General features: G+C 39.3%; 30 protein-coding genes across 38 annotated transcripts; 11 read left to right on the forward strand and 19 right to left on the reverse strand.

Annotated features, from left to right (window-relative positions):
• Nucleotides 1–419: 419 nt before the first annotated feature.
• Nucleotides 420–2,204, forward strand: LOC108115439 (UDP-glycosyltransferase UGT5). Its single transcript, XM_041818456.1, has 2 exons — nucleotides 420–1,087; nucleotides 1,139–2,204. The coding sequence occupies exons 1-2, from the start codon at nucleotides 420–422 to the stop codon at nucleotides 2,046–2,048; spliced, it is 1,578 nt and encodes a 525-aa protein (XP_041674390.1). The 3' UTR covers nucleotides 2,049–2,204.
• Nucleotides 2,205–9,527: 7,323 nt separating this feature from the next.
• LOC108115498 (rho guanine nucleotide exchange factor 7) lies at nucleotides 9,528–24,732 on the reverse strand. 3 transcript variants are annotated; one of them, XM_017226987.2, is made up of 9 exons: nucleotides 24,299–24,732; nucleotides 19,377–19,761; nucleotides 19,118–19,318; nucleotides 18,318–18,738; nucleotides 18,019–18,258; nucleotides 14,362–14,779; nucleotides 14,013–14,258; nucleotides 12,001–12,855; nucleotides 9,528–10,506 (listed from the first exon to the last, which is right to left on the reverse strand). In XM_017226987.2, the coding sequence occupies exons 2-9, from the start codon at nucleotides 19,712–19,714 to the stop codon at nucleotides 10,313–10,315; spliced, it is 2,913 nt and encodes a 970-aa protein (XP_017082476.2). In that variant the 5' UTR covers nucleotides 19,715–19,761; nucleotides 24,299–24,732; the 3' UTR covers nucleotides 9,528–10,312. The 3 variants fall into 3 exon arrangements, with proteins under 3 accessions (XP_017082476.2, XP_017082477.2, XP_017082478.2); XM_017226988.2 differs by lacking the exon at nucleotides 12,001–12,855; XM_017226989.2 differs by lacking the exons at nucleotides 9,528–10,506; nucleotides 12,001–12,855 and adding an exon at nucleotides 13,395–13,739.
• A 408-nt stretch (nucleotides 24,733–25,140) lies between these two features.
• Nucleotides 25,141–26,742, forward strand: LOC108115471 (la protein homolog). Its single transcript, XM_017226931.2, has 2 exons — nucleotides 25,141–26,198; nucleotides 26,266–26,742. The coding sequence occupies exons 1-2, from the start codon at nucleotides 25,224–25,226 to the stop codon at nucleotides 26,458–26,460; spliced, it is 1,170 nt and encodes a 389-aa protein (XP_017082420.1). The 5' UTR covers nucleotides 25,141–25,223; the 3' UTR covers nucleotides 26,461–26,742.
• Nucleotides 26,743–26,839: 97 nt separating this feature from the next.
• LOC108115470 (protein spire) lies at nucleotides 26,840–65,822 on the reverse strand. Of its 5 annotated transcripts, none has more exons than XM_017226925.2 (17): nucleotides 64,610–65,822; nucleotides 54,424–54,503; nucleotides 41,512–41,629; nucleotides 40,887–40,996; nucleotides 39,178–39,295; nucleotides 39,038–39,117; nucleotides 36,037–36,167; nucleotides 35,527–35,638; nucleotides 35,085–35,217; nucleotides 31,320–31,393; nucleotides 31,043–31,259; nucleotides 29,850–29,936; nucleotides 29,418–29,563; nucleotides 28,840–29,178; nucleotides 28,571–28,774; nucleotides 28,200–28,513; nucleotides 26,840–28,136 (listed from the first exon to the last, which is right to left on the reverse strand). In XM_017226925.2, exons 1-17 carry the CDS (start codon nucleotides 65,205–65,207, stop codon nucleotides 27,917–27,919), a joined length of 3,081 nt encoding a protein of 1,026 aa, XP_017082414.2. In that variant the 5' UTR covers nucleotides 65,208–65,822; the 3' UTR covers nucleotides 26,840–27,916. The 5 variants fall into 5 exon arrangements, with proteins under 5 accessions (XP_017082414.2, XP_017082413.2, XP_017082415.2 ...); XM_017226924.2 differs by having other exon boundaries at nucleotides 39,038–39,120; XM_017226926.2 differs by lacking the exon at nucleotides 29,850–29,936 and having other exon boundaries at nucleotides 39,038–39,120.
• Nucleotides 65,823–73,816: 7,994 nt separating this feature from the next.
• Nucleotides 73,817–74,406, reverse strand: LOC108115444. The gene is made up of 2 exons (XM_017226880.2): nucleotides 74,338–74,406; nucleotides 73,817–74,288 (listed from the first exon to the last, which is right to left on the reverse strand). Exon 2 carries the CDS (start codon nucleotides 74,278–74,280, stop codon nucleotides 73,900–73,902), a length of 381 nt encoding a protein of 126 aa, XP_017082369.2. The 5' UTR covers nucleotides 74,281–74,288; nucleotides 74,338–74,406; the 3' UTR covers nucleotides 73,817–73,899.
• A 2,602-nt stretch (nucleotides 74,407–77,008) lies between these two features.
• On the forward strand, nucleotides 77,009–78,569 carry LOC108102304 (probable cytochrome P450 303a1). The gene has a single exon (XM_017207509.2). It carries the CDS (start codon nucleotides 77,055–77,057, stop codon nucleotides 78,567–78,569), a length of 1,515 nt encoding a protein of 504 aa, XP_017062998.1. The 5' UTR covers nucleotides 77,009–77,054.
• Nucleotides 78,570–78,661: 92 nt separating this feature from the next.
• On the reverse strand, nucleotides 78,662–82,470 carry LOC108103227 (ubiA prenyltransferase domain-containing protein 1 homolog). The gene is made up of 2 exons (XM_017208667.2): nucleotides 81,548–82,470; nucleotides 78,662–80,781 (listed from the first exon to the last, which is right to left on the reverse strand). The coding sequence occupies exons 1-2, from the start codon at nucleotides 81,974–81,976 to the stop codon at nucleotides 80,143–80,145; spliced, it is 1,068 nt and encodes a 355-aa protein (XP_017064156.1). The 5' UTR covers nucleotides 81,977–82,470; the 3' UTR covers nucleotides 78,662–80,142.
• Nucleotides 82,471–82,739: 269 nt separating this feature from the next.
• LOC108103138 (zinc finger protein 32) lies at nucleotides 82,740–84,383 on the forward strand. The gene is made up of 2 exons (XM_017208548.2): nucleotides 82,740–83,003; nucleotides 83,072–84,383. The coding sequence occupies exons 1-2, from the start codon at nucleotides 82,878–82,880 to the stop codon at nucleotides 84,185–84,187; spliced, it is 1,242 nt and encodes a 413-aa protein (XP_017064037.2). The 5' UTR covers nucleotides 82,740–82,877; the 3' UTR covers nucleotides 84,188–84,383.
• LOC108103314 (glia maturation factor beta) lies at nucleotides 84,269–85,603 on the reverse strand. The gene is made up of 4 exons (XM_017208779.2): nucleotides 85,439–85,603; nucleotides 85,189–85,282; nucleotides 84,942–85,132; nucleotides 84,269–84,819 (listed from the first exon to the last, which is right to left on the reverse strand). Exons 1-4 carry the CDS (start codon nucleotides 85,439–85,441, stop codon nucleotides 84,691–84,693), a joined length of 417 nt encoding a protein of 138 aa, XP_017064268.1. The 5' UTR covers nucleotides 85,442–85,603; the 3' UTR covers nucleotides 84,269–84,690.
• A 222-nt stretch (nucleotides 85,604–85,825) lies between these two features.
• On the forward strand, nucleotides 85,826–88,078 carry LOC108103781. Its single transcript, XM_017209456.2, has 8 exons — nucleotides 85,826–86,084; nucleotides 86,165–86,313; nucleotides 86,372–86,652; nucleotides 86,711–86,894; nucleotides 86,950–87,334; nucleotides 87,391–87,683; nucleotides 87,742–87,876; nucleotides 87,932–88,078. Exons 1-8 carry the CDS (start codon nucleotides 85,966–85,968, stop codon nucleotides 88,036–88,038), a joined length of 1,653 nt encoding a protein of 550 aa, XP_017064945.2. The 5' UTR covers nucleotides 85,826–85,965; the 3' UTR covers nucleotides 88,039–88,078.
• A 156-nt stretch (nucleotides 88,079–88,234) lies between these two features.
• Nucleotides 88,235–89,714, reverse strand: LOC108103843 (transmembrane protein 147). Its single transcript, XM_017209579.2, has 4 exons — nucleotides 89,533–89,714; nucleotides 89,316–89,454; nucleotides 89,133–89,241; nucleotides 88,235–88,948 (listed from the first exon to the last, which is right to left on the reverse strand). Exons 1-4 carry the CDS (start codon nucleotides 89,604–89,606, stop codon nucleotides 88,587–88,589), a joined length of 684 nt encoding a protein of 227 aa, XP_017065068.1. The 5' UTR covers nucleotides 89,607–89,714; the 3' UTR covers nucleotides 88,235–88,586.
• Nucleotides 89,715–90,029: 315 nt separating this feature from the next.
• On the forward strand, nucleotides 90,030–92,061 carry LOC108115943 (syntaxin-5). 2 transcript variants are annotated; one of them, XM_017227984.2, is made up of 3 exons: nucleotides 90,030–90,089; nucleotides 90,186–91,029; nucleotides 91,193–92,061. In XM_017227984.2, the coding sequence occupies exons 2-3, from the start codon at nucleotides 90,369–90,371 to the stop codon at nucleotides 91,924–91,926; spliced, it is 1,395 nt and encodes a 464-aa protein (XP_017083473.1). In that variant the 5' UTR covers nucleotides 90,030–90,089; nucleotides 90,186–90,368; the 3' UTR covers nucleotides 91,927–92,061. The 2 variants fall into 2 exon arrangements, with proteins under 2 accessions (XP_017083473.1, XP_041674670.1); XM_041818736.1 differs by lacking the exon at nucleotides 90,030–90,089 and having other exon boundaries at nucleotides 90,096–91,029.
• Nucleotides 92,062–92,414: 353 nt separating this feature from the next.
• On the reverse strand, nucleotides 92,415–93,581 carry LOC108116760 (protein cornichon). Its single transcript, XM_017229192.2, has 5 exons — nucleotides 93,473–93,581; nucleotides 93,230–93,412; nucleotides 93,056–93,168; nucleotides 92,807–92,950; nucleotides 92,415–92,741 (listed from the first exon to the last, which is right to left on the reverse strand). Exons 2-5 carry the CDS (start codon nucleotides 93,377–93,379, stop codon nucleotides 92,714–92,716), a joined length of 435 nt encoding a protein of 144 aa, XP_017084681.2. The 5' UTR covers nucleotides 93,380–93,412; nucleotides 93,473–93,581; the 3' UTR covers nucleotides 92,415–92,713.
• Nucleotides 93,582–93,849: 268 nt separating this feature from the next.
• On the forward strand, nucleotides 93,850–96,099 carry LOC108114301 (cell division cycle protein 20 homolog). Its single transcript, XM_017225607.2, has 3 exons — nucleotides 93,850–94,314; nucleotides 94,462–94,783; nucleotides 94,854–96,099. The coding sequence occupies exons 1-3, from the start codon at nucleotides 94,003–94,005 to the stop codon at nucleotides 95,798–95,800; spliced, it is 1,581 nt and encodes a 526-aa protein (XP_017081096.1). The 5' UTR covers nucleotides 93,850–94,002; the 3' UTR covers nucleotides 95,801–96,099.
• LOC108115125 (NF-kappa-B inhibitor cactus) lies at nucleotides 96,095–108,967 on the reverse strand. The gene is made up of 7 exons (XM_017226798.2): nucleotides 108,815–108,967; nucleotides 107,613–108,338; nucleotides 106,305–106,482; nucleotides 105,913–106,123; nucleotides 97,751–97,839; nucleotides 97,430–97,687; nucleotides 96,095–96,441 (listed from the first exon to the last, which is right to left on the reverse strand). Exons 2-7 carry the CDS (start codon nucleotides 108,305–108,307, stop codon nucleotides 96,370–96,372), a joined length of 1,503 nt encoding a protein of 500 aa, XP_017082287.2. The 5' UTR covers nucleotides 108,308–108,338; nucleotides 108,815–108,967; the 3' UTR covers nucleotides 96,095–96,369.
• A 1,548-nt stretch (nucleotides 108,968–110,515) lies between these two features.
• Nucleotides 110,516–111,524, forward strand: LOC108102974 (NIF3-like protein 1). The gene has a single exon (XM_017208321.2). It carries the CDS (start codon nucleotides 110,633–110,635, stop codon nucleotides 111,503–111,505), a length of 873 nt encoding a protein of 290 aa, XP_017063810.2. The 5' UTR covers nucleotides 110,516–110,632; the 3' UTR covers nucleotides 111,506–111,524.
• A 176-nt stretch (nucleotides 111,525–111,700) lies between these two features.
• LOC108102913 (39S ribosomal protein L4, mitochondrial) lies at nucleotides 111,701–112,848 on the reverse strand. The gene is made up of 2 exons (XM_017208197.2): nucleotides 112,096–112,848; nucleotides 111,701–112,012 (listed from the first exon to the last, which is right to left on the reverse strand). The coding sequence occupies exons 1-2, from the start codon at nucleotides 112,764–112,766 to the stop codon at nucleotides 111,793–111,795; spliced, it is 891 nt and encodes a 296-aa protein (XP_017063686.2). The 5' UTR covers nucleotides 112,767–112,848; the 3' UTR covers nucleotides 111,701–111,792.
• Nucleotides 112,849–113,748: 900 nt separating this feature from the next.
• On the reverse strand, nucleotides 113,749–116,330 carry LOC108102843 (muscle M-line assembly protein unc-89). The gene is made up of 2 exons (XM_017208076.2): nucleotides 115,469–116,330; nucleotides 113,749–115,397 (listed from the first exon to the last, which is right to left on the reverse strand). Exons 1-2 carry the CDS (start codon nucleotides 115,507–115,509, stop codon nucleotides 113,867–113,869), a joined length of 1,572 nt encoding a protein of 523 aa, XP_017063565.2. The 5' UTR covers nucleotides 115,510–116,330; the 3' UTR covers nucleotides 113,749–113,866.
• Nucleotides 116,155–118,173, reverse strand: LOC121530064. Its single transcript, XM_041818460.1, has one exon. It carries the CDS (start codon nucleotides 118,171–118,173, stop codon nucleotides 116,155–116,157), a length of 2,019 nt encoding a protein of 672 aa, XP_041674394.1.
• Nucleotides 118,174–119,370: 1,197 nt separating this feature from the next.
• LOC108102760 lies at nucleotides 119,371–121,121 on the reverse strand. The gene is made up of 2 exons (XM_017207957.2): nucleotides 120,815–121,121; nucleotides 119,371–120,750 (listed from the first exon to the last, which is right to left on the reverse strand). Exons 1-2 carry the CDS (start codon nucleotides 121,119–121,121, stop codon nucleotides 119,423–119,425), a joined length of 1,635 nt encoding a protein of 544 aa, XP_017063446.2. The 3' UTR covers nucleotides 119,371–119,422.
• Nucleotides 121,122–121,267: 146 nt separating this feature from the next.
• LOC108117905 (uncharacterized protein CG42266) lies at nucleotides 121,268–123,717 on the reverse strand. 2 transcript variants are annotated; one of them, XM_017230553.2, is made up of 9 exons: nucleotides 123,215–123,716; nucleotides 122,996–123,151; nucleotides 122,787–122,873; nucleotides 122,703–122,720; nucleotides 122,617–122,643; nucleotides 122,529–122,561; nucleotides 122,063–122,456; nucleotides 121,737–122,004; nucleotides 121,549–121,663 (listed from the first exon to the last, which is right to left on the reverse strand). In XM_017230553.2, exons 1-9 carry the CDS (start codon nucleotides 123,625–123,627, stop codon nucleotides 121,656–121,658), a joined length of 1,404 nt encoding a protein of 467 aa, XP_017086042.2. In that variant the 5' UTR covers nucleotides 123,628–123,716; the 3' UTR covers nucleotides 121,549–121,655. The 2 variants fall into 2 exon arrangements, with proteins under 2 accessions (XP_017085975.2, XP_017086042.2); XM_017230486.2 differs by having other exon boundaries at nucleotides 121,268–122,004; nucleotides 123,215–123,717.
• A 22-nt stretch (nucleotides 123,718–123,739) lies between these two features.
• On the reverse strand, nucleotides 123,740–125,939 carry LOC108117819. The gene has a single exon (XM_017230394.2). The coding sequence runs from the start codon at nucleotides 125,569–125,571 to the stop codon at nucleotides 123,775–123,777; it is 1,797 nt and encodes a 598-aa protein (XP_017085883.2). The 5' UTR covers nucleotides 125,572–125,939; the 3' UTR covers nucleotides 123,740–123,774.
• Nucleotides 125,940–125,945: 6 nt separating this feature from the next.
• Nucleotides 125,946–126,420, reverse strand: LOC108117699. Its single transcript, XM_017230552.2, has 2 exons — nucleotides 126,249–126,420; nucleotides 125,946–126,103 (listed from the first exon to the last, which is right to left on the reverse strand). The coding sequence occupies exons 1-2, from the start codon at nucleotides 126,418–126,420 to the stop codon at nucleotides 125,946–125,948; spliced, it is 330 nt and encodes a 109-aa protein (XP_017086041.1).
• A 22-nt stretch (nucleotides 126,421–126,442) lies between these two features.
• On the reverse strand, nucleotides 126,443–133,618 carry LOC108117527 (protein chiffon). The gene is given in 4 exon segments (XM_017230236.2): nucleotides 126,443–126,647; nucleotides 127,790–129,605; nucleotides 129,607–132,831; nucleotides 133,303–133,618. Coding segments are annotated over 3 exon segments (5,130 nt in total). The 5' UTR covers nucleotides 132,813–132,831; nucleotides 133,303–133,618; the 3' UTR covers nucleotides 126,443–126,539.
• Nucleotides 133,619–136,244: 2,626 nt separating this feature from the next.
• LOC108118156 lies at nucleotides 136,245–137,930 on the forward strand. The gene is made up of 2 exons (XM_017230749.2): nucleotides 136,245–136,462; nucleotides 136,544–137,930. The coding sequence occupies exons 1-2, from the start codon at nucleotides 136,423–136,425 to the stop codon at nucleotides 136,882–136,884; spliced, it is 381 nt and encodes a 126-aa protein (XP_017086238.1). The 5' UTR covers nucleotides 136,245–136,422; the 3' UTR covers nucleotides 136,885–137,930.
• Nucleotides 137,931–138,155: 225 nt separating this feature from the next.
• Nucleotides 138,156–139,938, reverse strand: LOC108118068 (protein disulfide-isomerase A6 homolog). Its single transcript, XM_017230648.2, has 2 exons — nucleotides 139,740–139,938; nucleotides 138,156–139,674 (listed from the first exon to the last, which is right to left on the reverse strand). The coding sequence occupies exons 1-2, from the start codon at nucleotides 139,750–139,752 to the stop codon at nucleotides 138,392–138,394; spliced, it is 1,296 nt and encodes a 431-aa protein (XP_017086137.1). The 5' UTR covers nucleotides 139,753–139,938; the 3' UTR covers nucleotides 138,156–138,391.
• Nucleotides 139,939–141,701: 1,763 nt separating this feature from the next.
• Nucleotides 141,702–142,310, reverse strand: LOC108110198 (accessory gland protein Acp29AB-like). Its single transcript, XM_041818464.1, has 2 exons — nucleotides 142,058–142,310; nucleotides 141,702–141,943 (listed from the first exon to the last, which is right to left on the reverse strand). The coding sequence occupies exons 1-2, from the start codon at nucleotides 142,308–142,310 to the stop codon at nucleotides 141,702–141,704; spliced, it is 495 nt and encodes a 164-aa protein (XP_041674398.1).
• A 5,753-nt stretch (nucleotides 142,311–148,063) lies between these two features.
• Nucleotides 148,064–149,311, forward strand: LOC108102303 (phenoloxidase-activating factor 2-like). Its single transcript, XM_041818465.1, has 2 exons — nucleotides 148,064–148,320; nucleotides 148,376–149,311. Exons 1-2 carry the CDS (start codon nucleotides 148,150–148,152, stop codon nucleotides 149,222–149,224), a joined length of 1,020 nt encoding a protein of 339 aa, XP_041674399.1. The 5' UTR covers nucleotides 148,064–148,149; the 3' UTR covers nucleotides 149,225–149,311.
• A 2,610-nt stretch (nucleotides 149,312–151,921) lies between these two features.
• On the forward strand, nucleotides 151,922–153,169 carry LOC108103476 (juvenile hormone acid O-methyltransferase). The gene is made up of 2 exons (XM_017209018.2): nucleotides 151,922–152,610; nucleotides 152,674–153,169. Exons 1-2 carry the CDS (start codon nucleotides 151,959–151,961, stop codon nucleotides 152,913–152,915), a joined length of 894 nt encoding a protein of 297 aa, XP_017064507.2. The 5' UTR covers nucleotides 151,922–151,958; the 3' UTR covers nucleotides 152,916–153,169.
• Nucleotides 153,170–185,743: 32,574 nt separating this feature from the next.
• Nucleotides 185,744–192,712, reverse strand: LOC108103653 (receptor-like protein 32). The gene is given in 5 exon segments (XM_017209252.2): nucleotides 185,744–185,909; nucleotides 191,260–191,603; nucleotides 191,670–191,776; nucleotides 191,778–191,810; nucleotides 191,812–192,712. Coding segments are annotated over 5 exon segments (1,356 nt in total). The 5' UTR covers nucleotides 192,658–192,712; the 3' UTR covers nucleotides 185,744–185,883.
• Between the last annotated feature and the right edge of the window lie 23,796 nt (nucleotides 192,713–216,508).

Here is a 216,508-nt window from a genome sequence, read left to right on the forward strand (position 1 = left end):
CAAGATCTCACGACGCCAAAACAATATGATTTTATCACGCACTAAAGAAAGTGCTTTTATTGTTTTAGATTCCCTTTTCTACAGATAACTTAACATTTCATTGAAAAATTTTTATAAATGACGTATTTTTATGACCATATTACCACCCAAGCAACGCGTTGATAAGATAAATATGGGAATTCTGTTTATTTTATAAGTCGAAGATTAAGAAAATACAAAAGCGATAATGCAAGTGTTATCAATACGTGTAAAACGAAAGGTTTCAGGAAATACTGTGGATGATATTTTTATGGACTTTTGGGTTATCGCAACCTAGCACAAGCGAGTGAGTACCTTAATTGATGTGCCATCTATTGTTATAAAAACCCCTTGGGTTCAGGTTTCACGGCCAGTTTATAGAAAACCGGGAATCTATAAAAATGGTGCGAAATTCGAGTTGTTTTTTCGTGTTAATTCTTTCGGTCAGTTCCCTGATCTATGGAACTCAAAGTGCAAATATCCTAGGACTCTTTCCTAGTCTGAGTCCTTCTCATCTGATCATTTCGATGTCAGCAGCCAAGATTTTGGCCGAACAGGGACACAATGTGACCGTTGTCACTGTTCTAGAGCCAACGGTGACCCACAAGAATATCCATCTAGTTAAAGTGCCAATGACCAAGGAGGAAATTAAGCAAAGGAGCGATACCATTGGAGCAAAACAGAAGAATAATAGCGGAAGTCGACTAATATCTATTCTTAACATGTCAAGTCAAATGGACTCCATGTTGAGGAAAATGGCAGATGCCCTGAAGGCCAAACAAGTTAAAGACTTGTACTTGAACAAGGGCAATCAATTTGATTTGGTAATCTCTGGCTATTTCATGAATGACTACCAACTTGGATTTGCCAGAAAAGTGAATGCTCCCGTCGTCGTTTTGGCTCCCAATCCACCCAGCCAGATGCTAAACTCCCTCATAGGTAGTCCCTATGACCCTGTGGATAAGAATAAGGATATGTCTTTTGGCCAGCGCTTGGATAGCTACATAACCAGTCTAGTCTATGGGATATTTGAGCGGCAAATCGACCAGCGCAATCGTCAGTATTACAAGTAAGTGAAAGTATAAAACGCTTTAGAGGTCTACACTGAATTTTTACTTAGGGAGCTCTTTGCCGACGACCCCAATATGCCGGAGTACTCGGAAGTTCTAAAGAATACATCCCTGGTGTTCTTTTGTTCCCATGCAGCCAGTGAGGGATCCATACGACCTAATGTCCCAGCTGCCATTGAAATTGGCGGTATACATATCAAAGATAAGCCGGATCCCCTTCCTCATAACATAGAAGAGTTTCTGGGCAATGCCACTGATGGAGCTATTCTCCTCAGTCTTGGTTCTAATGTCCAGGGAAGCCACATCAAGCCTGACACAGTGGAAAAGATGTTCAATGTCCTCTCAAAACTGAAGCAGAGCGTCATCTGGAAGTGGGAGGATCTGGAGAAGACACCTGGAAAGTCGGATAATATACTCTACTCCCGTTGGCTGCCGCAGGATGACATCTTGGCGCATCCAAACATCAAGCTCTTCATAAATCACGCTGGAAAGGGAGGCATCACCGAAGCTCAGTATCACGGCAAACCAATGCTTTCATTACCAGTTTTTGGAGATCAACCCGGGAATGCGTTTGCCATGGTGAAGAATGGTTTTGGACTTACACTTAGCCTGCTGACTCTAGAAGAGCACCCCTTCGAAGAGGCCATCAAGGAGATCTTATCAAACCCACAATACAGCCAAAAGGTGGCCAAGTTCTCTTCCCTTTACCGAGATCGTCCAACAAGTGCCCGAGAGTCGCTAGTCTACTGGACAGAGTATGTCATCCGTCATCATGGAGCTCCTAATCTCCAAAGTCCTTTGGTTCATATGGACTTTATAGCTGCGAATAACCTGGATCTATACGTCTTATTTGCTGCTGTTTTAGTTGGCCTTTTATTGATTACAAAAGCCTTAGTACAATATATTATCAAAAGTATAATCTCAAAGCCAAATACCGCAGCGAAGGTCAAAAAGCACTGATAATTCTATAGAAGATTTAGAATATCATAAACATATTAGATTACTTTTTAATTAGGACTCTTAGAAATCTATAGTTTTAATAAAGTGATAGGACTTTAGTAAGCTTACTTAGTACTTACATAGTATCTTAGCAATAAACGCCAACAATTAAAGCCCAAATCCTGGGAAGAGAAGAAAAAACAGTATTTTTACAGTCCTGGGATCTTTTACTTCTCCCACAAGTTCAAACGAGTTCAGGCAAATAAACTCGGAATGTTTATGGGCTTGTGCAGAAACTACTCTTCCGAAACGAGTCTTTAACTTTGTGATTTCTTGATGACATCACCGGCAAAATGCCCTTTTAACTCGGGAAAGACAGAAAGTCCGACAAAGTCACAGTGAATTGGCATGACTATAACCATTATGCAGTGACTATATAAAGTGTAACTACAGATGCTTGGAAAATAATTTAGCGTAAATAAAAACCTGATGTTTGGTTAATTTTCTTTTCCATTTCCCGCCGAGATTCCCCTCACGCACCGCACAGGAGAACCAAAGTAGAATAACAAGTGGAAGTGCCAGGCCCAGATTCAAAGGCCTAGGCTATAACCACAAACTGCAGACACAAGCTAGGTTTTTATAGTGCCGCACTGTGAGAAAATATTATAAAGTATATTTATTACATATGGTGTTGTTTTGTGGTTTATATATTCAATTTTGAAATATACATAAAAAGTTATCAAAAATAAACATTTAGCAAGTAGAACAAAATTATACAATACATGGTGAATCAAATATAAATTTCGTTTCGTGCACTTTGATATATGCACCTGCTCTGGCCATTGCTGTTGTTGGCCTTCTGCTGATTTCCTGCATCGCTGCATGCAAGTTATGTCTCTATCAAGTTTAGTATTTGTATCTGACGCCGCGGCGTGCAGAATTCGCAACCAACTTGATGCATGGACGCAGTTGAAGCGCAACGGTTGCCGCAACCACTCCAAGTACAAGTACAGCAGCAACAGCAACATCTGCAACAGCAATATCTGCAACAACTCCTATAACCGTAACCAGCCCATTCCCAAACCAACCCAATCCCAAACAGCGTTCTCGGTGTCGCAATGCGTCGCACGCGTAATTTTCTCTCTTTTTTGTAGTTATCTGTAAATACCCTTTAAATCTCAATAAACCTGGGTAGATTGGGCTATGGGCAGGCATACATAAATTTGTAATTATTTTTTTTATCATATTTGGTTTTGAAACTAAGTTGAAAGTTGCGTTTTGTAACCCAAAATAAATGAATATCAACACTCAAATAAAAGGTTAACTGTTAAAATAAATCTAACCATTATATAATGTTTGTTTTCTTTTTTTAATCCTAGGTTGGAATGCGAAAATCGCACCGTTGTGATGATGTTCTTCAGGCCATCAGTTTAAATACCAGTTTCATACCGGGTCTTTTTCACTCAGAACGCTTCGCTTTTAGCCATCGCGCATTTTTAAGCACATTTTAAAGTCTCTTTTTCTTGTGTTCGTCTCGTTTTCTGCAAGTGGCTGGGGGGATCCCAAGGCGGTCCATCGGTCCCAGCCCACCACAACCCATCTTGGCCCATTCGGCCATGGCCATGGCCATCCCATTCCCAATCCCAATACTCATTTCCCATTCCACAGAATGGCCATTCCATTTCGGCTCGGAGCTCATAACTGTTCTTGACGCGCTTACCTTTGAAATTAGCTGGCCCGGCCAATTCCAGCGTGCGTTTTGGGCCATTCTGAGTGACAACGGCAACGGTCACGGCCAGAAGAAACTAACTAGCCACGCCTCTCTGGACCCGCCCCCTGCTAATCAACTGCGTATTTCAATTTACCGTTGGCAAAGCAAAACAGAAAATATGGAAAAAGAGTGGAGGTGTGCACTAAGAAAAGAATAGATAATATTTTATTTTTAAATATTTATTTCCATTAAAGTTTTCCTAAAGGCTAATATATAGTGTTAATATATAACCAAATTTTCGCATATGGTTTTTAAACTATCATGGTAATACGTTTTTCTCAGTGCTGTGAAGGCGGAAAGTGACTAAGAAACAGGGAGTCAAGAACTAGAAGTGATATTCTGCGGGGGTACTTAAGTTAATACCAATTTTTATGCGACACCCGTTAGTTTCGGCATATTATTGCCGACGCTCCATTATGGAGACTCTGCGGATACAAGGCCTCCGGACTAGAGAGTTGTGCAAATTGTGGGAGATCTTTGTGCCATTTTGTGGTTATGTACCCTGGAACCCTACCCACCACTCCGCTCCACATCGCATTAAGTCATTTTCCCATTGAATCTGCTCCAGATTCCCACACAATTGCTCTGCCCACTTGAGCTTCTACCTCGCACTTCTCTCCCTGATTTATTTATTTTGCCAGGTCTTACTAATTTTTATTTGCTTGCAATTTCTAACTCTTTCTCGAAATAATTGCGAAAAAAGCAGCTAAGAAAATAAACGGAATTGGGCGCAGGGCGAAAGTGTAGTAAGCCACCTTAAATGGGTTTGGGCCATTAAATCTGCGGTCCGATGAAACTCATTTGGGCCGCTTTGTTGCTTTCCTCGCTCGTCGGATTTCTATAAAGCGAGCTTTGGCTATACCTATAGCCTAATGGGTCTCTGTGAGAGCCATTCAAAGATAATCGCCGAAAGCTGCACAATTAACATTGCCAGAGTCTGAGTAGATTCAAGAGATTTGACTTCGATTCACTAAAATGTGACGAACAAGGCAATTCCAAAGCTACAACTGAGGTCAATTTCTAATAAAAACATTTATGTGAATGGCCCATCATAATTTCTCTTTAAATACTTAATTGCTGGCAGATGTCATCTTTTCTTTAAACATTTAAGTGGCTACGCTGAAATAAATTAAATTATTTAAATATCTTAAGTAGATAGTTAAGATGATATTTGCCTAAAATTTATTTGGAGATCTAAAAATATTTGTAACCATTAGAATTTTAATCTTTTTAAATTGACGAAATTTAGCCATTTTCTTGATTGTCTAAATAGTTTAATAACTTAATTTAAACAAAACCACTTAACACAAATATCCAAATTATAGAATGAAAATGTTTCTCCTAGAAAGGTAAAAGAACTCATTTAGCTATCAGTAACTTAAGGTACTTAAATCTTGCTAATTATTTTTTCCCACAATATTAGAATTTTCTCAAATAAATTATCATTAATGCTGACCTTTTTCAGCAAAGGGCCTTAGTGTTAACAAGAAATCTATTTTACCACCAACTCGCACTTTACGGTCTCCGCATTTTTAACCGCTCTTTAGGCAAACTAATTCAAACTTTTCCCATGCGTTGCATTTCCCAGAATTTTCACTTTGCATTCCCGAAGGGCCAATCCCGATGCTCCATAAAGATTGCCCATTTCACTATCAAATTTTTAAGCCGTATCACGCTGCGTCCGATGTTCCGGAGAGCTATGAACCCAAAAGACCTAAACCTTGTGAAACCCATAAAAAGCAATGATATGAGGGAAGGGACAGCGGGGAGGGGAACAAAGACATCAACAGACAGCAGACAATGCCAACGTTTTACTAACTTAATTCTACACCTCGCATTAATCAGGCCCCAGCACAACCCGACATAATTATATGATTAATAAGCACCATTGTGAGCGAGCTGCGCGTTGGATGAGCGTGAAAATGAAAGTGCTGTCGATGGAATGGTATGGAAAAAGTATGTGGCAAGGTGGGGATTACTTAGCGGCGATTGCCGCGCATGCGCACTGCAATTTTCCGTTGCACTTTTCGAATTTCACATCCCGCAATGTTTGCAGATTCCGTTATTATATATAGTATAGTATAGTATAGCAAAACCGCGCGATATTGTATGGCCACCTCCAACGTTTCCATTGTTTGCTTTTAATTTTCGACGTGCGAGCACAGACAGGTGCAATTATAGGCGCTGCTAAGTGCAGTGCGATCACTCATCTAGCGGCGCGAAAGCCCCAGATATAGACGCCTGGGTGCTGACTTATTGACAGCACTGTGCTCGCGCAAAATTTATTCAAATCGAACGGGATTGAATAATATTAATTAGTCTGATATTGAGTTAATAAGCTTGCTTAGATAGACAGACCTACCATTATCACCACCTTGATTTTTATTCAAGTACCTTATACTATTCAACATATTTTTATTAAAAAGTGATTTATATTTTATACTTTTCTACACAGTGTTCATATGTTCATTTTTGGCGTGCGGAAAGTTGGTGTCAAACGCGCTTTCGTTGGGCATTAATAACACCAGTCAATAATACATTTACCCGATGTGTCCCGAAGCTGGCACGCTCTCTTTGAATGCAATTAGGGTCACATGTGATGGAGACGGAGATGTAGATGGAGCCGGAGATGGAACATGGACCATTAGAGCTCAGCCACCGCACCACATTGGTGGCTTGACTTGGGGCCAAAAAGCAACGCCAAATGGTTGCTGACAAATGTCAGAGCACAGTGGGCAGGTAAACCTTTTTAATAGTCTTGCCCTCAAAATATATGTTTAGAGTTGTGTACACAGAAAGAAACACAAAGAACTCTCATTCTCAAAAAAAAAAACACGTGAATTAACAAAACTTAAGAATGTTTCTAAAATTATTAGATTTATGATCAAAACTCGAACCTTTTGCCAGATTAGTATTATTTTTCCGTGTATGTAGATATTGGAAATCTTAACATGGCCCGTGAATTGGGTTAGAAGCATCGCATTGCATTGGCACGGATCGAATCAAGCCATCGATATCGATGCCAGCCAACACTGCGTATACGTATGCCGATCCAAACGAGAGTACGAGTCGAGTATCGATGATGGGTCGTTCTGTCTTCGCCTGATTTTATGCCGCTACACACGATTACTGCAGATGATGAGCTGCTGACGGTGGATGTGTTGGCCAATGTGGGTCATATATAGTATGCTTAGCCACGGAAAAGTGTTTCTAGGCTGCCGTTGACTAATATCATCTGACAACTTCTGCGATCGAGACATGAGCATTTCATAGTCTTTAGCATGTTACGGAAATATTTCAATATTCAAATTCAATCTTGGCCATAATTCACATGCAATGCGGTGTAATGACGTCCTGGGGGCTTTTCGTTGATGATAAGAAGGCTGTCGAACAAGCAGCTTCAGGTAAAAAGTTGGAAGGTAAAAACTATAATTATGTTGAGACTACACTACACTCTGAAGAAAGTAAAATTAAAAGGTTTAAGGAAATCCTAGAATTATAATTTGCTCTATAAAATTATACTAGCTGCCAGGAAACTTTACCCAATCTTATATGAATTAATACATAACCCTCATAAATATATTTTCATCAACTACTGTAGATATTTCTCTAAGTGCGTTTAACCAAACCAGTAATTTAATTACGTGGGCAAAGAAAATTCCGTTAAGAGCAAGCTATAATTTACTTACCGGACCAGTAAAAGTTAATCTGCAACTAAATATTAATTTGGAGATTAAACATTTTGTGGTTCGTTTGGATTTGAATTCTAAAGGTTCTGCGCAAAGGGAACATCTCATTATAGGGAGAAATAATTAGTAGTTTACCAGATCAAAGAAGCTGTATTCAGCCGGGTAATTAAGCATAATAAATGATCTAGCTGTAACTTGCTGTCTCCGCCTCAAAGTAATTTATTTACTCCAGTTTAGGACGGATGCTTGAATCGGAGGTGCTGCCAACCATAATTTACAGCAATTAATAATAGTTAACTGACTTCATGGAAAGGTTTTCTGAAAGCCCACAGCACTTTTTCCCACAAAAGTGAAACAAAAGTAAAAGCTAAAGGAGATTTCAAATGGAAACTGCGAATTTCTCTATATAAACAAAGGCCACAAATTATATCAGATATCAGTGGATATATTAATATGTAATAACATGTATTCCACTACTAACAACCATGGTTAACCAAATGAGACAGGCCATAAAACACAACTGCTACACATGCATAATGCAATGATATTGCGGTTTTACATTATAATTTCAATTTCAGGCCAGAGCTGTCAGCAGATGGAACTGGGATGCTGACATCCATGGGTTAGCGTTGAAAATGGGTTAACTGTGCTCGGAACCAGCTGGATTATGTGGAGCGACTGTGGGCCTATTAAGACTTTAGGGGGCTCCAGCTAAGCAAGTTAATTCTAGTGCTGAGCCAGATTTTTACTCCCTACCTGCCGGGGCAATCAAGCCTATTATTTGTTAGTTGACTGAGGTCGGAGAAGCCACAGGATGAATTGATGGGCTTGTGGCAGGCCTCAGCTCAATACACTCAGAGAAAACTGTACTAGAGAATCATATTTTCTCGACTCTTTCTTAAAGATAACATTTTTTTTTGAATACCTTAAGATGCATTACAGTTATTACGCCTGATTATCGTTCTGTTGAAAAACTTTCTTTCTAAAAGTTGTTTATCATTAAAAAAATAGAATAACAAATCAACGTTTAATACATTTAAATTACACATTATTCTACCCCTACGTATTATTTCTAGCCTAGTTGGCTTAAACTGGTTTGCTTGTACTAAAAGGAGAACAAAATTAAATACCCATACAGGGGAATAAATTAGCAATATAATTATCTTTTTACGGCTTTAATTTTATGTGATTTCCCCCAACCAAACCGACAGCATCCTCTTTCTCTGCGTGTAGGCCTTGATAAATTGCTAACCAGTGGGTAATTGCTAATTATTAATAATTTAATAGTTGGAAAATATGAAAAACGACAAGCCTGCCGTAGTGGAGAGCACTAATGATAATCATTAAAGCTGGAGTGGTGCCGCAGGGCCAAGGTGCCACAATATCTGACAGTTTAGTTAAGCAGCTGCAATAAATTTGGCCAGCAAACACGGGGAAGGTGGAGGCATCTTTTCAGCCAAGTTGCTGCAGATTGCATGCGAAAACTTCCGCAAGCCTTCGCATCCGCACGTCCAAAGTTTGTTGTGCACCCCGGGTTCCACGGCCCCGAAGCAGCCAGGAAGTGGAAGTGACACATTCCGGCCAAGTCAGCAAAGCCAGCCAGCCAGCCAGCAAAGCTAGCCTGCATTGTTCTCAAATCCTTACTGACACACTGGAATTGTTTTGCCAACAATGTCGCTTGGTCTTGACGTGGTTTGTTGCTCATTTGTCGCCATCTGCCGCTGCCTCTGCCACTGCCACTGCCACTGCCTCCTCATTTTGCCGCTGAGTGATTGCAATCTCATTATGTTCCCCTGTAGTCCGACATGGGTTTCCTCTTTCCAGTCGCACGAAGCAGAGCAGAAAAATCCCCTGGCATTCCGAATTATTCAGCAAAATTGTCAGACAAGCGATAGCGGTTATACATTGTTTTAGACTTGTTAAATCGTTAGGCATTCTTAAGATCCGGAGTAGTTTCTGTTCTGCTTATGTGCTTTCCGATGCCAATCTCCAGATGCTGCTACTTGAGAATCTAATAACTCAATGAAAACTTCCATCCGATTCATTTACATTTGTGTATATATTATCGAATAAATGTTCTAAGTATAATACGTAAATACAACTTTTTGAGCGATGTTTCGTACGTTGTTGCAGCTTACTAAAATATTGGCACATTTTTAAGAATTTTGTATAATTCATTTAAAGTTACCATCCAAACTAAGATCAAAACTGGGACTATCTATTATCATAACTTACACAAGCAGTTTTAAAGAGTTGCAAGGCGGCAACGAAAATAGGTATAACTTAAGTCTGTAAGAACTATGCCAAAGCAAAGTGCATGTTGTGCTAAACTTTTACAATCATGATTAAATCTAGTCATTATAAATAATTATGTATAATCAGATGAGTTATAAAGAGACGTCTTGCTAAAAACAGAAATTTTAAAACAATGTTTAAGTTTTGTTCATTAATTCATTGTCTCATTTGTTCTTTTCAAAATCTTAATAATTGTTTTAAAATTTCCTAATTTTTTACAGTCATCGCACGGACAAAAAACGAAAGCAAGTTAAGAAAAGCTTAATAATTTTACACTTAATTGGCATATTGTCCTTTCACAAATATACATACAGATATATGCGATATATATAGTACTTCGGTAAATACAATCCATATACGATTCTTAAAGTCCATTTGTAGATAATTTTTTGGTAATTGACCCACTGTCCCCCCGGGAGGTGCAAAGTAAAAGTATCTAAAAAAAAGGATTAAAGCTAAAAGCAGCGGCGGGTATTGTTTCGTCGTTTCAGGAATTGGGAATCCCCTCCAGAACCCGGTCATTTGCATAGTCAACACTTGGGCGTGTTGGCCCCGCTGCTCACGCTGCTCGTCTCCAAATGCTGCATCAGCAGCTGCTGGAGATCTGCTCGGAGGGCCCGTTCCTCGTTGATCTGCAACTTTATCTGGGACATGTCCTGCTGCATCTGACGGATGGCTGTCCAAAGTTGGCGCAATGTCGGGGTCATATCTTCGTTTTCAAGGCCTGCTTTTCGATTTGTGTTTCGGTGGATAAAAGAAAATCGAACAGAGAACAGAATATGTTAGTGTTGTGTGTGAGAGAGATCGGATGAGGAGATCAGTGTGTATAAATGGCAATGTACAAAATGTGACTGTGTGTGGGTATAGTAAAATGGTTAGGCGTAAATCATAATTTTAAGCTATATTTTCTAAAAAAAAACGTAAGAATGAATATATTTAAAACACTCTAAGGCAAGAGAACTAATTACATTTTGATTTAATCCAACTACAGGACATCAATCTAAACGCTACTCTAAAAGTTTAAATGTATATTTAGATTAATAATATATTAAATAACATCAAAAAACACACAACCACACAGACAAACAAGGGCAGATTCGTCTTGTAAAGGATTTTATTCATGGTTCGCTTCGATTCGTTGAGTTATCTCTCTCTCTTTCGTCGACAATTATCAACTCAATTACAGTACAAACGTATAAACTGGTTAATAGTAGAGTATATAGTAGTTCATTTGGTTAGACAACGTTTTTTTTCTTTCACAAAACACTTAAAAAATAAGTTCGTTTATCCTTCGGTCAATAATGCACAACAATTGGTTACTTTGATTTAGTTGCTGAATCTAGCTATGACTAACATTTAAAGCGCACTCTTTGATTACACATTGCTTGCTAGGCAGGTAACAGAGATTTAAGTACAAAACTCACTAGGTCGATGTCCTTCGAAAAACACAGATGCAATAAGTAGTACGAGTATATCTAGTAGAGTTTAGACTATGGCAATTAAGCACATTTGTGTTTGCTTATGGCAAAATTGTGATCCACTTTAGTTTGGCCAAGTAAAAAAATATAATTCCTAAAGCCGTGGACGGAAATTTAAAGCCCTTCTGTTCCAGCTGAACCAAAGTCTATAAAATTTCAAAATATAACCAGGAGTTGCACTTTTCTGGCAAGCATCTTCTATTAAAAACATCGAATAGCATCTAAACTAGTCTCTCTTTTGCCAAGTCTTTTCACAGATTACATATTAATAATAAGCTAAGTTAGATAAAAAACAATATAGGCTAAGCACAAGTTCTAGTTATAGTCTAGATGTTAGGTGATTCCCTCAGCTAACTAAATATACATTTCAGTTAACTGTGCGAATTGAAAACACATCAAGGCGCAGCTTAAGGCTAAGACAATCAAAACGAAGTACAAGTTATTTGTCCATTCGCTTACAACTTTATATAGATCGCTGGTCTAGAATCTAAGGCTTGTGGCATTGAAAGCTTTGCGCAGCCAGTAAATCAACTAAAAATCAATAAACAATTTGCACACAGAGCGCATTCAAAGCAAAGCATCTGTAATTTGTATCTGTATCTGGAGCTGGAGCAGCGGGATGCGATATGCGGATGCGATGCGATGCGATGCGATGCAGATGACTGATGAAGGCATGATGATGCCCCAAACCCCGACTCAAACATGGTTGATCTTGCGCCACTGTTTCATCACAAAATTACCGCAACACCAGCTGCCCGATTGCCGTTTGCTACCATCGGCATTGAGTTCCAAATTGGCCGAGGGACCTCCTCCATTGCTCCGCAGCAGTTCCCGCTCCACATCGCTGTCATCCGATCGTTCTCCGCCAGCCAGTTGAGGAGTGCTCCTTTGAAGCGTACTAGTTCGTAAGGCTCCGCCACAGTTCAGCAGATAGCCGGCTCCATAGCCAGCATAGCGATGCGAGGTGGAGGTCTCGAAGGAACGGTTCAGCCGGCGATCGTAGAGACCTGGATGTCCTCCCGGATTTGGCTTCACTATAGTGGTTGTGGTGGTGTTTCCAGGGGATCTTTGGTACGTCTGCTGTGCCATCAGCTTGGGAGCCGGCTTATTTTTCCTCGGCAGCAGAGGTGAAGTGCAGACATTGTCATAACCAGAGCCAAAGCCGCTCTTTAGGCGATTTAAGGACTTTCTTGTGGCCCTTTCCTCTGATAGAGCTCTCTGGTAATCCTTGATGGAGGGCGATCCACCTCCTGCTCCGGATAAAGAGTACCTTTGCGCAGGCGTTGCATTTAGCGAGGAAGACACCGAAGTGGAGTACAGGTTAAAGTTGTTGGGACTCGCCTCCCGCCAAATAAACGAGGAGTTCAAACTGCCGGCGGAGTGCTGACGTCCTGTTTGCTGCTGAGGATGATGTTGCTGTTGCAGGTGCTGCTGCTGCAGATGTTGCTGCTGCTGCTGCTGTTGCTGTTGATTGAGGTAGGGTGAGTTGCCGACATTGGCTATGAAAGGCAGCTGTGGATTGGAGGTCGAGAAGGTTTTGCTCGTTTTCAGCTTGCCACCGCGGATGGGCAGACACGGAGTCCAGGGTTGCAAGGCTATAGATCGGTTTGGATCAGGTCGGATTGGAATAAAGAGAGAGAAAGAAATGAAGAGACTTGAAGAAACGGAAAAACGAAATACCAACAACGACACAAGAGGGACAAAAGGATATCAAAAACCCACAAAACAAAAGCGAAGAGATCACAACAAGCCAACAAGGAGACAACTACAACGATTAAATGTAAAGATGGTGATTAAAGCTGGGATAGTATGTTCCTAGAAGGATGATTACGACACCAAATTAGGAATGCGGCCAGAGGATATAAAACAAAAGTTACCAGTTCCATTACCAGTAGCACAAGGATCACAAAATATACCGGGTTTAGTGAGTAGAATCAAGAGTATGGGATAAGTGTGCAAAAATGGTTAACTTAAGACCTCCAACCATAAAATCAACATATATACAGAATGTGCAGATTAACTTAAGGTTAATGATTATGAATTAGTCGAAATGAGGTTTGTCTTGGGCCTGGGAATGGGAGTGGGAACAAACACGGCGGTAAGAATAAATTAAACTAAATTTTACATTGGTAAAAATGGGGTAACAAAAACAATATTTATTTAATATAAGAAACAAAATAATCTAAATTCAATTTGTGGTCAATACAAATAACTATGGAAATACAAAATAATTGACAATTTTTAAAACAAAAACTTTGGTTTCCTTTACGCGCGGCTTAGCACCAATTGCAGAGTTGAGTTTGTGGATCTTAAAACGAAATCAATTGCCAATTGTACAACTAAAAATCGATTGATTCTCTTAAAAATAATTTGGTAATTGGTTAACATTTTGTAAGCTTAAAGTTAATGGTTCAACTAAGCCTAATACAATATTCTTGGTTAAATTTTGAAAATTATTCCTGGTTTAATAATGCAACGCCTGGTGAGAAATGAATAAAAACCATGAAATAATAGAGCAACCAAACCGACAAAATGATAAATGGTTTGATTAGCGCCTGGACTTTTAAGTGAGTCTGTGTTTGTGTGAGGATTGTACAGCTGTGTCTTGTGTGTGAGTGTGTAAATAAGCAATTTAGCTAACAATATTTAGCCTTTGTTCTTCAGCAAATGAAAATCATAACTTCGTTCGGGGGAGCACATGGAAATGCTTACAGCTAGATGAAGCACATCTGGGATGGCCGGCGCCACTTACCCGAGTGAATGGTGTTCCTAGCGTTGTTCTGATACGCGGCACAGTACGCCTCAAATACCCGAAGCACCAGGGCATCCTCCTCGTAGGTGGGCTGGTTCTTCCTTCCGCTGCAGTAGCTTGCCAGGGCATTGCTGGAGCTGCTGCCTCCGCCACTCCCACCGCTGCCACTTCCCGAACCGGTAGTGGCATTCAACAAACTAGGACGCAAAGGTGGCGTGGGACGCAGGCAGCTGATGGTCCAGTTAGCTGAGGATGGAACATACGAGTTAGAGAATGATTCTTAGTTGAATTAGGAAAAAGTTACAGTGTTTTTTATTAAATAAATAAGATTTGGATATTGGTATCTCACCCTTTGTGCTTCCTTTCCTTGCGTTTGGCACCCCCATTCCCGCCGCTGCCGCTGCTGTTGCTGCCTGAATTGCTGGACTGCCGTCCATGGATGACGCCGGGATTGGAGCTGCTGTCTTGCTGTTTGGTGTCTGGACTGAACTTGATCTGGGGCCGGTTGCCCCCAGATGACTTGGCAGACTTGGTGGTTGTTGTGGATGCAGATGATGTGGTGGAGGCTGAGTGGGCATGTATTGATTGTAGCTGAGGTGGTGATTGAACGACTGGCTCCGTTTGTGATGCGACATCGAGTTGGTGGCTGGCGAGCCCTGGTGGCTGTTGCTCCCGCCGCTGTTGGCGCTGGGCGGGATGCTGCTGGGCGTGGCCGGAGGACGGCCGCCGGTGGGCAAGTGCAGGCTGTGGTTCGACGGCGGCGACATCTGCAATGCCAAAGTTATATAGTTATATAAAGAGTTTTAATCAACTTAGTCTAAACTAGTAAAGTTAGTTAATTTCATGATCGGAGAATTTGTATGAGCACCACCAAGATCAACAGGATCGGCGGTTCAATAACAACAAGAAAACGTACAACGGCAGGCGTAGGCAGGTCCTTCAGGCAATTCCTGCAGCGAGCAAAGCGCAGCAAGCAAATCGAATCGAATGCGTTTGTTTGTTTTTTGATTTGGAATTTTCATTCTCATTTCGAATTTGTGTGTTGCTGAGCGTTAGATAAATGTTTTGTAATTCGTTTAGCTTTTGGACAGATGAAATTTCAACTCAAAACAAGGTACCAATGATGATGAATATTTTATTGCAGTCGGTGAAGGATTGATTGTGATTATTAATTGCCTTTGGACGCATAAATGAAAAAGAAATCTTCATAATTATCCTTTCGAAAATTACAATTTTAAAAATTTCTACTTGCCAAAGGCTATAATTTTGTTTTTCCAAACATTATTTTTAGTCTTTTTTTATTCGCAGGATATTCTGTTCAGCGATGCTTATTTATCTGATCAATTCCCTTTAAAATTTGAGTAAATACTCATTTCATACTGGGTTAGTCAAAGAATGTGCTAATGAGGAAGCTTTGTGTGAATTCATTGGTGACATTTTTTTTTGGACGTGCTGCATTTGGCCAAATGTTTTGCTAGTTGGTCTGAGCATTAGAGGTTTTTGAATTTAAGGAACATGAGAGAGCAAAACGAATTTACAAAACAATCAAACGGAACACGTGCACGGAACAAACGCCGCCGGCCAGGAAAACCGGATGCCATTCCGAAGGAATCCTCAGGTCACCTGGCCGGCGATCTATTTCGGTTTGCTTGCCTTCTTCGGCGCCGGAAGCAACGCGGCCCGTACAAATGGGACAGTCGATTGAGGACGAGTCGTGGATGGAGGCGATCATGCCCTCATCCTCGCTGCATAATGGACAACTGGAGGAAGACGTGGTGGTCGTCGTGTTGGTGGTGCTGGTTGCACTGCCATTGTAGAAATCCGCACAGTTCTGGCAAACTGAACAATACAATGCGCCTTCGCTGTAGTCGCTGGCTCCCATCGAACAGAAACAGCTTGAGCACACCGACCCCGAGTCTTTGGAGTCCTTGGAGTTCAGGCTTTTGTTATAGGCGTGAGCTATGCCGCGAACCACTTCTGGCGGCAACCGCTCCTTTTTCCACCAGTGCGCATACATTCCCGATCGAAAGGTGGCCTGAGGTCCCAGTTGATCGGTGGAACTCGAGCTAAATAAGAGATCATTTGGACGGGACATTTCTGCGAGTCTCATCCATGCTCGCGCTGGAGGGCAGGAAAATACTCCTGGTGTTCACTTGGACTTGAGCAGAGCTTATGCAGGATGATTCCTCTTTGGGATTTGTGGGTGTACTGGGCTCATCCGGCAACTTCTCAGGCTGTTCCTCTAATGGATCCGCAACATCCTGTGTGGCCTCTGGTGTGAGGAACTTCTCCCTAAACATTCCGCACACATCAAACCTCTCTGGTTCCACATTATCCAGCATATCATGGCCAGCGGCTTCCATCGGAAAGTATGATTCTGGGTTGGGAGGGTCTGGTGAAGTAATAGTACAACTGCCAGCCATTCCGCTGTCACTCGAGCGTGGACTGGGACACTGTGAGCTCTCGCAGCAGCGGCATTTCGTGTCCAAGTGAAGATCCGGATCTCTGCGGGGTGGAGGAGGAGGCGGCGGGCGATTTGACATCTGCAGAAACTGATAGCTAATGCAACGTCTTATGGACTCTCTACTTTTTCCGTCGGAGGATTACGTTTTTTAGAGGAGGTATCGATGCAGAGTTCGGTGGTGGAACTACTTCTTGTAGCTGGATTTGGAGCTGTCTTGGGATTTCCCGTCGAGGGACTGTCACTCTTATGGGAAGTCCTCTTGGCCAAGTTAAGATTATGCCCCGGAAAAGGCGTTAGCTCTCTTTGCAGCTCTAGAGGATTTGCCAGGACCTCGTCATAGTTGTACAGCAGCTCCGCCTGCAGTTTGTCCGGAGCTGTACGACACGCCGCAGGCAGATCCATGGAACTCGAGTGCAACTCCTCCTCTTGCTCCGCATCAACGCTTTGTTTCTGCATATCTTGGCGATCTCGCCATGTCGGTACATAGACCTCCGTATTTTTGCTTTGGTTAAAGCGATTACCCACAAATATGGTGGGCATACTGTGACGTTCTGTCGGAGAGGCCGGCAGTGGAGTCGGTGGCCCTTGGACGCTTGCCTCCCGGCTGAGATCATCGGGCATACTGGCCAGGTTTTCGCATGCGGTAAACGTCCCACCCAATCTGGCTGCATACTTGGAACTGGCATCGGACGCCTGTTGCTGCAGAGACCATGGTTGTTTAAACTTCACTGCCGGCTCCTCCTCTACGCAGTTTGTAATACTGCCACCCAATCCCAACTCTAAAGTGGCCGTGGAAGTATGCACACTGGAATTCCGAGTAGTGGACTTGCGAGCCAGGGCTCTTAGAGCCCTAGATCCTATTATAAGTGACTCTTTTTTAAGCTCGTTTTGTGCCAAGACCTCGTCCGTGTCCACGGAATCCAGTTTGATTAGATTAATAGAGGAACAGTGCCTCCTGGAACTTGTGCCATGGTCAACAAAAGTACCCGTAGAGTTGCACATGGAATCATTGCGCTTGTTCTGGTAAAACTGCACATACTCAAAGGGATCTGAGTCGCAGGAATGCAAAAAATCATCTTCAAATTCATCATCGTAACTTTCCGAATCCGTGGGAAATTCGATGGCATCCTGCCGCTCGAGCTCCGATTGTCCCGAATCTTGATTCGCATTGAGATCCTTCAATTTTGCAGCCGCCTTGTGACAGCGCTTCTTACGCAACGCAATCCTCTTGAGATCAATGCTCTGGCGAGCCTGTGGATAAAGCAGCATCTTAACGATGGCACTCCTTAATCCTCCGCCCTTCACAAGTCTCGCGAAGTGGGCACTTAGATTGGCGTACGGTGCTGTGGGTGGGTAATTGCTGGGCGGAAGAGTCAGCCGGAGGGGTCTAACATGACATGGTGGACCGGAGTAGTAGGCACAAAGCGAGAATCGCGTACAGTAACCCCGTGAATCCAGATGTTGATTCAGCTGCTCACGGTTTAAAGTGTCGCCAAAACGAAACGATAATAAAGGTAAATATGACAAAGGTACACTACTTACATGAGCGGCATTTAGGTGTCCAAGCGAGGAGTTACTTAGGTTGCTTAGCTGCCTCTTGATGCCCATTGGCAGGCTTGGATTATTGGCATTGAGCAGCTCCACCCATTTGTTGGCCTCATTTGGACCCTGACAGACGGCCACAATACGATCAATCAAAGGACTGCTTATCTCGAAGGCGTTCTTAATGGAATCCGTGTCCTCCAAACGATTCACTATGATCCCAGTCAGAGGTAGTTTGCCCTGGGTTAAGAAAGGATAATAATAAGTGATCTTGATTTTACATTAATGCAATTTCCTACCTCGTAGATGAACGCACTCATCCGCTGGCTAACGCTAAGGAAGAGTAATGTTTGCGGGAAGAGAACAAAATATCGATCGCGATGATCAGCTCCAACAGCCACACTGCCCATGTGGATGATGTCTCCGAAAGTGCTCAACTCCTGGCCCTGCCATCCACGCACTGGCCCAGTGAGCACCTGCAGCTCCAGTTCCTTCTGCCGACGGGTGGCCGAACAGGTGGCGGCTATATCCTTGTAGACGGCAACACTTCGCTGAGTGTCGCCACGATCTGGATGGCTGCTCTCCATATGCCTTTCCAGCTCCTGCAACATAGCAGAATATTTATCTAGCCGCCGAAAGGGCTTCGATAGGCCCGTTGTGAGTACAAGTAATCCAGGAGTGGCGGCACCCTGCCTCTCCATATACTTTTCCAGATCATCCCTGATTGGTAAGAAATAAATTTCAATTAATTGGAATTGCAAATAAATTTGTTAATATGTTTTATCTTTTTATGCAATGAAATTATGGGTTATATACATTTCATGCCCCAAAAATCTAGATATATAAGAAAACGATTAAAACACATGAAATTTGATCACTTAAGATTTTCTATTTTTAACAGAAAACAAAAAGCAACTATAAATATGAATGGGCATAATTTGCTACAACAAAAAACTATATTTCAGATCTGTTAAATTAATATTTCCCAACTATTGGTCCTTTCTTCTAACTTTTAATTATAGATATTAAAAATTAAAGTTCCCTAAAAAGAAGAAAAAATTAAAGTTCCCTAAAAAGAAGAATCTGCTGATTAACTTACTTGTACTTGTCCAAAATAACTATAGCCTTTGGATGGGCAGCACAGTAGGCCTGGTGGACCTTCTTCATCAAGGGGGCACTGGTAATGAATAGTTTTCCGACTCGATCGTTGCACTCCTCGATCTGGATGAGCAGATCCTCGTGCGTTCGCACTATCTCCACAAAGTTGCACATTAGCTGGGCGTACTCATCCTGGCTAAGACTGTACAAAACACAAATAAATAGGGAAATTTTGTTAACTTGAATAACTTAAAACTTACATCTGCGTTTGTTGCATGGGCTCTAGAAAATTCTCGAGCAGACCCTGTAGCTCAGCCACATGGGCCCGCTCCGAGTCGAGCAGATCCTTGAGCACCACGGATCGATACTCCTGGATTTCCTCCGGCGGCCTAATGGTCTCCGTCAGAGGCAACTGCGCCTTGCACTCGTTCACATAGTTGCTGGGAAACCAGCCAGTCTTGTCGTTTAGCGTTCCCTCCCACCAGCCGCCATCCTCACGCTGGGTGACCGTGATGAGATCGCCCTTCTGGAAGCACAACTCATCGTTGTTGCTGCCAATAAAGCTGTACTCCGCCTGCACCACCAATGGCTGATCCATTGTCGGGCTGTTCAAGGCTGCTCCGGATCCGCACTAGATTGCTTTGACTGAAACGAGGCGATGGATGTTGAACTTGAAATATCAGCCAGGCAATTTGCTCAATGAAATAGCATATGTGAACATATCTCTCTATTCTTTATACAGCACCTACGCATTATTGCAGCGATGAGCAACATCATTGCCGATCGCTTGGAATTCCTCTAGATTTTTGGCATTAGCCAAGCAATAATTATTGCCCAAAAAAAAACCAGAAAACATTTTGAAAACATATGTCGAGAAACGCGTGCGCAAGTTTCTTGACACTTTTCCGGCGACTCCCCTCCGGCATTTTCTTTTCTAACCCATTGCAAGTGTCTGGAAAACTCGTGCGAGCTACATGATGGCCAAGGTCACACAAGCTGCGAAAAGCCATTAAAAAAATTGGGTAAAAATCACTCACATATTGTGAAAGAATAACATTTCGTTTAGAGCCATGAAAATAATTTTAAAAAACCGGACAGGCCAACGTATAAATCATAAACAACGACCATGTCGTGTTTGAAAATATTTACGATCCAGTTTTTTTATGGGTTGTCCGAACAATTCTTTAACAGATCAACATTTGAATCCAACACATTGCAAATCGATGAATGTTTATGATAATCGTTAAACACTTTTCGTTGACGGAAATGGGTTGGGCTTTTTTCTTATTTTGAAGGCAAGTGCATTTGTGATCCATGAAATCAGTAATCTATTAAAAGAAGCAAATTTGTAAAAATATTTTTTGAATATCCCATCAAATGTACAGCGACATTGGACAAACCTACTACACACAATAAATTCTCAATGTTCCATAGCTCAGTGACATTATCTTTTGTATGAGCGACAACTTGTAAATGGTCATAAAATAAATACAAGAAAAAGTACATGGCTTTCGTCACTAGTAGTGAGTCATAAAAGTATAAAAGCCGATAACCAATTTCTGTAGTCTTTAGAATCATAACACAGAATGCTAAATAATTTATAATTTAACTCAAAAATATGTCAAAAACCTTACAATTTTACTTATATATATAATTAGATTAATCGCATTTTTGTTCTATTGCAGCAATGTGAATACGCAAAAATATGAATACCATGTTTTTATTTTGCCCAAAATCATTTTTTTTCTCTGCTGGGCTACTAAAAATAAAAAACCGACAAAAATATACATCTTTGCGACTAGCGAGTCCCATATGGCAAACGGGAACCCGGCCAAATGTTAGTGGCTCTTCCGAATAGTTTTTTCCATTATTTTACAGGGTCCCAAGAGATTTTCAAGATTAATTTGATGATTTTCCTAAGAATTTAGACCGAGAATATTTCCCTGAGGCAAGGTCACGTTTTGGTTGCACACACGCATAAAAATGCCTTTAAATTGTCGCTTTTTTTGCCACTCAGACACTCGAATTTATATGTACACGCTTAGCTTTTTCTATTATATAGGTGATATATACTTTTTCAACAATAAATTGTTGTACGAAAATTTGCCGTTTTCCGCCGTTTCTGCTGCTTTCAGACGTTGCACCGCACGCGTTCATTGCTTCAGCGAAACTGGCGAGAAAAGCGGAAAATACAGAAAGACTGGCGACAAATGGCAGCCGAATTTTCCACGGCAACCGAAAGTGCCACTCTCCTCGTCATTTTCTCACTGTCTCAGTGCGGGATCGTGAGAGAATCGAATATATTTCCACAAATATATAGATATATTCGAGCGTTTTTAAACGGATACGTCGCATATTTTCACGAAAAATCAACAAAGATGTGACATATAAATATGGATCCCGGGTACAACTTTTTCATCAGCTTTTCCAAAATGGTGACTTCAGTGGATCGTGCTGTATCTTAATTTTATTTCATTGAGAAATAAGCGACAGTAGCTACGGCACCAGAAGCATTCCTCGGTATGCTTTTGTTTTGTGTTTTGAAAAATCCCATAAAAATATTTGTGCCAAAATATAAGTGGAATAGGAGAATGTTCATTGAATGTGAAATCTACCATGTTTATGGGAACATTCATCAATCGGAAAATTCTGCATATATAAGTAGGTCTTGGTCAGACCACTTTGTGAATTATTTGTGAAATTTTCACCTGTTCCGTTCAGTTTCCTGCTGGCTTATATATATGCTTTATACAATATGCCTGTGATTCATGCGACATGTCCATGGAATGTGGTTTCTGTCACAGATTATAGGAATAAATCTAGAATATAGTGATACATATGTTGTCGTTTAAGTAATAATTTGGCATTATGGTTTTAATGGGATTATGGCTTTAGGAACGTGATATATATGAATTTCAAACGTTATATATTTCAAGATTTTCTAGGCAGATACAATTTAAGTTCTTAGAAATTTATTTCAAAAACCTAAACTTTTTAATACATATGATTATAATATTTTGTATTCATATTTAACACATTTTGACAACCAGAAAATAGTATTAATACCATCTTCGAAGCTGTCATATATAGAGAATTATGACATACATGCTTGAAAATTACAATGCAAAGCATAGCAAAATCTATGCCATTTCCCTCCGCTTCGCTTAACCCTGAAATCACTTTAAGTCCATGGCCGACAACAATCAAATTTCCGTAGGTGGAGGTGCTCCAAATGATGCAAGCGGAGGTCATATGTGCATATGCATAAATGCAGATACAAAGATGCGCACATGCAGATATGTATCCCATTGAAGCTCTCAGAGCCAAATTTTAATTAATTCATTAAACTGGCACATGGCGCCGCACAAAACAGCAAACGCAACCTCAAATCCAGATACAGATGCAGATTCAGATATAGACTCAGATACAATATGCCCACGCTCTCTAAATATACGCGATCTCTTGGTTATTAACAATCTGTCGCTGAAGGCAGAAATCAAATGAATGTCCTACGGCTTCCGGAAATGCGCAATTTGACGAAGAAGAAAACGTCGCATCCATCGGAGGGGGAAAACCTCAAATCAAATCGCCGAATGTTTATTTTCGTGAGGCGACAGAGAACGTAAACAACATCGACGGCGAGAGATGCGAGAAAAGCGAGTGGATGTGCTTTTGTTTTGCTTGGCAAAGTCAGGGGAAAAGACAAAAAAAAAACCAAAACCAAAAATTTATGCAGTTCTATCTTGTCACGACCGGATCCGGATCGCTATCCCTACTATACCTCATCCGAACTGCACTCAATAATGCCCCTTCAATGTGTCAATACTGAGATTTACAGGCTGCACAGCCACCACTTGAGATGCATTTCCTCAGATATATAGACATAATATAATTTGATTGCTTCACCGTATTTATAGATACTTCGTGGCGGAGGAAGTCATCGTTCTGCATGCCCCATGCCCACACACAAAAGAGGTGAGCGAGTGGGAGTTCTTATAACTTGAGGGTATTGAAAATCAAAGTTCTCGTATTGCCAACATTCCCAAAAACCAGGTCAACGGCGGAAATATGAAGAAATGCTGTTTCTTAGCATCCACAAATGAAAATGAATTTATGGCCAAAAATTGATACCCACATACAGATATTTCTGAAATGCTTTCATTAAAGCGCAAAAATAACAATAATAAAGCACAATGAGGAAAATCGCAAGTACAGATAGATACGACTTGGTTTTACCCCTTGAAAATGTAGTAATGGTCTTTATATAACTTTAATTTATTAAGAAGTTTTTATAAATTTATTTTGTTACAATGATTTTTCAGTATAGTAAGAGGACAAATAAATTTTAGTTCGCCGTTGAACCTTCTGTTTTCTTTAAGCCGAAACCTAAACCTCATTTGTGAATAAAGAAAATAACGAATCTGCATTCGGTTTGCCAAAGCTTTTCATAGGAAATTCTCTTGGCAGCAGTTCAAAATTGTTCGGGTAATGATGCTTGTTGGTTCTGGGGATCCAATAGGGGAATGTGGGACTTGGAGACAGGTGGCAGGGACCGAAACGTGCCTCCTTCATCGTCCGGCAGAGCACTTTATTTTCACAGCGAATGCTGACAAACAAACACTATTCGGAACGGGAGGCACGGGATAGGATGCCCCATGTAGGAGCCATTGCTATTGACCCAATGGATTATGCAGACGGGCTCTTCAGCCTCGTCGACTTTTCGGAGACGGCGCAAAGGAAACTTCCCCAAAAACCGGCAACAAATTACATTTGCACTAGGAGTAGGAAGTTGAACAAAGAAATGTGTTGAAAGTACAGAAGAGCTTCAAGAAAAAGTCCATAAACCATTATTGAGCCGTCGATCAATATTTTTTTTTGATACTACACTGTCTATCTTGCTACATTTTCTTTCAAGATATTAATAGCTTTTAAAGGCACCATATTTCATCCTAGTGGTACCCTACAAAGTTCAATCTTATGAGGTTGCACTCTAACTGGCATAGTGGGGATGTCTATTGATGCCTCTACTTGGATGCGTCATCGCAGGGCAGTGGGGTTAATTTTCTGATGCCACTGAACTTTTGGCCAGACGAATAGTTATTGGAAAATCTGACTCATTTTCATTTCCCAGCCAAACTGTCTGAACTGTTTATTTTTTATTATTATTATTATATGAGCTCACCTTCAGCTGCGTTTCGTTTTAACAAACATTTGTTGCTCCGTTTGTTGTTGTTTCTTGTCGTTCGTTGAGCAAAAATAGAATAGTGAGTAATAGTGGGTTTTTCTTCGATTTCGTTGTTGTTGCTGCTATTTCACCCTTATTTTTATATACACAATTAGTTATATACTAAAAAAGAGCACACTTTTCACTATTTATTGGTAGTTTTTTCGGTTTTCTATCCGATGCGAACTGCACTCACAAATATGTAATTCGAAAAACTTGTTTACTTTAGCGCCGATTTTGTGTTGTTTAGGGTCAACCAATTGGTGCGCCCTTTCGGTTTACCAGGTGCACTTATTTAAGCACTATTAGCAACACTCTTTTCCCATGGCAAACATAAATAAAACACAGAGCACGACCAAAATAGAAACCTAGAAAACCAGGGCTGCAATCGCCCGCAGCTAGACTAGCGGTGTGCGCGTGCCAACAGGTCCTTCTCATCGATAGTGCCATCGATGGGCCATCCAGAATTTATACCGATATTTTGGTTTGTTAAGGTTTTTAATAATTTTAAATTTAATAAATTTAAGATTTAACATATTGAATTAGAAAAGTTTTAATCCTAAATGAGTGATTACAATTTTGAGTTCGATAATGGCAATGTTAAAACACATATAAATTCAAAAATTCAAATGCAATGGATGTTGCATATTATCCATTATTTGGATAGTTTCAAAAAATATTTGTATATTATTTAATAAGACACTACTATTTAAGTAATGTAAGATTTTTTTCAGGACAAGGTGTCTTCACGAAACCAGTTGTACACTTTCCTTGCCCATCCCTGTGCTGGCATTCCAGTGTTGTTTAACAACGTAATTTCACACGTGTTTTAGACACCGCACCGCACGTTTAATTTCATTTCTGCGCGAAACACTCATCTAAAATGTCCGAAGCTGCTGAAACCCCGAGTGTGGAAGTACAGGAAGAGGAAACACAGGCCACTGAGGTGCCCGTGGTGGATGCGAAGAACGGCGCTGCTAAGGAGGAACCGGCTCCGGCAGCCGAAGAATCCACCGGTGACTTATCCAAACAGGAGCGCGCCATAATCCGACAAGTTGAGTACTATTTCGGCGATGCCAACCTCAATCGGGACAAATTCCTGCGGGAGCAGATTGGCAAGAACGAGGATAGCTGGGTGCCGTTATCTGTCCTCATCACCTTTAAACGGTTGGCTGCCCTGACCACGGATTTCGCCGAGATTGTGGCTGCCCTCAACAAATCGGAGGAAGGCCTCGTGGAAATCAGCGAGGATAAACTTAATCTGCGTCGCCATCCAGAGCGTCCCATCCCGGAGCATAACGAGGAGCGGCGAAAGGAGATCCAGGAACGCACCGCCTACGCCAAGGGCTTCCCTCTGGATTCCCAGATCAGTGAACTCTTGGACTTTGCCGCCAACTACGACAAAGTGGTTAACCTGACCATGCGAAAGCACTACGATAAGCCCACAAAGTCGTACAAGTTCAAGGGAAGCATTTTCCTCACATTCGAGAACAAGGATCAGGCGAAGGCTTTCCTAGAGCAGGAGAAGATTGCTTATAAGGAGCGCGAGTTGTTGCGCAAGTGGCAGGTTGACTATCTCAAGGAAAAGCAAGAGGAGTACGCCCAGAAGAACGAGAAGCGGAAGAACAAGAAAGAGGCCAAGCCGGAGCCGGCCTTTGAGCTGCCCAAGAACGCCATTGTGGTCTTTGAAGGTGCTCCGGAGACTTCAACTCGCGAGGAGATCCGCGAGGCTTTCGAGAAGATCAAGGACTTCGAGGTGGCCTACATCGAGTTCGCCAAGGGTGAAACTAAGGGTTCCGTGCGTCTGACAGAGGCCGATGCGGCCGAAAAGTACATTGCCAAGGTGGAGGAGGGAAAGGTGAGATTACCAAGTATAATTAAACTTCAATAGGCGTCAAATTTATTTTGAACTTTCCAATCCTCAGCTGAAATTCAACGATGAGGTCTCCCTAAATCTGCGTAAGGCCACCGAGGAGGAAGAGAAGGAGTTCATCGACAAGGCCATCGAATTCATGAAGAAACGCCGAGATTTCACCCGCAACAAGGGCAAGCGCTTCGGACGCAAGCGTCATGGCGGAAACGACCACAAACATGGCAATAAGAAAGCGCGTGGGGATTAGCTCATCCATCTATCTTCCGCCACCCGAGTGTTTTGATGGCAGTAGACCAACCTTAACTGTTACTCGGTAGATCTAGTTGACCTAGCTTTAAGCGCTTACTTATTAAACATATGCTTTCTTGTAGTTTGCAAAAATAATCGTAAGAGAAACAGAAAATTCTCCAAAAAAATATGTATAGTCTGTTTACATAGATAACGAGATGAACTCTAATTTATTTACGGATCCATTTGTTTCCTTAAGCAGAGTGTTTTAAATAAAGACCAGTTTGTAAAACCCGAAAAATAATTTAATTCATTAGTTTGTAATTGTTTTATTATTGCTGTTTTGTGTGTTTTTGATCTCTCTGTGTTCGTGTATGTGTTAAATTATTGTAAATGAATTTAACTTAAAAGCATAAAATTTATTATTATAAGTAATTAAATGCATATACAATTACGGAGAAAATAAACAAAAATTTTCAAAAATTGCTTGGAAAACTATAATAGCAGTTACTAGTAGGTAATACAATGATTTCGTTAAGGTTCGCTTACAAAATATACGCACTCAGGGTAGAATTAAAACTAAATGAATTAACTAAATAGTTTGGGTTGCATTGCAACACCGACTAAAATTAAATTAGGCTATCAAGTAGTTCTTGCGTTATACACGGACATTATAGTAGATAATGGGGGAACAAAACGAAAACTTCACAAGGTAAACAAAGATCTGCGCAAGCACAAAAGTTTCACAACATTTTCGGATTAACTATGGTATTTTCAACAACCGAAATTCATTCTCTGAACTGGGGAATCGTATTGCGAATATGGATATATTCTTTATGATACGTAGAGTCGCTCATGCTAAATTGAGAGCAAGAGCCTGGGGATAGAACTAAGATCGAATATATGTGCACTTGATATACGCGGATACAAGAGTTACGATTACGTGTACTTAATCAACATTTACGCATAAATTAAACAGTTACAAACAACGGCATCGTATTGCGATAATATAATGTTTAGCGATGTGTAAGTTATCTTCTTTATAAATAGTATGTGGTGGGGTGCGCTCAAGCGGATCTCTCTGTAGCCGGCAGAAAATGTACAAAGCTTCAGCCAGGAATTCTCGGTATTCTTCTTTGCTTATTCACTAGACTAACACGATTTACAAACGAGGCTCCTTGAGGCTCTATCCTTTAATGTGTACAACAGTCGATCTAATCCATATATATATATGTAAATATCTAAATAATCAAGTGCGTTTCGAAGGCCATAAAACAGTCACGTTGAAAATCAAAATTCAAATAGTTCTGAAATGTGGTCAGTAATCAAATAGTGTCCGTTGCCCCTCGTCCGTTAATGATGAGTCAATCAAAGTCATAAGTATAACGTTATAGAGCCAAGTCAGTCGTTAGAACTCCATGGCGACCATCATACGGTCTTCAAACGCACTACACTGCGATCCTATCCGATCCGGTCTACTTCCAGACAGGCGTCAGATCCAGGGTGAGATTCTGAATGGTGCGGTTCCGGGCAGAGCTGCGCTTTTGCTTTACGGAGCTGGTGATCTCGTTGACCAATCCCTGGCAGTCGTTGCACACGGTCACCTGCTCGCCACGCAGGTTTTCTTTCTGCTCCTGTGTCTGGGCAAGATGGCTACCAGAGGAAAAAAGGTTAAAGCCCCTCGAAAAGCGAGATCTGAATGGATAGAATTTGATTTAATAAGAACGAACTATATTGGAACATCATCCCAAATCTCACTTTCTCTCCAGTGTGCTGTTGTTGGAAAGCGGTCGATATGCTGGGCTGTGCACGGGCAGACTCCGAGGTCCCTCCATGCTTCTTGACATGGCGTTGTTGTAGTGCTGCTTTTGCTGCTGATGAACGCCCGAGGGTCGCATGGCTGCGGAATAGGAGGCCGACATGGTTGCCTGGTCGTGTAGCGCCTCCACAGCGTGGCCAGTGGTGGCCGCCGAGGATGAGGATGCTCCGGGACCCACGCTAATGCCCGGCGTGCTCATGTTTGATCTTTGGTGCTTGGGTGAGGATGGGGCACTGCCCACAGTGCTGCGAGTCTGGACGAATTTCATCAGTAAGTCGACGATTAACATCAGGAATATAACAATGCATACCTTTCGCTCTGACTCGGAGCGCAGGAGACGCTCGATCAGCGACTTGGGAAACTGGTCGTCCATTATATTCCCCGTCGATGACGAATGCGCCTGCTGGGCATGATGGGAGGGTGATGGGGTGCTCGAGCTGGCCGGACTGGACAGCAGCGATGGCGAGATCAGCACAAGGGGCACATTGCGGAAGTGCTCCGAGGGAATGCGCATCTGGAGGTAAAGATAAAATTATTAATAAACGTAAGTCATTACGAAAATCAGCCCTAATTACCCACCTTGGTGTAGCACTTGGCGCAGACGGTGCGCTGGCACAGCTTGCACTGGATGCCCCAAGGACCGAAGAACGAAAAACGGGTCCGCAGGCACAGGAAGCAGACGCGACGCTTTTCAACATCCTCCTTGACGCGCACGTCCATTGGCAGGCCCTCCAGCTCCGCCTTGGTCATGACGGAACGGATGTGAACGATCTCCGCCAGAGTGACGGACAGGCGATCGTCCCCCCGTTCCATCCAGGTTTGCTTGTCCATGAAGGACTTGTTCCATGGGCCAAGCGAGGATGTTGAACTGGCCTCGTCTGAGGGATGGGTCATATCCGAAGGACTTTTCTTGGGCGTCTGTAAAGGATTTAATAAAGATTTTTCAATTAAGTATTGTTTAAAGATTGTTAGGACAAACAATAAATAAAGGTATCCTTAAGGGTACCAAAAAAAAGTCGAGCTTGTTGCGGGGAAAATAACACCCCTTGAGATACAAGTCATACTTTAAATATGTCTGTCCATCTATTAAATTACAATAACAAATTTACGAGGGGGCTCTTCTCATAAATTCTTTATGATTATGTTGGGAAACTCACCTCCTTGCTGACGTCGTCCGATTGACGTGACTCGGGCCGCGTGGGCGGCATGGAGTGCGTCTCGTCCAGGTTGCTCTGGCATCCCACGATGGTGTGGCGCCGCAGGGAAGCCCTCCTCGACTCGCATTGAGTGGCCAGGTCGTAGGCTGTCAATGAGATAGAAAAAAGGGGAGAAGAATGTCAGTCAGGGTCAACAGGGCGGATGAACTATTTTCATATGCGAGTTCGAGGACAGTGAAGGTGGAGAAGCGGGAAAAATGGCAAATGTTAAATGTCAGATGATTATTTCAAAGGCAAGCTGTGTATATTTGTGTGGCAAATGCTTTCATGGCTGAAGTCTAGATGCAATTTCGAGATCCAATATGGGGGACAATCATGCAAGATGGCAATGCATTATAAATTTCTTTCTTTTTTCTCTTAGCAAATATTTACATTCCAGGGCCGTGTCGTAGAACCTGTGGTACTCGTCCTCCGTGAAGGATGGCTCTTCTGGAGGCGCCGCCTGTCTTGCTGGCTCCACTGACCGGGATTCAATTTCATTTCAGGCAGCAGTTTATTTTGTTCGTTTTTGTTTTCAATAATTTAATTTGGTATTGTAAGCGTAATTTGTGTTTTGGCAAAGTTAAAAATACATTATTTTCATACTAATAATGGCAACCGAAAAGAAAATTGAGTTAGTACCAAAGGAAAAGCTACTACGGAGGTGCCATACGAAATAATACAAAGGGGCAAATTGCAGTAGACTTTCTTTTATTTCTACATTTCACTTAAGTGCTTTCGTTTTTACAAAATATTTCGAGATTATTTTTTGTATATTTGTGTGGCTTGTTGTGTGTGCTTGAGTGCCTCCTTAACCGATCGCCAATTTCAAATTGTTAATTATTATTTCTGCCCACACCAAAATTTCTTTTTCACAGTTTTTTCATTTTTTGTTCTTAGTGCGATTTTTTGTTGGTAACTATTCATTTTGTTAGGGCTTCGCTTGCGTCATACAAAATCATAAAAATTAAGAAATCGATATAAGTTAGCAGTGTGTTCACAGAAAAACGATCAAATACCTTGGCGAAATTAAGTTTGTTTGTTGTGGAAGGAAAGGAAAAAGTAAGAAACAAAAATAATATAAATTAAAATGATAAAAACTGAAACCATATCGCAGACAGTCAGTTGCATTGCCACAGAATATTATGATATATCTTTACCGGCTCTTTAACTTTCTGTCTGCAATTTAAACCCAAAATATATATAGAGAAAGACTTAAGGCAATGGCTGGGCCATTTCGTTTTAGCTAGAGCATAAAGTAAACCGGTTTCCTTAACCGAAAGACAGGCGTTAAGTAAACTTTGGGAAGTGCTTGATTAATTAGCAGACGAGTAATTTAATTAACTAGATTAGAAAGTTGTAAGTTTATAAAAAACTTGACTTATCTTAAAGTATCACCTGTAAGAACTAATAAACCGAAACCGTAAATCTATGTTTTAAGTTTGATTTTCAACCGAATTGATCTCAAATTACAAACAATCGAAGCCGCCCTTGTACTTTGTGCTCTAGTGTGGTGTGCTCCCAAAGTGCCCAAGTGGGTTAAAGATATAGTAATTGCATAATCCCCGGTAGAATCGGATACTCACTTGTGCGTCGGGGCCGCATCAGCGACGCCGTCTCCCGGCAATCTTGTCGTGCTTGACTGGGCACCATGTAGCCACCGAATGGATATGGCGGCATCTTGGGCTGCGAGCAACGGTGCATCTCGGCCAGATGAGGATGATGCTGGTGGTGCTGCTGGTGGGTGGCTGCTGTGGAGTGGGAGCTACTAATGCTGGACTCATCATAGAAGAGATCATCGTCCTGGAAATATCAAAATATTTTGTATTTTTTACAGATCTTATGAAATTCCAGGAAACTCACCTGAAACTTGGAGAAATCCACTTTGATGAGCCGCTGTCTGGATCGTGACAGCGTGGAGTTTGCACTTGGAAGCACTGAAAGAAATAAAAAGCAGATCGTTGTAACAATAAGTCCTCGATTTCCCAGGCCGAAAGTGGTGGGAACAATGCGCTTGATTGGATTATCTAATGAATATCATTGGGCAATGGAGCAGGCAATCTCTGGATAACTCATAATGAAACTGGATTTTCCGACCCTTTTTTGCCCGCTCATTGCGCAATTAGAGGTGACATGTCTGGGTTCTCACTTCCACCGAAGTCAAAAGTCGTCATTGTTTTTTTTTTTTTCATTTTTTTAGTTAGTTAGCTACTCCATAATAGCCGTTAAGCCCAACGCACTTAATGGTTCTACTTGTGAAACCCACTCTGCTTGTGCAACGTCTGGGAAACTCGTATCTGCAGCGGAAGAGTTTGCTTTGCCTTTGTGCAAGTCCATGATAGTTTATGGGTTTACGGGCTCTGTAATAACTGCTACGTGATCCGGCTAGCCACTGACCATTGACCAATGACCAATGACCACCCGGGGGCTAGACATTATCCACTAACTTTAACATTTTACTCGGGGGCAAACACGAATGTTTTTATTGATCTACTTTGGTTTTGTTTTTGTCGTGAAAAAAAATAAGAATAGGAGAGATTGGAAACATCTAAAATTGGCTTTAAAAAGTTAGTTAAATGAAAATAAATAGTAAACATAATTTCTAGTAAACATATAATGATCCCTTCTATTCAAAAGAAAAACTGACCTTACATTTTTCCCAATCGTTTACATATGTTGTTGTTAGCAACAATAAGCATTAACTCTTCGCCACATCTACAAGTACATATCTTTCTTGTGTTATCTATTCATGCCCCTAATGACTTCGATGTTGGGCTAACAAATAAACAAAGTCCACAAAATTTGTCCATGTTTATTTGGCAACAAAGAGTATTCAACCTTCGACAAAACTTAACTCTTTCTTGGGCTTTATTTCTTCATGCCTCTAATGACTTGGGCTTAAAATCGAAGTCATAATATGACGGCAATTACCAGAGCACTGCAGTTGCCTCGGAGTAGCTCCTTGAACACAAAACTCTGCCTTGGGGAAGTCTACGAACCCCATTCCAAACTCCTCACTACCCAACTCCCCATTCCCCCACTCACTTTGCACTTTGGGGCAGACCTGAAATCGAAACCAGGTCAAAGCGGAGCACATTCAACAATGGGAAAACGCTTTTGTATGTTTTTTTTTCGAAGAGGTCTAAGGAGATGCTGATGACTACCTTTTGATGACTTGATGGCCTGTCGTGGTTTGGGTGTTGGCGGATTATTGAAAGCCGAGGCTCTTGGCGCCGCCCGAGGCGTTGGCTGTGGTTGGTCCAGATCCTGGTTAGGATTGGGAGTGGAAGTGGATTGGGTATGGCTAGACTCGCCATCGGAGCCGCAGTACAATGAGGCATCGCTGCCAATGTCCACCAGATCCGACTCTCTTGGCATGTGATGGGACCGGAAGACGGAGGCCGCCGAGGAGCGTTTCACTGGCCGGGCATCCATGGGTTAAGCCTGGCACATTTCCCTTTGGCTTTTCACTTTTCGGTTTTCTCACACGGTTGCATGGAGGCTATCGATCCGAATCCGGAAAAAAGGGAAGCCACCCCTCCGTGCCACACTTTTCTCTCTCCTCAGAGAGGGTTGATAAGATTCAGACCAGGTTTACCCTGCTGCTCCATTAAAATGCGGCTTAACTTAATGCATTAAATTGGTGGCACTTTAAGGTAATTTGTTTATTTTATTTAATAGCCAACGCTTTCGTTTTTTTTTTAATTTCACTTGGCCCACAGAATAACAATAAACTAAAGAGCGTACAACGACGAGGCGTCTCTAGTGAAGCTCGACACGGAACTGAGAAATGTGGCAGCTGTCAACTCGAGTTTCCCCACTTTTCGACTCAATCTCAATTTGCGCATGCGCCGCTCACAAAGAGAGAGCGCCAATGTTTTGTTTTGACATTTAACAGTCTAAAAAGTTGTTTAGCCATCGTCGCTGTTGTTGCGTGGGTGATTTATACGTCACCGTTGAGGTGATGACGTCGGCATAAGGCAACAAGGACACAACACATACGATGAGTAAGCAAGTGAGTCCTTCGAGGATATAACAATTAAAGTTTCAAGACTAAAGAACAAAGAAAGTTGAGGGCTGTTTAAGGAGTTCACGGACTAAATAAAATTAATATCCCTTTCATTTTCTAAAGACCTGAAGACTTCAATTTTCTTTTAAACTCTATTTTTATCAAGCACCTCTAAGTATGCATTAAAATTCTCATTACATTTTCATTTTCGCCTTGATGTTAGGCTACAAAAATGTTTGAGTATGTAAAATAAAACATGTAAAAAGAAGTCTATTAACATTTTGAAAGAATTATTGGAATAACTAGTTTTGGGTATTATTAATTTTTAAATATTATAAAATATAAGGTTTAGAATAAAGACAAAAATATATATCTTTTACTAACAATGCTTCTTTACAGATTTATACAATAACATTTAGCAACTCTGATTATCTAAATCGATTTACCTTTGTTGTATTTTTCTTTTACAATAAACCTAACTAATCAACCAACTAAGAGTCATAAGAAATATTTTCGGTCAGCAGTTGCACTTTTAGAAATAACCCAAAAGACAGAGGATGGAAACAAGATTCCCAGCCGAAAAGAGACCCCAAACAACCAACAATAGCCAACCTCGTCTGAGGTGAGGTTGTCGTGCTTGGTTTTTCTTGGCTTAAATGTGGATGGTATTGTTTCTGTTGTTGCAATTGTCGTTGTCGTTGTTGTCGTCGCGTTGTCGCTATCTTTGTGTGTCACAATTTTGCACGCTTCTTCCAACAAAGCGGATTGGGGATTTCAAATTGGGATTCGGGATGGGGATTGCACAGGAAGAAACAAAATTTAAACAGGATCCTCATTTGGGTATACTATGATATTATTTCCATAACTTAGCATATTATTATAATGCATACAATAAATAAAATTTGATAAACAAGTTCAAGTACTTATATGTTTTGGTATTTCTCAGCAATCGATCTCTGATTCTTTAAAGTTTTTCTTCAGTGTCGAGATTGGAAAATGTTGCCGTTTTTGATCTATGTTGGCATGCGCGCTCTGCGCCCGGCAAACACATACAATCAGCCGAACAGCAAACAAACAAACAAACATGGCAGAGAAAGAGAAGGACGGATGGATGGACGGACAATGGGGCTCCCCCAGCGACAAGTGCAGTGAAAAGTCTTGCTAGTAACTAGTTTTCCCCAGCACATCTCCTTCCCTCTATCAATCTACACTCCTCTATATTTCGCGGCGGCAGGAGACATCGGCTATCTATATAAGCACACATGTGCGACAACAATTTATGGGCGGCTGGCGTTCAAAATTTGGAATCGACGATGACAACACAACGTTCGAGAGACCAGGACACAAACGATAGACGCCCGCAAAAGATTAGAGGCGGCATCTATTTTTGGCAGGCACTGTGCAAAAGCCATAAGTTTCCCCTTGACAATGGGCTTGGCTTTTCGAAGGAAAGGTCAGTGAGAGTGGCGGTTATTAAATGGTTTTTTCTTAGCCTTGGGATAATTGGATATTTTGTTTTAGGGAAAATCTTTATATTATGAATCACTGTTTTAAATGTTGAGAGGCTTTCAGAATCCACTACTTATGTTCAGAAGAAATTTTAAATTATAAACACTTACTGCTCTTCCTCAATGTCGGTACTTCCGGCGGTGTGATCTGCTTGAGCTCCTTGCCCTTCCGGATGGACTCCATCAGCTGTTCTCGCGGAGAAGGTTCGCACATGCGGGGTGGCCCCAATTGGCGATCGCTGGCCTGAAGGATCCGGAAATCACAAAGATACAATATTAAATAGTGAACTTATAATTTTTATTCGAAGAGCGAAAAGTAATTTGCTTTTTTTGGTACAAAAAACAATCAAAGGTCATGAGATCAAGACAAGCAAAAATGAAATGGTCAGGAATAAGAGCCACAAGATCAATATTTCACACTCCGCAAAGCGGCAAATGGGGATTTTGATGATGGGGCAGTGGTATTGCAGTGAGAATTGAGGTTGCTTTTGGGACTTGCGATGCGGATGGATTTGGAATTTGTTGAGGCAATGGGATTGGGGGCGCTACACACCTTCTTCAGCGGCGGCCGTGACCTGATGAACTCCAAGATCATGGCGTGGGCATCTTTCTTGACGCGCGGCGGAATATCTCCATTCACCATCACCTTGCGCAACTGATACTTTCTGTGAAGAGAAATTTGGGCTTAGATGCGGTTTCTGATTGGGAATTATATTTAATTATTGATGGACAGTGAAAAAGAATAGGCTGCAATAAGGAAAATGCTTTTAACATTCTCTTTACTTAGGGTAATAGTAGTACCTTTTTTTAAAAATTTCGAATAAAATCAATTATTAGTTACTAGTTTACTACTATTGTCATAACTTTTGTTACCATAACAATCATTAAGAAAAAACAAACAAAATGAAAAGAAATTTGACTTGTAGCCATAACAAAATAATTATATTAATAATGATAGCTGGTAGTTATTTATTGGTAACTCTGTTGCAGTTTTTAACGGAACTTGCTCTATTTATTTTCAGTTAGATAATACAATGACAAAATCGAATAGTTTATTACTCACTTGGCTCTAATATCGCCCATGAGTATTTCGTAGGGCGTCAGCTCGTACTCAATGGGTGTGCGTTCGTGGTTGCTCTTCTTCAGCCGCACACCCCGACGCAGTTCGTCGATCACCTGCACCCAGAAGCGTGCCTGTGGATTGGGAAAGGTGTGGTTAATCATCAATACAGACCAGATCGATATCTGGGACGGATCGTTGAAGATATGGGACAGGGCAAACATACAAACGCAAACACAGACAAACGGAGAACATGCAACGGAACTATGGAGCTATGGACCTACTTGCAATGCCCTCCACAGCTGCAGATCGTGCTTGTGGCAGGAAGAAAAACAAACAGAGTGAGAGGCGCATTTCACTTTTGCAATTATTTTCATTTAATTAGCCAATAATTTAGACTCCCGCTGCGAGTAGATGAGAGGGGGCCAGCAATCCATCGACATGACAAGTTAACAGTGCGTATGAGTAATGTGTGTTGAATGCTGCGCGATGGCAGGAAGACTATTTAGCACACAATGGGGTTTAATATGTAACAGTGATCCGCAATTTCACTTTCCATTCGCCATTTGCCATCGTCTCTCTTCCTGTTCACCGTCAATTGGTGGCCATGCATTTTGAGACACCTCATTAAACATGCAAAACGGCCGAGGAAGGTGGAGTATGTTAGGGTCCGATTTCAATGAAGGCATCAATGGCAGCACATGTTTTGACACCATCTTGTTGTTGCACATATATGTACGAGTCTAAGATGCCGCGCCATGCTTCAATTACGCTAACAACAGCAACATTAGATACAGCAGCAACAGCAACAGCAACATCAACAGACATCACCAGCAACATCATCAACTCACTGCAGCAACATCAACCCACCATTGAGTGGCAGCAGCTTCCGCAAGAGACGGGATGTATCTGTTGCTTTTGAAATACTTTTGCCCATGTGCGTACAACATTGGTATCGTCTGGATACAAAAATTAGCATACCAAATCATCATCATCATCATGAAAGGCAGCTGAGCGAGACTCAGACTCGATGTCTGCCAAAAAAGAAAGATTTCCTCGGAAAACCTTTTTCCCCCCGTCCAGCAAAAACACGTTCAAAACCATCAAGAAAATGTTCAAAGAAAAAACAGAACCAGCTAAATTTCCGCAATTCCAGCATAATAATAATAGCCAAAACAAAAACAATGTAAATTCAGTCAAAAAGTGTTTTAACAATCAGTTGGCTGTGTGACATTCTGAAGGCTGTTGTCTTCCCAGAAAACACGATAAAACGCTGACTAAAGACACACTTCTCTTCTTGCAACTCTCTTGGCAGTAGTCAAAACACAAGACAAGAAATAAAAGAAAAACGCTCCCTATAAACAATGGGCCAAACGAAGGCAGAACAGTCTTATCGAAGAACTAGAAAATGATAAGACGGCATTTAATCAACCCTCTACAATGGCCTGAAATTGAGTTTTGCAATACCAACGAAAGTAAACACACTCGACTCGTTACCAGGTCTTCTTTCTTGGCTCATATGATATATGGTATATGTCTGGCCAATTAATTGGCCAATTCCATGGCTGCACCCTCTTTTTTAATCCCAGCCTTTCGGCACATGCAAATTCACGGGTGTAAAACATATATACTCGTATATATATATAAAGTGAAAAATATTTATGGTCTATTTCATTATCTGATTGCATTTGTACTGTACCCCAGTATAAGCAAATATTATGGCATAATGATGTGTCGTCTATTTCGCACGCAAAGGTTTCTCATTTTAACGGTTTTTTCCTTCGGACATGCAAAGATTGGCAGTGAGGCGGGGAAAAGGCAAACCCATCTATGGATATACCATTCACAGAGAAAATAAATGTACAGTGGATAAAACTATTTAAGGACATTAGCTCCTTTCATTTTTTATGTTTACTGCCGTTAATTTCAGTTATTAACAGCTTTATGATAGTCTGTTGACTTTGCCAAACAAAGGAAAAATTGATTGAATTTATCAATTAGCAGTTCGTATAAATAAAATCATTCCAGGAATTGTGGAAAGAATAAAGAATAAAGCAGATGTGATTTTTAATCAAGTTGGGATTTGGTTAAAGTACATTATGAAATTAGAAGATTATTTAAATTAAATATTGGAATTCTACTTTGTAAGACAGCACTGATAGTTTACCAGCTGTGTAGATTGTATGAAAAATGCAAATCAGAAACCACTATAACTTTTAAGAGCCCCCATAAAAACATATTTTTCCACCTTATCAACTTTTTTTTGGAACAAACTTTGCCAACTGTTCTTTGACAGTTTCAGGTTTCCATCTGATTGAAAAAATCAAACACACCTCGAACGGTAAAGCCAACTGTAGTATAACTTTTCACGCCACCAAAAAAAAAAAAAAACGTCAAGAAAAAATCAAATGCAAAAACAAGAGCAAATTTTGGTTTGCGTGTCTGGCCAATTTGCGTGTGTGTCTCAATGAGCTTCGGAGGTTGGATGGCGGCGATATAGCGGGCCGATGTGATGATGGCAAACTCCTGTGACGGCCTCGACATATTCAGCAAAGGTCAAAACAAACGCCAATACATATTATACATATACAGATGATATATGCGCCCATTAAAATACCTAGCAGAAAATATATAGTAGTAGATATATAGAGCGGCGTTGAACTCATTAGGATGATGGCCAAAACGGAGGCGACCACCGCGGGCCAATTATTGAAATTAAAAGTGAATTTCATTTGGCAATGCATGAAATAGTTCACTTTTTTATACCAACCCCAGAGCGGAAAACCCCGCCACAAAAATGCTCGTGATCTCGGCGATAATGATTATGGTGATGATGGCTTATGGCATATGTTTTTCGGTTCGAAGAGGTGCGCCAAACAAATCGTGAGTCGGTTAGCCACTGTAGGCCATTAGTGGTAGTGGAGCACCCATTACATAACTACTAGTATCTTGTGGTATTCGTGTGACGTGTGACGTGTGACGGGGGACTCTTGAAGAATCTTACCCAGTCGTTGAAGCCCAGCTTCGCCAGTTCTTGTTGCGTGGTGGCTGAAGATTCCGAAGCCTTGATCAGCTTCTCGGCACCTGCTATTTGAGATTGTTATTTAATAAGTAGTCTTTTTAAAAGTCTAATTGAATACTTACCGTTGTTAAGGACCTGTTGCAGAAAAACTCGGAGTTCTATGGTCTCGGTTACGAGGGCTCTGCAAACAGCTCTATAGTGATTCTCAGGCAGGGTCGTCTTTATGTGATTTCTGCAGGTCTATAAAGGCATAAATGGTTAGTAATTATATATATTTAATAAATTCTATTTAAATTTCATGACGTAAAAACAAACCAATGCAAAAATAACACACCATTGCTATTTATTCTTTATTTCCATATACATACTAATACTAATGGCTGTGCGAAATAACCTATATTTTTAAGTTTCACACGAAAACCACGGCATATCAATCTTGATATCTTTGCTGCGGTCAGAGCTAAATAACTCTTTGCCAAACTAAGGCTTTTATGACTGCTAAAATTCTAGGAATAACCAAAAAAGATTACCATTATCTGCGGATATCCCGCATACATAAATTCTACGTACCAAAAAGCTAATTACGTTTTACGCCTTCGGCAATTTCCTTTCACTTCTTATTACGATAATCATATCTCGTATATAGACCAACTCAATTTATTCCGCCAAACCAAATCTTATCTAACCGTAGAAGAAAAACGGACATTGGAAAAATGCTAATTTATCCATATTAGTTGCAGATACTTTTCCACTTTTCATTGGTGTGCTAGAAAACTCAGGCAGGTGGAAAAAAGTCAAGGGGTCCACACTCTGTTCACTGTTGCCTGACAGCAATGTGTCAATTCTATAAATTGGCTCATTAGAGAAGTACCACCCAACCGACCCCGCCTCCTTCTCAGAGGGGCACTCAAACAGAACCGAAGACGACTTTGGCTCAATCAGCAACGGTGTGAGGTTTATCACACGCCCCATTACCAAATCGGGGATCCTCCAGTGGATCCCCAATGGATCTACTACTGTGGTTCGAATGGGATGGCAGATGATGCACTGGCTGCCGGAAAATGCGGAAAAATTCCCGATGCGCAATCAAGTGCGGCCGGGAAGGCGGTTTCAGATTCGAATTTCTGATTTACAGATCTGCGGCTGATTTCCTACGATTACGAAAGCGTTTGGTTTTATGGTTATTTCGGTTATTTAATATCGCTGCAATCGAGCCGCAATTGAAAATTGTTTTCCAGTCGGTCGACCGGGCATCGTAATCTAAGTATCTGACTAGAACCCGGACTGAATCTGGCTTGTTTGCGGTTAGCCGCGATACAGATACGCGCACAACAAGTATCTGCAAGATACTTTGATTTCTGCACAGAGAGAAAGAATATTTAAGAAAGTTTTTAACAGCTTGAACTTAGATTTAGTCAAAAATGGAAAATAAAAAGGAGAGGAAAGAAGAAGATAGAACCTACAGGAAAGCATACATTCGGTTTGGATTGGCTAGCACTTAAGGCTAATGGATTTTCTTCTAGTGTATGCCCGCTTTGGTTAACTGTAATGTGAGCCAAACAAGTTTTCCCACCGATAAATATCGATGCATTGGCTCTATATACTTTTATATGTCAAAAGAGCTGGCAAATGGAGCGCACTGAAGCCTGGTCAAAAGGTCAGATCTTGGAGCACCCCCGAAATAAAATAAAGAAAAACTCTGACTCACACTTCGATGGGAGTTCGAATTTGCATTGGTTTATATAGTTTTTGGTTGCCTTTGCTTTTGGCACATCATGACACGACTCGATTGCCAAATGTCAGATACGATCGGTTCGAATTGGAAACCCACCTCGATTATGTGCTCTAGTTCTTTGGTATCGTTGCGCTCCTCCTCGGAGTCGTCGTCCCAGCGCTTGTCGCCCTCGTCGATGCCCTCGTCAATGCAATCATCGTCTGTCTCTGCAATGAATGAGATCCAATCAACTTTAAGAAATTCGAATTTTATATTTATTACAATTGTTGTATTTTCGTTTAATTTATCATCAAGTCTAAGTGATTCATGGCACGAGGTCAGGCTTAACCTTCATCTTGTTTTCGTTTTTGGTTTGCTGATAAAAAGGGTTTTTCCGGTTAAGTAAGTCCCCAATAGAATGATATATACAAAGCTCTGAAAGGGGGACTTACTAAGAGATTCAATTGCTGTTCTAAGCTACGTACATTTTTTGCATCTGAATCATAAAAGCTCTACAAGACTATTTCATCATTTGAAGAAATTAAAGTTATTATTATACTAGATGATTTTAATTCATTCATTAACGAATCATTCTTAAGTATTTTTGTCGCTGTCTTAAAGATAAGAATAACAATTATAATGAATTCGTGGTTTTAAAACACGATAACCACAAACCCAGAAGCATGCTTTAGCATTTTATGTGATATTTATATATTCTTATTAATTTAAGTTTTAGACCTACCATCGGCCGTCATAAAGTTAAATAGATTCTCCAGCTCCTGTGACATTTGGCACTCCTCGTCCTCCGGCAAATTGTAATCCAATGCGGTATAGACGATTTCCGCCAGTTCGCTGATAATCTGCAAAAAATACGAAAAAATATTAAATATAATAATTACTAGGTAATAAAAAGCAAATGGCATGGAATGCTGACAGCAAAATGCGATTGAAGTGGAGGCCAAAGGTTAAGGCCGACGAGCCATAAAAAAAATGTGCAGCGTGTAATGCAGTTAACCCCCTGAAGCCCTGAAATCGCCGAGACGGGGATTCCGTATGCCTTGTTCAGGCAGGCAGTTCATTAAACTGACACTCTAATTGGAGTTTGAAGTTGACGGAGCTTCGTAGAAAAAACAAAAACATATATATATACATTTGTAATTGGTGTTTGGGAAGTTGTAGAGTTCAGGTGCAACAACAAGCACCGACAACTTCAAACAGCCAAGTGCAGTGTCAGCTGTTGTTTCACTTTCACTTTGGCGTTGGCGAAAACACTTGCCGAAAAAAGATACAAGGTGTTAAAACATCGAATCCGAAGAAGCCGGAGTCGTTAAATAATAATTTGGTTGCGTTATTTTTAGCCCAGCCAGTGAACCCGTCTTCAGCACCGTCTCCAGTTCCAGCTCCAGCTCCATCTCGATCTCGATCTGAATCCAAATCCAAGCGTGGGCTGCCTCCCACTCACACACTTTTGTGCACACATTATGGCACATTTTCCCTACCACGTTCACATGGATTTGTTTTTATCGTGGAAATTAAATGATAAAACATTGTGACAGCTGTGCAGTGGTTGCAATGGATGCACTGCCGAGTGGCATTTCCACCGGAGGCTTTTGCACCACTGAAGAGGTTGACAACAAATGTCAGTTAAATGCTTCCAGCGTTTTTTTTTTTCTGCCCCTCCAATGGTGTAGGACCCTTACATCATTTGCCGAAGAATTGCAGCTGCAGTGGCTGTTGCACTGCTGTAGCTGCTGCTGTTGCTGCTGCTGCTGTTGCAGTTGCAGGCGTTGAAGGTTGAGAGACATAATTAATTGGAAAATTATGGAAGAGGTGGAAGTCAAGTGAGCCCAAGTGGGAGATGGTAATACACTATATAGTGGTGAAGAAAAAGAAGGTTTGGAAGTAGAGAAAATACATTTATTTCTACAAAAAAAAACTGTATGTATAAAGTTAAATTGACTTCACTTAATGAAAGTTTTTATACGCCCAGAAAGAAATTGCATTTTACATCTTTAAATCTGTTTCTCTCTAAGTTCTATAAAAATTAATTGAAGACAGCCACATTAGCCTCAAAGAAGACCTCATCTACTAATCACCATGCCCCGCAATTAAGACCATAATTACAGCCTATATAGGCAAATATCAGGCGACTCCTAAGCAGGAACCATCTTCACATCGAGTCCCCTGTCTTGTGAATTTTCCCATGCAATTAGCAAAGAGAACAGAACTGGGAACAATGTATATATATCTTTCGATTCGGAATGTGCATTGTGGATGGAAAACTAAAGCCAGGCAAAAGTGTAATATGCCAAAGGCGAACCGCCATCGTGGCTATTTCTCTGTTTTCCCCACTTTGCATACATCCAGTATTAAATAAATGAGACTGTCTTTGTTGAGGGTGCGCCTGTTCCCAATCCGCCAATTCTCACCAAAAACAAAAAAAGAAACTACTCCCCGAACTCGGGCTAATATCAAAGTTGAAACCACGGACATGCAATGCGGCAATTATAAGCCAGTTGCCAAAGTTCCAATTCGGTTTTCGGCCAACAAAGGGTCCCCACGCCTTCTCCTACCATCACATTGTCAATCTAGTCAGCAGTTTAACCTTTCGCCTGACCTCCATGCTCGAGGAGTTACTGTACTGGCTGTTGGTTCTCATCGGCTACTTCTGTATTTTCCTTTCTTGCTGTTTTTTTTTTGTTTTTTTGGGGGATTTTCATTTTATAAACAAGAGCTGCTGACTCAAGCGACATTAATCGAAGGTGGGGTGGGTGGACTGTCTGCTGAGGTGTGAATATTTGAATGCACTTTGGGGCGCAGCAGCAATTGGCGAGTGTCCACTCAAGTGCAAAGTACAAAGTACTTCAGCTTGTTTTTGTAAAAAAAATTAAATAAAGGTCAAGCTATAAAGGGAATGTGACAAGCATGGGAATAAGTAAAAGAAAATTAACATGCAATCTTAAAAATGAAATTGGCTTTGTTTCTACATCTACCAATTTTCCGTTTTTCATGCATTTTACTAACTAAAATATATATCTGCCTTTCAAAAGTTCTAAAAGCTAATGATTTTCTCAAGGGGAATTCAATTTTGGCCTGCAAGTTTGCAATTTTCAGTTTGTTATATTTATGTGCAGGCCTCTTGCAATTCTCCATTATGACTACCCATTGTCTCCTAACCATCTGGGGGAATCATAAACTCCTTGTCTGGCCATCTGCCCTCCATCCTCCTTTATTCCCTGCCAGATGTCTTCAACAGTCTCCAGGTCTGCGATCTCCTACTGTTTTCAGTGGTCTACCCACTTGACTTGACCATTTCCTAGTCGTAGTCGCTGGCTTTGGCTTTGGCTTTGCCTTTTTTCTGTCGCTATCAGGATTCACATTTTATGCAATTGTTTCCATAGAAAGAATGCCGTGTATAAATACGTACATATATATAGAGAAAGAGATATATATATATATAGGCAAACGACAATCGGCAGCCGGCATACAAGTAGCTCTCGAGTTGGCCACTTCTCCCGGCTATCTGGTCAGTCGTGATCAATGTTGGCAGCAGCAGCAGCAAGAGCACAGCGGCAACATTGCAGCACCGCAGCAACATCCCAGCAGCAACAGCAACAGAGGCAAAAAATGCGACGCCAATGTAAAGCAGCATAAAACGGTCGGAACTCTTTTTTCTAGGGAGGGGATTGGAGGGGAACGGGCCTGAGCAACGTTGACAAGGCGACGCTGGCGACAACGATTAAAATCTCTGGGGAACAGCTCACCAACAAAAAAAAAAACAAGAAGAAATAAATAAATAAATAAAAAACAAAAGTCAAGCAGAGAGACAATGAGAACTGGAAATATTTTTGTAAATTACAATGCAATTTTGTGCCACACACAAAAGGTTCGGTTTTTGCTTCTCGTTCTCCTATTTTTGTTTGTTCGAGTCTGGTCAACTGTTTCGGGCCCATTAAGCACTTTACATTCGATGTGGCGAGATCAAAGTGGCTAAAATTTATGGCCGCAGATACTGAGATACACGGTACCAAACTCCGGCTACAACTCCTACTCCCAACATCGAGACCTGGCCCACAGGCCAGTGGGTTGAAGGAAACTAAAACCACATTGGCCGGCTGGATGGCTGGCTAGATGGCTAGATGGCTAGATGGCTGGCTGGGAGCAGGTTATACAATTTTAGATTTTCCAGTTTTTTGCTTTTGCCAGGCAACCAAGATGGATGACAGGGGGCGACAGGTGGTCAACGGGGGGGATCATTTGTGATAAGGAGATGGCAGGGGAGGCCAATGAGTATGCATGTTTGACCCAAATTCAAGACAAGACTCGAACAGCCAAGAGGGAATTATGAATATGAGCAGTACACAGGGGGAAATGTAGGATTTTATGAACTTAGAACTACAGTCTAAAGATAAGTTGGAGAAAGTTCGATTTTGAGTTCTTAAGAATTTTCCTACTTTTTTATTATACCTTTAAAATAATTACGAGATGTGTTCTCATTTATTGTATTTCTTTTGCTCCAATTAAATAGTAGTTTGCAAGACAAAGTAATTAGATGTAAACTTTGTAAGTAATTTTAAATACTCTTTAAAGTCAATATTAATTTATGATGCAAAATTACGAACAAATAGTTTTTGTGCGAATTTCTTTCTTAAAAGCTCCCCGATAAATGTTATCCATATGGTTATAAGGAATATTTTTCAGTGTGCCACCACCTATGCTGCATGTCATCTAATAATTACGTTCTCAGCTTATCAGGCGAGGTGTCGTCCCCGCACTTAAAAAAAATAGGGGAAAGTGAATGGGAATGAGAATCTGAATGTGAATATGAGCAAAGACTTAAGTGCGAACGAGTGCGGCTCGGCATTTGTAACCGTCTTGAAATAATATTTGCACATTTTGCCAAGACCGCCTGCAATTAGCCTTAGACATGATTATCAGTCGGGTGATTCCCCGCCCTCTCACCTTTCCCCTTTTGCCACCCACTTTTTATTTTTTCTTTTTTTTGCGTTTTGAGGTGCAAGTTGCCTTGTGGATTTCTGGTGAGTCTGCTTTCGTCGTTTTCTTGTCTTTTGTTGCCAGCGACTCAACTCGACTTGTTTGCCTCGGAAACTTTTGTTTGTTTCGGCATAGACGTGCGAACTGGGTTAATTTTCTATATATAAATATATATATAAATCTATGTACAAGATATAACTATGCTGGCTGGTGCTACAATTATTGTTTATGTTCATGTAGAAGACGGCAATTCACACGATTCGCAACGGCTAAAATTGTGAATAATAACAATTTCCCATTATTTTCTTTCTTTGTTGATATCATAAATCATATATATATGTATACGAGTATATACGACTGGTTTTTGGTCTGAATAGGCGGACGAAATAGGCCAATATGAGATCTGCTGAAAACTGATAAGGCAATTCTACAATTGAGAATGTGGAGCAATGAGAGCGTTGCTAGGAAATCCCCTAGTGGAACTGATATATTATGAATCATCGAAGGCTATGCTTGTTTTGTTTGCTTTTCTCTAGCTTTGTGGGCCTTCGAATATGTTTTTCTAGTAATGTTTGTCTTATCTTTTCAGATAACCCTCTTTGTCTTGTTAAAGACCAAAGAGACCGTAAGGATCGCAAGGGGGACATACGACATCGACATTATAACACCTCCTTTTTCAACTTGGAGCGCTCGGTCGGTTCTGACTCGTAGCATCATTTTTCACCACCAAACTCTTTATAGTTCTGTTCTGGCTGGCATTTTACTTTGTTTTGTCTCCGGATAAACCCTTCCTTTGATAGGCGTTTTCCATCTGACCAGTTTGTTTTTTTCAACGTTTTTCATACACAACATTTCTCTCATATGCTGCTTTTCTTTGTTTGCGTACAAATTTAGTACCATTTATAAACCATAAGTTTTGTTCTTCAATTTTTGTATAGAGTGTAGATTACAATATGTTTCTTATATTTGTTGGTTTAGTTAAACACCAAACCAAAATAAATCAAGAATTGGGGTTTAAACTTTGATCCCATTTCCTCTCAATTCTTCTCAGTGTAGAATCTCAAAGCTTAGCGTCATTACCTCCTTGCCTTCTTGTTCTCATGGTTCCATGGGAACCTATTTCGCCAATTCCCAGTTTACCCAACCCATCCATCAATATCAAATGCTTCAATCAAAACGCTTAATGCAGTTCCGGTAAGTTCTTGAGTCCCCAGATCGGACCAGGCCACCTAGAAAAGCCTTTTCAAGCTCACTCACACACACTGAACAGCAAAGCCAGGCAGACAACACAAGCACTCTTTTAAAGACAGGCTTAGAAGGAGAGATCGGAGATTGCGATCAAAACCCTACAGCAATCAATGAGCAGCAAGCAAAGCCAGCAGATCGACCATCAATATCAAAGTCTCAAGCTCAAGATCGGAGCGTCACAGGCACAGACTGACAGACAACGCATCGATAATAATCGATAAACAAGTTTTTCGGATATTGGAATTGGGGACCGAGAGGTGGAGCATAATCCCTAACAGCATTATAACGGAACTCCGAAACAAAACGCTAATTGTACACGCCTCTAGAACATGACTCAAATCAAAGAAATTGCCAAGGGGGCCAATAGCCCACAAAATGCTATATATCAATATTTGGGCATCTACGGATCGGCTGGCAGGAGGGGGTGGTGATCATACTGGTACTGGTGGTGATGGCGACGATGAGATAGCACAAAACGCTGGCGTTTAATTGGGTAATTGGCTCAAGTACCGTACGTATTACCACCGGCAGACCACAACAGAAATTGAAATACTCGCACATGACTGCAGAACTGAACTGAACTGCCCCTCGAAATCAAACGACCGCAAACACGTCGAGAAAATATATGGCCAAAATCGGTTATAAAAGAGATTTATTAAAAGGCTCTTATCTGTGACGTATAAAACAAGCTATTATAAACTATATGTAAAAAAAAGTTCGAAACTAAACAAGTTTCAGTATCTTAAGTAACTTAACTATGTTATTTATATATTTCAATATCTATGCAGATTTGACCCCTAAAAGTTTAGATTTCATTTATTTTTCCCTGTGCAGCGGCATCTACAGCCACTACACCCCTAATGCCACAAAATTGCAAGTGTGCTTATGAATCGAGCCTGGCCAAGAGAAGAGATCGGGCCTGGCAAATAGAATAGAATGGCTGGTGCCGGGACCAACTCGTGACTGGCAACCAGTTGCCAGCGGTTTCCCATGACGGGCTCCAAACTGGACGCCAGCAGCAACTCCTTCTCTATGTGCAGGCAGGTCCCAAAAAAAATTAGATATATATATATATATAGACGATGCACGTACATATCCGTGTATATATGTAGGAAAAGTAACTGTTACTCTCCCAAGTGAGCCAGCAACTTGTTTGGCGTCTTCTTTCCATTTTGCTAAAAATACAGAAGAAGTTCGCGAATTCCGGATACTCATTACGGCAAAGAAAATGTATTTCAAATTTATTAAGATGAGATTTGATTTGTTTCTTTTATTATTCTAATTATGAAAACATCTACTTTTTGGAAATGGTTAAGATATAGTTCTTTATAAATATTATTATTGCTGCTAGAATACTTTGCAATTATTTTTGGAAATAATAACAACTGAGTTCCTGTTGAGAGTCACATTTAGAAAAATTAAGAAAATATTATCCTAGCTCACCCAATCCTACTTCCCAAAAAGAAAACCACAAAGGGTATCAAATAAAAAAAGACTGGTTCGCTTTTCGAGTGTTGTTTGAGGGTCTTAGAGTGGCAGAGCAATTGAACAAGTGAGCGTCTGGCTTTGGTGTGTATCTGTGGCCTGGGACCCCGAAATGCAGCTCGTCTTTGGAGGCTGCTGGGCCGGCCCATTGGAGTGATGTTTTAATGAGTCCTTTATCACGTCCATGTGCCACGAACTGGCAGGCCCAGAAATGAGTTCCAATGCGCTGGGCTCTTCTCGTCCAGCGAATGCAATGAATTATGGCTTCATTCCCACAGAGAGATCCCAAGTGCTAGTCCAAGTCCAAGTCGTTTGAATTTATTCTAATTTCGAGTGTGGCCCCACTTGAGACCCTACTTGTGGATTTCGGGTTCTCGAAATGCTCATTGTTTGCCTAACGGTCAACGGAGAGGATGGAAAGGTGATGGGCGGTCAACGGCGGCAGGCGTCAAATATTGACATGCATTCAATTCAAATATTTTATGTTTGTTTAGGCGCCCAAAAGTTTGAAGGAGATGCACTTATGAAAATTTTTTTAGAGAAATGTTAGGTCTTTCTTTAACCTTTCTATAGGAAACGTAGTTAACTAGATTTAGTATTTAGAGAAGCTCATAAAATCAATCTTCTTGTAATTTTTTCCAAATGAATCCTAAATCACGTTTAAGTAACAAAAAATAATAAATTCTTGTGTTAAATGAACGAAAATCTATTTAGAAAGTAACATACTTAAGTTCCTCTTTTTTTCCTTCAGTGTTCCTAAGGAAATGGTATGGGTAAGAGCACGGCGGTGCATGCAATTACAGACGCTCGTGAATACAATTGCTCCAGAGAATCAGCGCCAAAGACAATCCCGTAGCCCCAGCTCCGTCGAGCCATGAAGTTTACCTCTTGGCTGCCTCTCAAAGTTTTCCTCCATGAATCCCATATACCATAGACCATAGACCATATCCAAACCCACTCCCTTTTCAACCATCATCTTCATCCGCAGGCCCGAGAACGTTTAGTTGATCGACACTTTTATGTTGACGTCGTGCGCGCGTTGTCATCGTCATCAACATGGTCATCATCATCCCCATCCCATCACATACGATCCCCATATCCCCATATTCTTGGCAGTTCTGGTGCTGTGCCTGCCATCCATTGATTGATTCCCTAGAACAATGGGCCATGGAGCGATGCGTCTCCGCCGTCACCAAGGCGAACAGCCAACAGGCATCGGGTGGCACAGTGGGGCAAGGTGGCACAATAAGAGGTAAGTCTTATTGAAATTCGTAAAAGGTAGAAATTAATACATGAAATAAAAGTTGATCAGTATACAACTTTTGCTTAAAAGTTGTTAGTAAATAAAGATGGCATTAAACCATTCTCGTCCCACTGTGCCATGTTTCGCCTATTATAAATGCGTAGCTATAGCAGCGAGTCAGATCCAGAGTCGTACTTATAGCCGGAGTCAGAGAACCAGAGCCAAGACCAGAGAACCAGACGAAGCATAAAACAAACGGCGAGGCACTCAACCAAGTCGCCATCCAGAGGCGACTCATTGTTTTTGGAGCTAGCCAACGGCAGCAGAAACAGCAACCAGCAACCAGCTAAGTTGCAAGTGGAAGTGGCAACAACTGTTGCTTGTTGCTGGTGTTGCTAGTAGCTGTTGCTGTTGCTGTTTCTGTTGCTGCTGCTACTGGAGCATAAGGTTTGAGTATACACCGGGACCAACCGAACCCATAAAAGTACGGGCGGGCCAGTTAAATGGAACAGGTAGGCCAGCTGTTCACGCTCTGAAAAAGCGATGACTTATTTCGTTTATTTTTCAGCAATATAAAACAAAAACAAAAGAGTTTGCGACGGGAAAGGAGGAAACCTGAGAGCCTTATTTCATGCAAAATATTTACTGTAAAAAATTGTGCACGCTTTTGGGAGTTAATATTTACCCAGAGTACTCACAAAACCTTGATCTCACACCGCGCAGTTTGCATTGGTAATTGGTCATCGCCAGGCAGTGACTTCACTGGTGAAATATTTATCCCAGTCGATGGCCAGACTGCGCTTCATTTTCCGGCCAATTGCAGTTAAATTGAAAGTTGGTAACGAATTACATTACACTGGCCTACGATGTGTCACCTGATATCTTTGAAAATTTAGGCCACGGCTTCTGCACATCGTGTAGTTATCTATTTTGGAGATATGAAAACTCTTTGCACGAGACTCTTAGCCCTGACAACCAAATGATAATCATAATGAAATAATTGTTTGTTTGGTGTAAAACGAATTTAGACTTTAGACGGGAGAATAAATTATAGAGGTTAAAACAGGTACAGAGATGAATACTACTACTACTACTACTATCCATATTACACAACCTTGTGTTATTAAAAGGAATTACGTTTTGTAATGTTTAATTAGTCACCAGAGATTAGAGCCTTGGGTGGTATAACAAATTACAGAGTGCTGTTGTTTGAGTAGAACTACTTTTAATAGTATCAGGCAAAACTTAAGATAACTGAGTGAGGTATGATTAAGTCAATTAAAGTTAATAATTGTGTGTCTTATGTGAAAAATTCTATGTCTTCCGTAGCTTTATAATAATTTATTACCTATACAATCTAATATATTCTTCATCAACTTTTATAGTTTAGTTTTTTTTCCAGAAAAACATTAAGAAAGAGTTCAATTATGTTACTCAATTTGACCTTTATTGAAACCTTTCATGCCCAATTATTCGAAATCGTCTTCCGGCATCATTAACGTCTCCCAATCCAGCTTAATTAGGCCCTGCCCTATTTTGGAGTATTTTGCAATTTGGCCCCTATAACCCAATTAAAGGAAATTAGAGAGCCAAAGAAATATTAAAGCTCGCTTGTCAAGAGAGGTAATCCTATTTGGCGGTCTCCAAAAAGCCGTCAAACTCCGAGACTTCGATCCCCTCGGTTAGGTGGCGCACCCAAATAATATCGGAAATCCATAAACCAATTACAGAAATGCCCCCTATGCATTGTAAACTTTTGGTTTCCGTTCCCGTCAAACTCTACGAAATGCTATTTATGGCAATGCAAGCGCAACAAACGGAGCTGGCCAAGCCCTTTTACCCTATAGACGGGATGGGATGGGATGGGATGGTGGTACGTACTTTTGAAGGTTTTATTTAGTTGTTTTGCTCGGTTTGAGTAATCAGTGGAGTGTGGCGAAGCGCATCACAGTTTGACTCACTATCTGGGATATAGATTACAAATTTCTAAGCGACCTTAGTGGGCTGGGTAGACCGCAGAAAAAATTTGCCACCAACTTCCTAGTCCGCATCCCCGAAAGGAAGACAGCTTGTCATTCAGTCAGTCAGTTAGTTAGTCAGTTGAGTCTTGGTAACTAGTCAGCCAGTTAGTTGCAGATCACGAGTTCGCGTTCGAGTTGGAGGTGAAGTCCGGAAAAGCGATGAAGTCTTCTGCGGTTAGTGGGCTGCCAGCCTTTCAGCTGCAATTTGTATCCATAAACATATCTCTTTTCTATCTTTCGCGCATATTCGCTATATGTGATCATCAATTTTTGTACTTTGCATAATACGCAATGATGATGATGTCTGCTTTGTCATACGATAGGCGCCATAAGTTCCGCATCGTTTGTCGGTCCTTTGGGCAATTGCATAACCCCCAACTTGGGCATCTATGTATCTATATCCAACTTGACTATGGGAATGAATGAAATGGCTGTGGCCCAAGTCGCGGGTCCCAAAACAAAGGTCAAACATGTTTAAAGTGCAGTTTCGAGCGGAAAATGTCACTGCACGCGCTGTCACTCTTAACTCTTAAGTCTTCGGTCTCCGGCAATTGTTTTTTCCACTCAATTTCAATTGTTGTCGGGGCTTTAAACAAACAAATGAACATTTTTGCGCATTGCAGTCGCACTTTTAACGCCCATTTTTTTGTTCGTTTTTGAGGGGGAGGTTTGACCTTACCAGCGACAGTCCACCCCTTGGGTAATTTTTGCAATTGTTGTATAATAATGTCCAATTTCAGCTCGTTTCGGCCGCTGATGGGCCTCTTGATTTAGTGGATCGCAATTTGAGGAACTCACGTTGGGGTGGCAGGTTTAATTGGTAAAAATTTCCTAAGGCCATTGCGTTTTATCGAAATTTTGGGAAATTGTTTACAAAATAAGTCCACTATTTCCTTATGATAAATATTATTATAAGCTTTTAAGCCAAGTTTATTCATAATAAACGTCATAAGAACAAGAAGTGTTTAACAACTGTAACCTTATCTTCTTCATAAAAGAATTCCCCCAAGTCTATTCATATTTATGAAAGAATGTATGCTATCCGACTTAAATAAGGTCTCCGACGGCCGTAAATTGTGTAGAAATTTTAAGGTAACCCCCAGCATGGCGGTAAGAATGCATTCGGGAAATTTCTCATGAACCCAGTAAACAATGGAATTGCCTTGTGCAAGTTGGGGAGAATGAATATCTATATATATATATATAGCTAGTATAGCTAAGGAGCGACCTCCATTGAGCGGTGAAACATGAATATTTCTCACACACACCCATTACGGCAGCAACACTTAATTGAAAACGGCATCTATGTAGTGTAGTGTAGTGTGTGGCAGGGAAAATAGCCACGAGAGGCAAAACTAAAAGATACATAAACAATTTCCAGGCGTGGAGAAACTTGGCGCTTCCATGTTACGATCTTCTTGGGCCTAAATGCAGTTGGCCCTCTTGTTGCGGCAGTTGCTGCAGTTGCTCATGGTTTTAATTACCTCGCCGAAGATTCAAGCCTGCCCCCAAACAGGGTTACTAACGATCATCATGTGAATTCTCCACCGATGCGCCTGCGCATTTCCTCAGCTGCTTTGCCTCGTTTTAAGTTTTCTGTACCTTTTTCGGTTTCTATTTTTTTCATTTTAGGTTTTTTTGGACTATGGGAACTGAAACCTTAAAGTGCATTCTTCGTGGGTATTTTTCTTTTAGTTTTTATTTTGAGGAAAAACACTTTCGCATGTGCGGCCGTGTGTTGAACATCTGCTAAAATTGCCATAAAATCGTTGAAGTTGCTGTTGGGCCGCCAACACTTTCACACATTATGCTAGGGAGCTTGTCTTACTTGTTGTAGCTCATTTTGTTTTATGGCCTGTTCAATTTGATGTCAGCTTCGGGCCTTCGAGATAGGTGTTCATGTGGGGTATTGGGGAGTATTGGGGCTGATTGAAAAGAGGAGTGGTGGCGTTAGGTGGGTAGGGAATGGAGAAGTTAATATGGCCAATCAATTGGAATTATACCTATATCTATCTAAGACCTCATTGGAAGAGTGTGATGACTTTTTATAGCTAGAAAAGTCATTAAATCCTTGCAGTTTCTTTATATTTTTGCTATATTCTTGTATTAGTACTTAGCCTTTATATTCCAATTCCCTTTTTTTGATTATCTGATAAACTTAATGGCTTTCTTTCAGGTTTATACGAAAGATCCGTGAGAATACTAACAAAAACCTAATATAATCGTATATAACCCGATGATTAAGAGCTTAACTCCAATTAGTGCAATGCAGTTAAAAGACCAATCCATTTACGCGACAGTCAACGCGTTTAACGACTTGATATTTACCCGTTCTTGTTTCAACTTTTCCGCTCTTTGATTTGAAATCACTTCTGACGGCCAAGAACCATTTCTTTTATCATAAATCATTAGAGGCTTAATTCAAGAGCGAACCGGAACCGTAACAAGACAACTAACATGGCCACGAAATGAACTCATTTGAGTGAACTTTACGGGCCATAATTCTAATCTGTAATCTCAGGGCACTTAATAGTCACCAACTGGCCGCCACGTGAAAGATACCGAAAGGCTTTACGAGCCATTAAAACCCCAGGAAAATGATTCGAAAAAACAGGGAAATACATGTCTGTAGTTAAAAACCAATCCGTTGGTCTGAACTTACCTTTCTATGCGAAACGACGAGCGGCGTGTGCTGATGATGATGGTGGTGGTGATGATGATGGTGATGGTTGTTGTCGAAGGCTGTTGAGTAAACAAAACGAAGATTAAATATTGTAAATTAATAAACGACTACAAGTGCAATCAATAAATTCGGTTACAGTTAGGGGGAAATCATAAACGAGTCAATTGCAATTAAGCAGAAAGCCAAACAACAGCAGAAATTGTTCACCTTTCCAATTGCATTTTAAAAATATGCAAACATTTCGAGTCTCAACTTTATTTTCTTGGCTGGCTCGCCAACTTCCGCACTTGATGGCCAAACCCAAGACAGAAAAAACAGAGCTGGCAGAAATTGTAACAGAAATAACAAATAACAAAAGTTGGAAACGGGTTCAGCAATCATAAACTTGTTGTGCAGACAGACAGATATCGGGGGCGGGTGGTTCGACGGTACTGGGGAGCGGTATTGGGAGCGGGACTGGGACTGGGACTGACACTGGGACAGGTGGTACCGGTGACTGGGACGTCGACTGGGAGGGGCACTCCGGAAAATTGTCAATGGACAACTCGAGCAATTGTATTATAACTCATATCTTTATAAGCCACATAACGCGCCTGGCATTTTGTTAAACAATTAAATGCAATTTTCAACTGAATAAAAAATAGTTGACTCAGCACCGCTGCTGCTACCCGTTGGCCGCTGTCCAAGTCGAGTTTTTTTTGCTTTTTTTCGGTTTGATTTGCTGACCGGCCGGCTTTTGATTACAAGCTGTGACAATAAAGCCATGGAAAACGGGGTGGCCAAAGGGGCGGCCATAAATCCACCATATCATGGCCCAGCAATTCCACTTTGCAGTTTATTAAGCGTGACTGACTGACCAACCGGTTGGTACACCCAAAACTTTAAATACCCGCAATAAATACTCCACCAGGGGAGGCAAATGTTATTGCAATCAACTTGATTTCTGCGCTGAGATAACACTCTGCAGTATGCTAATGCTATTGGATTTTCAAGAATTTTCTTATAGAGCTAGTTTACGTTATGTATACTCTTCTATAAGTGACTTAAACATTAAATGCCCGGCACGTGGTTTTCATTCTTAAAAAAAAATCACCCCTTTTCCGCTTTTCAACTCTGTAATTAAAGTTTCCTACCTGAATTATTTCCACCGCAAAAGACAAAAAGTTATACAATCCCAAAAATGATTCATACATCCCATGAATTACGGGCATTTGATCTTAACTCTCTTAACCCCGCCATTGTGTTGGTTCCGCATTAAACTCTTGACCTAACCACAGGTTAACGAAGTTAGCGGGTCAGACAACCAGAACACAGTTTTCGGAAATAAACCGAAAAAATAGTACAAAAAAGGCTGCACACACGAAAATAAAAGAGATGAGCTCGAATGCCCAGCATGATATCATTATGATGTGTTTTTTAACTCCGTCTGGGTTGTCCATCACTTTTTGCAGGAAATGAGCAAGCACTGGTAACATTTCAGGGGAAGACAAAAGTCAGGAGTTGGGCTTTTAGGCAAAACGCGGACAGAACATGCCGCGACTTAATAATTAAATAATAAATTGTATGCTCCCAGGCAGGCAGGCACAGGCAGGCAGCAGGCGGTTCCAGTTAATAATTAATTGACATTTAGCAAAGAATTTTCAAATGAAAAGAATGCCTCTGCCATCTGCGAATTTGCTGTCAAAATGTGCGCAAATTTGAGTTTTATTAATGCTTGATTTATGAGACAGCCGTAACGCTTTTTTCTCTGGGAACATGTGCATTTGATTGAGCTTTATTGAATGGGATTTCGAGCGTTACAATTTGAAAGTTCACTGAGGATCAGCCAACATCTTGAAATAATTGGGGTTTATAGTGGGTTAAATTTGTTAGCTTTTGCTCAGTTAAGTCAAGACAACAAAATATCGGGCTATAGGCAATATTCAATACAAATTAGTAAAGATAAATTTAACATAGACTAGTGTTTGTCTGTAGTTAAGGAAATCTTTAAAGCAGCTCATTAAAGCATTGTAAATCAATAATAGAGTTACATTACCTTACCTACCAATTTAACACTTAATATATAAATAACCTTTACAAACAGTAAATATTAACAATCAAGAATTTTGGAGAAGGAAGTAATAAACTGGCCATAAATAAAGGGTAATAGCTTCTCTTTGTTAATATAAATTATGAAAATTGTATTTCCTCATCTAGATTAAAGCAAATAAAACTCCAAATTCGTTCATTTTCGGCGGGGCCTTACATGTTTTTTGCCATATCAATAAACAAAAAAGAATCAAATCATAATGCCTTATCGGAGAATGAATCACTTTCCAGCAAAATGCGTCAATTTTTGAGTTGGTTAATTGGTGATCCGACATTCGAGCCCAAAGAGAATGGGATTCTACTTTCCTAAACACATGGCGCTGTGCACTTTGCCCACTCGAAAAAAAGAAATTAATGAACCCATTTCGATAAGATTAGATTGCCAGGGGACCGCTATAAGGCGAAGACATTCGAATTTCAATAAAGAAAATTGCATTTCCGATTGGAAAATTGCGAATAAAAATTCAAGTACAGGGAAACCAGTCTCAGGGTCAGACAATGGACTTTCCTCCTCCTGTCGAATCCAATTAATAATAATAAAGCCAAAGCACTTTGCCAGCCTGACTTTCAATTGTTTGCCTTCCACAACCTCGACAATCTCATCATCATCCCAGTCCACCACCTCCGCTTGCATTTCATCAATAGAAAACTATATAATAAAGTTTTATAAATGTTGCTGTGGCTTATTTTTTTTTTTTGTATAGATGATGGTGGTTATCGTTGTGGTAGTGATGGAGTGCATGGCTCAGATGGTTGACCAAGTGGCCTCATGGCAATTTACTTTCTAATGTCAGGAAAGTCATGTGCAAGTCAACGGCAACCGCACACTGACTGGCTTGGCTTTTTGTTTGCATATATTTTATAGAAATTGATAAATAATCTAGGCAAAAAAAAAAAAAAACTAAAACTAAAAAGGCGATATCTATGCAGATTTGTGAGCAAAATTAATTAGACAAAGCGAAATCGGTCGAGGCGTTAAAATGTAAAAATTGTCGGTATTTTAAAGACCATATTTTTTCAATCTGCGTTTTCAACTTTGTTTCTGGCTAATAACTTACAGCCGCGGAATGTTTTTTGGCATGCGGTTCACGGGGCGATGGATGGCTTACAACATCTTTAACTATATTTAAAATATTTATCAATCAAATGCGGGCAATGAGCTGTTGATGAGTTTCCTACTCACCTCTGATTTATTTCGGTTTTGTTTTGCTTACACTTAAGTGCATGCCGCGTCTCTACATTCAAATTATTAATTAATTAATAACCACGGATGAATAATGAATCAGGAAATGATAGATAGTCGGCAATTAACGTAATTACGGGCGTTGGTTTTTGGAGTGGTTACTTAATAGTTGAGCGGAACTAAGTTTTGTAACTTGTAAAAGAATCGAAGTATGGGTTTATTATCAATTTCAATAAATTATTTGAATTTAACCTTGAGTAGTGATCTGAATATAGTTTAGTGATCTGAGTATAGTTTAAGACTATATACCCAGAAGCTTTAACCAATTTTCCCACAACATAAACACCATAACGTTACTTCAAAGATTACTTCATACATCATTAACTCAGAAATCGTAAATTCCCCCAAGTTCCCAGGCTATTTTTTGGAAGCTCATTGATGGCGGCTATTTTACATCATAAGGAAAACCATAATACAAACTCATATTCCCCGCACAAAAATGAAAAACCAAACACAATATACGATTGTGACCACAATTCCTGCCAAGATATTCCCAATCAAGTGAATGGCATTCCGAAATCGGGCCCAAAAACCACATGATATCCATGATCCCCATTCTTCAATTATCGTTGGCGTGTGTGTGTTTTCGATTATTGCATAAGATTTTTAAAATAAAGAATACCCAACAAAAGGGCTGCAAGGAGACAAAAGATTCCCAAATCTTTTGGGCTGAACCGCTTTAAATGTCACTCTTGCTTTCATCTTTTGTGTGGCAGCCAAGAGAAAGAGCCCGAATTGTAAATGTTTATGGCCACCGATACCAAATTAAAAACGACAAATAGACGAACAAATTCATAAGATATGCAGACTATGCAAATTTGCCACCAAATTAAAATAGTTTGCAGCCAAAGTCAGGCCAAAAGCCCACTGAAGATAGCCGGCTATCCGAGCATCTGTATCTCAAGCAAAAAACTGAGAAAAACCAAGCTCGTCAACAGGTTGCTTGGCAACAACAATTGTTGTTTATGGCAGTTGGTGTTGTTTTCCACTCTTTGAGAAATGTGAAAGATGAAAGCGTAAATGCTGATTAAAGATTGTTTCTTCTATACGTATATGCCGTGTATATAAATTTATATTGTAATTTCAGCGCCGGCAATATGCAAAGTGAAAGAGGTTTCAGTTTTTCAGTGAGTCGGAGTCAGTCAATCAGTCGCTCGGTTAGTCGGTTATGATAACACCGATATGCCAGCACCCCCACTCTTTCAGTCTTTGGTCTTCAAAATCTGTAGTCTTTCAGTCCCCAGCTCCACAATCTGCAATCTGCAAATCTGCCGTCTAATTTCACAGTCATCAAGGCGCGGTATCAAGAGGCGTAGAAAGCGAGAGTCTCGATTACAGTTTAGTTGCGCCTGCGCAGTCATCGCGGCCCCGTGGAAAATCGCCATCAAGGTGAATTACCCCAACCGGAGACGCCCACGCCCCCTCCTTACCAGTAAATGTGTCAAGCGAAATTGGATCGGCGGCTCAAGATGAATGTATCTCACGAATACATAAATTAAACGGTTAAGCGATTTCAACAGAAGGTGCCAAAAAAATAGATGTATGTGGGTTTCCCAATACCGAATTGGATTTGCTTTGGATTTACTTAAATTAAAAGGTAACTGCTGACCTTGGCTGTATTTACATTTGAATTAAACAAAACTTAAACTGGAACTGGAATGGAATAAATACATAACATTGAGTGACAATAAAGCCTTCTCTAAAAATAGATATAGGTTTAGAATGATCTTACAAAAAAAACAGAAAAGGTGTGTTTTTATTTTATAACTTGACCAGTCTCAACAAGGTCGTTTTAGGCTTTAATAATCTATAAATATAGCTATAATCCAATAATCTAATCTATCAAAAAGTGTCGCTTATATAGGATTTAATTGGTAATACCAAAAGTCAAGTGCATTTCTTTTTGGAGTTCTCATATTCCCATAAATAGAAAACAAATCACACAATGAAAAACATACTTAAGCTTATCATAAAACTGGAAACTTTTATCTAAGCGCGCTATAAAAAGTGTATATAGTATAAGTCTATCTAAATATGACTTTTATACCTTTTAATATATACTCTTCATAAGCAAACATAATATCACACCGGGTAGCTTTGCTCAAATAAATACCCATAAATAGAACCTTATCAAATATATAAAATTTAGTAAAGCTTATCAAATGGCAACACTTTCTTTCAAGTTTAGTTGGCTTTATCGCATATCCGAGAGTCAGGTTCCCATGGAGTAGATTTCTACTCCTCACATTCGTTGGAAACACGGGTTAACAAACCTTTTAGCAAGTTTTCTTGTCTACCTTCCGAGTTAAAGCCGTTTATGTGGCCGCCACTCGACACACATTTGGAATATATACTTTAGCACATGCATTAACCGACCAACCAACCGACCGGCTTGGCATATATACTCGTATATAGATTTATATACTTACAAAAAACGATAAGATAGGAATACGAAAAGTAGCTCTATCGAAGGCGCATTTACTCAACGACTTCTGCCGTTTTCGATTGCGTTTAATTGCATCAAAATTTATTTATAATTTGGAGCGTAAACAAGTGCGGTTCAGGGTCAAACGGAACGGTTGGGCCCCAAATGTGTCAGCTGAATGGACCCCACACACTCTCGGACAAGTGTCATCCAAACAAACGAAGGCAAAAAAGCAAAAAGCGAGCAACAATTTGGATTATCGTGTGATTTATTAGACCTGGGACGCACTTTCAAAACCCAAGTCTCTGGGGGGGACTTGCATTGAGTCTCGCTGTCCGAAGGCGACACAAAGTATTTCCATTTCAAAATGCAGTCAATGGTCAGCGGATTTCGTAACTCGAATGCAAACTGCACAGGTGGACAAGTTTAGGAGAGGCCCAAAAAATACATATATAAAAATAAATTTGGGTCTCTGAAATTTGGTTCAGGTTCGTCGTCGTCGTCGTGCTTATGTCATTTGTTGTCATTATGAAAAAATTATTATATTAATTGTGTCCCAAAAACTGGAGCGTCAACAATAGCTGGCAATTAAATTTGGGTCTATGATGTGTCAAAAAAAATATATATAGGCTAACACGAAAAACGAAAAGCACGTGGTGTGGTCCCCAAAAAACATAAACTATTTCAGCAAGTTTATAATAAATGCATTTTCAGGCAGCTACCTAATCTGAAATAAACATAATATACGGTCCCAGATTCCAAGAAACTTTGAGTGGGTTTCAGTCAACCAGAATTGCCAAATCAAAATTTTTGGGAATTGTGAAATACTTGAAGATGGTCAAGCTAAAATATTTCCCTACATAGAGACAATCTTAGGGTTTAAGAGATGTTTTAGTTCGTAAAATAGGTAAACAATGCAATTTAACTTTCAAAACTACTTCAAACTTTAAAATGTCATGACAGGTAATTTCTTAAAAATTGATGGGACACACCTTCGAAATCGTTGACCTTAACGTAAATTGAAGCTGTTTCAAAACTCCATCATCTGAGAAAACACCCAACTCTAATGGCTAATTGAGCCCATTGAACTGGCTTAATAAATAGGCGGCCCATTACAATTATCATTTGGTAACTCTTCATTTAGACTCCACCCAAAAAGCTCTTACTAGACAAAGAGATAAGCATGGCCTAACCAAAAATTAGCCACAATTTCCCCTCAGACCAATTAAAGATACTTCTGTTTTTCATGCATTTTCCTTCAAACAACGGACAGCAAAAAGTGAACCAATTTGTTGCTGAGCTTTAGTTTCGTTATAATTTTGTTTGGGTTTTCTAGTCTCGGGGCATTTGTTCGCTGGCCGTTGTTTGGGTAATTTTTAGTGTAATTATTTAAACATTAAACCAGTTGAGCGGCCAGTTGTTTGTATTGTCAGTGAAAACAAGAAAGTCATAGACACGAAAATGAATTATCATCACCCAAGCGGATGATACAAGCCCCAAAGGGATTTTTTTCCAGCTTTCTTTCAGATCGTTTTGATTAATTCGGGAGAAATGTGTTTCAAAACGGAAGAACTAAATTAAATGAGATGAATCAAAGAAAACTCAACGAAAATGGTGGCAAAACACAATCAACAGCTGTTTGGGAATGAGAGAGAGAGAAAGAGAACCTACCGCAACAAATTTTCCCTTTCCATTTTCCACATACAAGTGTGTAAGGTTTTTCGATTTTCCAGAACTGCGCATGACCCATGACCTTGAGGAGAAGGCTCCACGAAATATGTGGGCGATAGTTCCAGTGGAAAATTTTCAATAACCAAACACCTGCTGCCTGGCGTTTACCAAATTTTCTGGTAGCCTGCTAAAAAACGTAATGGCGAGTTTGTGTGTTGACAGATTCAAGCGCCAATTTTAACGGTGAGCCCGTGAAAATGTGGAAAACTCTGGTGGAAAATGCTGCGCGCCTAATCGAGGCGCCAGAGGGCGCGGCGACCCGACGGCGCCGTCGACGTTTTCCCATTAAATGTACCATCTCCCACGCCTTGATTGCTATGGCAACACGGTGTTCCCGAGGGTTCCGAGGGATCCGAGGGTCTGGAGCGGAATCCAACACAATCAATGATTCGCTGCGCCAGGCGATGCGGTTGTCAGGAGGCGATGGAACGCGATTTTCAGTCCGAGACCAACTGAAATCAAGACCGAAATCGAAATCGATGCGGCAAGTTCAAAGCCCCCACCGAAAATGTAAACTGCAAAATTGTTCCACCGATTTTTATTTGTATTTAGTTTCGGATAAAACAGAAGCAGCCAAACGAAAACCATTAGAAGGTGCTGGGGTCGGATGGCATCTAACATCTACCATCTACCATCTGTAATAACTTGTTTGAGCAGACTAATTGCCCCTGCTGGCTGTTCTCGAAGTTCCCGGGCAAACCTTTCGATATCTCACCTAATGGCTTGGATTTTAGCTGCTAAATTAGCGGCAATTAAGGTGTTACAAAGTGATCTCTGTTTTGCCCCGAAGAAAGTCCGGATGATAAGTATAAACAAAGGTTACGTGTGAATTGAGATTAGGAATTCAAATTATAATGCTAAGAGGTTATGGACGTAAGAACTATTATTTAGCTATGAATAAAATGATCTAATGAATAATTTGGAGAAATTCCCTTGAGGTTTTCAATACTTATGTCAAAGAACATTTTTCAAATACAATTTCCTAAGCTATATCAGAGGTTTGTTCTCAGAGTTCCTTCACCTCTTAAGATACACAATTTAATTAATATTTCCAAGTTAACTTCCTGGATCTGCGTGCCCTTAAGAATCCACCATGTACCTGGCTAATTGCTTATAAGAACTAACTAATTGGCCTTGCTGATACAAAATGCCGGCTATAAGCAGAGTTGGCCTGACCAAATTGAGAGACCCATACACTCGTTTAAAGATCATCACTGAGAAGGCATATAAAAATGCAGTAGAATGCTGTTAATGCTGCAGGCCAAAAGCTGTGTGAGTCACATTAAGGGCCACCTAGGAGATTGAAGATCCCCATCACAACCCACTCACAAACGCATTTTCCAATTAACGTGGCTTATCTAAAAGCCGATAGATTACCGACCTGTATTTTGACAGTCCCCTCGCAGACGAATGATTAAACAATTAGCTACGAGAAAGACTCAGACACGTTCTGTAGATTCAGAGATTCCGGGAGACAAAAAATACCCTTCATCAATTACAGAAAATGGACGGGGAGTAAAAGAAAGAGTAAGTTTTGATCATTACACTAAGAAAAACTATGGGTGAAATATGTTTAATGTTCATTAAATCTCAATGTGGTAAAATAAGATGTTAGATTTCATAAGATCAGTGATCAGTAGAAAATATTTTTAAAAAAGTTTATAGAACAATTTTAAAATTAAGTTATACTCCTTCAATTTTAGTCATAAAACGACCAATACTTTTTCCCAGTGCACTGAGATATACAAAAGAAAGTGAAAAACTGGGTACTGGGATGGGACCTTCTTCATGGGAGTCACCGTTTACACTTTCCCAAGCCAGCACGCAATCAGACAGAAGACAGAAGGCAGAAGTGGAGAAAAACCTCAATCAAAGCTGCATAACTTAAATGCAGAGGTCATCATTGGCCCCGCTGTGTTGGATGGCGGATAGTGTGGGTTGTTTGTTTGGAAAGCTCTGGGATTCCGATGGCGATGCCAATAGTCAGATGGATGGCACACGGAAACGCACATCACGGCAAATGTCCGAAAATAAAAGGCCCGAAAGAAAGAAGTTAACTGTGGCTTATTAACTGAAAATGAAAGCGTTTGCCGAAAAGACAAAGCCCCATCCATTCGGTGGGGCATCAGTTCAACCGGTTTTCCGGCCCAGCTAATCACAGCTCCAGTTTTCATTACTGTTACAGTTCCGCATCTCAAGTCAACACCCAACAACTGACCTCTGACAGGCCAACAAAAAAAGTAAGACAAAATTTGATATAGTTTTAGGAAGCCACAAGCATGGAACACTTAGGGGGGGAGACTAATCAAAACATACGGAAATAGTTGTATTTAAAATTATTCATATTCAAAAGAATATGTTCTAAAATATATAGTACAAATTTAAGCCTGAGAGGAAACGACATTAAAATGTCATTTGGGGTTGCCAAGTTCATTATGTTATCAATCTGAAATCACTTTTTCTATTCCTTCAATTCATGTTCAATGTTCACTTAAACTTTTCCGTTTCTATAGAGATCCTAAAGATTAAATAAAATGATTTTTCCAACAAACGATTTTCTCACGAAAATATTTTTAAATACACAAATAATAATTAACTAAAATATTTATGAACTAACTGTAACCAAATTAATATATCCCTACCCTTGTAGTACAGTGTATTATTTTTAATCTCCTTACCTCTGTTAATTGCGATGGCGCTACTGTCGCCACTGCTACTGGCGCTGTGGTCCGGCTGATCCCCGATATCTTCCTGCTCCTGGGGAATTAGTTCCTCTTGCAGTCGCTCCTTAGGTGGCAGTTGCTCCTGGCCGGAAAAATGGACGCTGCCGTCGCGGTGAAAGTGCAGCTCAAATCCGGTGGGCAACAAGGCCTCATAATCCGCTGCACAGGTGCTCGCCTGAACTGCAACTTGATGGTAGAGTCCGGCGAATTGGTGGATCAGGGCCCAAGCCTGATCCTCGGACAATGGTGCCTTGAATGAGTCCAAGATATTATGTAGCGTGACGCACTGTTCCGGCGAGGAGCACTGATGAAAGGCCTGCAGGATTAGGGAACGGGCTCCGCCCGGTTTCTCCGGATGCAGGCCATTCGAGGATATGGCCAGTTGATCTGCTGGCACCTTCTGCTGGGCATCGCCATTGGCGCTGTCCGGAGAGGTGGACAAAAACCCCTCCTCCTTAATGTCCTTGAACTTGGCGTTTGGGGTGGGTGTGGGCGTTGCCTTGACCTTGGTCGGAGGCGGTGACGCCTGCTCCTCCGCCTGGTGCTCCGTCATTATGTGTGTGTGGTTATCGATGGCACTCAACCCGATTCCACTGCAAATCCGGCACTGGCCAACATATAATTGATTTTTTCGCCCCTTTCGGCTAACCTGCAAATTTCGCGGTACGCTTTTGGTTTATTTTTACTTTTTTGCGTTTTTTTTTTTTTTTTAAGGTTTTGTTTGCGTTGTGTTTGTGTGAGTTAAACTGTAAACTGAATTTAATAATAATAATAACACAAAGCAAGGCACTTTTGCCGCACACAATTTTAGTATTTGGTTTTCTGTTTCGTCAGCTACAACATTTAACACAAAACACAAGGGTATAACAAAAAACACATGATTTTCGTGCTCGAGAATATTGAAAATCTGGCGTCACGTTTTTGTTTGCACTTTTTAATTCGGCATTCGCAAATAACCGTTAAATTCAGTTGGAAATTTCACAACACTGCACTAACTGCCAATCACGCACTGTGCTTTATTTTATTATATTTTTTCATTTGCTTTTCTTCATAATTTGAAATCTCTGTTTTTCTATGGTAATCGCACTTTTTTCATTTTGTTTTTCCGTTTCTATTTTTCAAACACGTCCGCTCGCCGCGACTTATATTTTACTTCTGCTTGGAAGCCGCAATTTCGATTGGAAGTCCCGCTCAGCTGTTTGACGCTCTCCTTCTCTCACTCTCTCTGTGTCTCTTTGGGTTACGCTCTTTCTCTCCCGCTCTCTGGCCTTTTATTTTGATACCGGTTTTCGTTAAAGCAAATTGTTTTTTGCTCTGCTGATAAGAGACTTTTGATTTTGCTTTTGCCTCTGGTTGGTATTATTTATTGTATTTATTTTAATTTTGCTAGATTTCGAGAGCAATTTGTGTTAAGGTCAAAATCAGGAGTCTATGCAGCCCCGCTAGATGGCGCCCATGGTCGTAACAAGTCTTTGAGTGGGCGGAAATGGTAAGATCTTAAAATAAAATGGTAAAAAAGGTTAAAAACCTAATTAGAGTTGACTTTAATGAGAGCTACTCATTACACTCGTGTTATTTTTGGGGGCTAGACATTGAGATGTTGGCTTAATTTTATCCAACAGATGTATCCGGTGATCTATCTTATTTCTACTTAAAAATACGTAAAAATGTTCACTTAGTTTGTTTAATGGAAGTTGTAATTTATTTTAAAAGATTGCATTTGACCGAAATTATAGTCAAAATATTTAATAAAGTGTAGATATATACAGTATAGTATACTTTCATTTACTTTACTATTATATTGTTTATATCAAACCACACCACAGATACTGAAAAATATTAAAAAAGGATTAAATCATCTCATTAAAATTGCAATCCACCGCAGAAGATACTTATCTATATGGAATTTCACCGATTCGATTCAAGGTCTCTGGAAAACCGCGTCGCATCCGACAACATTTGTAACTAAAAGATCAGTGACAGGCGCATTTTTACGAGTTAATAAGCCCCATAAGTACGAGCCCAGCACCCCCGCCCCAACGACCAAGTTATGATATATGAGCCGTAAATTGAAACTTTATATCAATGCCGACTCGCTGGTTGGGGGAGAGATTTGCATACAATATTATTACAGCATCGGCATCTGCGGTAAACTTTAACGACTTGTTTTTGTCCGATGGCAAAAAAACAAAAAACAAAAAACCCAAAAAAATAAATAAAGCAAAAACAAACAGAGAGAAATAAGCAAAAAGCCTTTATTAATTGGCCGAGGAGCCTGCCCACGTAATCATCGAATAGCCATAAAAAGTGTGTCCTCCGCTAGGGAATGGATGGTCCCCAGCTGGCCAGGAAAATGACGACACCTCTTGGACCGCGCATATTGTCATTAAAATCGCAGAAGCCAGTCGCGGCAATTGTCGCAATTTTATGAGCCAATCGCTAATGAATTAATTAGCCAACTGCGTTGGCTTACACCCAATAAAAACAAAATGTTAATTATTGGCCAAATAGGCAGACAGATCTGTTGGCTCAGATGGCGGGTTCAACAGCCGGTGGCGAACTTCAACCCACTACCATAGTGCAGCTGGTTTGGATTGGATCGGATCGGATCGGTCTTTGTTCTCCACACATTATATGGGAACCTGACTCGCATGAATCACTCACTCTAACTCAGAGAACTCAACAGGCCAAAGCCAAATAAAAGTGCATGCGAAAAACAAAGCCAGAAAAAGGTGAATAGGTGTAGTATGTAGTTATGATGCCTCGCATTCTGGGGCATATTCATTTTAATTGGTTGCAGAAAAGTATCTAAGAAACAGGTGTTTAATTGAAAATTATGAAATAAGTACAAGTTTTTTATAGTGTATATTTAATTTAATATACCCACATAATTTGGGTAAGTATGTTTATGTCTTATTAACACCCATTTCGAATCAAGCTCGGCTTAACGAGTATATAAAAATATCTTTAAGTGCCGTTTTACTTCTTTCGTTTTTATAAGCTTATTAAACGCTTTTCATTTTATTATTATCTTTAAATTGATTTTTTTCACCAAAGTAGTTTATTGAAAAAATTCAATATATATTCGGTACAGTGGATGATTCACTCTTGTTAATTAAAGATATATAATATTAAATGATTAAAGTATTTTTCATTTCTTTATTTTTTTCACTAAATATTATTATTATTTACAGGTCATCTGTTAGCCGTTTCCTTACTGACTTCTCCATTGACTCCATTCCCTGGCCGTTGACGACTGCTGTTCTATTGGGGAGGTTCAGCCAAGCGTTGCATTTTTGGTCAATTACGTTTGTCGCGCGGGTGGCACTTGGCCAAGCTCCAAACGGCAGCCTCAGCTTCAGATATATATAAACTTATATACATATCTGACTATATATAGCTGCTGGACTTTCAACTTTGCCTGGTCAGTAGGTGGGCGTGGATTCTGAGTCTGCGACTGGGGTATTGTTTGTCATGCAACAAGCCTATCCCCACGAAATAACACCGGAAATGTGCATCCGTTTTTGGCCAGAGTTGCATCTACTCGTCTGTCTAAAGGCCAGCATTTCGTAGTAGTTCTACAAAACGAAAATGGGAGTTGGAAAATGTGTGTCAAACGCAGGTAAGTGGAGTCGCTATTTGTCCAAATTTGGTTGCTGCAGATTGCGTACGATGGTTGCCACATGTTGCAGTAGTTTCTGCAGAGGATGCAACGCTTCGATGCGCTTGACACTTTGTTCAGAAGTTGCATAAATTCGCAGCCGAAACAGTTGCACCTTGGGTACTTCGAGAAGGTATTTTAACTTTACAGCTGGCTTTGATTAAGATAGTTAATATATTTAATTTGTTTCAAGAATGTTTTATGTTCTTTAAACAATTAAACTTTTAAGCATTTAAGCATTCTTTTACTTCATCGTCCAAGGAAGTGAAATGAAAAGTCTGCTTTATGGGGTTGTGATCGGAAATTGTTATTATTGTCACAGCCACCGACTTGGCGTTCATTAAAGCCAATGGACAAAACCTGCCAGTCAGTAGTCAACCCATCAGATTCGGATGGATATGGACACAGAGGGTGGGAAACGGAGGAGCTGGGGCGGAGATCTTGACTCACGTGTGGAAATCACGGCAGTGCAACTAATGGGCATTACTTTTCTTTGCTCTGTTGTCTCCTGGCACTATACAATTGTGTAATATTCTGTCGGCATGTTTATGCCCCAGCCTGCATCTGTGGAGTTGCTCTAAAAACGTGATGCAATTAGGCCTTTGAAAGGCTGCAGTTGGCCAGAAGAATGAACAGAGGAAGAAAAAAATAAAAGAAAAATAAGGGGGAGAACTGGGAAAACTGTGTGAAAAGGGCGGCGGAGTTATGATTATCGTACGTGTTCCTCTCAGGTAATCAATTTTTTCATGTCTTCATTATGATCTGTATTTTGTGGGAATTTTGTGCATGTTTTAATGGGATATATATTCATGTTCATGGTGGGCCCTGAGAAGGCCTAGAATTCATAGTCTTAATTGCTGCCACAGAGGCAAGCTAATTTGCAAATGTAAATCAAGTAATTTGCCAACTTTCTATTAATCCTAGGTTAGTAATTCAGAACTTCTCTGGCATTTCCACGCCTCTTATTACCCTAACAACCTGTAATTGAAACTTGGGCTTGGGCTTGGGAACCTTGAGCCCCTTGACACCCATTACTACTCATCATCATCATCATCCATGATGTACCACATGTGGCACATTGACCCAAGTGCCAAATACCATACCAGCTAACCCAGAAAACGTCAATGACAAAAAGAATGTCTCCGCTGGGAAGTAAGTAATAAGTATTTTCTATTTTCTTTGAGCCAACTTCAATGATCACAATACGCATTATTTTCGCCGGCTATAAAGCATTCTTCGGCGGTGTAAGCTTAAAATATCGAAGAACTATATAATTGGAAGAGGTAAGGAGTGAGGAGTGAAGAATCTTTGGCCGTGCTCAAGTAGACGTGACAAGAGAACTTCGGAGAAAGCCGAAGAATCAGCGGAAGAGTCGCAATCACTGGAATCATCATCACCGGAATCGCAGAACGTTTCCAATGCGGAGCGCTCTAATTTGTGTTCATGCAATTATTTCAGGTAACTCCGATTATTTGCCTGCGAGCAGATGCCAGAGAGGCCCATTTAAACGGTAGGGCAGCATATTAAAACTAAGTGCCACTTAAGGCCGCCTGCCTGCCCAAAAGCTCTTCACATCCAGAACTTGCGCAAAAACCCCTGACAGCCAAAGAGATTGTCTCTCTAATTCCGACTCTAGCCGAAAGACTAGAAGTGCACTTAAAGAAAGGGATTAGATAGGGTAAATATTAACGGAAAATTAATGTTTATGTTCATTGATTGCTTTTTAATGATATGTCAGCATGATTTACGGAATATAATTAATCCGATATTACTTAACTTAACTTAAAGATCATAGTAAGAGAAGCCATTTCTTTCAGTGTCTAACTTCAACTCCGACTGGGGCACATTTAGCAGTTGCCTGTTGAGCATTTCGACTGCCTCCTATGAGCAATGCAATTTCTAAAACGTGATTCGTGCAGAGACAAAATGCCATACTCCACTCCCCCAATCGAGTCGATCCAGCACCCGATCTTCAGTAGAGCACAACAAAAGCCCATTAATATAATTTGTGTCTAAAGTTATTTTTCGCCGCGACCCGCTGTCTGCGCTTTTCGAGTTGTATTTTTCTAAGTTTCGTCCTAAACGATTATGAGTTGCAACTCGGAGGCAACTTGATGTTGAGAAAACATGCCACAGTTTTCCATATCGTATTGTTGTTTGTTTTTGTTATTTTTTGGCTGACGGGGTCACAGTCTCCGAGTCTCACTCCCATATTAGATCAAATGGAAACCGCTGATCGTGTCGCCGCCGTCGATCGATTGCCATTTTGTGTGGGCCTTTCCTCTTATTTATTTTTACAGAATTGTCTATAACGTTTATTGGCTGGCGCTTAATTTTTATTAGCGCTCAACTGAAATGAGTTTTTCATGGGAACAAATCGATCGGTAGTCCCCCGGAGGGGTTTGGCGTGTTGACAGCCCGATAAATTAGAGTTGGATTTTCTTTCTTCCGAGTCGGCTACAGGAGAACTGCAAATGGTCAGTAAAGTGTGGGCGGACATAATTGGGGTAATAACAGTTATGGGCCCGATGTGATGAGTCAATCGATTGGCCTAATAGACAGTGCTAGCCACAAGCAATTGTGGCTTAAGTTGTTTGTAAATGTTGCGACAATTTATTAGTATCTAAGTGGGTAAGGATCACTCAAGCTTAAGTTTAAAGGAATGTTTTTATAAGTACAAAATAATAAATAAATATATCCAATATTTTTACTCAAATCAATACTGTCCGTGATATTGAATCTCTCTAAGTAATCGCCTCGTGAGTCCTTCCTTCTGGTTAATATTTTAGTGACAGCGTTCAGAGAACACTTTAGACCCCCTCCCTTGGCCGGCAATCTGGGATGCGGGAATATGGCGACAACAAATCAGCTCCGATCGGTGTGCGATCTTGCGGTTGCCCGGCCATAAACTAAGTGACCATGACCACCTGCGAGTTGGTCGGCGGGGCATAAAGCAACCTCTTTATGGGCCGCTATGTTCCACGATGACAACGACATCTCGATGGGAAGCCATTGGTGGATGGACGGACACTGGGATCTGCAGATCGGCGTTTCTCGTTTGATGATAATGAAGATCTTCGCCAGAATGTTCTCACTTTTCGAGGAACACTGGGGGAATAGAACAGGTTTTAAGCTGGGTGTTCGATGATATAATGAATGAGTTTTGAGTGTAAATATATTTGTATTAATATGAGAAGCAAAGTTAATATCTGAGAGTCTGAATTATAGTTTAGTGTTCTAAGGAATTATTCCCTTTGTAAGATATTTTTGGCTGGTTAAATATTTAAAACATTCCATTAATTATAATTTTCTTGCTGTGTCCTGGAATAAAGTCGCCTGGTGTCTAATGATGGGATAAAGGCGACATTTCCAGCGATTTCGAAAAAGCGACCACACAGCCTTTGGAATCGATGGAGATGGAAATAAAGATGGAGATGGAGCTGGAGCCGGAGAAAGAGAGAGTGAGAACCCAAGATCTGGACTTGCAACCTGAGCGCGCACTTTCATTTTCAGCTGCCCGCCGCATAATTAATTGCGACCGAAAGTGGACGACGATTTTTCGTGGCGGCAGAAAGTAAAAAAAAAAGGCACTCCGATACTGATGCCCCAATCGAAGGAACAACGAACCTGTAGCTGCCACTAAACCGGATCAAAACGGCTGGATTTTATATACCCAGAGCTACTTTCTTCTTGCGGCTTCTGACACACTAAACTGACGCAACGCAGCGTGTGGCAAGTGCGGCAAGTGTCTGCTACCCCTCGATCTCCCTCTTTTCCTGCCCCAAAAAAGGCGATCTTGCAACGCCCACGAAAAAAAGTCCAAGGAGGCAGTTTCCTTGGCTGCCTGAAATGCTACTTAAATGCCTGAACATAAATGAAAATTAAGCAAGTTTGTGCCAGGCATGTGGGCGATGACAAAAGGGAACAGAAGGGGGCACATGCCTCATTCACACGCTGCAGATGCTTGGATGCCCTGTAATTTTAAGTAGTAGAGGGTATCGTTTGTACTAAATAATAGAGAATATCACACCATACTAATACCTTTGCTTGGTATTAAAGTTTAAAAAAAAAATCAGAGAATGCTTGAAAAATTAAGATCGTTTTATCAGCTAAGATGTATTTTAATAAAAGAAATGATAATTTTTATTAATATAATCAACAACACACCTTTATTTAAATTTTAGAAATTCTAAAATATCATTTAATGAGTAAAACCCTAGTCGTTATGCCACAATATCTTGTCATTTTTCCCGGCAAGGAGTGTTGCTGCTGCCGAACCTAAACAAAAACCCAAACACAGACCCAAAAGCCACAACCGCAGCGAACAGAAAATCCGATCGACAGTCCAGTGCCTGACAGAACCAGTTTAATGGCACATGAAATTTCACCAAAAAATCTGTGAATCTCCCGGCCTAGCTAAAGAGTGGGGACTAAGGGGTTGATAGGAGGCGTGGCAAGTTGATTTGCTTAAAAAGAAATTCACTTTCCTTCGACGGTTTTACTTTTTCAAATTTTTGTGTGCGAATGTTTGCCGTTTCTGGATTTTCTTTTGGTTGGACTTGTGGCGAGTCTTTCTCTGCACGGTAAATAATTTATGTTATATAATGTTGATTATTGTGTTGACTTTTGTAAAGTGAGATATTAAATAATAATACAAAATATCAACACAATTATTCCCAAGCAAAAGAAGAAGCTTAAAGAAGATATCTAATAAAAAGTCTTTAATGCATTGACAAAAACTAAGCTTTTCTTTCTATGTAGCGAAGGCGAAGAAGGTCACGGTGTGTTGTAGATCATGAGGATTGGATGCGATACAAGGCCCACAGACAACAGGAGGTGGTCAAAGTCAAGTCGCAGGCTTAGACTAGGCCTGGGACTCTAAGAGACCCACAAAGTCCACAATTGAATGCATTGGCAATGAGCGCAAAAATACTTTTAATGAAAGTTGGCACTTTGCTTTTTGGGTTTTCTCGGCTTGTTTGGGATTTTCGGTTTGTCTTTACTTTTTTTTTTCATTTTGGTTTGTTTAGTTTTCCAGCATTTTGATTTGTGGCAGGCAGCCATGGAAAATGGTCTTGTGGTTGGTTGTCGAGGAGCATTTGCACAGGAGCTATCGGTTTAACTTTTAGCCGAGGTGTTTGAGCCAACTAATTGGATGTGGACAATGGATGGTTTATTGTCTGTGTTGCTACTGGGGATCCTTAATTGGTGGGCAGACATCAAAGCGGATCTATTCGGGGGCTGCAAAGTAAATCAAGTCAACTAAATCACAACCTGAGCAGGTAGAAATGATTTAATAAGGTTTCACCCACTTTCACTATCGATGACATTTTATGATGCTTATAAAAAAGTGGTTAAAAGAAAAAGGATTTCAAAGGTTATTAAGATGTTTTGATATTAATAACACTTGATGAAATAAACAAGTGATTTTATAGTCAAATTAACACGCAATTTTAATATTTTTTGGTTGTGATAAATGTCCATTGAAAGGTGTTAAGGTGTTAAGGATACTAATGCATGATCTTGTGAAGACCCCAGTAAAAGTATCTAAGAAGTCACCGTTTAAAAAGAGTTCGTGTTGTGTTTATTTCTTCTCTTCCTTCTTGTCCTTTTCCTTGCCCTTGTCCTTTTCCTTGCCCTTGTCCTTATCCTTGCCTTTGTCCTTGCCTTTGTCCTTGGACTCCTCCTCCTGTGCTTCTGCCGGTGGTGGCTCCTCTTTCTGTTCCTCCTCCTCCAACGGCGGAAGGCCCAAGTGCATCCTCGACCATCGAGGCATGTTGAATAGGCACCAGAAGGGAATGATCATCATGATAACCATGGTTCCGCCTCCCATGATAAAGCGTTGGGCACCGCTCATCGGAAACCGTGGTGGACCTGCCATGGGTATATAGCTGCGACACAAAGTCGATCGGAACTTTGGCGTCCCCATTTGGTTTAAGTACTTCCGCACCAAAGAGAAACTCATGTTGGTTTCTGGGAATGATAAGTTTTAACTTTTAATGGTTTTAATAATTCAATTTACCAAAAAAATATTTAAACGCCTGTGTGGATCAAACGAAAATAATAAAATGCGAAGAAATATTTTTATGACAGTTCATCACCGAAATACGGAAGACGGAAAGCCTGCTGAAAGCTGAAAGAAAAACTCAGCAGGAAAAAATCGAGACTCGGTTCAAAAACAAAGGTTAAACAGGCATTAAAAATGCTAATGAAAGATATGAGCCCCGAGGCCCGATTTCAATTCAATTCGAAACCGCAGACAGTGGCACTTGAGGAGAGATGTGAAATTTTTAATTTGGAATTCCGTGCGAAGGCAATTGTTGAGATGGATGGGATTATTATATAAAATGTGCGATGAACTGCAAATGTCTGTGGATTAATGCGAAGATCTCCGATGTTTTGGATTAAATGAAGTTGAAACAACACAACAGGGCAAGCCGCGGGTGTTGTGTTTATCAATTTATTGCAACAATAAACGGAATAGTTGAATGATATTCATTAATGCCTTCATTTTGGTAGGCTGAAAGAATGAAGTTATGTGTAGTTTAATATATGTCTAATGATGATAATTGCAGACGATTTTCAAATATCCAAAATCTAATTCTTGAATTGTATTTTATTTTAATTTTATTGTTATAGAAACCTCTTTTCTGAGCTCTAAAATTCAAAATTTTAAAACGCGCGAAGCTAAGTAGGGTTGTCTACTCTTACAAAACAGGTATTTTAGCTAAGACACACACCATAAAGCCAACTACTGCCTTAGCAACCTCTTTAAAGCTGATTAGTACAAAACTATTCATTTAGTTCAAGGAATGCCCACCTGAAAATTTTAAGAACAGTGTCGCTTTTCTTATTTAGAACAGGAAATTAAATTTGAAAAAATATAATAACTTTTATCAGAGAAAACTACCGTCAAAAATTATAAAAGTTTGATAAAATTCAATTTTAAGGAATGGATATGCTAAAAAAATTCAGAATGATTAGCAATGTATTTTTAAAAAAAATGTGCGATGAACTGCAAATGTCTGTGGATTAATGCGAAGATCCCCGATGTTTTGGATTAATTGAAGTTGAAACAACACAACAGGGCAAGCCGCTGGTGTTGTGTTTATCAATTTATTGCAACAATAAACGGAATAGTTGAATGATATTTATTAATGCCTTCATTTTGGTAGGCTGAAAGATTGAAGTTATATGTAGTTTTACGTATGTCTAATGCAGACGATTTCCAAATATCCAAAACTAATTCTTGAAGTGTATTTTATTTTAATTTGATTGTTATAGAAACCTCTTTTCTGAGCTCTAAAATTTAAAATTTTAAAATGCGCGAAGCTAAGTAGGGTTGACCGAATAATTTTACATGAAAGGAAGGAAGGAAATCCCAATAATTTAATCTTAGAAAAGTATATTTCTAATAATACAAATTATTGCCGTCTTCAGTAACTAATATTAAAAACTAAGAGTTTATAATCATTACAAGTCCTCAATGACAAAGTCTTAAAAAAACCAAAATAAAACGTTCATTGCATCAATATTTTAGGATTTTCCGTGTAGACATCAAACAATCTACCTGCAAATGTATTCCCGTTTTTTGCAGATTCGTATAAAAATACAGATCATAAGTCAATTGCACTGCGAATAGCAGGTAGATGGCCTGACATGGAAAATCATAAAATATTTGGCCTTTTTTAAGGGGCCATTATTGGGATTTCCTTCCTTCTTTTCATGTAAAATTATTCGGTCAACCCTCAATGACCTGCTCATGCATTACAGCTGAAGACACCCGAAACACTCAGATCAGTCGAAGACACCCGAAACACCCGACTCATTTCAAGACACTCGAATCACTTCAAGACACCCGACTCATTTCAAGACACTCGACTCATTTTCAAGACACCCGACTCACTTTTCCCAAAAACATGGGTGTCTCAGAGACTCGCTTCATTTGTTATGAGTGTGTCGGGTGTCTGTTGAAAAGAGTACTGGGTGCGCAAGTGCACATTCGAAATGAGCTTGTGCAAGGCACACACCCTTATTTTAGGGTGCCGATCACACTCTGAGTGCCGAAAAGGCACACATGATTCGTGTGCACTCATAGACTGGGTGTACCCTTGCCGTTCTCTGATACATACATATGTATATAGATATAACTTCCTGACCATCTTGGGAATAGATGGAATAAAGCGTACTAACAATCAACCGTTAGAGCAGAGACCAGAATTGCCACTTGGTACATTCTTTTACACTGACTACCATAATTTAAGATCCGACATCTGTATGTATTAAACATGATGTATGTATTAAATATTTTCTAAAATTCTTTTTAGAAATATTAATAATATTAATATTTTAGCATTTTGTTACAATTTCTAAGTACTATATACGCCAGAATTTTTTGAAGCTTATATAATAAATCTATACTTATGAATATTATGACTTACCTAATTTAAGAACATTTCCTTATTTAATCTCTAAAACTTTCATGTCCACAAACTCGCAACTCTTGGAAAAACTTTAACGGCGAAAAAAAAACTCATACAAGAGGAAAAGCTTTTTACAAGACGTCTATAAAAGCCAGGCCCAGTCGACCAAGCGGATTCAGTCGATTTAGGTGAAAGTCAGGTGCGGGATCAGGCTCCGGATTCGATGACCAGGAAACTGTGGATAACTTACCGACTCCAAGCTCCAGCTAAAACTTCAAACAAGATTACATAATTCGAGAAAGTGAAAGCCGGAAACATGTTTTATGCGGTCATATGGATTTTCTGCGCAACTCTCTTGACAATCTTGTTTGGAGGTGTGCGAAAACCAAAAAGATTTCCTCCAGGACCTCGTTGGTATCCGATAGTGGGAAGTGCCCTTCAGGTTTCCCAGCTTCGATGTCGTCTTGGAATGTTCTGCAAAGTGATTGATGTACTCGCCAAGCAATATGTGAATCCTTATGGCTTCTTTGGTCTAAAGATTGGCAAGGATAAGGTGGTTATAGCCTATACGAACGATGCCATTAATGAAATGATGACCAATGAAGATATTGATGGCCGACCCGATGGTATATTTTATCGCCTGAGGACTTTTAATTCCCGATTAGGAGTTCTTTTAACCGACGGTGAAATGTGGGTGGAGCAGCGTAGATTTATTTTAAGACATTTGAAGAATTTCGGATTTGCAAGAAGTGGAATGTTGGACATTGTACACAATGAAGCAACCTGTTTGCTTCAGGACCTTAAGGATCAAGTTATAAAGTCTGGAGGAAAGCAGGCGCGGATTGAAATGCACGACCTTACGAGTGTATATGTTTTAAATACACTATGGTGCATGCTGAGTGGCAGGAGATATGAACCTGGTTCTCCAGAAATCACAGAACTATTGGAGACGTTCTTTGAGCTCTTCAAAAATATAGATATGGTGGGAGCTCTATTCAGTCACTTTCCTCTGCTTCGATTTATAGCTCCGGACTACTCTGGCTATAATGGGTTTGTAGAAAGCCATCGTTCGTTGTACTCCTTTATGAACAAGGAGATCGACTTGCATCGCTTAACTTTTAAGAACTATGATGAGCCAAGGGATCTGATGGATTCCTATCTTCGTGCCCAGGAGGAGGGAAATGATGAAAAGGGCATGTTTAGTGATGAAAGCCTTTTGGCCATTTGTTTGGATATGTTTTTGGCTGGATCTGAGACTACTAACAAGAGTTTGGGCTTCTGTTTCATGCATTTGGTATTACAACCTGAAATCCAGGAGCGGGCTTTTCAAGAAATCAAGGAGGTAGTTGGTCTAGAGCGCATACCTGAGTGGTCCAAAGATCGCTTGAAATTGCCATATTGCGAGGCCATCACTTTGGAGGCGGTAAGGATGTTCATGCTCCATACTTTTGGCATTCCGCATCGAGCTGTGCGCGATACTCGATTATCAGGATATGAAATTCCCAAAGACACCATGGTTATAGCCTGTTTCAGGGGAATGCTCATCAACCCAGTAGATTTCCCCGACCCAGAGACATTCGATCCTGAGAGATTCCTGTTCGATGGTCATTTAAAGCTACCCGAAGCCTTCAATCCCTTTGGCTTCGGACGTCATCGATGCATGGGAGATTTGTTAGGAAGACAGAACTTATTTATGTTTACCACCACAGTGCTGCAGAACTTCAAAATGGTGGCCATTCCTGGACAAGTGCCGGAGGAGATACCTCTAGAAGGAGCTACCGCTGCCGTAAAGCCATATGACATAATGCTGGTAGCCAGGGAGCAATTGTAATTATTATAGGTTTATAGTACTTACCTCGTCATGGATCACCATTAGAGAATAGTGGATTTAATGATACCCCCAAATACTTCCCTAAAATTCAATAAAATGTATACCAGAATATATTACACAGATCAATTTTTACATTCTCTATTTAAACATTTAATTATCAATATCATTATAATTATTATTGTTCATCTTGTTGTTGATTTGTAGTCTACAAAGTTTTCACTTAGTTCAAGTCAACTCGTGCTGAGCGATTTCAACAGAAGCATTTCTCTATTCATTATATAAAAGAATGAATGAATGAATGTACAAAAACTGGCGTACAAATAAATATTGCCACAAAAATGTTCAATTACACAATGGATTATAATGTGAATGGGTTTTGGCTTTCTTCTCTTCTGTTTGTTATTTAAAGCTATTTGTTTATATGCATACACTATTCTTAATGGAAAACAATTGTTGCTCCTTCGCCTCTCCGTCGACATCTAAGTATATAGTTATTTAAAAATTTAAATTTGTGTTCTGTTTTCGTTTTACTTAGGTGTTTCTTGATTTTTCCCTTTGATATTCTCACTCTGAGCTTGCTGCTAGACACTGGGCTTACATGATCTATATGTGTGTATATAAATATATATGCTCGTGTTCGTGTATATACTATATGTAAAAACTCTAACAATCGTTACACAAAAAGCAAGCCAGCCAAAAAACTATTAACTTAGCTGCAGTTCCAAGCACTTCTATTAGTAAAGTAAATCTGCATTTTGATTTGCGAAACTTAAGTATCTGCACCAGTATGAATGTGGTGATATATATTTTAGAATAATATAAATTGGGGCTGCATTAGCATTACTGGTAACTGCTGCACATAATTTTCTTGGTCCGTAGTTCCCAACGCGCGAGAGGAAGAGTATGATTATAAATTAAATTGAGTTGTAATAGATTAGGTTTTAAGATTGTGACGATGTTAAATAAATAAAAACGATTGGAATACGTTATGGTTGGTATTGAAGGAAGTAAACCAATCCTATGACAATTTAAAGATTTTTCAATACAGAAATTAAAGGTCTAATATCATACTTTTCAGTTACTGAACTTAAAAATACATGTTTCTTTCTACAAATTAAATGGTTTATATTAAATATATTGTCATGCTTTATAAGATTTTGTTTCTCTTAATTAAGCCGATTTAGGCTAAATTGTCTGGAAAAATTCCAGATCATTTATATTTAAATCGTGCTTTTAATTCATCGTTTGGATTTAAAAATTTAAGACTTGAGCTGATATTAGGCCTGTAATCTCTTTTGAAAAGTGTCTTATATAGTAAGTCTCCAGATTTTCTGTCAAATAAATAGTCCCATTAGGGCTAGGATATGTTCAGTTCAGAAGTTTAGACTCTAAAGGGCGACTAGCAGGCATTCGAAATTAGCGCAACATCAAACTTTGAGAAACTGGCAAAGTTTCGTTCTCCATTCTCGCTACAAACACATTGACTAAAATCTAATGAAATTCCCTAAAAACCATTGCACCAGTTTCGCGCTGATTTTGTTTTTCTGACAGAGCCCCCAGTTTCTTCCGTCTATCAATTTTTCCGGAATCCAAAGGTGGGCAACTGTTGGGCACAACAACAAGCCACAATATACAAAATGCCAAAGAAGAAGTTTAGTTTAGCCGTTTGCCGGGGCACAAGGTGCATCGTCTGTTCGTTCCGGAAGCGTTTCTCTATTTGGAAGGCTTGTGGCAGGGTCACCAGTGGCAGCAGAAACCACAGGGAGTACTTTAAGCCAAAGATAAAGAAGAGTGAGTATGGTGCGAAGAGCAGCATCGCGTACAAAACATGCGAGGCAGTGCGTCCAATCAAAATAGCCAGCGTTACGATTCCAGCACGGCGATCGTTGTCTGCATCTCGTGTATTATTGCTGTGCAGGATGGCCTCCGTGTTTAGTGCCAGTGGAATTGCGTAGCCCATTGTCGTCCAGTCTACATGACCAGTTTGTGACATGAAGGCAAATAGCACCGAAATTGGCCCAAAGAGTATCAGTATAACCAGATCTCCAAGGGCAATATACTTGAAACCAATACCTCCTGTGTACAGAAAACTGGAGGACAGTCCACCGAAGTAGATTAGTGCCAAGTGCTCCATTTTTGCTGGACTGAGCACAGCCAGCAAAACAAAGCCTCCACAGCCAGCCATGTACAAAATGGCACCTAGCGAAACCACCTGAAAATAAAAATAGCTTATAATATGTAATTATGTTAAACGGTCAAATTAAGTTAATTTATTAAATATCTAATAAATGCACTGATTTGCGTTTTAAAAATAGAAAGATACAAAAGTTTAAAGAAATAATTTTAAAGTTATCCTTATCACAGTTTAATATTTTTTTTAAATATATTTGTGAATGCACTTATAGTTATGCCCTTGATTTAAATTAGCATTTTGCTAATTGCCAAAAAAATATTCAAAAAACAACTGGCTCCGTAAAATGGTTTTATTTTCATCACGATTTTTTCAACGAAATGAAAAACATTTAATTTCTCAAGAAATTTATTGGTATATATGTAAATAATATATTTCCATTGCAGAGGCAAAAGTTTAAAGCTATACAATTTTTGCATATGGAATGCAAAGATAGTCAAAATAAATTGTTGCCGTTATGGATCAACTTAACTTAGTTCCTAATCAGAACACAATTGAAAAATCACGTTTTATTTTTGTTATGATTTTTTTTTCGCCGAAACAAAAAAAATTTAATTTCTCTTGAAATTCATAGGGATATAAAAACACCATTGTAGAGGCAAAAGTTTGAAGCGATACAATCACAAAATTTGTAAGGAATGCAAAAACACTCAAACGAAAAATACAGAAATTCAATTGTTAATTGCCTTCAGCCTCTCCTGAGGGTTAACATTGAAAATCATAAATTTTGTATCTATGGATCTGGCATTTATTAATTAATAATTAATTGATTCAAACTATTTCTCACCTCATCCTTTGTGAGTATGTGGTCCACCAGCGTGCGGTCGTCGGCCTTCTGTTTGTCGATGCCCTTGATGAAGTCGAAGTAGGTGTTTACGACGTTGCCGGCGCAGTGGACAGTGACCACTGTGAATGCGGTAAGGAAAAAAGTGGCCAGCGAAAACTCTGCCGCCCACTGGGAGCGGTGGGCCAAGGCCGAGCCGAGGAGTGTAGGCACTAGACTGGCGGACAGCGACCAGGGACGCAGAGCTAGGAGATAAGTTTTCAGTTTCATAAATGTACCGGATGTGGATGAGTGCCCTGTTAGTCCAGTTAGTGCTTTTCCAGCACCTGCACCTGATGTAGATTCTACTTTGATCTCCTCCTCGTCCTCCGTTTTGGTTTTACCATTCCTGGACAGATGGCCATTGGGCAACAGCTGGCTTGTTGTGTCCATTGCAAACTGCTCGGGATTACTGGCACTACGGAGCGAAACGAAACGAAACCTATTCACCAGGTATTCGTATTCGACAGCTTGTTTGACCTTGGTCTCTTCTCCAGAATTTGTTTACAAAAGCTTAAATATTAAATAGTAATTTTCTGATGCCGGCACATGCGCTGCCTGCTTTCGATAATAGCTAATTTTGTATACACAGCATTTTGTCAGTGGGGAATGGATATCTTATGGGGGCCTCAGGGGCTCCCGAAACCACGAAATTTCACCCGTGCAGCTCTCTCTCACTCTATCCTTCTCTTTCCCTCTTCTGCTACAGCGATCTGCCGGAACTCTTCCCTTTTGAGAACTGTTTTTTCTTTTCTTGGTACCGGTTCCGGACAGATTGATTTCGCCGCTAATCAATTTATCTGCGATTTTTCCCTTATTTATTTTAATCAAACAAATCAACTGTCACGTCACGTCAGCGCAAAAACCGGAGACGGTCACACCTTTTAGCCAGGTCTGGCAGTATGTCTTTTCTTGTGCAGCCCTGGATTAAGTTTCTAAATGGGTTTTTATAAATTAAAGTAATTAGCAAAATATGAAATAAAAACCCAAATATTCATTTAAACATTTGCTTCATTTATTTGAATTAATAAATGCGGGTTTTTATTTTTTTTAATAGAAATTTTATTGTTGTTGTACAGGCCATATTCGAGGTAATTGTTTACTTCATATTTGTAAAAACCTCCGAAATTCTCTAAAAAAGTCAATATATAATAAATAGTAAGTTCCATTATATTTTGAAGACAGAGTAATTATACCTTGAACCTTAGCTTTGCTTGTGCAGCCCTGGTCGCAATCAGCTGTTAAAAAAACTTAATATTTGTTTGTTGATTTCCATAAAATTGTTAAAGTAAAGATGGATTATAATATACACAAAATATGTAGGGTTTGCCTAGAGGAGCTACATCCTGTGACTTCAATTTATAGCACAGACTTTGCCATGATCCCCTCGGTTATGTTGATGCAATGTGCCAAAATAAGAGTAGGTATTATAAAAAATAAACCATAAATGAAAAAATGTCACATATCCAATTCATTTAAATTTTTAAGGTTTTCAAAACCGATGGCTTGCCTTCGGTAATCTGCAACAACTGCATTTACCGTCTGGGAGTTGCCTTCCACTTCAAACAGGAATGTGAAAATAGCGATCTTCGGCTGCGGCAATATCTGGGCATTCTAGAGTCTTGGCGTCAGGATGCAGCCACTAACACGGACATTGTTGAGAAACCTTCGCATCTACAACGCTATAGCGACGAGGAGGAGCCGGCGGAAAGCAAAGTGAGCAAGAGGCGATCCCGATATCAAAGAAAGCCACCAGAGGAGCACAAGAAAAGAGGGCCCAAACCAGTGCCAAAGATGCCCCACACGTGCTACGAATGTCACAAAAGCTTCAAGTGTATTGCTCAACTAACTCAACACATAAGAACACACACAGGAGAGAAACCCTATCAATGCAGCTTCTGCATACAAAGATTCGCACAGAAGTACAACCTCAAAGTGCATGAAAGGACTCATACGGGCGACAAGCCATTTCAATGTGAAATCTGCTCCAAACAATTCTCGGCATTGGGTAATTTCCAGGCGCATCAAAAAATTCATTTAGGAGTGCGGGATCAGATATGCTCCCTCTGTCAAAAAGGTTTCTATACAGCCGGTGATCTATCAAAACACATGATAACTCATACGGGCATTAAAAACCATCATTGCGATGTCTGCGGCAAGGCCTTCAGTAGGCGAAGAGATATGAGATCTCATAAGATAAAACTCCATCCCCTCGAATCTAGTACAAATCATGACATAGTAGACGATGATGATGACGAACCCATAGACACGGATCCTGTGGGGCTAGATTCCCTGGATCACTCCCACTTCAAGTGCCCGGATTGCGACAAGGCTTTTGATACGGCGGACAATCTAAGTCTTCATTTTCGAACACATGCTGTTAACAATAATCTGCTAAATCTCCCGCTTCCACCTGCACCACCTATGTCGCATCACTATCATCACGATGCATTGCATCATCTGGGACCACCGAATCCTGCCACCCAAATGGGAATGGCTGCTATGGCTCATATGTTGGCTCCACCGCCGCCTCCACCGCCCACGCCCAGCGAAGGGCGTTACACAATGCTACACCATACGGCGGCTCAGAGATTACATTACTGAAGTATTACAATAATATAATTTTTAAAAGCCATATCTATCGAGGTTGGGTATTGGTGTTTAATTATCTATCCATATTCAGTATTTGTTTTTTAATATTGAACACTTTTATTTAGTTTGTCTATATAAAATGGAAATATCTTGTCATGTCTGCTTTTATATCTTTACAATAAATACATATAGAAATTTGGCAAGCACAGCTTCTATAAAAATTATTACTTAAATGCAAAAACTAAAACACTAAGAACTCTTCACGCATTCTTGTCGAATGCGATCGTCCATATAAAATTTTCATTACTTTGTATACACCTAGCTTGATTTGTGTTTTCTGTATGTAAAAATTGTATCTCAATATTGGTTTGTTTGGTATTGGTATGCATCGTTGGTATCGGCTTGATCCAGTTTAAATATGTGTATAAAATGCTCAAAAATCAATCGAAGAACTATCATAAAATATTGCTTTTGACAACGGCCCGGAATGACTGATTCCTGAGATAGAATCCTCTTTACTTGAGTTTTGCTTTCAGCCACTCCTCGGTTAATTCGTCCAGTTCGCGAATTTCATAGACACGTGTGAGATCCACTTCCCGTTGAAGAGCACTCTTAGTGCAGGCATACATCATCTGTAGTTCGATCTGAAATAGAGAAATGATTAATTAAATTAAGAACGTGTACTTTTTATCATATCTTTTAAAAGTCAATCAAAATTGCAAAGCCATATAATAATAAATATTATTGGGATCTTGTGTTTGATTACCTGACTATCCCTTGGGGTGTAAAAAATAAAACACATGGGGTAGGAAATGCGCTGATCGTCGTGAACCATTTTATACGTATAGATTACATATCGGGGCTGATGTCCTGGCAATGTGTCTTGAAGTTCATCTACTGAAATATCGTCAATGAATTCATCGAGTACCACCGATTGCTTTTCCCGGTCGACTTTTACTGAAAAAGAACTCCAGAGTTATAGAACTTCCGTCACCATGGCAATTAATGCTTACATATCAAAGCCGCATTATTTTTGCTCTTACTAAAGCGAAACTTCTTCAATTCCTCCAGAACTTCGTTGCTAATGTCGCAAATTTTGTTATCACCCTGTAAGAAACATATTTAATTGATTAATGTACGGAAATTACCAAAGATATCTGGGGACAGCAATCGCCGATCGAAAAACACAAACATAAACACGCCCACCTCTATTAGTCATGTTTTCATTTTGATAATTGATTTTCGATTTTGTTAATTTCTTACCATAGCTATAGTTTTGTCTTTTTGTAAGGAACCCAGGAAAAGGCCTGCGGATTCTTTGGCAGTTGTCGTTGTGTTTATATATCAGTTTTCCTTCAAAATCGTTTAAATGTTTTCTTTCTTGTATTTTTTGTGTTGTTGTTCCTGCAGTGCGACCGTTGTCTGAACGCCAAAAAATATCATGAAACACAGCTAAAAATATCGGTCATTTTGAATATACGATGTTTCTAGTATCGCTAAAAAGATATTGCGCACTTTATTATACCAATTGCAATAAAAAAGTTTTTTAATTCCATTTAAGAAATAAATAAATAAGATACACATAAAGTTATGAAAAAAATTGAATTTGTTATTAATAAATCTAAAATAACTTCTTTAAACCCGATACCATATTTTGATAGATTTTTCACCTCTAGTGCCTTAGAGGTGCTAGTAAAAACCGTTGTATTACACTAATGTCTGCAATAAATTTTTAACTGCCCAAACGATGTAGCTAGATTTATCGTACACTTTAGAAAACGATATTAAAGATGAAACTTGATTTGTGTGAGGGGAATAGTTTAGATTCCTGCTGGAAGATAGGAGGTCGCAAATCCCGGGCCCCATTCGATCGGAATGAGATCGAAGCCGTGAATATAGTGGATTGCTGGTAATTAAGCTATGTTTGATGTAAAACCTATATAGATATATATTTATTCAAATTCCATAACAAATTGATGAACGTTTTAGCAAGAAAATCACTGACTTAATAGACGAAAACACGTTGAGAATACGTCATACGAATACAAGGAACAATAGAAATGTAAATTTTAAACATATTTCACATCTGGCATACGGCGCTACTAATATTTATAGATGTCAGGTGGATATTCTTTTAGGTAAGACTAGTCATAGTAAATCGTTAATGCACACACATATATTCACACATCCGTTTAGGAGATACGAAACTTTTGCTGGATCAAATGAAAAGTAAGAATGTGGACTTTGTTCTTACAACCACAATATCTGTTTTGGACAAAAAATCGGATATTACAAATCAACATAAACGGAAGCGTGTGATCACTAAGAAAGCAAATATCACAATCTCAAAACGCCCCAGATTTCAGGAGTCTGAATTTTTAAGTGAATTCTCTCAGAAGTACTACGAAAACGTACTATCTGAATGTCAAATGTGGAAGTCAGAATGCACAGAACAGATGGTCGAGGATTTAAACCAGGTAAGTCCCCAAAAGGTCCCGTTAATCTTTTTCATCTTCTAAAATTGTATTTTAATAGTCTATAGAACTACCACGAAGATGTAAGGAATCAATGTCATATCATGCCTTTACCATAACTGAAGAAATACAAGATAACGAAGACCAAAACATTATAATGTCATCTGATGGTTTTGGTGATAACGATGAGTTAGATTTAACCATTTTTCAAGAACTTTACCCCAAAAACGGAAAAAAATCTGACTGTAATGAATAACAATTTTTAATACAAGTTTATTGAACTAATTTTTTTATCTTTAGTAAAAAAGCGCTTAACCACCCAGGATGCAACCGGCATTTTACCAGAAAAAATGCCGAGATTGGATGAATTGGAAATTTTCAAAGTTGACAATGCAATAATGGTCCAAATTATTCCTGACAACATTGATTCAGCTGGAGATAAATTAGAATGTAAACATTCGATGTCGCAATTTTCAAAGCCTTTTGAAGAAATAATATTCAGCAAACCGAAGAATTCTCGCAAAAGAAAACTCTTGGTAGATAACCATATTAAATACACTCGAGAACAACTCCAAAAGCATAGACGCAAATATATGGATGATTATATGTCTAGAACTGTAATAATACAAAAACCATCAGAAATACGGAAATTTCCTAATGAACTTTTAAGCAAACTGAATAAAACGTAAGAAAGATACATTTTATTGTTAAGTATTTTAATATTTAAAGTTTTATTTTCAGTGCAATATTTTCATCTATTGAAAATTATCGAAGCTTTAGGTCAAATAAAGAAGAAATGCATCAAGAGACCGAAAACATCTTGAGAAATATATTTGGCAGCGATTTTTCGAAGACCCTTTTAAAGGATATTTTTTACGTAAAAAAATTAAGTTATGAAGAGTCACATATTCATCAGGTCGAATCCCATGAAATAAAGAACGTCTTTTCATCTTCATTACCCCACGTGGTTAAAAATCCAGAAGGCAATAACAATTTCTTTCAACACACTTTACACTATGAGAATATTAATTTCGGTAAGATACAATTTTTGAAAAAATAAATGAAATCTAAATATATTTAATTTTATTTCAGGTGTTCACAATGTGATGATGAATCTACTAAACATTTGGCGTAAAAATTCCAAAATCACAGGAATCGATGCCCATGATTTTATAAAATCATTTGAAAGTCGCTTCAACGTTTCGATAGCCTTTATTAATTTATTATGTAAGTTCGAAACCAAATGGTTTATACAAATAATATACGTTGTGTTTGATTTTAGATCTAGTTCGAGATAATTTCATACAAATCTCAAAGCGGGGTAACTCCCTTGAAATGGACCAAATTACTCTAGGAAGAAAGGGTGTCAAGCTAATAGATAGTTTCTAAATATTGTTTAAAATCTTATAAAGACTGTTAGCAATTGTCACAACTTTGGAATTGTTATGTTGGTGTACGGTGCCCCATGACATGTTATTTTCATTGTTCCTTTCAAACGTCGCTTTTGTTAATAATTTGTTATCGTAGTTACTACTGCTTAAGCTGAAATTGTAGTCTTCGAAAAAGACTTTAAACTATTTCATAACCATCACTTTTTCGCTGTCTTTAAGAAATTGGCAAAGATGTCGAAGCTAAAAGGCTTATTTTCAATAGTTGGAAAAACTATAATTTTGGTTTTTGAAAAAATACAAATATTGGTTTTCATTGTTATTATCACCTCAACTTTAATATTAATTAAATATACTTCTTTGTTCCCATTGAAACTCATGTACCTTTTTTGTTACTATTACGTTATAGCTCCTATAATTCAATAACATTTGGAGTAATTCTCTAAACCGTAATTGTTGTCTTTGTTACACAATCTCATTCTCTTTATGACAACACCAAAATAAACAAGTTACAGAACATAAGGAATACAAAGTTTTTGGCTCTCTTATTTAAATGCCGATTTGCTGGGCTAGACCAGAATATATATGCAGAGTGCAGAATCCAATTACGGCAGCCACCAGCGCTTTCACTGCCACCGTCAGCCAGGGTCCAATAGTGAGGATATGGAGCATGCCCTCCAGCCAGACGCCCTTGAAAACAGTTACCGCCAGCAGCAGACTAACCAGCGGTTTCAGCGCTTTATTTAAATCGTGGCGGGTGAACAGCCAGATAAGAGTGGCCGTGCTTATGTGCTGCACAAGAAGTACATTTGACTCCAAACACTTGAGAATGTAAATCCAGCTGAACTCCGTTCCGCGGGCTCCCACCCAAAGCATGATGCCTCTAGATAGAATGACCTCGGCCGTGGCCCCTGCAGGAAAGGATTGTATAAATAGTTTTTGATATTATAAACATAGGCTTACGATATTAAAAGATAAAAAAAAAGGTAAAGGTAACTTTGAAAGCATCTTATTCCAACTGAATGAAAAGGCATAATTTATGTTTTGGCATTCGGACTTTTAAATTTGGGATTAAATAAGATATTGGTGACCTACAGCCAAGTCCAGCAGTAATAAGTTTTGAATGCCCCTTTCCGGGAATGCGACTTAAAATAAGGGCGAATCCAAGCAGATCGGCGATGTCCACGCTGCAGCGGAAGATCTCCTGTAAAGCAGAAAGCAAACACCACTTAACCTTAATAAAAGTCTAATGGTAAATATAGAGATAAGCACACGCACCGCGAAAAAATTGAACTCGTTGTTGGAAGAGGGAGCATCAGAGTAGAAGAATGTGGCCAGTACGAGCATCTTAACGAGCTGTGTGAATATGTAAATGCCGCCCGCCTGAACGCACTTCCAGAAGGCCCCATATTCTGACCTGTAAAAAAACCGGGACACTTCATAAATATTTTCATTGACCTGGTGGCGACTTGACACTTGGCAGAAAGAAACTCACAGGCCCGAGTATTTGTAGGTGAAGTAGTACGGCGTCAGCAGGGCTACACAATTTCCAAAGTGATACAGTGTCATTTTCTTTGATAACCTATGGCTAACTTATTTGGCTTAATTAAGAGAAGAATTAAAAGTTGAAAAGAAAAAAACTAGCGTTGCTCGTAGTAAGTTATCGATATGTGCCTGTCAGTGCTGCCGTAGCTTCTAGCTGAAAAGAAATAAATAGTGCAAACCATTTGGCTTGTAAAAATGTAAGTAATGTAACCTAATAGACAAGATTATTGTATACTTATAAAGCTATAATATAATTAGATTCATTATTTTATTAAGTTAATTATTTTACCACAGTTAAACAACTACAGCTCTGAAAACATTCGATTTTTTATAGGTCGTAAATTCGCCTTTTACTCATAATTACCGTATATTTTATATTTAGCGGAAAAACAAATTCCCGCCAACTTAAGTGCTTATCGATAGTTGCTTAGATATCAACACGTCATCGTCATCTGTCATCTGATGAGGGTTCTTGTGTGTATGGAAAATGAGTGTGTGTGGATCTGTGTGAGTGGGTTTTCTGCAATCTTTAACAATTACTATACATTTTCGATGCAACCCAAGGAAAATGCTCAAAGAAACACAAAATTTTTATTTGCTTAGGACACACAAAACTGCCAACTAATTTCCGAGTGGAGAAATCGACGGGAAACCAATGCTGTGAAAGAGGAAAACTAGGGAAAAATTTCGCCAACAGCTAGGAAAGTCCAAGAGATCAGTTCATTTGTGTGCATATGAAAAAACGACAACGTCAACTCCCTGGGACAAGCTGCTATCTGAAATGAGATGCAAACCCGAAGACGCCTTCATCAAACGGACCAGCAGGATTACAGCAGCAGTACTTATACCATTCAAGAGGACCAGCAGGGAGGAGCAGTCGCAGGATCTGGGGGTACAGGAACAGCTGGCGGATCGGGACTATTAGCACAGTCCCAGATTCAACCACCGACTGCTAACGAGGCGGCCATTCACATTGGAGACACAAACCTGTTGGGCGAATCTTTAACAGCCGACTACTCCGACGACAAATACGGCAAGGCGGCCCGTCAGTGGAACCTGCGCGCCTTTTCTGGCCAAGCACTCCGCACTCTGAGTGCCGCTGCCGCCGTGGTCACCGGAAACCAACCAGGCATCAACAATAATAACCAAAACAGCTATAGTTATCCCACTTCCATTCCAACAACCTCGCAGCTTTACCAACCGAAGGAGGATTACCAGGAACTGGAACCAGAACCAGAAATCTTCGTCATGGCTGCACGCGATCGGACGGGCGAATTTGCGAATGCAATTCGATCGCTTCAGGCACGCAACATCACTCGGGCAGTCAATATCCGAGATCCCCGCAAGGCCAAGCAGGTGCAGAGCTACTCGGAGTTCATGATGGTGGCCAAGTTTATCGGCAAGAACATAGCTAGTACATACGCAAAGCTAGAAAAGCTCACCATGTGTAAGTACTGGACTCACCATAAAACCTTTTTAGTTAAAGTCGAAGTAATTTTAGAGATATAAAGTATATATTGTAATACTATTGACATTGGCAATCAAAATAATTTACATAAAATTTTAAAAGTTTTAATAATAATACTTAAGTTATTAAATATTCATTCCAGTGGCCAAAAAGAAGAGTCTATTCGACGACAGACCGCAGGAGATTCAGGAGCTTACGTACATCATTAAAGGCGACCTCAACGCGTTGAATCAACAGATCGCTCGACTGCAGGACATCTCTAAAGATCAGCGGCGTCACACGAATGGCAAACACCTGGTGTCACATTCCTCCAACATGGTACTGGCCCTGCAATCCAAGCTAGCCAGCATGAGCACGGATTTTAAGCAGATTCTGGAGGTGCGCACTGAAAATCTCAAGCAGCAGAAAACGAGGCGTGATCAGTTTAGCCAGGGACCAGGTCCATTAGCGGCACACACCGTCTCTCCGTCGACAGCCAAGCAGGGATCGCTGCTCCTCAGCGAAGAGAACCAAGCAGTGAGCATAGACATGGGAAGCAGCGATACAACACCGCTCCTGTCAACCCAGACACAGATGGCTATTTATGATGATTCCGATAACTACGTCCAACAGAGAGCGGAAACTATGCAAAATATAGAATCGACCATCGTGGAACTGGGTGGCATATTCCAGCAACTGGCGCATATGGTTAAGGAGCAGGAAGAGATCGTGGAGCGCATTGACACGAATGTGGCGGATGCGGAATTGAATATTGAGGCGGCTCATGGCGAGATTTTGAAATACTTTCAGTCAGTCTCCAAGAATCGCTGGCTGATGATCAAGATATTTGGCGTTCTCATATTCTTCTTCCTGTTTTTCGTTGTTTTTATGTCGTAATCGAACACCAGTTGCTCATTAAAAGCCCCATGTACCTACCCATGTATACAGCATTTTAATTTAATCACAATATTCTTTATTCCAAGCTCTGGCCTCACGGAACGATTGTAAAATAAAGTTATAAATACAAACTAATGTAAGGGTAATTTTTTCGGGAAACTAAGGTAATTTAAAAAGAGCACGAGCCGGAATATCAATAAGCTGCAAATGAATTGAAGTTTTATTTTTTTTTAATATTTGGTATTTTACTTCATTATTATGGGTTATAATACCACAGTAAGAAAATCTATACTTAGGTATATTACAGGGAAAAGTGCTTACTAATCATTGCCACACAATTCTAAAAACTTGGACAATCTATGTTTGCCCTGCTGATAAGTTAAAGACCCATTCATAATCTTTATTATCATAAGTGCCGATTTCTCCATATTCATCTTCTTCAGTTAAAGACACCGCTGTCCCTCAAGCTAAATAGAAAAAATAAAAAATTAGTTACTTCGATTCGACTTTTATTTAATGCTTAAAACCAACTGCACCGAACGAAATGCAAAAATAATAATAAAAATACGTTAGAATCTCTTACTGCAGACAATAGGTTACAAATTATAAAAAAAAAGCTGCAATATGTTTTTATGAATTTACACTAAAATTTACAAGTGAAGTATTGTTCGCGGTTGAGGCGGAATCTCTCCAAAAAGGGAGGCTTCCACCCGAGTTATGACAACTAATACACAATGCGGATGCGCTGGCGCCAACAATGAGATCCCCAGGCAGCTGCCTCAAACCTCTATGTTGAGATGAGCGAATAAACCATGCTAAAATTAGCGAGAATCGTTAGACAATGAAGACCCGGCCACATAGTAAAATAATTTAAAATTACCCGTATATGTAATAGAAGAAGCTGATCAAGTAAACGGCCAGTTTAATCCAACCCTCACGCATATTCCGAGATAGTGTGTCGGTCTTTAGGACTGTGGTCGGATCATAAAGTCCAGGTCCGGACATTACAGGACGATTTTTGTATCTGAAAGGGGAGTCAATAAAATTGTAACAGTTAAGATTTTGTATTATATGAACGACCTTTCTACGATTTTTAGGCCACTTTTGCTTTGTAAAGTGAATCACTTACCGCCAAATATGATAGGCTATGAGAGGTATATTGATGCATAGTGAGAACCATTCACCACAGAACAGGAAGAGCAAATTCAGGAATATGTGCAGCAAGTACTCCGGTAAAACCAGCTGAAGTATAGTAATATAAATACAATGACTAGCTTTAAAGGCAAACACGAAGTTTACTGACCGGATTGAGGCTATTGCACTGATCAATTGGATTTTTATAGTCCGTTTTCAACTCATCGAACGCAATGACATGAAATATTGCGAAAAATATTAAAAATGCATCGCCAATCAGGGCCACTATATACGTGAAGGCGGTAAAGTTAAAGGCCATCTTGTAATATCGCTGGATCACGTTTTTGAATTGCTAAACAAAGTCACTTGCTAATTATTTACGTAAAAATCAGCTTCAAATTGTAGTACTCACTTTTTTTTTTTTACAAGGGCGGCGTTGATGACAGCTGTGCGCCAGGGATGCATAAAATTAGAAGGAAGTTTCAAGTTTTTGGTAACACTACAACGAGGAAATATTCAAGGCGAATAATAATGTAAAATTATATAATAGAGAAATACGAATATTGCATTAATAATAATGGAAACCAATAGAAAAATCTTAAGCATACAATGTCAACTATTAAATATATAATAATCAATAAATGCCAAATTGAATTAGCACAAAATAAAATAAAACTTTGTTTATTGAGTATTCGAAAATTTGTTTGTGTTATATTTTTTTCTAGTATTTTTTATTTTATTGTCCATCCATGAAAAATACTATTTACAGCTAGTTATGTGCGGTCACATTGTATTTCCAAATCGAACCGCCATTTATATTGCATCAAAAAATAGGAAAATTTGATCTGAGTGATCTATGAAGTTAAAAAATTCACGTGCAATTACTAAACAATTGTGTATTAAATAACAAAAGTTCGTAACAACTCAAGTAATCGTAAAACCATGTCGCAGTTCAATTTTGTAAGCGATTTGCAAAATGCATTGATCATGGATGGGGAGACGCGAGGACCTGCTCCTCGGTGGAAGAAGAAGCTGGAGGCGTCCCTTAATGGAAGTGCAAGTACCACCCGGTCGGTGCTGTCTGTCTCTTATAACACCAGTTTTTCGGGAGTCCAAGCGCCCACCAAAACACCGGGAAAGAGCAACGAGGGGAAAGCCAAGAAGTCCACAACAACGCCTACCAAGACGCCTGGGGGCGGAGATCGATTCATCCCGAATCGTGCAGCTACGAACTTTGAGTTGGCGCATTTTCTGGTAAGGATTTTTCACCATATATTGGTGCCAGTTTTTGCTCACAACTAAATATTTTGGGCTCGATGAGGACCGATATATCCGATATAGAGGTCAGAGATTTAATTCTTTTGTCGTTTCAAATTTCTGTCATGCCATTATTATATTTAGGTAAACAAAGATTCTGGCGACAAGTCTGAAGAGGAAAACGAGAAGGCCACTACCAGCAACAGCAACGAAAGTAATGTCCAGGCTTCTGCTCACAAGGGGGAACGGCAGAAGCTAATTTCCGAGGTGGCCCAGGTCGGCGATTCAAAAGGTGGGCGGATTTTATGCTACCAAAATAAGGCCCCTGCTGCTCCGGAAACCCACAACAATCCTTTGAAAGTTGTATACTCCGTAAAGACGCCTATATCCACAAAAAGTGGCTCACGTTATATACCCACAACATCAGAAAGAATTCTGGATGCACCTGATTTCATCAATGATTACTGTAGGTCAACAGCTAGCTTTTATTACTATAATACATTAAACTGGTCATAATAATTTTTGGTCCTTTTTAGATCTTAATCTTATGGATTGGAGTGGCGACAACATTGTGGCAGTTGCCTTGGGCAGCTGCGTTTATTTGTGGAACGCTCAGACTGGAAATATTGAACAGCTTACTGAATTTGAGGAGGGCGACTACGCAGGATCTCTTTCGTGGATCCAGGAAGGTCAGATTCTAGCCATTGGTAACAGCACTGGTGCCGTGGAACTGTGGGACTGCTCCAAGGTGAAGCGCCTGCGAGTAATGGATGGACATAGTGCCCGAGTGGGGTCCTTGGCCTGGAACTCGTTTCTGGTTTCCTCAGGCAGTCGGGATGGTACCATTGTTCATCATGATGTGCGTTCACGGGATCACAAGTTGTCCGCCCTGGCTGGACACACTCAAGAGGTTTGTGGTTTAAAATGGTCAACGGATTTCAAGTATCTGGCCAGCGGAGGCAATGACAATCTGGTAAATGTGTGGTCTGCGGCCAGCAGTGGTGTGGGAACTGCCAGCGAGCCCTTACATAAATTCAACGATCATCAAGCTGCAGTGCGAGCATTGGCTTGGTGTCCCTGGCAACCAAGTACTTTAGCCTCTGGAGGCGGCACCGCCGATCGTTGCATCAAATTTTGGAATGTTAACAATGGCACTCTCATGAAATCTGTAGACTCCAAATCACAAGTTTGTTCGCTGCTGTTTTCCCGTCATTACAAGGAGCTGATTTCTGCCCATGGATTTGCCAACAATCAACTGACAATTTGGAAGTATCCAACTATGGTGAAGCAAGCCGATTTGACTGGGCACACGTCGCGTGTCCTGCAGATGGCCATGTCACCGGATGGTAGCACCGTTATTAGCGCTGGAGCTGACGAAACTCTGCGCCTATGGAACTGCTTTGCTCCAGATCCCTTGGCGTCGAAAAAAGCGGTTTCGAATAGCAAAGCCAAGCAGAGCGTGTTTCGGCAGAGCATCCGTTAGAAGGATTAATCCTTCACTAGAACTGTTTTAACTGCCATTGGGTGAAGCTCTTTATTCACCGCCTTGAATGCTTATTTGAGAGTTATGTTTAAAAAGCGGAAGGGGAATTTTTCCATTCTAGACAATTATATTTTGCTTTGCCAATTTATTTATTCCCGTTCCAAGTTTCGATTTTTTGTAATTATGGATAAATCATTAAATGTTACCCCCACTGATATATTAATAAATAAATTTTGTCGATTACTTTTATTTCTTAGAGTTAAGTTTGTGTGCGTATAAATAAAATGCTTGACATTCTGCATTCTTGTATGCTTTATTTTGTTCTAAATACTATCGTTAACACAAGGAATTTAATTCGTTTTGGGTGTCCACTTGCTGGGATAGTAAGTACATTAGTTTCCACTTCTTGGATTTGTTTGTGAACGTATCGAGGAATATTGCATACATTTCGGGGCAGGAAAAGTGTGCCTTTGGGAACAGCAATAAAACCATGTTGGAAATTCGGGTGGTGTTAATTGTAGGTATGTGTATGATTAGTCTAAATCGTATGTACAGATTGGATGGGGCATTCAGGCAACTGTCATGGGATTGATACCGTTGTAGCTGACAAAATAGCGCGGATCACCAAAGCGATCGTACATCTGTAAGTACAAGAGGATCACATATAAAGCGGGTTAAAACTAAGTCGAAAAATAATTGTTAGGGAAAACTGTCAACTGAAACGAAAGCCACAACAAGCGATAATACAAGCAAACAACATAACAAGAACAAGTAAACAATGATGAGGGGAACATTTTTGAAATCTAGACAGAATTACAAACCTTTAATATCCATTAGAACATCGAATTCAATTTCAAATTTTTTTGCTAATATTTTTTTGATTAAAATATTTATTTTGCAACATCATTTTCTTCCTTCAGAACATGAAAACATTAATTAGATTTATCTACCTTAGTACTACAATTTCTGATTCCATTTTGTATAATAGGTTAGTTTATTGTTCACGCATACGAGCACGCACATACAAAAATTACAAACATTCAGACACAGGCATAAAAATATATAGAAGTAAGAGTAGAGAAATAGCAAGAAACATCGAACTTTACATTGGACAGCTTAAAATAATATAAATTGGTACAGTGCATTCCCTTACTAATATACAAGTAAATCAATTTAAAAATTGTTGTTCAGATAATATGGTATTTATCTATGGTTTGTCCACAGAGCTTCTTGTAAACGATGAAGCGGAATCATGTGTGTGGTTCTGTCTTTGCATCGTTTACAAAGAGCATAAATGTATTGGTTCGATTTGTTTTTAATGGGCTCTACTAAAACATAGATCCCCTAATCAATTAAGTGCGTCTATTTTCTTTACTTGCTGATCTCATATGATGTTTGCTTTTTTTCTTTTCTTTTTCATTAAATTTTTTTGGTTAACAATACATTTGTGTTACAATAGTTCATTACTCAAGTGTAACAATTTTTTCCAACTGAATACCAGTTCAGCTTGGAAATTCTTTCTTATTTATTTTTTGAACATTTTGGAAGCTGGTGGTGGCCCATTTCAAATTGTGTCTTATACTCTACGATATCTTTTCTTGGTACATTTTCTTAAGCTGTGACGCTCACCTTAGTATCGTCTAGATCTTCGATATCGCTACTGTCGTAATCACTGTCTGGTGGCGTTACGGTTTCCGCTCCGCGTTTTTCCAGAATGTTTTGCATACGCGATTTGTTCATGATGCACGCAAACTGGTACGCCGTCAAACCGGCGAAGGTGGCGGTCTCCAGGTTCAGCTTCTCGCACTCATCAAGTAGGAAATTCGCCAGATCTTCATTGCAACCCTCGATGGCAATGTGCAGCGGTGTTCGGCCCGATTTGCCCTCCTATAAAAATAGTTAAAAAATAAATTAAACACTCGAACCATTTGAGTTCAATATTCAACTTACCCTAGCGTTAATATCGGCTCCATGGGATACCAAAATGCGGAGGATGTCGATATGTCCCGCCTCGGCAGCTAAATGTACACAGCGCTCTCCTGGAATTTAAGAAAAGGATCCTTTAATTAGTAATCTGATATATTTTTAAAGCAATTTACATTTTTTTATTTTTTACTATGCCTATAATTTTAAAATATTAAAGATTCTTAATGTATTTTTATCAGATTTGAACACAGTTTTTTCACCTCAAGGTGATCTTGGGCCAATCTTTATTGAAGGTCGTCATATTAATGACCAATAATGGCACAATAGATATTTATAAATCATAATAAAAGCTTAAACGTGTTTAAAGGTTTGTATATAATTTACACACCATTGTGGATCGAAAAAGCTTGATTTATGAATGAAACTCGATCACTTCTTCGAAAGCTTTTCCTCTGTGGAAAAAAAGCTGTTTTCCGTTGTAAAACAAGTAGCGTTTTATAATACGAACAAAAAAGCTTTGATTACGACAATCACCAACTGGATGTGGAAAGAGAGGTATTCAGGGGATGGGGCCTGGGTGCCAAATGGAGGCTTTTGCCTTATAAGACAATATGACAACCCGTTGACTTCGCATTCGAGTATCTGTGTGCCCGATCGACAAGCATTGGTGTGCGTTGAAAAACCCAAGAAATTCCCACAATAAAACAGGCGAGTGACGAGGTAAAGCGGTGAAAAAAAAAATACAATAAAATAAAAATCAAACAGTTGGCGTTAAGTTAAGTTAACAAACCAAATACAAAGTTGGCTTTTTGGTTTCTGCTTCGGCAACAAGTTTGCTCAAGTTCAAATTGGTTTGACCATATAGCTTACTGATATACATATGAACGAACGAACACATACAAAAAATATTCCATAATTAAACTGACATTTTGGAAACGAATTGACTGAGTTCTGACAATATGTAAGTTGCAGTTGCTCTCGTGCGTTTATAGCATGTATATTTTTATAAAAAAAATAGAAAACAAATGTTTATAATCACTATATATACACATATAGTAAACAAGATAGTGCGAAATAAAAAATTAAATAATAAAAGCGAGTCATAGTTTTATCTTTTTCTTATTTCTTTCTCGCCTGCTTCTACAGATTCTTCCTCAATCGATTCTCTGATTTTCAGATCGAGTTGTGGTTCGCATACAGAGTATGCCTAAAAAACTAAATGAAAAAAAAAACTGAAAACAAAGGTGAATTGTTTAGTTTCTGTTTGTTTTTGTATTCCATGCCTTCGCTTTTATGGCTTTATGATTAGTTGACGTAGTAGTTGTTGTTACTGCTTTTGCCGGGTTTTTCTTTAGTTTTTAGCGTTTTTTTGCGGCTGTGCTACACGTGCTGTTGATTGACTTTCACACACAAACGGTTGGCACATTTGCATAAATCGCACACATTTACATGCCCAGACGAAGATTTCCGCTAGGAAACTTTTGTTATCTTCAATCCGAGAACTTTCTGTGATAATACACTAAAAATTCCACCATTGAATCAGTCCTAACAAGTTAGATAACCTTAGAACTCTGGAAAAACAATAAATACGAGGTAATCTCAGGGATTAAAAACCCAATTATGCACGGGAATTCGGATCCAAATCTTTTTTTGCAAAAGAAAGCGACCCAAGAAAGTCATCAGCTCTACACAGCCCAGTTTTATTTTTTTTTTTTTTTTTTTTATTAATCTCGGACTTGACAGCTTACAAAAGCAACAATTGTGTCACAAGATAAAAATAACGATGATCACATGGAGATTTTTAAGCTCGACTAACTAAAAGAGAAGCCGATGAGCTAGTAAAAGACAATCCTCGTTGTTGTTGCCTTTTCAGCACAGCAACGTGCCAATCGTTAGCATACGATTAAAGACCTATGTATACACAAAGATATTAGATATTAATAGACGAACCGGGCAGTATAAAACATGAAATATGAAACACAAAAGTTTGTTTCAAACTTCGTTTTGCTTTGGGAATTCCCCCATCACCGGACAGAAGGCTGCGTCACAAGATCCCCCGGATTATAAGCCGTCGTCTTAGCCAGCAAGTCTGAGGCGAAGACACGTCTCCAGAAAGCAGTTAGACCAGAAATAAAATACGATGATTGCTCAATAATATGATCTATACGGTCGAAAAAGGGATAAAAACTGAACTTTTCGTTTTAAATTATACAAGCAATGAAAATTTTAATTGATTCAATTGTCAGAAATATTTTTAGCACAATATTTTTATTAGTGCATTATAAACACGACTGTCAAATTCAATTTTTGTGAACTCAAAAATTATAATGTTATCACTCCATGAATATTTTAAACTTGATGTCACGTCTTAAAAAAGACAAGCATAAACAAAAATAAACAGCATGAGGTAGAGATAATAGAAACTGGAATATAAATACATTTCAACAAAGAAAAACTATTTTTTCTTAAAGATGTTATGTTTAACAAATTACAAGTTATAATTTAATACGACAAGCTTACAAAAATCCTAAACATTTCTGAAAAGTATTTACTTTGGCAGGGATTACTGTAATCGGATTCGAGTTCTACCAATTAATGACCGTTATGAAATCTTTTAGAACTGCGCATTATGGGAAATTCTATTTGCTCGACACTTGACAACCTAAACACTTTCACAAATGGCACCACCGCCCACTTGATCCGATCGCTCCTCGTACCATCTACCTCCCCTTTATAATACAACAACAACACAACAACCCGCATCCATTAACATGTACGATACGAAGTTGTTACTATTTACACAGGCGGCAAAAAAGGCAACGATATCGACAACGACCTTATGAGAAAAACCCAACGGCGCAGTTAAGAGTACTCCACAAGTCACCCGAAGTCGCAAAGTTCATAAATTTATTGACAGCGCAAATATTAAACGCAACGCTGTCTTCGCTTAATTTTAATTAATTGTGTTTATTGTTGGGGCAGAGTTTTGGTATTTCTACAACGGGTTTTTTGCATATAACATTTTTATTTTTTTTGTTTCAAATATTTATCTCTTGTATTCCCCGGTTGGCAATCTTATTTGTCCTTCAGTTTGGGTCATTGATTCATAATTATACAATTACGTTGGGGTGCAAGTATTCGTAATATTTGTTGAAGTCGGAATTGTCAGAAAGCTGTCTCCAGTTTTCCACATAAACGCGTGCCATGTGAAGTTACCAGGCCATTAGGGGAATTACCTGGCCCAAAACCCACAAAGACCCACAAGACATGGCCAATGAAATTAATGCCAACTGTCCAAATACGACTGGCTGGCAAATACCCCAAAAATAAATACATAAACAGCCAAAAGTCGGGAGAAAAGACAATATCAAATTAAAAGTTGTTTACCCCAAAGACTTCTGGGCGCCGTTGGGCAATTTATATCGTATGTACGTACATACATATCTATGTTCGAACTTTCCCAATGTGGAAATTAGATAAAGTAAAGTGAAAAACCCAGATAGCGGGCTGCAGCCGGCCGCCAAATGAAGCGAAAACAAACAGCACAATTTAGCACAATTAAAGCCATGGATTTTCCATGCCATGACGACGACGACGACTGACTTGGCAATGAAAGTGTTTTGAAAGCAACTTGAGCTCAGCTCAGTTAGTTCCCCCATGATCACCCTCCCGCCCAATCCACCATATAACTATATATATCGCTCGATCGTTATGTCAGCGGATTCGCCTTGTTGACTTTCTTTCGAGCTATGAATGCGAAATGCAAATAACACCCGACTCAACCAAAATCAGCCGGGGATCGTCAGCCACGTGTGGGACTGCACAAAAAGTTTTAAAAAAGTAGAAATTAAATAAAAGAAATAAGTAAAAAAGAAAACACGACGCAGCAATTAAGGGGCAAACGGAATTTGGGGAAAATCCCAACGAGGTCAGCAGCGAGAAGGAGATCGGCACTAGGTTTTTCTGTTTGTCAACTCAGTTGCAGTTAGGATTTTCCTCCAATGTCAGGTATTATTCATTATGTTACTTAACTTCCTTCACTTTGTTTTTATTTTTTTGCAATTAGCATGAGCTCATTGTAAGTTTCTGGTATTATTCTTACACCGCTACTCATTAAGCATTGTTTACCTTATAAAAAAGAGGAAGTTAGTGTTAAATGACTTTCGATGTGCTAGAAGTCTCTACTTTACAAGCTGTTGGTGAATAATAGAACACGGTAATTTAAAGAACCTTTAAGTCAATAAACTCGTATATCTATATCTACATAATCATTAAAATAAGAAGAACTACTTAAGATCATTCAAAGTTGACAGCTGATAAGTAATAAAATGAGCGGAACCAAAAAAGGGAAGTACACATTTCCGTTTTTAAAACTCATTTAACCTTGGCCGCAGTCCGTTCAACTGAATACTTTTTGAGTTTTTAAAAAAGTTAAAACTATAGTCACCAAACTTGGAATCTGGATTTACCCAAATATTATTCTTGAAACTCTCAGAAAAGAATTAGTCAAATTAGAAAGAAATGTTTCCGTTTTAGAAATAACCCTAGCCTTATCTGCTATTCGACAAATTGAATAAACCTTTTTACATTCACCCAAAAGCTAAGCGGATTAAGTTGATTTCAAATCTTTAATAAGGAAATGAGACAGCGATTTGAGGAGAATGAGAAATGCGATCTTTTCAGTGGGTATATCATAGTCCAAGCACTCGGCTCGTTCGAGACAGCTGCAAAAACGGGAGAGTTCAGATTTAACCTTGTGTCTCTCTGCCAATCGTTCATGACTAATTTGTTATTGTTTATGGGTACTATATGCATCGATGTAAAGCTCATTGATAGTCGACAGATTCCAGAATGTCGTAGATCTGAGATGTCAATAAATCATGAACACTCAATTAATACCAAAAACGGGTTTTTTTGTGCTGTAAGGCTGATTTAACTTGACCAATTTGCTAGGTTTCCATATTTTAGTACCAGATGCAGTCGAAAGTTCAAGATATTTGGTTTTAGAGTTGCGGTGACGGTAATTGTGCACTTATTTCTTTCCCATTCATCATATAGCCGTTTTTTATGTGGCAATTTGAATTTCCGCCAACTCATGATTTTAAAGCGGGTTTCTACGGTTTCCGAGTTTTTTTTCCAGAACACGAGACGTTTAAAGCCCATATGGTTAAGATCCCTAGTAAAAAGCGTAATATCTGAGTGGTAAAACCTGCACACTGATAATACTCAGTTATCTTTTTTAATGCGAAGGGGGACGAGGACGTTGGAGAGCGCAATTCGTTGAATGTAGAGAGTATCGTATAATCGCACGGTAAACGACCACCTATGGGGTTTTCCTCAATGATAACGCTCGGTTCCCAGTTACCAATGTCTGCTGACGATCGAACAAGGCTGGACATATCTCATTTGCTTTTTTTGTGCCAGCTTATCAGCCGGGGAAGTACGGGAGTGACTGCTCTTAATTGTGATTTCAGTTGCCAGGCCTCAGATTTCATGGGTTCTTCGTTTAAATAAAGATATGTATTAACACTAAACCCCACACATGCTGGACAAATGTGTAGTTCTGAATTTCCCTGGTTTTGGTTTAACCGGCATGTGTTTATTGCTCACAAAAAAGACCGATAAGACCAGAAGGTTTTCTGTCTTCCCCGTACCCAAGGGAATTTACCATATTATTTATTGGAATAAATGCAACATACTCTGTTTGCTTTCCTAGAAATCCATTAATCCCGGCTTGATAGATTCAAAACGTCACAGCTCCTGTACAGCAATATTTTATTTTTACTGATAACCGAATCACAATCAATCCATTTCAGGCATTTATTATCAATAATGGGAATTTCTGGCATTCTTGGTTTTCCAAAGAGCAACGCAAACAAAGTTGTCAAGCGAACTACTGAAAGAAGTCCTATGCTATTTATAGGGCCTGTCCTCGAGAGCCTTGCGTGCGTTTATTTATATAATCGGAGTCCATTTCCCAGTTGCGTGCCAGGCGCAGTAATGAGCCCAAAAATGGATTACGGCCAAGTTATGGGCGTTTGGTTGGCCCCTAAGCATTTGGCCATAATTACTATTGTGGGGATTTCCAGAAAATACAGAAATATTTTATTTTTGGAGGTGGTGGTCTCTGTTTCTTGATAACGAACCTTTCCCAATTTCCGTTTCTGTCTGTGCCTTTAATCGGCTTAATGTTATCATTGTTCTATAGGTTTTATTTGTTTTTCTTTAACTGTATTCTTTTAAAGTCTGCTCTTGCTTGGCATTTGGCCAAAAAGGAAAATGTGGCCTATTTTTGTCGCACACGCTGAAATACATTTTCAGTAGCACTTCATTTGTATTTAGAAGGGAATGTCTAAAGGCTTTAAATATAGGAATATTGGAATAGCACTAAAATTACTGACTAAGTATTCAGGAAATTCTTGCACAAATCAATGCTCAAATTTGAATGGTGATTGAAAAATTGAACAATCTTTTTAGTTCTGGGGGTGTGTTTATGCCCCCCGAGAGAGAGAAAGATGCTGACGTCAATTACTGGAGTAGATCGCTTTTAAACCATATATTCTGAGGGCCTCTGTGTTTATTTAGTAATCTGCCTCGTATACACAGAACTGCCCCCGAAGTCCCGCCCGGAATATTTTAAATTGCTTTCGAATTTAATGCTGTGGCAGTGGGAAAACCCAGAGATTTCAAATAGGCGAAATGCTCAAAAGCGTCTGCCCGTCTCGTTTCTTTTTGCTTTGTTGGTTTTTAATAGTTTTTGTCGGAAATGTCTGCGCTTTTGCTTTTGGCTAGCCGAAATATATTATGTGTCTTGTACGAGCAGGTTATATATAGCATCTATATATCCTCTATATGCGGAGCAGCTGTTTTGTGGAGCTCAAACCGGTTGGTGCTGCTTAAAGCTGGCCGACGGGTAAAAAAATGTTTGTTCACCAAATGTTTGCCACTCACGAATTCGGATTTTATTTTTGGCAAGGTTATGCGTACCAAAAAAACCAGAGAGCCAAAAAGGCCAATAGGAATCGATTAAACAAACGAAAGGTTAAAAACAAATATCTTTGATTTTGCAACACTTGCTGACAAGTTTATTAACCTTTATGGAAAAATAATTTAAGGAAAACTTTTACTTTTTTCAATAAAATAAGTATGTTTTGTGTTTAAAATTAAAATTTTACATTTTTGTTATTTTTCAAACTAAAATATATTGAAAATAAGATTCAACTTGTAATTTACTACCACAAATCGTTGTGCAACAGAAATTTTGGCAAGCATCCAATGTGCTACAATGTATGGATTATTAATAAAAATTCAAATTTAGAACCCTTCTCGAGTACTCCCACATATTATATAAAGTGTGTGGGTGGCAACCCCTCATCCCGGCTTTCGAATCGATATTTCGATTTCTGCTCCGCGAATACAGAGCAAAATCAAATAAGGAAACAAATGCTAATGATGGAACACGCCTGTCTTTACGCGTGGAAAATAAATTTAATTTAAAGTGATTTCCTCGATGCAATGCATTCGAAATTAAGACGAGAGAGTAAAACAAAGCAAATTAATTAATTTCCATTTCGACAAAAACCTTTTGTAAATGTATGTCTGATTCTCCATCCTACAAACAAATAAATATTTACCCATCCTTGTATAAAATTGTTTTTATTATACTTTGCTGACGTCTGAAACTGTGCAAATGCTCTGAGCCTTTTCCGTTTATTTTGGTTAATCAATAACGCAAATGTGGAATGGGCATGTGTAGTGGGGTTGTTGCTTTTACCATTTGACGAACGAAAATTTCAAGCGAAATGTGTCGGGGAGGCCAATGTATTTTTGGCATCTGCTCGAAGGCGTCTATATAGCCCATAACAAAATGTACATATGTACGTCTATAACGTATATATGTACATTCTATATGGTAGACGACAATGTCTCGCATTGTGGCTAGCCGTTGGCGGGACATCAAATATATATAGAGCTATATAATTTGTACACTTTTGGCACAGATTCATAATTTTCATGATAAATGCCAGAAAATGCTGGGCCAAAAATAATACTAGAACCAAAAAATTCCTACAGTTTTGGAAAGACTATGTAGTGTAGTCTGCGGAAAATTTCACTATGGTAAAGTATTCGAAGTAATAAAAATAAAAGGTATACACTTAGGTCAGATAATATATGACTTTACTTACCATCATAGTTGCGAATCTCCAGATCGGCGGGTAGACGAGCGTAGCTCAGGGAGCTGACCGCCTTGTCGTTGGAACGATGTCCGTATTGTCGGTGGGCCTCGTGGATTTCCGTGGCTCCGAACTTTTCTGTCAAGGCACGGACGCACTGCTTTTCCCCGGCGATACAGGAAAGATGCAGGGCTGTATTTCCATGACGATCGCGTACCGTGGGCTATTCAAATGAGTAATATGAGGGAATTTAATAATGATTGGATTTTAATAGCTGATAGAGATTATATGTGAAGTTAAATGAAAATATGTATTTATTTAAAGAAAATAGTAACTCCCAAATAAAGATTGTGATGAGGCCAAGATTTTTAAAGCTTATCATTTTAGTATTCGCAAAATATTACCTCAGCACCAGCCAGCAGCAGTATCCTCATGATATTCGGCTGGGCTGTCAGAGCGGCCAGATGAAGGGGAGTTTGGGCCACATCGTTCTGGATGTTGAGCAGGCACGGATGCGGTGCCATGCGAATTAACGCGGCTACAACGTCCACGGATCCCGAAATACAGGCCAGGTGCAGAGGTCTGAAAAATACAAAGAGGAAAAGATACGACATGAATTTGTGGGTTTATTTACCTGCCTCTCGGTACCCGCACTTTTTTCCCTTCCTGTACACTTGTTGTCTTACATGTGGCGGCGTAAAAACCCAAGTAAGTTAAGTTAAGGTATAGTAAGGTGAAGAAAGAAGAGGTGACCCGAAAAACCTGTTCCCGTACCTGCCCACATACCAGGAAAACCCCAAAGCCTGACTAAAACACATGTGTCAGTCGCGTTTCTCGCCTCAGACAATGGTCTTTGAGTGATTCACAAAACTCTCCCCTTAGCTCGCTCGGTGGTCAGTGCAAATGCTGGGATGTCTTTGTTATTTTGGGAAATTTTGAAATTCTCATCGGAAATACATCACGTACAAGTTCAAAGAAACTTAGCAATGATTCAAAGATTAAGCTATAAATCTATAACCGCATGAGCAGTAAGTTTAAAAGTCATTTAGGACAATAAACAGTAGCCATTGAACATATTCTTCAAATGTATGTATGATTAGTTTGTCGACTGTAAGACTCGTGAATTTGTCTTAAATAAAATTACCACTTTATCGTAGATCTTAACGTTTCCGAAAATATTAATAAAATATATGAATATTATCTGGTACTAATTAAGTAGCAATACTTGTTCAATGATTATTTGCATAATGTGGGTTATTCAAAAATGATTTGTTTTTATGACTGCCTAAATATAGACCTTCAATATTATTCAAAATTACAAAATTTATTTTGATTTTATAATAAAACTAGGAAATTATAATAAAAAAAGTGAAAGAATATGTGAACTCTGAAGGATCTTAGCATGGAAAAGTTTAACACAAAAAAAAATTACAAATTGTGATAAGCTCCTAAGTCCAAGGAAATCTCGATTTAAAATTATCTATGGGTCAAAATTTTGTTGAGGGAATATCAGAAATATTTTTCACTAAATATTTTTATTTTTTTATTATTACTGCATATAATACTATAAATCAAGAAAAAAAACGTATATAAATAAAATATATAAATTGATCTTATATACTATTGAAATAATTGAAGCCATTTGAAGGTATAGTTTTGAACTTGATTCGTCTACTCGGATTAAAACCCGATTTCGTATAGTGTTTACTTACGTGTCACCGTCGTCATTTTGCTGATAGAACTGCTCCCAGGCATTCATGATGTTGATGCTGCTAGGAGGAGCAGATGAGGTTGCTCCAGTTCCTGAGGGATTCGGATTTGTGGTGCTTGCTGTGGAGGATTGGACCTTGCTGCCCGAGATTTGGCTGCTGCTTTGGCCGAGATTGTTGAGCTGCTCGCCGCGACTGACCAAGTGACTTTCGACGGTCCATTGTGGGATGCCTGTGTCCGTGCTGTGTTTGAGTCGCATTGAATCGGCGGTGGTGTCCTGGTGGTGTTCCTCCTCCTTGTCCTGTTCCTGATCTTGGTCCTCCTCTTCGTCTATAATGCCGGAATCGAGAACAACGGGTTGTATTTTTTTTGTGTCCTCCCGGTTTTGTTTTTGATCCTTATCCTGCTGTTCCTCGGATTCGGAGGTTATCTCCTCGCTGAAGATCTGCGAGGATTGCGGCCCGGAAATGAAGCCCGAATCGCTCGTCTCGTTTGGCACAGCAAATTCCTTTTGCTTGTTAATGGCGGCCGTTTGATCTTGTGTTTTACCGCCAAATTTACCGCTAGTGGGTTGTGAGGATGAGGGGTTAGCTGTGTTTGGGGGGGCACGCTGCTCAACACTGGCAGCGCTGCAGCTGCAGTCACTTGTTGCTGTTGCCTTTGTTGCTGCCTCCGCTGCTTTTGTTGGGCTCGGCATTTTCGTGCTTTTCCGGACTCTCTCAGTTGGGCTGTAAATATATATATGTTATATACATATATATATATATATATTTATCGTTTTGAACTTTGCTTTTGAGCTTAGTCTTAAGCGCTCTCTCTCTTTCTCTTTCCCTGTCTCTCACTCACACATAAGCACGAACAGTAAGCGCTTACAAATAAGTGCGAGTGAAACAAACATATATACTTTAACGAACAAGTGAAAACGCAATAATTTTTTGTAGATTAAAGCAATTTATAATTTTTATATAAAAGTGTAGCCACAGAAACATAAAAAAGTAACGTTTTAATCTGGTTAGGTATTTTTCATTTTTAGATTCATTAACGTCTTATTCGCCCTTACACGTTCGTTTCACCCGCACACACAGACACAAACATGCACAGATACACAGATGGAGATTTTTATCTCCCTTTTCAGCTTCCTTTTTTCAATTCCTTTTTCTTTGTTTGAAATTTAAACACTAGTTGCTATGTTTTTTTTCACTACCTTGTTGGTTAATTGTCTTGCAAAGTTTGTCTTAGCACGCGTTTTTATTTTGTATTTAGCTCAAATTAATTTGTAATCTGCAATTCGCATAGTACCCGTGCACACGTCTGCTTTCTTTCAAGTTTCGATACGAATTGACATCGGGGAGCGAGCTAGGCCAATCTACATTGCGCTTATAAATGTATGTGGTATCAAAACAAAATGTGAGAGCAAGAGGCAATGCGAGAGTATGCCGTTTTGGGTTTTTTGGAGCTGTGTGGGTGTGCCCCCTTCAAAATGTTCGTGTATTAGTGAGAGCCGACATGGTTGCCAGATCGCCTACGGAGCGCCAAGTTCAAATCGCCCAGCAACAACAAAAGAAGCGAGCAGTTACAAAAACAACAACAGCAGCGGCGATATATATTTATACTTTTTACTTGCCGATCGGTGAGTTCTACAATACGTAGTGAGATGTGATGTTAAGAGCTCAGTGTGCAAAACGCGTATGAAACGTCGGGGCGACAAACATTGGGAAAAACACCCGCTTAGGTGACGGAGCGAAAATGATTTTGAGTCAGCTGCGCAGGATACTCTCTGAAATCTGAAATCGGAAGTATTTGAGAGAAATCTACCTGGTCTTCACGCCTTTTCGGTTCTTCACATTCCATCACAAAATCGTCTGAATTTCTTGGGAAATTCTTGGGTTTTTTAAACATTTAATCAATCTATACTGCATTGCTTCGGAAATAATAAGGTTATTACAACCATTCACTGATAATATTATTCAAAGAAGAATACATTAAACAAGAAACTTTAGCTAAGCGAAATCATGACTATAAAATTGAAGGGATTTCCAATGTTTGTCATCTCCTTTTGAGGGGTATTTCTTGTACTAAAAAACCAAAGCGGCGTTCATTTAATTTCTTTGGAAATTTTGCTTCATGAATTCTCCAATCGTAACCCTTATTTTGGAATTTTTACAGTTCATGAAAAGTAAAAAGTGAAAAGCACTGCTTATTAGTGTATAATCATTATAATTATCTGAAATTCTTGAAAAATAATAGGGTTTTTTGCAATTTATATTTTTAAAAAGTTATCAAAAATCTAGCAAAATATTCTAATAATTCTAAAAATAATTTGAATTACAATACTTTTAGTTTAACGGCCTTTGCAGCTATTCTTTCAGGCTTTGACTTTAATTTAATTATTTAATATTATATACATAAATACCTAGGCTAACACTCCGATTGATGTTTACATATTAAGGGTTATTTATTTGTTACCTTTGGGTTTTTAGGCTAATCGCAAATAATAAGCTTAAGTGACATTAAATAATTTTATATTTTTATATTTTTTACATCAAATTTCGTAACCCATTGCTTTATATTAAATAATTTTATTTTTGCTTTATTGGGTAAATTAAAAGAAAAAAACGTTAATTTCAAAATAATTTATTGAACTAACTATAATTAACTATCGTAACTATAATTTAAGTGACTAATAATAAAATTTAGGCAATAGTTTGGTTTCAGCAATAATGTAATGTTACATGTTATAGTTTTAATAAAAAAATAAAGAAAAATAAAAAAACTAAATGTAATTTATTAGTTATGTAAAGGATATAAAATCAAATTACAAGAAATATACAAATTAATTTTTTTGTTTCCCGTTTTAAAAACTGCGCCAAATCAAACAACGTAACGACATAGCTGTAACCTCAACAACGTAATAGCGAATGGAAAAAAGTTGGCATCACCAAGATTAGCAAAAGTAATTTTCGCACGATTCTTAAAATATTTTTATTATATTTTGAGTATTTGAATAAGTTGACGGAAAGGCATGCTAAGAAGGATGAGCTCTTATAGTGGTCAAAAACTGGCGACTGTGGTCAAGGAGCTGGAAAACTTTGCGCCAATTTCGTGGGCTGAGAAGTGGGACAACGTGGGACTCCTAATTGAACCGCACCGGGAAAAACAAATCACGAAAATACTATTAACTAATGATTTAACCGAACCTGTGATAAACGAGGCTTTGGAGAAGGATGTGCAGCTAATAATCAGTTACCATCCGCCGATTTTTAAGCCGCTGACTAGAATTACTCAGTCTCATTGGAAGGAACGAGTTGTGGCCGCCTGTTTGGCCAATGATATAGCTTTGTATTCACCCCATACGGCCTGGGATAAGGCGAATGGTGGCGTGAATGATTGGCTATCAGAGGCTGTGAATAGGATAATCAGTATCCGTCCTCTTGAACCGGAGTTGGGAGCTCCACCGGGCACAGGATCCGGCAGATTTATAGAAACCGAATTGGAGCTCTCCCAGATAGTGGAATCTTTGCAAAAACACATCAAAAACAGTGTGCAAATTGCTTCAGCTGTGAACCACCAGCCCAACACACTGATCAAATCTGTGGGCATTTGTGCCGGTTCGGGAGGATCACTGCTAAAGGGAATCCGTGCGGATCTCATTATCACCGGCGAAATGTCGCATCACGAACTACTTGAGTTTACCCATAATAACACTACCGTGCTGCTCTGCAATCATAGTAATTCTGAGAGGGGTTTCCTTACTCAGTTCTCACCTAAATTGGCGGAGTGTCTAAAGGGGACTTGTGAGATTCTGGTATCTGATAAGGATAAGGATCCTTTGGTCACCGTGGCAAAGAATTTAGACAAGGAAAAAAATATTTTTGTTGATGCCTATATTCAATAAAATAAAGCATTTGAAATTGGAAAGTTGTTTTTGATACGGTTCAAGCTGTTGATTTGTTACACATTAAAAAAAAACTTTTATATTGCCTCTTTATGAAAAATAAAGAAACTGAAATATTTAAATTCCCTTCAGTATTTATTAAACCTAAATTAATCCATTTAGGCCTTTCAGCTTAAATTAGAAATAAATAGTCTTCGATGAATTCCAAAATTTTATCTTTTTTACAATGCATTATCTGGCATTTATAAAGATTACAGAAAAACAAAAGGATTTAGCACTCTTAACGTCTAGACTTGATCCAGCTTGAACTTTCCACCCTTACTGGCGGCATCATTGCGATGGAGTTGGTAAAGCAACCGCTGCTCCAGATGTTTCACTGCAGCCACTGTTAGCACCAGTGTGTCGTGTTTAAGCATGGAATATACATTCAGACCAAATGATGGCATCAGGTTGACATAACCCAGATCATCGCTGGCCTGACAGATATTGGCAGGAAACATGTGGTCTCTGAAAATGCGAAAATAAATAAATAAAATAAATAAAACTCTATATAAAATAGAGATGTTAAGATGCCATCTAGCAATACTCACTCGTCCACAATTAGGACAGATGGTCCCCAGTTTCGTTCAGCAATCAAATCCTTGAGGAACTCTGCGTCTCCAGTGGGTATGTCCACGTTCTCGATGATGTGCAGATCGTCTTGAGCCAGCTTGACACTAAGTGTGGATGTCAGTCCCAGTACCCTTTTATAGAATGGCAGCATGTAGAAGTGGGTTGTGGGTGACCTGGGGCCGTGAACCACTCCACCGCCCTTGAGCATGGGAGATCGTAGGGAACCATGTCGGGAACGACCTCCTCCCTTTTGTGGCCATGGTTTACGACCGCCACCGCGCACCTCCGCCCGGGTTTTTGTGTGCGCCATGCTTACATAACGATACTTACGCTGCCACTCCACATTTTCCTGAATAATGTCCACCCTTGGCTGGGCGGCAAAAATATCTGGGTGCAGTTCTATTAGCCCGACCTTCCGCTCCGCCACAGCATCCGTATTCTCGATCCACGCTTGACGAGCCGTGCTTCTACTTGCCGGCAAGTAATCCGAAAAATCTTGTGTCAGAATCAATGGGAACTTTGTCGCCAGTGGAGCGGACACTGCCGTTGGAGATTCGGCATCGGCATTGCCCTGAATGCTGCTGCGACTAAACGTCCTAGCTACAGGATAAAGCACCTGCCTGGATGTATTTAAAATGTTCTTCAACATTCTGTTTTCATAACTCTTCTTCTATAAGTATCTTTCCTCTTCCATTCGCAGGGCAAGCAACTTCCGATAGCGATTAACGATAATATCGGACAAATTTAATATTGATATCGATAGGTGGAATTTTAGATTCTATATTTTTTTTTATATATTAAACATTTTATTTTTTATTGGTGGTGGGCTTAACTGCTATTGTTCAATGTAAAATATTAATTTATGCTTGTGTATTAATAAACTTCCGTCATTCGCGATCGATGATATTTTGCTTCTTAATTAAAATTCAACTACATTAATGGGCTTATAGAGAACGAGTTTTCAGTATGAGTTAAAGGATAAAGGAGAATTCAAAATGGCGACCCTTATGGTTTAAGGAGGAACTTGTTTTTATACTACCTGCTTTCCGGTATTAGAATAGACTTAGCTACAAGAGTCCTATAATTTCTTTTTAATGTGTATTCCTTTCAAGGATTTTTTCTTGAAATAATTCTACGCAGGTAAAGCACATGTACAACTGTTAGGTAGGGAAAAGAATCCTATAAATACCGAGTCAATCCGGAAAGGAGCTCAGTAGCAAATACAGTCTCAAAGATTCTTCACATTTTTTGAACATCGCATCGAGATCAAAAATATTAAAAATGAAGTTTTTGGTAAGTCCGGTAAAACGTTTCAATAATATATAAAATAACCTTTAAATTTTATTTTATTTCCAGATTTTGTGTTTAGTTGTTATGTTTGCCATTACGTCGACGCGCCTCCAGATCGGATTTGGTGGGGCTTCCGCCAAGAGCATCGACTTCACTAGGGTGGCTATGGTGGGTTTGGCCAACATCACCAGTGGCAAATATTTGGTGGATTCGGTTCCTTCGGTCAAGAATGGGTTTCCGGTTATTTTAAATCAATGAAATAATTTACAGCCTTTAAAAAATAAAAAACTTAAATTCTTCAGACCAAAAAAGTTTTAATTATTTTTTAACATTTTTCAAAGATGTGAGTTTTATTTTTATTAAAATATTAATTTTGCATAAGTCTTAATACCATATTTTTGGCAATTATGATTAAGAATTTGATCAAAAACTAGTTTTTGGTGAAAATCTTAATCATAGCTACCGTACAATTTTATAGAACCCATTAGCGCTTGCACATGGGCAGTAACTGATCTCCTGCTCCTCAAACTGGCTCCTTGATGTGGTTGAAGCTGCATGCGATGAAGCATACCAATCCGATGTATCCTGTCCAGGCGTTTGAGCATCACTGTGGCAATATATGGTTTTCGGAATTTCGCCACAGCTACAGCTTTCATTTTGGAAACGGAAACTGGAGTCATAAAGGACTTTGACATCACCATCGTCGATTTCTTTGGGTGCACATGGACAGCGGAATTGGACTGCTGAATTAATCACGGGAATCTCTTGATCTTCCGAAGGCGGACAAGAGCATTCTGTTGCTGAGGGAGCTTTCTCTGTTTTTAGATTAGACTCCTTAGCAGCTTTTGATTTTCTGCACCACCCAAAAAGTCTACTACTTTTTGACGATTTATGGTTTCCTTCTTCCATTTTAATTTTTTCATTTTTACCACCGAAAGATTTTTCCTGCGATTTAGGCCTATCATCCTTTTGACGTTTTTCAGATTTTTTAAAACAGAGAAATCCAGTCGACTTTTTTGATGGGGTTGCGTTTTTTTGTTTCTCTTTCTCTTTTGGGTTTCTTTCCTTTTGCTTGAAACATGAAAATTCTTTCGATTTTGAACAGTTCTTCTCGTTTGGATTTTCTGCGGTTTTTTTCTCATTTTCTTTGAAAAAGGATAATCCACTTGATTTAGTTTTTTTTTCAGACTTTGAATTGTCTTGGGGAGTTTTTTCCTTTCGTTTTAAACAGCTAAATCCACTCGACTTTGATTCAGTTTTCTCTTCCTTCTGCAGTTCGGGCTTTGATTTACTTTCGTCTTTAGGTGATTTTGTACAACAACTGAAGAATGATATTTTGGATTTTGTTTTTCTGTTGTCTTCATGTTCTATAGATTCGACACTTTGACAATCACACGGAGGACTGTATTCTTCAGGTATTATTTCACATCTACAATCAGAGGATAATGCACTCGCAGGGATATTTTCTTTGCTTTGAGTAAAGTAATCCGGGAATGGACATTTCTCAATGCATTGTGCAGGTTTATTTTTTTCTTTGAATTTTTCGAAATTTTCCAACATGTGCTTATCATAGCTATTAAAAATGGGGTCGGTCACTAGGGGATTATGTCTGTTTTTAACAAAAATTGGTGCTGATTTACCAGGCCTGCAACAGATGATTTTACTCTCTTTTAAGCTTTTTTCGGATTTGGTCTTTATTTTTTCTTTAGCATTACAAGGAGTACAATACTTATTGATTTCCTGACGATCTCTTTCAAGTGGAACATATCTCTGGCACGTATTGCAGGTCTTTGGTCTAATGTGACCATCAACGAAAAAATCTGATCTTCCACTGCGTTGGCGGCTATTATATTTTCGTTTATTCTTACATATACGGAGATCGGTAAAGAGAACTCGGTGATGATGAGGGCAATCAGAAATGCACGATTCTAGATCATCGGAATCGTAGATTTTGTCATATGAACTTCTCTCTCGATCCCTTTTTAATGGTCTACTTTGAGAACATACTCTATCAGAATTATTTATATATCTATTCTCATTCCGATCACAATTTTTATGTACCTTATCTGGACAATGTAGGTTCCCACACACTTCTTTTTCATATGGTGATTCTTCGTAATTAGTATTATTGGCAACTTTTCTCAACTTATCTTGGTACTTTGGGTGATCACACACTTGAAAATCATTAGCCATTTTCTTTGTATTTTTGATAGTCTGATTAGTTTGGCGATTATAACAATCTTCAGGGCATAGCTGTGGCTCTTCTTCGTATTCTACGTTCTTATTTTCTAGATTCTGTGTTTGAAAGATTGGATCGCTTTCCATTGTAGCTTTTGGAGTTTTTCTTTGATACATTTCTCTTCTTTTGCTTTGTGGTTTTTCTTTTGATAGTGGTTTTTCAGAATTAATTTTACGGGAGCTATTCGCCTTATATCCATTTTCATTTTTCGTCCTCTGTATGCTTTTTTTATCAGGACTTTTGGGATGCTCACATAACTTCTTAACATATTTTCTTTCAGAACCCAATTTATCCGCTTTACTTGTATATTTATTTTGGTCCCCATTTGTGAATTTTCGTTTAGAGCAGTTTGTATTTTCACAAGCTTTAGAAATGTGGTCTTTATTTTTTTCAAATCCTTCATCCCCAAATCTCATACTTTTTTCGGGAATCTGCCTATCCTTGCTCGAATTTTCCTTATTTGACGAGTTTTTTAATCTATCAATGCATTTGGGATTTACGCAGGCTTTTACAGCATTATCTGATTGCTTATTTCGATTGATTTTATTGGCAACAAATCCTTGATTAGGAAGTCGTTTAGCATATGAATATGCCACAGCTTCATCCTTTTGCATTTTTGGGTATAGTCTTGCGGAATCATCAATGCTATCTTGCTTCGCATACGTTTGGTTTTTATCGGAATTTTTATATATATGAGGTTGGGTTGGTTTTTATACATTTGACTTGGTTTTATACATCCCTTTATTAATCTTGAATTATTGTTTATATTCTCTTTATTGCTAAATCTGTGAAATCTCTCACACTCACTAGTAGCTTGAAAAGATTCTTTATTAGGGTTCGACTTTATGACTTTTTCTTCAGATTTTTGATGACATTTAACTACTGTGATTCGAGGACCTGTTCGACTTTTATCATCTTGATTGGGAAACATTGTACTAAAATTGTAGTTTGATTGGGACCCTACGTTTTGATAAGACTGATTTATGCTCTGATTCAGAGGTCCATTATAATATAATTTATTTTCCGAATAATTGTAATTTTCTCTGGTTCTACATCGGCCACCCCATTCACTCGGGTTCTCTTGTCTTCCAGAACCTTCGGCGAAATCTTGTTGATATGATGATTTTCCGTTGCTGTGAAATGATTCTTTTTCTGGACAGTTTCGATTGCGACACCTACCTGTTCTGTTTATATTACCATTTACTATATTATTTTCGGGACAATATGGATTTCTGACAAAATTATCATAATTATGGGCCGTGCCACCCTTTTGAAATGGGATTTCCTTTTGATTGCAATAACAATCTGGATTGCATCTTGTTAAGCCATTCATCTTTCGATAAGATATAACTCTTTTCGACATGGGGTAAATTGGATTCTCCCACGACCTTTGGGCCGGTTGTTGACGGTTTCTGTCTCTACTAAGTGTGGGTCTATCGCTGTCTTGGAATGTTACTACACCTCGGTTGTTTGGTCCAACATCTGGCTTATACATTCCTTTATATGGGCAAAATTCGGGTCCTTTGCACGACACGGAATCGCCATCAGGGTTGGCCTCGGGAAAGTCAATTTCTGTTTGATAGGATTGAGAGTTATTTGACATAGGGTAATATTGACCGGTCAAATGTGGACAATTTGAGTTATCACAGATTTGTAAAGGCACCTGAGCATTTCTTTCTATATTCGACACATTATTGTCATTGAGTGTATAGCTTTCTGGGTCGATTGTTTCGCTATTTGGAAAGGCAACCATTTCCCTATGACTTTGTCTTCCGGAATTGGTTGTTCCTTTTGAGCCCTGGCTATAAGCTGAATCGGTAATTGGTTTTCTTTCAAAAGCATTCCCTTGAAAGATTTCAATTTGAGGATTATTTATATTGCACTGAGCATTTATACATGGTCGATTAAAGGATTGTCTTAAGCTTTGATTGTTATAATCATCAATGGGGTAAGTGCTGTGTACTTGGGTATGATTTGCATAACTAGAGGATTCGTTAAAGGATTCCTGGTTTCCATACGGTTGGCTTTTTCGATCGCTTATTTCGATAGGGTAATCATATTCGGATCTTCTAGATATTATTTCGTCCTTACAACGTACCTCCACATTGGCTGGGGTTGGGTCGTTCTTAATAAAGTAATTTTCAGGCAAAACTCTACTTTGATTTGTGTTATTTTGATATGCATTTAGTGATGCTTGAGGATTACTAGCATTATTTTGAAATTCGGTTCTTCTAAATATTCCTTCGTTCTTATAAAATTCCTCCACATTGGGTGAGGTTGGGTCCTTATTAATGGAGTAATTTTCAGGCAGCGCCTTCCCTTTGGTTTGTGTTGATTTTATATACATTTGGTGATGCTTCAGCATGAATAGCATTATTTTGATATACCTGTATATTCGTTGGCCTATCGACACTGGCTGGGCTTGCGCCGTTATTAGAGGAGACATTTTCATGCCAAGGTCTTCTTTGAAACATGTTGTCCTGATAAATGTTTTCTGAAGCTTGAACACTATTTGGATTGGCTTCATTATTCAAGGGAAAGGGACTTGCTAAATTTGAATACGTATAATAATTCGTGGGAATATCACCCATAAATTGTTCTCTTTGACTAGTTTGGTATAAACTCGTTGGGTTTCCAAAAGTACTCATAGGTCTATGTATTGTATTTCTCTCCGAATGGGAGTTTACTTGCTGATAAGGAACATTTTGTGTTGGACTTTGAATATATTTATAGGCGTCTTGATATGCCGACTTTTCATTATTATTTATTTCAAATCCTTTTCTTATATTTATTTGTTTTTCCAGTCCAGTCACAGTAGCTTGAAGAATATTTAATATTTCCCTGACATCACAATTGTCATTATTAATAGTTGATGTTTTTGATTTCACCTGTTTATCCTTACCAGAAGGTGATGATGATTTTTTCACTGATTTTTTTCGAGGACAACAAGGACTGCAACATCGACTACAGCACCTGTAGCACCGACAACTTTTCCGTTTTCCAGTACGAATTGTCTTTTTAGTTTTTGGAGCATTCCGTTGCTCTACAAGCTCTATAGAAGTAGATTGTGGTAGAGAGTACTGTTCTTCGTAAGATTCAATGACAGGGGAAAGAGATGGTTTCTGCCATTCTTTGTTCTTGGGTATGTCCGTTTTGATTTGGTAATTTCGTAGACTTATTATTCATTTGCCGTGGTTGTTGGGACTTTGAAAATATTTTATTTGATTTTTCTTCCCTGATATTTTCTTCATTTCTTCTTATTGTATGCCCTACAGCTTCATGTAAATTGGTTTCCGCTCGACCGTAATTATCTTCATGGTATTCAAATAAAGAGGAATTGGATTCTTTCAGAATTAAGTGCGTAGATTTTGGATGTTGTCGTTTAGTCTGCACTTTACTATGTGGGACTTGGCTTAATTTTTCTTGCTTGACATTTTCTTGAATTGGAGCTCCTATATAAGATCTCACATAATTCGATTGCCTTTGGTTAGCTGGTTGAACTAGCTTGGTTGGTGTTGATATGTAAGGCGTTTCCTGAAAGTCTATATAATTTCCGTAGATTTTTGGTGTTATTAATGTTTCAGATGTCTGAGTAATAGCTTCAGAAAATTTATGACTATACATGACCCCAATATTATTGATTGTCGGTCCTGATTTCCTTCCGTTTTCCCTTTTCGAAGATCCTAAAGGAGTGACTTTGGTACTTGGTACAACACCTTGAGGATCTCTATCAGAAGGGCTTTTTGGAGTTCGACCTGTTTTAAAAAATGATTGAGTTAGTCTATTTTTAAGCTAATTACTAATAGGACATTAATACCTGGTTCAAATTTTGGGCAGCGGCATCCTTTGATATTATAGGCTCTTTTATCCATCTGTTTGTAATTGGTTTGACTCTCCTCCTGCCTTGTTCTTATATCAATTGAATCATTTGAAGCGTATGCTCTTTGGTCATAGTAAGGATATGGCTTAGACGCATATTTATTGGTTTGATAACCACTTTCAGGATTTCTTCTACAAATGATAACTTTGTTTTGATGTGAGCTTGGGGTCTCACGCTGGCTTTGGCTGAAACTTTCTTCACTCTCAGCATTATTAATGCGATTAACAAATTGTTCAGAGGACAATAAGCTGGTTTGTGAAGATAATTTATCCCTATTTCTTTCATATCTTGCTCTTTCTACTGGAGAACCCATTAGAGCATCAGTTGAGGCACTTTTGTAATTAAGACTACGCTTGCTTGATATATCTTCGGCTTTATCACTTTTGATTTGGCTGAATTTTCCCTTCCCATTTGTACAATAACACTTGGATATCTTTCTTTGAATTCCTCGATCTTTATCTACATTCTTAGGTTGCTGCGCCGGAGATCTTTCCTGTATACCTCTGGCAATGTATTTTTCCATTTCCGTATTACTCGGCAATTTAAGACTCCACTTGCTACTTACACCTGGAGGAGGTTTGCTTATCCTTTCTATTTTATTAAGATATTCAGATCTACTTTGCAGTTTTTGAAGACGTCCATCTTGCATTTCAATATCCGTTTCCGAGGGACTGTAACCGCCATAGTCCTTATAGGATGAGCCAGGACAGCTTTCTTTGCACTTAAAGGAAACCTTAGAGTATCCACTGGTTTTTGATGCAGTTTTACAAATTCTCCGATCTGGACTAAATTCCTCGCCGCTGTAGACCCGTTGTTTTAATTTCTTGAATTCCACACAATCTTTACTGTTCGTTGTGGAACTTATTCTCTGGAAATTTCCCTCCTCCATAGGTGAATTTTTACTGATTGTCGCAGGTTGGATCAAGGAAGCTAATTTCTTTTTCTTTCCTCTTCTCCTTGCTTTCTTATTTGGATAGCATTGACAAGAATTATCCGATTTAATAGGCGTATTAAGCTTGTGATCATATGGAGTACGATTAAGAATGGAACAATTTATAATCTCGTCCAGAGATCCCTTAGAATTTTTTTTAAGTTCTTCCTTTGCTTTATTTATATTTAGTTGCCAGGTGGAAGGATACGTGGTAGAACTATGACGAGATCGTGAACTGGCCCTGGAATCTGTATTGAGTTTAATACTGTGACAGCTGACTGTTGGATTATCATCTGGGAAAAAGGATTAATAAAATGGAATTAAAGTTGGCTAACATTTTTATATTCCGAAACCAACCTCTTGGCTTTAATTTCCTCCAGGACCGCGAATCCTTCTTTTGCAGCTCATATCCTTGCTTTTGCTCTGCCGTTTTTCTCTCACCTAAAATCCTTAAAGAATTTGCTACCAAAATTTTATTCACTTTTCTTACTGATTTCGACGTCGATCTCTCCAGAATTCGTTTGAGCTGTTGCGGATCACCGGTCAGAGGACCCTCGTTCTGGACGAAATCGATGGAAGGGCAGTCTCTTCCAACGCTTTTGCTCAAGGCTCGTCGCAAGAGAATTTGTTGGGCAGTGCGACGCCTTCTATTTAGGGCAGCCATCTTAAAGGAGCGGAAATCAGGAACGCCCGCTCAGAGGCTCAGTTACATTGATGGTTAAAAGTGACAGTTAAAAAAAAGCAACTTCATTTTATAAATTTGCGTTATTACTTGGATTTTAAGTTATTTTATTTCTTGCTAAAAGACTTGTAAATTTAAAGATTTTGTCATAATAAACATTAATTCGAAATGTTTTTCCGTTTATTAAGGTTTAAGATGTATCAATAGGTGTAGTCATAATATGATCCAGATCAATTAAGAATATAATAGTGTTTTCGTTTGCTTTCTCTCAAAAATTGTCAAATAATGTCAGAAAAATCTTCTTAAGGTTTCTGTCATTAGCTGACAATATATTGAGGATCCGCTAAGATAGTCTGCAATCGGTGGACTTCCAACTTGTTGTGTAATTTTGTTAATATTGTAGATGTTACCTACAACAACCTCCACAGCCGTAGTCATAGGTGTAACAGCTTTTTGGAACCGGTGCACAGCAGCAAGAATTGCAGTAAGGATAACGGCAAGGGCTGCAGCCATACTCTAGGCATCTGGGTTTCGGATTAATGACAAAAGGAGGATTGGCAAACCGGTCATAATAAACTTTAGGAGCCCACTTCTTACGTTTTCTGCGTCGTTTTTTCTTTAAGTAGCATATGCAATCGGTGTTCGGTATAAGGTCTCGAAGAGTTTGCTCCAAATTAGTCAGATCGCACTCGCAGCCGAGATTTTCGGGAAATGCTTTGTTTGGTACACAGGTGCATTTACCCTGACGATTGCAGGTACACTCCGCCTCCTCTGCGAACGATTCTTCCTTCTCTGGTTCCGAAGCGGAAGCACATTTACAACAGCGACAGGTATCCAATTTTCCAGTTGATATGCAAATGGGCACCTGTAACAGGCAAAGGGGCGTTATTTGTAGATCTTACTAAAAATATCCAATCGCTTACTTGTATGCATTTGTATGTCTTGTTCTTGGCATCAGTCACAATTACTTCCTGCATATCCGGGCTTTTAATTTTCGAAAAATATTCCATATTGTTGGGATGTGCGTTTATATCTTTATTTCTGTCTATTCCTGAATTTCCGAATTCAGTTCTGGGAGGTCTCAAATCATTTTCCATTGGGCTAGATCCTCGACAATTGCATCCTCTGCCTATCAGGCGCTGCCTGCTCTTCTTAGTGGTGTGTTCATTAAGATGTTCGGGGATGATATCATCAGTGTTTTGAGGAGTAATCGGACTTTTATTTTGAAACATCTCGGGAGCGGGGCATCGGCAATTGCGTTGGGGTTCAGGTTGACGAGGTATACGCGACTGGTCGGCGTAGACATTATTTGAGTTTCTAAAATATGGATCGTAGAATTGTATAATTAAAATATTTTATCAAAACTAATAAATTAACATAAAGTTTTACCGTCTTGACTGTGCCCTCCACTCATCCTGGTATCTATAGAAAGAAAAACGTTAAATTTAAAATTTAAGGAGTTAGTACAATACTGTACCGATTTCGGCTATTTCGAACGCCATCGCTGTAGATCATAAGGACTTTTTTTATTATTTGTTATTAAAGTTAAGAGGTGGTAAATACCTATATCGACGGCTATTGCTGTGGGAACAGGAGAATTATGAAACTAGTTTTAGATTTTAAGAATGGTTATCGGTAATGGCTTACTAGCGAACATGATTCGGGTCATAGTTAAGTCTTGGTCTCCCGCTGGTCCCAGCTCCATAGTCAGGTCTGGATGGTGGATAATAATTGCTAAAATATAAAGAAATAGATAGAATAGAAAATACAGAGGGAACTTTTATGTAATTCCAAAAAAATATATTTATAAATAGTTATTACATACATTTTTTCTAATTAAGATTATTTAATCTTACCCAGGAGGTCCTCCTCTCGGACCTGGATATCCCCTAGGTCCAGGACCTTGATACCCCATATATCCTTGGCCCTGATATCCCCCATGCCCATGACCCTGGTATCCAGGACTTGCTCCCGGATAACCATTTCCTTGAAATGGAGGTGGATCGTTTTTGCTGAAATAATCTTATTTATATAGTATATATACATATATTTGTACGGTCATATATATCACTTACTTCACCACAATCAGAAGGATGGTAGGTTGAGGGGGCTGAGCTGGTTGCTGTGTGGTCAGTCGCGTTTGACTATGGCTCTTATTGAAAATTGGAGATGTGGCCCCATGTAGTATAGGAGAAAGGCCCCCTTGGCGTGGGGTATAATTTGAAAAAACTTCGTTGCGATTACTGGATTGAGTTTTGTAGTTATCAGGCTGCCTTTCATTGCCATCTCGCAGGTACATATCGCTATCCACCGACTGAATTGTACGGTTCGACACTCGTCGACTGGTGTTACCCTCTTTATCACCATCACGTTCAGCCATCAATCCAAGCGGCTCTGGCCAGGGAAGAATATCGGAATGACGGAGTACACAGTTCTTGCAGCGACAGATGTTTTTTTCCGGCTCTGGAGTCGGCTGCTCACAGAACATCACCCTGACATTTCCTAACCAAAACTCCTAAAAGATTTGTGGAATAGGGATCCGAAAAATTTATGAAAATAATTTAAAATCTGATAATTTTGATAAGATAATATCAGATTGCTTTAAGCTGCCCTTGTTGGAGGATTTTCAGAATGACTACTTTTTGGATTTCCCCGGGAAGCATTCAGAACTAATTGTCCGTTTCTGACTGCTCTTTTTCCTAGTCTTAAATAGGTCCTGGACATTTCTGCTGGTCTTGGGTATACTGGTAATCGAATCTTTGCATATTGGATCCGTCCCAATGCATCTCACTTGTGGTTGGACCTGAACTCCAGCCGTACTTTGAATTTTCTCAAACATGACATTGAGGGGCTTTAGAGTATTTCCCTTTTGATCCCGAGTTTTCAGCCCGATACGCTGTTTCAAAGAAGACTTTTTGCAAATCCTTTCAATTTTAATGGGTTCTCTGGTTGTTATATCATTGAGTTCTGAGGTGCTAAGTGATTTATCGGAAGTGGCTATAATATTTATAAAGCTGTTTTCACTGCTGGTTTCAAGGTCACTCTGAAGGGTTTGATCATTAGTTTTCATTTCAGTATGTTTATCCATTTTCTTAAAGTAGTCCTGCTCTTCCTCCAATTCAGCTAATTTGTTGCTCGCACTTCGATACCAGTCATCCTCATCTACCTGTTCCTCCTCCTCCTCTTCTTCTATATAAGAATATCTAAGGTTACCCCCCTCATGGCGATAATCGCAATTGGAACTGTAACTGGATGTTTTGGGAGAGCTAAGGACATAGATTGATTCCCCCGTTGGATGGTAACACTTGCCTTGATCTTCCCTATCTTCCTCTGATTTTATACTTGGTGGGGGTGCCTTAAGATAAGGGGGCGGAAAGACATCGGTCGATCTCAAAGAATAGAAAAATTCTGGATTTTCTAAGAGGCTTTCCTGTTTAATACCCAATTGTTTTGGATTATTGACCGTGTCGTAACTTTTTTTGCAACATTGCATAGAACACCACATGGTTGTGCTAGCATCCTTGGTAGATTGCTTATAGGTGTGTGGCGAATCTGGGTACTTATCACATCCTAATGCCGAGTTGTTTGCTTCTAAGATCTTTGGTAAGTCATCTGTGCTGCTTTCCTGATTTTGCATGTGTATAACGGTAGTAGGCTTAGGAAGACGTTTCCGTTTCCGCTCCTTTAACCAGGGCAAACGCTCAAGATGGGGCTGATTTTGAAAAATTGATTTAGATGGCTGATAGTAAGCAGAGGATGGATATGGAGGAAAAGGTTGTACGATCAGCGGTTGGATTGGTAACTGTAAGACCTCGACGGGAGGTACTCCTCCCCTACTCGAATCCATAGGGCTTTGAACTGACTGCCACTCCGATTGTTTAGGTTGCTTGTCTATATAGTCATTTAATCGGTCAATGGTTTCACACAATATATCGGTTAGGACAGAGAGCTGGCAGGCCTGGGGGTTAAAGGTTTTACTACTCTCGTCGGTATTGGTACTCTCTTGATGCATTTCCAGTTGCTTGAACTTTTCCACTTGCAAATAGCTATTCAATTCCATAATAATATCCTTAAAGTCATGAACAGCCTGTGGTCCACACGTATTTTCGGTTTCTTCAACTGAATTACATTCACATTGGTTACCAGCGCTTAAACGACTAAGAGAATCAAAAACATTTTCATAGCCGTGAGGCCATTCATTAGGGAAGAATTGAAAGTTGCATGGATGCACGGGGCCACATATTGGAGGGTAGGTCACAAAGTATGGATTTAGTAACTCCCTTCTACGTCTTCTTCTAGATCTTAAGGACCCGGAACCGTTAGATTCGATATTAACGCATACTCGCCGGGTCCGTCGCATTGTGGTGGTTCTTGTTGGGATCGGTATTTGGGGATCCAGTCTCGACTGGGGTCTTCGGACTCGCTCCAACATTTCTGAAAGTCCTTTAATACCTATTCCTCTCAACTGGGTGTTTAGATAAAAATTATAATTACAAATTTAAAATTTTGACAGCTTATATAAAAAATAGATTGTATTTTCTGTGATAGAAAAATCTATTAGATTTTACGCCAAGTTAAAGATGCCAGTGAATGAGTTTATTTTGTTACCTAATTAGTTTAAGTTTTATGAATTTTTTTAAGCACACATTTTAAATTTGTATTTTATTCGACTTCTGAAGTTTTTTTTTTTTAATAAAAATAAGAATGGATACAAATGTAAATATATGTGAATAATGACTGCAGTTGAAAAGTGGAATCGTTAGAAGTATGGGCTTTTAGAAAAACGGTAGCAATGGAAATATATCTTCACTTCTTCGAATCAATTGGCTTGCGGCGGTCTCCAAAGCGGGCGTTGACATGGTTTTTCTCTCCAGGGATCTGGCTGCGAAAATGGGCCCACTCTTTCTGGTAGTACTGAAATAAAGCCACCGGATCACAGTGCCTGGATTTGTCACGACGGCGCACTTTACGAGGAAAGAATGAAAATATAAGATTTAGTTAAATCATTTTATATCGAATATTTACCTAATGAAGATCCATGCCTACCAGCAGCGCGTGGGTGAGACTTGCTTCGTCGGCGACGTTGCATTCTAGGACGGTCTTCATTACCTTCCGATTCACCACTGGATGTTGGGGGTTCCTTTCCCTGGCGAGTCTTGCTGCGACCGCGGCGGTTCCCGTTTGACTGAGGTTGTGCAAAAACTATGTCCTTAGCCACCGATGGAGGAACAGATGCATCCATCAAGAGTTTCTCCTTAAAAAGCCGTGCTAAATCCGCCATCCCAGCACCGGCATCGGAACGCAGCTGCTGGTCATCATTCTTGTCAGTCTTGGGCTCCTTCTCCTTGGCAGATGGACAAGAACACGATGGAGGCGCATTCTCCTTATCTTTCTCGCCACTTAATTTGGCACGCGAGCTGACGGTGCCGCGTTTATGCAGGCCGTTGAAATTGTCCTCCTTTGTGTTCTCCGCCAGACGTTCCTCATATTTGATGAGTTTGCGCAAGTCTAAATTGGGATGGGATCGGATCAAAGAAGTGGCCATTAGCAGGGAAATGAGGATGCTGGATTGTGGGTATGTGATATGCATGGATGGCATGAATTGGGATTGCATGACCTAAATTGAATATTATTTTGACTAGAAATGTTCCAAAAAAACCTTCGGTTCGGCTCGTAAAACTTGAAAATTCCAAAAATAATTAAAAGATGGAAAAAAGAATAAAAATACGTATAAAATTTAAATTTTATTAAAAACTAGCCATAAGAATTTCGACCCTTTCGATATGCGTTCAATAAATTCAAAGCTTTTATGTATGTTTAATTGAATATTTAATTTAATTTACTCTTTGTTTTAATATTTTTACAATTTGCTTTTGGTTTTTTTGTTTAAATTTAAATTATCTCTGTTACATAGTTTACTTTTCCTTTTTTAAATAGCTTGAGCGTTCACTTTAATAATATTACATGGCTAAGAAAATGAAAACAGTTTAATTGGTGATTTCCACAGTTAAAAACAAAAACGATAAATGGAAACTTCACTACTTAAAAGCTAGATTGAAAATGAGAGTTTTTGGAATAGTCCGAAATTGATGATGAGAAGATTTTCACGGGCAAGGGAATTTGAGCTAAACTAAGATTAAACTAAGTCTTATGTACGTATTTCCGTGTGTGATTTGTGTGTGACTTTTAATTATGCTACATTTAGTTAATGGGTTGGTTTAGCTCTTCTAACACAATTGTATTTGACAAAATTGATTTCACAAATGAAGTTCTTTGAAATCACATGATAATGCATTTCGCTGTTCACCATTTTGGCAGTGGTTTAGTCTCAAAAGATGGTTTCAAACTAGTGCATTACACAGTTATTCATTGAACTCTAAAAATACGAAATTGTAATAAGAAATTTAATTTGGAAAATTATGGAATTAAATAAGGTTTGCTTTCGTGATTTTGGAGGGATTTGTGGCCTAAAAATACCTACAAACTGAAACTTATTACTCATCGGCTCTGTACACACTAAAAGCTAAACGTGATTGGTGCTAAATGATGCGTTTCTTGATCTGGATGATGATAATGATGACCGAGGGTGCTTAGCGGCGGTAACGAAATCGTCGGAATGGTGCCCTTAGCCGACGGCAGGTGACACGCACCTCCTTCTTGAGGAACTGCGAGATGGCCAGGGATTTCACGGCAGCTGTCGCCGCTTCGGCGGCACAACTGCTAGCCGCTTTTCCATTATTTGGTGGTGCATACTTGGAGATGTCGAACTTCCGCTTAGGCGTCGTCTGGTGTGGACAATGTTCGTGGGAATCGCCCGCCTGGGTGTTGCTCAGATCCAGATCGGTATCCAGTCCATCCGAAGAAACGGTGAAGATGTCAGAATTGTCTCCCAGTTTCTCACTTGGCGAAATGCAGCTGCCTAGGCTTCCGTTCAGCTGGGGAGTTCTCCTCTGCTGCTGTTGAACTTGCACGGTAGTTGGAGTGGAGGTAGGGTGAAGTCTTTGACCATTGTGCAGGGTGAGCATGAGTTTCTTGCCCTGCGTTAAGTGCTCGTCAGGTGGCGTGGTTACGGATATGGCAGGTATCCGTGCTCGCTTTTCCGGCGGCTCCGTTTTCTTGCCCATTTCCTGCTCTTCGAAGGCATCTTCAAACACATCTTCGTCCTCCTCTTCTTCCTCCTCCTCGACATCCGCATCAGTGGCTTCGATTTCCGCCTCATCATCTTGCTGTTGATCTACAGAATCCGCCATGGTTTCATCTTCTTCGGGTAGACTTTCCATTTCATCGACTTCCGGTTCAACCTGTTCATCTATATCTGTCGCTGGTGGAGTCATAGCTGCTTCCTGTCTGGAATCATGTCTATCATCAGCAGGCGATATATCGCCATCACCTCCGCCTGGGATGTCGCCACCGCCTCCTTCATCGTCTTCATCTTCTTTGCTTAGAAGTTTCTCCCTTGTCGCAGAAGACGTAGTAGTTGTGGTTGTGGTGGTTTGCTCCTCCTCCGTTTCCATAGGCTCTTGCTTTATTGGGTGAGGTTCAGCCAAACCTATTTTCTGGAAACTAATTCGCTCATCAGGCAAAGATCGACTACCTAGTCCACCTGCATTTCGCCTTCTCTGAGCTTTTGGCCAACCCGTACGATTTGATTTCAGGCTCTTTTTCTTTCTATAATAACTTGCATATAGACTAAGATTGTTTATTCGTCGACCGGAGCTCGTTTGGTTTCCTCTGGCCAAATCTTCCTCATCATCGCCACTTCCAGCGCTCCCCAAAATTAAATCACACAGGTCAAACTCGCTTGTGAAGCAATCAGTTGGTGGTGGAGTCTGTGGGGTGTTGACAATCATTTGTTTTCCCTCTTCCGGCTCCTTCTCCGCTGACAGTTCGCTTTCGTCCAAATCATACTCTTTGCCAGCTAGCTCCAGATACTTGTCCAACTGCCAGGCAATGAAACCTGGATTGCAATACTGACTGGCTTGATCAAGAGCTTTGAGCGCACTCGGTTCCATCTCGTATTCGAGCAGACCCTTCTTGCTGGGCAATTTGCGAACTCCGCGAAAGGCACCCATTCCGGGAGCTTGTTGTGTATTAGGACGCACTGATCCGGCTCCTGAACGGACCACTCTTCTATTACGCTTGCCCAACAGGGCACTCGCTGAGGATTCCCTGGTTGAGAATTCCAAACGACGCAAAAAATTCTCGCCCATATTTCGTACAGCAGGTGTCAGGCGACGACTTCTTGATGGTGAAGATGTCTGCGGTGTAGGATTCGGAGCTGGGGCTGGTGGAGAATGATCATATTTGTTCTGTCCACGTCTCATTCTCTTCACAGTCTCGCTAATCTCGGTGGCAAATCGAAGTTCCTCGACAGGAGTGGCAGCTTGGGAACGAGTAGTTCGTGGCGATGAAGGTGCCACTGGTTCCTGTTTTATTGGAGTTTTTAGCTTTGGAGCAATCGCAGGGAGGAGGCTCTTCTGCTTCGGAATTGGTTTTGCTTTGGGAGTCCTGTCGCTGCCGTATAATGCAACTGACCAAAGCTAAAGTAGAAGCATGTTCTCGGGGAGATTTTCTAGGTGGTAATTCGGCAATTCGCGCGAGCTGTTTATTCCTGCAGGTTATTCCACTTCGCTGACTGTTGCTGCAACTGGAACTGGAGGTACTCCTTACTCTCTCTATCAGCTGCACTCTATCTCCCAAAGATCCCGAGGCAAACTCTCTTTCCAATAGTTCTGGGGTGCTGGCCTTGCTATCACATTTGGCTATGGCAGTGGCCAGGGAATTACCCTCCAACTGTTGGAGTTGCTCCTGTTCCTGCTGATAACGCTGGAGGAGGTGCAGCTTTTTGTTCTTGTACGTTGCGGAGGAGGAGGACTGGGCTTCTTCCTCCTTTTTAATTTCCCTTTTCGAAACAGGTTTGTGATCTTCCTGCTTCAACTCGGCTTGCTTTTCTTGCTTTCCATCGTTTGCCTCTCGGCATAAAGCACAACTGTGTGCTGGCAATGTTCTGGCCATGGGTATGGGACCCATTTCGTAGGGAAGCTTCCTATAGTTAGTACTACCGTAGTACGTGTAGTAGTTCTCTTCACCGGCATCCTGTCGCACAAACACCTGATTCCACAACTCTCTACTTGGCAGGGACTCGAAGGTATACTGCATTTCTTGTAGTCTTTCACTTTTGCTGCAATCGAAGAACAAATCCATAGCTGGTGGCGTTACCTTTGCTTGTTTCACTTTGTTTTTTGTGGGACTCAAAGGCTTTTGACTCTTTCCATGACTCTTTCTAGACGGTGAGGTTTTGACTTCTGGTGTTTCCAGCTCCCCGGCACTACGGTTTATGGTTAATCTAGACAGCCTCCTAGCAGCCCTCTGTTCACGAGTATCCAAGGATTTGCGTTGGCTTGCCGTGGTTCTACGCCGGCTGCCAGCTATATAATCCTCATCGCTGCTAGTGGACAAACTGCTGTCTAAGGCCTCTTCTAGTTCGTTATCTAATAGGTCTCCTAGATCCTTCAACTCCTTTACTTCCTCTACTTCGATTACTTCTTTCTTTATTTTTTTTTTAGGCTTTTCTGATTCCCCCATCCGATCCTCCAGTTTATTCGCTATTTTCCGGCTGGTTGTCTGCCTTAGCTGTTGCTGCTGATGACTGCTGGCTGTGGCTGCTGTTACAATGGCCGTAGCTGTGCGACTGCTTTTCCTGGTGGCCACCACTAACTCCTGCTTTATTTTATTCTTCAGCTGCGGCTGTGGCTGCGGTCTAAGCTCTTCTTCTGGCTGGATGGGGGCGCTCGGAAAGCGCTGCTGGTTGCTATTGCTGCTACTGCTCCCCGTGGATAATTGGCGTTGGAGTGGCTCCTGCTTTGCTGCTCCTCCTCCTACTTTTCTTCGTCTTCCCACCGCTTGAGCCCGCTTCCGTATGCTAGACGTGGGCAATCCAGAAGATTCTTTTGTCTCTGCCTCGCTGGTGCTGGTGTCTAGGCTAGCAGAGGATATACTATATCTGCCTCTTACATCCGAAGTCGTTTGCCGATCGATATCTGTGGGTAACTCACTACTGCTTCTCGTTGTTGGAACTGTAGTTCTAGGGAACATAAAGTTCTCTGCCTCTCCATTTAGTCGTTGCAACTCTGTTTGTCGAATCTTTTGGAACTTGACAATCAGGGAGGGCGAATCCACTTGGCTGGGCGGCCTTCCTCTTCCTCTAGGGGGCGTGACACATTCTTCCCTGGTTTCCACTACCTTATAAAGCGACGAAGGTGGTAACATGGCTCTTATGGGAGGTGACAGACCAGAGCTCAGCGTTTTCCTACGACCCGAAGTAGTTGTAGGCGTTGCAGCAGCCGTGGTTGGATGTTCCTGTCGCTGAAGCTCCGAAAGACTTCCGGGTAAGTTTCCCAGAACCTTCTTTCCACCAGGAGAGGGAGTTTGAGGTGAGGCAACTGTTCCACCTTGAAATTTCTCCGACGAATGTTTTCCCTTAGTTATCCTTTTGGATTTTTCGCGCAATGCTGGGGAGGGCCTCTGACGGAGATTCTGCAACTCCTCATTACTCAACGATTCATCCACATCCATGTCCAATTCACTCTCTTCGGGCTCCTCCTCCAGGAACTGATTCACATTCGCTGAACTACGAATTAGTGTGTCTAAAGCCAGAAAATTGTCAGAATTCTTGGCAAATAGTTCGTGATCTTTGCTTTGCAAATGGATATTCAAAATATCGTACTCCAATTTGCAGATCTCACACACTCCACCTTGTTTATCACTCGAATCCTTGGCCTCTCGACAGTTAGAACGCGGACTGTTCGGTATTGCTGTCTGTTTTTTCAACTGGTGCAGAGCTGGATGCTGAGGAGGCTTTCCTTCCCCCGCTAGTTGCTTCTCTTTTTGGGACGTACGTGAACCCAAAGTCTTGCGGGTCATGCTCTGCTCTTTTTCCCTGGATTTCGACTTGGTTAGTAGTCGAAAGGCGCCGTCTTCGCTGCTTAAGTCAATTTTTGGCCAGTCGTCTGGCTGCTTAATAAGATGGTAGTAGGGTCTATAATTACGCTTGACGGATTCGATCTTCACATACTGCTTTTTTAGCTGAATATGATGGGGGCTAGCCGATGATGCTCCTCCTCCACAGTCCTTCTTACCCTCAAGGTATTGCTTAAGCTCAGTCTGGATGCGTTTAATAAAGCGCTGGGCGTAATCCGTCTGCCAGATGGTATAGCTTCGTTTTAAGGATGTCGTGGGCGTGGTATTAATACTTGCCGCCCCAACGGTGCTCCTACGCACACGACTCAGTATAGCATCCGCCCTTGATTGCCTCTGATTTGGTTTCCTTGCTGAAACATCATCCTGTTGATAGTGACTGGTTGGTGTATTGGGTGTGCCTGGTGTTCCGGGAGTTCCGGTATTAGCTTCCGGCTTATCGGTGATAAAGTGAGTGATATTGTCGCTTAGGAAGAACTCGAGATGTCCGCCCAAAGCTTTGATATCGGACTCAATGCGTTTGGCAAGCTGATGATCGCATATGTCCAGGTAAAACTTAAAGTGGCACAGGGGGCGTTTGCTTTTGATGACCTTTACTTTTGGAGGAGTGCCTGCTGCTGCGGAATTTGCTGCTGTTGAGTGGCTAGTTGTTGTTGCGAGTCTGCTGGCGCTTTGTTTGTCCGACTGCGGTTGCATACCTTCTGGCGCAAGTTAGCTGCAGCCAAAGGACCCAGAATTAAAGAGAAAAAGAGGGTGGGGGAAACGCTATTAATTACAAGTTTTTTTTTAAGGGATTGACCTACAGTCGAACTTCAATAAATAAAAAGGAATATGTTAAATTGTTATATATGGAACTAATGGAGATTATAAGAAATCGGTAAACTAATAATAAAAATGGATTCGGATAATAAATATATGAAATTTTAAAAAGTAATTCTAAAAATCAGGAAAAAATTTGAATGAATTCATAAATATTTTATATTGCATCGAAACATTTTCTAAATACATCAAGTCGCAAAATCTTTTTTATTATTAAAAAACAATAAAAAAAAACAGTGGAAAATAATTTTCCCTCCAAATCTAGTTGAAGTGGAGTCGTACCAGTTAAAAGCTGCAAATTAAAACTTCAAAATTATAGAAGTTACATTATTTGAAATTCGACTGTAGCTAGGAAACCAACACCAACCGCATTTACAGCTTATTTGTCACGAAAAAAATAAATAAATCACTGCCTGAAATCCTTCTCCTGGTGGTGATTCTTCTTCTTCTTCTAACTCCTTGTGGGCGTCGCGATGTGTGTTATGCAATTTGCCATTCGGATACACACATATCAAATCAATAACTGCATTCGAATGCATTTCGGTATGTATTGCCTAAAAGGCCATCGAGTATTGAGTGTGAGTTAATTTATTTTAATTCCAAACTAAAATGGGACTACAGAATCACAACCCAAGCGGGTGGAAGAAGAAGAAGGACCTGGCCGAGTTGCCAGGTCGACTGAAATCAGCTAGGCGTTGCCAACTCGATGGAAGATTAGAGGTGACATAAATGCTATGTACATTCTGAAGCTGCATTCGATTAAAACCAGTTTTATTTATCTTTTTTGAAGGGTAAAAACAAACACATGTTCAGTTGTGAGAATTTTAAAACTGATGATTGGTGTTTGTAATTGTTAATTACTCACTACATATGTGTGCTTCATGGTGATATAATAAAAGTTCTACGTCTATTTTATTTGTTTATAAAATAATTGTATTGTATGCCATTTCTCAAAATTTTGGATTAATCTTATATTTTATCGTGCATGTCCCTTACTCTCTTGAGAAATTTTATTGTTTATCACACTCATATATTTTGTCTTTGTTTATTTATATTTAAAAAAAACAATGCGAATGAGCTGACATAGGCATAATGAGCGATGACCGATATCAAACTCAGAATCGCAATTAGTCCGGCAACCTTGTTGCGCTGAGCACTCACCCACTCGTAAATACTTTTAAATAAATTATCTGCTCAACAACCAATATATGTATATATAGCGACGGGCGTTAATATAACCTGAAAAACGAGCACATCACCACGCTGCGCTGGCACTTTTTCAGCAGCCCCCACTTTATATTCGCCATTACAACACGAAGCGTTGACGCAAAGCAAAACGCGAGAGACCCTAGTGGCAACCCTAAAGCAGCAGCAGCAGCAACAACAACAAAGGAAAATAAGAAAAGGAGGACGGGTACACAAAGCAAAAAACGCAAAATAACAAACGAAAAAACGCACAATGAAGAGTAAGAGAGGGAAAAGGCAGAAGGCACACACTCACATAATTCATGTATACACTTGGGGGAAAAAAAATTGTATTAATATAAAAAATATAATATGATATTTATATAATTGTGTTTATAGGAAAGATTTTTGACGAAATATTGAATTATTTTCGCGTAATTATTGTTATTGAAACTAGAAAAATAACTTCAAAATGGTGACTATTTATTTGTCCCAAACTGTATGTGTGTTTGTGAAAAAATTCATGTGAAGTTGCGGATGAAACTGACAATGCGGTGGAGGCCGAAATACACAGAAACTCAGAAAAGCAGGCCCACAGCAACAACAACAACACGTATGGAAAACAAGCAAAATAAAAAAATACGATACAGTGGGCCCATAACAGACATGTGTTTAGAACTTCCAATAAAAGTTTTTTATCCATCAGTTCGAGAGCCTTGCGAATGCCGATTTCTTCTGCTGGGCCGGTCGTTATTGGATTATTCCTATAGTTGTGCTCCAAATGGCTTTTGTTGTTGCAAACCACTGTGAGGTGTGTATGTATGTACATTTGTGGACATGTGTGTTATTCACAATTTCCAAGTAATACTTGTTTTTATTTCATCTTTTTTCATTGCACTGTATTTCTGGCTGTGTCGCTGCTCTTTTTCTCGCCTGCGCTTTCTACGCACGTTCGTTGTAGGGAAAAAAATAAATAAAAATGGTGACGAATCGTTTGAAATTCAGCCGAAAAGCCGCAACCGAAAAACTCTGTGCATAAAAAATAACAAACCAAAAACACACACACATTCCCACTTGTCCGGATTGCTTACCTTTCAGAAATTCACGGAGTTGCTCTGCTGATATATTTCTATACCCCAAATCATTTAGATACTGCAGAATGGCCCGTGCATCCAATGGCAAATGTGACATTTTACTTTTCGCCAAGTAGAGCAATTGTTCTTGATTTTCGTATTGTTAATTTTTTGTTTATATTCCACCCTTACACACACGCGCGCGCATTTACACACACGAATGCAAAATCGCCGTTTGCTTCGGTTTCTTTCTCGTTTGTTTCGTTTGCTTCTTCTTCTTTTTATTCGTGTTTGACTTCGTGCGCCGACAATCGACCAATTTTCACTGTACTTTTGCTTTGCGTTGGCCGTTTTTTATTTTATACTTGCATTTACTCGCGTCAAATTAATTAGTTGCATTGGCTAAATATACACAACTGCAATGGAACGTTTCCGTTCGAGCGTCTATTTGCATTCGCCGTCGTTCCTTCGTTGACGCCTTTGTTATTTTTATGCCTTTTGGCTGCTTTTCGCGAGCGGGGCGTATCCAAATCTTTTGTGTACGCACCATTCGAGTGTCGAAATAGTCGATTTTTCTATTTTCACATATTTCCTCGTTAGTTTTATAACAATTTTCACCAATTGAAAATAAAGTGTACACGAACAGAGCAGCACACACACGCTCGTCAACCAAAATCTTCGTCAACTTATCGATAAAAGTAGTTGCTAGTGATGGGGAATGGTTGCTAAGCGGCGTGAGTGAATAAGTCACGGTAATTGTTGTGTGAGGAACGTCACGAAGTTATATAGTTTTAAATAATATATTTAATATGTGTTAAATGTGTGAATGTGTGTTGAAAATAAATTACTAGAAACATCTATAATATTACTAGGAGAAAACAGCATAATATTATCTGTTTAATTATGATATATATAGTAACTTTAAAATTGTAAGCAATACAGTAGTATGTAGGTTCTAAACTCCGATGTGTCGTACTCTTTTCTGTTTTAAAGCCCGACTTATAAATAGTTAAGATATTCAATCATCGGCAGTAAAGATGATCGCAGTGTATCGATAGGCGTCTTACCATCCCTACCACCTACGCGAAAGGTTTTGTCTTGTTGCTTTGTGTGATTCTCGAATCACTCTTCTGCGTCTGCGTCCCGTTCTCGTGGCCAAAAAGAAAGGAAGTCGATCAAACCATTTTCATTTCTCGTTCGTACTCGAGTAAATTTAAATTAAAATAAAAATGTCTCGCAGTTCGTACCTGCTGTGTTTGCTGTTTTTAGGTGAGTGAAAGGAAGGGGAAAATGGGCATACAACACCGCGAGCAGATTTTCCTAGAAATGCAACCGATTTTGTATTTATAGGCGCCAGTTGCATGATTTTTAGTGCGAGTGCAGCGCGGAATTATCGGAGGGGTTACAAGACCACTGAGCCACCCACAACGACGCCACCCCCATTGACGCCCAAGGAATATTTGGACAGCCGACCAGGAATCTCAACTTTCGGCATCATCGCTATAATCTTCACAGTTATCGTTCTGTGCCTGATTTTCTACTACGGCATTATTTGTTACCCCTTGCTCTGTCGCGATGAGAAGAAATATCGGTTTATGGACGTATCCTCGACGATTACCGCCGCCACATCGCGTTCTATTCAGTCCATAGAGAATTATCCCGACCAGAAACACCACCATACGTTGGCCTGATTTAAGGTCTAGATATAGAGGATCGTGGTTTAGTTGTACTTTTATTTAGTAATTCGAAAAAGACTTATGCCAGCCAGAAATGAAAATCCATACAGATTTTAGGTCCTAAGACTAACTGACAAGAAATATCTCAAATTGTGAAATTTTATTTTCGAGATTGTGGAAAAAGAAGACTTGACTTATATGGTTTAGGGTTATTCGTTTGGAAAATATATTATCTCAAGTAGAGTCAAAGTTTTAATAGTTGTGACGAAGAAGTTACAGATAAAAAAAAATCTTGATTTTTTAAAGAATATGATTTCGTGTAAAATTAAACATTTCTTGACAGTTAATGTTAGGTCTACACGTAGCAATAACCAGTTGAGGAGTTTGCTGGAAAGGGAATTAATCATTCATAATTGTAAATTGGGTTTCCTTCGCATCTCCGACCGTTTCTTTATCTGTTGTTTCTTTTAATCCCAGGCTCAACAAGTTTTGCCTGTCCTCCGACCATTTCTCTCTTCTCCCTTCTTCTTTTTATGCAGGTAGTTTTAGCCGTTTACCAACCGATTTGTTCCTTGCCCGTTTATTTTTTGGACAAAGCCTAAGTGTGGCAATTGAGTCACGTTACTTGGTTCTTTCTTACGAAGCCCAAAAAATTTTGCCGCTCTTTTATAACGTGTTCTTTTAGCCCAATTTGCATACTGAATCGAATCGTATTAACCGACGAACTCTTTGTGATGCCTCGAATTTTCCCATACGCTACTAATGCAAGTCCCCATCCCTTCAATCACAGGTTGTACTTAAATGGAAACCAAGTACTTAATAAATATATCATGCCAATCATAGTATAAGCGCCAATCTGCCACCACGAATACATTTAAGAACTCTTCAATTTGTGCATTTAGACCAGAATGAGTATCCTTCTATACATTGTGTCAAAATACGTCTTTAGACGTTACTTTTAATTAAGACTATCCAATTTTATATATACAAATCTTTTTTGGACATTTTATGCCAATTTTTACATAGAATAAAAGTTTTTGCCGTAGCCAACGGTATAACGATGTATTTGGAGTTTTATTTTTGAAGTTCATAAAAAATATAATTAAACTAGCTGTACAAAATTGTATGACTCACTCACAAATAAAGGAAATCCATAATCCAATTTCTGTGTTTGAATTTAAGATGAAACAAAGGAATATATTGCCATCCATTGCTATAACTTGTTAAATATTTTCTAAATTTTTTCCCCTATTTAGCAAAAAATCCATTACCATTTGCCCACCATATACACTTTTTGTTGCACATTTATTAATTGTATGGTACATAGTTTCATGTTCGCTGGTTTCAATTCGTTTAGATCTATGTGAGGATAGTAAAAAAAGCTATTAGATAATTATGAATTATTTATATTTAGATACGCTGGCTGACTAATGAATATCATTCAGAATGCAATTGTTTTTTAGTTTATTAACTGAAAATTTGAGCTTAGGCCGTACAGTCTTGGTCTCCGATTCTAACAGCCTTACAGCTCGTCCTTATCTAAATCGATATCGCTCAGATCGATATCCTCCTCGGTAGGCAGCTGGCCATCCTTGCCATCCCACTGATCCACGGATACAATAGCTGGCTTCTTGGCTCCGCGAACTGGTGCCGTGTGACCACGTCCGTAGGAGATGTCGCGGAGAAATTCGTTGATGCCGTCCTTGGAAAATGATCCCTTAAGAACCGAGAACTTCATCTTCTTAAAGTTGACTACAGCCATGGCAGGGTATCCGAAGCCTCCGACTTCGAGAGACTCCTCTAGGGCTAATTGCTGACCACCTTCGGCCCAGGCCCAACCCCAAAGCTTCTGCTTGAACTTGTCGCCAAGCGTTCGCAGAGTGTCCAGGAATTTGTTGCGGCATTTGGCATCGCAATCTAGGATGTGCGGCAGTACGGAGACGACGCACAATGGCTTTCCTTCGCAGGCAGTGTCAAAGGTGGATTCATTGGTAATCTCTATGAGTTCGGGTGCTGGCACATTAGCCACATGCTTATCTCCGGCCCAGGATACAATATCCGAGGCAGTGCGGCCACCATCATATTCCTGGGCATCACTGGGTCGTTTGGATCCAGCAGGGAAGAACTTAATGGTTGGATATCCGCGAACATTGTATTCGGCAGCCTTGCTTTGATGGGCTGTGGCGTCTAGGGCACCCAGCTTGACCTTGCCCTTCAGCTCCTTGGCAGCCTTGGCCCATTCAGGTGCCAGATTCTTGCAGTGACCACACCATGGTGCAAAGAACTCCACTAACCAAATGTCGTCAGAGTTTAGGACCAGTTTGTCGAAGTTATCTTCGGTGAGTTCGATGACCTCATCGCCAGAAGAGCTGCTAGATCCACCAGAGGATCCACCGCCTCCTAGGACACCCTGTACCTTCTTCTTGACCTCCGCCAGAGCGGCTTCTGCAATGGCCTTTGCGGTTCGTTGACCATTGTAATCTGTGGGCGTCTTCTTATTGGCTCCGAAGATCTTGATGGTGGGAAAGCCACGTACACCAAATTGGCCACTCAAAGTGGAATCGGCATCGGCATTGACGGAACCCACTTTAACGACTCCCTTCAGAGCCTTGGCCAACTTTTTGTACTCGGGCACTAGACTTTGGCAATGGCCACACCACGGTGCATAAAATTCGACAATCCAGATGGCGTCGTCTTTTAGTACCTCCCGGTCGAAATTCGAGGGCGTCAGCTCCACTACGCCATCGGTGGGCGAATAAAAGGCATTAACATTGCCCACGACAAAAGCCAGCAACAGTATGCTTGCTGCGGAGGCGTTTTAAATTTGTTATTAACATAAGTTGGTTATTTTTTTTAATTAGAAAACCTACCAAGTTGCCTCATCTTCGTTACGCTATCTGAGCCGCTTACGTGTCTATCTTTCCTGGGTTTAACTGAAATTTTCTTTAAATCAACGCGGCTAGTCAGTCGGCTCTTCTTTAACTAAATAAGTTCACAGAACTGATGCGATGCGGCTTATATTTTGCTAAAACAGAAAGAGTACACGTCACTGCGAGTGCGGCTTACTCGCGATAGATCGATACAGTTTTTAATGCGGTCGTAGCTATCGATAAAAAACCGGCAAAATTGCATTCAAATTGTGGTCTATGAAATTGGTGTGTATTGGCTTCTTTTGTTAAGAAAAGGTCCGTAAGAAAAAGACTAAAATTAACGGAAGAGTATTGAGCTTATTGCAGCAATATTCACTGCCACCATCTAGTAATATCAAATAGAGGGTAATATTACTAAAAAATACTGAAGTGCTGCCAGACTAAGGAAAAAAGATGTGACTGATTGGCATCTACATTTAGGTATGAATGGACTTTTAAATTTTTGTATATTAAGTACAAACCAATGTTGGAAAGTAAAAAAGTATCATTATATTTTATTTTTCTTCTTAATTATTAATTTTGTCTTCCATTTAAATTTTTACTTTGTATTATTCGTTGAACATCAATACATGGAACCATTATTAGACTTTAAAGATACTAGAGTTAGTTAACATCTTTTCATTAGTTGCAGTTAAAAACAAGAGGAAACGCTATAGTCGAGTGCCGCGACCATAAGATACCCGTTACTGTTTTACAAAATTTTAAAATATTATTTTGCTAGTGGAAATTCACAAGGCGCCACCTATTGTCAGAGGAAGTATGTTGAGTATGCTTATAGTGACGTCACTGCCCATGTGAGGCCTTATAACTTAATTTCTTTATAAATAGCGAAATAATGTTGCGATTTGTAAAATCTTTGGTAAATCGATAGGTATTAACAGAAATAAGTTACACAAGGTCAAACGGAGGCATTCCTAATAATATTATAGACGCCACAGTTTTCCGCGGTTTGTGGGCGTCAGAGTATGCGTGGCCGGATGCAACTTCGTGGAAAGTTGCAAAGGCATCACCTAAATACGTGATCCTAAACAAAATTATGTAGCTCTTAAAGTTTTCGATATTTTTGAATTTTTGGTTTTTCGGGTTTTGTGGGCGTTAGAGTGGGCGTGGCTTGATCGGAGAAAACCAATTCACATTGGGAGCATCATAGAAATCTACATGCTTAATACGAACTTTCTATCTTTAATAGTTACCGAGATATCAGCTTTTCTAGAAAATCCGAAAACCGTCTTTTGAGCCTTGTGGGCGTATGGGTAGGTGTGGCTGGATAGTAGTACCACTATAAGATGCGCTGCCATCTAAAGATTATATTTTCTGAATTTCAACTTTCTAACTGCAATAGTTCCTGAGATTTCAGCAATTTTAGTTTTTTGCGATTTGTGGGCGTTAGAAAGGGCGTGGCAGGATGCTGTAATAAACTTGCGCTGTCCCGGGACCTCAAGAATCTTCATGCTTAATCTCAACTTTGTATCTGCTATAGTTCCTGAGATCTCAGCGTTCATACGGACGGACGGACGGACGGACGGACGGACGGACGGACGGACGGACGGACGGACGGACAGACGGACATGGCTCAATCGACTTCGCTTTTGATCCTGATCAAGAATATATATACTTTATAGGGTCGCAAAAGCTTCCTTCTATCTGTTACATACTTTTCAACGAATCTAGTATACCCTTTTACTCTACGAGTAACGGGTATAAATATCGGTTGTATATATGTATGTACATAAATTTAAAGACTTAATCGTCTTTGCCGGCTTGGCAAATAAAATAATATTTTGTCTCGCACTTATCATCGAACATTACGCCCTTGTAGAGATCGACACATTGTTCCCGGCTATATGCATTGTTGGGCTCCCCAGATTGCCATTTCAAAAAGGGTGCTCGCCTACCTGTGGTTCAGGACACGTAATCACCCTCGTTTACCAGGTCGTTGATGTCCAACCAGTAGCTTGTGTCGTGTGTGATTCTTGCCCTTAGATCCGTCAGTTCCGCTTCGTCCTGGATGACGGCCAGTTGTCCGCCCATTTGTAAACAGGTTTTTGAGGCAGAGAACCAGTTCTGGTGGTGATTCTTTTCGACGTAAAAGTATCTGTTGCCGATTTTCTCGAAGCCCGGAGGTATAATCGTCTTTAAAGACCCTCTTGGGGCTTTAACGTTCGTTAATAGTTCCTGCATGGTTTTTATCTGTGCAGAATGTTGATTTTCCATTCTCTATAGCCTATATTCGATGTCCTGGGGTATGATCTTCATACAAGTTTCCTGTCGCTCTAATATCCTGTCTAGTTTGACTCGGGTTTCATTTATCTTCAGAATATCTGAGTTTTTCCACTGCTCCTGATGCATTGCAATATGATCAATGAGTGGCTTCAATGCTGTCAGGCAGAATTCTCCGCATTGCTTCGGCGGGTCAGTAAGTAGACACACGGATCCGTCACTATTCTGAGTTTCTGCCAATGACCGGTAAGCCAAAAAAAGGCATAGAAAAAAAACTGCGGAGCCGCTCATAATGAAATTGCACTACCGCCGACAAAAGGCTTTTATAATAAAATGATTTAATTCGTATAAGCTGACTTTCGCAAAGTTGTAAAGTGCGGGTGATATGAATAAATACTACACATAGCAGATATTGTGCTTTGCAATCGACAGGAAGTTTACAAATAGTTCTTGGGTATGCACATTAATATTATTTTAACCCCGTGGTTTCATTAAAAAAGTTATCTTAATTTATGAAGTGAGTTGTATAATTTTGGTACTCCTAAAAAAAGTAATGTATTTTTTTTTTAGCAATATACAAAAATATATAATTTTAGTGTTTATATTTATTTTAAATTAAATTATTTATTTTATATGTCCCATTTTTGTTCTATTTATTTGTTTTATTTTTATTGAGCTTCCCCATGCTCAAACTATCTTTCTTTTCCCAAAAATGTATTTTGTTATTGGTGGCTTGGAGCTCTGATTTAATTTCCTCGCACATTGTTTCTGCTTTCCAGCTTCAGCATCCACTGCCCACCCCACGAAAAATCTCTGACCCTCCCCACTTCGGTCTGCGTACGTTGCGTGCGCATATGAGATAAAATATGTGGTCAATTTTACTTAATAGCGACTTAGTAGTAGTGTTGCTAAGATTTATGTGACGTTCATATTGCTCCAGAAAGACAGAGCAAAACCATTTCCTTTTCTGCCATTCAAGGGTTAATTGGGGGGAGTTCGTTCATTCGGGTGGGCTGAATTTTCTCTTTATTCTGCGTGTTATTTTTATGATTATTGAATTTTAACGCATATCGAATGCACACATAAAGATTCAATGACACAAAGTCATAACTTCTTGGGGCATCTACAAGAAAAGAAAGTGGTGGGTGTGGTTAACCCTTTCCCAAAAGTAATGTTTATGCCACATTTGGTTTGCACTTTTTGCTTTCAGCATAAAAAGGCGTAATATTTGTATTAACTTCAGTGGGGAAATTCTGCAAAAAAAAAACTAAGAACACTGAAAAACAAATTTGTTTCTAAAATTTCAAATGGGCGTTGGAGAGAAAAAAAAACAAAATTCTACTGCTTTCATTATTTTGACCTAAAATTGTTTTTAATGGTGTAATAAAAAAATATATTAATAATTTGATAGAAGAAATATATTTAGGTATCATTTTGGACAGTGCTCAGATTTCTTCACACTGGCTTATCAAACAAACATTTCCAAAGCCCAGCGGAGCGATCTTTTTATTGATATGCTACGGTGAGGGTGTGGCGAAAATATTAACCCCTTATTGCTTCTGCCCTGCTTGATTTTGTTGTTGTTGTGTCTGCACTTCTGACTTGCCCTGACACCCTGTCAAAACACCTTTCCCGAAGGATGTGCGTCTGTCAGTGCCATCAACCTTCTAGATGTGGGGCGTTTATGAGTATGTTCACTAGCAAAAAAAAGTTATTTGGAATTTCTTACATGAAATGTTATAAATCATTATATGTTTTTGATTTGGTAATTAAACAGAAATCACTATGAGATAATAACTTTATTTTTTTATGTAAAATAAATTTGATTAATTATTATGAATATTTTGGTTTATAGAAAAATTTGAAAATATTGAGTCTTCGAAGTATAGCTGTCAAGTTTTTGGTCATATTTTCGAGTGTGGTTCTTAACCCTCAGATTTTTTTTTTTTATCGCCGAATGCCATTTTGCAACGTGTCATATTTACTCTGCGGATTTGTCCCATTATTCACTTGACAACACCACGGAGATCTGAGTACCCTTCGACTTTTTTTGCAGATTCTCAAGTGCCGTGTGCGGCTTAGTTTAAAGTTGATTCGGTGCCACGCGTTTTCCATTTGCCATTTCCCCTGCCATTTTCCGAGTTCCTTTGTTGTTATTTTTGCAAATTTAGCTTTATCTATTTTTCTATATCATTGAACTGTTTTTTATGGGATTTTCTTCTTCATTCGGCTTTTGGTTTTTTCGAAGGGTGGCGATGTTTGCCGAGTAGCCTTCGATTTCTGGTTGATTTGCGGGCCTCGCTGACTTCTTATCGAGTGGAACGTACATATGTGCATATATGTGGAGAGTGAAATGATGATATGTGGCTTATTATTGTCAGTTTTTATGGGATTTTCATGTGTGACTGCACTCGGGGTGCTGGCGGACTATGTTGAAGTAAATGTGTAAGATAAGAATTGCGTGAAAAGTTAGTGCAGGGTGGTTGCAGAGAAGGGAATATGATACCAATGCTGTGATGGGATTTAAGGAGATAAATATTTTGAATTTGATTTGTTTAAAAAATGAAATATATATATATATACATTTAAGGACTTTTCAGATATAATTTTAAATTGTAAATATTGTTTGCATTAAAAGTGCTTTCTTAATCCCCAAAGAGCGCTCGGAGTGCTGAAACTATATCTTCTTATCGCATCCACTTTCAGCAATGCATCTCAAACTACTGAAATCCCAGGCAAACAATCCTCTCTTACCAGCAAATAAACTTTCCAACAGAACGTGATCAAACATAATCAAAGAATAAGGTACACTATACCGCCTCCAAAACGCTATTTCCCCCCGGGGACAAACTATCAAGCGTGTTACACGAATCGGGGGAGAGAAGCTTATAATTTTCTTAGGAAATAAACTGCAAATAAAGTGAATTTTATGCAAAATATGTTTAATAAACAAAATCAAGTTGGGCCAAGGGGATAACAGAACAGACAAAAACGTACGAAAGGCAAGAAAAGCTGGAAAAGGACATCGACGACAGTGTGAAGATTTTTAATTGCCTTAGGAAAATGTGTGTTTGAGTGTGTGGGCCTTGAGATGCCAAGCCAAGATAATAAGATTGTAAACTATGAAACGATGGGCAGAGAGGGTTGAAGAAGTATTATCCCCAGCTCAGGTTTAACCCCATGTGTGTGTGCATGTGTGCGCCTTCCTTCTGGCTGGTTACTGTCCATAAGGATGTGGATGTCCTTTCTGCTTGGTTTTGCCTTTTTAATGTCATTTCAGCTACTTTACAACGAGATATTTCAGTGGGGTTTGCCTGTGTCTCAGGGAATTTCACAAAATGCCAACTCATTACAATTTGGCCTGACTCTTGACTCTGCGTCAACTTTCTCTCCCCAGTTTTACTACAATCTGGCTACGTAATTAATGGCTTACATACACACAAGTGTATCTCTATGTATATATTGCAGGTCTTCCTTAAAACCTCATCGAACTCAAGACGACTTTTTTGACTTTTTTATGCTGACGCTAACTCGAAAATAATTTGATATTTTCAATTAAAGTTTCCAATGGCTTTTGAAAATGTTTTCTGGTTCTCCACTGGTTGAGGGGAAAACAATAATTGCATTGTAATTGACTTTTGATAGTGTTCCCTCTTCTTGCTTTTGTCTTCATTTATTTTTCAAGGGAAGGGTGGTATATAGTTAAGGGTATGTCGGTCGATGGACGTCAGATTGTTTTGCGGTTTAGGGGTTGCTTCGGAAGGAATTTGACTTTCAGTCTCTCTGGGGTAAGGTCATTCCGTGAGACAAAGCAAATTTGAAAATTTAAACTAAAACTGTGGCTTGTGAATCAGCTTGTTACATACAAATTATTAATTATTATTTAAAATCGAAATTCAATGCATCAAAGGTTACTGTTTCCACTTTCCACTTTTTCTCAGATAAAAATATCATTTTACGAATTCCTTTTAAATTTACCCTCCTATTACGTTTTTCTTTTAATCATCGATTTTTACTCTCTTTTTGATAGCCATTGAAATATTTTGCCATTATTAATTAATTTTTATTTCTTTCTTTTAGTATTGAGTTTCCTCCATCCACAATTTTCTCATTATAAAAACGCGCAATGCGGACGATTTTAATTTACACCCGGGCACATAAAACGCCCTACAGCTTCCTCCTCCTCCTCCTTCTTCGTTCTTCCACAAAGCTAAAAATAATTTGCAGCAAACAAAACAGAGAAAAAGGAAAACTTGATTATTTTATAAAAATATTTTGTTACGTTAAAGAAAATTTCGCCGTTTTCCTCTGTTGCTCTTTTTTGCTGCTCCACCACGCCCCTCTGATTTCTTTTCCTGTTGGCGCTTTGTCGATATTAAACGAAAATAAAATATAAACAACAAAAAAATGCGACAAAAAATTGCAAGTTTTTCCTTACCTTTCTTTGTTGTTCGGGTGGTGGGGGCGGAATACCTGTATAGAGCAAAGCGTGGGCGTGGCAGTGGGGTGGAAATTGTTATTGAATGCCATGCTCGGGCAGCTCGACAATTTTTCCCATTGCATACTTTTAAGCGCAAAATCAGCTTAGGGGCTCATTATCCCAGCGTTCGTTCATTCATTTAATTTTTAATTAATTTTCCCACCGCCCGCAAAAAATCGAAAAAAGAAAAACAAATTAATATAAGAAGGAATATGCATATACATATACAAAATGTGAAAGGATTTCGTTGGCTGCCATCAACACTCGCTAGCTTTTGGCTATTTGTGGGCTTCTTCGGGCACCGAGTTTCGAGAAAATAAAAAAGAAATGTGTGCAAGGGGAGAAAGTGGAACAAAGGGTTGAGTTGGCCGGATTTGTGAGTGGGAGGTCGGTGGCTTCCTTCTTTACTATTTAATTATTTTCGCTGCTCTTTTGAGCCTGGCCTTTTGCTTACAACTTGTAAAATACTTATGTAATAAAAATTATATAAACATTCGAAGAACTCCAAATGTTGGTGATGCGAGAAGCTGGCCTACCCTAACCACAAGTACAAATAAATATTATATGTTACTTATTCGGAACTAATGTGTCAAATAAAATATTTACATTGAGTAGGCATTGCCTACTAATTTATTAAGTTTTTAAATTACCGATTTAATATTATAAATCAAATAATATACTCATAGAAATATTAATTCGATTTCTGGGGTAAACTAAAATATATTAAAAGGAATAAATAACTAAGAGAAAGGGTACTAAAGAGTAACAACCAGCTAAAGGCAAAAACGGAAGAAGGAAGCGTTAATTGATTTTGTTTTATTCTTTTGCACTCTCTAAGCTCGCCACACGAAGCCGAAAATGGGAAATGGTAAAGATGTTTTCGGCGAAAAGGAAATGAAAAACAAAAGAAAAACACAGTGAAACAGTAGCAACCCTTTGCCAAAGTTATTCCCTTTCCTGCGCCGCTCCTTTTATGCTTAATTAAATATTCATCAAACACACAATGGAAAACTTTTAAATACTCATCAAGTTTGCGGGCATCGTCGTCTTGGGAGACAGGAAAATCGCCCCTTGGATTTTCTTTGGGAAATTGAGAAGATGAAGTGAAGCCAAGGATGAGCTCATATGTTTGTCTGGGTCTGTCCGCTCTAATCAATAACAACAACAAATCGCCGTTTACTTTGTATTTTAAATCTGCATCGCCCATTCTTCTGTTACAGGTTTTACACTCTAAAAATCATATATATTTTAATACACCTAATTAATTAATTAATTTGATATTTTATTTTAAATTTATTTATATGTATTTATTATGTATAATGTCATTTAATGTTATACAATGTGTTTATATTACTATTAATTCTTTTCTATGAACAAATTTAAATAACTTTGTTATTGGCGTCATAATTCGGAGAATTTTTTTTATCGCCGAATAAAATAATAACAAACTTTAGTTAAATTACGTCATTACCCTTTCTTTTTTTTAACAAATTAAAGCTTAAATTCAGAAATAAACTGTGACTACGATTTCAAAAAATTTTGACATCACTCGTGATGTCAAAAATGAAGACCGATAAGGCGGGTACAAAATGTATAAAATCAGAGTTCAAGAACCATTACTTTTCAGTAACAAACTTTGACCGAAAGAACATGGGTCGATTCCTAGCAGTTGGAACACTTTTCTTAGTCGGCGTCGTCCTGGGAGATGCTTGCAATTATGAGTGTCTTCCTAGGGAACAGTGTCTAGAAGAGGAACCAGTTTTCAGGCTCCATTCATATGGATGCCCAGAGCCAGAAGTTTGTTGCTCAGTTCGTCGGCAAGTAAGTTGAAAATATTAGAAAAAAGACTTATAGTTAACAAATTAATTATTTACAGACTACCTCAATGTCAAGTTTATGCCCTAATGATCTTACTAAAGGCGGAGCTGAAAATCAACCGTGCGGATTGAGCAATCCAAATAAGCCATTGCAGAGATATCTTTCCAAAGACCTTGCGACTCCCGGTGAATTTCCATGGCTTGTGGCCCTATTTAAAAAAGGCAAATTTTTGGCTGGTGGTTCCTTAATTGCTCCAGGAATTGTCCTAACAGCGGCTCATGGAGTGTGTTACCAGTTAAAGGAGGATCTTCTGGTCAGAGCAGACGAATGGTACCTAAACTCTGATAGAGATGACGACCAGATAGAGGAGCGGGAAGTGAAAAAAATAGTGTGCCACGAAAGGTTTATTTATCGAACTGGAGAATATAACTTGGCCCTTGTCTTCCTAAAATCTCCGTTCCAGTTAAGAAACCACATTCGAACTATCTGCTTGCCTACCCCAAAAACTTCTTTTGAAGGACATCGCTGCTTTGTTGCCGGCTGGGGAAAGAAAAATTTCGTTAATTCAGAAACTTCAGGTATTTTGAAAAAGCTTTCACTGCCAATGGTGAATAGGACCACATGTAACCAACAACTGCAGAAAACCAAATTGGGCTGGAACTATCAGCTCCCTAAGACTCTAATTTGTGCCGGCGGTGAGTTGAACCAGGATGCCTGCATCGGTGATGGAGGATCACCTCTGTTCTGCTCCGTGAATAACCGGAACCAAGATGTTTACGTACAGGTTGGCATCGTTAACTGGGGCATTGGGTGCGGAATGGAAAATGTCCCGGCCACCTATACCAATTTAGCTATGTTCCGGGAATGGATTGATGAGAAGATGATAGATATTACTTATAAAAAGTAATATGTAATTCAAACCATTTTAAACATATATAATAGCTTAACTTATTTAATTTATTTTAGTTCACGAAATAAAATTTTATAAAGGATATGTTTTCTGTGTAGTTGTGTGTGTGGTTTTCTAGGGCTCCCGGAGTATTCCCCTTTGGGACATTAAAAACTCATTTCCTCACCCTTTAAGAACCAAATCTCATGCTCAACCCCTTCTCTCCTTAAGATTTTCTTGCTTTGTTTGTTATTTTGATATTTCAACATATGCAAAAGTTTTTGTTGTTCTTCCTACCAACCACCCTTCCCACTTATACAAATACCCAGAACGGACTTCTGCAGTCTACTGTTCAGATAGATAAACTTTAAATAGTTTTCAAGTGTGTGCGAATGATTTCCCGGGAAGGAGTAGAGATATGGTGGAGATGGGGGTCTTGTAAGTGTTCGTCAGAAATCACATAAGACTAGATGATTCCATTTACTTTTATTGTTAGGACCTTTAAATTCTTGGTTGCTTATCTTGAAAGGGTTGTCTTACGGTTACTAATAATTTTGATTAACAAAAAATATGTTGAATACCCTAATTTAATTATTTTCCTTATAATTTGCTGATCATTCTTTATACAGCTTTATCCGGTTCCGGTTTATCCCAGTTGTGTTGTGATAAAAAACAGGAAGTGGAAATGAAGTAACATGATTAAACTTGACTATCGATAAGTTCTATTTTTGGAGTGGTAAAGTTGTTGCTTTTTTAAATATTTATGATTTTTTACCGCTCTTATCGGGAAGATTTTTTTGGTTTTCAGTTCTTAGTAAAAGTGCTGGTTATTTTGATCATAAATATATATATTTTATGGGGAATAGATTATTTTTTAATTGAGAACACACATATTATGATAAGCTTTAAAATACAAATTTTTGCGATAAAAGTCCCATTAAGAAAAAGCTTAATGAACAGATCGCCCAATAATGAATCATAAATGGTTTATTTTCAGTGAATCAGCATGTTTCTCTTATCAGTAACATAATTCTTATTAATAATAATTCTAATAATTATTGTTATTATATTGGATTTAATTGCGTTAGTTCTTTGCGTTTGTATTGCATCGTTTTTTAACAAATGAACTTTTGACTTAATCTTACCTCTAAGGACACCATTTAACTTGAACTCCGGAGTGTGGCCTTACCTAAAACAGTAATTCATTAATGCGATATACATGTATTTATATAGGCCAAGCCATATTTAAAACCACTTCCAAATCAATCTAAACCCTGAAGGCCTTTGCTCAGCTCGTTTCGGTTTGGTTCGTCTGATTTAATTGATTTCCGTGGCTCTGTGGCAGCTAGAGCCAATCGACAGCTTTTGGTAATTGCAAGCCGAGTAAACCCCTTTTGTCGTTTGCCGTTTGCCATTTGCCTATATCCCCAAAAAGAGTCTGCGACAAATGCAATTAACCAGCCGTAACGCCCACACACATTAAGCCAGAAACAGAAACCAGAGACCAGAGCGAGGGCTTTTGATGTCACTTTTGGCAAATGAATTTATATGGATGTGATGTGCCGAGTGTTGGAGAATGCAGAGTATGAACGTGAGGTGGAGTCAGGAATATATGTACATGTAGATAGATTCATATCCCAGGGACATCAAACGTTCGTTTTGCTCATATGTGAAATATTTGAAATATCATGAGCTACGCTTTCTGGGCCTGGCAGCAATTACACAAATGTAATTTGCAGCTAAATGGAATGTTTTTAATGAATTTATATTCCCCGGAATATTGGAGTGCAGGGAAGGGTTAACTCTCTCTCTCTCTCTCTATGTGTCTCCCACTCAAGTCAAGCCAAAAATGTATTTTTCTATTTCTAGATTAAAAAATTATGATTGGTAAAGACATCCAAAAATAGAGTTATTTCTTAGGGTAGGTCATCGAACTAACTTCAGTTTTGTTTTTTAAATGTCTCTTTGAGTTGAATGCACCTCGAAAACATTTCACTACTGCACTGTTTCGGGTTCACCGAATGTTATGGGCATTTTTTGGGGCATTCTCATTCAGTTTTTGTGGCTTAGCTCCATTGTTCAATTGGAGGCTGGTACACTGGTCATGAAAATTATGTTAATTTCGTGTGGAATTCACTTCCAGGGGTGTGCTCAAGTTCATTGGCGATTTGCATGTCTATGCCTGGTTACGTACTACCAGTCATAATAATTCTATGAAGGAAGCATTAGCTAAGCTCTATTGACCTAGAACTTGAGCTTTCGGTGCCCGATTTTTTAAAGATAAAATGGAGCACGAGGTTTGTTATCGTTTTTTTTTTTATTGTCGCGTGGGTTATCTTTAATATTTACATACATAAATTGAATTCTTATGTTTTTCAATTTAATTTAATAACATTTCTAAAATACTTATTAATTCTTAGAATTAAAAAAATTACTTTTTTTTTTAAATATGAATATTTTTATATTTATATATTTTAGTCAACATAAAATTAGTCATCAACTTTGTGGAGCAGTGCATTCTCTAGCTGTCATCCGCTCGCTCTCTCATCTTGTCATTTTCCCCTTAACGGAGAAACCAATAAAATTACAAAGCTTTAAAAATAAATAATACTCGTACGTAATTAGCTCGACGTCATAAGTTGAAGAGCGAGAGTTTCGGACCGGAGAAAAATTAGAATTCGTGACTGATGGCATCACAACCGGAGGTGTATATAAAGCTGAGATCGGCCCCAATCGCCGATCAGTTGTTGAAATGAATCAGGCCTCTCTATATCAGCACGCCAACCAGGTGCAAAGGCATGATGCCAAATTGATTTTGGACGAGTTTGCCTCGACTTTGCAGTGGCGGTCTGATGGCGAGGATGCCCTCTTGGATGTAGGCTCAGGTTCCGGGAATGTACTCATGGACTTCGTAAAGCCCCTACTCCCGATTCGTGGTCAACTGGTAGGCACTGACATCTCCAGTCAAATGGTTGGCTATGCCAGTAAGCATTATCAGCGTGAGGAACGAACTCGGTTCCAAGTTCTAGACATAGGTTGCGAAAGACTGCCTGAGGAGTTGAGTGGGAGATTCGATCATGTCACCTCGTTCTACTGCCTCCATTGGGTGCTAAACCTGAAAGGAGCCCTAGGCAATATCTACAATCTTCTAAAGCCGGAAGGTGGTGACTGTCTCCTGGCCTTCTTGGCCTCCAATCCAGTTTATGAAGTCTATAAGTTGCTAAAGATAAATGAAAAGTGGTCTACTTACATGCAGGATGTGGAGCAATTTATATCGCCACTTCACTACAGCCTAAATCCTGGCGAGGAATTTAGTCACTTGCTGAACGATGTGGGTTTCATACAACACAATGTGGAAATACGAAATGAGGTATTTGTATACGAAGGTGTCAGGACTCTGAAAGGTGAGTTTTTAAGCTTAAACCATTTCTAAATGACTTATTAATTCTTTTAATTTTGATTCTTAGATAATGTGAAAGCCATTTGTCCATTTTTGGAGCGCATGCCTACAGACCTGCATGAAGATTTCCTGGACGACTTCATAGACATTGTTATATCCATGAATTTGCAGCAGGGCGAAAGGAATGAGGATCAAAAGTTTCTGTCGCCCTATAAACTGGTGGTGGCCTATGCTCGCAAGACACCTGAGTTTGTAAATAATGTTCTCCTCGAACCCTCACATCAAAACTTGCTGAAGGGAATTAACTAGTAATTTTTGTTTATTTTTTTAAACACGATTTCGTTTTTTTAATAGAGTCTACTAAAGCCAAATAATGTACTTACCATTTAAATAAATAAAAGTTCCTAGAATTTGTCAGTACCCAGTATCCAGTAAAATAAAAGTGTTTCAGCTTAGTAAAATCTACCAAACATACGAGAAACAAGGGTGATTGCTAAGATATTTTCTAATAGTTTTGTAAGAGACGTAATTAAATTAATAAAGTCAAGAATGTATTTATCTGATTCATATAATTTCCATATTATTCAACTTGTATTACCATACTATATTATACAAGATTATTGTTAAAGATTGAAACAAATAATAGCAGCTTGCAAGGGAAATATGTAATCAACAATTCCATTTGATATATCATTTATAGAGAGGCTTAGGCATTATAATTGCTGCTCATGACAGAACCAATTATTCCAACAGCAAGTATAGCACTCTCTCACTCTCCTGGAAACTTTTAGTGCTACATTTAGTTGGTTTGGGTTACCTCTCACTCTCTACACAACTTTTCATCTTTTCCAGAGCTTAACGTCAAAAACCGCGCGTTTCCCTCGCGATTTTGATGTATCAAAACTTTTCCTGAGACGAAAAGCCGCCCGTTGCGTTTGAAATATTGGGGGTAGACCGAATTGAAAGGGTTGAAAATGTTGCCGTTTCAGTCTAAGAGCAATTTTAATTGTTTTTCCTGTTGATTTTTTTTTTTGTTTCGGCTGCGGGTTACGTATGTCAGAGTCTGTTGTGGAATTTCAAAATGAGTTATAAACGCCATGTGGACAGAAATGAGCATTCATGTCATTTATCAGTGGGTTTAACATTTTTGAGGCGTGAGCTTGTCTCGCTTCCAGGCAATTGCCAACTCATTCTCAGAGTTTCCCAAACCCAAAAGTAGTGAATGTTTGTCTTAATCTTTGATTTTTGTTTTCGTAAGCATTTAAATTCAACTAACCCCCAAAATAAATCCTTCGCTCATCGTGAAAAACCCCCGACCTCTTTGTTTCTGGCAAATGTAAACGACAGGAATTAATTTAGATAAATGATTTCTCAAGTGCGCTGGCTGGGCTTCAGACGATTTGCTGCCTGTCAGTCAAACGGATTCTACATTCTCCCCATACCCGCCCCCTTTTCCGGGTTTCCGCGTTGGGGCGTGGCATGCGATTTGTATAAATATATCCCCCCAGACTTACGCCAAGAACTTACCAACCCGTCTCAAAATTGTTTTCGCAAACAAATTTTCGTATTGAAATTTGATTTATTTGTTAATTTGTTTGTAATGAATTTTCCGTTTGCTTGGCTGCCTGGCCCGAAGGTCGGGAGGGATTTTTGGATTTGGGTTGGGGTATTGGTTGCTCTTTAATTGCCTGTTCCTGGCATTTCGCTTTTCCTTCTCTGCATCATTTGTTGGGCTAATTTTCTTCGAACTTAAAAGATTCCAGGGGGAAATTGTTGTGCTCTGGCTTGGAAAGAACAATTGGAAAAATTCTTTATCCCAAATTAGTTATAAAGGGGGGAGGCTAAAAATTTTAAATATCAATACATTTTATATTACATTGTTTTTATTGATAATAATATATAAGGGGAAGTAATACTCAACGAACAAAGTAAATATTTATCAATTTTTGTTTCTTTTTATTTGTTTTTAATGGTCTGGATCTTCTTCTTAAACTTGGTGTTTGGCTTTCACTTTGCACTTGCTTGTCAAAAGTTCGCTGGTTTCGATTTCATATTTACATTGATTCTTTATGGGTCATTTCAATGCTATTCTTTTTGGTCAGTTTGCTCATTCTGCATGACATATTTTCATTACTTTTACTTTCTTTTTCCATAATATTTTGACTCTAAATAAGTTAAGTTAATATGAGACACTTCTGTGACACCCCTGAAAAATCACCGAATGCGCAACTGACCATCGGTCGTATGCGCAATTTGCTGACCCAGCATTTATAGTCGCTGACCCACCCGATTCCGCCGGTCGATTCCGGAGGCGTAACCGCAAAAACAAACATCGAATACCGGAACTGAATGTCGGCGGTTGTCGTATATATATGTATATATACTGTTGTATATGTTTCTGTACGGGGGCGTGTGCATTTGACTGAAGTTCAAACAAATGCGTCGAATAAAATGCTCGGATTTTCAGGTGGGTTTTCCTCTGTTCTTCTGTTTGAGTTTACTTAGCGGTTTTGTTGACTCTCTGGCGTTTTGATTGCGTTTCCATATGCAAATGTGAAAAGGACAGCTCGAAAAAGCCCAGGCTTGTCGGGTTTTATCTATTTAATGGCCACCAAAAAGGCAATTACACTCACATCAAATTACAGAAGGCAAAAACCAGGATGAGTTGGCGAGAAATGCAGCTCATTATAACAAATTATAGAAGGAATATTGTAATTTACTTTTTGACTCGGTATCATGTGCGGCTTTTTATTAAAAATTCAACACTAACGAGGCGCTTTTGTTTTTATAGCAGAGTCCTCCTCAGCTGTCTCTTTCTAGCCAACTCTTGCTATTTCCTGCTGTCGTCCTTTGCGTTGCAAATAAGAATTTTAATAAATTATATTGTAATATGACAAAAACGTTTGCACAGGCAGTGGCGTATGGTTCTCAAAGGGTTAAGTGACAAAAAGGGGGTTTAGTTTTGATTGGTGGAAGTTTGAAGTTGAAAATGCTTAAAATACTTTCTATTTTGATTTCTTTTAAAACCAAGTAAATGTGAAAGGAACTCAATTTATTTTGTCTTTCGTTATTTTTTCCCTAAAATCATATCCTTTTCTTTGAAAAAACCGGGTATATGTCATGTGGCCCGCCCCTGAGTGGTCGTGTCAATGTTCTAGGCAAGGGCTCATGAATTTTTCAATAACAAAATGTTGCTTTCCTAAAAAAATGTACCCAACAAAAAATTGTAGAAAAATTTCTCGAAAAATTTGTTAGCCAACTTGCAGCTAATTATGGGCACCGAGGGAGGCAACCGGAAACCCTTGGGATGTCGAGTTAGCCCATGCTTAATCCTTTTTTCCTTTTTTTTGTGTAGAGTTTCCGTACTTCATTACGTTTGGCTTTGGCTTCGGCTTCGGCTTTGGTTTATTTTAATTTCATTTTATGATTTAACTTTACACCTGCTTGAAAAACGACACACACACACGCACAAGGACTCTGGACTGCACTTCAATTAAAAACCCGAGTCCTGGCCAAGGCACTTAAGTGCTTTTTACTCCTTTCCCCTGCAAAAGGTGTGAGAATATTTCTTTTGCCCAAATTATTTCAACATTTTCCGCTCCAAAGGAGTGTGGACGGGGCTGGTGTGTCCCAGAAAAAGGGACAACAGTAATATGAAGATTTCTCTCGAAGAGTTCCCGGCATGCCGGGTCAAGGGTTTCCAAAAAGCAATGCTTTTCGGCTTGGGTTTTGGGATCGGGTTTACTTCTGGTTCTGGGGGTTCGTAGTCAATGTCCAACACTTCGTAGCCCAAATCTTCGTGTAATCGGATAAGGTAATTGGGAAGCTTTGTCTAGACATTAAGTGTACATAGTAAATTTTGTTTTCCCCAGTTTTGGCCGAAATATGACTGCCACTAAGGATGTCTATGGGCTCGAGATAGAAGCTCGGCACAGTGGGCTGTCAAGTCTTTTAATATGTTCAAATGTTTTCAAGAAGCTTGTCTTTTTTTTGTAAATATATTTATTTCAACTTTCATTTTAAAATTTAAGATGGTTTTATTGTTGTTTTTTTTTTTATTTTATCATTTACTTTTCAAACTTATGAAAGGATTTCTCGTGTAAGCCACTGTACCAACTTCACTCCCATCAATCAGAAATCGCCTCACATTGGAAACCTTTTCGGTGTTCGGCCACAAAACTTTTGTACGGCAACACATGTTCCTTTTTGCAGTTGGAAGTCCTCTTTTGGCTAAGTAACGAACCAACTCCAATCACTTGAACGAACAACTGCGACGGCTTTTAATAAATCGATTTAAATTTCTGATCATATTTTCATCTCTAGAGAAATTTAGTAGTTTTTCGCAATAACATTTTATGTGCAGACGCATACCAGGACGCAGGATCTCGACATCATATACTCTCTGAAACAGTAAGAAAAAAAACTATAGTATTAATCTTAAAATATATGTTATAAATCCTATAAGGCGAAAGATACTATAGTTATGAATACTGTAATAAACAACAATTTAAAAGAAATTTAATTTTTGTAAAATCAAGTGTAATTGGGTAGGATTTTTTGGTCGGTGCAGTAGCAAATGGGAGAAACTAGCGAAAACTACCCAACTAAAATAATAAGAGCGGCAACAAACTTGGGCCCGGCACGTTGGGCCAAGTCCAAACAAAGAAACTGTAAAGTTTACGGGTCACACAATGTGCCAGGAGCTCTACGGGGATCCGTATTTCCACTCCTTTTCCGCAGGACCTCTACCAGGACGACGTCGTCGCCGTCGTCGTCTGTGCAGCTTCCTGTGCATGGCAATAAAATTACTTTAGCCCATAAGTATGCTACCATTTTACGTACGAGCTCCCAGCTTTTGGTCGCAAGTGCGGCAAATAGTTTTGCCGCCACGCCCCTTGGACACTAACTGCCCCCTTTCTTCCCGTTTCTCCTGTTTCTCCCGAGACACACATCATAATTAATGCAAAGCTGGCAAATGTATGCAACACCTGCGGTTTGTTTAAAACGACCGCAAGCAGCACTCCCCATCTAAGGTCCTTCCCACAGACCATTTTGCAGCCAATTTTGGTTGTTGAAATTATTTGGCCAAGTCGCTGACATTTTATGTTTATTTAATTGCAGGCTAATATCCCAGGTATTTCGTGAAAGTTCATTTTTCAATTATAGACTTGAAAGTATAAAGTTTTTGGAAATTTCAGAACGTAAATAATTTAAAATATTACCAAACCAATTTTATACATAAAGTTTTCTTCCTTTATACACTTTTCAATTTGAAACTGCCATTTAATGATTATTTAATTTAAAACGAAGTCCTTTTTCAATTCCTCCTCAATGAAATTTCAATTCCAATTTCATTTCAATCATTTCCAATACTCTTCGCCTTTTCGTTTCGATGCCCGGGGGTCAATAAAATGGGTTTTTCAATTTGCAGTGGCATATTTCATGTTTTGCGGTCAAGTGAACAGGACCAGCACCCAAAACCCGTATACCGAGGGACCCTTAACCCCAACTTAACAGCCGTTGACATGATGACGACATAAGTTCTTTGCGGTTAACATTTTTCTGCTGCATCATTCCGCCTAAGGGTTAACTATAATTAGCCAGTTTAGCTCAGATCCTCGCCAGTACTTTTAGTTACCAATGCCATTTATTTTTTATATTTCAGAAAGCTGTTCTGCCATTATCCACTTATTGACAGTCTTTTGTCTTTAGTTGACATGCAAATGAGTTGCTTGTTTTGAGGCATTGAGCTGTTGACCTCCACATATCAATTAAGTCGGCATTGATGTCACAGAAGAATAAGGCCTCTGATGAGTCTAAATAATTGAAGGTTTTAAACTCACTACGGAATGACATCATTTGTGGTCTTTTTTTGTTGCCTTGTTAGAGCGTTAATTATGTTGTATTAGGCTTCTCTCTACGACAACTTAAAACTAATTATATTCGTCAGTATTCTTTTCTTATTAAAATTATAAAATACAATAAAAGTTCACAAGCAAATTTGAGAAAAGACAGGAGTTTAGTACTTTTTAGCCAGCTGCTGTAATGTGTAATTAAAAAACATCTAAAGCATACTTTTGCGTGCTACCCAAAAGATAATTTCGATGGCAAAGGGTAATATATACTGTGAGACTTTTTCTAAGAACCGCCCGCACCACCCAAATCAGCAGTGGGGCAGCAAATGAAACCCGACATCGATTTTGTTCTCAAGTTACACTCGCCTTTGTTTACACAAAAATTATGTTTAATGAGCAGCAACCCCGAATTTCATGGAACCAGCATCTTCTGGGGGTTGGCACAACTGACAATTATAATTACAAGGTCTTAAGTTTTTCGTGAAAATTATTATTTTAATTATGGGCTGCGAGAAGTGCGAGGGTGAAAATTCGAAAAAAGAAAGGAACAACCGCCCATCGAAAGAACCGACAAAAATTCGATACATTTATGAGACTGCGACAGATCATAAATTCAGCGATTTGAGTGATATGTTTGAGCAACAATAAACTAAACGAAATATTCAGCTTTATGCGATTGTCATTCCGAAGGGAATGCCTTACGAAAAAAAAAGAAGAAGGAACCATCTAATCAAGTGACATAATCAGTTTTTATGGGTGCGCCAGGACAATCATAACTTTGGCACATATACCCCGTATATCGGCTTGAGTTTTATTTATTTCGCACGTTGATAATTTTTATTTCCCACTGCTCCGCAAGATAACTTTGCTACGTATGTCCTGTGCAAATAAAATACATTTTTGCTGCGCTTTTATTTGCCATCAGTTTCAGTGCCAAGAAGTCGCTTCCATTCCACTCCATGCCCCCTTTGTAATAATCATTTATTTAATGTGCCCAAACATTTATTATTTCCGCTGACCTATCCCTGCCCTCTCGTGCTGTGCCACAAGTCCTTCGAATGGTCAAAGTTAGATTGGACACTTGCGCCATTTTCGCCTAATGAATCTAATTGAGTCAAACAAGTGGCCAGCAACATTATGGTAATGCTAATGTTGTCGCCCCAATCGCAGTGACCTTCATGCTTGCTGAGTCTTTAAGATGGGGCTTATTTTGTTGGGAAAGGAGGGAATATTGGGTATCTTTTAGTAACTAATAAGAATATATTGAATAACCTGAAAGTATAACGAAATTAAAGCTGTAGTAAAAATTATTCCGTTGGCGCATTTGAGTGCCTCACGAAAAACAATATTCTATGGTAAATTAAAAAGTGACATCAAAAAATGAATCAAAAGAAAACAAATCGACGGTGGTAAGTGGCTGGATTCATATCTAGCAAATAAAGCCAGTGGCAAAATGTTAAACGAAAATATTTCCAATTCATTGATTGCCATACTCCATAGCTTAAAAGTCCTCTGTTTGCATATTTGTGTTTAAAAAAAAATGAATATACACTGTACAGTATGCCCTCGGTACTCAGTCTATGAAATAATGAACGCATGAATGATTGCATACTTTTCGGCTGCTTGCCATTTAACATTTTCATTGCCATTACTTCTCTTTTTTTCAGGGTTCGTATATGAAAAAATACCAAAATCGGTTAATGTTTATTGAAAAAGCATAAAATTCGTTCTACCAGAATGGAAAATATGCTTTTGATACAATTATTGTGCCTATCTGCAGGCGCCGGCCCTGAAAACGCACCCCGAACCCAGAAACTGAATCCTCCCCCTCTTATGAATTCAGTCAAAGTTTTTTGTTATACCCTTCCAGTGTATACATTTAGTTCTGTATACAAAAATATATAATAAAACTTATTATAAATATCATATCCATATCATTAATTACCCTAAAGTTACTTTTTAATTTACAAAATCTTTCCTTTAAACTTACGAATTTATATTACGAAGTTTGGTAATATGCTAACAGAGTATACACAATTTGGTATACTCAAAATTAGCTTGCTTTTTGGTTTTTAAATTTGTTTTTCTTCTTGCGCTCTTTTTTTCGTTTGAGTTCATTTTGCCCCCGGCATGCTGTTCTTTTTTCGGCTGAGACCCCAAGGGCCTGCAGTTATATGGGTCGCTTGCCGTTGATAACAATCCCGGATAATATGCGGCAGCCAGATGAATCCTGATGTGGCTCTAGGAATCGGCTTTGGCCTCGTCTCTAGTCGGTAAGTGTGGGTTGCTGGGAGCGGAAAGCAATTTCATGGCCACGAGGTGGAACAATATCGAAATGGTATGGGCACGTTGGGTATCGATGGTTAAGAAAAGCTCATCGCATGTTTTAGTTGGGTTATTAGCATACGTCGCATTGCCAATCCCAAAAGAATGAGGACTATTTAAGGACTATAATTGAATTTATTAAAAGCAAGATTATTGATTTAAGCAGAAAGTGAATTGCAAGTAAGCTAGAATAAGTGAGAAGAATATATTAAAATGACATTCTTCATTACTCAGAAATTCTTATTTACATTTGTAAAAATAAAAAATTTATTATATCTCAGCCGCAGCATTTTAAAGCCCTATAATTTAAACTGTTTATCTTTATTATCATCAAATACTACAACATTTTCGATTATAATTTAAATGAATTTTGAGCGTGCCGAAAAAGTTACTTTGTACAACAGCAAAGAGGAAAAAAGATTGTGAAATTACAACGCTTTGATATTCAAATGCTCTTGTAAAGTTTGAACTCATTTTCACAAATTCGTATTTTATGCATTATTCAAAAGTGCTGCCCAATTTGTGGTCCTTGGCCAGCGTAAGGGTTAAGCAGAGGGGTAGAGTAGAGGGCTCACGAAACATATTTGATATTTCATGCCCAAATAAATGCAATGAAAACTCATCAATTGACTCGACTCGCCGTCAACGCCTCAGTTGGCATCGACACTGTGTGGCCCGATTTGCATATAAATTGCTTTTGACATCGTTTGTTTGCCGAACTTCCCTCCACTTATGTATAATTCCCCAAAATTTTTTCACCATCGCCGGCCATGTCAAGTGCTTATCAGCCTGCTGGCATCTGTCCGGAAAAGCAATTGCAGAGCTCTCAGTCTCGCTTTTTTAATTGCTACAATTTGCGCTTAAACGTTTTGGCATTTCAACTCAGCGCCTGCAGCTGCCCAAAAAATCGAAAAAAAAAAACAAAACAAAAAAATAAAGCGAAACAAGCGACACCCATGGTGACAATTATATAGAGCAGTTCAGTTCCATTTTCAGGTGGGGGACTTAAAAATTGGAATGGTGCCGAGGGAAGTACTGCCCTCGGGGCGGCATTGGAGGCTTACAAGTTGGCCCATTAGAGCCACGCGCCTTGTAGAGTCGCTCTTTTAAGGAGTTTGGGTTTGGGGCCAATGGGCCATCGGTGGGCGGGAATGTCAACTTAAATGCCAATAACAACAATGCAGAGAGGAGGAGTTTCAAAGATGCTTTGATCGAGTCGAGGAATGATTGCTCTGAGAGAATTAAGAAATTAGTAATGCAAGATCACTATTTATTGTTTTAAAGAACAAGATGTCACTGACTCCTTAAAAGTTTTGATATTATTTAACAGAGCATAGTTCAAACTTATTTACTCAACCTCGTAATGACAAAGGATTAATTTTTTATCATGTCCTTAAAAGTCTACTTATAACTATCAAACTAAATTGTATATTTTCCCTAAAATTAGAACTATAAAAATGATTTCTAAAATAAATAAAGATAATTAAAACAAACCTAAAGACAAATCGGATAAGCCTTAAAATCCAGTAACTTTCCTCACCCAAAGGGCAACATGCGGCGTTGACACAAAAATTCGTTAGAAAAACCCCCAAGAACAAGACGTTAGAAAAACCAGGAGAAAAGGAACCGCGACGATGGCAACTGAGGGTGACATTATTTTTCATGTCAATGCCTAAAAAGGACCAACAAGAATAATAACAAGAGGAGAAGCTGGAAAAGCGAAGAAAGGCAGACTTTGCGTGGCTGATTCTTTTGCATTTTTTATGGGACAAAGGCACGCCCAAAAAGCCACCACGCCCCCGAGGGCAGGTGTTGCGCGCTTTGTTTCTATTGTCATCAAGTGGAATTGGCTTTTAATGTTGCCGCTGAGATATCTTAAGAATAATTGTTTTGCGTGTTTTTCTTGATTTCCAGGGCTTTCCCATTTTCGTATAGGCCCCGCAGGTGCGTTTTATTTCTGGCCGATGTGATTTCTTGCCCCGAGTTTTTAATGTTTACTTAGGGTCATGTTTTCGAGGGTCGCAATGGGTTGAGTTTGGGGGTTTTTGGCAATGGTCCTGGGAGTTATTAATTGCTGGAAAGAAAGTTTTAAGGTAAAATGGAAATGCATCTTAAGAGATGGTAGAAAAAACTAATTTGAAAGGAAGCTGGCGAAATAATTAAATACAATTTTAATGTTGGGAGGAAGAGAAGAATATTTTTGATTAAACAAAATTTAAAACAGATTAAAAAAATATTTTAAAATTGTGTATTACTTGTCTTCTTAGAAAATGGAATCCAAACACTTCTACATAATTGTTGACCAATTTGTACGTTCTTCTCCAATCAATACATTAACAACTTTTCCTGTCCAGCTATTTTTAGCTTTCCAAATGGTTTATCTTTAGCATTTTTCAAACCCGCTCGAGGAAATTATTCCCTCAAATATGCAAATCCGAATCTCGTGTGTGTGCACGCATCATTTTCGATTTAAATATAAATTAATATTTTAACACGCTTCAGCTGGGATGCTGTGTTTTTTTTGTATTTTTGTTGTTTTTGAACTTAATGAAGTCGACGAGGAGCCAGTCTGGCTCTGATTTCGAAGCCTGAGCATCCTCCACTGTTCATTTAAATTTAAATCCATGTGTGTGAGCTCCTTTGCTCATTTAATCTTAATTAAAAACCGGTTTTTCGGGTTCCTGCTGCTGTTGTGTTTATATTTTTTACCCATTTCTCTGCCCAGAAAAGTATGCTACAAGGCCGAGAACTGTTGAGTTTTATTGTTGTTGGCGAAGCGGTTAAAGGATACGAGTAGCATCCTGGCACATTTATTTAGTATTCATCATATTTCTGATTTATTCAGTGGCAAATGGGCACGCGTATTTATGCTTATAATTACAGCCACAATGTAACCCCCACACTTCGAGAAAAGGGTTGTTTTCCCAGTGTGAGGCTGTTTATTCATATGAAAACTGTTGTTCTTTCGGTCGTTTATAGTTTACGCATTTCACGGTTGAATTTACACCTTTGGGATTAGATTAGAGCCGATGGGAGGTCCCAAGAGTTAAGGGGTTGAAAAATCTTAGCAGTTTTTGGTAGTAATAGAATATCCAAATGTGGGTCAAATTTAAATATTGATTACTCTTTAAAACTACTTTTAAGTATCCTTATGTTTCAAACTGGTTATATTTATATGAATTTATTCTAAATATATTCGCCATTTTGCTACCATACATTAACACATTATAAACTGCCAGTTTGGTGATTTTTCAGTGCTTATAATATTTTATAACCCAAAGATAAACATCAAAAGCGACTCTTCGACTGTACCATAAAAATTGATAGAAACATACGCACATGCACACTCCATATGTTCACTGGCAGATTATTTTTTTGTGTTAAAATTTTCAATAATTCTGCAAATTCAAGAGGGGGCGGCTATCCGGGTTTTCTGAGGGGGTATGTTAAGCGCTACCTTTTGACGCACTTAATCTGCCAATAAAAGTAAATCAAAAGGCAGCGAAAACCCCGAACAACCCCCAAACCAACGGCAGTTCAAGAGGCATTTCCTGTTTTAAATTGAGGTATGCCATGGGATATTGCCGATATGGATATGGGATATGGGATATGGCAAGAATTCCTTGCCTATTTCTTTTTTTTTTGCCGTACATCTCTTCAATAAATTGCCGTTGTTTCAGTTGGGGGAAGTGGAGTTTCTGTGTTGAAAAGTGTAATTTTAAAAAGTCATAATCGCAGATAAGTGCGGTCTCAAATTGCCGGAGCTGCCGAACCCTCGGAGTAAAAATGCCTGACAGAAGGCTATTCATTACAACGACCAACGACTCATCATCATTGGGGTGTGGGGCCAATGGAATGGCCATATATATATATCACATATGAGTCTGATGGTCCATCTCTGTGCCCGTCTGAGTTTTACACAACTTTTGCCTATAATCCAAGCGCCCAGAAAAACACAAAGGCAGTGGAAAACCGAACGATTTACCAATTTTCATTTCAAGTCCATTGTTGCCGCCGTCCCAGACCATGATATATGTAGGTATTAAAAGTTATTGAAAAAATTGCTGACAAAAGAAGTATAAATATTTACGCAAAATACTATTTGAAAGTCAAGAGGAGGATCGAAAATCGTGTGAGGGGGTTGCTTTCTCTACGCTTAAAAGCGGATTTCAAGCATTGTGAAGAGCTGTCGACTGGCAAATGCAAATGATTGGCCCTTTGATGTTATCCTCAATGAATTTCACACAAAAAACATTTTTAAGTTTGGACTTGAGATTTGTTTGGTTTAAGGGATTGGGCGGTGGGTTTTGTGGCTTATTTTAATTACGTTTAGCAAGGAGTCGGGCTTTGTCTTATGGCAAATAATAGTAAATGCAGGAGTATGGAATGAAACTCCAGTTCTTAAATCAGTTTTAGTTTTTTGTACTTTAAAATATTTTCCCAATATTTTCCTATACTCTACATCACACACTGCAATCCCAAATTAATTAAAAACTCCCAGGCAATTCAAATCCAAAGAAAGTTGAGCCAACAAAACAAAAGACAAAGTTCTCCCTTGAGCCACAAGGAAGAACAGACAATAGATATAAATAAAAACCGAAAATGTAATAAATTTTATGTGGAATATAATTGCTTAATGGCATTTCCGGGCATAATTGCCACGTTTCGCACCTTGGGAGCTGGGTCTTATAAATAAAAATTAATTTTAAGCAGCCTGAGCAACAGTAACAAGACAATTACACACCACACACGAAATGAGACGGCATCTCCAGCCACCCCCTGCCACCCTTCATCAAGGACTAACAAGGACACTGCACCGACAAATTGTTGGCCGCCGTTTGTCGAGTAGAAAATTGAAATTAAAAAGAAAATGTATAAAGGCAAAAAAAATGTCGAAAATGTTAACAACTTTTCTGGTGCTAGGTATGGGGAGGAAAATGTCGGTGGTGGTACTATGTCATCCCGGTGGAAACTGTGGGAAATTGTCGCGTCTTGGGCGATAAATCAGGCAGGTGTCGTCGGCGGTTGGGTGTTAAGCATCTTGGCAGGCTCTTCTTGTTTCTTTCTCTTCTTTTCTCAGTGTGAGCTGTGTGGTCGCATTAAAAATGCAGCAAAGTTGCCGGAACAAGCTACATAAACCACCCGCACCCACTTGATTTTCCCACCCCCATACGATATTTCATGCAAAAAGGCGGCAGTAATTAAATTCAAGGAAAACTAACAGCGAAGACCGCACTGTAAAAATGCCATAATTATACGCGACTGCATGTCGTGTGGGCTTAGTATACCGCCGCCACCTCCTGCCCTTAACTCATCCTCCCCCCTCAGTTCGTTTAACCCCCAAACCCGGGGAAAACCTGCGGGGCGCACATACGCCGAGCGTCATAACCTTTTACTGGCATCGTCTTGGCCTTCGTCGACATCTTCATCTTCGTCTTGGCTTTGAGGGAGCCTTTGACCTCGACGTTTTCTTGATACCCTGAAAAATAGACATTTGACTTTACAATTTCAGTTTATTCTGGAACTAAAAATAAAGAATTCTAAATTAATTTAACATATTTCAAAAACTTAAACATAGGAAATACAGTAAAATCTGATATAAGGATTAAAATATTCCCAATTTAACTTTCCCATAGAGTATCTAACATTTTGAATCGCTTTTCCTACCATTATCTTCTCAGCTTGTAAAGCAACCACATTTTTGCAACGCTTTTCATGTCTGTCTGCCCGCTTTTAGCTCGTGGGGTTGGTGATGCGGCTGCTTTCGCGTCTTAATCCTTTTTCCATTATTATTTTCATAATTCTTATTTACATGACGCCAAACGTCTTCGTCTACGTCCCTCTTGTCTTGGTTTTTCCCATCGCCCTCGCTGAGATTTTCTGTCTGTTATTGTTGTGGGCGGGGCCATTTTCCCCTAATTTTCCAAGCCAAGGGTAGAGCTTGTCTCTTTTGCTTGCCGCTTTTTTTAATGTTTGGCGAAAAATTATTTTCTTATAACTGAATTATTCACTGATTACATGCCGTTGCCTTTCGCGCTGTCCCTGTCTTTCGAGCACCCCCTCAACCCTTCGCCTGTCGCTTTCGCTTTGCCAACCCCTTTTGGTGCTTTACAAATTTATTACTCATACGCCCCGCCCAACGAGCTCCCAGCTCTTCGGTTTCCACTCTTCCGGACAGACCCAGTTCGGAATGATTCGCTCGTTTCAAGGACCAAGGGGTGGGGAATGGGTTTACATTCGACGGGCGGGGGTGCGCATGTGAGAACTGCATAATTATGAGCGCAAAACGGATTTAATTTTTAATTAAAGCGCATTTGAGTGTCTCCCGCCGTAGGACTTTGTTGCTCGTTGCTCGTTTTTTGTGTTTGTTTTTCGCTTTTGCGATGTCTATGGTTATCTATGGGGCTTACTTTTAAATGGTTTTATTATTGGCAAATAAGATTATTATTAACAATTTGTTCTCCTTTTTTAAGATGTCAGAGGTTTAGTTTTAGACATTTAATTTAGTATTATTTGTACTCAAAAAATACAATAATATTAATTTAATTGGAAAATAATTTAACTTTCAAAAGTCTTATTTTAGTGAAGTCGCAAATTAACGAGCACGAAAACTGGTTCATAAACATATGTTAACCCTTTATAAATTTGTTTTTACGTGAACTTTAAAATCGAAATCAACATAAAAGACTAAAAACTCTCAGCAATGACAAACTTTTAATATTAAATTGATATCAAGTTTCTTTCTGGCCGCCTTAAATTAAATTCCTTTGTCCCTTGTAGTCCCCAATAGCCTTCCTGGGCGATGGCCACTTGTAACTGGTTTTCCCCCAACTTTCCACCCAATACCTCATGCGCTCAATATTATGCTTTCATTTCTGTTTGCCAAGTGTTTGCACAAAGCGCGCGTTGACTGACCACGCACTGCTCCCTTACTCACAGCCCAGGTAAGTACCTTCCCGATTGAAACTGCCCCTCTATATCCAACAGTCCAAGTAACGGGCATCGATAATGTGTCCCATGTTTAACAGGAGGTTGGTCCTACCGATTCCCAACACCTGCTGCAGAGGAAGAAATATTATCTAACATTTAACAACTTTAAGGACTTCTTTTTTCGAAAACTTCCATGGAAAATAGATTTATCAATATAATTAATGTGCGATTTTAAAACGTTTACCTTAAATAATTAAGTACTTTAATTACCGAACTGTATGGTATTTTTCTTAGTGTACCATTGCTCCCGTTTCTGAGCTCGTTCCACTTTCTGCCGCCCGTCGACGTTGATGATGACACTCATAACAATTGCGCGACGGCATTTTACCTGAACAAACTTTGATACATGCATCGTTCGGTGGAAGGGTCGACGAGGGGGTGGTGAACTGGAGGTTGGGCTGCAACTTCCAGCTGAAGGCAATGGCCAAAGCCAAACCAAACGTAAACGCAAATGAAAGCAAAATGCAGCCATGTCAGCAGCAGCAACAACAACGGGGACGATGATAGCGGTGCAGTTGGCTGCTAACAAAACAAGTGGGTAGCCCATATTGGCCAAGGGGGGGTGGTGGTCGGAAGGTGAGCGAAAGCTGGGTGGATGGTTGGTACCTTGGCCATTTGGCAGTTGGCACTCGAATGCAATTTCAGTAATTAAAATAAACAACAGACGATGACGATGTGCAGTTTGACTCCACCGATGGGCTTTTGGCCAGCTCGACGACAACATCATCATCAACATATCATTATCAGACAATCCTTGCATCCATTTGGGCCAATTGCTTTGTCAAAATAAACAGCAAGTGGTTTTCACAGTTCAGTTGATATAAGCGAAGTTTTAATACTCTCACTATGATTATTATTGATATTTATGGACTTGAAAGTATTTTAACTAAAGATTTTGAGTAACTTTTAGAAAAGATTTAGATAGAAATAATACTGTACAATTAAAGAAACAGATATATTATGTTATATTCAAGCCTTATAAGAAGGTGATATACCCTCTGCTGGGGAGACTCTCCCTATATACAGGACATAATTAAAGTCCCCAGCGAAGCTGGAAAGTATGCTGCGGCTTTTGTGGCCAAAGGCGAGCACGGGAATTGACTTAATTAAATGCAATTTTCAATGCGTTTTTGGTCATTTGAGTGCGCAATTTACTGTTCACCCCATGCAGTGAATATAAGCGTGTGTGCGTGTGTGGGAAAGGGGGGCGTGGCCTTGTCACTTGGTAGGTTTTTATGTTTGTTTAATTGTCGGAGATGCGTTTCGCTTTATGCTTATTTATGATTTAATTAAATGCAGTTCAGACCGCAAAATGAGCCATTTTCCAGGGGTTGGGGGTCTTTGGGGTTTGAGGACAGCTATTTAGGGGTGGCATCCATCGATGGAGTGTTTATTTTGGTTTCGAGACGTTCTTTGTGGCCAGAAAATGACCAGAGAAGCTCATTTAATTAAGTCGCCGGCTATGATAAGGGAATTCATTGGCTCTTACCAGGAGACATACGAATTAACATTACTTTTTATATTTTTTCAATAATTTATTAAAAGTTTTTTATTTGGTAAAAACAAAACGTGAAAAGAAAAATATAACCATCAATCAAATTTTAAATTTTCACAGTTTTCCGGTCTGAGTTTTTTTTTAAATAATATTTTTTTAACTTTTAAACAAAAAAAAAAAATGAAAAATTGATTAAATGAACAAAAAATGTTTCAGCTTTTACCCTCCATTCGAGTTGGATTTGACCACATCCTTTTTGGCCCTAATCCCAAACCCCACTTCGTAAGCCCACCTTTACGTTGTTTTCGGCTTTTGAATAATTGAATTCTTCTGCTTGGCGAAACACAAAACTGAAATGCACAACCGATTGAGTTGATCAATCAATTTGAGGGTCTTGATGGAAGGCCCAGAGTAAAATGTATAAATTTGACACCGAGGAAACGAGTGAGAATTTAATTAACTTCGCCATAACTTCTATATAAGGGAAAGGACTTAAAGTTCGTAAAAAGGTGGAAAATTTAAAACAGTTGTTGGCTTATTGGCTTATTTGAAAATTTACGCGGATCTTGTAAATAATCATAATCATTATTGTTAAATATAAAAAGAAGGTAATCTCTAAATTACAAGTTACAATAGTATTGAGAGAGAGCTTTGATTATTATGCTTATGATATATAAAATCCAAGTCATGTTTAGTTTTGAAGAGTAAGTCAGCTTTATATAGTTTCTATTTAACCAAATCAAATTGTAAATTTTAAGGTAAATTAAGTAAGACTACCATAGTTAACTATTTTAAATTACTTTTTATTAACTTAATAATTGTTTCTCAAGGTTCAACCTGTAAGTTTGGTTTATAATAAGCTATACTGTTACCCAGCTCCATGGCATCATAATTTTCCGGGAGTTTCGCCGTCTCAGTTGTGCTTTTGGCACTTCATTCATTTGTGAATGTGACAAGTGCCGACGGGGAACGAGAATTGTTGCTGACGACGCTTAACTTTATGTTGATTACCTTTTCTGATTATGTCTGAGTGTGTGCCCGAGTCCTTGGCACACGGCGGAAAGCCAGGATAAAACAATAAACATAAACCAAGTGGGGCGGCTAGGCGGCTGGGCGACGGGCATGAAATATGATTGAAGTCGAAATGAAAGATCCGGGGCAACCACTTGAGAGGTGGCTCATGTGTAGAACGGCAATCCGGAGACACTCTGGGGACAGGAGTTGAAATGTTGCAGCTGGCAAAAGGTACATAATCACTTTTGCCGGCAACAGTCAAATTAAATCCGGTGAATATGCACGAGCACAGAAAGACTGTCGCCTGGGCACAAGGACCAAGGAGTCGCGGCATCAACTTACAATCCCCAAAACATTCTAATTGCAATAAAAAGCAACATTAACTGGCGCCCCACGGTTGGGTGGCACTCAAAAACTGTCTCCTTCTTTGTAATAATCATCGAATAAATTATGCAAAAATCATTTCCATTGTTGAAAGTGCTCCTTTTCCCCGTGCGTTGGCAACGTTCTCATCTGTGGATTCTGTGGCAGGGGGTTACGTTTTTGTATCGCATTTCAGTTGCCTGCCTTTTGGGTTGCCGTCCAAAAATTGGCAATACTTGAATTTTTAATAAGCTCCGCCAAGTTGCTTTCAACATTTTCAACATCTCATTTCGAGGTTTTTAATGTTTGGTTGGGTTAATAATAAGAAGTTGGGGACAAACGGCAGCTGGGTTGGTTTTTAATGTATCTCACAACTTTTGATATACACAAGTTCCATCTGATAGAGAGTAACTTTAACTATTTTCCCTAAATCTAGATATACTACCCATTAAGTGCCTAGTAAGTGCCGAGGGTTTATCTACTAAAGTATCCCAATAAATCCAATTACAGATTGGCCGGATGTAAAAATTGTCTCGTTACGTGTAAAAGGGAAAATGCCCGGACTACCTTTTGTGAGCATTTTATTTTCCACTCTGCTTGTATTTATTTAAATTTGAGCCCCGGCTATATGGCCAGCGAGATATAGCCAGACGACCATGGACCTTGGGCTTATCGCTCGCTCAGCTTATTTGCACAGGCGATTGCCGAAAACCAATCGGCGTAAAATTGAAACCAGCACCTTCTTCTCTTTATTTTGTTGGCTTTTATATTTTCGGGGGGTGTGCCGAGGCATAAAAATGAAAAACAAATAAAAAAGCAACAGCAGCAGCAAAGTGGATAAGGAATATTCTAAAAATTAAACATGCCCGATGCTCATCGATTGATTGACGCGCGATTTGACACGTGGAAAATGCATAAAATATGAAAATACGGAAAGCCACTCGAATCGAAAGGCCAAATAGCATCTGTAATTGTTGCAACCACCCTCGACAGGTCCCCTTGACTTCTCCGATTTCGTATGCAAATCGTCGAACGAATGAAACCGCGTTGTTAAGCGTGAAATTTGTTTTTCATTTTCATTTTCATTTTTTTTTTTTTTTTTTTTTTGGGCTGGGCTGGGCTTGTCGTTTGACAGACACTCAAATCGAATTTTTGTCGCGCTCTGGCAAGTCATAAGAAAATATTTGAATAAAAGAAAGCTACCCTCATCCCCAATTTCACAGGGGTGCGCCCCGGACCTGACGCTTGTTTTTCGGCACATTATGCAAAATAAACATGCAAATAAGATTTGCAGTTAATAAAATTGGTGTACAACCTTATATTCGCGTTACCATTTTTTTCGCGGTCTCTCTGTCGAGATAATTCCACGAAGACAACCACCAAAAAAAGTCGACTTGTCCATATGCCACGTTGGGGAACAATTATGTTAGATTTTAACTTTATTGCTAAACGATTTTCCGACACGATTGTGCCAGAATAAATTTATGACAAATCCTAATGCTGGAAAGTAAGTGCAAGTTTTTAAAGGTTTGTAGTTTTATATTATTTTTTTGATCTATTGGAAATCAAAATTTAAGCTTACGAATTTGTAAGGTGCTGTGAAAATATTTCTAATTTTTCTAAGAACTTCAACTTCTGTCCGTGACTTGTTCTAGAAACCTAGTCAAATATTGGCAATCATAACTTTGGAATTTCAGCTTTATTAGCCATCACTAGTAAGACTGAATAGCTTTGTCTATATTACATTCGGATTCTGTTGATTCCTGTTGGGGAGCCAATTTCCGTGGATGCCTTGGAGTGGCTTACAAATGGCATGAAATTCATACGCCGTGCATAAGTAGCGTTAAATTGTGAGATTGTATTACATTTCCCCCATTACAGTCTGGATTAAGATTTCTTTTTGGTTTTTTTTGGGGAGGCCGAAATGGCAGGGGAACTACTGACTTCAACAAATGAATGTTGGAGCTGGTCTTGGCAAGATTTGAGATTTCAGGGGGAAAAAATCGAGAAAAATTCAACTTTAAAAGTTGATTTCATATCTGAAAAGATTTATACTTCTAGACAACTAGGAAATTTTCATTCAAAATAAATATAATTTGTATTTGAAGACTCTACCATTTGCCATCAAACATTTCTTCAAATTAACTGACCACTTCCTGCATTTGTCAAATTTATTGATAGGCTCATACATCAAAATTTATGCCTGGGGGCTGAATTGCCTGGCCGAAAAGGGAAGATTTTTCGAACGCCTTGTTTCATTTCACGGACAGAATGTTGAAAACTTTGATTGATGCATCGTCGATAGCAGCGAAATGAGAATTAATCAAAAATGCAAACTGTCTTGCGACAGCCACATGCCGCACAACTTGTTCGACTTTATCTCGTCTCCCCTGCCGGCTAATAAATTTTTATTTAAAGTTCATAAAACAAACCGTGCAGGATAATAAATTACGAGGAACAACAGCGGGGCTCCCCGCAACAGCTGCGTCCATGAAATCAACATAAAAAGTCATTTGTATATAATTTTTTCAGCCTTTTGTGATTTGTTTTTTTCTTTCTGTTTTTTTTTTTGTTTCTTTTCAGTGCTTTTCGGGAGATTTTTCCAAAACAAATTTTAGACAGTTGCTGCGGCTTCACGCTTGTTTCGAATGCTTCCCAGAAAAGTATGCAAAGTATGTGGCACTGGAAGTCGAGTTTTCCCTCGGAAAATGTTCCCCTTCTCTCCTTTCTCGTAATTCGCATTCATTTATCTAAGCAGCCGTGTCTTATTTTTTTCTGGTTTGCCTTTTCTTTTGTTGTTCCACTCACTTTTGCTTACTTTTTTACGTGACTTGCTGTGGCTTTGGCAAGAAAAGATATATGGGCATAAAAGACGGGGAGCATTGCGGCGATACCATAAAGTATTGTTGTGCTTATTAAAAACGTAATTCAGGCATTTTCTTTGTCATTTATTATGATTATTTGTGGCAATGGAAAATGTCGGTAAGTTGTAAATAATTTTTAAGGGGTACCTCTTTTAAAAAGAAACCTAAGTTTTCGGTCTTCCTTACGAATCTTTGTGAATACAAATTAATTGCTTAAATATGGTAAATATTAGTAATGTTTAAGTAAAACTCCTAAAAGAATCCAATCCCTAATGTCACCCTCCTTGAAGGTATCCAATGAAAACAATTCAAATCCCTCGTGAGCTGCGGAAAAAACGAACCCAAACTGAAGTCACTCGATGGGGGATTAGCTCCGTCGGTGGCCTCCAATCAGCAACCCTAGACCTGGGGATATCCTGTCAGCCAGCCAGCCAGCCAGCCAGGCAAACCCTTTCGAATCCGGGAACGCGACATGATAAATGACCGGTGTTATTCAAATTAATTGATCAAATCCGAATGTCAGACTGTGGAAATCTGCGAGAAATTGCCAAATTACGGCATCAAATGAATTAAGTGGCTACTGCCACTCGCATGACACATTGCCGGTAGATGCTGATGAGGATGCGGATGCGGATGTGGCTGGTTTCCAGGGCGGGGAATGCGACTGGTAAATTTGCATGTGTCATGCGAGTGTCCGAGTGTGACACCCAGCGGGTGCCAGCACCACCAGCAAATTCCGGATGGAGGGCTCTACGGGTATATGTGTGTCAAACGGTATAGCTTCCGGTTGAATGATTGGACAAATGAATGGCTTACAAACGGACGCATGTCCGAACGAACGCAGGACGCAGGATGACCACAGCCCACAGCCACATTGAAGGGGACGTCCTGCATTTGGAACTCGGACGGGAGCAGGCGCCGCAGCAGCCCCTGAGGGCTCCTGGTCAAATGTTTGCGGTTACTACGGGGGAATCACTCTCTCAGGGATCTAGATGTGATGAGGCACTTAAAAAATGGCTATATGTATAAAATTATTATATATTTTTATTATGTAAAAAATAAATTTAATATTTATTATTCATTCAGCACTTTTAACCAATTTTTGTAGAGAGAAAATATCTATATTTTTGAATCCATTTGAATACGATCCGCCTATTTTTCAGAGTGCATGAGAGGCCATGCTGGACAATTGCCCGTTGGCCATATTTTTCGGAGCAAAAATTGTGCTCAAATTGAAATCGGAATTGCAAATTAACAGCCGTAGCAGCAGGCAACGATTTATTGCCTTGGAAAATCTCCAACTCCTCGATCCGGCTGCAAAACGATAGAATCAGTCAGTCATTTGAGTTGGATTAATTGCTCTGAGTATCTGGGAGGACGGGCCAAAGCAGACTGATTAATTTTGTGAGATTTTACAATTTGAGAGGCTTGCGAAAGTGTTTTTCGAATGATTGCAGAAAGCAATTAAATGCTTAAATTGAGTGCAAGGCAATCTGATTGGGTTTTCCATTTCCGTTTGCGTTCTTTTAACCACACTGAGAGTAAGTGGAAACTTGAGGTACACTAACAGTACGTTTTCCCAACCCTCTAGAAAAGTGACAAAGCCACTTAACACCTACTCATGTCACCCACACAATCCGCTTAGTTTAAATACCCAAAAGGCTAAACAAAAAACCCGGTAGCGAAAAACCACACGCACCCACACAAAAGGAAAGCGGATACGGCGGGTGTGGGTGGTGATTTTTTGGTGACTTTCTGCAAAATTTAACAAAAACAACAAGGGCTCTGCTCTCAGTTCGCCCAGCTTCTTTTTACACACTAAACGCCCCTTTTTATGCGACGATTTTCCTCAGCTTTTTTGCGGTGGTTCAGCCAAAAAAGGGTCTTTTGTGGCAGCAACCACCGGGAAACTACAAACGAAAAGGGGGACCAGGGCTTACACTTTTCTGCCAAAATAAACCCTCGTCGAGCCAAGGCCACCCACTTCACTTCGATACGAGCAACAAGTGTACACTCGGAAATGAAAATACCATTTCAATTGCTCCACGGCAGGAATAATAAAAGGGAAAATTGCCAAAAGGAGTGAAATGTTCGGTAGAAGAAACAAAGCTACTTGTGGTTGTAAGTTGTGGAGGGGGTGGGAAATTGTGAAAAGCTAAGGAGTTCTCTAGGAAAATTGCAACTCACAAATTCCCTGTAAGAAGTATGTATGAAGTTATATCAATCTCATCATTAGTAATTCAATGGTACTAAGTTTTAAAAGAAAGTTGAAAAGCCAAAAAATGTTACCATATTAGGTAGATTTTTTAGAGCTAGAATTCCCTATAATATTTATTCGGTTTTTCCGTGAAAATAATTGAGAAAGACAAGCTTTACCTAAAACCAAATGTACCCACATAAATTGTACGTAATCATGTGCGAACAGGAAAAAAACCTCAACCGTAAAAGGAAATCCAACAAGCGGATAATAGAAAATCCACAAACCGTCCCAGTGAGCCGGAAGTGTTTTGTGAAGTGGCTTTGACTTATGCCCAAGACATTTCCTTGAGGGGTATCCCACTCTGGCCATTGGGCAACCGAAGTTGTCAACGCAATTGGCCAGGCTAAGCTCTTTGGCAGCTCATCCGGGATGGGGTCAGAAATTGGATGGAACCACGATGACCTTTTGGCCAGTTGTCTGGCTTCCACTGAAACTGTTTACCTTGGCATCAATTTCAATTTGCATGCAGGGGCCAAAAAATGCAAAAAGAAAAAAACAAAAAAAAAAATGAAATTCAAATTTAAAAGTGTTTATGGCAGCGAAATGTAAATTTGTATTTACTTAAGCGAGTGGAGAGTGTGCGAAAACCGAAAACCTTTTTTTTGAAAGCCCAGCAACCCTCGAGAATAATATACCCTCGCCGGATTTTGGCATGTGTGTAGCGTCCACTTGAGTGTCAAGTGCATATCGCTTGCTCGCCAACCTCCTTGAATTTCCCAACCCATTTCGATTCACCCCTGCCACCCCCTCTTGGAATGCTACAATATGCAAATAAATTTGCCATTAAATAACAAAACTGTTATGGCCTGCATTTGTTTTGATGGGGGTGGAGGGGCGACATTCTGCACATATGTATATATTTTTAAACAATGGACCACATTTTGCCATTTGCCTATTTTCATTTGGCAATTTTCTTTGTTTTCTGGTGGGATGGGTGGGCTCCATTTCAATAAAAACAATTTGTGACTGCAACATTTGCATTGAGTGCTAACGGCCCTTTGATTGTTGTTGCAACTGCTGTTGCACTTCATAAAATCATACACTTTTTCGGGGTGTTCTGGGAAAAGTTTTCGATATTTTACCTATTTTTAAAAACTTTTTAAAATTTCTCTGACCAGAATTATAGGTTGGATTATAAATGTCCATTCGAAATAAATTTTTATTACTCAAACTTCTATAAATTAAATTTTCAATCCGTTAAAATGAAATGTCAGTTCACATTTATAGGTAATGACATCCGGAACATCCTGGATTCCTTCCGTAGTCCCTAATAACCCCTTACCCCTGCAACTTGGAGTCACGTTTTTGTGGTATTTTAATATTGCGCTGCATACTTGCAGGCTCAGTTGCAACAAACCAAAGGCCATCGCCATCGCCATCGTCGTCGTCGTTTGCAGCTGTCGTTTGGCATTGCCGCTGACAAAACATTTTGCCCGCATTTAATTAATTGTTCAATAAAATTAATAAACATTTGTGGGTCCTCGCTGGGTGAAAGTCAACCGTTTGCTGGCACGCCACCTTTTGCTCCTTTTGCCGAATGAAATTCATGACATTTTTTGCCCGACTGCAATGCCAATGCAGGCAGGCATCCTGGCCCAAGGGTCTCTTGGATGGAATCCTGTAACCCGGCCTCGACTGCAATCTGTGCAATATTTGTGCAAGCCTCAGACTCCCAACTCTGTCGGATGCAAAAGTCGTTTGGCGTAAAAACATTTTGTAAATTGCTTCATAAATATCAATTTGTAAAATAATAATTGTCGGTCTGCCCTGGAGAGTTTTTGGTAGGCAGTTGGGATTGTGTCTGGTCCTATTTTGGATTTTTGGTTCGATTCTGGCTGCAGAGCAATCTTTTGTGTGTGCTAAACACAAGGGAGTGCAGCCTAGTCCATATTAAAATTGGTGCATTTGTTGGCTTTCTTTTAAAAGTAATATCAACGATCATTTACCCTATTTTTTGATTTATTAAGAATTTATTGCTATGCATTTTACTGTAAGGGGTAAGCCTCAGTCTAGCTGCAACACAAGTCCCATTTGACGGGGAACTTCTTTTTATGTTTGGTCAACAATGTGGAACGTCCAGGACCTCATCTGTGCGGCGGATGTACCTGGATAGCATGGACATAGCTGAAGTCCAGGACTCGTCAACTGGCCAAGTGCCTCGTAAAAGTTTCGCTGTTTATGAATGCGCCAAATGGCAGACGGGGGAGTTGGTCTGATTAAAGTGGTAACTGTCATAACTAGTGAGTGTTTGTGCGGGGAAGTGGGCTTCGGGTGGAAAATGGAGAAAATTCCCCTCGTCGGGCGTCAAATGTCACACCCAGCTACAAAAACGCTGCCCGCGGCAACGAAAGGCAACAAAAACAGGACTCACGTCTGAAGTTTGCCGTATTTCAATTTCAATTTAAATTTACGAGTATGTTTCATTTCATTTGGCCAACTGTCTGAGCTACTGTCTGCCCTTTTAACGCTGAAAGTGTTGCTCAAAAGTGCATGAACAATTTGGTTTGTAAAATTTCATTTAGCTTTCACTTTTTTGTGTAGGTTGGATGTAAGGTTTCAGGATCAGAATCAGGTTCAGGTTCAACTCATAATTTTCATTACATTTTACGCATTCGAAATGTGCTCTGCTGCTGTTATCCTCCCTCTTCTTCACCCAAATTGAAAAGTTCAAATTGAATTTGAATTCAATTTGGCTGCCAACATTGCAAATGGACAGAAAGGAGAGGAATTGAGTTAACTGCGTATGTAATGGGTAGTTCACTGGGTGCAGGCCATCCAGGGGTCATTCTATGAGGGTAACTTCTTGTTTGGAATTTTGAAATTAATGCGCATTTCTCCAGGGACTCCACTTGATTAGCCCGAAAAATGTGCAAGTTTTCTGAACGCTGTTATTTTTTGCAAGCCATTTCTTTGCTTTCTTTTTTAATGCGTATTGAAAATGGATGGGTAATTGATTTATGATATGGAAGAGAAAGCTAGGAAAAAGATTAATATATGCAGGCTTGTACAGAAAACTGAATGGTACACAGTAGAACTTGGGAAACCATTCTGCTAATCAACTTTTTAATAACCGCAATGCTATATTAACAAACCTCATCGCTGATTTCCATTCCCATTTCACTAACTAATGCAAACCTACATAAATTTCATTAAAAATGCATTTGGTACTTCTGGGATGTGTCCATTTAGAAAGCCCCAACCCAGAGCCAACCCTCCTTCAATTACCTGGTCGAAGGTGAGGTTCGAAACCCCAAAAACCAAAACCACAACCTCACCGAAACATCTGTGGCTCCATCAATTGCGAGTTCAGCTTGCAGCTTTTGGCTCTTATTGTGGCTTAATATTCATGGTAATTGTGGACGAGGACCTCAGATGTTTAGAGCAAAGTATCTCTACAGTGAGTATCTCTACATCCCTCAAAAACAAAGCCACCTTTTTGGGCCTACATTTGTGTACAATTTCGGTTGCATTTCCCAAAAGTGACTGTAAATTCTGTCTAATGAACTGTTGGGGTGAGAAAAAAACACCCTAAAAACCAAAAAAAAGGAAAAGCCAAAACAAAAAAGTGAAACGAATGGCAAAATGAGCCCACGAAAAACCTGAACAGGACAGAAATTAGTCTCGGAAAATGTCTTGAGTTACATTTTGATGACTTCTTCACTTTCGGTTCGTTTTTCTTCCGCTGGACTTTAGGTTTTCCCCTCTGATCCCATTATGTTCATGAGAACAGCTTTTAAATGTAACGATTTTTTTGTCTTTATTTTTATGACAGACACAAGGCGCGAGGTCCAGCTCAGCGGCTTTTGTTTCTGTTATTTCGAAAATATTTTGCATAAAAATGACATAACAATTTCAAACAGATTTTCTACGCATTTTCGGGATGAAAAGTTTCGTGTCGCATTTGGGGTTGGTTTATGAACGTATTTTAGGAAATATTTCGGCAATACTTTGATATTAAAAACCGCTTAAAAGCAAATTACTCAAACTATAGACCGTAGCTCGTAAAAACTAAAACCAACAATGTTTTCGGATTACATGCGAGGATGGGGTTATGTTCTGCCAGGGACAGGGTTTCAGTTATGGGACAGGTGCTCATCGCCCTCATCTTCCATTTCTATGGTGAAGGCGTAGGGCAACTGGCAACTATTAGAAAGCAAACAAAAAGCAAACTACAGACCAGAATTGCCTTTGCCCTATCCCCTGTTTTAAGGGACATTTTTCGGTTAGCAATTTGGACATTTTTCATACCAAAATATTTTGTGGCTGGGGCAGTATGTGTGTGTGTGGCCTGTAGTTTTTGTGAACTAAGAAATTTGATCGAAAAATGTTGCCAAGAAGGAGTTGGGCATGGAGAGAGAGAGGAACCGAACCCAGCTTTGTAATTATTTTTCGGCCAGTGCTGACGGCAGCTTGATAAAAAGTAAATAGCATAAATCAAAAGAGTGCCAACAAGATGACAAAATGTTTGAGCCACAGGAAAACATGAAAATAGAAGTAGTGAGTGAAACATAATACAAACTAAAGGTGATTGGGAAACCTTTTCGCAAAAACCTTTTAAAGGTTCTTTCACCCACAGAAACTGGCAATTAACTTTCCAGGAAACCCCTTTCCATAACCAAAACCAAAAAAAAAAAAAAATGAAAAGCTCAGAAAACTCTGCTTCCGGCGATGCTGGAAAATTTCATTAGACTATAATTTTTAATTGAAAACTGTATATCATTGCCGAAGCTGGCGCAGTCTGGTGTTCCTCCTTTCCGTAACCCCTTGATGCCCCAACATTTAACCCCCTTCGCTGTGGGTGGCTCGGAGAAAAATGCACGAAAATATTTTGTAAGCAGATTTATAGTTTCGAAAAATAATAATTATTTGCCCAGGCGGCGAAACCAGCAAGGACACCCGGTCGGTATATATATATATAACCCATTCCATTTTTCCAACCAATTTTGGGGCCACTTCTTCCCCAAAATAACACAGAGACTAATATCTCTAACTCTATCAGTTTCTGGCCTGTCTCGTTCCCTCCTCTTTGGGGCCTTATTATTAAAGGCTTGGGTGTAGATTAGTTTATCATTTAATTATTTTTTCCACCTCCTGTGGGCGTGGTCGTTGCCTATACTTATATATCTATATATATGAGGAGAAATTCTGCCGAACACTTTTAATTCGTTTAGCTTCGTATGCCGAAAAGAATTCAATTTACTTGAGCGTCGGCGGAATTTCTGACGACTGGAATTTTGGAAAGACGTATTCCCTGGGGAAATGCCTAAATCTGGTTATTGTCTGATATGTGTAGTAAGTGTTGATTAACAAATAATTAGCTTATACTTATTAAATGCACGATGTGAGTTATTTAAGGTGATTTTGTTGAGGAAAAGTGTTTAGAGTTTCGGATGCCTCCATCATTTCACATGTTTATTGTCTGTAAACTTTTACTTCGCTTCCTTGACCAAAAGAACTGACATCTTGAGATGACAAAAGGTGTCAGTCTGGAAGTTAATAAGATGCTTCTAAGTTACGTTACTCCGAAGTTCTTCACATTTCGAGTTCATTGAGCTCCTGTTGAACTCACTCATTAGCAACTGACCAGAGATTTTTGATTATTATGAACTTGGGGTGTTGGTGGTGTCAGCCAAGGGTTATTTGGGGGCCGAATGACCCCGACCACAACGACCTCTGCAATTGTCCGGCTTTGTGGCCTTTTATACAGGGCTTTTTTCACACTCGCTCGCTTGAAAGGTGTCAAAAGCATTTGCCGCTGGACTAAGGTGACCGCCCAGACACGTGCGCCTGCTTTGATGATGACCGTCGACCTCGTCGGTGGAGTTACTCTTCTTCTACCGTAACCACATGTGATTCTGCGGCCTTTGTCAACAGTTGCCTTTTAATTTCACTTCATTTGTATTAAAATAAAAAACGCGCTGGTCTAATTGCTGTTGGAAAATGTGTTTGCCAAGTGACGGGGTCACACCCACAAAGCCACCCCGTCAAATGCCCAAAATATCCGAGCGATTGTTGACATTTGTCTCATTTCCATTTCCCTTGCCATATCCTCTTTCCCATACAACTTTTTTTTTTTTTATCCGAATATAATGCGAAAGTAATGTGGTATAAAATTAAAGATAAATTATGAATTTCCCTTAGTTTTTCGTTTCAAGAAATTAAAGATTTTTCAGAAATACAAGGCAAGGTTTTAAGTCAGAAATACTATTTCTTCTCCCAAGGATTTTTGGATCACTCCATAATAATTCCCTTTCCAATTTCTACCCAAAATATTTCACTTTGTATACTTTTTGTGCCTCGACCATAACTCGACTTAAATGTGGCATAAAATGACAGCATAAATACAAATTATCCCTCCCAAAAAATGGAATAAAAATAAAACACTTGCAATGCCTAATGGCATTTATTAATCCAATTGCATTTGGCCAGTTCGAGGGGTTCAGAGACCAAGAACCTAATAACATTAACGACCACCATTCGCCGGCGGATAGAGGCGAAACATTTTGCAAATCTAATGAGCCTCGACGGCATAAAAAAGACTCGCTCAGACGAAATTAAAAATAAAACGACAACGGACGAGGGGTATAAACTCCAGAAATTGACAGCCCTCGTGGGTCATGAGCCACGACCGTATTCTTGGACTCCTTGGACCCAAAAAAATCCCCGCGACGAGGGTGTAAAATCAAGAATTAAAACGTCTTAATGGTCTGCATCTTTATGAACTCGCTGTCCTCTCAGCTGAAGGGATGTCTCCTGCTCCTGGGACCTGACCCATTATTTCTGGCTCTAGTTTGGTATTTTCCTCTGGTATTCCGGTTGCTATGTGATTTCGCCTCTCACCCAACGTCTGGTTTAGTTAATTTTCATGTAAATTAAGCAATCAAATGTTCGCTCTAATGTTGTTCAATTAACGCTTTTTTGTGTCTTTAAATTAATTTCAATTTGCTGAAATTTATGGAATTCTTTGAATAAATTTCTATGGCCATGGAACTTTTAAGTTAAAAGAGAAAAGAAAATACGAAGAATTTTTTAACCTTAAACTTTAAACATTAGTATAAACTAACATTTAATCCTAGAGATACAGAGGGAAAACAATATGTTTCCATATCATTTTGGCAATGCCTTCATTTGTATGGTAATTTGCTTGTTAATGAAGCAATTAACGCTTTTGGAACATTTATTTCAATTGCAACTTGAACTCTGACAATCAGATACACCTCCCTGAAACCGAAACTCCCCTACCATTTGGGGCTTCTGTTTAGCGCTGGTGCAATTAACATATTTGCGCTGGGGAGTTGAGTCAATACGGGTATTGTAATGGCAAGTACCAAAGGCATAGTCAAGTCGTGGGCCCACTTATCTGAACAATCAGTTCCCCAGTTGCTGTGTGTGTATGTGTGTGAAGCCCGAAAAAGAACCCCGGGCTGTGAAGCCGAAGTGGGCGTGGCCGGGCACACAGGCTGCAGTGTGCAGAAGTAAGAAATTTGCAACTGCAGAAGCCAAGTGCAGTGGCTGCCACCGGGATCCCAGCTGCTCCACCCACCTTTGTGCCTAGGCACCACCACTGCCACCCGATGAAGGAGGTTAACTAAAAAAAATTTCGGGTATCTAGCCAGGGGATCTGACAGTGGGCAGAGGCATACTGCCTTTTCTTATTTTTTTTTTTTTTGCTCTTTCCAGACTTTTCAACTCCAGCTGGGCCAAGTTTGCATGCCAAAAAAATAAAGGAGAAAAAACTAAAAAAAAAAGTACAAACAAGTTGGCTCACTGGCTCGGGCTCACTTGATTTACAACAGTCGCCACTTGGCCAAAGAGCTGAGTTATGGGGCCGCTTTTTCGTGTGTGTGGGCGTCAATTACCAGCTCATAAATTGCCATCGATTTGGAAACTATTTTCCCAGCTCCGACATCTAATTGTTTATTAATCAACTCATTAATTAGTTGCTTTTTGCTCTGCCATTTGTTATTTTACTGCCGATTTTTTATGTGCTCTTGATTTGTCCGTTCGCCTCGATAATTTTAATTAATTTGCGGAAAATGTATGTTTCTATTGAATTTTTGATTAGTTTTTCTGATTCCAACATACATATTTGCACAAACAATCAACAAAATAATTAAATGCGTTCAAGCATTTTTAATTGTTGTTTGCGCTAATTTCGATGCTTAGGCGTTGATTATTGGCGAGTGGGTGTGGTGGCTAGTAAACAGCCTGCATTATTCATGTGATTTGTCGTTGTTCGATGGCTGGGCTGGAAGTCCTTCGGGCTATTTATTAAAGCCCGGCTAAGTGGCTGGGCGGTTGGGCTGAAGTCAATATTAGGAGATCGACGTAATGCGAGTTGTGGTCCGAAATGGAATTATGTTTAAGGAAGATTGATATTTTTTTTTCAATAATCTTTGAATCTTTTTTAACACAAATTGTAATCAACCGAGTCATTTTCCAACCTCTTGTAAATTAACACACTTTTTATACCAACACCCACTTGCAAGCCAAACATATTCATTGAATTTTTTAGCAACGAAAAAATACCAAAGACAGGCATTTGAATTTTTTTTCCGGACCCGCGACAACGCGTGGTGACAACCCAATCAAGGCAGAAATGTATCTGTTTGGACACCCCCAGACCCAGCTCCTTAGATCTACAGCAACTGCATATTTTGTTTGACATCATTGTTGCACATGCCACGTGCTGCCGCTGCTGCTGCTATTGCACCTGCAACATTCGCAACATTGCGGAAAAACGCCCCAAAAAGGCGGCAACATGCAACAGTAGGGCCTTGCAAAAAATGCAGCCAGCTGCATGTGCGTGCATAAATTTACAGCTGCTGTTGTTGTTCCTGTTGGCTGTTTCGTTGTTTGCCGTTGCTGTTTGCATCCCGCAATAAAGACATGACACCGACAAAGAACGAGGACGCCTCCTGCAATTGCAATATTCCACTGGCCTTCAGGTGCACCCGGCAGTCAAAGAATTAAATGTGCTGAAGTATGAAAATGCGATGTACTTATGGTCAAATGAGTCCATTAAAACACATTTTAAACTGAAAAAAGTCCACGAATTTAACCATATTTTTAAGCGATTGTATTTTATGATGCAAATGTTGTGAAACCAAGATTTATTTGAATGATTCAAAATGATTTTTATTTGATCGATGTACCGCTTGTAGTTAATTCATTCACCCAATAATTAACTCCAGTGTGTTGGTCATAAATCCAAATAAATAACTAACGACAAATGTTGTTATTGTTGCCTGCGTTCCTCGGTGTTTTCCCATTGTGTGATGATGAACAATGCAGCGGCAACAATTATGCGGGGCATTTGGGCAAACCGAAAAGCTGAAAAGGACCAACTAATGCAAACAATAGTTGAATGTTTGCCAGTTATTTCATAGTTCTCATATATGACAGACAGCGAGAAAGGAGCAAACACACACAAGGGAACTAATATGGGGAGGGGGTGGCACTGGAAAGGTAAACATCCAGGGCGACGGCAAAAAGGATATCGCGTGCCAACAAAAAATCACCATGTAAACACACATCGCACACAAAAGGCGCGATACTGGAGAAAGCTTTCAGGATTCTCAACCACCCATTTCTCCCAGCCTTTAACACCCACCCACCTATTTCCATTTCCATTGCTAAAGCTACATGTGTACGATAGTCGCCTTTGGGCTCCAGGATCCTGTTGTTTCTGTTCTGTTTTGTTTTATTGTGATTTTTATGCCAGTCGTTTTGTTTTGGCATTTTTGGCAAATATTAGTTCCATACTCCTGCCACGGATAGCAAATGGAATGCCATTGTGTGTCGTTTGCTTTTCTGCAGGGCTAATAGCTATGATTGCATGAAGATACTCACCCATGTTTTGGGGGCTCTTTGATAGTTACACTGGAATTATCGAGAACCAGAAATTTCGATAAATTTATATCTTTTTTTAGTTTTATCCAGAAAAAGAAACTTCCCATTAAACCAACCAAGAAAAATGAAACACTTTATTCTATGCTCACTCTCATTTCAGTTTATTTTAGTCTCATAGTTGTTGTAAGCATAAAAAATCATAAATCCATATGGTTGCTAGTGTGCTGATGCGTAACATCCCAGTGAAGCGTTTGGGACCTTAGGGTTTTTCTTGCATCTCGGCATCTGAAAGTGCAAGATTATTAAATTAGATACGTTTTTTGGTAAGCTTGTTGAGTCAATTATAAGTTAAAGCGTCTGTGCAGCTCATGCAAGCCAGACACAATAATTACCAGACATTTATATTAAGTTTAATTGCATACATGAAGCAAGTATGAGCTGCCATCCAATATGTATGCAATATGTAAAGCGTTTTATGATTTATGCAACCCCACGAGCTCCTCAAACCCAGAAACAAAATCAACAAATCATTTTTCTGGCCAACGCTGACAGCTGCAATTTTTCACTGCTACTAACTGCGAGCCTCTGGAAGTCATGCAACATTTAACCGGCCAAAGTAGAGTCCAACTTTAAAATGTTGCCCCACCCCGCCGTATAATTCCCGACTCCCCTATATACCCAAAAGCCACCCCCACAATGTGAGTGCACACAGACTCCCCTCAGTTCCTAAACCGAATCAATTAAATTCAATTAAATTTGAAAACCACAAGCCAAGTGCATAACCTTATGGGTCAGTGCAAGTGCGAGTGCAAGTGCAGGATACGAGGATACACCAATTGTTCTGTCCCCACACCACTTGCAATCCCCAAGCTTAGCTGTCAATCTTTTTCTAATTGAAATGCATACACAGACTCCCAACACAAATTGCCTACGACTCGAGTTTCGCTCCACAAATTGACTTTTACGCATAAACAATTGAAATTCTCCAGCTGGGTCTTAACCTTATCCCCCCTCAATAGAACTCAAACCCTTTTTGTGGCAAAATCAACAAGTTAACTGCACTGCCGCCTGTCATTCAAATGGAGATGGCGAATTGACCCCTCGGGGGCTATATGGCATTCTGTGTTTGGTTTCTCACTGTCTAATTGACTTGTGAATGGAGTTTGGAATTTGATTTGCCTCGGGTTTGGGGTCATTTGAAATTTGAAGGAAAATTCATGGTTCTACAATTTTAAATTTCAACTGGAATTGAATTTTTCCTACAGAAATTGCTGCTTTCGCCTATATTCATAGTAAAGCATATCAATGGGATTGTATATTCAGAGAGGCTTAAGTTTTTGCAAATTTGTTTAAAGGAAATTGAGCTTTAAGAGCTTTAAGAAGTGATTTAGAAATCTCAAAAATCGATGAGCATTTTGCGTTAATTGGCGTACATAAATTTTTTTAGATCAAGTCTCACCGTTGGTTTCAAACAGAACGTTGGATGCTTCAACTTCCTCATCGTGGCGAGCAACATTCTTCAATTCTCCCTTGGCAATAGACACCTTGTTGTCCACAATGTCTTCCATTTTTTGCACCACAGTGGCCTGTTCGCCAGTGGGTGAACCAATACCCACATCGCGGCGAGCAACCTTCTTCGATTTTCGCTTAGCGGCGGACACTTTGTTGTTCTCCATGGCTTCAATTTTTTGCTCTTCGCCAGTGGGTGCATCAATGGCCAAATGTCGGCGAGCAGCCTTCTTGGATTTGCCCTTAGCGGTAAATACCTTATCCACCGTGGCTTCCATATTTTCCACCACATTGGGCTTTTCGCCAGTGGCTGCATCAATGCCCACAGAGCCGGAGGGCAACTCAGTGCCTTCTCCTGAATTTTTTGGCTTCTTTGGTATCTTGGGAGCTGGATGGATGTGTGGACGTCATTAGCCCGTACACGAACCCAAGGAACGTCAAAGCCCTTGCGCTCCCATCGCTGGAACAGCTTGAAAATGGCATACGATCCTAGGTTTATCATAGAAACCTCTTCATGGAATTCCTCATCTTCTGCCTTGTTAGTTTCGTTGGGCTTTCTCTGAAGCTTGGCCGGCTTCGGACTCATCTTGGCAATAATGACGTCACGCATTGCCCTTTCGAAGGCAGCGTTTTTGGCACACGACTTAGTAAAACCCTGGCCTACGTACTTTTTTGAATTGACCATGACTGTGGCTACGAATGTTCCGTCCGGAGATTTGACGATGACAACATCGCCAATCTTCACGTCCTTCATCTCGTGTAAGCACATTATTGCGTTCTTCGGCACCATAGTCTTACGTAACTGAAAGTTTCGGCGCAGGTTTTTGATCCGATTGCGTTCAGATGGCTTGAAGATATTCTTGAGGGAAAACTTGCCTCGAATTCGGCTGCTCTTCTCTTTGTTCTTTTCGGAAGGATCCTTGTTGGGTCCCGCTTTCTCGGACAACCCATCAATGGGCTCTTCATTGACGATAATTGGCTTTGGCATATTGAAGGCAGTGCCGGAAGCCAATGGAGCCAGTGGGTTGTTATCACTCACCGGAGGAACCTGATGCTCTTGGACTTCAGTGGCCTCCATCGAAGACTTGGCGGAGTCGGTAGAGACGATAGATTGGCTTTTAGCTTCAGCTTGGTTCATCGTAATTTTTTTTTTCTTCCGGATTTTTGCTAACGTCAGTGCACTTCGAGAATTGATTTGAAAGTGGGAACGTTTATCGCTAAGCTTTTATACCTAATTTTTCATAGCCTACCATGGTCATATTGAAATTTGGTTTGTTACGTATTTAGAATTAATATATCAAACTTAGGGCTTTCAAAATACATACTTTAAAAAATTCTTAACAATGTTCACAGTTTGAACAGAAAGGAGTTCTGCCGTGTTAACCTTTTTCAACCCGAACATTTTTCACATTCCCTTCACTCACAATTTTTGCATAATATTTTCTTTAGCCCTCCCGCGGCGCTTTCGTTATCATTCCCCTTAATTAATTAAAAAAGTTGTTGCACCTTTTTCGGGCTCTCTTGTTTTTCGGCGCAAAAAAATGTGCAAAATTTTTATTTCGCACATGCGAAATTAGCGCTCCTGGGTCTGCATGCCTTGTTAAAATATTTGCAAATATTTAAATTGACATTTTTCCGTCATGTTATGACTATGAACAATGTCAATTTAGCTGGATGCCTCAAGGCCTTAAGGTTTTTTCTCCATTCCTTGTTGGTATGCCCTTGTTTTTTTGTGAGTTTAAAACTTCAACGATGGAACACTTAAAGCTGCATTTGCAAAATGCCCGCACACACATCGACCAACTAATCAAAACAAATTCAATTAAACGACACACGACAAGCCACGGCTCGGATCGGATCGTCCAAGTGGGATACCCTCACTATACATATGGATGGAGAGGATAGACCCCGACTCTCCGATGCAGCCTCCTTTGGCTTATCTGGCAGCACAATCCATTAAAATTGCACATCGTTTACACCAAAAATCAATTCGCCAAAGCATTTAGGCATTACAAATGCCAAGCCAGCCACTGGAGCTAGTCTGCGCGGGACCGGAGTCCAGGTTTTTCGGGATCCCGCTTCAAACTGAACGTTGATGCCCATAAATTTCGCATACGGCCCTCACTCTTTTCTTTTGGTTCTCTGTTTGTTTTTTGGCTTAGCTCTGGGAGACCGGAGTGTGAGTCTGGGTCTCGGTTTGCAAGGCTACCAGGCGATAAACGCAGCCCAGTTGGCATTGCTTTGAAATGTATCCGCCAGATACGAGAAGTACAAAAGCTGCATTTGTGGAGAGCCAGTCGATGTCTGGTGGCCAGTTGTTGTCGCTGGTCAGTTGTATGCAGAGGTGGGTCTATAGAATGCTAAGGGGGTTTGAAATGGAATATATGCCTTAAATGCCATTATATTTTCGGAATTTTAAAGATAAGGGGGAGCCCCTTTGGCTATGCCTCTGGCTTTGGGTTATGTTTGCAGGTCGCGCGACTCCTCTAGGGCGGAGTGTCCAAATGATTGGATTAGTTAGCTTGGTTCAAAGCAATTTTTGGGGGTACCACTAAATTAGTTTCACATAAAGCACGATTGAGTGTTTAAGAAGACAAAGGAATTCAATTGATTTCATTCTTATTCCTATACAGCTATATGTTATTATTAAATATTATGCTTTTATGTATGCATTTTTATTGTATAAATACCCCTACTAATCCCTGAACTTAATCTCAAAATCCCCCATCTCTAGAACATTAATCGTTCTGCTTTATTTGGACGGACCCCTCGAATGTCAGTGTCAACTCATGTCCGACAAATTATGTCTATCGGAAACGCAGAAAGCTTAAAAAAAAAAAAAACCTATAAAGAAACCCGAATCCAATGTCGTGTATCAACGGCAGCACAAATGCATGTGGAACGCCGGTGGATGTCGGTGGTGTTCGGTGGCGTCCAAAGTGGTTGGTCAGTGGTTCACTTCGATTCCAGTGGTGTCAGTTTGTCGTGCGTTTTATTAGTGGCAACCCAAACAGCACATTGAGATTAGAAGTCCGCCGACGACTGACTGAGTAAGTGAGGCCATGAGTTATGGCCTGCATTAAAGCGCATCAAAAAGAGTTCAGAAAAATGCAAAAAAAAAAAACAGACTCTATAATGCCACCCATTAGGTTCTTGAAATGGGTGACAACTAAGGAAGACGTTAAAACTAGAAGTTCACCTAAATTATATTCATATTGTATTTTAAACGACTTGAGAAAGGGGTTATTGGGGTTATATCATTGTATTTAATATACATGTAAGAATATTTCATTTTATATAAATATTTATAGGTATTTTTATCAATTGAATTATTTTAAGCACCCATTTAGGACGCTCAGAAGTCTTGACGCCACCCCAAAGAACTTATTTCCCGTTTATAGAAATTTACATTTGATTGCTGTTCAATCTACTGCCATCGCTGGCAGCCCACAGAGTTCAACATGTGATATCCTTGACATTTATGAGTTTTCAGCTCTGTGGGACCCCCTCTTCACTGCACAGTGTTACATGTTAGATCAACAATAAGAAATGTCTGATGAGATTTGCATAACACTGAAACATTTGCTCATGACTTTCTTACTTCCCTGTTGCTTCTGTCAGTATCTGGATTTTTTGTATCATAACTGATAGCAATCTAAAATGCTTTTTCGCTTTCCCCTCGCAACCCGCATAATTCACTTGATTTTCCTCATCTGACTTTCACTTACAATCCATTTCAGCAGCCCTCCGAAAAATAAAGGAAGACAACATTAGGCCTTATTACATTTGACATGTTGCTCCCTGGAAAAAGTTTTCGTTCATTTTAGTAGCAACCCACCCCTTGGCTACAAATCAAAAGATAAATTGTTTTCTTTCATGATTTATATATAAAAATGTTTTGTTGACTTCGCACCAAACTCCAAGTTTCCTCTCTTATCATCGTCGGCGTTGAAAGCGAGCTACAAATATTAATATTGTTTGTATTTCATGCGCTTTCTGCTTTTTATTTCGTTTTCAATTTGGCAATGTCGAAGTTGGGAAGGGGAGTCGCATGTCAAATTTAATATAAATTATTGGCGAAAAATTATTGGAGTGGGATAGAAAGTTGTATTTTTTCGTTACTTACATTCCTTCCAGGGACCGTCTTTATTCAGCTGATATTCTAAGGCCTTCTTGGAGAGCACATCCTTCATCTTTGGATTGGGCTTGTTGCAGTTCTCCGAGTCGGCAAAGTGGTCCAAATACTCATCTCGTTTGCAGTAGATGCACACCCCGAAGATATGCTCCTCCTCGCAGATTGTGGCATTGGTGGATCGGGCCCAGTCGGCATTATTTTTCGCTGCCCTAAAGAGTTTGCCCACATAGATATGGGCCGTTGGTATGGATGTAAAGGCATTTAGAGCTATGGTGGTTATCGGATTGTGCTCCAAGTTTAGCACCTGTAGGTTCCTTAAATTATCAAAGAGACCGCTGGAAATAGAGATCATATTTATGATTTTAGTATGTTTTGTTTTTTAATAGTTTAATCTAACTCACCTCTGAATGCGATCCAAGTTGTTGAATGCCAAATGTATCTCCAGAAGCAGAGGAGTGTTCCGGAATAGCTGATCAGGCAGCCTGGCAATATTGTTCTTCTCCAATCTTCAAAGTAAGTAGATGTTTCTGAACCTTAAGGAAAGTCCTTGCTCAAATAACTAATGTTACTCCTTATTCCAATGTAGGCCAACTTTTCCGACATCCAGAACAATTCAGTTGGGACATTATCGCCGCAGTTGAAGATCTCAATCGACTGAAGATCGGTCATGTGCCAGAGTTCCTGTGGTCCAAAAGCAGACATTTCTACGCTGCTATTCTTGGCATCGCAGTCGATCATCAGGTTCTTTAGCTTAGACTGTTTGGCAAATATCTCACCAGATACCTTGGCCAAGTTCTTGACTACAATTTCCAGATGCGTAAGATTTTGTAGGGGATGCAGAATGGAACCGGGTAAGTCACTACTTCCTTTCAATGACAGTTGCTTAAGTTCCGAAAGGTTTTCCAGAAAGTTCGGTGGCAATGTGGACTTAAAACCAATGATCGAAACCTTTTTGAGGGCCTCGTGGTCCGTGTAATGCTGCTGGAGAACCTCTCCTCGATCGGGTTTCTTGGGATCAAAGTGATTGAAGATTTCCAGTTCAGTGTAGTTATGTACACCAAGTTTACTGAGTACGTATTTGATACTCTGGGCATTAGGTATGGCGCAGTTTTGAATGATCAATGACTGGATATTGCCGACTTGTAGAGGGGGAATATAGCCGTAACCTCTGGCATCAAAGATGCTGCAAGTGATGCCAAATAACTGCACAGTATCACTAAGTAACTGGAGGTTTTCGCACTTGATCTCCTGATCCTGGCACTCACAGAGATTTGGCTCCTTGACCAACGCTTCACAGCCCGCTTTAGTCACATAACTATTTGTGATCACTGTGGCATTTTCCTGCCATGAGGGCGCAATTAAAGACAGGAAAATAAGTAGCAACCACATCTTTAGGCTGTACTCCCGAGCAGACTGATCGCTGTAAGGCTAAAGCAGAGGATTTTAAAATTAGTTTTTACGATACAGCAGCTGCTCCTGAGGCAGCACCTCTACTTTACTACTACATCTTTCTCTTTCGGTCTGGATTTCCTACAGGTAGCACGCATTTCCCTGGAAGTGATGTTGTTGCTGCGTTTTTCCTTCTAGCCAAAGACACCGCCCCCCATTTTACACCCAAAGGCCGGCTGCCATTTTTACACAAATTTGATTACCCGGTGCCAGGCGGTCAGGTAAACCCCTTGCAGTCCGTAGTAGCTCGCTTTTCGCTTTACCTGTTCGGTTAATGGTCCATAATTTACTACGCAACTCGCCCGATTTGTGCATAATATTAAACCATTTTGAATTCGCCTTGCAACAAAACTCAAAAAAATCATACGCAAAAAACAACCAAAAACAAAAAACTGCAAACAAAATGACTTTAATTGCCATTTGCGTTGCCTTCGGTGGAGTTATTTTTTATTGAGGACCGAAGGGGGTTTTTGGGGAGCGCAAGATGATCTGTATGTAAAAGCAGCGGCAAAAAGAGTTGGTTTGATAACAGTTGAAAATGCGCGATTTTACATACGAATCGCAGGCCCAAGATGGAGAAGCGAATGGAAGCGATCTGGGAAAGGTTGGCATAAAAATGGGACAGTGGGTTGGATTGTGGTATTAAAGACTTAATTTCGAGTTAAATGAAAACTAATACGAATAGCATAATAATATTCTGATATAGAACATGATAAAGCAACCAGTATACCATTTAGGAAATCACTAGCTAAATAGCAACTAACTTTGTAAAGAGGTCTTTTAAGGAGCAAAGGGTTCTGTAAAGATTCAACCCACTGTGCCTCCTACCCAGTTTTATTCATATCGAGCTCTTCCCACTTCATCTTCAAACCTTATCCCCACTCTGAACATCCTGAAGTGCAATTTAAGTCTGGAGCGCTGTTGATCTCATATCTTGTGCTCAAAACTGGGACTTGGAGTGGCTGCTTCTGCTCGATTCCGAACAAATTACAATTCATTCTGGTTTTCAGTTTCATTACAAATGCAAAAATGCAAAATGGCAAGCCGGCCATTATCTCAGAGAGCCCAGGATGGTATGGTAAGGCATGGGCTGGGTTGGGATGTCTGTCTGTCTGTTGATCGATGATCGCTGTGGCCGCCGATGATCAAGTTTTGTGTATCGTTTGAGGCGTACATGCGTAAGTGCCTTTGATCCCCGCACTTCCCTCAATGATCGGCCCTCCTCCTGTAGCAGTTGCATTCACAGATCGGGGCCAATGCATTTGAATTTGTCTGGCCGGCAGCCAAATCGATCGACAACCAATCAGCCCCAGTCCAGTTCGGTCAGCCATCATGCCAGTTTGCAAGTCTGCCAAGCGTGCACTCAGAGAAATTGTTTATATATTTTAAATTCAATATTAAATTCAAGCATCTTATGAAAATATAAATATATCTTTTATTGCTTTCGAAAGATAAACCAAAAATAGATAGAAAATGTCAGTAAACATTAGTTTTTCACTGATATTTAAAGTCCTTAAAAAAAGACAAGTTTTTGGCTAAGAATTAAATGGCAGTGTTCTTTTTAAAGCTGCTGCTTCTGCTGCTGGCAGTGGCAAACATTTCATTTTTCACGATCCACGAACAGTCTCTCGTATTCCCAAGAGCTAAATCAATAAATTACGTGACAGGCATGCAGAAAACCTGATGCCTCCAACTTGGCGTTGGCTTTAGCTTCAAGTCCACTTCTTGATCGCCGTTTGCGTTTTGCTTCGTTTTGATTGAATCAATCAAAAACTTGTGCATTTATATGAAAAATATTAAGGAGCTGCGATGACCAGAAGAATGAAGAATGAATACCCTGAAGTGAATGAATAAATTAAGATTATATTTTAAGGCTAACAGGATGGGCTTAAAAATCTTTTAATAACCGGAATTTTTCGGCTTTTATGATGACTCATTTGTAAACTGAAAGTAACTTCTAGTCTCTTGAAATAGGCTAATTTTCCATAAGCACCTGCAATTGTATATATGTACATTAAGCTATTTTTATACCTATGCTCTTTAAATAAAAATGATTTAATTTGCTTAAATGTTTCATAAAACACCAACAATCTCCTTTACAAAAAGGGTATATAAAAAATGCCGGTGAGCATGGAGCATACATATATCGTTTGCAGATCTTCTGGCGCTGCCATAACATAAATTATTATTATGTCTTGCCCAATGGCCGGACCAGATATATTTTCTGTTCTCCACCTACCTCCTTTACCATCGAAGTAAGTTTGCATTAAATTTGATTGGTTTTCATTTGTTGCGAGGAGGAAATGCTCAATAAAGTTCTTAACTCGGTTTAATTAACTTTGACAAATTGAACTCTGTGGAAAATGTTTTCCGAAAAATAATCAAATTAAAAACCGAAGGAAAAGTCATTCTTTGACTTGCCAATGCTGCTCCTTCAATTAGTAATAAATAATTTTGAGTTGGTTGAAAAGTTTTACTAGAGCTAAGCGATGCATAATCCATGAAAGGACGCCAGCAAAGTTCAGGAAGCCAAGGACTCGTTCCCAAAAAGCCACAGAAAGTGGAAACCGAACGGGTGCCGGGCTACTCTTTTTGTTAATACTGCTCTCCATTGTGCGCCGAAATCTTCATTGATTTTGATTTCTTGTACCGAGGAAAATCGCCTTAGGCTAAAACTTTCGCCCCACCACAAGAGTATTTACCATTTTCAGGACGGACAGGCAAATAAATGGTCATAATCCTGGCCAGACAAAGGCTACTGTTCCTGCTCCACCTTAACCCATAACTCATGTCTGAGCTTTATTTGGGGGTGTTCCCGAGTCTTTTATGCGTTTTACATTTGATTTATTCCACATGCAAATTGCGGTATACAAAAATTAAGTTGTTGGAAATGTTTTATTCCTAGAAACGTTTTGCGTCTCGCCGCGACTAAATAATAATTCGCCTTAAATTCAAATGCGCACGTTTCACAAAGAATACAGAGCACCAAAAAAAAGGCATAACATCGCCCAAGGCGCCCCAAATCGTGAGTTCTTATATAAAGATGGGGGTTGTACCCACCCCTTCCAAAAACTCCTTTGTCCCGGGGCACAACCCGCTCTTACAAATAAATGCATGAAATTGAATATCAAGGACGAAGTATAACTTTTTTGACAGAGTAACTGAGAACGTCTCCATCATCTCTATTTGGTATTGTAGTTATTCTATGGCTCGGTGTGCTGTTTATTTATGTGTTTGCGCCTATTTATTTATTTTAATTAAAAGGGGCACGTGTTGCTGTTTTCTTGTTTTCTTTTTGCCACGGCAACATTGCGCCCGGAGAAATTGGTTGTGGAAAAACCGAATGGCAGGGGATGGTAAGGTGTGGCCTTTTTTGGCGAGGGAGTGGGTGGGAACGGGTTGTGGCAAGTGCAATCCAAAAATGTATCAATGACAACCCCGAAATTTCATAAAAAAATTAATAGGGTTTGAGAAGAAAAATATTTTGTGTTGACAGAATGAAATGAAGAAGATTTTACTATGAGTTTTTGAATCTTTAATATAATTATCAATCAATTTAAACGGACTGTTAAACTATAAATATAGTTGGATACAAATTTTTAGAAGTATTCCTCAGTGCCATGCTTTAAATTTCTTAATTAACAAACGATTTCACCCTTAAAAATCAAAACTATTAAAAGTGACAGCAATGACGACATTGTTTTCCATTTGATAGCTTTTCCAGAGGTCAGTTTTCCACCCCGTAATTCTGATTGTCCTTTCAATGGAATAGGTAACTGCGAAATGCCATCAAATGGCAGCAAATGAACATCAAACGAGTGTCAAAACAAACAGAGATTCTTGGGCGTGGATAATTCGGAACTGACTAAGCCGAGAAGAAATGGCCAGCAAATAGTAATAAACAAGGGAAACAACAACGGGACAACGGTGGAGCAACAATCAGAGCAACTAATTAAATGCCACAACCCCCACGGAAAAGCAACCAGACAAAGTCAAAGTTTCTCGACTCGTTTTCATTACGAGTTAATTTGAATGTAAATGAACAGAGGAGTGGAGCAGTTTCTGGGGAGTGGGAATAGCTAAAATGTTTGGCTAATGTTTCAATTAAGAAGACAGTGAAAAATTTAATTTTCTTTCATTTGCGTTGGCTTGTGTCTAAATGAAAATTGCCACCCAAGTTAGGGCTCTGAGTTTTCCGTTTGAAGGCGGCCAGTGAATTTCGTCTGGTTTGTTGTTGTCCCGGGTGATGTTCACAAGGAATTTCAATGTTCCACTCATAATTTCATATAATTTCCATTAATTGTATGAAATTAATGCCGCTGGCTTCGAGGCCAAGTCATCTGCACAGAGAAAATAGTGGTTAACTCAGTCAATTTTATGGCTTAATATATAAAATATATCAAAACTTTAAACAAAATTTATAAAAATAAAAATAATTTATACTGATTTTTTGAAATATTTTGGTAGAATTGTAAATTTTATAATATAGTAAAGCTTATTTGATTCTTCCATTCAAAAAATGCAAAAATAATATTTTTGGACTTAGAAAATAATAATTGAATTTCTAATTTGTATTTATTTTTTATACAAAAATTTATTTGAAACAATATTTTCTGCCGTGTGCATATTCATCTGCATCGTGCTGCTGGCATTGGCTTGTTGGCCACTCCAGTAGCCATTTTCATGATTTTCTACGCACTTTGGCAATGGCTGGCTTGGAAACTGTCTATGCTAATTTCCCAGTTTTGATGACTAGTCGGCTACCAGGGAGCTACTGGCAACGGCTACCTTTCATTTAGCTGTAACCAACCGCATAACCACGATCACCAGCGATCCTCCGATCTTGGCTCCAGAGCTCCGCCTTTTGCTTTGCATAGATCACTCAAGGGCATCGCTATATAGCTTTTGTTCTGCTCGTGTTCGGGCTGACTCCTCGAGTATCAAGTATCCAGTATCCATCATCATCATCATCATCATCATCTCTGCCAGCAAAGACTCCGTCTGGGCCATGGCCAATTCCCAGTTTAAGCCTCGGTGCAACATGCCCAGATACGCCCCATTTTGACTGGGCAATTGTCATGGACACGCCGGGGAAATCCGACTGATGTGAACATATTTCTTTTGAGTGGGTAGTTTGGGGGTATTTCTTTAAAGTAATAAATGGGTTAGCAGAGGAGTTAATAGTCTGCTGAAATCTTGTGAAAGAGACAGTGAAAAATTGGTAAATTCCTTTTCTTTTTATACCCTCAGCTAAAAAATTTTTAAGTGGATTCTTTATTGGAAGTCTGTTCCGATTTTCAGAAGCTTTTATTTTATAATTCCAATATTATTATTATAAAATAAGTTTATTTCTCATTTTCCGATCACGTTCCCATCCTTAAACCAATTCATATAGCATTGCCCATTTACCAGGCTAAAAGTGCAGAAGCGCAACCTCCTTTCAGGCATTTCTTTTTCGCACACTCAGCACAAATTGCAATCAAAGTCCTCCCCGTCCAGTCGACCCTTTGGTTCTCTTTAGCCACCGACTTTTTAGCACTTCAAATTGGCAAACAAACAAACTCACGTTCAAATGAAATGTGAGCATAAACAGAAAATTTTTCACACAGCGCTGGCATCGCTTTCCCCCGCCCATTTTCCCACTTTTGGGACCAACTCGTGTGCAATGGTAAACAAACTTGAAAAGCAAACCGAAAAGCAAAAGCGGAAATATTGCGCATACGTCGTGTTGCACGTGCAAAACGAAGAAGAAGAAGAAGCAGAAGAAAAGCCGCTGAATAAGAGCAATGAGCAGAGAAATGGGGATCACACAGGACGAACGACAAGGGAAAGGAAAGGCGGTGGCATCACTTGACACGCAAATATGCATAAACAAGGCATGAATATTCATACACACAGCAGACACTTCGCCCCGTCTCCCTTCTGCACATAGCACCATCTCGCTTGCTCCTTTCTAGCATCTTGAAAAGGACTCGCGTCCTCGTCCTGGTGGCCATATCTCGTTTAGAGATGAAATGCAATGCGCATTGAAAAATTTGCCCGCAAAAAATGTTTGCTCAAGGCGAGGTGAGTGAACCAAAAAGCTGAGATGACAACAAGTACAGTGAGCGCAACAATCAAAGGATGCGAAGAAAATTTATTTATATATATATTTAGAAAAGACTATATAAGCCTTACTTTGTTCTAAAAGCAAATTTTAATATTATTTTATTTAGTTTATTATTCTAATCATTTCATTTCTTGAGTGCCCACTGTCTGACCACATAATATGCAATTTTCACAGGATTTGAATGAATGAATGTTTGTTTGTGTTTGTCTTGTCATTCACACGTAGAGACAAAATGCAAGCAGGTCATTCACTTTGGCTTGCAAATCTTCCACCCTTTCTGCGTTTTTATTTTCTAAAAATTCCTCCTAGAAGGACTTTACAGAAATTTCAACTGCTTAGGCAACAATCATAAATCCCTGTCAATCACACGCGGCTGTCATCATCATCAGAGCAGTCATCAGCCCTCTAGATAGGCCATGTAGTTCCGGCTTATCCAGCGACTTTTGTGACTTGTGACTTGCCTAAGCGGAACTGATTACGTCGCCGTCTGCTCCAACGTCATCGATTTAGCTGCGTGACAAAAATTCCTCTGTATTTCTTTTTTCACTGTTTCGATGTCATTTATATGATGCTCCGACTTTGACAGCTGCGCGGTGGATCGATTCGAGGGTGGGCGAGTTATGCAACACTTGAACTGTTAATTTCTTTGGAAGCTTCCTATTGACAACAATCAATCATTTTATTTTATTTAAGTAGAGGGGAAGGTCTCTAGTCCTTGGATTGTGAGCTGTCAAATGTTTAGTCTAGGTAAATAAAAGTTATGCTTAGATATTGCAAAATTACAAAAATTTGAGTGCGGTCCACCTTGTTTTCCCCCTAATAATCAGTATTGTTTATAGCAAAGCCAAAGTTTATTGCAAAGCCAAAAATAACCTTAATGCAAAAAGTAAAAGTTTTTAAAAAAAATTTCACCGAGGTATGACCAATTACTTATTGACACTATTTGACATTATGATTTCTTTACATTTTGCAATAAATTTATAATTTTCCAGTACTAATTATCGGCAAATCCGGCATATAAAAGCCAATTCGTCTCTATTATTTAAGTACAAAGCAATGTTAATTAACTCATAGCCGTCATGAATATTTTTATTCTCTTTGCTATTTTACTTGGTAAGTATATAAATGGATATATAGGTGATATATATATTTAATTTATTTGTTGCAGCTATATATAAACCGCCGAGAGGCGTGTGGCAACATGACCAATAAAGAACTCTTAAGATTTCTCGTTCTGTACAAATAGAGCGTAAACCTTTCATATAAATAAATTATTTTATGAAATAACTAAATGTGAAATATGTAATGCTTTGGTGAGTTTATTACTTATTGAAAATATATTTTAACGTCATCATTCTTAGCTGCATGTTTGATGCCGTCAGAGTGGAGTTCAGATAAATAAATAAATTAAATGCATCCTTACTGAGGTTATGTTAAATAAAAAATATAAAACAAAAAAAATATAATAATCCGGATCCAAGCGTCTGACCAAAAACATAATTAAATGTATTTTCGTCTGAAGTAGACCAGAAACTCTCACAAAAATTTGCATACCACATAAAACGAATATCGTCAAAAAAAAAATGATCAGTAAAAGGCGGCAAAAACTCGGCCAAATCACCGACTAAAACTAATCCCCCAAATCTGCGACGATTGCCAAGGCAAATCAAAGTCCTGAAACCATAAAAAGCGAAAGAGCCAAAGGCCTGGGGCAACAATTTAAGATTTACGCCACTTAGAAGACATTTAAGCGTGCAACAAATGCAACAACAACCAAACCAGGTCCACATGCAAAAGGCCAAAGTCAAAAGCCGCCAAGAAGTCGTTGTTGTTATCTCTTTTTTATGTTTTTTTTTTGTTGCCGTGCGTGCTGAGCTTCCTCTTCTGTAGTGGATCTTCTTTCCCAGCGATTCTTCTACGGGCTTTGGCCCTGCCAAAAATCAAAAAGGGTTTCTACTTCAACGGCCGACAGTTTACAAGGTTTTCTCGTGTTTCGACAACATTAATTTGTTGTCTCTAGTCCCCGTCGGCAACATGTTGGGAATTTTAGCTGACCAAATGTAGCCATATATGTTGCCAGCAACAAGTTGCCGGCCGCAGAAACCGCAAAACGAGAGAGAGAACAGTAGCTCTGTGGCAAGCAATAACAAAAATTATTTAATTTCAGTATTTTGCGGACTTACTTTATTTTATTTTTCAACTGGAAATTGTTGGCCAAGAAAGTGGCAAACAGAAACCGAAAAAACCGCAGAATTTTACGAGCTCCTCGTCGCCCTTAACAATGTCTCATTGTCAGGTCTAAATCATTTTTAACGATCGATAAATGAATATGGCAGAAAGTAAATATCGTGAAGGTGTCAGCGTGAGTCGATAGGCGAAGTTCTAATACAATATTGTGCATTTTTTTAGTGACTAATCCAATAATTACAATAAATATATCATAATTATATAAGTTTATAAATACTACAAGTGAAAAGTTCTGGAAAGTAAGTCTGCACCTGTTATGATCGCATTTGAAGATTTCTGCTCCCATCCCTGACGATTATCTCGTATTTGAGTTTCTTCGGAACTCATCCCTAAACTGACTTTGTGGGCGGTCTCTTTGCGACTTAACTTGGAAGTCGTGAAAGGTGTAAAGCTAATTGAAAGCCCCGCTCGGCGGTCAACTTCAAAGGGCCGCAACAAAAGAGACTTTGTTGCGGAAGCAAAGTTACTCCAGCCAGAGAACTATTGTGTTCCCCAAAAGATCTCTCGCCCAGACACATATACTGCATTATTTTATTGACAACCGTTGGAGTGTGGGTGGGAAAATAGGTGGGAGAATGTCAAACCACATGATAAGCTTTGGATTGCACACATGTTTCGATATTTAGCCAAAGGTAAACACAACCAATAGTTGACAAATCTAGCTACAACACCGCAAACATCACTTTATCAGTCTATAACTTTTGTCTCTATTTACCAAATGCTTCAAATTGACAGCTGTACTCTGGCTACTAGCTGAAAATCGAAAATTCCTGCGATTAAATTGCAATTTCCACAACAGATGTTCGTGTTTCGGGCCATTTCTTTTTCTAATTGTAAGCGGATATTTATTTTCCATCATTTCCGCTCATTTTAATATTTTCATCTCCCCTCAAAACGGATAGCAAACTTATTTGCTAATAAAAATTCAAAAGATAAACACACAAATCAAAGTCATAAGCCCGAAATGAAACTGAAACTCTGAGACAACAACAAAAAAAATCCGAACCAAATGGGAGTAAAAATGAGGAAAAATGCGAAGAAAATTCTTGAGATTTTTAGGGTAATTTGCTTGGGTGGTTGATGCCGGATTATTAAAGCAACACGTGCGGGGAAATACCGCGAAATCTTATTAAACAAAATTAAACGACTTAGTTGACTTTGAGCCCTAGGAGTAAAAAACAAACCGAAAAAGAATAAAACCCAATGGCAGATTTGCATTTGTACAACTGATTGCACTTACAAATCATAAAAAACGAGCATCTAGCAGCGACAGCAAACATCCATTAGACCCACTGTGCACAGTGGGTAGCAGACAACGAGGGTTCGGGGCTTGTGGGGTTGGCTGGCTAATACACAAAAGGAAATTATAATAAGCGCAGCTTTTCCACGTACAGAAAAGCGGGTAGAAAATTCATAAATAAAAGACGCCGCCAAGTAGGCAATGCAAATGTTGGTTGTCGGTTGTGTTATTTCCCTGGTTCGTTTCCCCAGAATTTTTTCATATTTTGCCGGCTTTTATCGCACTAATAAAAAGGATTTTCCTCGAACGTCGGCAAATCGTACTGAAAAGTCGTCTCGCATTTCTTTGTATCATTTTACTGCAGGCATCGCGGGGGGCGGTCTTCTGAAGGTTGGGGTTCCGACTTCTGGGGACTGTCCGCCTTATTTATTTACTAGCCTTGTCATATTGCAACAACTGACTTTTTTACTTTGCCTGTTGTCTGGGCTTATTTTGTTTGTTTTTCCGCTTTTCCTCACAGTTTTCCTCGGGTCGTTGCCGTCGTGCATTGTGCGACTTTGCTACCTTATAAATGGATTATGGCAATTAGATGGTGTTCTTGGGTTATGGGGTTGGTGATTGGGTCGACTGAAATACACAATCCATGTTCTTTTGCCGGGTTTTGGAATCCATTAGAGTGGCTTAGGATTCGATTTGCTTAAAGATGAAATGATGATATGTGGTAATGGCTTGCGGTAAAGTGGATAAAAAGGTAAAAGCCGAATGGCATTGACATATTTAAAAGGTAAAGGAGGTAAGAAAGGTACATTTTCAAGTTTGGTTAAGAAATCGAAATATAAAACATATGTATTTAAGATAGAATCCCCCAGCCTTATAAGGCAATCCATCAACCCAATGATTTTCTCAATCATTTAAACTCATTACAACTACCGAGAACTTCTGAAACTATTTATTTTGCCAGTCATGCACCACCAACCGAATGAAAAACCAATTAAATGCGAAACAATCATTATTAGGCAGTGCCACAAAATGATAATTCAAATGTTTTCAGCTGAGTGGCCAAAGCGAATCGAAACCGAAGAACATAACAACTATAACTAAGTATGTACACCGTGAAATTGAACAAATAATATGCCAAGAAAGTAGGCGCCGAATAAAAAACCCTAAGAGAGAGAGAAAGATTGGAAAAAAGTTCGAAACAAACTATTATTAATGATCTGATATATCAATCGGCTGGCAGATCAAAGAGGTTGAGGAATGGTCTAGCTAGTTGTAAAATGTACAGATTAAAATTTGAACAGAGAAAATATTTCGGATTCGAACCGTTGAAATTCCTTGGAGCGAACAAAATGCCAAACCGAAAACTAAAATTGGTAACCAAGTTATGGAAGGAGGAGGAGTTGGAGGAGAAGGTTGTGTATGTTCAAGAGCCAGCCATCAAAGACATTTAAGCATTTTGCGGTTTTTTGTGCCCGGGATGCCTTTTGTCCTGTGGCAGGACATGTGCAGCAAAGTGTCGCATATGTGGCTCGACGTTTTTTTTTCTTGTGCATGATATTCTCCTAGCTGGGATTTATCCTGCCGCTTTGGGTCGCTTATTGCCAGGCATTTATGAAATTTCGTACGGAATTTCGGGGCGGGCAACTTGAAAAGCCTGAGAAACCCAGACAAAACTAATACCAAAAACGAAAACCAAGAACGAGACGAGTTGAGCTGCGTTGAGGTTAACAAACTGCCAGCTAAAGACCTCCATGTGATGTGTGCGTACTTCTCTTACTTTTTCTAGTTTTAATTTATATGTAAATTAGCCAACTCGGTGAGGTTGTAAAAAAAGCATCTGCTGAATGAAGGCAACTATTAGCACAAAGCTGTAAATAATGACAGGCTGAGTGCAATTTGATGACAGTTGCAGTTGCCAGATTGAGCAGCTCGACTTTAAGCCAGTCCAAATCGAAACCGAAAATTGATGGAAAAGTTATATACGAGTATATCAGCCCCATTTAGACCAAAACAAATCCCACTTGGCCATGACAAATCAGGCGTAAAATTGTACAATTTACGGACAAGTTCATCTCTGGTCAGCCATCATAAATTAAACAAATTTTAATCAAACATAAGTGGCACAACCACTCCGCAGATCGTCTGATCGTTTTCTCAATTTTCTCACAGCTTACATTTTGATCCACAAATCACTCGAGGCAAAAAGCGAAGAAGCCGCAGCTCTAGGTTTATTCAAACATTAATTAAATATCTGAACATGGGAATGAGTAGCACAAACATCAGGCGTGAAAGTCTATACGAAATTTATGAAAGCTGCCACAACATTTTAACGCCAGTTGGTAATCGACAACCTCATCGTAATCGCAAAACCAATTGCAACCATCCACTGACAATCGTCATAATTTATGGGTCCTTCTGGTCTGGCTTTGGTCTCCTCAAATAGCCCAATAACATAACAACTAAATTGATAAAAACCACAAAAAACGGCAGACGACAATCAACAGAACAGTACGGGAGCAGATTGTTAAGGTTTGCGGTTAAAAATCGACTTTTAGATGCTCTTATCAAAAAGAAACTTAAATAATAATAAGAAGTTACATAAAAACATAAAGACCTATAAAACTAAAAAATCTGGTGATTGTTTTTCAATTTTTTAATGTATTTGTATTTAGCAGCATAATCCATTGATAGACCCTTATGCCCCCTGTTTAAGGGTATATAAAATACCAATTGAAACGAAGCCGGTGGCAATTGGGGGAACTGAGGCCAAAACCTGCGAGCTGCTGACTGACAGCAATCGAAAGCTATGCAATAATAATAACACCACAAAGTCGGTAGGTGAACCAACAGAAAACAGCTGCCAACATTCACACGTCATTTAATTTCGATTAGCTGCCGAAGAGACAGACAAATAAAGCGACAAATGCAATGTCGAGTGTGGATGGAAAGCCAAATGGTTTGTGGTCAATACTTTGTCCTTGGTAATTGTCGCCTTCGAACAGGAAAAATGTACAAAATGTCTAATTGGCACTTGGATGTGACTGTGTTTGGCGTTCGATTCACCTTAATTATCGAATTCTCCCCTGAATTTCTCGATCTTCTTTACCAACTTGCAGCTGAATATCTTGATCATTATGGTGATCGTGTTCGTATAGCAATCACACTTTTCGTTTGCATTCGATTTACTTTTTTGATTGATGACTGAATTGTCTTCGCTGGGAGTTCGAAAGGTGAGAGAAATCTCTTAATGAACTCTGAATTGCAGCGGCTTCTGGTTGCTGTTTTGTTTGGGAAACCAACTGATTGACCCATGAGAAATGGCCTCAGGATGGTCTATTAGTGATAAGCTTTCGATTTGACTTTGATTTGAATTGGAGTAGAAATAGAGTTTGGAATGTTACCTTTGAAATACTATAATTTACAAGTTAGAAGAAGTTCTCTTAAATATATATATATATCCCTGCTTATTATATAAATGTTACAAAAATTATTTAATTATGTTCCACGACTATATAAATACGTTAATATATCTCAAATTCCCATTAAAACTTACCTAATCCACCCTCCCCCAGAAACATTCATCAAAGCTTCCCAAATTAGTCCGGAACCAAAAAATCCATTCCTGAAAGCTCTACGTAATAGGCCCCATGAACCCAGCCAGGAAAGGCTAAAAAAGGAAAAGGTTTTCCCCAAGTGTTTAACACCAGTTCGGCCTCGCTTTAACCCTCCCTCCAAACAAAGTGTGAATGAAATAAGTTAGGCCAACACGGCAGCAACAATTTTTCGCTTTGAAAATGATTATTAGGTCAGTTGCTGCTGACAGGCCGATGTGGGTGGGAAAAGTGGGAGTGGCAAGTGGGCAGCAGCTGGACAAACGCAGCCCAAGGCAGTCAACAGGACAAAGACCTCGCCAAAATGGGCGGGCCAAAAGGGGTTAAGCCGGGCAGCAGGCACCTTACACGAAAATAGCAGAGATTCCTTTTGAAGTTTACGCACAAGTATGCCTTCGAAATAGCCCCATGGAACTCCTGAAAACCAGGATGCAGGATAATAATTAACGCAATAATCATCGATGAATGGGCGGAAGGAGAGAACCCAGGGAAAGACAGAGGGGGGACAATGTGGTGGAGTGATAACAATCTGACTATTTTCTAGCTATGTTAAATAAACTAATAAATAAAAATACTTTTTTTACTTTCTTCGGCAAATTCGATTTATTAAGAATTTGATGTTGGTCCTCAACATTTTCCTATAAGTCTTTTAGGTTTTTATTTATATTTTATTATCAGGTTTAAAGCTTTTAAGCTATTAATGTTTTTAAGAAATATTTTTTTTAGTTTAAAAATCTTTTTATCATTATTTATCTGCTAAAAATATATTTTTAATTTTTTTTAGGTTTATTCTATTCAAAAAGCCAACACTGAAAGGAAGCTGCGGCCGGTCAATGCTTAAAATGATTAACGCGCTTAACCCATTGGTGCTCAGGCATGCGCTCGGCACCCTTAGCCCCCCTTTAGCTCTCTTTAGCCCCACTGAATGGCCCCCTTTTGCCGACGCTGCGTGTGTTCATTTTGTAATTTGCGTAGGTGATGCCATGGAATTTGATTTTCACACGTGTTGCTTGCTACTGCCACACACCTGCCTCCCAGTTTTCCTCGACCACCTTGCCCCGCCCACTTATCCTTGCTGCTCATGTTAATGTTAATAATAATGGAAATGCTGGGTGTGTGCAATTATCTTCCATTTCATTGATTCCACACACGCGCCACATAAAAATAGAAAGCGCGGCGTAAGAAAAACAGAAGCAGAGGCCTATGCGAGGCCCTTAACCCATTAGGAAAGCAACTGCAGATGGATATGAAAATTGCTAGGTGAAGACTTTGAAGTTATTGAATAGATTTAAAAGTTTCAGAGAGATATAATGGGTAATCGAAATGTTATAACATTTCCAAGACAAATGTTGCCAAGGCAAAAGGAATCTTAAATTACTACTTGATCAGCAATTTACCTGCGCCGGGTAACCTCCACCTCGAATTCAATAATTTCTTATGGATTGAAGTTGCTGGCAAGTTCAAAGCTCACGAACCAGCCAAAAGAGTAAAGGAGGATGAAATAGTAATAACAATAATCATAAATACAGCGAGACGATGACAACCCTAAAACATCCCAGCGACTAGCTCATGACAGGAAAAACTGCACAGGCAAAAGATGGAATCGCATGGAATCACAGATAAATTGTGGAAGTCATGGAACCAAAAGGGGGAAAATCTCGAAGAATAACAAGAGAAGAAGGAAAAACCCATGGAACGTGAGCAGGAGGTTGAAATGTTGCGCGTGCGCAGAAATTGAAATGAAAATTGCCAAGGCAAAGCGGAGGCATGAGAAGAACCTCTTTCCAGATAAGTCATGGGAAGATCTTGGCGGAGATCCCCCATTTAATTGCTCAATTGTGTTGACAACTGCAGCCACACAAAATGTAAATATTTATATAGATTAAGAGTGAGACGAGAGATCAACAGAAAACCATAACAAAATGCAAGGGAGAATTTCTGCGAAATGCAAAAATCGCATTAAAAATCACGCAATTGTTTTTCATTTTTTTTAAGTTGCAGTACAATGTCTTGCCCTCGTTTTAATGGCCAGATAATGATCAACTTATATAAAGTCCACAGCTCTCTCGGCCATTTTGTCCAAACGAAATGTTTGCGTGTGCCGGGCAATTTATCAAAACATTTGATTTAGTTGTAAGAAAGCATTTTCAACTCAATTTCGGTTGGGTTCCGGGACCCGTCTTTATATAAGTGCTAAAATGGCAGCTAACATGGTGGCTCCTGGAATTGGAAATGGGTCTTGCCTTTAGGTCCTTTCGCCGCCGGCAGTTCAAAGGAGTTCCAAGTTGCTTGCAAGGTAAAGTGAGCTGACTAACGTAATTGGTAATATAATTTATGTAGTTTGTGTGGTTTTAATGACTATTAAATGAAAATAAAAACAAATGAAACTACATGAAAAGAGGTATTTTTGGTAAAAAAAGACATTACCAATATAATATTTACATAATATAATATTTAAAAATCTGCAAAAGAAAGAAATGAAATTGTTGGAAACTTTGTATATTTACAATCAAAGTAAACATTGTAAAGAAACTGCCTTCTAAAAACTCATCTCATTAAAAAGAAACGACTAATTTGTATAATTAAAACACCTATAGACTGCCGAGTTAAGAATACCTTCTGGAAATTATGATTGGAGTTCATCAATTAATTCTCACATTTCCCATAATTCCAGCAGCAATCAAAGGTAATTAAACAACTCGACTGAAACATCGAAACATACCTGTTGTTGTAGCATTTTGTAATTAAAACGTCTGATACAAAACCAGATGCAAATTAACCAACAAAAACTTGTAGCATTTTGCTATAATTTCTGCAGCCGATAATTTTATGCAAGGCCCAAACGGCGAGTAAAAAGAGGGGGTTAGCATTGCACTCGACTGAGGGGGCAGCAGTGGGTTAATTGTCTCGACACCAACACCAACTATAGCAATAACAAAGCAGCCGACAAGAAATGCTGGATTTCCGCCATTTTCGATTTTTTAATTAAATTATTTTTTCATTTTTATGATAAAATATAAATTATATTATATATTATTTTTGTTATAAAACTAATTTAATAATCGTATTTTCCGGTGGTTAATGAACTTAAAGTGCCGACGGCGTTTTAAAAAACAAATGTTTTATAATTTTGTTTGTTAAACTATAGACATTCTCCAATATTGATACATCTACTTAAGACTTAGCTTAAACCAACTTAAGGACTAACTTGCATTTGGTTATCTAACTCCAGAATGTTTCTAATCAAATTGTAAAAAAATTAAAAAATTCAAAATTGTCTCCTCTAATTTGGCATCTTTTTCTTTTCTCCTTTTCTTGATTATAATTTGTTTTATTTGTTTTGAACACGTTTTGGGGATTGCTTCTGCTCACAACAAATACAAGGACGCAGTGTGAAGAGGAGAGCGAGGAAGAGCTGAGCAAGAAGAAGATTGGGTGGAGAGGCGCGAAAAGGGGAGCAAATGAAAGCAGCGACGTTGACGTCGACAGCGCAGCAATAACTGTGTGTGCATTTGTATTTGTTTGTCATTTCGCTCTCTCATTGCAAGAGTGTGTGTGTGTTTCTCCCTCTTTCTCTCGCTCGCTCGTACAATTTCTTTCTCTCTCCCTCTCTAGCTTGCTCGCTCTTTTCCATTTTAATTCCCATTTCAATTCAGATTGCGATTTCATTTCCATCGTTGAGACTCCGCCCCTAAGAGCGTGTTCCATTTTGCCAAGCGTTCCACTATGTACTGGGCTATTGTCTTTGCTTTTGTGTTTGCATTTGTGTTTTTGCCTTTTCCTTTGCATTTGCGTTTGCGTTTTCCTGTGCCTCTTTTTCTTTATTATTTACTCAGGCGACTTTTTGTGTGTTTGTTTTCAGTTTGTGTTTGTGCATTTGTTTATGCGTCTCGTTTTACAATTTAAAGGCATTTCCTTTGTGCAAATTTCAGCACTGCGCACTCTCGCTCTCCCACTCTCTCCCTAGCTCCCTATCTATCTTTCGCTCTCTCTGGCACCCTCGGTATCCCTATCCTTTTTCCTCTGCCATCCCTCAATCAGAAAATATTGTTATATTGAATAAATATTTTAGTTACAAGGTAAAAACAATATTTTGGCTTTAGTCTCTGCTTAATTTTCGGGCCTTGTGGGGTTAAGGGTTCGCTGGATCCTTTGGCCTGCACTAATTTAAAATTTATGTTTTTCAAATTTCGTTGGGCAATTTCATTTTGTCGGTTGTAGTTTTACAGCCATGATGATGAAAACGGGTTAAGGTGGGGTTTTTAGAGGGTCAAGCAAGTCTCCGACTAGGGTTATTTATAGAAGAGTCCTGCGCAACTTTTGCGGTATGTAAATTTCTTCATAAAGAATTCATTTAAAAGACGTTCCGAGAATTCAGAATAGGAAAATGAAACAAAGATGTAGTTTTAAATTAAAGGTGGGCTGTCTTTAGATTTAAAGGGTTAAGGAATTATACTAGTAGCTTCCATTTTCCTTACAGCTTAAATATATTTTACTATATTTTTGTGAAAAACAGAACACTACATTTTGAAAACAATGACATAAATATTATAAAAGTTTTACTTTTAATACCATCAATTAATAAATTCCAATTTAGAACAACGACAATCTAGCTAGAGAGAGATTAATTAGTTTACCCCTTACCTAACTTTCAATTAGTTTTTGCACTAATAACCAAATATATCACCCCCTTTCCATTTTTCGCTATCGAAGTAATTTTCCCCAATTATCTTTTGGTGTTTGAAAATTGAAAGATTAATTGCCAGTGAAATGCAAAAATAATATCGTATCTCCTGCAAACCATTTTCGTTGTATACCTTCTTCCTTTAAATCTCTTTATTCAGGGGCCTTTATGTACAGACCATGTACATGGGAAAAGTCCTGCTTCTGGGCTCCGCTTTTCTTTATATCCGCCATTTTATTGCTTTTTCTCCGCCCTTTTTTCCCACCCACTCCCCGTCATGCCACCTCGGGGAAAAGCTCGCAAAACTCTCGACATTTCATTTGCAATTTTCTTTTCTTGCTTGCATTTTATGACTTTTTCTTTAGCACTTCTTGGGCGGGACAAAAGGGAAGAAGAATTTTCACTGGATTTTCTCATCCCCCTTTTGCATTTTCCCCCAACCTCTACGAAATTGGCAACATCTGCGTAATGCAATTTTCCCTTTTGGCTGGCAAGCGAGAATTTCTGCCTTCTTCGTTTCTTTTGTAGTTGCTGGCTTTTCCTTTATCATTTCCGTTTTTCTCCTGCTAAATTTTCTCTTTTTGCCATCTTTTTAATTCCTCTTGCCTTGGCATTGCAATTTCCCAGACCAAGACATCCGGCAGGATTTATGTGGCGGCCAGGATCTTTGCGGTGGCCACGCCCCTAATTGTTGGAGTTTGAGAATCCTTGGAGAAATAGAAGGAACATTTACCCCAAGTCTTTGTCTGATTTTCTTAGCCTTTTCCCAAAAGTATGCTACGAAAATTGTACAAAGTTTCCACATTTAATGCTGGCGCTCTCCATGCAGGATATGTCTGCGGATGAGCGTAATTTAGATATGAACCAAAAGAGCACCGAAATCTCCAACATATTTTCCTATTTTTTATTACCCCACTTCGATAATACTTTGTTTGGGGGGTGTGGAATATATTGGAGGGTTCGTGGAAAGTTCCCACAGCCTATGGTTTATGGACTTCCTACCCATCCTCGTACCAGGTCTTCACAGCTTCTGATGCTGCCACATCATTGTTGCCCGTGACAATAATTCAGGCAGGCCAGCACAAAAGCCAGCAGCACCTGGAAATTTATGGCTTACTCGTGCTCCTTAACCCATTCCCATCCCAGTGGTAGTACTTGACCCTTAACTATTTGAACACTTGAAACAAATTTGTTAGTTTTTTTTATAATTTAAATGTTCTGAAATATTTTTAGGGGATCATTGTTGTGTTATTGTGATCCTAGAACAATAAATCTTTTATATATATCAAACTGAACTATATCCAAATAAATTTTTAATATTTTTTAGAGTGTGAAATTCAGCATAAAATATGATTATTATAAAATTTTTTCAGTGCAGAGCTAGGCTAACTTGCAGGTTTTTGAAATCTACTTTATATTTTTCGGGTGGGACATTTTATCGCATTTGGTTGGGTCGTAAATACCTGAGTGGATGTGAAATCCTTAGCCGAAAAAGTTATGCAAAGTTCACAACTTTCTTTTCTCTATCGGCGTCTTCTGGTTTTTTTTATAGTTTCCTGCATTTGGCAATGTCCTGGCCACTCCCCTTTTCCGCCCAACCCACCAACTTTATTATCATATTTGTTTAATATATTAGAAATTTTTTCCACATCTTTTTCATACATTTTTTTGAGGTTCAGCTTGCAACCCCTGATTTCTTTCTTTCATATTTTTTTATGCTTCGACTTGTGGCAACTTTGCTCAGCAGTTTTTGACATTTTCCATGATGGATTGCATTTTATGCTAATTGAGTTTAAACACAGTTACACTTTCCCTCACACACTAGCGTAGTACACTTTTTTCTTTGGCATTATGTTTTTTTCACTTTTGTCTTATTTGCTTTGAGAGCTGAGGAAGTATTTTTCCTTTTGTACATATATATATATGTATAGACGTATATATGTATTCCTGCGATTGACAGACAGCTTGTGGGTTGGCTTTCTATTGGTGGTTTGGGTTTTAAGTTTGACTGATTAGCTAATGGAAGCTGCTGAGATGCCAACTAAATTGAGTTTGACGTAATTAAATGAGAGAATAGAAAGAAGTTTAAAACCTTTAATATGCAAATCGAAAGCTCAGTTAAACGAAGCAAACTAAATATATTAAGATATTAATAATTTAAACCCTTGCAATTAAAACTTCCCTAATATTAGGATATATCAGCTGCTCAGCTGTATCAATAAATAAATATCAACCCCTTCTGACACATTTCCAACCCCTCGATCACTCATCACGTGCCAACCGCGACCAATTCAAGTCTCCATATGCATTCATTAAACAAATTAGCCAAAAATGACACAAAAGCCAGCCAAGCGCCGCTCCCGAAAATATACAATCGCAATCGGAGAAACCTCAACGGAATTTAGAGAAATATATAGTAGTAATTCCTCCCCAACTACATTATCCAATGATGATGATGTATGATGATGGATTGTCAACATAATTACAATGGCAAACAATGGCTAGTTGCATAAAGTACATTTGCCATTGTCCGAATGGAGTATGCAAAAAGGACGAACAATAAGAGAAATCGCTACGTGCGACACATGGCTGGAAAACGGAAAAAGAGGGCGTGTGCTAAGGGCTGAGCTGACTAATCTTCGGGTGCAATTGTTTGCCAGGGTCTGGACAGGGCGGCATACCGAACCCAAAACCGCATCATAATTACACTATCACATTCCGAGCACACTCATTCGTAGTCGGGGGAAACAACTTCACGGCTAAAACAGCTCACATATCCTGCATCCTTTTTCGCGCAACTCTGTAAATTAGAATGTTTTTGCTTTTTCACACAATTAAAGTCAACACAGGATGAGCCAGTACGTGGGTATGAGTGTGTGTATGCGTGTGTGTGGTTTGGGATACAATTAAAATTCTCACTTACACAGCTAAAAAGTTTCGGGGCTTAGTTATCCTGCGAATAGAGTTGTTAGTGCTGTGTGAGTTTCATTAATTAATGTTTGCAAGGATAAAGAGTGTCGGGGACTATTCCCTATCTCTGACTTTCATGAGCCACTTCACAGAAATTCGCTAAATCATGGCACTAATTGAAGCTTTAGTTAGCGTGTCTAATCGATTAATCTATCTTTTGGTTTAGTAATACATTTGAAAATAACAATAAAGGCCAAACATTAGCTTATATATAAATAAAATTTAAACTTATTTCCTGATAACATTTAGGAACATACATTATTCATATTTTTATTCCTGGCGCTCAACTGCTATTTTTGGTTATTTTCGCGATTCGTCTTGTGACCGAAAGCCTTTTAATGGCATCAATTAAAATTTTGTGTACGTGACAGGAATTTTTTAGTGCGGCTAAGCAAAAATACAAGACACACGAAAGAGAATATGATGGAAAAGGAAACTTTACTTTTGATGTTTGAAGCTCAAGACAAGGGGCCCCAAGAACAGAAAGAGGGACAAGCAGCCTAGCACAAAGTGTGGAAATTATAAAATTTCGAAGCGTAAAATTAAAAAACCAAAAAAGGCAACGCAACCAAAAAAGAAATCCTAAACGATATTGAAACACAAGTGTGCAAGAAGTAGGAAGAAGTGACCCCAAGACCCTCTGCCTTTTCTGTGTGGGCGTGGCCCAGAAGTTGCACCGACGACCGAAAAGGGGTTAAAGGGTCTCTAAGGCCAACAAAAAAATATGTGATGTAGATGATCTCTGGCCAACAGAGTTTATTAGAGTCTGGGTTACCAAAAACGATTCCCGCTTCGAATTTCTTTGTGTGTCTGCTAATTGAAGATGTGATGGATAAATTAATTGATACGATATACGTACGGATGATCGATTAAATGTAAACTTAACTTGGGAATAGAACGAATATATACTCGTATAAAAACTTAGCTGGGTAAAACCAACTTAATTAGGCATATCAAATTGAATTTTATTCTTCGGATTTAACTTTTTATTGCACTGTTTATAGGTATAACGGGTTTTAATGTTCTTTTTCTCAACTCCATTTAATAAGGCCTCCTATCATACTCTCTACTTTTCCAATACTTCAGTACATTACCACTCCCGATACCAATTCACATAAATATATATGAACTCCGTACCCCCTCCAATCGAATTGGCAAGCCGCAACGCATTTATTTGTGCAATGGAGCGTGAAATAAATGTCAACCGCAACTTAAACCGCATATGCTGATAGCGCCTAGTCCACGCCCCTTTCCCTTGATCGCCCCCTGCCTATAATATCACCACCTCCCAAAGGGGAACGAACCACCCGAGACCAAGACACATGGCTATAACCTCCCCCCAGACGATATGGTTGCCTGGCTTTATCTTTTTATTGGCTGCCATTGCCAAAAAAAAAGAATAGCACAGAATCAATGTCGCCTTATGATTATATTTTTTATGCTTAGCCTGAAAGGTAAATTTCCGACTGACAGTTATAATGTGAGAAATATGCTGGGCATCTAGACGTAGATGGGCTAGAAGAAGATTTCTATCAGAGTGTTATTGCAGAGGAAAAAAATATTCTTTATTACATTTTCTTGTCATATAATTTATAGAAATAGTATTTTTAAGTAGGAATAATTGTTAATTTTGTATAAGCTTATGATTTTCTTTACTCAATACTTACACTATCAATTTAGCTTAAAGCCGGAAAAAAGGTGCTTAACTCTAACGAAGTGTTCCCGCTAAAAAACCCAGGCCCTTTTTTATGTGTACCAGCGGAATAGAGCTGGCTAATAAATTTCAAATGCAACAAAGTGTCGAACCGATAGACAGACATGGACATGGAGCGAAAAATGGAAAGGGGGCACCCCAAACAGAAGTGCAACGAAGATTGATCTAGCGGAATGAATGGGCGACTAAGTGGGGCGGGTGAATAAGGAGGAGGAGGGTACGGGGCAGTGGGTGGTTGGCAAGTGGAAACAAGCGATTGCGCCTGGCTGACTGCGGACATTATTCATTGTTCTCCCTCGGCCCAAATCTCCCTTCTTTTGGTCAAAAACAAAAACTTGACCAGACGACCACGAAGCGCAAATAAATTTACCACCCCCGCAAAAAAAGTGGAGAACGGGAAGTTTTGGTTGGGAAAAATCAAGTGGGAAGGGGGCAGACACTCGGTTAAACGTTTGTACAAGCCCATGAAATGTCCTTGCCCGAAAATTCGAAAAAGGGGGGGAGAACTGAACTGAAGCTTCGACCCACGGGAAAAAATCTCTGGACTTTACTTGGACAGTGACGGTGGGTAGAGAGGGGGAATTTACTGGTGGAAGGCCTGCTTCGGGGGGTCGGGGGGCTTTGCGCATTTAGTCAGTCAATAAAACTTGTTAACGCCGTAATTGCTGGCAATTTATTTATGTGGGCTTTGTGTGGTCTGCCACTCGGAAAAGACGAGTCGAATTCAAGGACCTCCAGCTGAATTATGAATTACTTGGCGAGAGTTAATCAATGTGTTTTCTTGTTAGACATATATACTTTCTAAGTAGATTTACTAAACAAGTAAGGAACCAGTTCTTTCAAATATTAAAGAATTTCCAAACTTGCCAAGAGGTGTTTTTTTCACCCGAATTTTCCATTATTTTCCCATCTTTCCATTTCCCATCTCTAGGAACTTTCAATTCCGAATGTCTTTTGATCGAATCTCTTCTGCTTTCCTTGGCAAAACAATTAAAAGTTCATTAGGAACGCACATGAAAATTAGTCGGGAACACGCAACAACGGAGGTTATCGGGAGTTCGTGAGGAGTTCTTCAGTGGGTGGTGGGCGTTGTGCAGCCCAGTAAGTTGATTAATTTAAATTGGGTCTCTTGGCGGTACGGAGAAGAGTCTTCATTTAAAACTGCTCGCATGTTTGCCGCGAATTAAGTTGTCGCAAGTGTTAAAGTCAGAGTTGT

This window comes from Drosophila eugracilis, unplaced genomic scaffold, assembly GCF_018153835.1.
Source record: "Drosophila eugracilis isolate 14026-0451.02 unplaced genomic scaffold, ASM1815383v1 contig_1197, whole genome shotgun sequence".
Taxonomy (NCBI): domain Eukaryota; kingdom Metazoa; phylum Arthropoda; class Insecta; order Diptera; family Drosophilidae; genus Drosophila; species Drosophila eugracilis.

Bases quoted from the DNA above. Each gene is read 5' to 3' on its own strand.
- LOC108103314 (XM_017208779.2), bottom strand. The intron at 85,133-85,188 runs GTAAGCATTAAT...GTTCTTTTTCAG, and splicing joins AAATAATGCGGCTTTGATAT to TAAAAGTCGACCGGGAAAAG. The intron at 84,820-84,941 runs GTAATCAAACAC...TCTCTATTTCAG, and splicing joins ACACCCCAAGGGATAGTCAG to ATCGAACTACAGATGATGTA.
- LOC108103227 (XM_017208667.2), bottom strand. From the start codon at position 81,976: ATGGACACAACAAGCCAGCTGTTGCCCAATGGCCATCTGTCCAGGAAT. The intron at 80,782-81,547 runs GTGAGAAATAGT...TTTTATTTTCAG, and splicing joins ACATACTCACAAAGGATGAG to GTGGTTTCGCTAGGTGCCAT.
- LOC108103781 (XM_017209456.2), top strand. From the start codon at position 85,966: ATGAAACTTGATTTGTGTGAGGGGAATAGTTTAGATTCCTGCTGGAAG. The intron at 87,335-87,390 runs GTAAGAAAGATA...TTTTATTTTCAG, and splicing joins TTAAGCAAACTGAATAAAAC to TGCAATATTTTCATCTATTG. The intron at 87,684-87,741 runs GTAAGATACAAT...ATTTTATTTCAG, and splicing joins CTATGAGAATATTAATTTCG to GTGTTCACAATGTGATGATG.
- LOC108102760 (XM_017207957.2), bottom strand. From the start codon at position 121,121: ATGGCTGCCCTAAATAGAAGGCGTCGCACTGCCCAACAAATTCTCTTG. The intron at 120,751-120,814 runs GTTGGTTTCGGA...CCTTTTTCCCAG, and splicing joins GAGGAAATTAAAGCCAAGAG to ATGATAATCCAACAGTCAGC.
- LOC108102304 (XM_017207509.2), top strand. From the start codon at position 77,055: ATGTTTTATGCGGTCATATGGATTTTCTGCGCAACTCTCTTGACAATC.
- LOC108102843 (XM_017208076.2), bottom strand. From the start codon at position 115,509: ATGAAAAAGAAGTGTGTGGGAACCTACATTGTCCAGATAAG. The intron at 115,398-115,468 runs GTACATAAAAAT...TTCTCAAAGTAG, and splicing joins ACCTACATTGTCCAGATAAG to ACCATTAAAAAGGGATCGAG.
- LOC108103138 (XM_017208548.2), top strand. From the start codon at position 82,878: ATGGATTATAATATACACAAAATATGTAGGGTTTGCCTAGAGGAGCTA. The intron at 83,004-83,071 runs GTAGGTATTATA...TAAATTTTTAAG, and splicing joins TGCAATGTGCCAAAATAAGA to GTTTTCAAAACCGATGGCTT.
- LOC108117699 (XM_017230552.2), bottom strand. From the start codon at position 126,420: ATGGCGGATTTAGCACGGCTTTTTAAGGAGAAACTCTTGATGGATGCA. The intron at 126,104-126,248 runs GTAATGAAGACC...TTCCTCGTAAAG, and splicing joins ATCCAGTGGTGAATCGGAAG to TGCGCCGTCGTGACAAATCC.
- LOC108110198 (XM_041818464.1), bottom strand. From the start codon at position 142,310: ATGAGCGGCTCCGCAGTTTTTTTTCTATGCCTTTTTTTGGCTTACCGG. The intron at 141,944-142,057 runs GTATGAAGATCA...AAGCCCCAAGAG, and splicing joins ATTAGAGCGACAGGAAACTT to GGTCTTTAAAGACGATTATA.
- LOC108103476 (XM_017209018.2), top strand. From the start codon at position 151,959: ATGAATCAGGCCTCTCTATATCAGCACGCCAACCAGGTGCAAAGGCAT. The intron at 152,611-152,673 runs GTGAGTTTTTAA...TTTGATTCTTAG, and splicing joins AGGTGTCAGGACTCTGAAAG to ATAATGTGAAAGCCATTTGT.
- LOC108115439 (XM_041818456.1), top strand. From the start codon at position 420: ATGGTGCGAAATTCGAGTTGTTTTTTCGTGTTAATTCTTTCGGTCAGT. The intron at 1,088-1,138 runs GTAAGTGAAAGT...ATTTTTACTTAG, and splicing joins CGCAATCGTCAGTATTACAA to GGAGCTCTTTGCCGACGACC.
- LOC121530064 (XM_041818460.1), bottom strand. From the start codon at position 118,173: ATGAAGCCAATCCAAATAGTGTTCAAGCTTCAGAAAACATTTATCAGG.
- LOC108102913 (XM_017208197.2), bottom strand. From the start codon at position 112,766: ATGTTGAAGAACATTTTAAATACATCCAGGCAGGTGCTTTATCCTGTA. The intron at 112,013-112,095 runs GTGAGTATTGCT...TCGCATTTTCAG, and splicing joins TCTGTCCTAATTGTGGACGA to AGACCACATGTTTCCTGCCA.
- LOC108115125 (XM_017226798.2), bottom strand. From the start codon at position 108,307: ATGCCGAGCCCAACAAAAGCAGCGGAGGCAGCAACAAAGGCAACAGCA. The intron at 106,483-107,612 runs GTAAGTAAACAC...TGTATTTTTCAG, and splicing joins CAAAATGACGACGGTGACAC to ACCTCTGCACCTGGCCTGTA. The intron at 97,840-105,912 runs GTAAGTAAAGTC...CTTAAATTCCAG, and splicing joins GGAGATTCGCAACTATGATG to GAGAGCGCTGTGTACATTTA.
- LOC108114301 (XM_017225607.2), top strand. From the start codon at position 94,003: ATGTCGCAGTTCAATTTTGTAAGCGATTTGCAAAATGCATTGATCATG. The intron at 94,315-94,461 runs GTAAGGATTTTT...TATTATATTTAG, and splicing joins TTGAGTTGGCGCATTTTCTG to GTAAACAAAGATTCTGGCGA. The intron at 94,784-94,853 runs GTAGGTCAACAG...GGTCCTTTTTAG, and splicing joins TGATTTCATCAATGATTACT to ATCTTAATCTTATGGATTGG.
- LOC108102974 (XM_017208321.2), top strand. From the start codon at position 110,633: ATGCTAAGAAGGATGAGCTCTTATAGTGGTCAAAAACTGGCGACTGTG.
- LOC108103843 (XM_017209579.2), bottom strand. From the start codon at position 89,606: ATGACACTGTATCACTTTGGAAATTGTGTAGCCCTGCTGACGCCGTAC. The intron at 89,242-89,315 runs GTGCGTGTGCTT...TCTGCTTTACAG, and splicing joins ACGAGTTCAATTTTTTCGCG to GAGATCTTCCGCTGCAGCGT. The intron at 88,949-89,132 runs GTAGGTCACCAA...CCTTTCCTGCAG, and splicing joins TATTACTGCTGGACTTGGCT to GGGCCACGGCCGAGGTCATT.
- LOC108118156 (XM_017230749.2), top strand. From the start codon at position 136,423: ATGTCTCGCAGTTCGTACCTGCTGTGTTTGCTGTTTTTAG. The intron at 136,463-136,543 runs GTGAGTGAAAGG...TTGTATTTATAG, and splicing joins GCTGTGTTTGCTGTTTTTAG to GCGCCAGTTGCATGATTTTT.
- LOC108117905 (XM_017230486.2), bottom strand. From the start codon at position 123,627: ATGTTCTGTGAGCAGCCGACTCCAGAGCCGGAAAAAAACATCTGTCGC. The intron at 123,152-123,214 runs GTAAGTGATATA...AGATTATTTCAG, and splicing joins ATCCTTCTGATTGTGGTGAA to CAAAAACGATCCACCTCCAT. The intron at 122,874-122,995 runs GTAAGATTAAAT...TTTATATTTTAG, and splicing joins CCGAGAGGAGGACCTCCTGG to CAATTATTATCCACCATCCA.
- LOC108115470 (XM_017226924.2), bottom strand. From the start codon at position 65,207: ATGACGGAGCACCAGGCGGAGGAGCAGGCGTCACCGCCTCCGACCAAG. The intron at 35,639-36,036 runs GTGAGTAATAAA...TTCTCTTCACAG, and splicing joins ATGGGCGATATTAGAGCCAA to AAAGTATCAGTTGCGCAAGG. The intron at 29,179-29,417 runs GTGAGTTTCCCA...AATCCTTTACAG, and splicing joins CGGACGACGTCAGCAAGGAG to ACGCCCAAGAAAAGTCCTTC.
- LOC108115471 (XM_017226931.2), top strand. From the start codon at position 25,224: ATGTCCGAAGCTGCTGAAACCCCGAGTGTGGAAGTACAGGAAGAGGAA. The intron at 26,199-26,265 runs GTGAGATTACCA...TCCAATCCTCAG, and splicing joins CCAAGGTGGAGGAGGGAAAG to CTGAAATTCAACGATGAGGT.
- LOC108115943 (XM_017227984.2), top strand. From the start codon at position 90,369: ATGCAAACCCGAAGACGCCTTCATCAAACGGACCAGCAGGATTACAGC. The intron at 91,030-91,192 runs GTAAGTACTGGA...TATTCATTCCAG, and splicing joins GCTAGAAAAGCTCACCATGT to TGGCCAAAAAGAAGAGTCTA.
- LOC108115498 (XM_017226987.2), bottom strand. From the start codon at position 19,714: ATGGATCAGCCATTGGTGGTGCAGGCGGAGTACAGCTTTATTGGCAGC. The intron at 14,780-18,018 runs GTAAGTAGTGTA...TTGGCATTGCAG, and splicing joins GACACCTAAATGCCGCTCAT to ATGTCGCCGCCGTCGAACCA. The intron at 12,856-14,012 runs GTAAGTGGCGCC...ACCGATCTATAG, and splicing joins TAGGAACACCATTCACTCGG to CCTTGCAACCCTGGACTCCG.
- LOC108116760 (XM_017229192.2), bottom strand. From the start codon at position 93,379: ATGGCCTTTAACTTTACCGCCTTCACGTATATAGTGGCCCTGATTGGC. The intron at 93,169-93,229 runs GTCAGTAAACTT...ACTATACTTCAG, and splicing joins AGTGCAATAGCCTCAATCCG to CTGGTTTTACCGGAGTACTT. The intron at 92,742-92,806 runs GTAATTTTAAAT...CGCTAATTTTAG, and splicing joins TTCTTCTATTACATATACGG to CATGGTTTATTCGCTCATCT.
- LOC108117819 (XM_017230394.2), bottom strand. From the start codon at position 125,571: ATGTTGGAGCGAGTCCGAAGACCCCAGTCGAGACTGGATCCCCAAATA.
- LOC108115444 (XM_017226880.2), bottom strand. From the start codon at position 74,280: ATGAGTTTCTCTTTGGTGCGGAAGTACTTAAACCAAATGGGGACGCCA.
- LOC108102303 (XM_041818465.1), top strand. From the start codon at position 148,150: ATGGGTCGATTCCTAGCAGTTGGAACACTTTTCTTAGTCGGCGTCGTC. The intron at 148,321-148,375 runs GTAAGTTGAAAA...AATTATTTACAG, and splicing joins GTTGCTCAGTTCGTCGGCAA to ACTACCTCAATGTCAAGTTT.